Below are 288358 nucleotides of genomic sequence, written 5' to 3'. Positions count from 1 at the left end.
TTCAATTGCAGCACCCCACTGCATGGGCCCACACCCTGGCTCCTCAATAGGGAATCTCCTGGCACCCATCTGAAGCCCTCCTGTCTCCGAGCCTGAGGCCTCCCTGGCTTTTGGGTGGAGAGCACTTGTCCCCTCGACAGAGCACACCTGTCTCTTGGATGGAGCACACCTGCCTCCTAATGGGAGCCCACAGCTGTGCCTTGATCACAACTCTGTGCTATGCCAATGTCCTTCATTATAAGAGCCTGTTTCCTGCAAGAGTTGGACACTGGGTTGGAGATTCTTTTCCTTTCCATAACTCTTTGAAATCTCCAAACTTCACCACCCAGTCTAGAAATACCAATATCTGGATAATCCAAAAAACTTCAGTTTTCGCGGCTCACACTTGATATTCCTGAGCCCTGAACTCTGCATGTGTGCAAACCCTGTGTCTTTTCAACATCCATTTTCACAGTGGCAGGGCTTTGCGCTGTCATGAACAAAGATAGATTTAAATTCAACTACTTAAAGTAGAACTATGGGCAATTATTTTTTTTTTCATTTTGGTTAGAGTAAGGGTGAGTGTAATTGGGGAGATTTACGTTCACTTCCTGTCCCACAGCCAAAACAGGAAGTGAAAGGAAATCCCTGCAAATATAGGGAATCCCTTGGGAACCCCCAGGTCACCAGAACTGGTGTCACCATTGGAAGATTTCCCCTCTACTACTTTACCGGGGACAACCCAAAATTTGGGATTTTCTTTTACTTTCGCTTTCAATACTAATGGTAAACTGGATAAATAGAGAGGGTGAATCTCCCTAACAGGGATACAGACAGCAAAAAAAAACTGACAGGGGTTCTATTTTCTCTGCACTCTATCCAAAACTATAGAAAAGGTGTGCTTTTAGTTGCACTTTAACTGCTAGCCGCCCAGCCGCCGCAGTTGTACTGCGGCAGCATGGCTCGGCTGCGCGAATTGCCGTTATGTTACGTCGGTAACATAAATGGCCGCCGGAGGTGTGTGTGCGTGCCCCCTGCTCACTCCTCGAGCCGATGCGAGTGCCCGGCGGTCTCAATCAGAGTATGAACAGAGTATGACCAGTGATCTGCTAGTTTCCCTGCACAGTCCCATCCCCCCTTCAGTTAGAACACTCCCTAGGACACATATTAATCCCTTCACTGCCCCCTAGCGTTAACCCTTTTACTGCCAGTGACATTTTTACAGTAATAAATGCAATTTTAATCACACTGATCGCTGTATTAATGCCAATGGTCCCAAAAATGTGTCAAAATTGTCCGACGTGTCTGCCATAATGTCGCAGTCACGATAAAAATCACTGATCACCAACATTACTAGTAAAAAAAAAAAATTATTAATAAAAATGCCATAAAACTATCCCCTATTTTGTAGATGCTCTAACTTTTGTGCAAACCAATCAATATACGCTTATTGCGAATATTTATTTATTTTTTTACCAAAAATATGTAGAATACTGCCTAAACAGAGGAAACAAAAAGTTTTATATATTTTTGGGGGATATTTATTATAGCAAAAAGTTAAAAATAAAAGTTTTCAAAATTGTCACTCTTTTTTTGTTTATAGCGCAAAAAATAAAAAACGCAGAGGTGATCGAATACCACCAAAAAAAAAAGCTCTATTTGTGGGAAAAAAAGCACATCAATTTTGTTTGGGAGCCACGTCGCACGCGCAATTGTCAGTTAAAGGGACGCAGTGCCGAATCGCAAAAAGTGGTCTGGTCTTTGGCCAGCCAAATGGTTTGGGGCTTAAGCGGTTAAAATAATAAAATAGTGCATCTTTACTTATTGGAGTTAGACTTGTTCTCACTCCCTTTTTAACCACTTGGGTACCGCGCTATTGCCGAATGACGGCATTAGCGCGGACCTAGATTTCCGGGACTACGTCTATTGACGTCATCCCGGTTACGAGCGGCCTGCGCGCCCCCTGAGGGGCGCGCGCGGCGCGCTCTGTGATCGGCGAGTCCGTGAGACTCGCCTGATCACCGATCCGTGTAAGGGGTCGATCCCGACCCCTTATCACGTGATCAGCTGTCAGCCAATGACAGCTGATCATGTGATAGAACGGAGCCGGTAATCGGCTATTATTCCTCCTCGCGCTGACAGCGCGAGGAGAAAAAAAAAAAGCTGATCACCGGCGGCCGTGATCGGGACATCAGTCCCGATCACGGCCAGCAATGCAAGGCACCACATGCCACCTGCCAGTGCCCACCTGCCTCCCGCAGTGCCATCCTGAAGAATAACTAAAAGTAAAAGTAAGTGCCCCCCGTCTGTGCCCATAGTGCCCACAGTGCCACCCACAGTGCCACCCACAGTGCCACCCCACAGTGCCACCCACAGTGCCACCCACAGTGCCACCCAATCTGCCTCAAAGGTGCTGCACCCCAGTGCCGCCCATCAGTGCCCAGCAGTGCCGCCCATCAGTGCCCAGCAGTGCCGCCCATCAGTGCCCAGCAGTGCCACCTATCAGAGCCACCTATCAGTGCCACCTATCAGTGCCCATCAGTCCCATCTATCTGTGGTACCTATCAGTGCCCATCCGTGCCACCCATCCGTGCCACTTATCCGTGCCACCCATCCGTGCCATCTTATCTGTGCCCATCTTTGCCCATCAGTGCCGCCTTATCTGTGCCCATCGGTGCCGCCTTATCTGTGCCTATTAGTGCCGCCTTAACTATGCCTATCAGTGCCCACCAGTGCAGCCTATCAGTGCCCACCAATGCAGCCTATCAGTGCCCACCAATGCAGCCCATCAGTGCCCACCAATGCAGCCTATCAGTGCCGCCTTATCAGCGCACTTCAATGAAGGAGAAAAATGACCCGTTTGCAAAATTTTATAACAAACTATTAAAACATGATTTTTTTTTTTTTTTTTTTGCATCTTTTTTTGTTTGTTTAGCAAAAAATAAAACTCCGAGCTGTAACTAAATACCACCAAAAGAAAGCTCTATTTGTGGGAAAAAAATGATAAAAATTTCATTTGGGTACAGTGTTGTATGCCCGCGCAATTGTCATTCAAAGTGCATCAGCGCTGAAAGCTGAAAATTGGTCTGGGACTGAGGGGGGTTTAAGTGCCCAGTAAGCAAGTGGTTAAAGCAGAACTCAGCTCAGTGTTAGGCTGTAAGGTCCCCAAAGTGGTTGACCTGTCTCCTGGCTAAACTCTGTGATGATCACTGATAACCAATCTGGGCTTCTGGAATATGGTATGTAGCACTGACCCCTGAAGGAGCAGCTCGTTTTATTGGGCTTACCGTTACCTTCTTGACCTCGTGTGTGTCTAGGGATTTCCTGAGGTAGATGGCCCAAAGAATTGCAGAAACTGACACTGAATCCACTTTTGGGATTTTTATTTGACAACAAGTAGACAAAACAGTCTCTCAAATGAGGGTAGAAGGTTGGGTAGGAAGTTCAGGTACTCTTGGAACTGCAAAAAAGATAGGAAGTCTCTCACTATAGAAATCCAGAGAATTAGCGCTCACAAACTGTATTCTCACAGCTACCGGATAGACCTCCTCTCACTAGGCCTAGCAGCCGATAGAGTGTTTAAATGAAGCAAAGTCTCTGCCACAGACTTGGATGTGGAACACTTGTGAATAAAGTCTCTGCCACAGACTTGAATGTAACTGAGGGACGGAGATAAATTTAGAGAGCTATCATACGGTACCAGTATCTTGCAGCTGGTCTGGCGATTCCATATGAGTGTAGATTCACTTGGTTTCCTTCAACTGAGCCTCCAGGCTCTTTCTGAGAAGCCAGCCTTATGTGTAGCCTTCTCCCGAAAAGTCCTCCGCTGGTTGCCTCTCCAGTTGCTGGGCCTCTCCACAGATGAGACAGCACCGGACCACCTTTGAATCCTCCTCCTAGTTACTTTGCCTTGGGCTAGCCAGCGCCGAGACTTGAAATTGGATGGATCCGCACCCCAGGCCATGAGGGCCATGAGGGCTGGTCAGGAGGACCAGGACCAAGCAGACAGAAAGATCTTCTGGACCAGAACCCAGAAGCACGTGATCTCAGTACCTTAAGTACCCTCTCCCAGAATGCACAGCAAGATGACACTCCCATTGGGCTGGTTCCGAGAAAGAATGGCACTCAATACGCCTAGCTAATCTGAGTTCTCAAACTGGTCAGTGGTGACCGTGACACCTGTGGCCAGGCAGAACCCAGTGCAATCCAGCTAGCCTGGTTCTGAAACCATAATTTGGTATAATTAACCCTAAAACCCAACTGTGGCTTTAGGAATTTTAAATAGAAAAAAACACATAGCGCGTGCTCTTCAGGAGCCGTTGCTACAGGTAAAACTATAAACCAGGGATATGCAATTAGAGGACCTCCAGCTGTTGCAGAACTTCAAGTCCCATGAGGCATAGCAAGACTCTGACAGCGATAAGCATGACACCCAGAGGCAGAGGCATGATGGGACTTGTAGTTTTGCAACAGCTGGAGGTTCGCTAATTGCAGATCCCTGCTATAAACTATCATTTATAATAAGTCCTTTCATATTCTTTGTAGATCAGAACATTCTTTTGTATTTATGACAGTTTTTGAGTGTCTGTGATCAGCATTGAACTTAGTCAGGAGATAAGACAACCTTACAGCTCAACGCTCAACCTCAAATTTCATCCAAAACAGGAAGTGAATACAAGTAAATAAAAAAAAAATTCCTGGGAGGTAAGGATGCAACATTATAAAAATTGAAGAGTGGACATTCCGATGATTACAATGCTTGTTGGTGACTAGTTCTCTTTAAAGTGTACAGATTTGCTGAGCTGGTGTGAACAGCCTCTATTTAGTCATCCACATCCCTGTACCATTATGAATGTTCATTCTATTTGTAGTCTGAGAGTATTCTTTCCCATAAACCCAATGACCAGCAGTCAGTTGACATATTTGGCTGGTTAAAGAACACAGTGAATATAAAGTCTATTTGGGCAGCTGTTGACGGGCTCCCTTTATTGCTGTGCATACATTGTAATGAACACAAAACTTCACAGAGGCTTTGCTGCTAAAACAAAACTGCATGTCATCAACCATCCCTTCTAGTTTGTTTAACATTTCAGCACTCAGCGTTAAAGGGAATGAACTACAAAACACGCTGACCCTCTAGCCAAACAGGTCAAGGGAGAAGCACTGTGTTTTTATATAGAATGTTTGATTGCAGCCACCTGTCATTACCGTAGTGCCGTAATACATAATTGGATTGCTATGTTCCCAAGTTGCCTGCTCCTTTAAACAGTATAATTAAAGGGATAATTATCATTTCATTACAATATGTTAATTAAATGTGGCACAGCGAGAAATCTACTGCAACATGTGGCATGAAAAAAGATACTGTTTATCGTGTTTGTTTCTTGTTGAATTCATGATAATTGCGTAGCCGTTTCATGTACAACATAAATTAATGAAAAAATCTAGAAGCTTCAAAGGAGAACTCCAGGCAAATGTATAAAAACAACTCCGGGTTCCTGTACTGTGTGTCAAACTCAAGTCTCAGCTTTATTTGTTCAGTTCGGCCTACACAATTACCTGTGATCTGACAAACAGGTAAAGGTGGAAATAAAGATTTAGGGCCGGGTTCACACAGGAGGCGGCACGACGCGGCACGACTTGCAGCGCCGCGACCTGCCGAGACCTCAGCGGCGACTTGCAAAATGACTTCTGTATAGAAGTCAATGCAAGTCGCCCGAAGTCATGCCAAAAGTAGTACAGGAACCTTTTTTCTAAGTCGGAGCGACTTGAGTCGCTCCTCTTAGAACGGTTCCGTAGTACAGAACGGGGGCGACTTGTCAGGTCGCGGCGCGGCAAGTCGTGCCACGTCGTGCCGCCTCCTGTGTGAACCGAGCCTAATGCTGCTTACACACGACCGGACTTTTTCTACGGACTTGGTCCGGCGGACTGGAATCAGTTGGACAATTCGATCGTGTGTGTGCTCCAGCGGACTTTTTCTTCCCAAAAGTCCGGTGGACCTAGAAATAAAACTTGCTTCAAAATCTTTCAGACGAACTCGAGTCCGGATGAAAAATACGGTCGTCTGTGTGCTAGTCCGACGGACTAAAACCGACGCTAGGGCAGCTATTGGCTACTGGCTATGAAATTCTTTATTCTACGTCATCATGTTCGAATCTGTCGGACTTTGAGTGATCGTGTGTGGCCAAGTCCGTTTGTTTTAAAGTCCGGCGGACCTCAGCTGCAAAGTCTGTCGGATTATCCGCCGGACCAAGTCCGTCGAAAAGTCCGGTCGTGTGTACATGGCATTAGAGGTAAGTCATTGAAGATGTATCTAAATCCCAAAACAATAATCTGATATATTGCGGCACTACCAGTTGTTAACCACTTGACCACTGGGCATTTAACCACCTCCCGCCCGCCCTATAGCCGAATGATGGCCTTAGAGCAAGCGGGTTCCTTCGCCTGGCCGTCCCTGGACGGCCTTGTGTTTACTTCCGCAATGCGCGCCGCCGGGGGCGCGCATCGCGGAAGTATTGTAAACATATGAGATCATCTCCCATTGCCGTGTCTCTCCCTCCTCACACAGAGACAGCGTGTGAGGAGGGAGAGCGATCTGTAAGTCAGCCCCAGTGCCATGTGTCAGCCCCAGTGCCATGTGTCAGCCCCAGTGCCATGTGTCAGCCCCAGTGCCATCTGTCAGCCCCAGTGCCAGTGCCATCTGTCAGCCCAGTGCCATCTGTCAGCCCCAGTGCCATCTGTCGCCAGTGCTATCTGTCAGCCCAGTGCCATCTGCCAGTAGTGCCAGTGCCGCAAGCGCCAGCGCCAGTGCCTGCCGTCAGCCCCAGTGCTGCCAGCGCCAGTGCCGCCAGCGCCAGTGCCACCTGCCAGCACCAGTGCCACCTGCCAGCATCAGTGCCACCTGCCAGCGCCAGTGCCATCCGTCAGCCCCAGTGCCGTCAGCCCCAGTGCCGCCAGTGCCGTCAGCCCCAGTGCCGCCAGTGCCAGTGCCACCTGCCAGCACCAGTGCCACCTGCCAGCGCCAGTGCCGTCAGCCCCAGTGCCGTCGGCCCCAGTGCCGTCAGTGCCACCTGCCAGCACCAGTGCCACCTGCCAGCGCCACCTGCCAGCGCCAGTGCCATCCGTCAGCCCCAGTGCCGCCAGTGCCAGTGCCGCCAGTGCCACCTGCCAGTGCCACCTGCCACCACCAGTGCCGCCAGTGTCACCTGACAGTGCCACCTGCCAGTGCCACCTGCCAGCGTCAGTGCAATCCGTCAGCCCCAGTGCCATCAGCCCCAGTGCCGTCAGCCCCAGTGCCACCAGCCCCAGTGCCGCCAGTGCCACGTGCCAGTGCCACGTGCCAGTGCCACCTGCCAGTGCCACCTGCCAGCGCCAGTGCCACCTGCCAGCGCCAGTGCCATCCGTCAGCCCCAGTGCCGTCAGCCCCAGTGCCGTCAGCCCCAGTGCCGCCAGTGCCACCTGCCAGCGCCAGTGCCACCTGCCAGCGCCACCTGCCAGCGCCAGTGCCATCTGCCAGCCGCAGTGCCATCTGCCAGCCCCATTTGCCAGAGCAATTCGCCAGAGCAAATAGCCAGCACCATCTGCCAGTGCTATCTGCCAGTGCCAGCCCCAGTGCCAGCCCCAGTGCCATCTGTCAGCAACATCTGCCAGCCCCATCTGCCAGCCCCATCTGTCAGCCCCATCTGTCAGCCCCATCTGTCAGCCCCATCTGTCAGCCCCATCTGTCAGCCCCATCTGTCAGCCCCATCTGCCTCCAGTGCCATCTGCCTCCAGTGCCATCTGTCAGTGCCACGTGTCGTCAGTGCCACGTTATGTCAGTGCCACGTGGGGTCACTTTGTGGGCATTTCCATTGTCCTGGTGCTCCAGGGCCTTCAAAACTGTAATAGGTGGTTGAGAAATAAGATGTGTAATTTATGCTCCTAGAACGCCTGATGGGGCTATTTCAATATTGGGCCTCTGTATGTGGCCAGGCTGTGTAAAAGTCTCACACATTTGGTATCGTTATACTCAGGAGGAGTAGTAGAACGTATTTTGGGGTGTCATTTTTGCTATGTACATGCTATGTGTTGGAAATATCTTATAAATGGACAACTTTGCGTAAAAAAAATGCGTTTTAATTTTTTTTCCACATTTTCCCAAAACGTCTGGAAAAAAAATGAACCATTCAAACGGCTCATTATGCCTCATAGATTATACGTTGGAGGGGGGGGTTTGACAAAATGGGGTCACTTTGTGGGCATTTCCATTGTTCTGGTGCTCCAGGGCCTTCAAAAATATAATAGGTGGTTGAGAAATGAAATGTGTAATTTATGCTCCTAGAACGCCTGATGGTGCTATTTCAATATTGGGCCTCTGTATGTGGCCAGGCTGTGTAAAAGTCTCACACATTTGGTATCGTAATACTCAGAAGGAGTAGCAGAACGTATTTTGGGGTGTCATTTGTGGTATACACATGCCATGTGAGAGAAATAACCTATTACATTGAAAATTTTGTGAGAAAAAAAAAAAAAATCTTCATTTTGCAAAGAATTGTGGGAAAAAGATGACAACATCAAAAACCTTACCATGCATCTTAGTAAATACCTTGGAATGTCTACTTTCAAAAAAGGGGTCATTTGGGGGGTATTTGTATGTTCCTGACTTGTTTGGGTCGCAAGAAATGAGATAGGCCACCAGTACATCAGGTGTGATCAATTTTGTGCGATTCGCACCACAGCTTGTAGACTCTCTAACTTTCACAAAGACCAAATAATATCCACTAATTTGGGTTATTTTTACCAAAGATATGTAGCAGTATAAATTGTGGCCAAAATTTATGAAAAAAAAATTATAATTTGCAAAATTTTATCACAGAAACAAAGAAATATGCGTTTTTTTTCAAAATTTTCTGTCTTTTTTCATTTATAGCGCAAAAAATAAAAACCCCAGGGGTGATCAAATACCACCAAAAGAAAGCTCTATTTGTGGGAAAAAAAGGACACAAAATTCATTTGGGTACAATGTTGCATGACTGAGTAATTGTCATTCAAAGTGTGAGAGCACCGAAAGCTGAAAATTGGTCTGGTCAGGAAGGGTGTTTAAGTGCCCAGTAAGCAAGTGGTTAAACACCCTTAATAACCAGACCAATTTTCAGCTTTTGGTGCTCTCACATTTTGAATGACAATTACTCAGTCATGCAACACTGGACCTATATGAAATTTTTGTCCTTTTTTTCACACAAATAGAGCTTTCTTTTGGTGGTATTTAATCACCTCTCAGTTTTTTATTTTTTGTGCTATAAAAGAAAAAAGACCGAAAATTCAGCGAAAAAATGAATTTTTCTTCGTTTCTGTTATAAAATTTAGCAGATTAGTAATTTTTTCTTCATAAATTTTGGCCAAAATTTATACTACTACATATCTTTGGTAAAAATAAGTACAAATTGGTGGATATTATTTGGTCTTTGTGAAAGTTATAGAGTCCACAAGCTATGGCGCCAATATCTGAAAATTGATCACACCTGAAGGACTGACGGCCTATTTCAATTCTTGAGACCCTAACATGCCAGAAAAGTACAAATACCCCCCAAATGACCCCTTTTTGGAAAGAAGACATTCCAATGTATTTAGTAAGAGGCATGATGAGTTTTTTGAAGTTGTCATTTTTTCCCACAATTCTTTGCAAAATCAAGATTTTTTTTCCTTTTTTTTTTTTTCCACAAAATTGTCATATTATCAGGTTATTTCTCACACACAGCATATGCATACCACAAATTACACCCCCAAAACACATTCTGCTATTACTCCCGAGTACGGCGATACCACATGTGTGAGACTTTTACACAGTGTGGCCACATACAGAGGTCCAACATGCAGGGAGCGCCATCAGGCGTTCTGGAGCACCCAGGACAATTCTGACATTTCTCTCCTACATGTAAAAATCATCATTTATTTGCTAGAAAATTACAGAGAACCCCAAAACATTATATTTTTTTTTTTAGCAACGACCCTGGAGAATACAATGGTGGTCGTTGCAAATTTTTATCTCACACGGTATTTGCGCAGCAATTTTTCGAACGCGTTTTTTTGGGGGGAAAAAACTGTTTTGTGCTTAAAAAAAACAAAAAAAACAGTAAAGTTAGCCCAATTTTTGCATAAAGTGAAAGATGAAGTTATGCTGAGTAAATAGATATCAAACATGTCACTCTTCAAAATTGCACATGCCCGTGGAATGGCGCCAAACATCGCTACTTAAAAAATCCCCATAGGCGACGCTTTAATTTTTTTTTACTGGTTACATGTTTTGAGTTGCAGAGGAGGTCTAGGGCTAGAATTATTGCTCTCGCTCCAACGTCCGCGGCGATACCTCACATGTGTGGTTTGAACACCGTTTTCATATGTGGGCGGGGCTTACGAATGCGTTCGCTTCTGCATGTGAGCACATGGGGACAGGGGCGCTTTTTTTTTTTTTTTTTTTTTTATTGTTCATTTTACTTAATTTATTTTAGTTTGACATTTTTTTCCCCAAAAATAAATTTTTGATCACTTTTATTCCTATTACAAGGAATGTAAACATCCCTTGTAATAGGAATATGGGGGTGACAGGTCCTCTTTACAGTGAAATCTGGGGGTCAATATGACCCCACATCTCACCTCTAGGCTGGGAAGCCTGAAATAAAAAAAAAAAGATTCTGGCTTTGATCGTACTGGCGAGTTGGTAGAAGCACCGGAGGGCGGTGAGGGGTGGGGGGGGGGGGGCGTCTATGGCTGGGTATTGCAGGGTATCACCGAGTATGGCTGGGTATCTCCGAGTATGGCTGGGTATGGCAATTTATGACAGGGTATTGCAGAGTATTGGCGGGGTATTGGCGGGTATTGCAGAGTATTGGGGGGTATTGCAGAGTATTGGGGGTATTGCAAAGTATTGGGGGGTACTGCAGAGTAATGGCAGGGTACTGCAGAGTATTGGGGGGTACTGCAGAGTAATGGGGGGTACTGCAGAGTAATGGCAGGGTACTGCAGAGTATTGGGGGGTAATGCAGAGTAATGGCAGGATACTGCAGAGTATTGGGGGGTACTGCAGAGTAATGGCAGGGTACTGCAGAGTATTGGGGGGTACTGCAGAGTATTGGAGGGTACTGCAGTGTAATGGCAGGGTACTGCAGAGTAACAGCGGGGTACTGAAGAGTAATGGCAGGTACTGCAGAGTAATGGCAGGTACTGCAGAGTAATGGGGGGTACTGCAGAGTATTGGGGGGTACTGCAGAGTAAGGCCGCGTACACACGAGAGGATTGTCCGTCCAACTAAGTCCGTCAGACAATCCGACAGACAGTCCGTCCTACTTTCGAATGAACGGACTTGACCACACACGATGAACAGACAGTCCGCCGAAAGCTTGCGCGATGACGTGTACAGCACGTACGACGGGACTAGAAATACGACGTCCAATACACTGCAATGCAACCTTTCGCCGTGTAAATCCTTTCTGAGCATGCGCCATACTTAGTCCGTCGAACTAGCCTACTCACGAGCGGACTGTCCGCTGAAACGTGTTTCAGGGGACAATATTACGGAAATTCCGAAAGACTTAGTCCGCCAGACTGTCCGCTGAAAAAGTCCGCTGAAGCCCACACACGAGCGGACTGTCCACTGAAACACGTTTCAGCGGACTAAGTTGGACGGACAATCCTCTCGTGTGTACGCGGCCTAATGGCAGGGTACTGCAGAGTAATGGAGGGTACTGCAGAGTAATGGCAGGGTACTGCAGAGTAATGGGGGGTACTGCAGAGTAATGGCAGGGTACTGCAGAGTATTGCAGGGTATTGCAGAGTATTGGCAGGGAATTGAGGGGTTAAATTCGGTGAGCAGCGATGTGGGCACTGCAGATGCAGCCCACATCGCTGCTGACACCGATCTCTTTCCCCTCCGCTGTACCGATTGGTACAGAGAGGGGGAGGGAGGAACCGGCGTCATACCATGACGCCGGTTTGTTTACAAGTGATCACTCCGTCATTTGACGGAGCGATCACGTGGTAAACGGCCGCGACGAACGGCCGTTTACCGTGATCCGTGATGCGCCGGGTCCACTGGACCCGGCGGTCACGGATCATCTCGTGTGGGCACCCCAGGGGGCGCGAAAGAGCAGAATTCTGGGAGGCCGTTAATTAACGGCCTCTCAGAGTTAAACAACCGCCCTGAAGCCGTTAATCGGCAATGGGCGGTTGTTAAGTGGTTAAAGTGGAACTTAAGTCCTGCTAGATCACTTCAGGGTGGCCCTTTTGCAGGTATACGTATGTAATACATTAAAAATGGGTGCCTGTTAAGGGCGTAACTACAGGGGTTACAACTGCAACCCGGTTCCATGCTATGGGGGGCGCTGTTGCTCCCATGTATACCTGGATGGGGGGGCATATAGACGAACTGATGTCCTTCAGCCTGCTTCTCCTCTTCTCCACAGGCATTTAGCGGCTTCAGAAAGGAAATGAAGGAAATCAGTTCCTCTATATAACGCACCGTCTATCCTGCCGCCCCCGGCCCCTGTGTGCTCCCTTGTTCCCCCCTGGTCCCCCCCCCCCCCCCCGCAGTGCTTCCGGCTTCCATCCTCCCCTCTCTCACCGGCTGCTGGGGGGATGTTTTCAAGATGGAGAGCAGGGGAAGGGGCCAGTAAATATGCCATTTAGTGACTCCTTAAGTTTATGAATGGACACAGTGAGTGATCAGTGATTAGTACCGATCGCTCAAGTGTCCATTCATAACTGAAGTGTAGAAAACTGTGTTTACTACGCTTTAGTTTGTGAATTAATGAGAAGCTCTGTACAAAGCTATTCCTTTCCATGTATTCTGTGCTGCTGGTGCTGCAGAGATGGAGATTGAGGCCTGTGTCTTCAATCTCCTTTCTCTGTCTCAAAAGTGAAACATTAGAGGTCTGTTTAAACCCCTGATATTTCACGAAAGTTCCCCCAATGGGGCTCTTTAAAAAAAAATAAAAAAAAATAATCAATAATAAAATTGTAAAAAAAAAAAGGTAAAAAATAATAACACAAATAAAATAACAAAAATTTAAAAAACCCTAACACCATTGGTGGAACTACCAGGGTCACAAATGTTTCACTTGCAACCAGGCTCTTGCATTCTGTCACCGTGGGGGGCCAAAGACAGCAGGAAAGAAAATCAGAGCCACTAGAGGGCGACCAGGTGACAGCTTTGCGATTTACTGTTACTGAAGGGGGAATAAAGCAACAGGAATGAGACAGACTGTGTTGAGGAGAATACAGACTAGGAAGGGAGAAAAGAAAAGCAGGAGTTCACAAGAGTTAAACATACAAGGATAGTTAGTGTCTTATCTAATTTCCCTGCTATTCTCTACTTTCTCCCTCATCTGCAGCCTATGAACTGCAGAACTGTAAGCTTATACCTGTCTTCTTTTCTAGCCTAGCCAAGACATACAACCAAGGCTGGAAATGTACATAGTTTAACCACTTAAAGCGGGAGTCCACCGGGACTCCGCGTTTTTTTTTTTTTTTAAAAGCCAGCAGCTACAAATACTGCAGCCGCTGACTTTTAAAATAGTGACACTTACCTGTCCAGCGCGCCCGTGATGTCGGCACCCGAAGCCGATCTGTAGATCGTATCTCGGGTGCTGCTGCCGCCATCTTGGGTATGGGAATCAGGAAATGGAGCCTTTCGGCTTCATTTCCCGGTTCCCTACTGCGCATGCGCGAGCCGCGCTGCGCAATGAGGATGGTCCCCGCTGCCTCTGGGATCTGTGTGTTTTCCCAGCAGGCAGTGGGGCACTTGCGGGAAGGGGCGGGCAATTGCGGAAAGGGGCGTAATATACGCCCCTTTCCGCAGAGAGCTATCCCGGAAGTGGGTACAGATACCTGTACTGTACAGGTATCTGCACCCCCCTCCCCCCTGAAAGGTGCCAATTGTGGCGCCGGAGGGGGGGGGGTTCCGATGAGCGGAAGGTCCACTTTAGGGTGGACCTCCGCTTTAAGGACTAGGCCTCTTTTTCAGATTTGGTGTTTACATGTTTAAAACATTTTTTTTTCCTAGTAAATGAATTAGAACCCCCAAACATTTTATATTGTTTTTTTTTCTAACACCCTAGAGAATAAAATGGCGGTCATTGAAATACTTTTTTTCACACCGTATTTGCGCAGCGGTCTTACAAGCGCACTTTTTTTGGAAAAAATTCACTTTTTTTAATTAAAAAATAAGACAACAGTAAAATTAGCTAAATTTTTTTTTTTATATTGTGAAAGATAATGGTACGCCAAGTAAATTGATACCCAACATGTCATGCTTCAAAATTGCACCCGCTCGTGGAATGGCGTCAAACTTTTAGCCTCAAAAATCTCCATAAGCGACATTTAAAAAATTCTACAGGTAGCATTTTTTGCGTTACAGAGGAGGTCTAGGGCTAGAATTATTGCTCTCGCTCTACCGATCGTGGCAATACCTCACATGTGTGGTTTGACCACCGTTTTCATATGCGGGCGCTACTCACGTATGCGCTCGCTTCTGTGCGCAAGCTCGTCGTGACGGGGTGTTTTTAAAAACCTTTTTTTTCTGCAGTGGAGAAAGTAGACTGATAGAAAAATGCAGCCACCATATTACATTATGTAGCACTAACCCCCGAAGGAGCTTCTGGTTTTATTTGGGCTTACCGTTACCTCCTTGATTTCTTCTCCGTCTAGGGATCCCCTGGTAGATGGCCCAAAGAATGTTGAAACTGACACTGAATCTTCTTTTGAGTTATTTATTTGAAACAGAAACAGAGTCTTTCAATAAAGGGTAGAGGGTTAAGAGTAAGTTCAGGTACTTAGGTTGCAAAAAATAAAGGAAGTCCTTATAGAAAATCCAGAGAATAAAGACCGTTTCACAACTGGATTTTACAACCCCCAAATAGACCTCCTCTCACTAGGCCTAGCAGCCGGTAGGGTGTTTGACAAAGTCTCTGCCACAGACTTGTGATGTACACTTGAGTGTTACTGAGAAACGTAGATAAATTTAAAGAGCTATCACACGGTACCAGGTTCTCTCAGCCGATCCGACGATACCGTATGAGTGTAGATCCAGGTTGTGTCCTTCAACTAAGCCTCCAGGCTCCTTCAAAGAAGCCAGCCTTGCGCACGGCCTTCTCCTGAAGAGTCCTCCCCTAGGACCACCCATGGATCAATAGGCCCCGAAATCCTCTCGGCCTGTCCCTGCAGTTGCGTTGCCTCGGGCCAGCTGGCCCCAAGACTCGGAATGCATGGTTTCACACCCTAGGCCAGGAGGACCATAGGGCTGGGTAAGGAGGACCACCAGAACCAAACGGACAGAAAATCAAAGATGGAACCCCGAAGCACGTGGCGTTGGTACCTTAAAAACCACCCCCCAGAATGCACAGCAGGATAACACTCCCACTGGGCTGGTTCCGAGAGAACAGTGGCATTCAATACACCCAGCTAAACTGCGTTTCTACTCTTTCTGGCGCTGACAGCGACACCTGCAGTCAAGGAGAACCCAGTGCAACCCAGCTGGACTGGTACTGAAACCAGAAATTTAGAGAATAAGCCCCAAAACCCAACTGTGGTTTCAAATTAACTTTAGAAAAAAAACACAGCGCCTGCTCGTCAGGAGCCAGCACTACAATTATATTAGGTTTATGGATTAGATATGGATGTTCTCTTTAAAGCTGAATTCCTGGTATGCCACTTTTTACATAGTTACATTGGTCTAGCTTAGACCAATGGAAATATGTATGCTATACCTGTGGAATCCCCGTGGACCCTGGATATCACTGTAGTAGTTCTTTGGGATTTTTCCTCATGTCTATTTGATGGTTGTCAGACAGGCCAGGAAGTGAGAGGAAATCTTCCCATTGAGAACCCAGACAGCACTGAAAAAAATTTGTTTTAATTTCTGCCCCATTTTTATTGCTGCCTTTGTCCCCACTGTGGAGATATTCGCTAACTTCTTGTACAGGGGACAGAACAGCAGAAAAGAGAAATCTCTGCATAGAGATTGATGGAATTTATAGCAAAGCCTGACAGAGGTTCTAAACATTTTCTACTCTAGCCATTCTTTCACCTAGTCTGCTGTATAAGCTGCATAAATTTGGCTTTGTTTGCATCTAGTGATGAGTGAGCGGTGCAAAGTTTGGTTTGCTAGACATTCGCCAAACAATTCAAAAAATGTAGGTCCCCAAACATAGCATGCCAAACCCCATTAAACTCTAAGGAAGGTGATACTTGTTTATTTTATGGCCCATTTCAAGGCCAATAAAGCATGTGTTAAAAAGGGCACATGTTGCATGGCACTGCCATAGGGAACATGTAGCAATGCCCAAAATTTGGACTAAGGGGGCCCCAGATATCCAGCTTCCTTATGTGAATACCCCTTGTTAAAAAATTGGAAACAAGTGTCGCAAAAGTGTCACCATACAAATAATTGTGTCACAATCTAACAAGACAATATATACAGTATATCTGTGATAGATGCATTCACTGTATATCCACATGTATAATATACAAACTAATAATAAAACAAATATTGTCTGCACTATCACTAGAAAATGCAAACAATCATTGTAATAATCATATAATCAAGTGAAGAAGAGAAAATATATGACTTAAATTAAAACACACGTGCAAATATTAAAAAAAAATCATAAACAATCCATAAAGTCCAGGAAATGTGCTTTAGTGCAAAAAAAATTCATATAAACATTTAAGTGTTAACAAAATCCAGTGCTCCAAAAGTGAATGAAGAAGGATTCTTCACACCCAGACAGTGCACACCCCAAGCACTACCCGCTTACCAGCTATTAAGACCCTAGAATGGAAGTCAGGCTGTGCCTTATCCCAATATCCCTATGGGATGGAAGAATGTCAGACACCGGTATTCCAAAATGGACAAAACCAACCAAACAGGATGATCCACAATCAACCGCTGAGACCCAAGGTGTAAATATAACTGCGCCTAAACCCAATATGGGATGGATGCCAAGAGCAAGGGTTCCAAGATGTCAAAACCGTTCAGCAGTGCACTCAAGGAGAAGGGGAAATAGAGGAGGAAACCATAGTGTAGTACCCCTCGTTACTCATTCACACAAAAAAAAAAGTTGAAAAGTAAAAAAAAAAACAGATACCGAAAAAGTTTATTAAAAAAATGATTGCACAATGTAAATTTGAGCAGCAACTGAATGTTAACTATCCGGGTGGACATCCCAAATGGCGTCATTGACAAAAATATGAACATAATACATTCATAAAAATAATATATTTATAGTGTTAAAACAGTCTTTTCACAGCACCCTATTCTTCATCTGTATGCCCAACATTCATAATAATGTGTCTAACACAGGGGTATGCAACCCCCCGCCAAAGTGCCACAAGTGGCACGCAAAGCCTCTTTTGCCATCACATGACTCCCTCCCCATCAACAGAGCAGCGCAGGAAAGTGTCAGTGAGACATAGCTTCTGCCGCACTAATGCATTCCAATCTCAGCCACTGCGAAAGCCAATCACAGTCCTGCTAGCTTCGCCCACCATCTGGAGGAAGATGACTCGCTTGGTTGCCACTACCAATCTCAGAAAGAAGGGATATCACTGCGATTGAGAAAACCACAATCAGGTGACAATCAGGTTTGTGGAATTACTGTTGAGCTTCTGGGAACTTTGTTGAAATATATATATATATATATATATATATATATATTATATATATATTATATATATAATGTGTGTGTGTGTGTGTGTGTGTCACTTACTGCTGACCCCTCAGTTCTGCATCATCTACTACCAACCTTTGCAACACCTTTTCCCAACCTTTAAACCCTCATCACTTACTCCTGACCCCTGAACTTTGCATCACTTATTCCTGAACCTTTGCATCACTACTGAACAGGCCCTTCCATTAAAGCCTTGTACACACAGTCGGAGAATCCGTCGGAATGCGTCTTATCGGACCGCGTCGTCGGATAATCCGACTGTGTGTGGTATGCATCGGACTGATTCCTTCCGAATCTCCGCCGGACCCAATTTTCCAACACGTTGGAAATATTTTCCGACCAACTGGTTTGATCGGACATACTCCGATCATGTGTAGAGAATTTTGATCGGACCAAGTGCCACGCATGCTCAGATCAAATTCCTACATCAAAGCTATTGGCTACTAGTCCCATCGTAACGAAATTACGTCATCACGTTCTGAATGATCGGATTTTTCGACAACGTAGTCCGACCGTGTGTATGCAACAGTTTCGGACAAGATCCGACGGGCAAAATCCGACGGACAAAATCCAACGGATTTGGTTGGCAGAATGTCCGACCGTGTGTACAGGGGCTAAGGTTGTATGGGCGCTGCCTTCCCTTTTCATCGCCACTGCCACTCCCGGAGTCTCTAATAGGCTTCAAAATAGGGTGGGCTCCGGACGCAGAGCATTGCGCTCGGAGCCCGCCCAGGTGTGTTAGAATAGCGAATGAATACTCACTATTCTAACACTGAATCGTCTCTCCGCCAATCAGGAAGCGCGGGTGCGCTACACTTTTTCTCAGCTGTGGGGTCCAAACTTATGATCTGGCACACAGACCCACTGCTTTAAGAAAATGCCCCAGACCTGAGCTCATCATTGCACATCCATTCAAGATGCTTGTATGTGACATCACATACAAACACCTTCATTGGATGCTAGAGGCGGATCAGTGTGGATGAGTGTGCCAGGACAGGAAGATGCGTCTCAGCTCTACTTTCTTGCACCACTCTGCATATCGCACATGTCATAGATGAAAAGAGGGTACAGCAGTGGGGCAGATGAGCAGGGGGGGTTCAGTGGTGGGAAATAAGAGCGGAAAGGTACAGCGGTGGGGCAGATGTGTAGGAGATACAGTGGTGGAGAGATGAGAAGAGGCTTCAGTGGTGCGACAGAAGAGCAGGGGGGTACAGTGATGGGGCAGATGAGCAGGGGGTTCAGTGTTGGGCCAGCTGAGAAGGGGGTTCAGCGGACCATAGCCGTACACAGAGGGTGTGCCCAGACACCCTAATAAGGCTGTGCACACCTATGGGTGGGACAGAAGAGCAAGGGGATACAGCGGTGGGACAGATTTGCAGGGTGGTACAATGGTGGGGCAGATGTGCAGGAGGTAGAGATGAGACGGGGGTTCAGCTGTGGGACAGACAAACAGGGGTACAGTGATGGGGCAGATGAGCAGGGAGGTTCAGTGTTGGGGCAGATGAGAAGGGGATTTATCTGTGGGACAGATGAGCAGGGGGTACAGCAGTGGGGCATATGTGAAAGGAGGTGCATTGGTGGGACAGATGAGCAGGGGGTTACAGTGGTGGGGCAGAAGAGCAGGAGGGTACAGGGCAGGACAGATGAGCAGGGAGTACAGAGATGAGACAGATGAGAAAGGGGGTTAAAGTGGTGGGGCAGATGAGCAGGGGGTTTCAGTGGTGGGACAGATGAGCAGATGGGTTCACTTTTAGGACAGATGAGAAGGTGGTTCAGCGATATAACGGAATGGGGGTATGGCAGTTGAGCAGATGTGCAGGGAGGTACAGTGGTGGGGCACATGAGAAAGGGGGTACATTGGTGGGACAGATGAGCAGGGGAGTACAGAGGTGAGGCAGATTTGCAGGGGGCACAGTGATCTCAGGTGTGAAGGTGCATGAATTGGGGCTGATCTGAGGTGTGGAGTTGCAGAAATTGGGGCTGATCTGAGGCGTGAAAGTGCAGGATGTTAATTTGTCACTATTACTCAAGTAATTTACGGCATTTACTTTATAAAAAACCCTTTTCGTGCTTGAGTATGAAGTTGACAATGTTTTAATTATAAAATTGTCACGCTCAATTTCTTTGAAAACAATTTGTGCCACACTGTGCTCAAAAGGTTGAGGAAAAGATGATCCGCACTCCAGTGATTGCTCTTAAAAAATTTAATATTTATTAACAAGCCACAGTGACCAAACGCAAATAAGAAAGGTTGACGCGTTTCAGCCTATAAGGCCTTAGTCATAACCACATTGGTTATGACTAAGGCCTTATAGGCTGAAACGCGTCAACCTTTCTTATTTGCGTTTGGTCACTGTGGCTTGTTAATAAATACTACATTTTTTAAGAGCAATCACCTGAGTGCGGATCATCTTTTTCTCATTTCCCTACTCAGCCAACGACTGTGGATCGAGCACCTGGGAGCTCTGCTACCTATGTGATGTATGGGTAGTAGCACTGACTTTTTTTGTTTATATCCTGTGCTCAAAAGGTTGCCTACCCCTGGTCTAACAGGTATAATATACTGAAAACAGGATGAAATGTATTTCTGCTTCAGAACCTTCAGACACATTCACCAAAACAGATCAGAGTTTTAATCATCTAACTTTAATTTTAGGATTACAGTTCTCCAGGGATGTGTGTTCCTAGGCTATCTTTAATAGGCAGAATAAGTAAGAAAAATACATGCAATGCTCTATATAAAAAAGAAGTATTTATGGTGTATTATGTAAATAAAGTCCCTTACAAGGCTATATGAAGTGAACAAGAAAATTAAACGTTTTTTACATTTGATTTTAACAGATCAAAGGGGCAAAAATCATAAAAAATGTTTGTTATTTTATATGGTTTCTAATTTATTTGCTACATGTTTTAATTTTCATTTAAAAATGAAGAGTTGTGAGCATTACAAGGCTGATGGGGGTGTTTGCAAATGATCAGACCCCCGTCTGTAAAGGAAATCTATGATCGCAGCGTACACTTTGTAACATCAGTATTGTAATTACAATAAAACAATAGTTATTTTTGACAATCCAGTATCAGTTTACTGATCTCCTTTCATTATGTCAGTGCTGCCTTTCTGCTGGTCACGCTTTCCACAACTTCCTGGATTCCCTGCATTGCCAGATTCTCTATCTGCTGTTTACTTTCAATTTCTAGGGACTACATATCCCATGGTACCTTGCTGCCTGCAAGCAGTGATTCCTGTACTGACTCCTCCTTCTGAAACTCCTCTCAGTACCTCTGTAGCTCAGAAGGCAGGCTCTGTGAAATGTGTGACACAGCCTACTCACAGGGCATAGTGAATAGGTATCACAGAATTCACAGAAGTAAATCTGTGAGGGTCTTCACAAAGTAAGTTTACAGACTTCAAAACCACAAACATAATGTTTTGCAGCTCACCTATCTTTAGATGCGGTGGTTGTATTTGTATTCTTGTTTAGGCTTTCTTCCCTCTGTTTTCACCTGATCTGGCACCTCCTGTATTAGCGTGCCTAAGGAACAACAGGGAAAAGGAGTGTTAGATGTACGAACAGATTCTGATACACTGAACAGATTGAAGCCAAACTGTAGCTAACCCATTTCAAGCCTTTGGGATAACATTTTACATATGATTTTACATAAAATAAAATCTGACCATTGTAAGCACCCCTTTCAGTGTTAAATGGTTTGTATCAGCCCTCTAATTGCTACATCTGCTGCACAGCTTGTTCTGTTCAAAAACAACAGACTTACTGGCCAGATCACCAGGTAAAAATAAAAGAAAGCCTAAAAAATAAACTAATGCTGCCACTAAATCTAATACTTGGTAACCTGCAATATGATAAATGTTTTCTTTTGGGTTTAAAACCACTTTAAAGTTTGTTCAGATTATAGGCGTAGGCTAAAACGAATTGAAATACAATGTGGCAAAGAATATATATGTAGCATCCTGGAGTTTAGGCAGGGTTGTCCATCACAAATTTACTTGCCAGGGGTAGTTATCCTGGTTCATTGCTGGAGAATTATTGATTTCTCCCTAAATTTGGCCTGGTTGACCTTTTCTCTCCTACCACTAGGTGGCCGGGTACTTGGCGGCACTAGATACTAGAAGGGCAATGCGAGGTCAGGTTATGGGTATATGGGGTGTCTCAGCCAGTGGGCAGGGGTTTTCTTGGATCCCTTGGCCTGTTGGGAGAGCCTATGTATTCAGGTGAGGTCAGGTGATCTGTGTTCTGTGCAACCGGAATGGCTGTCTGGGTGGATATGTGTTGTACTGCCTGGGCTGCTAGGCCAGAAATTGGGCCTATCCTGGGCACATCTGGTTGCTGGGCTGTCTGAGGGCCTATCCAGAAGAAGGAGAGCAGTGCAGGGTTGGGACTGTGGCTTGCAGTCCAACCAAAAGTGATGGTTCTGTTGGCCGGAGGTAAAGGGGAAGCTGTCACCAGTAAGGGACTATCCACCTTATTACCAGGGACCACAGTGAGTAACTAAAGCAAGTCCCGGAGTAGTATTCTCACCGACCAGGGACGATGAAGAATCGGTAAACTTCAGTGGGAATCAAGCCTTGTGTGTCAAACTACTGACCGAGCAGGCCAGCATGGGTGAAGCTTGAGAGGTATCTAGAGTGCCAAGCTAGGGACCCAGCAAAGAAGCAGGGGTGACGCTTGAGGAAGATGCCACAATGAAGATTGAAGGAGCTCAAGAGATTCAATGGCACGGGATTAATGTGGGTCTAGTGAGAGACCGGGAGCTCAGTGTGCTGAAGAACTGCAAGGAGTGATTGTAGTGATAGTGAAGGAATTGTTAAGCCTTGTGTTTGGAACTGTTAAAGACTGCAGATGTGACGTCTTGCTGGATGCCTTTCCCTGCATGGCTGTCCTCTTATTGAAGTCTCTGAGTCTGCCAATTAATCTTGCAACTACCTAAGGGTGTCCTGGCCCTAGCCCTCTCTCCCCCCCCCCCACTCTTGTGTCCAAGGAGTGTCTGGCGCCCAATAACTTTACCAACTATACAACCACCATGCCTCACAACCCACTACATACAGAAGGATGTCAGCTATCCCTGGTTCTGGAGGTTTTTATTAGACCAAAGGAGGCCTGGGACCTTGCTACATTTGGCATCCAATGTGGGGCTAAGGCGTTATCTTTGCAGCCGTCACCCTTAGCAACCGACCTCAGCTTCATCAGGATTTCGTCTGGCTCTGTGAGAAGTTGGCAAGTAACCTTTACACTTCTAATGGACTGTGTTGTAGTGTGTACTACCAATGTGGGGAGGAACCATCAAGTCTCACTGCTCAGGGGAGCGGATCAGCCAGGTCTTTTCACACTTCCCGCCAGCACTGTGAGGGTTAATACAGTCTTCAAAATTGACTCCAATACAGTTTTCCCGCTCTGCAGAGGAGGACACATTACTGTTTGGGTCATCATCTTGGGTTCACATGCTGAGACCTCGTGGCCTGAAAGGAAACATGGCTCATCTGGGAGCTCCAGGATTTAAAGTCCCTCAACCAATATTGGCTCTATATGACCCATGGACAATTGCCAATTTCTTTGCCTCTGGGACCACGATTACTGACACGGGTATTCGGATGGCACTGAAGGGTGAGATCTCCCTGTATAATTCTCAAAGCTCCGCGGCTATGGGGATCATCTGACGGCGGTGTTCCGGGTTTGCCTTTTTATGTGTCCTTGGTGCTGGTGCTGTTAATCCGGGGAATTGCTGATAGCTGCCAGACCACCACTGCTGTCAAGAGTGATGAGGGCGGATTGGGCTCGGGGATATGCCACTGTGTAGGAGCCTACATCCAGTGCCGAGGCCGCTGATTCCGGCAGTCCTACTTTGGCCCAGGCCCACTCTTTCTCAGAAGAACTAGATGTGTCTAGTGAGCTTGCGGATACCGCATTGGAAGTGTCAGTTCACACTGCCATAACTTCTTCCAAGATTACTACAGCGATCGCTATTTCAGAACAGGTGGTGACGGTAACCCATCTCCCTCCTAATCGGATCGTAGCCTCTGCCTTGGCTACCACCTTGGGTATGTTGTGGAGGATGGTGGCCCAGTGGTCATTACTCATTTGGCCCAGTATATTCACTCATTGCGTGCTAAGAGAGGTGAACGATCTTGAATCTCTCCCGGGGGTGCCTGAAGCCGGTAAGTAAAGAGGGAAGGGAGAATGTCCAGGATGAATAAAGTGACTGCTATGTAAAGTGGCCGTTATGATTCGAACCTTGAAAATCGTTACCTTATATCGTTCATTTCCTAACCTTAAGGGAAGAATTATCTCTACCATTGGTAAAATCGCCAACATAAGCACTGTCTTAAGAATCTTAAGAGTGAGTTTCTACAGTTGAATACAGCAAGGAAATCAGGGATTACAGGCCCCAATGTCACCTGTTCTTACGCATGTTGTCAAATTAATGCAAATAAATTCTACAAAAAAGGATCTGAAGCAATTTGTCACCCGGTGAATAAAAAGGGAGAGTCTGTGGTTCGTCCCAACCCTGAGCACTACTGGTGAAACATCCCTGAAATGGTATCATTACCCCTTGGATTACAAATATGTGTCGTGTGATGTCAAGGACACTATGCTAACAGCCACTTCACACACGCATTTAAACTGTTGCTAGTGGAGAACATTCCAGAGAGCTGTTCTGTCTGGACTATGCTGGACTGAATGCTGCCTGCAGATACATGGAATGCCCACCTGAAGCCATGCTGGCTAAGGTTTGACATTATTGGGGTGATCCACCCTGAGGGGCGACATGTGATTTTCAGCAGGTTGTTGGTCCTAAGAAGAAAATCTTCTTTATTCCTGGCTGTCATATGGACAGACTGAAGATGTCTTTGCAGGGGGATCAATGTCCTAAAGTGCGGTCCCTTGCATTAAGGCCTGGCTGCTTGTTGCCTAAAATGCAGCTGTGCCTTTTTGTCCCCAGAGTGGCATTGAGGAGGAAGGGAAACTACTGGGAAATATGGTCCCCCTTAAGGGAAATCGATGGACTGAAAACTGTTTTGGACTCTGATGCCGCATACACACGACCGGTTTTCCTTGGGAGTTTATTCCGACAGAGTTCCGACAGAGTTCCGCTGAAACTGTCGTGAGTACACACGAGCACACCAAAGTCCGATTGTTAAGAACGTGGTGACGTACAACACATACAACAGTACTAGAAAAAGGAAGTTCAATAGCCAGTAGCGACTAGCCTCCCTCTCGTACTTGCTTCAGAGCATGCGTCATTTTTGGTCCGTCGGAACAGCATACAGACGAACGGTTTTCCCGATAGGAATTGGTTCCGTCAGAAAGATTTAAAACGTTCTATTTCTAGGTCCGTCAGAATTTTCTTTAAAAAAAAATCCGCTCATGTGTACACAGCATAAGTGTTTAGTTAGTTAGATTAGGCTATGATAGAAGGGTCAATTCTCACTATACATGTGAATAATGGACTGAACCATATGTCTGGACTGGCTCTGGTGTGGTTATTCACATTATGTGCTAGATATAAGTTGTTGATAAATGGGAAAAAGGTGCTATTCTCCACGGAGGATGGGACCTGCTTCTAAAGATGTAAATAATACAATATTCTATGGGGTGTATTTACACTGCTATGCTGTCTTCGGCTGAGGACAATTGAAATTTGCTTAACCACTTCAGCCCCGGAAGGTTTTACCCTCTTCTTGACCAGAGAACTTTTTACAACTTGACACTGCGCTGTTTTAACTGGTAATTGCGCAGTCATGCAATGTTGTATAGCTTTCTTTTGGTGGTAATCACCTCTGTAACTTTTATTTTTTGTGATACAAATGAAAAAAGACTGAACATTTTTTTTTTTTTTTTTTTTTTTTTATTGTTTATTTCTTTATTTGACATATTACAAGTTATAACAGACCAAGTTACAATATCAGTTTTATATTTTACAGTTTTGTTTCCTTATACCGCTAATACATCATATTCTCATTTTCCTATTTATTTCAATTGATCCGTGCAAAACAACTTTTTATATTTTTCTCTTATTCTTACTTGCCACTATCATATATACTACCTAACCATCCTTTAGACACAAGTATTTACAAACATACACACAGACATAAACACAAAAAAAACAAAAAAAAATAAAAATAAATAAATAAATAAAAAAATATAAAAAACACACGCACTCTCCGGGCGAAAAATCCATAGCGTAGTTTCCATAGTGAGTTATATATCACAAGCTGACAAAGGAGGAGAATGTTTATACCCACATCTTCCTTTGAATACTGCTTTTACTGTCCCACTCAAACAGAAAAAGAAAAACTATACTAACCACTCAATACAGACTCCCCCATTACCAATGAGGGTGGAGCTACCCGTGGATCCGATATCCATCGTTTCCATATTTTAATCCAGTTATTGGATTCTCCCCTATTGCAACCAATTTGTTGTTCTTTCAAGATGTTTTCATTTACCTGAAGACGCCAGTCCTCAAGTAAAGGTGCATTCGAAGATATCCACCTTAGAGCAATTAACTTACGTGCAATAAACAATAGTCTGGTAACTAATATCATCACCTCCCTGGGAAAGAAACCTTCCTCGTCCAAATATCCCAGTAGACATGTCATAGGGGTCCTGTCGATATGCGTATTACATGTAGCATTGATTGTATTTACCACCTCTTGCCAATATCTAGCCACTTTTGGACAATTCCACATCATGTGTATTAAATCCGCTGGAGACTTTTGACATCTAGGACACTCTGGAGAATCGCGTCTGCCCCACTTAAATAATTTAACTGGTGTTCTATATACCCTATATATTATAAATAGTTGCGTCAGGCAATGAGCCGGTGATAATGATACTAGGGGTACCCTTCTCAAAATAATTTGCCAGTTTTCATCTGAGATGTCCCCTATGTCTCTCTCCCAGCCTGTTCTACCCGGGCTGACAACTTTATCCTGATATAGTCTCATCAATTGACCATATAAAGACGAGATCAAGCCCTTTTTTTCCTCCCCCCTTGCTAATGATGTTATAAGTGGGGTAGGTTTTTCCCTTCTAAACTGAGTTTGAATCGCATGCCGTAATTGTAAATATTTATAGAAGTGACTAGAAGGCAGTTGAAAGGATTCTTGCAGGTCCTGAAAGGAGCGCAGAACGTTATGTGTAAACATCTGTTCTATATATTGAAGCCCCTTAGAGTGCCAGCTTTCGAATCCCTCCAATTTATATAGTTCTTTGTATTGCTTATTCCCCCAAAGCGGGGAGTATTTTGATACTCCTTCAAATTTCATTATACTCCTCATTTCCTTCCAGACTCTATTCATAAGTGTCGTTGTTAGACCCCTACCGGTGTTACCCAGGGCTCCGGATTCCAACTGAGCCACAAGATTATATCGAAAACTGTTATTTAACAGTAAAACCTGTATGGGGTCTTCCCAATTACTTTCCCCCCAGCCTGCAAAATGCTGAAGCTGGGAGGCTATGAAGTAGAGTCTTGGCTGTGGTACCGCTAATCCACCCCAATCCCTTGCCCTCTGGAGAATTGATAACTTAATTCTCGGGGTTTTTCCTTTCCACAATAGCCTACGAAATATTGATTCTGTTTTTTTGAACCATTTTAAAGTTATCCATATCGGTGAATTATGGAGTATATATAACAATTGAGGGGTCCAGATCATTTTTATGAGATTTGCACGGCCTACCACCGATAATGGCAATTTGGTCCACGCCATGCTCTTAAGTTGAAATTTGTTAAGAATAGGTGACAAGTTATCCATTAAATAGTTTTCTATTCTAGAGTTTATAATTATTCCCAAGTATTTAAATGATGACACTATTTTAACTTGAGGGGCCTCTTTTAACCTGGACAGACTAGGATTGTCTAAGGGAAGTAGTACGGATTTATCCCAATTAATAATGTAACCAGAAAACGATCCAAATTGTTTTATTAGTGACATTAAGGAGCTTAAAGAACCTTCTGTATCCCCAAGAAACAGTAATGCATCATCAGCATACAAGGAGATTTTTTCAATCCTCGTTCCTCTAATAAATCCGCAAATAGATTCTGCCTGTCGAACGGCCTCGGCCAGTGGTTCAAGGGCCAGTGCGAATAGTAAAGGAGACAGGGGACACCCCTGTCTTGTTCCTCTGTATAATGGGAAAAATTCTGAAACCGTGCCATTTATTTGCATACATGCCCTCGGAGTGGCATACAGCATCCTGATCCACCTTATAAACTTGTCCCCCAGGCCAAACAAACCCAACACCTCCCACAGATATGTCCACTCGACACTGTCGAAAGCTTTCGCAGCGTCGAGTGACAAAATCGCTCTTGTCCCAATATTATCAGTTGGTATTTGCATATTCAAATAAAGCCTCCTTATATTAATAGCTGTAGACCTTGTTGGGATAAAGCCACATTGGTCACGATGAATCAATCCCTGCATATGTCTACTTAGTCTTTTAGCCAGGACCCTGGCTAAAATCTTAGCGTCCGAGTTCAACAATGATATCGGGCGGTAGGATTCCGGAGCCAAAGGGTCCTTTCCCGGCTTTGCTAATACAATAATACAAGCATCCCTCATAGATTCAGGAAGCCTGAATGATTCCAAAGCCTGGTTAAGAACCTTCAATAATTCTGGAAGCAAAACCTCACCATATTGTTTATATACTTCTGAGGGTAACCCATCAATACCCGGGGCTTTATCATTTGGACTTTCTTCCACTGCCTTAATCAATTCCTCCAATGTCAGAGGAGCACCCAGTTCTTGTTTATCATTTTCAGAAAGAGAGGGGAGTTTTAAAGGTTCTAAAAACTCTCTAAGTCTTGTCTCGGAACAATTAACTTTATTTTGATATAAATTACTATAAAAATGAACAAAGGATCGCATTATTTCCTTCTGGTCATAAGTAATATCTCCCTCCACTGTACGAATAGCAGAAATAATTTTACTATCTTCTTGGGATTTAGCTATTACTGATAGCATTCTGCCTGATTTTTCCCCTTCTTCAAATCTGCGACATCTAGACAAAAAGTCAGACCGCGCAGCCTTTTTCATAGAAGTTTGTTTATATAATAATTGTGCATCCTTCCACACCCTACGATTAGAGGTAGTAGGACTCTGAATATACTGAACTTCTTTCTGCTGCGCCTCTGCTGCTAACAGCGATTCCCGTTCTCTACATGCTTTTTTGTAGACGCTTATGGCCTTAACCAATAATCCTCTCAAAAATGCCTTCATGGTGTCCCATACTACCTGAGGTGATGTTGAGTTATTATTAATTTGAAAAAATTCAACTAAGGCCAACCTCATTTCATCCCCCTGATGGGGAACTTTAAACCAGAAAGCAGGAACTCTCCAGTTAGACCTAATTTTAGGCTTTATTTTATCTACTGTTACTACTAACGGTGAATGATCTGATAAATCTCTCGTTAAATAATAAACATCAGAAACCCAAACAATAGCTGAGTCTGTTCCCAAGAACATATCTAACCTTGATAGGGTCTGAAAAGTACCAGAGCAACAAGAATATTCTTTAAAAGATGGATTCCTAAGCCGCCATATGTCATACAGTCCAAGCTCCTGAATATAATTGTAGAATGTAGTATTCACATTAGGGCCTGCTGGATATCTGTCCATGCTGGGATTACATACATTATTGAAATCCCCCATAATAAACATGGGGGTCCCTGGATTATCAGCCAATATCATCCCTATCTGTCGCATTACTTCACTGTTATATGGAGGAGGGATATAAATAGACCCCAAAATACATTGCGTAGAAAACAGTGTACATACCAGCAAAACAAACCTACCCTGTGGATCTATCCTTGCTTGCTTGCAGGAAAACTGGACCTTTGAGGAAATTAATATACTTGTTCCTCTTGCGTAAGCTGAATATACTGAATGGTATTGAGTAGTGTACTTTTTATTCTGTAATAAGCTAACAGTATCCTTAGTTAAATGTGTTTCCTGCAAGCAAACAATCAACGGGTCATGCTGGACCAGTTTATTGAACATAGCACGCTTTTTAATAGGGTTCTTAATCCCTCTAATATTCCATGACCATATTCTGATCTTATTATCCATTAATAATTATATATACACACACATGACATGGTGCCCATATTGTCCACATGATCCCCAAAATACGGTAAACCATACAACAGTAAGTCATTATACGGTCTTCCTCCATTTGAAGAGTTACAGACCTGACCAGCCCAACATTCAGTTGATCTCTTAAGCGTATCGTACTGTAATAGACATAAACAAAATAATACAACAGCATCAAGCAGTAACATGTAAATTGTCGCCCATACACACACACATACACCCATACACACACAAAAAACAAAAAAGAAATAAAAAAAAAAAAAAAAACAAGAAAAACAGAAAAAAAAAAAAAAAACATTGTTTCCCGCAGGAAGGTGTATACAGGGGAGAAGGAAAAAATCCATCCAGGCTTGAGCCCTAATGAGGAGGAGTTCTTGTACTATTGCAAGTACAAAAGCAAAAGCAGGGGCTCCTGCCTAAAAAAAATATATATATATATATATATATATATATATACACACACATACACACATATATATACATATATACATACATACATACATATATATATATATATATACATACACATACACACACACATATACACACACATGCATACACATATATATATATAAATAAAAGGGGAGGGATAAGGGAAGGAAGAAAAAAAGAAAAAAAAATGCCTCAGGTGGGCGCAAGGAAAGGACAAGGAAAGGAAGGGGCAGGAAGGGGCAGGGTTGGGGACAAGGAAGAGAAAAAAAAAAAAGAGATTAAAGGTTAGAAAACAAAACATTTTTGTCTCTGTCCCCTCCCCCATATAGTACAGAGAAAAGTTCTTTTCCAAATCCCAGTCGCATTTCTTCACCTTCTATCGCATTTTTAACACATTTTTAATTTTTCATCATATTTTTAATCATTATCCTTTGAATTTATTCATAAAAAGTTCAGTTTCCTTGCACAACATCAGTGCTGTCAACAAGCGATGAAATATGTTGCTCATTTTTGTCAAGCCAAGATGCCGCTGCCTTAGAATTATCAAAAAAAAAAGTTTCTCCTCTAGCTATAATCCTTAATTTGGCAGGATAAAGCATGGAATATTGAACTTGAATATCACGAAGTCGCCTTTTAACATCTTTAAATTGAGCCCTTTGCTTTTGAACCTCAGCAGAATAGTCCGGAAAAAAAGAAATTCTAGACCCATTGACTTCGATGGTGCCCTTAATACGAGCCAGTGATAATATTTTGTCTCTGTCTCTGTAATGAAGCATTTTTAGGATAAACTGCCTTGGATATTTACCCGGAGGTGGGGGTCTAGCAGGAATACGGTGTGCTCTCTCCACAGCGAAGAAAGGGGTAAAGTTTTTTTTGTCAAACACTTCCAGTAACCACTGCTCTATGAATTCCGTTGGCTTCCCCCCTTCTAGGCGTTCAGGTATACCAAGGATTCGCACGTTATTTCTTCTGAGTCTGTTCTCAAGGTCATCCATGCGATTTGCATTGCGACCCGACTGCATACCCATTTCCTTAAAGTCCCTCTGCATTAGGCTCATCTCTTCCTCCAAAGTAGCCACCCGCCCCTCCACTGCAGATGTTCGCTCACGTACTTTCTGCATATCCTGGCGCATAATAGACACATCTTCCCTGAGATGGTTAAACTGAGTAGATAGTGAAGTCAAGGTACAGTTACAATTTTGTACTGCCAGGAACACATCCTTAATTGTTGGTTCTCTCCCCAACTCATCTTGGACAGGCAGAGCAACAACACCTGAAACATTCCCCCCTTCTTTCTCTACTCTTTCCATCCGTCCAGCAGCTCCACTCTGCTCTGTTTGTATCGCCCCCTCCATTATCTCACATGAGTCAGCCTTCCCCTTTTCATTTCTCTCCATCCTCATCACCTCCTCCATCTCCACTTCATCTCTCACTTTGCTTTTTATTATATCAGAAATATTATATGGATTAGACATACCAGGCATATTAGGCACTCTGTTTGCGTCCCGGTTCACACTCCAAGCAAACCCTTCCAGCCTTGTAGCTGCATCTTTTCCTCTATCCTTTTTCCCTGCCTGGAGTGAGGGCTGAACAGCACTTTCTTGTATACTTTTCTCTCCTGCTGTTCCACTTGTTCCAGTCTCCTTCAGACGCTTCCCCATTGCTCTTGTAACCAGATAAGGCTGCAGGATGCAAGATGCACACTGGGAAATGTAGTCAGTAGATTAGCTTAGCAAAAGCCAAACACAGCAAACTTCAGACAAAACAAACTTTTCCTCTAACAGCGTGGCCGGTAAGGATTGAAGGAGGAAGATAATTAGGTCAGGGTTATCAGCAGTTCAGCAACTTATCAGTGAAAAAAACGGAGAGACACATAAATCTCCAGTAACCAGCTTGTGGAGCAGTGGAAAGCCAGGTGAATCCTTCCCCTATACCTCACTAATTGCCAGCTGATGGTCGGCAGGAGCACAGTGCTACAGCGTCCTCCTCTCACATGCTCAGCCTAGCTCAGCCTAGCCACTGAACATTTTGAAAAAAGTCATACATTTAGGCCAAAAAGCATTCAGCCACATTTCTCGAGTAAAAAAAAAAGTTTGATAAGTGTATATTTATTGGTAAATTTTCTGGAATTTACGCAGCTTTTAATTTATTACTGCCTATCTCATTTCTTGAGGTGCTAAAACGGCAGGGCAGTAAACCCACCCTCCCCCAATGACCCAATTTTGGAAAGTAGACACCCTAAGGAATTTGCTGAGAGGCTTGTTGAGCACATTGAATATTTAATTTTTTGTCATAAATGAGTGAAAAATACCCCAAAAAAAATTCACACAAAGTTGTCACTGAAATTATATATTGCTCAAACATGCCATGGGCATATGTGAAATTACACCCCAAAATACATTCTGCTGCTTTTCCTGAGTACGGGGATACCACATGTGTGAGACTTTTTGGGAGCCTAGCCATGTACAGGACCCCGAAAACCAATCACCCCCTTCAGGCTTTCTAAGGGCATGCATTTTTGCTTTAACTCCTCACTACTTATCACAGTTACGGAGGCCATGAATGACCCATTTTGGAAAGTAGACACCCCAACCTATTTGCTGAGAGGCATTTTTTTTTTTCTTTCTTTATTTTCAAAAACAAATGAGAGCTGCAAAACACTCACCATGCCTCTTAGCAAATACCTTTGGGTGTTTACTTTCCAAAATGGGGTCATTTGGGGGGGGGGGGGTTGTACTATCTTGACATTTCAGGGCCTCCGAAACTGTGATAGGTAGTGAGGAATGAAATCACCATTTTACGCCCTTAGAAAGCCAGAAGGCAGTGCTTGGTTTTCAGGGTCCTGTTACCCTGTTTGCTAGGCTACCAAAAATTCCCAAACATGTGGTAATCTCTCACTCGGGAGAAGCAGCAGAATGTATTTTGGGGTGTAATTTCAAATATGCCTATGGCATGTTTGAGCAATATATCATTTAGTAAAAACTTTGTGGAAGAAAAAAAAATATTGTTAATTTCCCGAAACTTTGGCAAAATATAAAATATTCAATGGACTCAAAATGCCTCTCAGCAAATAGCTTGGGGTGTCTACTTTCCAAAATGGGGTAATTTGAGGGGGGGAGTTTGAACTGTCCTGGTATTTTATGCACAACATTAGAAGCTTATGCCACACATCACCCACTCTTCTAACCACTTGAAGATAAAGCCCTCCTGATGCTTTTTGTTTACATGAAAAAATATTATTATTTTTTTGCTAGAAAATTACTTTGAACCTCCAACAGATTTAAATGGTGGGTGTTACAATTTTTTTTTCACACAGTATTTGCGCAGCGATTTTTCACAATTTGTTTGAAAATAAACCCTTTTTTGAATTTTTAATGCAATAAAACACACTATATTCCCCAAATGTTTGATAAAATGTAAAAGATGATCTTATGCCAAGTACATAGATACCAAACACAACATGCTACATACATATTTAAAAGCCATTACAGGTTACCACTTTAGATTTATAGAGGAGGCCTACTGTTAAAATGACTGCCGATCTGATGTTCGCAGTGATACCTCACATGCATGGTGCAATTGCTGTATACATATAATATGAGACCAATACTTGCATTCACCTGTGCACACAGGCATGGGGAGACGGGGGTGCTTTTTTAAAAATATTTATTTTGCTTTATTTTTTTCTTTTTTTTTTTTTTGCACTGTTCCTTTCTTTTTTTTAAATCATTTTTATTGTTATCACAGGGAATGTAAATATCCCCTATGATAGCTATGATAATAGGTAGTGACAGGTACTCTTTAAAAAAATAAATACATTGGGGTCTATTAGACTCTAGATCTCTCCTCTACCCTTAAAGCATCTAACCACACCAAGATCAGGGTGATAAGGTACTTTCCCAATTTCCCAATGGCGCTGTTTAAATCCGGTGAAATCTGAGTCATGAAATGCTTGTAGCTTCCGGTTTCTTAGACCATAGAGATGGTTGGAGCCATTCTGGTCTTCGATCAGCTCTATGTTCAGCTGCTGGAACCACCAGCTGCATTCTCAGGTTCCCCTGTGGGACAAGAGAGCCTGAGAAATCCATGGAAGATGGCGGGAGGGGAAGTTCCCTTCCACTGAAGACCATTCTGGTCTTTGATCAACTCTATGTTCAGCTGCTGGAACCATCAGCTGCATTTTCAGGTTCCCCTGTGGGGCAAGAGAGCCTGAGAAATCCATGGGAGACGGCGGGAGGGGAAGTTCCCTCCCACTGAAGACCATTCTGGTCTTCGATCAACTCTATGTTCAGCTGCTGGAACCACCAGCTGCATTCTCAGGTTCCCCTGTGGGACAAGAGAGCCTGAGAAATCCATGGAAGATGGTGGGAGGGGAAGTTCCCTCCCACTGCTTGTAAAAGCAGTCTAGCGACTAATTAGCCGCTAGGATTGCCTTTACATGAAAGATGAAATGAACGATACCAGGATTATACCTAAACCTGATACCTCATAGTCCAGCAACATACCAGTACATTGCTGATTCTTGTTGGGCATATATTGTAATGTTCTTTTTTTTTTCCTGCAGCCTGTGGGCTGAACAAATAAAGAGATTGATCGGCGGGTATGCCCACCATTAGAATATTGCCCTGTATCCACCCACTTCTAATGATGGGCATACATCCACCATTTTTTTTTTAACTGTGGTGGTGAAATCACCTCCTACAGCATTGGAGTCACTGATTTATGTATCGTGAGAGCAAACGCTGTTGCTGTCAAGACAAATCACTGCTGCAGCTGAACGGTGTACCTAAAAAGCAAAGGATGGTAACAATAAAACATTAACTCAAGAAAGAAAAAACAATCTGTGCCAAAAAAAAGAGTAAAAAATATATGCCGAAGCATGGGGGCAATCCGCCCCTAATGTTAGGGGCAAATCGGCCCTCCATCCCATGCTTCAGCATATATGCTCTTTTTTTTTTAAATTATGGTGGTGAAATCACCTGCTACTGCGCTGGAGTCGCTGATTTACATATCGTGAGAGCAAACGCTGTTGCTGTAAAGATAAATGAATCAGTGCTGCAGCTGAATGGCATACCTGAAAAGAAAATAATTGTTAGCAATAAAACACAGTAAACAGTAAAGTATAAATGAATTGCATACCTGTTGGAATTCAGCATGAAGCAAACATGATAAAGTATAGTAACAATAAAACATTGCAGTTAAAAAATATAGTAAAAAGAGCAGAACAATAGAACACCGTCTGGAAACCGAAGTGCTGTGATGATCTCTTCCTGGAATTTAAGGAAGGATCCAGTTTGTTCTGATGCTTTGTATAGCACATAAGGGTTCAGCAGAACCAATTGTAGTAAGTATACAGACACTTTTTTGTACCAGCATCTGGCCTTACAAGCAATTAAGTACGGCGCCATCAACTGGTCGTTGAGATCCACCCCCGACATATTAAGGTTGTATTCGTGGACACTCGCCGTTGGAATTTGGACTGTCGTATCTGCGTGAAGAGAGGACAGAACAATAACATTCCGATTATCCTTCAACTTCACTGCAAGCAAATTATTACTTATCAAGCACGCTCTCTCCCCCAGTCTAAGTTGGGAATCTGCAAGCCGCTGGGGTAAGCCCTGGCGATTAGATTACACAGTGCCACATGCGCTAATTCCATGATCAAACAAATGAGTAAAAAGTGGCACGCTTGTGTAATAATTGTCCACGTACAAGTGGTACCCCTTTACGAATAAGGGTGACACCAAGTCACAAGCAATCTTTCCAGCGCTCCCTATGTAGTCTGGGCAGTTCTCAGGCTCCAGGTGACTATCTTTTCCCTCGTAAACCATAAAATTACATGTACAGCCTGTTGGCCTGTCACACAGCTTATACATCTTGATCCCATATCTGGCACGCTTGCTGGGAAGATACTGTTTGAAAGACAAGAAAATTTAATCAGGAACTCATCAACAGACAACTTGATCCGGAGGTAACAAGGCTGCAAACTGTTGGTTGAAGTGGTTTATGAGGGGTGTAATTTTGTGGAGCCGATCATATTCAGGGTCATCCGAAGGATGACAGAGTTCATTCTCATTAAAATGCATGGACCGCAAGATCTGCTCGTATCTAGCACTGGTCATGGATGCAGAGAGCACGGGCATATGGTGAATTGGGTCAGTGGACCAATAGGACCGCAACTCACTTTTTTTAGTTATGCCCATGAGGAGGGATAGGCCCAGGAAGGTCTTAAATTCGGAAACCGTAATAAGTTTCCAATGGTCAACTGGGGATTAGCAGTGATGAATTGACTAGCATACAAATTGCTTTGGTCCACAATAGATCTATAGATATCTTTCGTGAAAAACAGCAAATAAAAATCAAGTGACGTAAAATCAACTCCACCTTGGTGGCTGCAGGACACTACTTGTGCTAGCCACCACACCAGCTTGAACTGCACTTATGGGACTCGCCATGTCATCACGTGATACTGCAGTGCTGTATGTACGACCAGGGTGTACTAGGCCGCCGGTGCTTGTCAGTTCACCAGAAGGATGAGCGGCACTAATACTGGCTCACTGCTCTATACAAGATCCCTGTGGTTCTTGCACATCAACAACAGGGACGGGTAAGCCTGACCTTAGTAGGGGCCATTACTCTGACATCAGAGCTATCTGTCAGGATGCCGCTGTTGTCTATCGGTTCGTATTCTGAGCCTGAATCTGACAGATGGCTGACTTCCTCTTCACTCTCATCTGTCATGCTCAGAAATGTGTAGGCCTCTTCACTAGTGTACCTTTTTCTGGACATTTTGGCCTCTACATTTACAGGTACAACTAGTGCGACTCACAGGTAAAAAGAGCAACTGGTCATCAGCGACTGCTTCAATCGCTACCAAATTTTTTTTTAGCATTCGGAGGGATCAGGCCTGACTCTGCAAATGCTGCAGTTATGTGTTTTGTAAGTGACAGTGATCACTTGATACTGCACTTGGGTGGGCTGGGCGGAGGGGCTAAATGCAGGTGCTAGCAGGTATCTGGGCTGATCCCACTAATGCCGCATTTTTGGGAACCATGATCAGGGTGATCAGAGGGTTAAATCTTTATTATGTAAAATACCCTGATGCTATAAAAAAAAAATAACTAACCAGCGTCACCCATGACACTAAGACAATACTATTGGCAAGGGGTGAAAAGGTTAAACCTTTATTTAGGGGGGTACCCTAGACCTCCCTGGGTCTACTACTAGCTGCCCTAACGCTGATTAGTGTCACATGTGACACCAATGCAGTGATCAGGAAAAATCTGAAAACTGCAATTGGTGACATAGTGACAGGGAGTGAAGGGGTTAACTGGGGGGCGATCGGGTCGTGAAATGTGTGCCTACGTGTACTGTCAGTTGTGACAGCAGGCAGGTAAAATCACCTGGTTGCATCCAGGATGGAAAATATGTATGCCTTAAATTCAGGCTTTACGCTGACTTATACCACTAGGGGGAGTGCTGGGAGTCCTGCAGGGGAAGAGTTAATGAGCCCAGCTGAAGTAATTGGGCTCATTAAAGCAGAGGTTCACACAAAAATTGAACCTCCCCTTTTTGGAACCCCCCTCCGGTGTCACATCTGGCACCTTTCAGGGAGGAGGGGGGTGCAGATACCTGTCTAAGACAGGTATTTGCACCCACTTCCGGGCATAGACTCCCACAGGAGTGGTACATGGTAAAAAATGTTTTAGCAGGACTCCCGCTTTAAGACCTCTATAAAAAAAAACAGCATGCTTAGGGAGATGCTCCACCCTGGAACCAGTTCTGTGTTTGTGTAGACTGGGGAGTATGGTAACTGTGCATGTGCAGTGAGTGAACGCCTGTATGGCAAACTTCCAGCAGGTCCAGGCCAGAAGTCATTGGCCTGGACCTTAAGTCTGATCGGTTCTGCAACTAATCTGATCGCCGTGGGGCACGATGTACAGCTATGTGGTTTTGCGCACCCGTGCCATTCTGCTGACATATATCGGCATGAGCGGGTGGGGAACATGTTAATCACATATGTGTATACTGCACCATGTTACTTTTAGGATAGGATGCATTTGCATTGCTGTTGATTCTCTCTTTCAGGTGTTGCTGTGTCGGTGCGTCTTCCTTGGCTAAGGAGAGACAGGGATCTAGTCTGCAAACAACACTATCCTATTTCCATATTATTATTGTACATATATTTTAGATAGTGAGGAATCAAGGCTGTTGCTTAGGCCTGCCTTTAAAATTGTATATAGATATTTTGATACTTTATTTATTTATATTATACTTTATTTATCTATATTTACTTTATTGTCCTAAATGACTCATCATAGTTTTTTTTATTTTTTATATGACTATTTGATACCCATGTTTATTCAGGTGGTACACCACACATATGTTTAAAATTCTATATTGTTGACCCTTCCCTGTTTCCCTACCCCTCCCAGTTTTTACCAGGACACTCACTGTCAGGCTTGAGAGATTTAAAATAAATTATTTTTTTGCAAACTCCGAGACGTGGTTTTGTGCAAGGGGGGAGGATGCAACAATCTGGTGTTTAGGCAGGATTGCTCCTCACAAATTTACTTGGCAGGAGTCAAGGGCGGATCCAGAGTCTAGTCTCGGGAGGGGCACTGCCAGAAAATATGTTTTTTGGGTGCAATTTATAGGGGCAATGGCTGGTGTTGGTGCTTTCATCTTCACTGCATCATGGATGTTATGGTGTCAGGATGATTGAAGCGCATTATTTCTAATATTACATTGTAATATATAATGAAAATTAAACTCACCATAATGCAGAATCAGTGGGAGCCCTGAGTGTGTCACTCCACGTTGACCTGCCTTCAGATGCAGCTTGTCACTTGCCACATCCCTGCCACAAGCTGCGGATTGTCACTTGCCTGCCACCGGATGCTGATTGTCACTTGCCACACCACCTGCCACATGCTGCTTATTGTCACTTGCCACGTCACCTGCCACACATTTCGGATTAAACTTGCCACGTCACCTGCCACATGTTGCTGATTGTCACTTGCCACATCACCTGCCACACATTGCAGATCATACTTGCCACGTCACCTGCCACATGTTGCTAACTCATCCGCCGACCTGCCCGCTCACAGGCTCTCTCTCACCTGCCAACCCCCACTGACTGGCCCGCCCGCTCATTAAGTCGCACACTCGTCCTCCCGCGCACTCACTCGTCTGCTGGCCCTGACTGGCCTGCCAATTACAAATTTCTCGGAGGGGGCAATTGCCCCGTTGCCCCCCATGGATCGGCCCCTGCCAGGAGTAGTTATCCTGGTTGATAGAGATCTATTGATTTCTCCCTAAGTTTGCCCTGGTGGCACTTTTCTCTTCTACAAATAGGTGGCCGGGTACTTGGTGGTACTAGATACGAGAATGGCAACGCGAGGTCAGGTTATGGGTATATGGGGTGTCTCAGCCAGTGGGCATGGGTTTTCTTGGATCACTTGGCCTGCTGGGAGAGCCTATGTATTTGGATGAGGTCAGGTGATGTGTGTTCTATGCCACCTGGAGTGCTATCTGGGTGGATGTGTGTTGTCCTGCCCGGGCTGCTAGGCCGGAGATTGGGTCTATCCCGGGCACATCTGGCTGCTGGGCTGTCTGAGGGCCTATACAGAAGAAAGAAAGAGAGTAGTACTGGATTGGGACTGCGGCTTGCAGTCCAACCAAAAGTGACGGTTCTGTCAGACAGAGAACCTGTCGTGGTAGAGGGGAAGCTGTAGCCAGTAAGGGACTATCCACCTTATTACCAGGGACCACAGTGGATAACTGGAGCAGTATTCTCACCAACCGGGGATGGTGAAAAATCCGTAAACTTCAGTGGGAATCAAGCCAGGGACCCAGCCAGTGGAGGTGACGCTTGCAGCCTTGTGTGTCAAGCTAAGGACTGAGCAGGTCAGCGTGGGTGAAGCTTGAGAGGTACCTAGAGTGGCAAGCTAGGGACCCAGCAGAGAAGCTGGGGTGACATTGAGAAAGATACCACAGTGAAGATTGAAGGATCTCAAGTTATTCAATGGCAGTGAATCAGTGGGTTTAGTGAGAGGCCAGGATCTCAGTGTGCTGAGGAAGTATAAGAAATGATTGTAGTGAAAGTAAAGGAACTGTTAAGCCTTGTTTTTAGAACTGTTAAAGACTGTTGCTATAGAAGACAGCATTCCTACACATTCATATGTGGCATCATGGGTGCCTTTCCCTGCATGGCTTTCCTCCTATTGAAGTCTTAGGCCGCGTACACATGGGCGGACTGTTCGCCCAACCTTGTCCGCTGAACAGTGTTTGGGCGGACAGTCCGCTCGTGTGTGGGCTTTCAGCGGACAGTTTCAGCGGACAGTTGGACGGACAAAGTCTTTCGGAAATTCCGAAAAACTGTCCGCTGAAACTGTGTTTGAGCGAACAGTCCGCCCGTGTGTGGGCCTGTCCGCTGTACTTTCGAAATGAGCGGACTGTTCCCGCTCGGAAAGTCCGCCCATTTCGAGCGCGTGTACAGGTAGGCGGGGCCCGCGAAGGAGACGTCGCGGGCTCCGCCGCCTGGAATGGGCTTAAAGGGGAACCCCAACGCCGAAAAAAATCGGCGTGGGGGTTCCCCCCAAGTCCACACCAGACCCTTGTCCGAGCACGCTACCCGGCCGGCCAGGAAAGGGGGGCGAGCGAGCGCGCCCCCCCTCCTGAGCCGTACCAGGCCGCGTGCCCTCAACATGGGGGGTGCCTTGGGGAAGGGGGGGCCGCGCGGCCCCCCCACCCCAAAGCACCTTGTCCCCATGTTGATGAGGACAAGGGCCTCTTCCCGACAACCCTGGCCGTTGGTTGTCGGGGTCTGCGGGCGGGGGGCTTATCGGAATCCGGGAGCCCCCTTTAAGAAGGGGGCCCCCGGATACCGGCCCCCCACCCTATGTGAATGAGTATGGGGTACAATGTACCCCTACCCATTCACCTGGGAAATAAAGTACAAAAAAAAACACAACACATGGAAAAAGTATTTTATTGCACAGCTCCGGGGGTCTTCCGTCTTCGAGGGTCTTCTCGCCGGACTCCTCCGCTATGTGTGTGTAGCTCTTTTACTAGCGGAGGAGTCCGGCTTTCTTCCTCCCCGCCGCCGGCCTCTTCTCCCGACTTCGGGGGTCTTGTCCCCCTCTTCGGTTCTTCTGCCGGGCCACCGCGCCTGGTCCGGTGGCCCGGTCTTCTGTCGCCGTCTTCCGTTCTTCTGTCGCCGCCTTCGGTTCTTCTGCCGGGCCACCGCGCCTTCTTGTAGCTCTTTTACAGGCGGTGGCCCGGTCTTCTGTCGCCGCCGCCGCCGCCGCCGCCTTCCGTTCTTGTTCTTCTTCTTGTTCTTCTTCTTGTTCTTCTCCTGGAGATGTTGACTCGACGAGCTCTCCGGCCGGAATGCCAGAGCCGCGCTGTGCGGTCACTTATATAGTGACAATGGGGCGGTGTCACATGGTATATGTCACATGGGTTGGTCACATGGTGACCCCGCCCCCTTACGATGTCATAGTCCCCATGTGACATCAACCCATGTGACCAACCCATGTGACATATACCATGTGACACCGCCCCATTGTCACTATATAAGTGGCAGCGGAGCGTGTCCCTGGCATTCCGGCCGGAGAGCTCGTCGAGTCAACATCTCCAGGAGAAGAAGAACAAGAACGGAAGGCGGCGGCGGCGGCGGCGACGACGACAGCGGCGACAGAAGACCGGGCCACCGCCTGTAAAAGAGCTACAAGAAGGCGCGGTGGCCCGGCAGAAGAACCGAAGGCGGCGACAGAAGAACGGAAGACGGCGACAGAAGACCGGGCCACCGGACCAGGCGCGGTGGCCCGGCAGAAGAACCGAAGAGGGGGACAAGACCCCCGAAGTCGGGAGAAGAGGCCGGCGGCGGGGAGGAAGAAAGCCGGACTCCTCCGCTAGTAAAAGAGCTACACACACATAGCGGAGGAGTCCGGCGAGAAGACCCCCGAAGACGGAAGACCCCCGGAGCTGTGCAATAAAATACTTTTTCCATGTGTTGTGTTTTTTTTTGTACTTTATTTCCCAGGTGAATGGGTAGGGGTACATTGTACCCCATACTCATTCACATAGGGTGGGGGGCCGGTATCCGGGGGCCCCCTTCTTAAAGGGGGCTCCCGGATTCCGATAAGCCCCCCGCCCGCAGACCCCGACAACCAACGGCCAGGGTTGTCGGGAAGAGGCCCTTGTCCTCATCAACATGGGGACAAGGTGCTTTGGGGTGGGGGGGCCGCGCGGCCCCCCCTTCCCCAAGGCACCCCCCATGTTGAGGGCACGCGGCCTGGTACGGCTCAGGAGGGGGGGCACGCTCGCTCGCCCCCCTTTCCTGGCCGGCCGGGTAGCGTGCTCGGACAAGGGTCTGGTGTGGACTTGGGGGGAACCCCCACGCCGATTTTTTTCGGCGTTGGGGTTCCCCTTTAAGCCCATTCCAGGCGGCGGAGCCCGCGACGTTTCCTTCGCGGGCCCGCCTACCTGTACACGCGCTCGAAATGGGCGGACTTGCCTCCGCCTTACGTGGGCGAGTCCCTTCATTTCAAAAGTTGAGCGGACTGTTTGGCAAACAGTTCGTTGAAACAGTCCGCTCGTGTGTGGGCAAGTCCGCTCATGCAAATTTTGAGCGGACTGTTTGCCAAACTGTTTGACGAACAAGGTTGGGCAAACAGTCCGCGCGTGTGTACGCGGCCTTAGGCCGCGTACACACGGGCGGACTGTCCGCCCAACTAGGTTCGTCAAACAGTTTGACAAACAGTCCGTTCAAAATTAGCATGAACGGACTTGACCACACACGACGAACGAACAGTCCGCCGAAAACTTGCGCGATGACGTGAACGGCACGTACGACGGGACGAGAAATTCGGCGTCCGATACACTGCAATGCAACCTTCGCCGTGTAAATTCTTTCTGAGCATGCGCGAGACTTAGTTTGCCGAACAAGCCTACACACGAGCGGACTGTCCGCTCAAACCAAGTTTCAGCGGACAGTCTTACGGAAATTCCGAAAAACTTTGTTCGTCAGACTGGCCGCTGAAACTGGCCGCTGAAACTGTCCGCTGAAGCCCACACACGAGCGGACTGTCCGCTGAAACACTGTTCAGCGGACAAAATTGGACGAACAGTCCGCCCGTGTGTACGCGGCCTTAGAGTCTGCCAGTTAATCTTTCAGCTACCTAAGGGTGTCCTGGCCCTAACCCTCTCTCTCCCAAAAAAAGGTTTGTTAAGAGAAATAAACTTTCTTTTGCATCCAAGAAATATCTGGTGCCCAATAACTTTAACAACTATACACCCACCATGCCTCACAACCAACTACATACAGAAGTATGTCAGCTATCCCTGGATGTTCTCATTAGACCAAAGGAGGCCTGGGACCTTACATATAATTTTACATTTTGACCATACATTTTAATAAGAAAACAAATTATGCAGAGCTCAAAATGGAGTCTTTTGTTTTGGGTGAAGTGGACTATGTCTCAGTCCCCTATCCATAATAAGGTATAATATAATGAAGGTGGAGGGTCCTAAGCAGCAGGCTGGTCTGCAGATGCTTGACACAGATTACCATTTTGGGTGAACTGATCCTCTTTGTAAACTGTTAAAGGTCTCGTTTACTAATTCTCTTGTGACCACCATTTTATGTAACCCAATGCTTTTTGTTAGAGCATAGCTTCCCCCATCTTAGTGTACATAAGAGCCAATGAGCTTTTATTACCTAACAGGGTAAGTGGAATCTAATGGAAATCCAGTTTTTATTTACTAGCAGGGAATGTAAGAGTGGGGTGGGACATGGTTAACGCTCTGTGTCATCTGCCCCAGATGCCACTTTAAATCAACTCTTGTCCCCACTTAGTCCTTCCTGAAGAAAGCCCATTGTCAAATAAAGAAGAATCCTAACACACTCTGACAATACTATATGAGGAAATAAATACTTTTTTTTGTAATTTATTTATTTTTAGTTAGGTGTGTAAAGGTGGTTAAAAACCCTGTCAGGCTACTTTTTTTCTCCCTGCTTGGAAAATTTCCTTCTCTTTGGGTAGAGCTAAGGCCTATACGCCTAAAGAAAGTAGCCTGCCTCAGACCTTGTGTAAACAATTATTATAAAATTCTTAGAAAGTCTGCTGACTCAATACAGCCCCCTGTGTGGTCCAGTCACATTTCCTTGGTGCTTAGGCCCAAAAGCATATACTAGATTTTCCACCTCTTATATGTCTAATTGCCTCCATTAAATGTTTGCTCAGATTATTCTGCAGTTTTTTCCTTTCGCTGAAATGCTTTAAACGACTGCTGTTTCACCACACGGTGTAAGAATTTCAGGTATTAATGCCGAGCAACTTTTAAGAAAACGCCAATGATTAAGAGAATAATGATGTGCTTAAAGGGGGTGAGTCATGTGTTTCTCTCATCTCGTGCCCCATTAAACAACCAACATCACAGGCTTGATCCTTCAAAAGGCCTAAACAGGCCACACCTGGGACAGGCAGTCCCGACAGTGCATGACGTCCTTATCTGCTAAGCTTTAGCCGCAGCGTGAGAGGAGACATCAGACTCGTGTGGCCTTTATTCCTGCAGTTGTAGTTGCAGCCTGTCTGTCAGACTTGCCAGCTGTTAGTTTCTTCTCCACCACCGGTTTCATTTAGTTACATGCTGTCAAGCTCTGTGTCTGCCAGAGCTTCTCTGTGTGCATTGGTAACCTTTTCCCATGCTTCTCTGAATACGGATAAGAAATCTTAACTCAGTCTTCCATGATATAGTAGACATTGCCTGCTCTCATAGCTGTGACATATCCAAAGAAAGGAAGTTTGTCAGCTACAATATTCACTTTGTTCACTTTGCTCATTTAGGTCCAACTTCCTCACACCTTCTTTCCTCAAACCCTGTGTTAAGATCTGTGATAGATGGTTTTGGAGCTTACACTGGGTTGAAGATGTCAACCCCACCATGTTAGTTTTAGGACCTGGCGTTTGGCCCTCAGACCCAAGAATTGCGTGCTGGGAGGAGGTTACATGCTGCCTACTACTCAAAAGGGCTGTCTTTTTATTTATTTTTTGACAGGGGAGTTTGGGGAAGGCAAATTTATTTGGGTGAGGAGGTGGACTAGAGGTTGCCACTTTGCCCATTCTTTTTGACTCAATCTTCCACGATGTTGTCAATCTTGTGCTCGCTCATTACCCTGACAAATTCAAATCAAGACTATTTATTACCTGCAAAAGATTATCTTATGTTTGGATAACCTAGGCAACTATGGCGGTATTGCTAAAAGTAATCGGACATACTTCGATCATGTGTAGGGAATTCTGATCGGACAAAGTGCCACGCATGCTCAGATCAAATTCCTACACCAAAGCTATTGGCTACTAGCGTGAACGTAGTCCCGTCGTAACGAAATAACGTAATCACGTCGGATTTTCCGACAACTTTGTCCGACCGTGTGTATGTAACAGTTTCGGACAAAATCCGATGGATTTGGTTGTCGGAATCTCCGACCGTGTGTACAAGGGCTTTTGGTGGTATTTGATCGCCTTTGCGGTTTTTATTTTTTGCTATAATAAATATCCCCAAAAAATATATAAAAATTTTTTTTTTTTTGCCTCAGTTTAGGCTGATACGTATTCTTCTACATATTCTTGGTAAAAAAAATCGCAATAAGTGTATATTGATTGGTTTGTGCAAAAGTTATAGCGTCTACAAAATAGGGAATAGTTTTATGTTTTTTTTTATTATTATGTTTTTTTTTACTAGTAATGGCAGCAATCTGCGATTTTTGCTGGGACTGCGACATTATGGCGGACAATTTTGACACATTTTTGGGACCATTGGCATTTTTACATTGATCAGTGCTATAAAATTACATTGATTACCGTGGAAATGTAACTGGCAGTGAAGGGGTTAACCACTAGTGGGCAGTGAAGAGGTTAAGTGTGTCCCAGTACGTGTTCTAACTGAAGAGGAGATGGGACTGTGCAGGGGACATGACAGATCATCTGTTCATACTCTGTATGAACAGATGATCTGTCTGTTCTCCCCTCAGAGAACCGGAAACTGTGTGTTTACACACACAGATCCCAATTCTCGGTGTGCCCCGAGCAATCGCGGGAGCCTGGCGGTGAGTGCCACCGCCGGGCATTCGCATCACGCCCCCTAGTGGCCGTCTATGGTACCGACTTATCATGACGGTGATTCAGCCATGTTGCCGCAGTATAACTGTGGTGGCTGATCGGCATGCGGTTAACAAACCTTCAAAATTAAAAATTTCATTAGCATGTTGATGAGGGGGAATGAGGAACTAGGGAAGACAAAATGTAGGGGTACCCCTGTAGGGGCTGCTGAATGTATTGGTCCTTCTGTCACCCTGCCCCAGCCAGGCACACAATTTTTACTCGCTTAGAGACATGAAAGCAGTCCTTGCACGTGTTTTTTTTGTTTTATTGAGGAGGATTAAACTTGGATAGGAATGGGAAACTTTCCTCCTGCACTTCCTTGCTTGCAGAGTATCACTCCTCACTCCTCCAGCAAATCACTTACTTGCACTCTCCGGGCTAGCTAGCACTGTAGGTCTGATACTGGCTCAGCCAGGCCTAAAGTAGTTGCCCTTTGTAGGCAGGGACCATGGACCCTTATGGTGTAGCAAAAATAGGAAAGTTCCAGTGCTAGCTGTCCTTGTGGCTACTGTTCCCAGTACCACCTTTTCAGGCACTGCCAGCCCTTGAGACTGCAGCTGCCCCTTTCCACTGCCTGTGCCACCACAATCCTTCAGACTGGCTCTGCACCCATCCCAGACCACTCCATCTCAATCCTCTGAGGCATGCCTCCCAGTCCTCCCGACTGTGTGAACACTCACCAGCCCTCTTGGCTGCCTCTGTGGAACTCCTGGAGACTTGCCTGGCAATGTTTTGTCCTCTCTTGTTCCTCCTGTGCCTTCTTCTCAGGACACCTCTGTGGGTTGTAAGAGGGTCCCATCCACACCGGGTGGCTCCACCTTCCCTCTCCACCTCTCTTTCCAGTAAGCACCAGAAGATTCTGGAAAGAAGTGGGAGGTCCTAGTGACACCACCTTGGAGTCACCCAGCTCTATTCTAGGTCACTCCCCACCCAGATCACAAAACACACCCAGGCTTGGCTACCAACCAAGCCTGGAAATGTACCTGTTCGCAAAAAAAAACAATTGTGCTACTCTTCTAGCACACTAGAGGGTGCTACACAAAATACAGTGCCTTGCGAAAGTATTCGGCCCCCTTGAACTTTTCAACCTTTTGCCACATTTCAGGCTTCAAACATAAAGATATAACATTTTTATTTTTTGTGAAGAATCACCAACAAGTGGGACACAATTGTGAAGTGGAACGAAATCTATTGGATAATTTAAACTTTTTTAGCAAATAAAAAACTGAAAAGTGGTGCATGCAAAATTATTCGGCCCCTTTACTTTCAGTGCAGCAAACACACTCCAGAAGTTCAGCGAGGATCTCTGAATGATCCAATGTTGTCCTAAATGACTGATGGTGATAAATAGAATCCACCTGTGTGTAATCAAGTCTCTGTATAAATGCACCTGCTCTGTGATAGTCTCAGGGTTCTGTTGAAAGCGCAGAGAGCATCATGAAGACCAAGGAACACACCAGGCAGGTCCGTAATACTGTTGTGGAGAAGTTTAAAGCCGAATTTGGATACAAAAAGATTTCCCAAGATTTAAACATCCCAAGGAGCACTGTGCAAGCAATCATTTTGAAATAGAAGGTGTATCAGACCACTGTAAATCTACCAAGACCTGGCCGTCCCTCTAAACTTTCAGCTCAGACAAGGAGAAGACTGATCAGAGATGCAGCCAAGAGGCCCATGATCACTCTGGATGAACTGCAGAGAACTACAGCTGAGGTGGGAGAGTCTGTCCATAGGACAACAATCAGTCGTACACTGCACAAATCTGGCCTTTATGGAAGAGTGGCAAGAAGAAAGCCATTTCTCAAAGATATCCATAAAAAGTCTTGTCTAAAGTTTGCCACAAGACATCTGGGAGACACACCAAACATGTGGAAGAAGGTGCTCTGGTCAGATGAAACCAAAATCAAACTTTTTGCCCACAATGCAAAACGATATGTTTGGGTGTAAAAGCAACACAGCTCATCACCCTCAACACACCATCCCCACTGTCAAACATGGTGGTGGCAGCATCATGGTTTGGGCCTGCTTTTCTTCAGCAGGGACAGGGGAGATGGTTAAAATTGAGGGGAAGATGGATGCAGCCAAATACAGGACCATTCTGGATGAAAACCTGTTGGAGTCCGCAAAAGACCTGAAACTGGGACGGAAATTTATCTTCCAACAAGACAATGATCCCAAACATACAGCAAAATCTACAAAGGAATGGTTCACAAATAAACATATCCAGGTGTTAGAATGGCCACGTCAAAGTCCAGACCTGAATCCAATCGAGAATCTGTGGAAAGAGCTGACAACTGCTGTTCACAAACGCTCTCCATCCAACCTCGCTGAGCTCGAGCTGTTTTGCAAGGAAGAATGGGCAAGAATTTCAGTCTCTCGATGTGCAAAACTGATAGAGACATACCCCAAGCGACTTGCAGCTGTAATCGCAGCAAAAGGTGGCTCTACAAAGTATTAACGCAAGGGGGCCGAATAATTTTGCACGCCCCACTTTTCATTTTTTTTATTAGTTAAAAAAGTTTAAAAAATCCAATCGATTTCGTTCCACTTCACAATTGTGTCCCACTTGTTGGTGATTCTTCACAAAAAATAAAAATTTGATATCTTTAGTTCAAGGGGGCCGAATACTTTCGCAAGGCACTGTATAAGCAGTTTAAACTTTTGTCTTTAAAGTCCTTATTTTAAGCTGATGATCTGAATTTCAACGAAGGGTCCTTTAATGATAGAAGAAAAAAGGGCATTTTGGCATTACTAGAAGAACAGTTTTCATGAGATAAAATGCTGAACAGGTAAAATTACTCCTACATTTACTCCTATCCTGCCTTTGCCATCATGCAAATAGTCAAGTACAACGTATAACATTAAGTCACATTGTTCATTTGTACAAATCTCATGTTAGGGCTCATGCACATGGGCATATTGGGGCATATAACGTAAAATAGAACCATATTTTGGCTCATAGGAGCCACAGGTGTTGTGTATAGCCATCTGTACAAATGAATTACAGGATATAGCCATATGTGGTGTAATGGACGCCGTGGCTGGGTCCTGGAAGGACGCTATATTTCCCCTCTGTTTGGGTTGTGCTCTCTTTAAGGGAATACAATTGATTAACCCACCTGTTAAGGCAGTGTCTTTAAAAAGCAAGACAGGAAGTTGTAGAGGGGTGTGGTGGAGTGTGAGCAGCTTGATGCTGGCTGAAGAGTGGTTTGCCCTGTGGGAGACTGTAGTCCGTGTAAGGGACTGGGAAAGGCTGACAAACCTTGAGAGTCAGGAAGACTAAGGAAGTCGGTGAGTCCAGGGGGCTGGAAAGAGTTGACAAATCTGTTGGGAGCAAGCAGAGGAACTGTTGACAATTGAGAGCCAGGTGGCTTGGTATGTTCATTTGTGTGCTGAATGAATTTAAACCCCTGCGTGGGATTACTGGATGAACTGATATTTTGTTTTCTTATAATAAACGTGGGCTACCAGGCCCTTAACCATAAAACGCCTGCCTGATGTAGACTAAAACGTGCATCTACCAATTGAGTTTAATCACCCCGAACATTACAAGTGGTGTTCGAATGCGGGCATGTAGACGGTGGAATCCGGGCCCTTGCTCCACAGTGAGTCGCATCAGGAACTGCTGCTAGCTGTGTGTGGCAGCCAGGCGAACAGCATTGCGTATACGTTTATTTGATGGACTGTGTTGCATGCAGGTTGTGTACCTGTGAAGGAAGAATCAAACATCAGATTTTTTTTTTTTTGTTTTGTCCTTTGCTGAGAACTGTTACAAGCTGCTGTGTGCATGTGATTGCAAGGATGAGGCAGTCAAAAAGCAAGTTCATGTTTAATCAAGTTAAAGAGGATGTGAGCTCAGCATGGCCTGGGAAGATGTCTCCACCTTGTAGGGCCAGTCAAAAGGGGCCAGTGATTTGTGAGACAGTGAATGCATGGTTCAAGCGGAATCGCAAAGAGTGGGGCGCAGTGCAAGGAGCTGAAATCTTGGCCTCTGACTATATGCAACCCATGCTGCCTACAGAGGAGGTGGGAGACTTCCTTGTAAGATTTGAAAAAGTTGCTGTAAAGAAAAAATGGCCTAGGGACCGGTGGCCAAAACTGCTGCAAACCTTATTGCGGATAGAGTTCCGGTCGGTTTACCATTTGATGGATGGGGGCCAGGATGACTATCGCAAGTTTAAAGAGGAAATCCTTCTTAGAGGAGAGTTCCATCGTATCATGGGCCGCCAGCAATGCTCCAGGATGGGAGAAGTGTCGCCGGAAGTCCTAGGAATTGGAAATCCAGAGAAACGTAAGGTTTTCTGTCATGGCCACTTAGGCCAAGGGGTCAGTCCAGAAAGGAGAGTATATCAGCCTGAATCCTGCATGAGGTATAGCCAACCAGCTTTGGAGCGCAAGTCTGCAGTTACCCCTAGCAACAAGGATCTTGTGTTACCTACAGGGGGCGTCAGTGGGTCCAGAAAGGCTGCAGTTTTGCTCCCCGGCCACATGGGGGAGTCAGCCTGTGGAGACACCACACCAGTAAGACAACGCACTCAAGTGAAGGCTATGACACCAGCTGCAGGAACTGGTAAGACTGTTTCAGTTTATGATGCTGAACCCAGTGAAGTGGGAGTATGTCCAGTGGGGAGATCCGCAGTACAAATGGACATAGACTTTCTGCATTGTGCTACCCAGAGCAGTGGGGAGGCGCAGCGTAAAGCCCAACTAGACGCAGGGCTAAAGACTGAAAAGGACATGGGGACTCTGCATATGCCTGCTATGATCCAGCAGATGGCTGGAAAAATTGAGCTAGGGGTGACCAAAACAGTGCTGGTACCATGTTCCCTAGTGACAGCTGCTGCAGGGTTGCCCAGGGAAACTTCCAAGGAGCTTGCAGTGTTGGAGCAGAGAGTTTCCCAGGTCAGCTATGGAGCTGCCCAAATAGGCAAAAGTGCCCCTTTACAGAGAGCAGGTGCTGTGAAGAGTCGCTCAGAGGTTATGGTGGCTTATAAACAAACCACAAAAACAGCAGTTGTGTCTACATGTAATGAGAATGCTAATGATCGTACTAACAAAAGTGATACTATTGCTAAACGTGATGAGTGTAATGACATTGAAACATGTATTTCTTGTAATGTCATATCTGAGAGTGAGGTTGGTAATGTGTTCACTACCAGTGATGAGAGTAGGAGATCTCCCATGATAGGCAGAGGCACAGGATTGTCCATGGAAGTCTCATGGGGTCTCCATGTGTTGGAGTCAGAGGCTGCCCAGGATGGCTCTGGTGCTATGCTGGTGGAACAAGGGGGGACTAATTCACACAGTGAAAGCGTGTGGGCACAGCCCCACAACCCTACGTGTAGCCCAGTGGGCAAGGGGTTAATTCAGCCTGCAAAAGCTGAGTGTACAAAGCTGGATGTGTCTGTAGTGCCACCAGAAAAAGGTGTTCAGAATGGTGTGCTGCACCAAGCTTTAGGTGATGAAGCATCACCCCAATGCAATGTTGATAAAAGTGTGGTGTTACAAAATGATGTATATAGAAATGACGAATGTGCAGTTAAAGCTAATGAATCCCAGGGTTCTGTGTGGCTTTCTACAGCAGGTGATGCAACACTGTGGAACACCCATGGTGGAACCACAATGGACTGGGACAGCTGGGCCAAACAATTGCTAGCCATGCTGAGTAAGGCTAGCTTAAGTAACAAGGGTGTGGACACAACTGCTATGCCAGACAGGGGGACCGCAGAGCCGCCGGTGGTTGAGGGCGTCTTGGTCCGTGCAAAGGTTGCTGCCCTCCCCTCTGAAGAAACAGTTCAGGGCACTGGCATCGCAGATGTGTTGTCCACAGCCCCACAGCTAAATGATATTGAGTATCAAAGTGATAGTGTGACTTGTAATGACCTGCAGAGGCTCACCAACACTGGTGCAGAATGGATAAGTGTGAGACATGTGTCTGACAGCTCTCCAGGGGAGAAACAAGCTGTGATGATGAGTACCTCCAAGGAGGATGAGGTCTCTTCAAATGTCTCACCCTCTCAACCTGCAGTCGCTGAGCCCCTCCATGTCTTGGACAGGGTAGAAGACCCTAGAAAGTTCTGGTGTTTAGACATGGGATGTTTAGAGATGACAGAAACTTTACTAGAAATGCTAGAGTTGGTAAAGATGAACTTACTGTATACTTGGGTATCTCCGCCACAGTTGGACCAGGTGGTGCTGCGTAGCACCAATGGGTGGAGCCAAGTGGTACAGGCAGTGCTGGGAAACCTTGACCAACAGTGGTATTGGTGGGACCAATGGTTACCCATTTGGCACAGGATCTACAGATTCTCTGTAAGCGTACTTCTAGTTATTGATTGGTATGGAAGGCATGCGAGAGAACTGCTTGAGATATCAGAGGTCTCTCCGTCTGATGCGGTGACTAGAAACATCTCTGCTGGTGTGGTCCGAGGTGCGGCGGAGCAGTGGTCAGTAGAGGGCGCAGATACTGCCTTACCCGCTAGGCCTCATGAGAAGGAAGGGCCCAGAATGGACTCAGCAGTAGCAGAGATGCTTTCTGTCACTGGCCCAGAGGTACAAGTTAAGGTGCCCGGAGACACTGTGGAAGAAAGTGTTAATGTTGGTTGCCGTAACAATGTAATGTGTACACCTGGAAAAAATGGTTTATGCTTGGGTCAGGGTAGTTTGTTAGAACAGGTACCCATGGAGTGGTGGACAACGGGTGAGATGGAGCTGTGCTATGGTCCCGTCGGATGTAGTCCCTCCTCAGGTCTTCTTCTAACAAACACTGAATTGGAAAGCTGTGATCTGTTAAGAGTTCGTTCTGCAAACAATGATTTGGTTGCCATGGGTAACAAGAGAAACTGTTTTGAACCTGAAATACAGATGGTGAAGGGTAAAATGGGTATTTGTAAGTTGAAAGGAGGGCTCAAGGAAGGCAGAGTTCCCCCAAGAAAAGTGAATAAGCCCAGGGACCCCAAAAGAAGAGGAAGGCTGAGTATAGGACAATATAGGAACCTGTTAAGATCCTGGGGGGAATGTTCCTGGAAGCGCACCCGGAAAAAAGGTTGGGCCTACGTGGCTGACAGCCAGCACAGAGGTGTCCCAACCATCATGATGGGTGCTGGTGTTCCTCCCTCCGGATCGAAACACAGGGGGGGGATATGTAATGGACGCCGTGGCTGGGTCCTGGAAGGACGCTATATTTCCCCTCTGTTTGGGTTGTGCTCTCTTTAAGGGAATACAATTGATTAACCCACCTGTTAAGGCAGTGTCTTTAAAAAGCAAGACAGGAAGTTGTAGAGGGGTGTGGTGGAGTGTGAGCAGCTTGATGCTGGCTGAAGAGTGGTTTGCCCTGTGGGAGACTGTAGTCCGTGTAAGGGACTGGGAAAGGCTGACAAACCTTGAGAGTCAGGAAGACTAAGGAAGTCGGTGAGTCCAGGGGGCTGGAAAGAGTTGACAAATCTGTTGGGAGCAAGCAGAGGAACTGTTGACAATTGAGAGCCAGGTGGCTTGGTATGTTCATTTGTGTGCTGAATGAATTTAAACCCCTGCGTGGGATTACTGGATGAACTGATATTTTGTTTTCTTATAATAAACGTGGGCTACCAGGCCCTTAACCATAAAACGCCTGCCTGATGTAGACTAAAACGTGCATCTACCAATTGAGTTTAATCACCCCGAACATTACAGTGGGTATACACAAACATTCCTTTGTACTGGGTATACACAAACATTCGATGTACTGTGCCCAGACTGTCTTCGTTCAAGGCTGTATGTCTATACACTTAATTCTTTTGCATGAGTGGCTGTACGCAACACCTGTTGCTCCCTGGTGGTGAAATGCCACCATATTTTACATTATATGCTCAAATATGCCTGTATGCAAGAGCCCTTAAAGTGAACCTGTCAGAGTTTGCAATATTTTAAATCTTTTCCTGCTGCTCACATGCAACACAAATGTTATATGGAACTGGAGGTGGGGGGAGGGGAGAATCTCCCAATGGGGACATTTTCTCCCATAATAACAGTCTAGGAAGGGATTTTCTCTAACTTTGGAGAGATTCCTGTTATGTCTCCTGCAGAGAAAAGCAAGGAAAATCTTCACAATAATGAAAAAAACTATTAGGGGTTCTAACTATCCCTTATGCTATCCAAATCTAAGAAGAACATTTTGGCAATAGATATACTTTAAAGGCCCAGGGAAGCAACGACCCAAGAACATGGCACTCCCCTAGGCCCCAGTCATGGCAGTCTTAGCCCCCGTACACACGGTCGGACATTCTGCCAACCAAATCCATCGGATTTTGTCTGTCGGATTGTGTCCGAAACTGTTGCATACACATGGTCGGACAAAGTTGTTGAAAAATCCGATCTTTCAGAAAGTGATGACGTAGTTTCGTTACGATGGGACTACGTTCAGGCTAGTAGTCAATAGCTTTGATGTAGGAATTTGATCTGAGCATGCGTGGCACTTTGTCCAATCGGAATTCTCTACACATGATCGGAGTATATCCTATCGGACCAGTTTGTCGGAAAATACTTCCAACAAGTTGGAAAATTTGGTCCGACGGATATTCCGACGGAAACAGTCCGATGCATACCACACACAGTCGGATTATCCGACAACACGGTCTGATAGGACACATTCCGACGGGTTCTCCGACCGTGTGTACGGGGCTTAAGCCCTTGTACATACGGTCAGACATTCCGACGGAAAATGTCCGATCGGACCATGTTGTCGGATAATCCGACCGTGTGTGGGCTCCATTGGACTGTTTCCTTCGGAATATCTGACCGACAAAGTTTTAGAGCTGGGCTATAAAATTTTCTGACAACATGATCCGATCGGACATTCAACAGTCCGATTGTTTGTAGAGAATTCCCATCGGATAAAGTGCCACGCATGCTCAGATCAAATTCCTAGACCAAAGCTATTGGCTACTGGCCTGAACGTAGTGCCGTTGTAACAAAATAACGTCATCACGTTGCGAACGATCGAATTTTCCGACAACTTTGTCCGACCGTGTGTATGCAACACAAGTTTCGGACAAAATCCGTCGGACAAAATCCGACGGATTTTGTTGTCGGAATGTCTGACCGTGTGTACCAGGGATAATAGAGGTGCCTCATATGTTGATGTTTTAACCACTTGCCGACCGCCGCACGACGATGTACGTCGACAGAATGGCACGGGCAGGCATATGGGCGTACATGTACGTCCCTGCCTTCCCGCGGGTGGGGGGCCCGATCGGGCTCCCCCCCCCGGTGCCAGCGGTGGTCGGTATCCGTTCAGGAGCGATCCGGGATGAGGGGGCGGCCATTCGTTCATGGCCACCCCCTCGCGATCGCTCCTGACGAATGGAAGTGAAGCGTGACATCACTTCCTCTCCTGTAATGTAAACACAGGCAGAGGAAGTGATGTAATCTCTCCTCCGTGTCGGTATTTTTCGTTCTGGCACCGAGGAGAGAGGATCGGTGAGTTGCACCAACACTACAAAATACAGTAGAACATGCCAGGCACACTCTCACCCCCCCTTCACCCCCCGATCACCCCCCCAATCACCCCTGCACCCCCAGTCACAGTGACACCAATTGCATTTTTTTTTTTTGCATTGGTGTCATTTGTGACTGTAATAACTGTTAGGGCAGTTAGGGTTAGTCCCCTTTAGTTCTAGGGTACCCCCCTAACCCCCCCAATAAAGGTTTAACCCCGTGATCACCCCCCGTCGCCAGTGTCACTAATGCTGGGTTCACATTGCAGCGGTTTATGAGAACGGATGTGATTTTGCACCGCACTGCAGTGCAAATCACAGCCGATCTCTGTGCGATTCGAGTTCAGCCATACAGATAGTATGGCTGAATTCGCATCGCACCCGCCGCAACCGCCGCAAACTCGCACGGGACCCTTTTTTACGTCCGCAGCAGAATCGGATCGCATGGGTGTTCACACCATGCGATCCGATTCCTGTCCGAGTTTGCAGATCGCACTGTGATATGCGAACTGATCTGGGGGTGTCATTAACATTTCACTGACACTCCCAGCAGTTCGCATAGGGCAGTGTGATGCGGGAACCCGCCGCGGATTCGTGGTGTTCCCGCATCGCTCCAGTGTGAACCCAGCCTAATAAGCGATAGTTTTTCTGATCGCTGTATTAGTGTCACAGGTGACGCTAGTTAGGCAGGTAGGTATTTAGGTTCGCCGCAGCTTTTTATAGCGCCAGGGACCCCCATATACTACCGCATAAAGCCCCCTGATTGCCCCCTAGTTAACCCTTTCACCAGTGATCACCATATAACTGTTACAGGTGACGCTGGTTGGTTAGTTATTTTTTTATAGTTTCAGGGCACCCGCCATTTATTACCTAATAAAGGTTTAACCCCCTGATCACCCGGCGGGTGATATAAGTTTGAGGGTCAGATAAGGTCTGCGTCGCCCCAGGCAGCGTCAGGTTAGTGCCAGTATCGCTAACACCCACGCACAAAGCATACACCTCCCTTAGTAATATAGTATCTGATCAGATCTATATTAGCGTCGCCAGCAGTTTAGGTTTCCCAAAACGCATTGTTAGCGGGATCAGCCCAGATACCTGCTAGCACCTGCGTTTAGCCCCTCCGCCAAGCCCAGCCCAGCCCACCCAAGTGCAGTATCGATCGATCACTGTCACTTACAAAACACAACACACATAACTGCAGCGTTCGCAGAGTCAGGCCTGATCCCTGCGATCGCTAACAGTTTTTTTTGTAGCGTTTTGATACAGTCGCTGACAGCCTAGGTGCTTTTTTACCTGTGAGTCTCACTAGTGTACCCCTAAATTTAGGGGTGTCTACTTTCCAAAATTAGGTCATTTGGGGGGGGTTGTGCCATCTTGGCATTTTATGGCCTTCAAAACTGTAATAGGTAGTGAGGAGTGAAGTCAAAAATTTACGCCCTTATGCCCCGTACACACGAGCGGACTTTTCGACATCCAAACTCCGACGGACTGAGTCCGGCGGACTATCCGATCGTGTGTGGGCTGCAACGGACTTTAGCGAAGCTAAAGTCTGACGGACTTTAGAAATGAAGCATGCTTTAAATTTTCCCGACGGAACTCCGCCGGACCCGGTCCCCTTTGAAAAATCCGCTCGTGTGTGTGCTACTCCGACGGACTAAAACCGACGCTAGGGCAGCTATTGGCTACTGTCTAGGAACTTCCTACGTCGAATCCAGTCGTACGTCATCACGTTCGACTCCGTCGGAGTTTGGTGTGATGGTGTGTGGTCAAGTCCGTTCGGTCGAAAAGTCCGCCAGAACTCCGTCGGAACTCCGGCGGAACTCCTTTGGAGGTCTGTCAGACTTAATCCCTCTCGTGTGTACGGGGCATTAGAAAGCCTGAAGGCGGTGCTTGGTTTTCGGGGCCCCGTGCGCGGCTAGGCTCCCAAAAAGTCCCACATATGTGGTATCCCCGTACTCAGGAGAAGCAGCAGAATTTATTTTGGGGTGTCATTTCACATATGCCCATGGCATGTGTGAGCAATATATCATTTAGTGACAACTTTGTGAAAAAAAAAAAAAAAGTTTGTAATATTCCCGCAACTTGTGGCAAAATATAAAATATTTCATGGACTCAACATGCCTCTCAGCCAATAGCTTGGGGTGTCTACTTTCTAAAATGGGGTCATTTTTGGGGGTTTTGTGCCATCTTGGCATTTCATGGCCTTCAAAACTGTAATAGGTAGTGAGGAGTGAAGTCAAAAATTTACGCCCTTAGAAAGCCTGAAGGCGGTGCTAGGTTTTCGGGGCCCCGTACGCGGCTAGGCTCCCAAAAAGTCCCACATATGTGGTATCCCCGTACTCAGGAGAAGCAGCAGAATTTATTTTGGGGTGTCATTTCACATATGCCCATAGCATGTGTGAGCAATATATCATTTAGTGACAACTTTGGGGAAAAAAAAATAAAATAAATAAAAGTTTGTAATTTTCCCGCAACTTGTGACAAAATATAAAATATTCCATGGACTTAACATGCCTCTCAGCAAATAGCTTGGGGTGTCTAATTTCTAAAATGGGGTCATTTGTGGGGGTTTTGTGCCATCTTGGCATTTTATGGCCTTCAAAACTGTAATAGGTAGTGAGGAGTGAAGTCAAAAATTTACGCCCTTAGAAAGCCTGAAGGCGGTGCTTGGTGTTCGGGGCCCCGTACGCGGCTAGGCTCCCAAAAAGTCCCACATATGTGGTATCCCCGTACTCAGGAGACACAGCAGAATTTATTTTGGGGTGTCATTTCACATATGCCCATAGCATGTGTGAGCAATATATCATTTAGTGACAACTTTGTAAAAAATAAATAAAAAATAAATAAAAGTTTGTAATTTTCCCGCAACTTGTGGCAAAATATAAAATATTCCATGGACTCAACATGCCTCTCAGAAAATAGCTTGGGGTGTCTACTTTCTAAAATGGGGTCATTTGTGGGTGTTTTGTGCCATCTTGGCATTTTATGGCCTTCAAAACTGTGATAGGTAGTGAGGAGTGAAATTACAAATGTATGCCCTTAGAAATCCTGAAGGCGGTGCTTGGTTTTCGGGGCCCCGTACTCGGCTAGGCTTCCAAAAAGTCGACCACATGTGGTATCCCCGTACTCAGGAGAAGCAGCAGAATGTATTTTGGGGTACAATTCCACATATAACCATGGCATGTGTGAGCAATATATCATTTAGTGACAACTTTGTGAAAAAAAAAAAAGTTTGTAATTTTCCCGCAACTTGTGGCAAAATATAAAATATTCCATGGACTCAACATGCCTCTCAGAAAATAGCTTGGGGTGTCTACTTTCTAAAATGGGGTCATTTGTGGGTGTTTTGTGCCATCTTGGCATTTTATGGCCTTCAAAACTGTGATAGGTAGTGAGGAGTGAAATTACAAATGTATGCCCTTAGAAATCCTGAAGGCGGTGCTTGGTTTTCGGGGCCCCGTACTCGGCTAGGCTTCCAAAAAGTCGACCACATGTGGTATCCCCGTACTCAGGAGAAGCAGCAGAATGTATTTTGGGGTACAATTCCACATATAACCATGGCATGTGTGAGCAATATATCATTTAGTGACAACTTTGTGTAAAAAAATAAATAAAAAATTCTGTCATTATTCAATCGCTTGAGGCAAAAATATAAAATATTCAATGGGCTCAACATGCCTCTTATCAATTTCCTTAGGGTGTCTACTTTCCAAAATGGGGTCATTTGGGGGGGTTTTGTACTGCCCTGCCATTTTAGCACCTCAAGAAATGAGATAGGCAGTCAAACTAAAAGCTGCGTAAATTCCAGAAAACGTACCTTAGTTTGTAGATGTGACAACTTTTGCGCAAACCAATAAATATACAGTTATTGACTTTTTTTTTACCAAAGACATGTGGCTGAATACATTTTGGCCTAAATGTATGACTAAAATTGAGTTTATTGGATTTTTCTAATAACAAAAAGTAGAAAATATCATTTTTTTTCAAAATTTGCGGTCTTTTTACGTTTATATCGCAAAAAATAAAAATCGCAGAGTCAGTCAAATACCTTTAAAAGAAAGCTCTATTTGTGGGAAAAAAAGGACGCAAATTTTGTTTGGGTACAACATTGCATGACCGCGCAATTACCAGTTAAAGCAGCGCAGTGCCAAATTGTAAAAAGACCTCTGGTCATTGACCAGCAAAATGGTCCGGTCTGAAAGTGGTTAAGCGGCTTTAACAGGACCAGAACTGAGATGACTGTGTTGCTCAGCTTCAGTCTCTCAGTCACAGACATCAATGACAGCTCCAGCTAACAGTTGTCACCTCAAATGTTCCCACAGTTCAGCTGCTCTCCTGGGATGGCTCGATTCTCTACCAGTCCCAGGATATGAAACGTAGGATTTTTCCACGATCACAATTCAGAACAATATTATCCTTTCTTGTTAAATCCTTTACATTGAGAGGAACACATTCTTATAGGATAACTAAACTAAAGAACAAAAATGCAGTATATTGCAGTGTACAGTCCTATCAATATCTTCCTTGTATGGTCTAACTCACTGCAGTGACAAGAAAAGGAAAGGCTGCTTGGCTGTTAATAATACAGAACATGCTCTAGTTGGTTACATCATAGGGCCAATAATTTTTATGTTTACTGGTTGTGACCTGGCTTCCTAAGGCACCTAAACTGATTGGTCCTCTTTAAAACAGAATATGAGTCTTCCTCACGCTCACATTATCTTAACAACAGCCAAAATATCGTCTTTACTGTTTGTCATTGTTGTTGTTTTTTAAAATCAAATTCCTAAGTATTTCTTCAGGCGAGATATTTAAATACAAATTCCTCAAGTGTTGTTCAAAGCCATTTACAAGTGATTTATGAGTTATAAGGATGCTTCTCAGAATTTTTCAGAACTGGTTTTCATTAACGTTAAGGAATTGGGATAACATGTTGGATGTTTTATAGAGCTGTTATTTTATTTCAAACCTCTAATCTTCAGGAAGTTGTAAATGTATTGAGGGTTATGAAGACCTCTAGCGTGTGGTAAAGGTCACTGAGGGCCACTGGAGCACATGTTCTGACACAAAGAAGAAAGACCCTAAAACAGGGATCTCAAACTTTTGGCCCTCCAGCTGTTGCGAAACTACAAGTCCCATCATGCCTCTGCCTGTAGGAGTCATGCTTGTAACTGTCAACCTTGCAATGCCTCATGGGACTTGTAGTTTTGTAACAGCTGGAGGGCCACCAGTTTGAGACCCCTGCCCTAAAATGTTTCTCAGGCTCATGGACTGTACAATTGGCAGGGACTTGTGATGGAGCTCCTATGGCAGAAGTGTATGAACAGTGCAATTGCCAGAGGTCCAGACACATCTGGACCACTAGCAACCGAGAAGGGAGTTGTCATCTTTTTTATTTTAGGCAGGAAGTTTATAGGAAATATCTAATATTTTGTATAAAGTTTTGTTTTTTGACAAATAGAATTTAAAAGTAATTTCTCATATTTAGGATTTTCAGCCAATGGGTGACACTCAAGGTTCCATTTCACATATTTAGCAGGCTATGGCTAAAGACTAAAAAGTGGCCTGGTTATGGACATTCAAATATATACATATTCATAAAGCTCAGATCTGGGCACTAGAATAAATTACCCTTGCAGTGACCCCCCCCCCCCCCCCCCACTGCAAAGGTTAACTGCTCATTAAAGCAAAGCTGAACTCTGCAATACTCATCTATACTTCAACTGTCCAATGTCCATCGCTGGTGCAGTATCTTCTACCTGGCTTCTTCCAGGTGCCAGGCTTTGGTGTCAGGTGTCTGTGATAGTAAGCCCTTGTAGATCTCTAGCCCGTTGTTTCCAAGGGCTCAGAGTCTAAACCCCAGCCTGCTTCTTCACCCCTGATGGTGGGCATGGTTTTGCAGCAAGCTGAAACCAGGTCACAGCCCCCAGGTACACCCAGCTGAGAATGCTGAGACCACACGCATGTGCAGAGTACAACAGCAGGAGATAGAAGGAAATCCAGGAAACAAGCCGAGGTCAGGGTGGGCAGCAGGCAAGTACATATGGGAAGTCCAACACAGAATACATGTAATAGTACGGGGAACAGGAGCTCAGAGAACTGGGAAGCTGTTCAGGCAATGCAGGCTGCACTGAGCATGTGTTATATAGGGAAGCAAACTGGAAGGCCAGGAAGTGATGGAAGAAAAAGAAAAAAAAAACCCACTGAATAGCAGGTGCACTGAATAGCACTGCAGCACGGAGGTAAGAATTATACAGACAGGAAAACTGCAGGCTAACTTATAACAGCTGCTTTGAGGTGTTGTCACTCAGGAATGCAGTCATTCCAGCACACATGCACTGTGCCAGAATGTAAATTGAGTTGCACTTGCACAGTTTTTGAAAGTGGGACGTTAATTCCATTTTAGGTCTAGGGGTACAGTGATAAACAATAATAATTACCCTACTTATTGCTTCTGTAGGCTCCCTCCGTCTGTGTGAAGCCTCCTCACTAAGGCGCTCCTGGCCGCCATCGCACACCTGCCTTCTCCAAGTGCAGTGCAAGTTACACAGCTTTGCATTGCATATGATGACACAGAAGTACTTGTAGGCAGGTGCAGTCTGCTTTCTCCACTGCAGGTGGCTCTCAACTGCAGTGGCAGTGCAGAGGGAGAGGAAGTCTAGATGAACCTGGTTCCTCTATGGTTTCCTGGGTCACTGAGGCAGTGATCCAGTTAAATGCTGGCAGCCCATGTGACTCTGGCAGCTATTTGGGTTAGGTAGTGTTTTAAGACCCTGGCTTCTGGGTTTGGTATGCTTTTAGCATGTGGATAGCGTAGGGACAGGTCACCCATCTTTCAGCGACAGAATTAGTGGCAAGAAAGATTCCAGTAGTGAAAGTGTAAGGATCCTGGAAACCTCCCTGCTTGGGCATGGACCAGCCAGGCCACATTCCATCCCTTCAGACAGACACTGACAGCTCAGCTGAGACCTTCACTGCTACATGCTTTTATCATGTGTGAGTGTTCCCGGCTGGGCTTCCTGCCACTGTTAATTGTTTTGCCTCTACTTCAATACAAGTTCTCTTAATTTCATCTGGACTGTGTGTGTGTTATTGCTGCCGCACCATGCTACACCCACCCACATACTGCCCATGGCCCAGAGTGTCAGGGAGAAGAAGAGGATGTCGGAGTGGGGGGTTAATGTAAGTATTACATCCTTTTCAGCTCAGCCTACACCTAACAAGCATGTAAACCTTGCAGTGTGGTGGGAGAGCCCACTGCAGGGCTTTTTTTTCCCTCCCCCAGTGTTGGCCTGCACTTTTAGAGCCTTAAAGTGGATGTAAACCCAATGTCATCCTTTCTAAACTACTGCCATAGGGTTTATCTAGCAGTATATACATGCCATGTATCGTCACCTGTCAAATGTCTCTCCTCTGTCTGCTATGAGACTCGAAAAAAATGCATATTCTGTTGGTGGGTCTGTTGTCTGGAGCTCGGTGGGTGGAGTTGTGATGTCAGTAGACTCCCCGCCCACCTCTACACTCCCCTTGTCAATATGCATATTCTCCTGTGTATTGCTTACACTGAACTTCTGCTATGATCTCTAACATCCAGTGAAAAGACAGGAAAGTCCCCACATGACTTCAGCATGCCAAATCATGCTGAGGTGGGGAACATCCAATTCTTGCAGAGCAGCAGAGCAGCAGAAGAAAGGAGTGGGAGGGAATTAAAAAACAATGCATGTCTCTTAGGCTAGTGCACGAGATATGCAAATCACCTGTCACTCACAGCAAGGGGGAGGATTTGACAAAGTTTTTCTCTATTTCTCAAGATTTATCTGACTGAACAATAAAAGAGGATTGCTCTGAGCTGGATTAACTCTTTGTGGCAAGACTGGGCTCAAATGATAGGAAATCTTATGCTCTACATTATGACATAAAAAAAAAAATGTCGGGTTTACGTCCACTTTAAAGTGCAGAATGAAAGCACTATAGCCTTTTAAGTCATCTTTTTCAGCAGCTCTGCTCCCTTGTTCCTTCAAACAGCAGTTACTCAGCGGCTCAGTTCTCCCTGCTTCTCCTCCCAGCAGTGAATTGGCAGCTCAACTCCCTCCTCCCAGAATTGGATCAGTCCACCCTGCTCCCCCCTCTCTCCTTCAAAGCACCTTATTTGTGTTTACATTACAGATTACAATGCTGAAAGGCTGCTGAGTCACTGCAGGTGGAAGGAGCAGGCTGATTGAACAACTGGGACAACTTCATTGATTCTACAGTGAACTGCCCCAGAATTCCTGTAGCTACAGGGGTAAGTGAGGACTTGTTTTGAAGCCCATTCACATCTGGCCACAAGTTAACTTTAAATGAATCAGCGTAGTGACTTGTTCGCTTTAACAGTTAAATATAAATATAATATATTGGAATGAATGATCATCTAAGATGGGGCAGAACTTACTGATTAATTTTGTCCCATGCTAATGTATGCCACAATATGCAATTATCTAATATTTGTCCAAGTTTAAATCCATGTTTAAAAGATAAGTGCATTTTTAGTGTACTTACGCTATACTTCTCAGTAGGGATCATCCGATATCCTTTTTTTTGGTGCTGATACGATAGCAATATTTCAGGCACCTCTCAGGCCGATAGCCGATATTGTGTGCTGATATTTTCTACATTTAAAACACTTTTTTTTACACTTTTTATCACTGTTATTGCTGTCTCAAGGAATGTAAACATCCCTTGTGACAGTAAAAGGCAGTGACAGATACTCTTTATGGAGGAATCGGGGGTTTATAAGACCCCAAACCCCTCCTCTGCACGTGAAAGTATTCAAAACGTCAAGATCAGCATTTTTGAATACTTTATCATTTTAAAACTGGTGCCTTTAAAATGCCAGTTATCCGGGAAGTGATGTCATGACATTGCTTCCGGGTTACTAGATCCAAGACCTGAAGGAAGCATCGGCTTTGTTCGGGTCTCTGACCAGCTGGCGGACGTGCTGGCTGGTTACCCGGGCCTGGCCCAGGTTCTCCTGAGAGCGTGGTGGAAGGCTGCAGGAGGGGGGGGGGCATCCCCTCCCGCTGCTTGGGAGCCACATCGGTTGTTATTACAGCTACAGGCATCACCCCGGTAAAACCCCTTGAAGCAATATCGGGTACATTTGTGCCCGATACAGATACAGATAAATGAGCATCGGCCACCGATAATTGGCTTCGCCAATAATCGGTCGATCCCTACTTCTCAGAGCCCCCTGCTATATGTTGGATATATAGGGGAAGGTATTGCAGCCTACTACCAATCAGCAGGCTGGAGTTTATTTTTGATCCAGCTGTGCTCCTGTTGCAGTGAAGGTTGAGCATCTGGTTATGATGTTTGGCAGGGGTGCCAGGAAAAAATATATTAAGAACGTATATAGCAGTGCACCCTCTGACTGTGATCATCAAGGCATAGAATATATCCATATTGAATGAATGAATTAATGAATGACTTATATAGCGCTACCTATACGAACTAAATCGCCTCAGGGCGCTTTTCTTGCCACCGGTGTCCATCTGCAGCTATTTATGCGGTCCTTTAAACTGTAGAGTCCCGACACACACATATCAGTAAAGAAGTGTTGGTGGTTATGATTATGTGGTATAGGATGTGCTGCTCTTTTTCTATTTCCTCTGAAGAGACTTTCTTGACTGACAGGCAGGGCCTACATCTTGAAAGCATTCTGCCTAATCCTGCTCATTTTGCTAAAAGCAAAAGGATCACTAAGCTGAAATCTTCTTCCTCAATATACTGTATGTCAAAGCACAGATCAATGAAGAGGTCCTATTTACTTAAACTATCAAACAACCTCATCAATAATTAATTAAAGCAGATTAAGTTTCGCTGAAAGTGCAAAACAGAAATAGTCTTAGGAAAAAAGTTACATACTCAAATGATGTTTTTTGCAGTCAGGGGGTATAGATCTTTCCACATTGATTTAAGGATACCTACCAGTTGAGATGGAAAAGTAAAGCAGAGCTCCATTTAAAGTGTGTTTTTAGATTGTTCAGAGTGGGGAAGTGTTAGATCCTCTTTTAGGCCTTTGCTGCTGTCTGTGCATCTTCACTGGAGAGATTTTCCTTTACTTCAAGTCCCAATGACAGTGGTTGGCTCTGTATATTTTTTTTTAAAAAGCAGGAGGGCTTTATTGAGAAAGTTCATAACAGTACAATAAAATGCATTCAAAGAGTTGACATGGTGAGAATTAATCAAAAAGGAATGAAGAAAATCCAGATACATCCTGTGGAGTTTTTCAGGGGGTATAGTAAATCATATGCAAACATTTTACCTGTATGAGTTTGTCCCTAGAGGAAATGACCAACTTGGGACCCTGCTCCAGACAATCCTCCCTATCCAGGGAGGGAATGTCGTCCTTCCAGAGCTCCCATAATTGGTCTATTTTAGGGGAGTTCATACATAATAGTTCCCCGTAATGAGAAGATAAGGGTTTTTCTAAACCCACACCCTAGGAGCTCTATAGAGCAACTGGATCCAAGGGAGGTATATTGGACCGAAGCTGAAACATCGAAGGACTTCCCAAAGATAGACCTATTTCACCAGGTCCAACGCTTTTTTTGGCATCCACCGAGGCATTCACTCTAGTGCCTAGGTTATCATGTGAAAGGGACAAGTTCAGGAAGAGGCATCTTATATTAAATATTAAGGTAACAGTGGGCATTTAAGTGGTGATTTCCTGATGATATAGCATACACATAAATTCATAAAAACAAACATTTATTGAAATATACATAGAAGATACATATCCAAATACATAAAGTGGGCTAACAAAGAGTCCCCTATAGCTATAAAATTAACACATGTGTACACATGTGTAACAAAACATCAAATGGTATAATATAAAAACTTGTCAGATCCTAATGTCAAATGGGTGTTGTATGAAGCTTGCCAACATACAGTGTTATTTATGCTATTTTGGAGCGCTTCCTTCAGCCTTGAGACATCGAGCTGATGGAAGTTCTGGTGGGTCGGTTTGACCCTGTGTTGTTGTTTTTTGTCCTTTGAGTACTGTTGCTGCTGGTTGGTCTGTGGCGATGCACGTGCTGGAATTTTTGGTTCGGAAATGCGATGGGGGGAGGTGGTCTGACTGGCTGGTGGTGTGCACCTCTAGGGGGGATGCTGTCCGTATGTTCCATTTGAGACTGCCTGGTTGTTGCGGGTGTGCTCTTGTGTTGAACGCACTTCCGGTAGAGTGGCCATCTTGGATAATGGAATGCTGTGTCACATCTTGTGTAGTGCATAAATGTCTTGGACGGCACACTTGCCCCTTCCCGCTGGACATTCGTTCATATTGGGGTCGCTAGGTGAACGTTTGTATGTAGGACAGTCGGTTTGCATTAGGTGATTTTTGGCGCCCCCCTTTTTTTAATTCATGAGGATGGGCTGTAATAGGCTATTCTTTGGTTTGATTGGTCAATGGAGAGAGGACCCGCCCAGCACCCTGTTGACCACCCCTTCCTTTCGGTGTACATATAGGGGCAGGTTGGTTTTGGGGACTTTCAGGCTGGACTGCGGGTTCCTTGGGAGATACTTATCGATTCTGTCCCCTCCACATATGGGAGGCATTTCCATTTTTTTTTCAGAGATGTGAGCCATCTTTGCCCTTTATTTGTGTCATTGGTAGGGGATATATATATCTCAATATTGGTACGTATTGTTGGCTGGATGTCTGTTTCTCTGGTCTAGTCCACAATGGGCTGGGTGGGTGGTGATTTATTTCAGGTACTTACATGTATATTTGTTATTAGAATAAGGATCCTTTGATTGACTGAGCCATTGAACGATATTATGCCATTGGATGATAGCCGGAGGGCTTTCACAGTGGAGCGATGCGCTGGCAGGATGGTAAAAAAAGTCCTGCTAGCAGCATCTTTGGAGCAGTGAAGGAGCGGTGTATTCATCGCTCCTAAACCGCTCCTACCCATTGAAATCAATGGGGCAGCGCGGATATACCGCCGGCAAATCGTCGCTTTGAACCCTTTTTCGGATGCTAGCGGGGGTTAAAACCGCCCCGCTAGCAGCCGAATACCGCTGATAAAACGACGGTAAAGAGACGCTAAAAATAGCGCCGCTTTACCGCAGACGCTGCTCCCGTCCCATTGTGAAAGGGGCCTTATAGACTTTGTTGAGTGCTGTGTTTTTTTGGCCTTGTTTTTTCCTCCCTCCCTTTTCTTTTTTTCGCTTCATTCTCTCTTCCTCTCCTTTTGGAAGGATAGGTAGTTATAGAGCTTTATATATAACACTGTATGTTGATAATATTTATATTTGTCTATACACAGCATTAGACTTGTGCCCAACGGAAAATTTTGTTTAGTTTCAGTTTGTTGTCATTCGTAAAATACATAATTTCATTCTGTTATATTCGTTATGTTACGTTAATACATTTTCGGATAATTGTTATTATTCGTAGAGTGTCGAATTCATTCGTTCGTATTTGTTGAAATTCGCTATTTATGTATGTATAGACATTCGTGATAATGATTCGTAGTTTGGAAAGTCGTTTATTGAATCTTTTAACACACACAATGACGTCTCTCCTCCTCGGCTCAAATACAATACAACACCCTTCTAACTGAGTTCTCAGGAATGCACTTTGCCAGTAATCCATCCTCCAACACAAAATGAATTAGCTGATTGGACTATAAGATTTACTTTGAGCTAACCTTTTGTTTCATTAGATCTTTAAAGAATTACCGAATCATGTTGAATTCATTCGAATTCATCCGTTATATTTCTTTCGTATTCATTGTTATTCGTTATTTTTTTATTCAGACATTCGAATGCATCCGAATGTCCGAAAGATGTAAAATTTGGCCGAATTACGATTCGTTACGAAACAAGCCTACACAGCATAAGTGTGGAGTTATACTCTGAGGACCACTGTGCCAGGAAACATATTGGCAAGCTCCATACAACACCTATTTGACATTATGCTGTGATAAGTTTTTATTATAGCGGTCCCCGTATACAGCTCTGGCGGGCCAGTTATTTCTGGGTATCGGAGGCTCCAGCACTGTGATTGGCCGAAGTTGCGATGATGTCACGCACATGCGTGAGCTGCCGCTAATGGCACACTAGCTATAGCAATGGCACGAATGTAAGGGTTTACAACCACTTTAACATCAACGCTTAATAAAGAGGTTAGCCGAAAGGAGGCACAGTCCAGTTGGTCTTTCCCTGGTTTAGGAACCAGCACAATAACAGCCTCATCCATAGACGTAAGAAGTGAGTCCAAGGAGGAAGAGTCAGCAAAAAAGGCTGTAAGTTTAGGGGTCAGTAGATAAGCAAATTGGGAGTAAAACTCCATTGGGAGGTCATCCGCCCTAGGAGTTTTCGCACTCTGAAGACCACCTATCACTTTTTAAACTTCCTCCAAGCAAATATCAACTTCCAAATGTTCCCTTAATGCCTGTTCTAGTGTAGGGAAGGGAACAGTATCAAGGAAGGTAGCGAGCTCAGAAGAGAAAAACTGATCACGAAAAAGTCAAAGTAGAAAACGGCATTAATGCATTCTGGGGATGAAAGAATGTACCCATTAGCATCCTTAACGCTGCCAATCTGGGTATTAGGCGACTGCCCCTTTGCCAGCCAAGCTAATAACCTACCGATTATAACGCTGTATTCAAAAACTTGCTGAGAAAAGGAAAGGATGGTTCTGTATAATTAAGACCTGCTATGGGTGAAATGCATCAGTGGAGGAGGTCCCAGACATTGGGGTTTGTCCTGGAATAATAGACTTTTACTTGCGCTGGACATTATGATGTGCCGCTAGGTTTTTCTTTTTCAAATATAAATTGTATTGCATTTTTCAAAGAAAAAAAGGGTACAAAAAAAAAAAAAAAAGAGTACAGTACAACAGTGGCCATAAAGGCAATTAAACATACAGATTGATCTTCCATAGAAGGCCCAATTTCCATTAATAGTGTGAACCGCCTGAGCCGACATATTAAGTGTGCACAATCAAGTTATATCCGTATAAATTGACAGTAAGCAATAGTTAGTTACTGCACCTCACATTTATTCGGATTGTTTGTGTCCCGATCTGAACCACAAAACTGAAGCAGAAGGCGGGTATCAGAATATCTGGAAATGTAACCAGTAGTTAAGAAAGTGAAAGGTAGAGGAAGCAGAAAGAAAGGTGTGGGGGGGGGGGAGGGGGTAGGGTTATTGTTCAACGTGGGGGTGATGGAGGTAGCGACCATGTCACCCTTCAGTTGGTATGTTTCGGTGTGTTCCTCAAGTGTTCAACAGGGTTTGCCCTTCATTAGAGAATATGAACCTGTTCCATAACATCCACGTTTTAGAGTGTTTTTCTTGTTTGTGTTGTGCTGTGAGCACTAGATCTTCTAATTTTGTCCTCTACTTTACGCAGCCACATTTCAATGGAAGGTGGTGTGGTTTGTTTCCAAGTAGCAGGAATACAGGAATTAGTGGCATTAAGTAAGTGTCGCACAATAGATTTCTTATGTGACTGTGCCAGGATTGTGGTGACATGAAGCAGAAAGAACGCTGGATCTTCCTGAATTAAAGTGGAAGTAAACCCATCGATTTAAACAGTTAAAAAAAAGGCATGCCGGGAATGCTAACTGCACATTGGCTGTGCTCTCAGCCAAACTATCAAACCATCTAATGGCTGGTGTCATAATGAATCACATGTGCAGCACCATAGCAGTTGAAGATTAAACAGAGGCAAAGATGGCTGCCTCCTTGGCTGAAAACGATAGGGGAGTTTACTTCCACATTAAGTGGTCTGTAAATTTTTGTGTGACTGTCCCTATTGTTGTCCAGACAAGAATCTGTGTAGTTGTTGAGGTGTATACCACCTTGTTAGGATCTTATAATTTGTCTCTTGTATTCTTGTGCAGATAGACGATTTAAGGGAGAATCTGATAATGTTTTGTTTTTGTACTTTAGTAAAGGTATGTTGTAGGTCACTTTCCCATTTTTGCAGGAATACCAAATCTGGTTGTTCTGGTGGGGTGTTAAGTAGGGTGTATGTCTTAGAGTACCTGGGGTAATACTCCCTCATCTCTGCAAAGATCCTCAAATGTTGTCAGGTTGCAATTGAATTTCCCCTGGTCTGGTATTGAGTGAATGAAGTGATGTAGTCTGACTGCTTTCCAAAATGAAAGCTGGAAGCGCCTGGTATCGCTCATCAATGATTGGATCGGGGTCCAATGATTTCCTTCTAGATAATGTGAAGAACATTAGAGGGTCGATGCTGGTGACCTGAGGTCACAGAGACCCCAAATTTGGGGGGTAGGTAGCTTAAATCTTACCCCACCACTGGTAAAATTGCTTCACTAAGAAAATCGTTTTTGGTTGACCATGGCATGGCCTGTTCTGAGTGGAACCTGTCTTTAAACCGCTGTATGGTCTTGGCCACCGTGCTACAACTCAGTTAGGCCATCTTTATGTAGAACAACAATTCTTTTTTTCAGATCCTCAGAGAGTTCTTTGCCATGAGGTGCCATGTTGAACTTTCAGTGACCAGTATGAGAGAGTAAGAGCAATAACACCAAATTTAACACACCTGCTCCCCATTCACACCTGAGACCTTGTAACACTAATGAGTCACATGACATCAGGGAGGGAAAATGGCTAATTGGACCCAATTTATACATTTCACTTAGGGGTGTACTCACTTTTGTTGCCAGCGGTTTAGACATGAATGGCTGTGTGTTGAGTTATTTTGAGGGGACAGCAAATTTACGTGGTTATACAAGCTGTACACTCACTACTTTACATTGTAGCAAAGTGTCATTTCTTCAGTGTTGTCACATGAAAAGATATAATAAAATATTTACAAAAATGTGAGAGGTGTACTCACTTTTGTGAGATACTGTATACATAATTTGGAGTTATATATATAACATGACTGCTTCCCTGTCTAGTGTTTCTGATTGTTATTATGTGCCCAACCGTAATAATGTGGAAAGATTGTTCTATAGGGAAGAGCTTGCACATTATTCTCTCTGAGTACTACTGTAAATCTCTGTGGCACTGTTACCGCCGGCAGAAATTTCTTATTAAAGCATTTATAAAAATCACTCTTCTTGCCTGTTTGATTATTCGCTCTCTGCAAACTGTGTATGTGTTTTCAACATTCAAGAATCATTATGTCAATGCAAAGAATATGATTTAAACCTCATGTAAGCAGGCACATGAGGCTGTAGAATGTAAACTGAGGACGCATTTCTCTGCCCAGGAGACACGGCTGCTATCCATAGTAATAAATGGTTGTACGCTTGCTGTAAATGTATATGCTGTATATGCTGTACGTGCATAAACATGAGCATGGATGTAAATCCCTTGATGCAAACAAACTGCGTCCAGGGATTTACACCTGTGCTCAGCTGTAATCTGGAGCTGTATCTTCTGGGCATGGAAATATGCCCGCAGATTATGTTATATGACCTCATCCTCCCATGTACATGAGGCCTTAGGGCAAAGACAATTGCGTGGTCGTGCGACGTTGTACCCAAACAAAATTGATATCCTTTTTTTTCCCCACAAATAGTGCTTTCTTTTGGTGGTATTTGATCACCTCTGCGGTTTATATTTTTTATGCTATTAACAAAAAAATAGCGACAATTTTGAAAAAAATAAAAACTATTTTTTACTTTTTGTTATAATAATTATCCAAAACAAAAGTAAAAAAACTAAATTATTCTTCAGCTTAGGCCAATATGTATTCCGATACATATTTTAGGTAAAGAAAATCCGAATCATCGCATCTTCAAATTAGGGGATAGATTAATGGGATTTAAAAAAATTTTTTTTTTTTACTAGTACTGGCGGTGATCTGGGATTTTTAGCGGGAGTGCGACATTGCGGTGGACAGATTGGACATGTTCGACACTGTTTTGTGACCAGTGACCTTAATACAGTGATCAGTGCTATAAAAATTCACTGATTACTGTATAAATGACACTGGCAGGGAAAGGGTGATCGAGGGGTTAAATATGTTCCTTGGGAGGTGTTTCTAACTGTAAGGGGGTTGGGCTGACTGGAGGAGGAGAGAGATCGCTATTCCTAATCACTAGGAACAGACAATCTCACGCCACTCCCCTGATAGAATGGGTATCTGTTTGTTTACACTGGCAGATCCCTGTTCTGCCTCTCTCTGGAGTGATCGCGGGTGGCCGGCGGACATCGAGTCCACCGGACCTGCTGGGTGGCTCCCCTGCTAGTGAGGCTATTTAGGCATCTGGCCCCTTTTTGGACGCCGTGCACATGAAATACAGTGGCAGGGGTATTTTTTTAAGCACCTGATTAGAGCCTTAGGCTCTAATAGGCTTCAAAAAAGGTGGACTCGGAGCACAGAGCATTGTGCTCGGAGTCCACCCAAGTGTGCTAGAAAAGCAAATTAATATTTGCCTCTCTGCCAATCAGGAAGCACGGGTCTAATACCCGTCACCTGATTGGCTGAAGGAACAGGCATCCCTATTGGGCACCTAGCGGAAAGGGAAGAAGAGACGCACGGAAATCATGGAGGATGCAGGAGCTGTCGCCTGACCCGCTGCATGTCCCACAGCTCATTGCCATCACCCGCTGCCTGACCCACCACCAGGATGGGTTAAGTGCCGGTCAGGCGGGCGGGGGGGGTCACAGAGGCTGCATATGATGGGCACAGAGGCTGCATATAATGGGCACAGAGGCTGCATATAATGGGCACAGAGGCTGCATGTTATGGGCACAGAGGCTGCATATGATGGGCACAGAAGCTGCATATGCTGGGCACAGATGCTGCATATGATGGGCACAGATGCTGCATATGATGGGCACAGATGCTGCATATGATGGGCACAGTGGCTGCATATGATGGGCACAGTGGCTGCATTTTATAGGCACAAAGGCTGCATTTTATGGGCACAGTAGCTGTACTTTATGGGCACAGAGGCTGCATACGATGGGCACAGAGGCTGCATATAATGGGCACAGTGGTTGCATTTTATTGGCACAGTGGTTGCATTTTATTGGCACAGTGGCTGCATTTGATCAGTACAGTGGCTGCATTTGATGAGTAAAGTGGCTGCATTTGATGGGCACAGAGGCTGCATCTTATGGGGCACAGTGGCTTCATCTTATGGGGCACAGTGGCTTCATCTTATGGGGCACAGTGGCCGCATATGATTGGCACAGTGAGGCTGCAATTAATGTTTTTTTTCAGTAATTTTTAGCACCAGTTGCCACTGGCCTTACCTGCATTAAATTAGCCTCAGAACCTGTGTAATTAAAATGTGTTTGGTTTTAAAGGGATAAGGTGGCAACCCAAATGCTAGGTCCACTTTAAAAAAAACCTGCTCAATCCATTTACCCCAATTTGAGTTGCTGTGTGGACTGTCCATGTGTTAATTTTGTAATAACTCTTCTGTCACCAGATTGTTTATAACTGAAGTCAAAGAAAGGTAAAAGACGCTGCGAGACAGTTGGACTGTGCTGGTACATCTGACCACTCTGTGATATCTATGGCCAGCCTAGAACCCTGTGCAATGTTCAGACAAGTTAGCTCCCCTTGAACCCTGAAATGTAGCAGGAACTAATCAGGAACAGCTGAATACACTGGTACATGAATTCTCTCTCCTCAGAGTTCCGCCTGTCTGTATTTTTTCATAACTGAAGAATGAAAAAGATTTCCAACTGGTCTGTCGGCTCCCTGTGTCTAGAGACAGGTGCTGGCTGAACATTATACACACTGAAATTCGGAAATAGAACACAAGACTGGCACACTTTACTATAATTACACTGCTGGATGAAAAATGGATTTAAATCGTAATTATACTCCTGTTTATGTTCTGTATTCAGCAGGGGCAAAATGAAATGCGGATACGTAAATAAATCAGAAATAAAATTCGTCCTTAAAGTGTAAATATAATTTTTTTTTTTTTTTTTTTTTTTAGCTTGCTGTGCCCCAACCCCCTGAAACTTTTATACTCACCTTTACTCAATCCAATACACTATAGTTAATTCCTACAGGGAGGTCGTACTCTGTACTCTGATTTGATACAAAAAATTTAACTTTGAGATACACCATTGCGTAGTATGATTTTTTATCCAGATGTCGTATACCTCCAAAACCTTATAAGGGAAGAAAGAGGGACAACTTTAAAGACAAAGTATGTAGGAAAGGACACACTCACTTCCATGCCCCAATTACAAGGACCATGATAAAAGGAATATTTGTAAAATGGTTGGTTAAATCCACAAGTGCTTATACCAGTTCTAATTTTCCTTTAAACTGGATTTTCAAAACAATAATCATTTAGATCAGGAGCCCTCAAACTTTCCAAATGACGAGCCAATTTAATGTCCTTCAGGCTTTAGTAGTGGCAAACTGTGGCCAGTGGGAGAAGAAAACATCCTAGTATCAGTGGAAATAAACAATGCCCCATCTTTTGTGTCAGTATGGAGGGACTAGTGCCCCGTCATTGGTTTAATTTGGAGGAATAGTGCTCCATTGTTCGTGTCAATGGAAGGAATTGTTCCCCATTGTTGGTGCCAGTGGAAGGATTTGTACCCCGTTGTTGGTGTCAGTGGAAGGATTTGTACCCCATTGTTGGTGTCAATGGAAGGAATTGTACCCCTTTGTTATTATTAGTGTCATTGAGGGGAATTGTGCCCCATCATTAGGAGGAATAGCAGCCCTTCATTGGTGTCAGTTGGACGAATAGTGCCCCATCGGTCAGTGGGAGGAATTGTGCCCAGTTGTTGGTGCCAATGGAAGGAATTATACCCCATCATTGGTGTCAGTGGAAGGAGTCATGCCTCATCATTAAGGCCAGTGGGAGGAATTTTGTCCCACTGTTGGCGTTAGTAGATGGAATAGTGCCTCAAGGGCCAGATAACTGCAACCAAAGCACTGTATCTTGCCCCTGAGCCGCAGTTTGAAGAATGCTGATTTAGATTGTTGGATAAAAGGTCTAGTGTAGAATAACATTTTTGATAGCTACTATAGTGTGAATCAGGTCCAAATTTTACGGTGCATTCGCACCTAAAACTGAGCCAAAGACGCAAAGGACCCTTTTCCTGTGGGCTCCACGGTCATACCAAAGCTGTGTGAACCAGCTCCATTCAGAGCCGGTCACAGTCACCTGTCATGCGAATTGGATGCAGGGAAACCCACATCCAATTCTCATCAGTGTGAACCCAGCCTCAATAAAGAGGATGAATCTACCCAGCACACAGGCAGCAATACAATTTGACAGGGGGTCTAATCCTTTCGCACTCTATCCAAAACTAAAAAAAGTTTTGGCTATACATATACTGCATTTTACAGCCTTGAGCCCAGTGTTGCAGCTGATTATACATACTTAAAACTCCCTAAAATTCTGAAAGATGAATACCATAAACACATTTCAATGGCCTTACAAAGTAAAAATAAGCTGAATGAAAATAGTAAGCATGCACAGCATGGGACAGTAAAAATATCTCTACAGATGTTAAAAGATGCCTGTAATTACACGGGGAATGGAATGTGTTTGCTTTAGGAAAGAAGATTCTTAAGCAAAGAGGGGAAAGGAGCCAGAAATATGCTTAGGATAATTTCTCACCATCAAGCAGCGAAGGCAGCAAGGATGTGCGCAGTGCAGAAACCAGAATAACCAATCCAATTTCACCATTCATATTTTTACAGCTGGTGGAACAAGGCAAGATGATGGCTGATAGCATGCTAAAGGTTGCTACTTTTTAAAATTCATCTTTGCTTTATGAAATAAGCATAAAAGTGGGAGCTAGATATGACTTAAATTCAAAGTTTAAGCAGAAATTTACCAATAGCAATTTGATAGAATATAATATTCTTTAGCAAGGAACATTCCACATGATGAATATGCTATACATTAATATGCTACCAAAATTAGCATGTGTTGTAAATTGTCTCCAGCATTGTTCCTGTTCTGACTTAAAGGGGCGTTCCGGCCACTTACCTGTCCAGTGAGCCTGTGATGTCGGCCCCCCGAGGCCGATCCATACACCAGATAGGTTGCCGGCGCCGCCATCTTAACGAAGGGAAGCAGGCAGTGGAGCCTTGCGGCTTCACTGCCCGTTTCCTACTGCTCATGTGCGAGTCGCGTGGTGCTTTGTGAATGGCCCGTTGTGTTATGGGACACACACATGTCCCAGGAGGCAATGGGGCCACTCGCCGAATAGGAGCAAGAGCAGATTAGGAAGACTGCCTAGCAATAGGGGTTTCTGGCAAGTTTAAAAAAAATTATTTTTTATTTCTTTTTTTAAAGAATATTAATGCTATTTTTTTTTTTTTTAAGGGTGCCCTCCGCTTTAACTACAAGGCCATAAACTTCATATCCAGCTTCATATAGGGCTTATAGGACCCAGTGACCTTTTTTATCCCTTGCATCAATTCAGACAGCTTAACTCAATGAATAAACTCACTGTTGAGGAGACAGACGATGAAGCTTTTCAAATGTTTTGTTTAATGAAGGATATTCACAGGTAGAAAATGTTGATGTTGTTAGCCACATGGAAAGATGATTACAGGATGGTGGAATACTGAGCAATGAACCGGAGAGAGGGAAGGGGAGGAGATAAACAGAAATACAGAGGGAGAGAGAGTTCAGCTTAGACAAGAGAACACAGCTTAAAGACACAGAGCAATAATAAAACAAATAGTGCAACACAGATGAAATGATAATAAATCACAAAGTGTAACACAACAGTTCCTGTTTCTTCTTGTTAAAGGCTGCCATTTTGCAGAAGCCCAGTGACCCTGAACAGCAGTAAATCTTTAGGCTGTCAGCAGATTGGAATCAGACTGGCACAGTGCCTAAAAAATAGAGAGCAACTGAACTTGTGCAGAGTAGGGTTAAACATTAGGGGGGATTTACTAAAACTGGAGAGTGCATAATCTGGTGCAGCTCTGCATAGAAACCAATCAGCTACCAGGTCAAAGCTTTATTATGATCAGCATTCCTTACTTCGGAGAATTCGTAACTTCGGATGCATTCATATTCATTCTGTTCCATTAGTTTAGATGCAGCATTTGTTAATTTGGATAATTCGTAACTTCGGAAGCATTTGTATTCATTGCGTTCCATTCATTTAGATGCGGCATTCATTACTTTGGATACCGTATATACTCGAGTATAAGCCGAGATTTTCAGCCTCTTTTTTGAGGCTGAAAGTGCCCCCCTCGGCTTATACTCGAGTCACCGCTGTCTGACTGCCCGAACAGCGTGTCGAGCAGACAGACAGCGGCCATTCTACCTTTCAAAAGCCGCGCCTCCGCCTCCACCTCCGCCTGTGATAGGCGGAACACTCAATTTCCCAGCAGTCAGTGTTCCGCCTATCACGGACATCGGCTCATCCTCGGATGAGCCGATGTCCGTGATAGGCGGAACACTGACTGCTGGGAAATTGAGTGTTCCGCCTATCACAGGCGGAGGCGGAGGCGCGGCTTTTGAACAGGGGAATGGCCGCCAGGGCGCCGACGAAGAGCGGCGATCCTGGCATGGGACGACACGGAGGCTCGGGACGGGACGACACGGAGGCTCGGGACGGGACGACACGGAGGCTCGGGACGGGACCGGACGGAGGCTCGGGACACAGGTAGGCTGGACACACAAGGCTGCACGGACACACACACACACACACACACACACACACACACACACACACACACACACACACACACACACACACACACACACACACACACACACACACACACACACACACACACACACACACACACACACACACACACACACACACACACGGATGGATGGATACACACACACACAGGGATGGATGGATGGACACACACACACACACAGGGATGGATGGATGGACACACACACACACACACACACACACAGGGATGGATGGATGGATGGACACACACACACACAGGGATGGATGGATGGACACACACACACACAGGGATGGATGGATGGACACACACACAGGGATGGATGGATGGACACACACACAGGGATGGATGGATGGACACACACACAGGGATGGACGGACACACAGGGATGGACGGACACAGAGGGATGGACGGACACAGAGGGATGGACAGGCATATCTCACCCTCGGCTTATACACGAGTCAATAGGTTTCCCAGTTTTTTGGGGGTAAATTGGGGGCCTCGGCTTATACTCGGGTCGGCCTATACTCGAGTATATACGGTAATCAAACAAAACAGTGCCATGACCCACCACACCCTGTCTGGACTCTGGATGGAATGACACAGAAAAACGCACAAGGGAATAAGGGACAAGCTCATTAGCCAGAGATAGCACACTAATACTGCCCATCCGAAAATCGAATGAATCTAAATTTATCCAAAAGAGATATGAATACAAATGCATTCAACAATTATTTATATTCAGGAATAACAAATAGTCAGAAAGAATTAAAAAAACACAAAATTATCTGAATGTAATCGATTTGTTAAAGTTGTAAGTTTCATTCTTTCGGATTTTTGTATTTTCGTTCTTTTGGGTTTACGTTCTTTCAAAATTTTTGTTCTTTCTGAAACTTAATTTTCGTATGCATTCATCAAAAGTATCTTTCTTGATCATACATCACGGGACACAGGAGCTCATTACATAGTGGGTTATATAGGCACCTCTGGTGATTGGACACTGGTTAACCCCAATTAAGGAGAATTCCACCCCTATATAACCCCTCCCATATGGGATGCACCTCAGTTTTTTCGCCAGTGTCTATGGTGGTTGGTCACGTTAAAACATGTGCTATGAAGGAAGCTCTGTGCAGGTCCCTGCGGGGGCCTAAGGGCTACAACAAACCGGATCCATATCTCGGGCCGATATTTTGACTCCCAAGATGGTATGGTACCCGGGCCTCGTCATCCGAAGAAACAAGGTTTTGCCTGTAAGTCCTCTCCTATTGGAAGACTGGGCTCTAGGAAAACCAGACTTGGTGTACTATTTACATAGTGGCACTAAAGTTTCTGGCAGAGTCTTTTACAAGGTCCAGGTAGGAGGTTCTTCTGAGAAAGAACCCCAAAAAAACCTGAAGGTTGGCACAACTCTGCCCGCCGTGATGGGTGAAGGCTGGAATCTGTCTGTTTTCAGCAATTCCTGCGGCGAGGACAGGTAAGGGAAGTTAATCCTATATATAATTATATTATGGATTTCTTCATTTGAGTAGTAGTATGTCTTACCTGGTTTCCACCACTAGAGGGAGTAAGAGCAGCCTGATGCATACTTACATGCCTTTCAGTACACATGCTCAGTGAAGCCTGGTTCTCCAGAGGTCTCACGTCTCCACTGCAATCCCTGCAATCCCTGCCACAATAAAGGTAATACAGGGGTCCCACGTAGTCTGGGGGTCCCACGTAGCTCTGATGGAGATTCCCTTTCCCCCCTGGATTCCGGCGGTCCTCGTGCACGCGTGCCGAGCGCGCTCCCGGGCTAATGGAGGAGGAGGGAGTGTGGTTGTGAGCCGTGCACGTTGGTGTGCACGGCGCTGTACTGCGCAGGTGCCAGGCGGCAGTTTTAAAAGCCCAGAGCATCAGGGGGCTGTAAGTGTGAGACACAGGAGCTGTGGGCAGTAAGCATCCCAAGGGATTGGATCCAGGCAAACCTTAGACCTTGTTTCTTCCCTGGGAGTCAGGAAAGACTGCTTTTTCCTTCCCAATTCATCCCTTAATGGATAAATTGTTGTACGAGGATTGGGGACATCCCGATAAACTGTTTGCTCCTCCTAAAAGGTTTTCTATGCACTATCCTCTGGAGGAAAGTTTCACCAAGAAATGGGGGGTCCCATCTGTCGATGCGGCTGTTTCTTGCGTGAATAAAAACCTGACCTGTCCGTTGGATAATGCTCAGGTATTTAAAGATCCAACTGATAAGAAGTTGGAAACATTATTAAAAGCCTCCTTTTCCATGGCGCTGTAGTGAAACCTAAAGTCGGGTTGTGTCAGTTCCTCAAGGAACAGGTTAAGCAGATGCTTGGCCTCCTTCCCAGTGAGGAAGTGGAGAATTATGCAGAAATACCTCAAATTCTGTGTTTCATGATTGATGCGATTTTGGATTCTGTCCAACAAGCATCTCGTTTGTCTCTCCTGTTGGTACACATGCGAAGGGCCCTATGGCTAAAGAATTGGGCAGCTGAGCTATCATGCAAGAAGCATTTGATTGGGTTCCCGTTTAAAGGGGAACATTTGTTTGGAGAAGAATTAGACAAATTCGTCCAAAAAATTTCAGGGGGTAAATCTACTCTCCTTCCAGTCAAAAGGAGCAAACGTCCATCATTTAGGTGTTCTCTCTCTCCCGGAGCATCAAGCTCTAAGCAGTGGCTTAGCCAAATGGAAGTGTGACACTATGGTGGCACAGTGGTGTAGTGGTTAGCACTCTCACCTAGCAGTAAAAAGGGTCGCTGGTTCAAATCCCAACCACGACACTACCTGCCTGGAGTTTGCATGTTCTCCCTGTGCTGGGTTTCCTCCGGTTTCCTCCCACACTCCAAAGACATACAGGTAGGCTAATTGGCTTCTGTTCAAAATTGGCCCTAGTATATGAATGGGGACCTTGGATTGTGGGCTCCTTGAGGGTAGGGACCAATGTGAGCATGCAATGTACAGAGATAGGGGTAGACACTCACTCAGGTTGAACTGGATGGACTGGTGTCTTTATTCAACCTTACTAACTATGAAACTATGAAGGATCTGAACCGGTTTTTACGCATCTGGTCCTTCCGAATGCAGTCAATTCGCACTGTGGTCTCCTCCCTGCAAGGGGGAGAGTTCATGGCATCAATAGACATCAAGGATGCAAGGATGTGCCAATTTTTCCCGCACACCAAAAGTATCTAACGTTCACGGTAGAGCGGCGCCATTTTCAATTTGTGGCCTTGCCGTTCGGGCTCGCTACGGCCCCTCGAGTCTTTACAAAGATTCTGGACCCTCTCTTGGCAAACCTAAGAGCTCAGGGTATAGCCGTCATGGCTTATTTAGACGACTTGCTTCTCATGGAGAAAACAGTAGCGTTCCTGAACCACAGTGTTACCAGAACGCTAGAACACCTGGAACGCCTTGGTTGGATTATAAACCTAGAAAAGTCTTCCCTACAGCCTGCTACCAGGTTCGAATACCTGGGTATGTTTATCGACACCGCTCAGGGCAAGGTGTTTCTTCCAAGGCCAAAAGCCTTGGCCATTGGGGATCTGGTGCGCCTAATTCTGGGCAGGAGATATTCCCCCATTAGGTTGTGCATGAGACTTTTAGGGAAAATGGTCGCCTCCTTCGAGGCCGTTCCATTCGCCCAGTTCCACTCAAGGCCTCTGCAAAGATGCATCCTTGCGGCTTGGAACAGGAAGCTCCAATCCTTGGATCTTCCTATGCGTCTATCCCCAGGGACATGCAAGAGTCTCGTCTGGTGGTTACAAACCGAGAATTTGCTGAAAGGCAAAACTTTTCTTCCTCTTCCATGGAAGGTTATTACGACAGATGCCAGCCTGACAGGCTGGGGAGCAGTGTTAGAGGAGACGTGTTTGCAGGAGAAATGGTCTGCGATCGAGAAGCTATTGCCCATAAATGTCTTGGAGATCCGGGCAGTTTATATGGCTCTCATAAACTGGTCTTTCAGACTACGGGGTCTCCCTGTTCGGGTTCAGTCCGACAATGCCACAGCAGTAGCCTATATCAATCACCAGGGCGGTACCAGGAGTCTGGTTGCGCAAAAAGAGGTGAATCGCATACTTGTCTGGGCAGAAAAGCATGTTCCATGCCTTTCTGCAGTCTTCATTCCAGGAGTGGAAAATTGGCAGGGGGATCCAGGAGAATGGGCTCTGCACCCCGACGCAGGTGGGGTACTCCAGACGTAGATCTGTTTGCGTCCAGGTTCAACAGAAAACTGGACAAATTTGTGTCAAGAACAAGAGATGCACTTGCTCAGGGGTCAGATGCACAATCTGATTTATGCCTTCCCCCCGTGCCCGCTTCTGTCGCGGTTCCTGGGAAGAGTCAAGAGGGAGACAAAATCGGTTCTTTTGGTAGCCCCGGCTTGGCCCAGGCGACCATGGTACGCAGAGATCATGAAGTTGGCAGTAGGCAGGCCGTGGATCCTCCCTCTCCGGCCAGATCTGCTCTCACAGGGTCCAATTTACCATCCTGCTTTACACAGTCTGAATTTGACGGTTTGGCTGCTGAGACCCACATTCTGAGAGACCGTGGGCTTTCGGGGGCCAGTCCTTTCTACTCTGGTTAATGCCAGAAAGCCGGCCTCCAGGCTTATTTACTACAAAATCTGGAGGGCATATGTTTCCTAGTGTGAACTCAGGGAATGGCATCCTAGAAAGTATGTCATTAGCAGGATCTTGGCCTTCCTCCAGTCAGGCCTAGAAATGAATTTGGCCGTAAGCACTATCACGGTGCAGATTTCGGCCTTGTCAGTGTTTTTTTCTTTCAGAAGCCACTTGCATCGCACTCCCTGGTGCGGGCTTTCGTCCAGGGGGCTATGCGGATAAGGCCGCCAGTCAAACCTCCGGTATGCCCATGGGATCTGAATTTGGTTCTCTTGGCTTTGCAGGGGCAACCTTTTGAACCTTTGCATCTGGTTTCATTCGTTCTTTTGACCAAAAAATTGGTTTTCTTGGTAGCCATATCCACAGCTAGAAGAGTATCAGAACTAGCAGCTCTCTCCAGCAAGGAGCCGTATCTAATTGTTCATAAGGACCGGGTGGTCATGCGTCCCAACAGGTACTTTCTACCTAAGGTGGTTTCGGGATTCCATTTGAATCAAGATGTAATCCTACCATCCTTTTTTCCGGACCCACAGTCCGTAGAAGAAGAATCTTTGCACACTTTGGATGTGGTTAGGGCAATCAGTATCTATCTTCAAGCAACTGCTCAGATAAGGAAAACTGATTGCTTATTTATTTTGCCGGAAGGCCCTAGGAAGGGCCAGGCGGCATCAAAATCCACTCTCAAGGTGGATTAGACAGATTATTTCTCAGGCCTATAGTGTTAAAGGGAAAATCCCTCCTTTTCAAGTGAAAGCGCACTCTACCAGGGCTGTAAGTGCTTCTTGGGCAGTGCATCACCAGGCCTCCCTGGCTCAGATCTGTAAGGCTGCAACTTGGTCATCAGTCCACACATTCACCAAATTCTATCAGGTGGATGTCAGAGGGCAAGAGGATATCGCCTTTGGGCGCAGTGTACTGCAGGCTGCAGTTTAGGTCCTCCGGTCCATGGCGGTCTATAATTATGATCTGTGTCTCCCTCCCCTCAATCTGAGCATTGTTTTGGGACATCCCACTATGTAATGAGCTCCTGTGTCCCGTGATGTATGATTAAGAAAATAGGATTTTTATATACAGCTTACCTGTAAAATCCTTTTCTTAAGAGTACATCACGGGAAAAGGATTTTACAGGTAAGCTGTATATAAAAATCCTATTTTTGTTCATTCTGATGCTCCCGAATTAACGAATATGCCAAATTTTGTCCGAAATAAGAGGCACTTATTTTTAATGTTATACCTGCAAAAGGGGCCAGTCTGAAGTGATCTAGCAGGACTTCACTGCAGTGTATTTGAGCATCATAGGAAATGCAGTTCCAAAACATCTGGGGAGCCAAGATTTGCCATCACTGGTCTATAAGCTTCTCAAAAGTAGACTTATCTAGTATAGTAGTTGTTAGACCTGCTACACTGTATAAACTGAAGACACTGGTATACATTACGTGTACATAGGTTTCTTCCTCTGTGCATGCTCGTGCTGGGACTAGTGGTCAGTTTGATGGCAGGTCCTGAGTGTGAGCTTTAACCCAAAATAGAGGTTCCTGCTTCAGTAATATGTTTAGAAGTATCGTTTTAGCTTAAGGCATTGTAAAAAATGCATATGTCAATATTGATTGGAGGGAAACTCCATGGCGTGCTTATTACTTTTAAACAACCAGAAGTTCACAAAGCAGGTCAAATACCAACTGGAAGAGGGTTCCTCTGCTGTTAAAATGGTATTAAACCTAAGAACAAAAATGTAATATATTGCAGCTTATCAGTTAATAGATATGTGGCTCCTGTTATTACCTTCCTTCCAGACCAAGATGTCCAGCAAGAGTGTCATTAAGAGGGTTGAGACAAGCTATTTAACATTGACAGGGGTGCTACAATGGTCAACTTGTAAGGAGTATGGTGGTGGGGTGCTCACCACATCCTCCATGTTCCCCTCCTCATTGGGCATCACATGAGAGGCCTATCCCGGATAGGGTTCTTGTGGGCTATGCTAGGCACCTTGGTTAGGGTCACTGCCTTACACACAGGGTACCTTTACTTGAACAAACAACTGATCTCTAATAAACTCTCTTGATGTACTGCATATCACAACAGTCACTCGTGCAATTAGGAGGGATACACAAAGCCCTTGTCCTCTCCACCTGTCCAGCGTATCACCGCTACCCAGTAATGGTATGGGGTCCTGCCATACACCCAGTGTGGATACTTCACTTAACAACCAATCTTAACAACCTACACCCCATCTCCTTGCTCCCCTTTTTATCCAAACTTCTTGAACGTCTGGTTTACAGCCAACTCACAACCACCTCGCCGTGAATAACCTTCTTGATCCCCTTCATTCTGGATTTTGCCCTCAACACTCCACAGAAACTACCCTCCTAAAACTAACATATGCTCTACTAACGGCCAAAACCAATGGATAATATACTCCTACACCTGGACCTTTCTGCTGCCTTTGATATGGTTGACCACCCACTCAATGCCTTTGGTCTCCATGGCTGTACTCTTAGCTGGTTTTATTCCTAATTATCCAACCGCACCTTTACCATTACTTACAATTCTACCTCCTCTTCTTCTTTTCTTTTCTTGTCGGGGTCCCCCAAGGTTCTGTTTTTGGGCCTCTCCTATTCACGAATTACACCTCCTCCCTCAGCTGATAGCCTCCCATGGCTTTTCATACCACCTCTACACCGATGACACCCAAATTTATCTCTCTACCCCTCAGCTCACTCCTTCAATCTCCTTGTATCACTAATTTACTAACAGACATATCAGCCTGGATGTCACACCACTTCCTCAAACTCAATCTATCCAAAACTGAGCCTTAATTTTTCCTCACCCACATGCCCCTTCCCCTGATTTTTCTGTCAAGATCAATGGCACAACTATCAGCCCATCCCTGCATGCCAAAGTTCTAGGTGCAACCCTGGACTCTAAACTATCCTTTTGGCCAGGGGTCAAGTCCTGGGGAAAAAAAGTGTGGGAACCCCCACCCAAGATCCACTCCCCCACCAAAAAAAAAAATGATACGCTCATATGCACGAACACTTCAAAAGTGGTATTTTTCATTCAATTTTCGTATTGTGTGTATGAAGCTTAATTGTTAGTACATAAAAAAACAAAAACAATCCTCAATAAACATAAATACGGTAATTATCTGAATAATCAGCATTCATTCAGTTGTGCTTCCATGCAAATGTGAACATCATGTTCTGATCTTTATTGGGGAATGTTATTTTGTATACAGAGTGTTTATGTGGTGAGTTTACACTTTTCATTGAACAGAGTTTGGATAACACAGGGTTAAACGGAAAGGTCATAAATTAACTACACATTATCTGGACAGAATGCTTGGGGAGATAGTGATGTGTTCCTGCTTAGGAGATGTATGTTAGCTTGGGGGGCTGCAAACTCTGCAGGGCTCCAACACACACTCGCTGCTATTCCAACCCTTCACATATTTCCACATAAACTTCCCTTCTGGGATTAAACTTTGCCAGGTATTGTGCTCATTAGCATTATCCGATCGTGACAGCACACCATTAGTATCATCTGATTGTGACATTAGCATCATCCAATCGTGACCCAGGACTGATGATTCTCGTTGTGCCTTGCATACTCTGATCTGTGACACTGGAAGCCACCAGCGCCGACAGACAAGAGCATACAGCCTGAGAGGATCATCTCCTGTGAAGCCCCGCTGCCCATTTGCTGTCCATTTGGATTTCTTTTATGATATGCCTGCTTACATCTTACAGAGAGTGAGTGCATTTTAAACTATAATTAAAAGCATGTTTTAAACTACTACACTCAGGTTGGCGCTGCTTGTTCTCTGTTTTTATATTTCCCCTAAAGGTTTTTCTACCCTTCAGTGTGCTGCCTCCTGCTCGTGTCAGTTACATACCCCTGCGGTTATTCACCCATGTTACAGACTTTCATTTTCCCAATACTTGAACTCACATCAGGAACCAGTCCTTTTTGAATGACCTTTCATTGACTTTCTATATTGTTTTATTTGTGCCCCACTCCCGGACAATTTTTAACCCCTTCCCCCCTTATCCCACATACAATACAGCCTTGCTTATGTTTGATATCTCTAGCGCACCAAAAAAAAACAAAAACTTTTTAACCACCCCAAACTGATGTTCTTCCCTCAGCTCACCTCTCTCCCTGCATGTCCTGTGAGCAGAATAGCTGTGCTCCTCCTCTGGGTTCTCTCATCATATGGCACTGAACATGAGAGAAGGGAATCAGCGGGGGAGGAGGATGAGGAGACAGAAAATCAGGAGGGGCCGGTGGGGAGGATCATCACGAGAGGTCTGACTAAATACAATCTCTTAGCAGCAGGGACCTGATCTACCCCTCAGCTAGCTGTGATTGACAGGCAGATCGAAGAGGAAGCTGTCATGGGGCCCTCTATTGGCAATGCCTGAATGGTCAGTCCACCCCTGGTATGCGCCACTTTCTATTAGCTGTGTCGGTGGCTGCTGGTGTAGCACCTGCCACACAGCTTGCATACTTCAAAGTCTTGCAGGACACGGCTGCTAACGGGAACTGAGTTTCTGTTGTGGAAAAAGTACAGGAACTCTGTTCCCATGCGTTTCCGCAGGACTTGAGCCCTGGTTTTGGCCCTACGTCCAATCACTGTCCAAATCTTGCCACCTCAACATCCGCAGCATCCCCACAAAGCTCCTAATTCACTCCCTGGTCATTTCCTGTCTAAACTATTGCAACTCCCTTCTCATTGGCTTACTCTTAAATAGGCTATTCCCCTCTTCAGTCCATTATGAATGCTGCTGCCAGGCTCATCTACCTTACTAACTGCTCAGTATCTGCTACTCCTCTGTATCAACCACTCCATTGGCTCCCGATCACCCAACAAATTAAGTTCAAAATACTAACAACAACTTACAAATCCATCCACAACTCCCCCAGCTACATCACTAACCTAGTCTCAAAATACCAGCCTCCACAGTACCCTCTAATACTTACCTGAGCCCTTTTTCTGTCCAGTGATGTCCATGAGTCCCTTTCGCCATCCCTGACCCTTCCATCCTGATTGGCTGAGACACAGCAGCGGCTTCCGCAGCTGTCAAAGTAGTTAGCCAATCGGGACAGAGAGGGAGCGGGGCTGAACGGAATCTCTGTCTGAATGGACACAGGGAGTTGTTGCTCGGGTGCCCCCATAGCAAGCTGCTTGCTGTGGGGCCACTCAACAGGAGGGAGGGGCCGGGAGCAGCGAAGAGGGACCCGAGAAGAGGAGGATCCAGGCTGCCCTGTGCAAAACCAACTGCACAGGGCAGGTAGGTATAACATGTTTATTATTATTATTATTTTTTAAACAAGACAATCACTTTAATCAATCTCTTTGTTCATCCCAAGACATCCTGCTCTCTAGCTCCCTTGTCACCTCCTCCCATTTTTGCCTCCAGGGCTTTTCCTGAGCCTCTCCCATCCTATTGAACTCCCTACCCCAATCTGTCAGATTATCTCCTACTCTGTTTTTAGATAATCCCCGAAAACCCTTCTCTTCAGAGAAGCCTATCCTGCCCTTATCTAACAAATGCCCTTATCTAACAAATGTGCTTTAGTTTTCCCTATCAGCTATTACCTTTTGTATCACTTGACCCTCTTTCTTAGATTGTAAACTCTATCGAACAGGGCTCTTTGATTCCTCCTGTATTGAATTGTATTGTTACTGTACTGTCTGCCCTAATGTTGTAAAGCGCTGCACAAACTTTTGGCGTTATATAAACCGTATTTATCGGCGTATAACACGCATTTTCTTTCCCCTTAAAATCAGGGGAAAATCGTGGGTGCGTGTTATACGCCGATCCCCGTCAATCCCCGTTGCTCCCTCGCTGATTGTGAGTGGAGGAGCGAGCGCCGCCGAAATACACATAGCTGAGTGTACTCGGCTAGGCTAGGCTCCTCTCGACTCCGCTCACAGTCATGCCCAGTCCTGCTCTATGATGGACATAACACAGGGACTGGGCATGACTGTGAGCAGAGCCGAGCCTAGCCTGTACTCGGCTAAGAGTATTTCGGCGGCGCTCGGCTCCGCTCACAGTCATGCCCAGTCCTGTCATTGGACGTGTGTTATGTCCATCAAAGGGCGGGACTGCGAGAGGAGCCGAGTGGAGCTGAGATGCACAAGGCTGCAATGTCACTGACAAGGCTGCAAATGACACTGGACAAGGCTGCAAATAACACTGACAAGGCTGCAAATGACACTGGACAAGGCTGCAATTACACTGGACAAGGCTGCAATGACACTGGACAAGGCTGCAAATGACACTGACAAGGCTGCAAATGACACTGACAAGGCTGCAAATGACACTGGACAAGGCTGCAAATGACACTGACAAGGCTGCAAATGACACCGACAAGGCTGCAAATGACACCGACAAGGCTGCAAATGACACCGACAAGGCTGCAAATGACACCGACAAGGCTGCAAATGACACTGGACAAGGCTGCAAATGACACTGGACAAGGCTGCAAATGACACTGGACAAGGCTGCAAATGACACTGGACAAGGCTGCAAATGACACTGGACAAGGCTGCAAATGACACCGACAAGGCTGCAAATGACACTGACAAGACTGCAAATGACACTGACAAGGATACAAACGACACTGACAAGGCTACAAATGACACTGGACAGACAAGACTGCAAATGACATTGACAAGTCTGCAGATGGACACTGATAAGGCTACATTTATGGCCATTTAAATGTACGTTTTTTTCCTTAAAATTCCCTCCTAAACTTGGGGTGCGTGTTATACGCCGATAAATACTGTACTTGGATTTATACATTTTCAAACAAGGAAATAACATATACACTCGCACATACAGACAGAATAGTTATATTCCCACCTTGCGTGGCCATCACCCTAAATGGATCTCAGGTATACCTAAAGGCCAGCTTATGAGGGTGAAAAGAAATTGCGACCTTCAAGAGGATTATGAAGTACAATCTAGTATGTTGTTAAATAGATTTGAACAAAAGGAAAATATAAACGCCCACAGCTTGTCAAAACACAAAAAGAAGTAGGATTAATGGATAGAAAACAATTACTTGCCCCGGAAACAAAAAAGAATGAAAATTTGATTTAACCTTCTGAACTGAATTTAACAGACAACACAAACAAATAGAAAAGATTATTAAAACTCATTGGCCCATTTTGCTCAGAGACCCGTTGTTGGTCAAAACATTACCCAAACAAACAAAAATTCACCTATAGACGCCCACCAATACTGAAGGATAGAATTGTCAAAAGTATTCCTGATCCCCCTAAAAAAATGTCACTTTTTTTCGATCAGACAGGATTCATTAAAATGCAGCAAAAGCCTGACATGCAGAACATGCAAAGGAGGAAAGAAAAAAATAATGCATTTTCAATCTAAAACTACTGGACAGATATATGAAATACCTAAGTTCATTACATGTGGCACCACGCGTTACATATCTTTTGGTTTCCAATATGTGGGTAGAACCACCAGAGAACTCAAAGTTAGACTAATGCCGCGTACACACGATCAGACTATCCGGGGGACTTAGTCTGGCGGACAAACTGGATTATCCGCCGTACTTTTGAAATGAACGGACTTGCCCACACATACGGAGGAAAGTCTGTTCATTTAGAGCGTGGCTCCAGGTAGCCGGGACCAGCGAAGACGACCGGGCCACCGCTTGTAAAAGAGCTAGAAGAAGGCGCGGAGGCCCGGCAAGAAGAACCGAAGAGGGGGACAAGACCCCCGAAGAAGGGGACAAGAGCCCCGAAGTCGGAAGAAGAGGGCGGCGGAGACGAAGAAGAAAGCCGGGCTCCTCCGCTAGTGGAAGAGCTAGCAAAAGAACAGAAGATAGCGGAGGAGTCCGGCGAGAAGACCCCCGAAGACCCCCGGAGCTGTGCAATAAACTATTTTAACCCTTGTGTGTTGTGTTTTTTTTTTTTCACAGGTGAATGGGTAGGGGCCCCCCGCGCCCGCAGACCCCGACAACCAACGGCCAGGGTTGCCGGGAAGAGGTCCTTGTCCTCCTCAACATGGGGACAAGGTGCTTTGGTACGGCTCAGGAGGGGGAGGGGGGCGTTCGCTCGTCCCTACCCCCTTTCCTGACCGGCCGGGTTGCGTGCTCAGATAAGGGTCTGATATGAACCTAGGGGGGGACCCCCACGCCGTTTTTTCGGCGTAGGGCTTCCCTTTTAACTCCATACCAGGTGGCAGGGCCAGCGACACCTCCTTGCTGGTCCCGGCTACCTGGAGCCGTGCTCAAAATGAGCGGACTTTTCTCTGTGCGGGAAAAGTCAGTTCATTTCAAAAGTACACCGGACTAGGACACACACAGCCATACTCGCAGTCCGGCAGACATATTTTGGTGCAAAACTACTTTCTTAGTCCGCCAGACTTTTGGGTAAAAAAAGACCGCCAGAGCCCACACACGGGCAGATTGACTTTTCCACCAGATTGTTTGATCGTGTGTACGCGGCGTAAGAGGACACATTAATAACATTAAAAAGGGCTTCTGAAAGCACAGCTTATCATACCATTTTAGAAAATTCCATAATCGGGTTCCTTCTAAACAAATTTTTTGTGGCATTGATAGAGTAGAAAGACACTGGAGGGGCACCAATTTGAAACAGGCTATCTCACAAAATGAAACTCAATGTATATACCATTACAGACATTAACACCTAAAGGGTTAAACTTGGATTTAGATGTGAATTGTTTTATAAGCAATTTTTTATTTTGTCATTTTATAATGAATACATTTTTAATTTATATTTTAATTTATTTTATAGAATAATCTGTATATTGATCTATACCAGACTAGAAATGTTGTTATTGGGCACATGCTGTAGTCATCTTAAATAAGGGATCATTAAGAAGATTATCATATAGAGTACAATATTGTATTTATTTATTGTATAGTCCCATTTTCAAACGTTGCCGTCCAGATTAGATTAAACAACACATGTAGATAAAAACAAACTACAGATATATTGAGAAGGTAATTTGTTGTGCAAATATCACACTAAGAACAACATACACATAATTAAAGAACAACATTGAGAACTAGAATGATGACATCCACATTTCCTGTGTATACAGGAAGTGGTCATATATAAGGTAGTTACAGCAGTGGTTGTAATGTCTCAAAAATAGTACCAAAATGGCGATATGACCACTTACTGTGGAAACAGGAACCACTTACTGTGGAAACAGGAAGTGATCTCATACTGCTCACACATGTAGTGAGAGTACCAAGATGGTGGTAACAGCACTTCTGGTTTCCGCGCAAACAGGAAGTAATGGAAATTATTACTGTGCACTTAGTGAGAGTAGTGGGAGTTACCGGGTGTAGTAGGGGAAACTTAATGCATAAAAGGCTACCAGTCATGGGCGCCACTAGCTTCTGAAGATGCCCAGTGGGAGGGGCAAAACGTGTCAAGCTGAGGAGACCTAGTGACGGATGTTTGCAGCCAAGGCTGCGTTTTTCTGGACGATTTTCAAAGTTTTAATGTAAGTGTAATGTTTTTGGATTTTTATGAATAAAACTAGCAGTATTACACTATATATCCTTTTCTCTTCATTGCCATATGTCTAAAGTGGATATTCAATCACTGTGAAAGTTGGAAAGGTGATAACTATATTTGTATATAGGATATACCAGACGCCTCTGATACACCGGCGGAATGAAGGTGTTATTTTCACCCATAGTATGATCACATCCAACAGCCCGAGGCATTGACGGGAGACACCATTCTAATGTTTAAAAACAGGCGTATTTAAAGATTATTGCTGGTGAGTGGGGACCCAGGAGGGGAGCACAGCATGTCACCAAGACCCACACCAACTGCGTATTTTGCACACGTTCAACACATTATATGGAGGGACTTTATATGATTGCACTTTATTTGTTTTGTACTATAATCGCACTGAACACTTTATATTGTTAAGCAATACCATGTTATTGATTATACGGATGTGGGCACTTTTTTATCTATTTTATCAGTGTTTATTGTTTACAGGAGCAGCGCTGAGTATAGCATTTATATTTTTCATCACTTGGGGTCTTTTACCTCGCACTACAGCAGCAGCCCAAACCACATATTCACATTGTTATTTTTAGTTATTATTGTCTCCATAGAGTGGATTTTTTCAAACTTATCTCTTTCACATGCTACATGTACATGCTTACGACAGGCTGCTAGGAAAACCTTTGTTACCCTTGGTAACCACTTGTATCTTCACACTGTATGAGCTTTTTTACCATTATCTACATACCCTGATGTGTTTAGTGACCCGAGCTACAACTATATGTGCCAGTAATGCCACGTACACACATAGCCGACTATCCGGCAGACTTAGTCTGGTGGACTTTCCGAACGGGCTACTTGCCCACACACGGCACTTTTTCAGCGGACTAATACGGCATATTAAGTCTGACCGTGTGTACGCTCCATCGGACAACATTTTTCAGTTTTCTTCTGACTTTTCTTGGCTGTGGAAACGGACAAACTTTTTGACAACATAAGTCCGATGGAGCAAAATCCGATCGTGTGTACACAAAACCATATGACTTTTGTACAAAGTACAAACACGCATGCGCAGAACCAATGAAAAAGATCAGACAACAATACAGAAGTTGACCAAAGATGGCGCTGGAGTAATTGAACGTCCTCTTTTGAAGTGTTGTCATTACGTTGCAACGTCACTACGCTCGTGTTTGTTGCCTAAAAAGTCAGATCGTGTGTGTATGCAATACAAACTTACGGCCAACTCCCTTACAAAAGTCCATGGGAAAGTTTGTACAAAGTCCGATTGTATGTATGAGGCTTTAAATTGCCCTGTATTTGGCTCCATCCATCTTCCCATTAACTCTGACCAGCTTCCCCGTCCCTGCTGAAGAAAAGCATCCCCACAACATAATGCTGCCACCACCATGTTTCACGATGGGGATGGTGTGTTCAGAGTGATGTGCAGTGTTAGATTTCTGCCACACATAGCATTTTGCTTTTAGGCCAAAAAGTTAAATTTTTAATCTCATCTGACCAGAGCACCTTCTTCCGCATGTCTTCCGGGACTTCTTATGGCTTTCTTTCAACAATGGCTTTCTTCTTGCCACTCCTCCATGAAGGCCAGATTTGTGGAGTGCACGACTAATAGTTGTCACAATTATGTGCCACTTTGTGTTGGTCTATCACATAAAATCCCAATAAAATAAATTTAACTTTTTGGTTGTAACATGACAAAATATTGAACATTTCAAGGGGTATGAAGGATACGGATCAGGAAGCTGCAATATAGGCACTTTGGGGTATGAATACTTTTGCAAGGCACTGTATAAGGATCAAGAAGCTGTAATATATTACAATTTTGTTCTTGGGTGTAATTCTGCTTTAATTAGTGGTCTGTGTGAAGCAAGAACCCCTCAATATTGCTACATCCCAGGTCAAAGATGAGATTTTTGTGTTTCTAGGGTGTCTGCTTCAAAGCAGACCAATAACAGTAAACGTAAATCAGTTCCTCCTCAGTATTCATGAAACAAGTTCTTAGTTATCCAATCCTATTTCCCAGAAATACAATACTAAGTAAGGATGTACATGTGACACAATTCTTAAAATTACTCTTTATACTTCTTTCATTTTCCAGTGGCAACTCATGTTAACACAGCAAGTCTTGAAATATCATAAGTGATACCTTCCTCATTATGTAATGTTTGTGGTTAGCTGTATTGCTTGTCATAAGTCATTTTATCATTCATGGAAACTCCTAGGGCTATTCCAGATAATAACCAATAACCATAACAATAAGCATCCTACAGTGAAATGCAGTAAAACTTAAAGCGACACACTGCTTTAAGATAACAGTAAGTACAAAATTCTGTACTTTTTGATAGTATTTTCAAAGGCGTTTAAGTTAATAATATAAGGTTTACCTCAATGTTTAAAGTGGTTTTAAAGGCAGAAGGTTTTTTAATCTTAACCACTTCCCGACCAGCGCACGACGATGTACGTCGACAGAATGGCACGGGCAGGCATATTGGCGTACAGGTACGTCCAATATTCAATGCCGCCCTGCCATCGGGAGCGCGCCACCGGCGGCGCGCTCCCGCGCTGGTCGGGGGACCCCCGTGAGTCCAGTCGCGGGACCCGCGGACTCGATCGCTGCGGGCATCCCCGCGATCGTCTCACGGAGCGGCCGAATGGAGGAAATGCCGTGTAAACAGCATTTCTCCATTCTGCCTAGCAACTAGTGACGCTGATCTCTGCTCCATGTGATTGGAGCAGAGATCAGTGTTCACTAAATGAAAGCCCAACCCCCCCACAATTAGTAACACACCCCTATGAACACTTAACCCCTACACTGCCACCCCCTGGTTAACCCCTTCACTGCCAGTGTCATTTACACAGGAATCACTGCATTTATATAGCAGTGATTACTGTATAAATGACAATGGTCCCAAAAATGTGTCAAAAATGTCCGATGGGTCCCCCACAATGTCGCAGTCACAATAAAAATCGCTGATCGCCGCCATTACTAGTAAAAAAAAAAATAATAAAAAATTATTAATAAAAATGCTATAAAACTATCCCTATTTTGTAAACGCTATAACTTTTGCGCAAACCAATCAATAATCGCTTATTGCGATTTTTTTTTACCAAAAATATGTAGAAGAATACGTATCGGCCTAAACTGAGGGAAAAAAATTTTTTTTATATATTTTTGGGGGATATTTATTATAACAAAAAGTAAAAAATAATGCGTTTTTTTCAAAATTGTCGCTCTATTTGTGTTTATAGCGCAAAAAATAAAAACCGCAGGGGTGATCAAATACCACCAAAAGAAAGCTCTATTTGTGGGAAAAAAATCGCAAAAAGTGGTCTGGTCTTTGACCAGCAAAATGGTCCGGTCTGCAAGTGGCTAAAAAAACCTTCTGTGTGTAGCAGCCCCCCAGCGATGTGCAGGAGTGCCTCGATCGTCCAGGACTTTCCCTCCTGATTGGCTGAGATGCAGCAGCGGCACCATTGGCTTCCGCTGCTGTCAATCAAAATCAGTTAGCCGATCAGGAGAGAGAGAGAGAGAGGGTGGGGCCCAAACTGTGGGTCTGTGTCTGAATGGACACATGGAGCTGCGGCATGGCTTGGGTGCCCCCATAACAAGTTGCTTGCTGTGGGGGCACTCAAAAGGAGTGAGGAGCAAAGAGCAGTGAAGAGGGACCCGAGAAGAGGAGGGTACAGGCTGCTCTGCACAAAACCAACTGCACAGAGTAGGTAAGTAACATGTTTGTTATTTAAAAAAAAAAGAAGACTTTAATATCACTTTAAATCTGGAGAAAAAATTAGTACATCTCCGCAAAGCATGTATATTTCTCTATGTTTTGCCTGTTTATAACCCTGCAAGTACAGAAAAATACCTGCTGATCCTGCCAGAAATTCAGAGATCTTAACTTCCTGTCATGAGCCAACAACACAGTGCTTATGCTGCAGTAAAAACCCAAGCTGACACCTTAGCTCTACAGAACACCTCTCCCTTATATTATAGATTTGAAGAGAGGGCAGGACCGTACTGGCAATGAGGCCAATTGTGGCAGTTGCTCATGAAGGCACAGTAGGGGGCAGCACTGAGGACAGAGTGTCCATCCTAAGTCTAACTTGGTAGCATTGAGAATGACTAAATCACAGGCTGGGCTCTCTGTCTGGCCACTGTGCCAAGTAGAGAATTTTACGCTGAACCTGCATTTTTAACAGGCTCAATGTCACTGCGCTGATTGCATGTGTGTGGGGGGGCTATAGTTGCCACCTGTCCCGGATTCACCCAGACAGTCCGGGTTTTGAATCATGTGTCAGGGTTTCAAACCTGGACACATTATTCAGACCGGACTGTGACTGGGGGATGAGCAGTTTTGGGGTGCTCAGTGCCCATTGCTGTCCGTGGTTCGCCTCCTTTCTTTGTCCTCCTCCTGCCCAAGCTTCCGGCTCTTCATTATCACGTATCCCTGGTGGACGATGTTGGTTGTATTAGAGGCTATATGACTCCTCATCTCTGCCCAGCTCTGGTCTGTTACTGCCTGCCCCTGCCCCATTACAGTGGTCTCTTCCAGTCAGAGCAGAGATTGAGAGAGGGGGATAGAATGGGGATCAGTGGTGATGACAGCGATTCATTGATAGACAGAGAGGGTGATGATGATGGGCTGGCTTCTTGTTGCAGTGTGGTGAGTGTAGGATGGCCAGTGGTGGCTGAACATGCCAGGCTCCTGTCCATGTGATGGGTGACATGCGGGATGAGACCTCGGCTCTGGCAGCATGTGCGAGTCTCCAGTGCTTTGCAATTAACATTCTGCATCAGTGAGAAAACATGACAATGTATGTGTGCATCAAACTAAAAGTGAAATGTTACAGCTGGTCCTGTGTGAACAGTCTATGGCGGAGGCTGAATGTCTCACCAGAGCCTCTATGTCCTCCTCCCCCAGTACTGGTGAATGCAGACTGAAGGGAGGAATAGTTCAGTTGGTTCTCTTATTCCTCCATTAGCGGCTTCATTCTGGGAATCCCCTGAATTCCTTTGTCTGGGGGAGCTCTAGGAAGAATGATATGGATTTCCTGGCAGAGATTATTTTCTCTGATCCAGCAATGATCACACATAGGGGATGGCTGTGACCTGTATACTGTGAATAAATCCCATAGAATGGAGGAGCCCAGGATGACAACTCTATAGGCTCTAACTGTATGTCCAGCGTGCTGTGTACTGGGAGGTAATGCAGGCTTCATACACCACCAGTGCCATCTAGATGGACAACCTCTGATCACACACTACTATATCATTCACTTCTCATCCGTATAATATCTAGGGTTGACACCTGTCCAGAATTCACCTGGACAGTGCAGGTTTTGAATCATGTGTCAGGGTTTCGGTCCACCTGAAACCCGGACACATTATTCGGACAGAGCTGTGGCTCCCCAAGTAACCAAGATAGTCACTTAAAAAAATCTGCTGCCATCTGGGAGCTGTGAGCAGCTGTCTGGGGGTAGGTTTGGCATCACTGGGTGCGGGGTGATTTCAGCAAAAGGAATTTGGTCACATGCACTGTTCACCGTGGTGCACCATGTGAGCCGTATTACTACTATCCTTGGACCACCCAAAGTTGTTCCAGGTCTTTTATAATACTATAGTGTATACTAGGAGATAAAAAAATGCCCTGCCCCCAGTGGTGGCCAGTCCATTAAGGGCGTACGGGTGTGGCCCCTTCTGTCACTCCTCCCCCCTATATGTACAATGGATAGATGCATAGCACGAATCTAACCATGGTTCCTGTGACCACCCCCTATTCAGGCACCTGGACTCTTTTTGGACACAGAGCACCTGAATTGAAGCAGCGGGGGTGTTTTTTTTAAGCACCAGATTAGTAGGCTTCAAAAAAGGTGGACTCGGAACGCAGAGCATTGCACTTGGATTCCACCCAGGTGTGTTAGAAAAGCAAATGAATACTTGCATATTCTTATGCATATGACTGGCACAGTGGCTGCATTTTATGGGCACAGAGGCTGCATATGATGGGCACCATAGCTGAATTTTATGGGCACAAAGGTTGAATATGATTGGCACAGAGACTGCGTTTTTATGGGCACAGTGGTTGCATATGATGGGTTCAGTGGCTGCATTTTATGGGCACAGTGGCTGAATTTTATGGGCACAGTGGCTGCATATGATGGGTTCAGTGGCTGCATTTTATGGGCACAGTGGCTGAATTTTATGGGCACAGAGGCTGCATATGATGGGTACAGTGGCTGCATATGATGGGCACAGTGGCTGCATTTAATGGGCACAGTGGCTGCATATGATGGGCACAGAGGCTGCATTTTATGGGCACAGAGGCTGCATATAATGGGCACAGTGGCTGCATATGATGGGTACAGTGGCTGCATTTTATGTGCACATTGGCTGCATTTTATGGGAACAGTAGCTGCAAATGATGGACACAGAGGCTGCATATGATGGGCACAGTGGCTGCATATGATGGGCACAGTGGCTGCATATGATGGGCACAGAGGCTGCATTTTATGGGCACAGAGGCTGCATTTTATGGGCACAGACGCTGCATATGATTGGCCCTGTGGCTGCATTTTAAGGAGCACAGAGGCTGCATATGATGGGCACAGAGGTTGCATTTTATGGGCACAGAGGTTGATATGATGGGCACAGAGGCTGCATATGATGGGCACAGAGGCTGCATATGATGGGCACATAAATTGGCAATTGATGGGGTTTTTTTCAGTATTTTTCAGTTTGTGTTTGGCCCCCCCACCAAAAAAAAAATTTTGAGCACCAGCCGCCACTGGCTGCCCCACTATAGTGTTTGAGTTTGGTTTGAAGAAAAGGTGGCAACGCTAGTGGGGTCAAACACCTATGGGGACTATGAGGGGCAGAAATGTCAACCATAGGCAACTTTAGGCAACCTTGGGCACCATTTGCCCACAGGACAACCTTGAGAGAGGGGGGACTGTTCTATAGTCAACAGGGCTAATAACACTTCTTGGTATTTCAGTTGAGCAGGATCACAGACATACAATTGTATGTATTTAAATAATTTTTTATAGAATGCATAAATTGATACATTTGTGTAACTAAAATATTTGCTATATAAAACCTGTTTTTCTTATGTAGTCTTGTTATAACCCCCAAAACTAGTTGCTTTTCAATTCTTGATAGACCTTTTTATTGTGACTAATAAAACTCATATCTGGACTATACTTATGGCTAAGACCCCTTTCACACCAGGGCGTTTTGCAAGCGCTATAGCGTTAGAAATAGCGCCTGCAATCCGCCTTAAAAAAGCTGCACCATTGTCTGTAGTGTGAAAGCCCAGAGGGCTTTCACACTACAGCGGTGCGCTGGCAGGACGTCAGGGAAAAGTCCTGCTAGCAGCTTCTTTGGAGCGGTAAAGGAGCAGTGTGTTTACCACTCCTCCACCGCTGCTCTCCATTGAAATCAATGGGGCATCGCTGTAATACCGCCGGCATAACGCCGCTATTGCGGTATATTGCCGGCGGTTTTTACCCTTTCTCGGACGCTAGCGGGGGTAAAAGCGCCCCGCTAGCAGCCAAAATGCGCCACAAATCCGGCGGTAAAACGCTGCTAAAAATAGCAGTGTTTTACCGCCCACGCTATGGGCGGTGTGGTGTGAAAAGGGTCTTAGGCTCTCAGCCTTTTACTCCATATAAGAAACAAAAACCCAAAAGGGGTTTTAAGCATTTATGAGTCTTTCCTAAACACGAAAACAGTTTAGTTCTATAAACACTTAAAATATGTGCACACCGAAACTATAAGGTTGTTTTAGACCAAATCTGTCTTTCTCAGAAGCAAATTACATTGTTTCTTGAAAAATAAATGACCAGGATGTAAACCTATGATGGCTATGCATGGTGTCGTGCCTGTGTATATGGGTAGTATGCAAAAGTAAAACTGAGAGTTTCATTTAACTGAAAACTGTATGAAAGAAAGGAGGTATCAGCAAAATTGAACTATTTTAGAGAATTACAATAGGGAAGTAGAAATTAAGATTGTTTTTGGTGGTTTTTAGGGCAAAATAGGCTTAAAAGGGACACTGTCATTTCTGACCTCCTGAAGAAAATGCTCCTTACTTGACTATAGCATACTATAAATTAAGTGTCAGATTCCCTTATCTCTATGCCCATTCCAGGTCAGCGACTCAAAAAGAATTAAAGCTAAAGCTTCAATGTAACAGCCAGAGAACTAGCATTCTCAGAAAGAGTTCAACAATGGCTGCCTTTATGATTCACACACAACAGAGTGCCTTTATAGGGGTTCCTGAGGGTTGTGAAAGCTTCTTTTAAGGCCTTATTCACACTGGGTGTTTAGCGCCTTTGCATGAGATTCCAGCATTTTCATGTGATTGGAAGGCATAGGTGTGCCACACTGTCTGCAGCCTTATGAACAGGGGTTTAACATCCAGTGTGAATAAGGGCTTCAAAAGAAGCATTCGCAAGCCCCCATTTAAAGGCACTCTGTTGTGTGCATGAGGCCTAAATGCCCATTGCGCATGGGGTCTATATCACACAAACTCCTCCAGGGTTAACTTTACTGATACTGGTATTTACTGATCCCTCCACCTATTATGTGGTTTGAGCTTGATTGTATTGTTGATCTTGCCAAATATTTCTTACTTTAGGACGTGCTAAGAATATTCTGCCATAAAAATATATAAAATGACTAATGTCCAACACTTTCTCTCCTGCAGTGTCATTTCTGAGAAATGTTTCCGTATCTCCGGACCAACACCATCTTTCTCATGTCCGACCGCAGAAATTACATTTTCTGTGCAGCTTTTTTTCTGAAGATAGGAGAGGAAGATAAAAATAAATGTATGACTAAGCAGTATATTGTAACAGGAAGTTTAACAGAAAATTAAGTATTTGCTGCCATTGTTTTCAGGTTTGACCTGAGTGAAGAAAAAAAATCTCATGTCATCTTGGATCATGTAATTTATTTAAGCGGAGCTCCACCGTAAAAAAAAAAAAAATATTAAAAGCCAGCAGCTAGAAATACTGTAGCTGCTGACTTTTAATAAATGGACACTTACCTGTCCAGGGTGCCCGCGATGTCGGCAGCAGATGACGAGCAATCGCTCGTCTCTTGGCTGCCTCCGCTGCCATCCTCTGTCAGGGAATCAGGAAGTGAAGCATTGCGGCTTCACTGCCCAGCTCCCTACTGCGCATGCAAGAGTCGCGCTGTGCATCTTCACTGGTCCCCATTGTGTTCTGGGAACTGTGCGTTTCCCGGAACACAATGGGGGGGGCGGACATCTGTGGCTATTCTGCCACTAGCTATGCTCGAAAGTGGATGAAGATACCAGTATTATACAGGTATCTGCACCCCCCTCCCCCTGAAAGGTGCCAATTGTGGCAACGGAGGGGAGGAGGAATCCGCTGAGCAGAAGTTCCACTTTAGGGTGGAGCTCCGCTTTAAAGCAACAATACTTCCGAGCACTGAAAATTTAGTGTTGGGCGGCCTTGTGGGTTTGTAGGTTTAATTTTCTGAAGTACTGCCAGAGGAATTCAGTGAATGGAATGGAAATCCCTATCTCCTTATCAAAAATGATTGGACTAGATCTGAGTGTAGCTGACAACGCACTACGGTTATCTGGCACTGCAGACTAACCCTCTCCCTTCTTTGACCGTCCCTGTGTTCCTCTAGTGCTGGGCTTGAAACTACTTGCATCATCTTCCTGAACCCAGCAGAGAGCAGTGTGGGGACTGTAGTCTCCTGAACAGACATCATGATTCTGCAGAACTATCCCTGGACTACACATCCGAGCATGCCATCTGCCCTAAAGAAAGCTTCCCGGGGTCTATCAAGTACACACCCCTCCGCTGCTGTGTGAGAGGGCTGCGGCCTACCACGTGGCAACACGGCGATCCCAGCTGCAACCCAGGCGGGTCCAAAGCCGCTAGCTACACCGCAGTGTCGCTGTAACCCTGCTAGATCAGACGACTCACGGTCCCAGCAGCCGGCCTGGCGTCTCCGCTCTTTTTACAGAAGGATGCATCGACTTGAATCACTCTTCAGGAGGTTCTTGTGCTGTCCTTCAGTTTGGTGAGAGGTCACCCACCAGCCAATACAATCTTTGCTTTATCCTATCTCACAGAACACTTTATATAGACACCTCACACCTGGAATTGCTTTATTCTATATCACAGAATACTGTATACAGACACCTTACACCTGGAATTACTCTAAGGATTATAACTAGCCAGGCACAGCCAGGCACAGCCAGGCACAGCTGTTATGCTTTGACCACATACCACCATGCCAAATTCAGGATTCTTGTTCTATGAGGTCCAACTTGCCAGGGAAGATCATTGCGAGGTCTTGCACCTTGGACAGTGTTATACTATTGCCATTTAAAGGGACCCACCCCTAAGATCTAGAATAGTCTCTCATTAGGATTAAAGGTATACTAGGCCACCCTGGGGTTCCCCTTTTTGCAGTGATAGTATATACACCAACTAGTGGTGTTCTTTAGATATTGATTAATTTATTGTCTGTTCCTATGTGCATTGCTATTTTAGACCTGTGATTCCGAGCGGGGAGGGAGGGGGAGAGGAGATACAAATAGAAGTGGATCACCTAGGTGTTCTGAGCAGAAGTGGGAGCGGGTACCTGTAAAAACCAGGTACCTGCTCCCCCAAAAAAAGAAATGTTAAAGGTGGGGTTTGGGTGAAGCTCAGCTTTAAGCTGATTTTGAGACCCAATGGAAAGGTAGGGTCATACACACACACACACACACACACACACACACACACACACACACACACACACACACACACACACACACACACACACACACACACACACACACACACACACACACACACACACACACACACACACACACACACACACACATATATATATATATATATATATATATATATATATATATATATATATATATATAAAAATGTACACTGTTATATAAGCTTACACTCACTACTCTACATTGTAGAAAAGTGTAATTTCTTCAGTGTTGCCACATGAAAAGATATAATAGAATATTTACAAAAATGTGAGGGGTGTACTTTTGTGAGCTACTGTGTGTGTGTGTGTGTGTGTATATACATACATATATACACACACACACACACACACACACACAATGTAGAGTAGTGAGTGTAAGATTATATAACAGTGTAAATTTTCTGTCCCGTCAAAATAACTCAACACACAGCCATTAATGTCTAAACCGCTGGCAACAAAAGTGAGTACACACTTAAGGGAAAATGTCCAAATTGGGCCCAATTAGCCATTTTCCCTCCCCGTGTCATGTGACTCATTAGTGTTACAAGGTTTCAGGTGTGAATGGGGAGCAGGTGTGTTAAATTTGGTGTTATCGCTCTCACTCTCTCATACTGGTCACTAGAAGTTCAACATGGCACCGCATGGCAAAGAACTCTGAGGATCTGGAAAAAAAAATTGTTGCTCTACATAAAGATGGCCTAGGCTATAAGAAGATCTTCAAGACCCTTAAACTGAGCTGCAACATGGTGGCCAAGACCATACAGTGGTTTAACAGGACAGGTTCCACTCAGAACAGGCCTCACCATGGTCGACCAAAGAAGTTGGGTGCACGTGCTCAGCGTCATGTCCAGAGGTTAATTTTGGGAAATAGACGTATGAGTGCTGCCAGCATTGCTTCAGAGGTTGAAGGGGTGGGGAGTTAGCCTGTCAGTGTTCAGACCATATGCCGTGCACTGCATCAAATTGGTCTGCATGGCTGTTGTCCCAGAAGGAAGCCTCTTCTAAAAATGATGCACAAGAAAGCCCGAAAACAGTTTGCTGAAGACAGGCAGACTAAGGAATCACTCTGAAATCGTGGCTGAAATCGGGACTGACATCAAGGAGTGAAATTGTGTAAGTTCAGCTGAACTTGCATGGCTTCATTCCCACAGCTCAGCGTGAACCTAGGCTAACCCATGGAAAAATTAATGGAATGGGGAGTGTTGTGATGTGGGTAAACTAGAGTGATTTAGTCATATAAACACAGTGAAGTAAATCCAGGTTTTTATTAACACTGATAACTAAAATCTATTATTCCATTTGGGAAATATGATAGCTTATAAAGCCACGCAGATTTTATGTTTCTGCATAATAAAGTAATTTACTAATAAAATCAAGGCTCCTTAAGGCCCCTTTCACAAGGGCTAACCAGTCAGGTCCACCTGTCAGTTTTTCAGGAAGACCCAATCGGACCCTCCAGTCTCCTCTATGGGGAGGTGGGTGTCAACTGACATGGGTCTGTTGACACTCACTAACATCCGATCTGATCCTGTCTGCTAAAAACAGACAGATGAAGATCTATTCCCCATCCTTCTGGTGGATTGGATCGGATGTCAGTCAGGTGTAATAGTTTACACCTGGTCGGTCTGTTTACATCCGACCGCCCATAAAGGGGAATGGACTGTCTGTGTCCACTCTGCATATATATGGAACAGATATGGACCAGCCATCTGCCTGCTCAGCAGGTATTAGTGGACAGATTCCCCACTGAGCAGGCAGATTCCAACAGAGCCTGCCCCATGTACAAGGGGCCTAAAACATATTTGTACTGCTACAAAAGCAATCAAACATAATGGACAAACATTTTAGGGCTGAATTCATATTTTGCGCATGTCAAAAACCATGAAATCAGGCCGAGATAGAAGTACAGTTAAATCATGCTTGTTTAATAATAAAAGTAAAAAGAAGAAACATAGTCAAAACAGCCAAATTTCAGTAACTAGAATAGTCAGCCAAGCTAGAAGCCAGGGATCAATGAACATGTTATTTAAAGTTTCTTTAAACAGTAAGTAATATGCGATTACAGTGGCTATAGTTTGATAATTACTTATAATGGACTAAATGAAAAGAAGCATCAGAGTGGGAGAGTTTACTTCCTCTTTAAATAGGCAGGACTGACGAGCGGGATATCATCAACAGCTGAGCAACTGTGGAGAGATAGGAGCTGGCAATTAGCCAACAGCTGAGAGGCCAGCTCAGAGAAGGAAGGGCTGAGCCCAGCCCTTACAGCACAGTAATGCGTGGTAAAATGCATGTTTTAATATGTATCCCAATGCACATATACAGTATAGTAACAAAATACACACTTGCTCTATAGCACAACACAATGCACTGATGGGAAATGCAAGCTGATTTTTTTCATGCACTTACCAGTAAAAGACCCCTTGCACACTGAGCCACCACCAGTGTCAGTGGTAAAGTGGCGCTATTTTTAGCACCACTTTACTGTCATTTTAGCAGCGATATTTGGGTTAAAACCGCCCCGCTATCGGCCGAAAAGGGCTTAAAGTCCACCTGCAAACACCACTGGAGCTTATGTTTTGCCAGCAGTATTGCATCACTGCCCTATTGGTTTCAATGGGGAGCAGTGGCGGAGGAGCGGTCAGTTCACTGCTCCAAAGTAGACATGTGCAAAAGGAAAAAATGTGTTTATTTTGGTTTCGTTTTAATTTGTTAATTCATTAATTTCGTTTAGTTATATTCGTTAACTTCCTTAAATTCGTTTTTGGATTTCGTTTAGTTTTCTACCGAATTAGAAAAATCGGCCACATTCGAAATTATTTCAACCAAATTCGAAAATATTTCTACCGGATTCTAAATGATTTCAACATGATTCGACATTATTTCAACCGCATTCGAAATGATTTCAACATGATTCGACATTATTTTAACCACATTCGAAAATATTTTGTGACCCGAATTTAGGGCCATGTATCTCGGGGTCACTTGGTTCTAGAAACTCCAAATTTGGATATATTGTAGTCATAGTACTATTGTGTTTGCATACCAAATTTGGGGTTTCTAGCTATAAGTGACCCCTAGATATGTGGCCCCAAAATCGGGTCGCAAAATGTCATTCTCTGCTCTAATAACTAATAACATTTTGCGACCCGAATTTGGGGCCACATATCTCGGGGTCACTTATAGCTAGAAACCCCGAATTTGGTATGACACAATAATACTAGCACTACAACATATCCAAATTTGAAGTGTCTAGCACAAAGTGACCCCAAGATACATGGCCCTAAAGTCGGGTCACAAAATATTTTCGAATGCGGTTGAAATCATTTCGAATCATGTCGAATTCATTCGTTATATTTCTTTCGTATTCGTTGTAATTTGTTATTTTTTTATTCGGACATTCGGATGCAAAGATGCAAAATTCGGCCGAATTTCGATTCGTTACGAAACGAATTGCACAAGCCTACTCCAAAGAAGCTGCTGGCAAGACTTTTTCTGACTCCCTGCCAGCGCACCGCTGGAGCAGCTGTTTTAGAGAGTTTTGCAGGTGCTATTTTTAACACTATAGTGCCTGCAAAACAATCCAGTGTGAAAGGGGTCTTAAAGTAGTTAAAGTAGTAAACCCTTACAATCCACTTTTCACTACAGGCAAGCCCATAATAAGGCTTACCTGTAGCCACTCTAGATATCTCCTAAACCTGCACGGTTTAGGAGATATCCCCTGTATCAGCATGTGCCTATGTCATCGGCACATACGCACTGAAGCAACGGCACACTAGTGACGTGGCTTCAGCTAGTGTGTCGTTACCGGCATCACATCTTCGGCCAATCACAGCACTGGAGACCGCGATACCCAGAAGTAACTCCGGGAGCGATGCCAAGGTTCTTTTTTTTTTGCAACCATTTTATGAGCCTATTGCAAATGGGTGGACTTCCTAAAGACAGCATACCTTGACACATGAATACACTTGTATTGAAGAAAAAAAAATGGTAGACTGTGAAAAATAACTAATTCCTCCCCCATATATTTACTGCCACAAAACTGACCATAGATAGCCAAATATCCCCTTTAAGGAGCTTAAGTCTTGCATCAAGTTGATGTACATGGCATATGAGAAAATGGTGGCCACACTGCATGATAGGTTGCCCAAATCACAAAATCTGAGACTTTGACGGTATCCTTCTTGCTATTTTATGCCTACTTGAAGAGGCCCTCAAAATCGAAAACACATTCCAATGAGCACTGGCCACCCTCTTCTACCACTTAACCTCTTTTTTTTTTACTTTCTCTTTCTCCTCTTCCAGCTTCCCTCCCCCACCTTTCGATTTCCCTGCTTGGCCCTCTCCATTATTCCTTCTGCTGATCTTTACTAGATACTATTTCCCTTTTTCCTGGGTGCCTACCACAGAGGTCATATTTTTCTTAAGTAATTCTATCCTAAACTTCAGTCCCAGGATGAAATATCCCTGGGATTGGTATTTCTATTGCACATTCCAAATGCTGTAACAGATTATCATCCTGCCTTGTGTTTCAATGACAGTCTTACGAGACTTTCTATATATGCAGTAATGATATTTTGCGCACAGCACATATTGCACTTTTTTTTTGTTCCATTGTTTTCTTACCTGTTAAATGGAGAACCACCCCCTAAAAAAATGATTGAAACAGAAAACGTGCAAAAGTGTGATAGGGTCCCAAAAGTTGACCTGACCTGAAAAAATTTTAAATAAAAACTACGGGAAAAAGGTGAAGAAGAAATTAATAAGAACTAATTAGGATTGATTAAGGGACACAAGGAGTTAAATAGAAACAACTTCTGTCACCAAGACAGAAAGTGATGGGAAATCCATAATTTTATAGTTGTCACCGGGAGGCAAGGGGAAATATGCCAACAGTGACATCTGTTCAGATATAATTTTTGTTGAGTATACAGGACAGAGTGTAGGCAAATTTCCATGTTTTCTTCATAATCTACTCCATGCAAAAAATAGAAAAAAATGTTGCGGATTTTTATGTACAGTATACATACTCTGTCTATATACAGTCGTATTGAAGTCTTGGCGATTCTATGGTATAGCCCTCTGGGCGCCGGGACTGATATGTTTGAAAACCTTTTGTGAAACCTTACCTTGTAAAGCTACCTATTCAGTTTGAAATATAAATGAAAGGCAAAACATTTGTGTATATATCTATATATAGACATATATAGCTATACATATACACATTTTATATATATATATATATATACACACATACACACATACATACATACATACATACATACATACATACATACATACATACATACACACATACACACATACACACATACACACATACACACATACACACACACACACACACACACACACACACACACACACACACACACACACACACACACACACACACACACATACATACATACATACATACATACATACATACATACATACATACATACATGCATACATACAGTGCCTTGTGAAAGTATTCGGCCCCCTTGAACTTTTCAACCTTTTGCCACATTTCAGGCTTCAAACATAAAGATATAAAATTTTTATTTTTTGTGAAGAATCACCAACAAGTGGGACACAATTGTGAAGCGGAACGAAATCTATTGGATAATTTAAACTTTTTTAGCAAATAAAAAACTGAAAAGTGGTGCGTGCAAAATTATTCGACCCCTTTACTTTCAGTGCAGCAAACTCACTCCAGAAGTTCAGCGAGGATCTCTGAATGATCCAATGTTGTCCTAAATGACTGATGGTGATAAATAGAATCCACCTGTGTGTACTCAAGTCTCTGTATAAATGCACCTGCTCTGTGATAGTTTCAGGGTTCTGTTGAAAGCGCAGAGAGCCTCATGAAGACCAAGGAACACACCAGGCAGGTCCGTAATACTGTTGTGGAGAAGTTTAAAGCCGGATTTGGATACAAAAAGATTTCCCAAGCTTTAAACATCCCAAGGAGCACTGTGCAAGCGATCATTTTGAAATGGAAGGAGTATCAGACCTCTGCAAATCTACCAAGACCTGACCGCCCCTCTAAACTTTCAGCTCAGACAAGGAGAAGACTGATCAGAGATGCAGCCAAGAGGCCCATGATCACTCTGGATGAACTGCAGAGCACTACAGCTGAGGTGGGAGAGTCTGTCCATAGGACAACAATCAGTCGTACACTGCACAAATCTGGCCTTTATGGAAGAGTGGCAAGAAGAAAACCATTTCTCAAAGATATCCATAAAAAGTCTTGTCTAAAGTTTGCCACAAGCCACCTGGGAGACACACCAAACATGTGGAAGAAGGTGCTCTGGTCAGATGAAACCAAAATCGAACTTTTTGCCCACAATGCAAAACAATATGTTTGACGTAAAAGCAACACAGCTCATCACCCTCAACACACCATCCCCACTGTCAAACATGGTGGTGGCAGCATCATGGTTTGGGGCTGCTTTTCTTCAGCAGGGACAGGGAAGATGGTTAAAATTGAGGGGAAGATGGATGCAGCCAAATACAGGACCATTCTGGATGAAAACCTGTTGGAGTCTGCAAAAGACCTGAAACTGGGATGGAGATTTATCTTCCAACAAGACAATGATCCCAAACATACAGCAAAATCTACAAAGGAATGGTTCACAAATAAACTTATCCAGGTGTTAGAATGGCCAAGTCAAAGTCCAGACCTGAATCCAATCGAGAATCTGTGGAAAGAGCTGAAAACTGCTGTTCACAAACGCTCTCCATCCAACCTCACTGAGCTCGAGCTGTTTTGCAAGGAAGAATGGGCAAGAATTTCAGTCTCTCGATGTGCAAAACTGATAGAGACATACCCCAAGCAACTTGCAGCTGAAGCCCAAGCCTGAAATGTGGCAAAAGGTTGAAAAGTTCAAGGGGGCTGAATACTTTCGCAAGGCACTGTATATAATATTGTTTTACTGTTACTATTCTTAGCTGCATAAGGGGCTTAAAGAGCTGGGCATAGAATAAGAGCAGTACACTGATCTTCCCAGTGAATGGCTGTGATGTGCTCCATGGTACAATAGAAATGTTTGGGGTAACATATTTTTTAAACACTTGCCGACCACGCTATAGCTACAGCACGGCCAGATAGTTCTAAGAGGACATCTATTGAAGTCCCCCTGTGCACCCACTTCTCATGCGCCCCCTGGGATACACATCCGGAAGTGTTCCTGATCGCTGGGTCTACAGAACCCAGGGTATCACAGATCAGGATAAAGGGCCAATCACAGTGGCCCTTTACCATGGGATTGCTCTATTGAATGACGAAGCGACCATTATGTCAACGAGCCAGTGTCATGTCCGGTTCAGCCCTCTCCACACACCGATACAGCACGTGAGGAGAGGAGGGAGACACAGTGCAACAGTGCGAGTGGGTTGGATTTGGTGTGCCCTACAGTGCTGTCACAGTGATCTTCAGTGCCATCACAGTGCCATCAGTGTCACATCAGTGCCATCAGAGTACTCATCAGTGCCACTACAGTGCCATCAGTGCCTCTACAGTGCCATCAGTGCCCTACAGTTCCGTCAGTGCCATTGGTGCCACTTCAGTGCCCTACGGTGCCACTAAAGTGCTTATCCGTGCCCTACAGTGCTCATCAGTGCCCAACGGTGCCACTACAGTGCTCATCAGTGCCCTACGGTGTCACTACAGTGCTCATCTGTGCCACTACAGTGCCATCAGTGCTATCAGTGAACATCAGTGCCATCAGTGAGTGCTTATCACTGCTCATCAGTGCCACTCAAGTGATCATCAGTGCCACTACAGTTCTCTATTAGTGTCACCCTATCAGTGGATACTTATTAGTGCCCGTCAGTGATGTAAAAATGTGTAACAAATGCGTAAAAAAAAATTTCTTTACACATTTTCCAAAAACTTGTGGAATAAAAACGACTCATTATACCTCATAAAATATACATTGGGGTGTTTGCTTTCCAAAATTGGGTAATTTTGTGGACGTTTCCTGGTGCTCCCGGGCCTTCAAGAGTGTAATAGGTAGTCAAGAAATTAGATGTGTAATTTATGCCCCTAGAACGCCCGACGGTGCATGTTGGGCCTCTCTATGTGGCTAGGCTGTGAAAAAGTCAAACACATGTAGTATCGCCATACTCAGGATTAGTAGCAGAATGTGTTTTGGAGTGTAGTTTCAAGTATGTCTAGGCTGTGTGAGAGTAATAACCTGTTAATATGACAATTTTGTGAAAAAAAATCTTCCTTTTGTAAAGAATTGTGGGAAAAAATTACAACTTGAAAAAAAAAACTCACCATGCCTCTTACTAAATACCTTGGAATGTCTACTTTCCAAAAAGGGGTCATTTGGGGGGTATTTGTACTCTCCTGACTTATTAGTGTCTCAAGAAATGACTGTCAGTACATCAGGTGTGATAAATTTTGAATGATCTGAACCATAGCTTGTAGACTCTATAAACTTCACAAAGAACAAATAATATGCACTGATTTGGGTTATTTTTACCAAAGATTTGTAGCAGGATAACTGTTGGCCAAAATTTATGAAGAAAAATTAATAATTTGCTAAATTTTATAACCTAAACAAAGAAAATGCATTTTTTAATCCAAATTACAAAACCATCCAGACCTTGTGATAAAACTGGCAGATAAAGGTGGGAATATCGTGCTTATGACTAAAATTAACTATGAGAAAATGTGTCTCAGAATATTGTCAAATCAAGAATGGTACCGCCGTATACCAACGTCGTGTACCTCCCTCTTTAAAAATGACTACTTATTTATCATTAATGATGCCTTTCAGAAAGGCCTTATTGATCACGATATATATATATATATATATATATATATATATATATGATTACCTGAATGTTTCGTCTCGCAGAGTGGCGACATTTTAAGCACTACCCAAGATGCATAAGGACCAGTTGTCGCCCCTGGGAGACCGATAATTTCAGGTATCGGATCATTGACTGAAAATGTGAGCAGGTTGGTGGATTCTGTCTTGATGCCCCATGTAATCCGCTTGCCATCGTATACTAAAGATACATTAAATTTACAGATTGAGGGACTGGTCATTCCTCCTGACGCCCTGCTCGTGACCTTGGATGTTAAGGGAACTTTATTCCAGCATTCCGCACAAGTGGGGCATCGAGATGATTCATACCTTTCTTTACGAGGAGGATAACAACCAATGGACATATAATGAATTTATACTGGACCTTTCTCGTTAAAACTTGACTCATAATTGGTACAGTTTTAAGGATTCCCACTACCTCCAGGTGCAGGGTGTGGCTATGGGCACATGCTGGGGCACAGCCTATGCTAACCTGTACCTGGGGGGTGGGAATGAAACCTTTTTTCCAATGAAGCACTGTCTTCCTTTGCCAATGATGTGCTATGTTGGATGCAATATATCGACGATATTTTTATTATTTAGACCAACACTAGGACATCATGTAATCTAAAATTCACCTTTGGTTGTGATACCTCCAAAATTAAATTTCTAGATCTTACCATATTTAAAGACAAAGACAGTTGCTTGTCGATTTGTTTAGGAAGGAGACAGCAAGAAATAATGCATCAAGCGCACATCCACCAGTCCTAATATGCATCATTCTATATGCACAGTATATCAGGCTACGATGCAACTGCACACATCTAACAGACTTTCAAAGACAAGCCAAATTCCTACGTACTCGTCTTCTAGCAAGGGGTTATAGTAAGACCCTACTTCGTCAAGCATATAATAGCAATGCGACAGACACGCAATGAACTACTGTATAGAGCTAAGAACCCTGATAGTCAACCTACGGTTACATTTATTACGAGATTTTATTCTCAACACCTCGAATTGAGACATATTATGGCCAATGGTTGTCATTTATTACAAGAGGACCCTATTTTGAGGAAATATGTTGGGCCTCGCCCTGAGATAGCTTTTAGAAGAGCCACGTCACTTCATGATAGACTAGTCTGTAGCCACTATTCTGAGGACTTCAAACTATCTAGATAACCAAAGAGCATTTTTAGATGTGGCAAATGCACATGTTGTCCCTAGAATAATATAGGAAAGAGGTTCAGGCTCCCAAATGGAGAGATGTTTGTCCCAAACTTCCATGTCAACTGTGATGCTACTGTGAGTCTTAGCTTGATGCCTGTTGGTACTCTATAGGCATCTTACACTTAAAAGTGGATTCTATAGAGGGTTAGCCATTATTGGCTCCCTCTACACAAGTGTATGGTACTATTGTCTATCTTTATGACCACTCGTGTCCTAAGTATTTTACAAGGAGATTGGGGTAAGCATATTTTTTAACGTTAAGCATATTAAATGCCCTCCCTAGCCACGTCCTTGATTTATAGTGTATTTTCTGTGCTTCTATCTTCTACATGCATATATATACATCTTTATATACTATATTTTTTTAGCGTTATATACCGTCTAAGGCATATGTTAATTGGTGGATGTGTCTGCCAGGCCTGCCCACACATACTGCCTTTTACATTCTATATCGTAAGTGTTTATACTTATAGTCTTTTTTCCCCTGTTTTATTGTTGCATTGCTACCTGCCCCATTAGATCTGATCCCTACATTTATATGCGCCCTTGCAGCTAGGTTTTTTGGCCCCCTGGGGCTATCCGTTGTCCTGTCTTGGCCACATATGTTTGGGGTTGCACACGGTTGACTTCATGTATACTGCTTTCTAATGATAGATATATTTTGACGTTGATGTTAATAAATATATTGTTTGATTGTTTCTGTTTTTAATTTTTATTTTTCCATGTATATTAGACTGCAAGCTCCTGAATAAGTGCCTAAGGGCACGCAACAAGTAGAGTTTCCTCATCCACCATTCTACCACCAACCAGCCTTTTCCTCCAACTATCATCATCCAAATTGAATCAGTGTTGATCTTTTGTACTGTGGTAACAATTGGTTGTGTTAGGTGGTGCAAGTGTCATGTAGATCAAACACCATGTATAGTTTTAACATGTTATGCTAACAATGTTATTTTTAATCATGTTTAATACATTTTCCGATTTTTCTAAAATTACGGTGTGCCTCCTAAGTCCATGTTTTTTGCTCCTACCAATATTCTCAGTTAGTTGGGACGTTGGCACACTTTACTATTTTGTATCCACATGCCATCTTTTGGTGATACATTAACCACTTAAGCCCCAGACCAATTTGCAGCCAAAGGACCAAGCCCCTTTTTGCGATTCAGCACTGTCGCTTTAACTGACAATTGTGCGGTCGTGCAACGTGGCTCCCAAACAAAATTGGCGTCCTTTTTTTCCTACAAATAGAACTTTCTTTTGGTTGTATTTGATCACCTCTGCAGTTTTTATGTTTTGCGCTATAAACAAAAATAGAGCGACAATTTTGAAAAAAATGCAATATTTTGTACTTTTTGCTATAATAAATATCCCCAAAAAATATATATAAATTTTTTTTTTCCTCAGTTTAGGCCGATACATATTTTTCTACATATTTTTGTTAAAAAAAAAAAAAAAAAAAAAAAAATCGCAATTAGTGATTGATTGGTTTGCGCAAAAGTTATAGCGTTTACAAAATAGGGGATAGATTTATAGCATTTTTATTAATTTTTTTTTACTAGTAATGGTGGCGATCAGCGATTTTTATTGTGACTGCGACATTATGGCAAACACATCGGACATTTTTGACACATTTTTGGAACCATTGTCATTTATACAGCAATCAGTGCTATTTAAATGCACTGATTCCTGTGTAAATGACACTGGCAGTGAAGGAGTTAACCACTAGGGGGCAGTGTAGGTGTTATGTATGACGTTATGGGTTTTTTTATTGTAGGAGGGCGTGGCCTGGCATGTGACGTCACTGATCGCCCTTCACTATAAAAGGGAAGAGACAATCGGTGACAGCCACACAGGGAAGCACGGGGAGAGGTTTGTTTACACAGACATCTCCTCGTTCTTCAGCTCTGTGACCCGATCGCGGGACACCAACGGCGATTGTGTCCGCTGGTCCCGCGGCCCATGGTCACGGAGCACAGGACCGGGTCGGGAGCTCGCCACCGGCTGCGCGCTCCCGACCCATGGCTGGGCACTTAAAAAGCAAAGTACAGGTACGTGCTTGTGCCCAGCCGTGCCATTCTGCCGACGTACATCGGCGTGAGGCAGTCCTTGAGTGGTTAAACCCTAGTTTTCAAACCATTAAAACTATTTTGTGATACCTTTTTGATAAGTACAAAAAATTCCTATTGATTCTGCACAAAATCTTTTTAGGTCATAGATTCCTATGCTATCTGCTTGTAAACAATTCTTATTAGTCACATTTTTCCAAATTATCTCTGAGGACTACATAATACCTTCCCTTTATGTTATGGAGAAGTGGAGATTTCTGTAGTCCTAATGAGGGATGAACTTGGGTTCAGTCTGAACCTGGAATGCAGCAATTAGTGTCAGGTCAATGAGATGTGGGTGAGGGATTTTCCATCCTGCAGCTGCATGTACAAAAAAAGACGGGATGATCTTGATATCATTGCTCTAACATGGACATGTGACTGCAGCTCATTGGCCCAGAACGGACAACTGCCTTTCATTTTTTAATCTAAACCCAGAACAATCTCAAGCTCATTCCTAGCTCTACTTGTTTTGTTATCCTGTTACAGTACAGTCCTAAGACCGGAAGTGTCTTACTGGCAGAATTGGCAGGTGAAAATGCACATAAAAATTGTTGAGAAACAAAAACAAATTCAGCCACCACATCTACAGACTGGTATGCTGCTGTAGCCATGCCCCCATATGGGTTGCTGATTACTGTGGTTCACCTGACACACTGCCCAGCCAGACATCCATCTCTAAATTACTCAGAGACCTAGAACATTCCATAAGCTTTTTTTTTTGAGAGGATTAACTAGGATGGGTGAAGGATAGTTATGGGATGTCCAGAATGATTCAGCACAACTTGCTTGAAACTTCTATATACACTTCAGTATATACACTTTAGTCTTCTCTCCAGCACAAACACTTGCTCAAGACCACCTTTCCTTCACTGCTCCAGCACTTCACTTGCAGACTGTTACTCCTCCAGACTAGCTAGCACTGCATGGTTAGGCCTCACACTAACTCAGCCAGTCCTCAATGGATTGCCTTTTGCAGGCAGGTACTTTGGACCCCTGTGGTGTAGAAATAGATTGGGTGCTAACTGTTCTCTATTCATCTACCGCTCCCTGATAGCTCCCAGATAGCTCTCTTCAGGCTCTGCCAGCCAGCCTGGCTGCAATGACCTCTCTCCACTGCCCTTCCCACAGTCCTCAACTCTGATTCCACATCCACCTCAAACTGCAAACTCCCAGTTCTCTCAGGTGTGCCTCCCCAGTCCTCCTGACTATGCTTCACTCTCTAGCCCTCCTGGCTGTGACCAGTTGTCCTCCCTGGAGTCTCTTAGCAGTGTTCTCTCTCGCTGTCCTCTCCTTGCTTTCTCATGTGCTTCTCCTCCTGGATGCACCCAAGCCCAGCCCAAGGTCACCCCCCCAGGGAGCTCCCTGTGGGCCCCGACAGCCTCCACACTCTCTCACTCCAGCATTTCCATCTGACAACTCCTCCACAGCTGGCAGACCCTGGGTATTTAAGGAGACCTGCCTCCTAACAATACATTGGGGATTGGTCAGGGCTCCCCAAGACACCCCAGACAGCTCCACCTCTCCTCTCTCCCTCCCTTTCCAAGTCTTTCTTGAAAACTCTAGAAAGAAGAGGGAGGTCCCAGTGATGCTGCCTGTGAGTCACCAGCTGCTAGCCTGAGCCACTCCCAGCCCAAAATGAAAACAAATAGGCCTAGCCATCAGCTAGCCTGCCTCAATTTTCCCACTCTGCTAGAAAAATCCTGCTCTAGCACCTCCCTAACTAGAGGGTGCTAGACTGCAAGATTTTACATTTTTGGTTTTGGGTTTAAACATACTTTAAAGAGGAAAAATAAACAAGGGATGACCTTGTGTTTCAAAGAGGTTAATGCAGACTTTTTGCTTGCATTGGACCCAGCTTCCCCCTAATAGCGAACTATACTACATCTTGTTATGTCATGTTTGACATGCCATCAACACTGTACAGTTGCAAAATAGAAAAAAAAAACATATTTAAAAATCTCGATGGACATTGAAGCCTTGAGAAAATTCATAGAGGTAAACTGCTCAGGAAGAGAGACAGGAAGAACACAAGAAGAAGACATGATCAGGTAATTATGTAAGTGCCCTGGAGAGAAGTCAGCTGTTCTGGAACAGGGAACCTGAATGCTAACATTCCACAGAGTCAGCCTTGTGTGATCTCTCTGTGTAAATACAAGTGATGATGAATGGGACCAGGCTGGGTGTGGCGGGACTCAGACAGGCAGCCAGAATAGAGCATGCGGCCGAACATCCTCTCCTCATATAAATGGCTGTCTTATTTATATCATCAACCTATGTACTTATTTTATTTATATTCGGAAAAGTATGGGACATCTGAACCCAAGGTCAACAAGGGCAGGTTCATTTGAATTGTAAGGGAAGATGGAGCTTTAGCCAGAAGAGTTTAGCCAGTTGCTTGCAATTTATTTCTCGCTTTTATTCTGCACTAACATATTCCACTGAGCACCCGAGCCTAGACGATATCTACATCTGCTCCTGGGCCCATGAGATCAGGGGGCCCAACTATGACAACTCCTTCCCCTTAGCAGGACAGATAAAGGGAGCGGGATAGATAAGGGAACCCCTTTCCCACTCCACTGTATAACTAATCACTGCAAAAAAACAATAATGAAAAAATAATAATTATAATAATAATAAGCCAGTCTAATATCACTAAATACTCATCTAAATCTAAGGTCAGTCAATGTACCACGTCCAGAATTTTCCATCTTCTAAACTGCAGAGGATCAGGGTCCTTCTTCAGTTGTGCATGTTGCTGCTTGTATGATGTGAACATTTCCTACTGGATGTTCAGGGACAGGGTCCCCTCCCAAAGACAGCATGGTATAATAACATGATAATGAGGGGACTTGGTCAGTGGCAGTCATGGAATGAAGGGAATTGCAGGCCTTCACTCCTGGAAGAGGCACCAGCAAAGTACACGTGACAGCATTCTTAGGTAGGCTAAAAAGGGGTATTTAAGGATTCTCTTATGTGTAGGTGTAGAGCTCCTCCCGAAGGAGCTGCTGGATATCGGGTTCCCCATTCCTGCACTGCCAAGTATTCTCCACACTTTCTCTAGACACAAAACAGTCTTTGAGCTTGGTTTTTATGTTTTATTAGGGGTAAAAACTTTGATGGGGAATAGGAATTATGGGACTCCCAAATTGACAGCAACAAAAATCAGGGGATAACTTCTTCTCTATGTACAACTCTGATTGCTCTCACTTCCACCGGCTGACAGTCTCTGATAGAAAAGCAAAAGCCAGTTAAGGTCTAGGAACTTTTTTCTCCTTTTGAAAGTAGAACAAACTTTATAGGTTGCATACATGAGTGACTCTGACTCCACTGTAGACACTGATCCCAGTTCCACTGACCTCAGGAACTACCAGCTCACTTGGCTGCTTCTTCACTAGCCCATCTGGCTGCTACTGAAGATTTCCCAGGGCAAGGTAAAGGAAAGATTTGGGCCCAACGCTGTCCTCCAGAAAGGCTTGCTACATGAGTCTTTCCTTTTTCAAGTTCCTGAATGTGCTGCTGTACTCACACTCTCAACCTTCCAGTCCATGATGCTGCCAGAATACTCCCAGGCTAGCTCAAGCCCCAGCCTGAGGCAGAGCCCCCCCCCCTGGCAGGGGTTCTGCTCCAGGGACACCAACAGTCTCCTCAGCACTCCATATTCCAACCGACTCCCCTGCCAGCAGGACTCAGCATGAAGAGTTGGCTTAGCCACCATGCCAGGTCCATCGCTTGGGGATTCGCCAAACTCCCCTAAGTATGCAGATCAACCCTCCTGGCCTCCACCCTCCAGTTTCCAGAAGGTTCACCAACCTTCCAGAACTTCACATATGTGCGGCCGCAGTTCCTAGCATGGGGTCCGGTGCATTCCTGTTGACCGTTTAAGGTGCACATCAGGTTCATTTTCAGTTCAGTTTAATCATTTTTGCCCGAGTTCACACCTGAACTGGACCCAAACACACACATGACCCTTTTGGAATGCGGACTGTGGCCTGCCCGGACCTGTGTGAACCGGCTCCATTGAGAGCCAATCACACTCGCATGTCACTCGAATCACACTCGAATTGATATGTGAACCCGGCCTTAAGATGTGCAAGGAGTTGCTTCAAGCTGCTTCTAAAGTACATTGAGCTGCCTTGAGTTGCTTTTGCATTCACCTTGACTGGTATGGAGAAAGCAGCTTATATGCAAACAAAAGACCAGCTACAAAACCTCCAGAGCCGTGAAAGCCAGCAAATTGTTGTTTACCATAACGAGGGTGATGAGATTATCACCTCGCTTCCGAATAGGGTCAGATGTTATGACTTGTTAAAAAAAACCTTATTGACGTTAATTCATTTTAGATTTAAATTAAATACGTTTATTTAAAGGTATTTAGGATTCTCTATATAACTGGAAATGTTTGAAGAGTGTTTCATTCACCTGCAATTATTTTTAGACTGTGAATGGAACATCATTCCACAGCAGTTGGTGCCTGACATACAAGGTGTAATGACAGATTGCTGACCATACCTGTTCGCTTGCCAGCTGTGAAAAAAACACTGAGGAGGAAATGTAACACTTCCAAGGAAGCAAAAGTCAATAAAATTACGAAACTGTTACACAAATATTCTGATTTACTTTCAAATATTATTACAGATACTCATACTAGCGCGAAGGATGCTATGAAATTGACGTTTTTTTATCAGTATCTTATCGCTGACTCACAACTATGTAATCTTTAAATGAGAATTCCAGCTTGCACTAGGCTCGGCCTGTTCAGTAAATAAATGTGCTAAATGAAAGTGCAGTAAACTGACAGACAATGATTTAATCTACTGCCACATGAGAAACCTACCTTATGTTTTCTCCAGCATTTAAGCAGGTTGAAAATAACCAGTTAGGCTTCATGCACACTGGCATAAAAAAAAACGTTGCTTCTACAGGAGTTGTGTGTTCTGCCTGTAGAAGCAGCTCAATGTTATCCTATGTGTCCATGCACATTAGGACGTTTAGAGGCATATTTTGAGTTCAACGTTTAAAAGCAGGAAAAAAAAACCTTCTGGTTCGCGTTTCTGATTGGAGCAAACTGCCAGAAAAAATTTAAAACTCTTCTAAGCTCGTCTAGACTTTGTACGAAAAATGCTCTATATGAGCGTTTTTGCCCCCCTCACCAAAGCACCTTGTCCCCATGTTGATGAGGACAAGGGCCGTTGGTTGTCGGGGTCTACGGGCGGGGGGCTTGAAGTAAACGGCACAAGAGTAAAGGTACCCCATGTGATTCTAGATTGTAAGCTCTAACGAGCAGGGCCCTCGGATCCCTTCTGTATTGATTTGTATTGTAAGTGTACTGTCTGCCCTCATATTGTAAAGCGCTGCGCAAACTGTTGGCGCTATATAAATCCTGAATAATAATGTGTGAAGTACAGTGATCCTGTTAAAGGTGCCTAGCATAACCAGCAGGACCCACCCCGGGGTAGGCCTCTCATGTGACGTTTGCTTGGCACCCAATGAGGAGGGGAACACGCAGGACATGGAGGATGTGACAACTACCCTACCCCCCCCTTCCAACAAGCACCCTTACAATGACCCAGTCTTGCCTGACTTTAGCATATCAAAGACTAAATACCATGGAAAACAGTCCAGCGCCAGGGGATCTTCAGATTCCAGCAAGGTTTTTTTAACATGTCATGTTACAAGCAGTCAACAGAGCACCTTGACACATTTTGGCCCTTTGCAGTTCTTTGCTTCATTCCCAAAAATATCACACAGATCAGCCTCTGCCGCCCCTGTGATTTGCAGCAATATTACAATGTTACAGTCTGATTACTGGGGGATACTGTTGCTGTATATTGTGTTGTTGGGGGGGGGGGGGGGGGGTATACTTCTGCTGCCTGCCCACTAACATGCAGGATAAACTAGACACACTGAACAGTAGGGTTCAGTTATGGAGTGACACCAGGAAAAGTTGAATTATGCAGGATGTGCCCCTTAACTCTTTAATATTAAGAGTCTTTAGAAAGTTTTTGTTAACTCTATGGGTAGTCCCACAGATTATCCAACATGCACAACCTTTTTGACCACACATGGGCTGTCATTCAACTTGCCATACACTTTACAACTGTTGTTTGAATAGGTGACATCATTTTCAAATGTCATATACTGTATGGCTGCTTATAGACAAATAAGCATTTACCAGCCTTGTTATAGGTTTAAAACCTAATGCATTACAGCGCTAAAAAGCATCTGCTTGCAGTGTGGCCTGGTACTCTATCAACAGCTCTAATTCATTTCTGAAGCCACAACTGAACCATGTGATGAAAAAGCTGCAGTGATAGCCCTGGAAGCCTTGTTGGGCATCTCAGAGCAGCTGAATAGTAGAGATTGCTAAATAAGGGGCTTTCCATATTTTTGCAAAGAAAGACAAGCTGTTGATTTATGCAGCCTTAACATCCTCTTTTTTTAACAATACATTTTTATTTATGTATAGTAAGTAACAATACAAATATAAATTGCCATATACAATATTCAACAATGATAGTGTTAACTATAATATAATGGAAGTTTGGTATAGGGTTATTTAGTTCTTGGTGACTTGGACGAGCCTACCCTTAATGGGTCAAACTGTAGGCCAGAGATGGTCATCAAATTAAATCTATAGTTATGTCCACTTATGCCGTGTACACACGTAGCCGATTATCCGGCGGACTTAGTCTGGCGGACTTCCCGCCGGACTGTCTGACTTTCCGAACGGGCTATTTGCCCACACACGGCACTTTTTCAGCGGACTAATATGGCGTACTAAGAACAGAAGGTGTCAACGACAGCGGTGACAGAAGACTGTGCCACCGCCTGTAAAAGAGCTATAAGAAGGTGCGGTGGCCCGGCAGAAGAACCGAAGAGGGGGACAAGACCCCCGAAGTCGGAAGAAGAGGACGGCGGCGAGGAAGAAAGCCGGGCTCCTCCGCTAGTAAAAGAGCTAGAAGAAGAGAGCAGAGGAGTCCGGCGAGAAGACCCCTGAAGACGGAAGACCCCCGGAGCTGTGCAATAAACTATTTTAACCCTTGTGTGTTGTGTTTTTTTGTACTTTATTTTACAGGTGAATGGGTAGGGGTACATTGTACCCCATACTCATTCACATAGGGTGGGGGGCCGGTATCCGGGGGCCCCCTTATTAAAGGGGGCTCCCGGATTCCGATAAGCCCCCCGCCCGCAGACCCCGACAACCAACGGCCAGGGTTGTCGGGAAGAGGCCTTATCCTCATCAACATGGGGACAAGGTGCTTTGGGGTGGGGGGGCCGCACGGCCCCCCCTTCCCCAAGGCACCCCCCATGTTGAGGGCACGCGGCCTGGTACGGCTCAGAAGGGGGGGGCGCCCGCTCGTCTCCCCCTTTTCTGGCCGGCCGGGTAGCGTGCTCGGATAAGGGTCTGATGTGGACCTGGGGGGACCCCCACGCTGATTTTTTTCGCCGTTGGGATTCCCCTTTAAGTCCATACCAGGTGGCGGGGTCAGCGACATCTCCTTCGCGGGCCTCGCCTACCTGGAGACCCGCTCAAAATGAGCGGACTTTTCTCCGGGCGGGAAAAGTCTGTTCATTTCAAAAGTACAGCGGACTGGCATACGCACAGCCGGATTGTCCGCCGAAATGCAAGTCCGGCGGGAAGATTGGAGTGCAAAACTACTTTCTAAGTCCGCCGTACTTTTGGGTAAAAAAAGTCTGCCGGAGGCTACACACGGGGGGATTGTCCGGCGGACTTGAGTTTGCCGGACTTTTTCACCCGATTGTTTGATCGTGTGTACGCAGCATTAGACTTACAATAGGGGAAAAAAAAGTAGAGAAAGGAAAACAAAAATGATAGACTACACCGAAATGATACTCAAATGATTGTTTAGAGTATTTCAAACTGAGGGTTAAAGTTACAAGTTAAATTCCTTTAAAGTGATTGTGAAGCTTCGTTTATTTAAAAAAAAAAAAATAACAAACACGTCATACCTACCTCCACTGTGCAACTTGTTTTGCACAGAGTGGCCCCGAACATTGGCTTCTGGGGTCCCTCGGCGGCTCTCGTGACTCCTCCTAACCCTGTAGCGCTCTCCCGGGGGGGGGGTTACCTTGCGGCGTAGCCACCTTGCGTCCATAGCCGCCAAATATATGACTCGCCCCTGCCCCGTGTGATTGGATTTGATTGACAGCAGCGGTAGCCAATGGCTGCGCTGCTGTAAATCTATCCAATCAAGAGCCGAGAACGGGTAGAGGAAGAGCATGTCCCTTCCGGACGAAGTTCCAGGGCTCAGGTAAAAGCCGGGTAAAAGGGGGGGGGGGATGGTGCTGTCACTGCCAGGTGTTTTTTCACCTTAATGCATAAGATACTGATTTCCTAAGCTTTGCAGGTTTTTGCAGCTCCATAATATGTGTAGGTTACCATTGGCATTCTCTTTCTAAGAACACAAGACTGGTTGGAAAGCAGATTGGGAGGAAAATATTAGTAGAGAGTAAGAGCACCATCTAGTGTTCAATCTGAAAAAGTGTCCATTACTAAAAGTAGTAGCTTTTCCTCTTCTATCCTCCTTTTGATTATCAGGCAGGTTACACTGTCCACTTGGGATCTTCTCATTTTTAAAGGGTCAGTTCATATAAAACTGATATTTTCTGTCTGGTAGATGGTGGAGACCTAAACCATTTGATTGTTTATTTGATCTTTTAGATATTTTTTACCATGTCCTAATTCATGCACAACACTTCACCAAATTATAATATGGTCTATATTTTTTTTAGGATACTTGCACATGGCACTGATGTATCAACATCAGATTCCTGGCAGAAAATTCCTCCATAAAAACTCAGGGCTGGGATGCATAATAAATGCGTGTATTCACACATTTTCACACATATGTGTACATGCAAAACGTACGTGAAAATTCTTTTAGCTTTTCTTGGGGGATGTCGCGTTCGCGTACATGCAAGTATTTGTATGTATATATGCATTAAAATAGTGTTCAGTAACACAGATTTTTGTCTCTTTTTCACTGATCTATATGCAGCGCAAGTTTACATGTCTGTGTGTACAGGCCCATTAAAAACAATAGGCTCCATTTAGATCAGTAGAAAAAAAAAAAGTGCTGTAGTAAATTAAAATTCAAGGTTTCTTCTTTTTAGGAAACTAATATATATATATATATATATATATATATATATATATATATATGTATATGTATGTATACACACACACACACACACACGCACACGCTATATTGTCAAAAGTATTAATGACATCCCGTATTAGTTCGTAGGGTTCAATATTGAGTTGGCCCACCCTTTGCAGCTATAACAGCTTCAGGGAAGGCTGTCCACAAGGTTTAGGAGTGTGTCTATGGGAATGTTTGACCATTCTTCCAGAAGCGCATTTGTGAGGTCAGGCACTGATGTTGGATGAGAAGGCTTAGCTTGCAGTCTTCACTCTCATCCCAAAGGTGTTCTATCAGGTTGAGGTCAGGACTCTGTGCAGGCCAGTCAAGTTCCACCACCCCACACTCGCTCATCCATGTCTTTATGGCCCTTGCTTTGTGCACTGGTGCGCAGTCATGTTGGAAGAAGAAGGAGCCATCCCCAAACTATCCCACAAAGTTGGGAGCATGAAATTGTCCAAAATGTCTCGGTATGCTGAAGCATGAAAAGTTCACTTCCCTGGAACTAAGGGGCCAAGCCCAACCAGTGAAAAACAACCCCACACCATAATCCCCCCTTCACCAAATGATTTGGACCAGTGCAAGGTCCATAAAGACATAGATGAGCGAGTTTGGGGTGGAGGAACTTGACTGGCCTGCACACAGTCCTGAGCACCTTTGGGATGAATTAGAGCGGAGACTGGCCTTCTCGTCCAACATCAATGTCTGACCTTACAAATGCGCTTCTGGAAGAATGGTAAAAACATTCCCATAGACACTCCTAAACCTTGTGGACAGCCTTCCCAGAAGAGTTGAAGCTGTTATAGCTGCAAAGGGTGGGCCAACTCAATATTGAACCCCTACGGACTGACACTGGGATGTGCATGTAAAGGTGGGTGTCCCAATACTTTTGACAATATAGTGTAAATGTATATCGAGAAAGATTAAGTGAAGTAAAAATGAAACACTTTTTGCAGCTTTGGATAGTGTAGGATATGAATAAAAAAAAAAAAAAAACTGTCAGGTTATATTTTGCTGTCTCTGTCTGACTGGGGAGATGTCCCTTCAATTTTTTTTTGTCCTGGAAAATCAACCAGAAATGAAAGGGAACGTTCCCCAAAGTGAAGGGAATTACCATACGTATTAGACAGTACTGTTATCACCCAAACATTGGTCCCATTTAGATGTTTTATCCTCACTGGTCTCCAGAGGGGTGTATCATAGCACAAAAGAGGCACTCACAGCAATAAAAACTTGACAGAGGGTCTACCCCACATGTTTTAAAAATGTGCAACACGCCATTATTCGTTAATGGCACTCCAAGCATGGTAAGCATACATACATTTTGGTACATGGCAAACATGCTACAAAGGTGCCAATATGTGTGCTAAAAAAAGCATCATGCTCCATGCCCAAAAAGGTTCTGGAGCTTCTTTGGCACATCTGTCGCTCATAGGGCAGCCCAATAAAAAAAAAGTGAACAGGAATGCGCGTTCCCACTGCGCAAAGTGTGAACGGAGCCTAAAAGAAAAGTATGGGTTTGTAAACAAAAGAAAAGAAATCTATACTCACCTTTATGCTGCAGCTGCTCAAAGGCTGAGAACTGAGCAATCACATGACTGCTGATTGCTCAGTTCTCAGTCTGCTTGGAGCGGAGAGCAGTGGCTGTCAGTCACTGCTCTGTGTGCTGCTCCTCCAGTGCTCACTGGAGCACCGGACAGGGAAGAGGCAGGTGCAGCTGGCTCTGACTCTCATCTAAGCTCTGAGGGATGGAGCCAGCTGACAGACAGATGAGTGGATCCCGAAAATATTGTTGGGATCCTTCCAGAGCCTGGAACAGCTCTGCCACATCAGTCAATAGTCTGCTATCAGTTGACTCTGGGTCATGAGACAGCAAAAGTACTGTAAGTGTACTCCTGTGACCCCCCACAAGAGATGTTTGGCCAAAAAAGCTTTGACCACACTTCTCTTTTAACTATTTTTAAATATTTGCTGCTACCATTAGTAAATAGATAAGAAGGCATATTATATTTACTTGTTTTAAACTTGTTTTTACATTTCTTCAGTTGCTCCCTGTTTTCTGGCACAGGCCAAAATGATGTCATAAATCCCAGGAGTCTTCATGGGCATTTTTTTCTTTCATCTGGAGGAGAGAAGGAGAGGCTTTCTCAGCTAATCACACTATTCTGCCTGCATGCCTGAGCTAAGAGCAGATGGATTCCAGGAAGTAAATGTTACGTGAATCATCTACCCTTACTAAAGATGTCCACAGCTAGAAATGCTAGGAGGCATGATTGCCGAACAAAATAAAGCATAGAGAGATGGGTGGATGGGTGAATTTGCTTTGGATATTAAAATGAACTTAATAGTGTTTGTGGATCTCAAGTTCCACTTTAAAGTAGAAATTAGGGATGTCTCGATGTTCGATGTCCCAATGTTTGGTTTGGTCGGCTTCTGTTGAAGGGGCATGACCAAAAAAGGTCTGCGACCGGTTCCTGATCTGACCGGATTGTTCTGGAGGGGGGGGGGGCTGCCTCCCTGTCAGAACACAATAGGGCAGCAGGGGAGATCAGTGTACTAATGTAAGATAGTTAGTACAGTGTCTTCTCCTGAGCTGTCAGATTTTTTTTCATTCAGCCTTGCTGGGTTTAACGAAAAAAACTACTAATGTGTACTAGGCTTAACTCAGCTCAAAACTAGAAAAAAAAAATTTCCCCTGTAAAAAGAATCTTTCAGTAACTTTACAAGTCTGCATGAATTGGGGTTTCCATCTCAACCCTTTAAACCCAAACACATATGAATTACACAGGTTCTGAGGCTAATTTAATAAGGCACCAAGTGAGTTTAATTACCTCCTTAATCAGCCACAGAACCTGTGTAATGAGTATGTGTTTGATTTTAACCACTTGCTTAGGCCTCTTTCACACTGGGGTGGTTTTCAGGCGCCACAGCGCTAAAAATAGCGCCCTTGTAACACCTGAAAAAAACGGGCCCTTTCACTCCAGTGTGAAAGCCGGAGGGCTTTCACACTGGAGCGGTGCGCTAGCAGGACGGTGAAAAAAGTCCTGCTAGCCGCATCTTTGAAATCAATGGGATAGCGCGGCTATACCGCCGGCAAAGCGCCGCTGCAGCACTGCTTTGCGGGCGATTTTAAGCCTTTTTCGGGCGCTAGCGGGGTGGTTTAAAACGACGCTAAAACGACGGTAAAGCGCCGCTAAAAATAACGGCGCTTTACCGCCAAAGCCCGCACCACCCCAGTGTGAAAGGGGCCTTACTGGGCACTTAAACCCCCCTCCTATCCAGACCAATTTTCAGCTTTCAGCAATGATGCACTTTGATTGACAATTGCGCGGTCATACAACACTGTACCCAAATGACATTTTTATCATCCCCCTCCCCCCCCCCCAAATAGAGCTTTCTTTTGGTGGTATTTGATCACCTGTGCAATTCTTGTCCATCATTGATGTACGCTGATGAGGCGGCACTTATGGGCACCGATAGGTGGCAGTGATGGGCACTGATCGGTTACACTGATAGGAAGTACTTCTAGGTGGCACTGATTGGCACCACTGGTGGGCATTGATAGGTGGCACTTGTGGGCATTGATAGGTGGCAGTTGTGGGCACTTTCAGATGGCATATATGAGGCATAATTGCCTCTTTCGTTTCGGGAACGATGTCCCTTTAAGATGAGTCGGTGACCGAGCTTTTGTTTTAATCATGTGATCAGCTGTCATTGGCTGACAGCTGATCACATGGTAAGGGGCCAGGACTGACCCTTGACTCGGATCGGTGATCACCCGACTCTCAGTGAATGAATGAATTCACATCCTCGCTGTGGCCGTCATTTGGCCATAGCGCTGATGTTAAGTGGTTAAAGCAGGCATGTCTAAAGTCCGGCCCGCGGGCCAATTGCGGCCCGCGGTTCGGTTTTGAACGGCCCGCCTGATCTTTCTCAATTTAGTGTGCCGCGGGATCAGGGCTGTCAGATGAGCCGATCCCCGGCACTGTGAGAAGCTCCGTGAGCTTCAAAAGTGAAAGTAAAGTGCAGAGGATTGTGCTGTGCTCTCTGCTTCCCCCTACAGTGCAGTACCCGGCTGAATGAGGAAGCTGCAAAGGTACTGTACTATGCTACAAGCTAAATTAGTGTGAAAAAGGGCTTTATTCATGTGTGTGTGTGTGTGTGCACATGTGTCTGTATGTGTGTGTGTGCACATGTGTCTGTATGTGTGTGTGTGCACATGTGTCTGTATGTGTGTGTGTGCACATATGTCTGTATGTGTGTGCACATGTGTCTGTATGTGTATGTGTGTGCACATGTGTCTGTATGTGTATGTATGTGTGTGTGTGCACATGTGTCTGTGTGTGTGTGCACATGTGTCTGGATGTATGTGTGTGTGTGCACATGTGTCTGGATGTGTGTGCGCACATGTGTCTGTATGTATGTGTGTGTGCACATGTGTCTGTATGTATGTCTGTACGTGTGTGCATTTATGTCTGTATGTATGTGTGTGTGCACGTGTCTGTATGTATGTCTGTGTGTGCACATGTGTCTGTATATCTGTATGTGTGTGCATGTATGTCTGTATCTGTGTGTGCACATGTGTCTGTATGTATGTATGTCTGTGTGTGTGCATGTATGTGTATGTCTGTATGTATGTGTGTGTGTGCACATGTGTCTGTATATCTGTATGTGTGTGCATGTATGTCTGTATATCTGTAGGTTTGTGCATGTATGTCTGTATCTGTGTGTGCACATGTGTCTGTATGTATGTATGTGTGTGTGTGCGCGCATGTGTCTGTATGTATTTGTGCATGTGTCTGTATGTATGTCTGTATGTGTGTGTGTGTGTACGTATGTGTGTGTGCACATATGTATGTCTGTATGTGTGTGCATGTATGTCTGTATGTATGTGTATGCATGTGTGTGCGGCGTGCATTTGTCTGCAAGTGTGTGCATGTATCTGTGTGTATGTTACGTTTAATCCGGACCCCCTCCATTCTTATACCATCAAAACTGCTTTTGTAGGGCTTGTGTGTGATATTAGCCAGGACTGCTGCTCCTCTGAAAAGCAATCCATGCACAGATCTCTTTTCAGAGGCATTTGAATGGCGGTAAAGAGGCATTATGTTGCCTCCTCACCACCTGTTTTAAGCCCATAAATGCAACATCTGTGTGGCTGCGTACTGTGTGTAGGGCAGCCCATTAATTTCAATGGACTTCCCTACTCACAAATGCAGGGAAAGAAGTTCCCGAGTTTTTTTTTTTTTTTTTAATTGCACTGCACCAAAAGCACCCTACATTTTCCAATGTGTGGGGTACCATTAAGAATTAACGGTACCCCCTAAAGTGCAGAGCATTCGTCTGTGTGTGGGGAACGAGCGCGACAAAGGCAAGAGAATTCTTGTTGGGCCGTGTATTAGCGCTCGGATGGACACACTTAGACCGAATTTTCAATGGTTCAAAGAATGTCGGGCAAAATGGTCGGCCCTCACGCATGTTCACTTCATCAAATCTGGCCCTCTTTGAAAAAAGTTTGGACACCCCTGGGTTAAAAGGGATGAGGTGGTAACCCTAGCATGAATACATTTCTAACACTTCCTCCACCACCATCAACAAGCTAAATACATTTATTTTTAATTTCATTTTTATTTCCAATTTCATTGCATTCCTTACTTTAGAACCAATAACATCAGCACCATGCCTTCATGCTTTACTATGCAATGCAGGCAGATCATGGTTGGTCAGAGGGGCCAGCAGAGTGCTGTAATATCTTCCTGAAAACATTACAACCCCTTTACTCCTCTCAAGCCTTCAGCTTTGATGCAATAAGTGGGTATTCCTAGTCAAACGAAATTTGCATGCTGACAGTCCTAGGTAACAGTGACATGTATTGCCGAACCGCTTTGATTGAAAGAGCTGAAATTCTTGATTTATTCCCTCACAACTCTAACCTGCTACATTGACTGGTGCGTTTCTCCTCTATTTCAGGCCTCCGTATCGATTTGGATTAATCCATGGCATTGAATATTTCTTTGGTCGCTCACTTACAGCCACTCTTTCCTTTTCACTGGGCATTTTCATCTATTGATTATCTTAGAATTCGTCTGACCTCTACCTACTCTTCCCTGTTTGCTGCTAACTATTACCCCCTGCTTCATTTGTTGACCACCCTTATGCAGTTGTGCCAGTTTCGACACCTGTCCTGGATAGGTCATATTAAGTCTGTAAAAATGACAGTTTTACCTAAACTTTTATACTATTTCTGTACCTTACTGTATGAATCCCTCCATATTTCCTCTGGCTGATCCAGAGTAGGATTCTACACTTCATCTGGGCCAAAAAATGCCCTAGAATCTATAAGGCCACCCTTTTCATACATAGACTACAAGGGAGGCTGGGGGTTCCCCATATCCCCAAATATCTGTCTGCCCAGATCCCCCAAATGACCCTGCTTCTTGCATCTTTCAACATTCCTTTGTGGGTGTCCTTGGAGCTCCCTAATTGCGCTCCTCTTTCCATACAGGCGCTCTTATGGCTCCCACAAAAATTGCGACCTGCGGCTCTAAGTCCACTCATGTAACTCAAACTTCCTTATGTCTCCCTTCCTACCCTTGTTACCTATTACCAATAACCCCTTTTTCCCCCTGGTCTTGACCACCCAGATCTCTCGTGGTCTTACACATGTGTGAAATTTTTTGACTAACTGGTCCTTCTTCACATGGGCTGCCTTTGGTGAGTCCCACGGCGCTACCCAAACATAGTTTTTTCACTTTGTTCAGCTCCAACACTGGAAATCTTCTCTCTGGCATACCCCCTCCTATCCATTCCAGAAAACCACTTTCAAACACATCTATCAGCACTCCCCGGGCTCCCCAGGTCTCATTTCCACTCTTGCACATTTTAGAATAGTCTATCATCTTTCATTTTACTTTCCTATATGGCTCAGTGGGAATGAGACTTGGAAACTGAGATTGACCTGGTGAACTGGGCAAGGCCTAGTCTTCTGTTGCTAAGTGTTTATTTAACACTGCCACCTTAGAGGGGGTGTACAAAGTTTTGCTGCAGTGGTATTGGGTCCCAGCTCACACAGCCCATGCCAACCCAACCTCTAGTGACCACTGTTTCTGGGGGTGTGGCCATCGTGGGGAGGTTTTGCACACCTGGTGGACCTAAGGATATAAATGATTAAAACAATCTTACAATCACTTAAAAGCGATTCAAATTCAATAATCAAAGCAGCGCTCCAGTCAACATATAAGATTGACATTCATGTACATAATTAATATATACATCTCAACATACTCAAAGTAGTGCTGCTAATCAAAGTTTTAAATACATTAATACATATGGGGGGCCACACCCCCAGAAACAGCGGTCACTAGAGGTTGGCTTGGCATGGGCTGTGTGAGCGTGAGATGTTCAGCCTGGCCACAGGGGGCACTGTCTCTTCTGGCAGGCTTGGAACTATGGTCTGGTAAGGTGCTTAAGTTACTCTCTCTCAGGGGGAGTGGTGTTCTCGCTGTGCTTTCTGGGAGAGGGTACTTAAGATTCGGACGTCACGTAGTTCGGGGTTTCCTGTCCAGAATGATGTACTGACTTCATGGTCCTGGTCCTCCTGACCAGCCCCCAGGAAGGCTATGGACTGGGGTGCGGATCCACCCAACTTTGATGTCTCGGGGCTGGCTAGCCTGAGGCAGGGAAACTAAAGTAAGGATTCTGAGGTGGTTGGGTGCTGTCTCTGGTTCGGGAAAAACCCAGTGACTTCAAGCATTCCAGGGGAGGACTCTTTAGAAAAACACCACGTGCGGTGGGTTTCTTAGCAAGAGCCTGGAAGGGCTGAAGTAACCCAGAGAATCCAGTCTTGTGGATATCGCCAAGCTGCCTGAAAGGTCAAGGTATCCTGCAAGTGTTTCAAGCTTAGTTTTCCTATGTATTCTACAACGTCTGTGGCAGAGACTTGTTCTGAAGTGAGCACCTTGTTGGCTGCTGGGCTTTGTGGGAGAGGGACTGTCCAACCTGAGTGATCATCTAATTGCGATTGGCTGTTCTCTGGATGCAGTCAAAGTAAGCAAGTTCTTTTAGCAAATTTGACTTTGACACTAAAGCCTCATACACACAATAGGACTTTGTACAAACTTTCCCTTGGATTTTTGTACAAAGGGCGTCGGCCGAGAACTTGTATTGCATACACACAGCAGGACTTTTTCAGCCAACTTTCACCAAATCACGTGTTTTTTCTGCTCTTTACCGCCACCTTTGGTCAACTTCTGTATTGTTGTCTGATCTTTTGCATTGGTTCTGAGCATGCCTGTTTGTACTTTTGTACAAAAGTCCTATGGTTTTCTGTACACACGATCAGACTTTGCTCCATCAGACTTTTGTTGCCAGAAAGTTTGTCCGTTCGCACAGCCAACATGGGCCTTAAGAGTACCTGAACTTTCCTTTCCAACCCTCTGATGCCAATTCAAGAGACTGTTTCATTGTTTATATTTTTGCAAATAAAATCCATTCAAGTGGATCTGTTGTCAGTCTCCAAGTTACTGGGCCATCTACCACGGGAACCCCAAGACATACAACGAGGAAGCCGGGAGGTAACGTTAAAGCGGGAGTCCGCCGGGAGGTCCGCCGTTTTTTTTTTTAAAAGCCAGCAGGTACAAATACTGCAGCTGCTGACTTTTAAAATAAGGACACTTACCCGCCCAGCGCGCCTGCGATGTCGGCACCCGAAGCCGATCTCTCGATCGTCTCTCGGGTGCTGCCGCCGCCATCTTGGGTATGGGAATCAGGAAGTGGAGCCTTTCGGCTTCATTTCCCGGTTCCCTACTGCGCATGCTCGAGTCGCGCTGCGCAATAAGGATGGTCCCGCTGCCTCTGGGATCCGTGTGTTTCCCAGCAGGCAGCGGGGGACTTTCGGAAAGGGGCGTAATCTACGCCCCTTTCGGCAGATGGCTATGCCGGAAGTGGGTGCAGATACCTGTACTGTACAGGTACCTGCACCCGCCTCCCCCCTGAAAGGTGCCAATTGTGGCGCCGGAGGGGGGGGATTCCAATGAGCGGAAGGTCCACTTTAGGGTGGACCTCTGCTTTAAGCCTAAATCTAACCAGCAGCTCCTTCGGGGGTTAGTGCTACACATAGCCTAGGCTACTTTAAGTTCTTGAACTGCATTTTAAGTGTATTTTGCCTGTTATTTTAGACCAAATTCTCATGTGCTTCCCCCTTTACAATGTTGTGTCATAAAATCCTTCTAAGTCCTTCTAAGATTTATAACATGAAAAGGTGACAGCTGAACCAATCCGCTTTCTGTCATTATTCAGCATTTTGAGTTTTAGTTGACAGTACAGAGCTCCGCAGCGGCCATAGTTGGCTGACCTGCTCCTGACATGCTTTTTGTCTGGCTGTCTCTGCTTTCAACAGTTTTGCCACTAACCTGGGACAAGCACACACTAATCTCAGATCTTCTGATGTGCATATTTGCTGCAGGTCAATTTCTCAAAGTATGGAAGCCACGGGATCATCGCTATCTAATTAGCATGCTTAGAGGTCAACAGTGGTAGCCTTCATATTTTTCTCAGCACAGCTTTCCCTAAAGAACTAGATGAGCTGCAGAGGACTTACTAATGAGTATGCAGATAAGATGGTCTCTTCTACACTGAGCAAAATTATAAACGTAACACTTTTGTGTTTGTCCCTATTTATCATGAGCTGAACTCAAAGATCTACGACTTTTTCTATGTACACAAAAGTACCTACCGTATTTATCGGCGTATAACACGTGCATGCGTATAACACGCAGCCCAAGTTTAGGAGGGAATTTAAAAGAAAAAAACTTTTAGGAGGGAAGTTTAAGGAAAAAAAAACCTTACATTTAAATGCCCATTAATGCAGCCTTGTCAGTGTCATTTGCAGCCTTGTCAGTCATTTGATGGCCACATGAAAGTGTAGCCCACTAATGAGGCAAAATTCAAAGACAAGATTTTTGAAAGAAAATTTTAGTGGTCACACCAGATACTGACTGGTTTTCGGACCCCCCCCCCCCAATACAGTAAAACTGCACATTTTAGAGTGGTGTTGTCCCCCCTATACATTGTAAAGCGCTGCGTAAACTGTTGGCACTATATAAATGGTGTATAATAATAATAATAATAATAATGTCAGAAGAGACGGATAGGATCTCTTTGCTCTTAAGAACGCTACCTGTTTTCAATATAATTTTAACTGTAAAGCTAAAACATGAACTGCATTAGACTGCTAAAAACAAAAGGCCTTTAAAAAAAAAATATATAGGAATTGTAAAAGAAAGCATCTCTTTTGCTGTCCAACCAATCAGATTTCTGCAGCTATTTTTCTGCTTCTGATTGTAGACCTGGTACAGCCCATGGCTTTTTCTCCAGCTTGTAGGAGTGATAATATTACTATAAGACCCCTTTCACACCACACCGCCCATAGTATGGGTGGTAAAACGCCGCTATTTTTAGCAGCGTTTTACCACCGGATTTGTGGCGCATTTCGGCTGCTAGCGGGGCGCTTTTACCCCCCCGCTAGTGGCCGAGAAAGGGTTAAAACCACCGGCAATACGCCGCAATAGCAGCGTTTTGCCGGCAATATTACAGCGCTGCCCCATTGATTTCAATGGGGAGCAGCGGTGGAGGAGCGGTAAACACACCGCTCCTTCACTGCTCCAAAGAAGCTGCTGGCAGGACTTTTCCCTGACGTCCTGCCAGCGCACAGCTGTAGTGCGAAAGCCCTCGGGCTTTCACACTACAGACAATGGTGCAGCTTCTTTAGGGCTGATTGCAGGCGCTATTTCTAACACTATAGCACCTGAAAAACGCGTTGGTGTGAAAGGGGTCTTATAATTAAGGCTAAAGAGGGTGCCATGATTATAACATACACTCACCGGCCACTTTATTAGGTACACCTTGCTAGTACTGGGTTGGGCCCCTTTTTGTCTTTTTAACTGCTATAATTCTTCATAGCTTAGATTCAACAAGTTGTTGGAAACATTCATAAGAGATTTTGGGCCTTATTGACATGATGGCATCATGCATTTACTGCAGATTTGTCAGCTACACATCCATAATGCAAATCTCCCATTCCACAAAATCCCAAAGGTGCTCTATTGGATTGAGATCTGATGACTGTGGAGGCCATTGCAGTAGAGTGAGCTCGTTGTCATTTTTAAGAAACCAGTGTTGGGATGATTTGAGATTTGTGACATGGTGCATTATCCTGCTGGAAGTAACCATCAGAAGATGGGTGTAGTCATAAAGGGTTGGACATGGTCAGCAACAATACTCAGGTAGGCCGTGGGGTTTAAACAGTGCTCAATTGGTACCAAGGGGTCCAAAGTGTGCTAAGAAAATATCCCCCACACCATTACACCACCAGCCTTAACCATTGATACAAGGCAGGATGGATCCATGCTTTCATGTTGAAATCGAGTCTCATCAGACCAGACAACGTTTTTTCAATCTTCAATTGTCTAATTTTGGTGAGCCTGTGTGAATTGTAGCCTCAGTTTCCTGTTCTTAGCTGACAGGAGTGGCACCCAGTGTGGTCTTCTGCCGCTGTAGCCCATCTGGTTCATGGTTTGATGTGTTGTGTGTTCAGAGATGGTATTCTGCATACCTTGGTTGTATTAAGTGGTAATTTGAGTTATTGTTGCCTTTCTTTCATCTCCAACCAGTCTGTCCATTCTCCTCTGACATCAACAAGGCATTTTTGTCCACACAAGTGCCACTCACTGGAAATGTTTTCTTTTTCAGGCCATTCTCTGTAAACCCTAGAGATGGTTGTGCGTGAAAATTCCAGTAGATCAGCAGTTTTTTAAATACTCAGACCAGCCCGTTTGGCACCAACAACCATGCCACATTCAAAGTCACTTAAATGCCCTTTCTTCCCCATTCTAATGAACTTCTGCAAGTTGTCTTTACCATGTCTAGATGCCTAAGGGCATTGCGTTGCTGCCATGTGATTGGCTGATTAGCAATCTGTGTTACCAAATTATTGAACAGGTGTACCTAATAAAGTGAACGGTAAGTGTATATCCAGCATTTACAATATACTGTAGCTGTTTTCCTAGTGATGCACAGTAACGCCACTAGATGGTGCTGTCCTCTGAAAGGTTAACTTAGTCCATTGTGCACTTAGGCTTATGTCTCACACTTGAATAGAAAATATTTTAAAAGTGCAGTGATTCATATTTTGTCTGTGTACATATGACAGTATTCACTGCCTCTTTAACCACTTCAATACAGGGCACTTATTTATACACCTTCCTGCACAGACCAATTTTCAGCTTTCAGAGCTGTCGCACTTTTAATGACAGTTGCGCGGTCATGCTACACTGTACCCAAACTAAGTTTTTATCATTTTGTTCCCACAAGTAGAGCTTTCTTTTGGTGGTATTTGATCACCTCTGGGATTTTTATTTTCTGCTAAACAAATAAAAAAAAGACAGAACATTTTGAAAATAATTTTTTTTTGTTTCTGTTACAAAACTTTATAAATAAGTAAGTTTTCTCCTTCACTTGATGGGCACCGATGAGGTGGTACTGATGAGTTGGCACTGGTGATGGGCACTAATACGCGGCTCTGATGGGGCACTAATAGGTGGCACTGATATGCTTCCACTGATGGGCACTGATAGGTGACACTGATATGCAGCACTGATGGGTACACATAGGTGGCAATGATGGGCACTGCAAGGCGCACAGATGGGCACTGATAGACAGCACAGATGGACACTGATAGGTGGCATGGATGGGCACTGACAGGTGGCATGGATGGGCACTGATATAATACCTGCCAATCAGTGATTCCCATTGTGGGCACTGATTGGCATCCATTGTGGGCACTGATTGGCATCTCTGGTAGTCTAGGGTGGAATACCTGGTGGTGACTTCCCTGGTGGTCCTAGTGGCATCCCTGGTGGTCCAGTGTGGGCATCCTCGGGGGGGGGGGGGGGGGGGGGGCTGCGCTGATAATCAGCACAGACCCCTCCTGTCAGAGGATCAGCCAGCTGGCTTTCCTCTACTCACGTCTGACAGACGTGAGTGAGGTAAAGCCAATCAACGGGTCTTCCTGTTAACAATGTGATCAGCTGTGATTGGACATGGCTGATCATGTAGTGAAGAGTCTCCGTCAGACTGACACACCGCAACAACGATTGCCGCGATGCGCGCCCCCGGCTTGCTATCCTGGCGACATCATATGACATCCAGTCAGGATATTGAAACCACTTTGCTGCCAACATTTTGCTATATGGCAGGTGGCAAGTGGTTAAAATCATTTTAACAATGGGTTTGCATCTGCAAATGCAGGCTACACAGTCACCACACCGGTCGGATCACCCACACCCCCCTCCGGTCTGTTGGTCACCAGCCCTGCATTTACCCAATCTAGGTCATGGGCAGCGCTTCCTCCAGTTGAAGGGCGTGGCTTCCCTTGCATCTGCTCCTCCTCTGCATCATGGCAGTTTGCGCCATGCCTCTTCTCCAAGGCGGCCATTAAGATCCCTTCTCCTTTCAGCCAATCCGGTAATGGTTCTCAGGACCCACTTCTTGATTGGACAGGAGGAGAATCAGGAAGACAATAGCGAATATTAATTTGCTATTGTCACACAACTGGGTGGGCAATGCGCCCCAAGTCCACCCTTTTTTGAAGCCTATTAGAGTCTCTTTTTTTAACCCAATTGGAATTCATGCGTCCAGCGCCCCGCATGTAGATTAGGGGGCCAGATGCATGGATAGAAGGGCGGCGCCCCTGCGCCCTGCACTGGTGGCCATTGCACCTATTAATGGATGTGTAGTAAGCCCTCATCAGATGTTCACAGACACAGTAAACAGCATACCTCTTTGACAGAGTGATTAAACCCACAAGACCTTTTTTTTTACCACTACCATTTCTTTCTACTGTATATATATTTTCTATCCCAACTTTGACCTTACACTTGCATATCTGTACATTAACTCCTTCATGTCCATCCTCCCACTGTATGGGACCTGTACATTGACATATTCACCTCCTCCCTCTTCTGTGTATGACATGAACATTTAGGTCTCATGCACACTGGATGTTTGGCTATCTCTCTTCGATGCCCTTTCCTCCTTGCAGCAGTGTTTTGGCATAAAAAAATGTGTAACACATTTAGGTGCGTCATGCGCGTGGATGTTATAAAATGAAATTAATTATTTTAGATGCGCTTACACACGTTTAGGTTCATCAAGAGTTTTTTTCTGGCAAAACGCTGTGCTCCTGGACACACTGGCAATTTTCTTTTTTGTTTTTTTTGCCTCTAAATGCCTATTTGTGCGTGGACACATAGTCTAACATGCAGAAAAAAAAATACAGATACTCTTACCAACGGGGCACAGTGTGCATGAAGCTTAAAGAGGAAGTAAACCCTGATGGGTTTACTTCCTCTTTCATTCCCTACAAAGGCAAAGCATAATGGACTACTATGCATCGCATAGTAGTCCATTATGTGTCACTTACCTGACACAGGAGCCAGCGATGTCACCGCTGTCCCCTGTAGTCCGGCGCATCCATCTTTTCGGTGGGGTCTCACAGCTACGCCGCTGTCATTCGGCGGAGCCGCGATGACGTCACTCCCGCGCATGCGCACGGGAGCCGACACGCACGGCAGCTCCGTTGTTGGAAATGCCGCGCTCAGTGCGCCTGTGCGCCGCTGTCTACGGTGCATGCGCCGTAGACAGCGGTGCCTGCCTTCGGGCAAATATCTCCTAAACCGTATAGGTTTAGGAGATCTTTCTTGGACCTACAGGTAAGCCTTAATCTAGGCTTACCTGTAGGTCAAAGTGGTTTGTAAGGGTTTACAACCACTTTAAGGGTAGTTCCACATTCCTCTATATCCTTAGGCTTAGCCCACTAGGGGAATTAGTTCCTCTGTGTTCACAAACCTGGGAAGGCCATTATCCAGAAATACTATATATTTCTGGCTTAGGCCCCGGGCACTTCCTTGGGGGTCCCAACTGGCACACTACAACACATTGCGCTCTAGAACCTGCTTACCTTTCCAACAACACAGCTCTGTTTTGCAGGGCTCTATCTATTGTATATACTGTATATATCTCCTAATGGGGATAGGAAGACCTCTAGTGGTCAATCAGGGAACTGTGCCTTACCCACTATACTTGGGGGAGGTAATACAAGAAGTTTCTCTCTTAACTAGGGTTCCCACCTGTTTGGGATTCATCTGGACAGTTTAGGTTTGGAATCAAACTGCCTGAAACCTGGACACATTATGCAGACTGGACTATGGCTCCCCAGAAGGTTGTCTATGCCGAGCGTGTCTGTTACACTCTCTTTCACACTGCCCAATACTCACCCCCCCCCCCCCCCCATACACACACAGACAGAAGAGGAGAGAGGGCTTGATTTGTTCCTCTTACTCCAGTCCCTATCCCTCTGTGTCTGCCCACACTCCAATCCCCACCACTGTACCTCAGAAAAGGAAAGTGGGGGCTGGATTCAGATGTAAAAGGGGAACTCTGTGGACTCTAATGTAAAGGGGGACTCTTGTGATTAACTTCATATGATTAGAAATGTTATTTAATTGCAAAATATATGTATAGTTTATACCAGGGCTCAAAATTTCAAGTGCTGAGCTACTAGTCAGGCCTCAAGGGTTACTCGCCACCAGTTGCCCCACCCAATCCTCACCGCCCATAAACACGCCCTGCCCCTAAACACGCCCAGCTCCGCCCCTAAACATGCCCTCATAAATGATCTCATTAAATGACACTTAAAATGTTTTATGCTGAATTAAGTTATAAAAATAAATATAAACAACAACATGCCCACCAATGCAGCCTGTCTGTGCCCACCATGCAGCCTGTGTTCACCATAAACCATGCAGCCTGTGCCCACCGTGCAGCCTGTGTTCACCATGCACCCTTTGCCCACTATGCAGCCTGTGTTCACCGTGAAGCCTGTGCCCACCATGCAGCCTGTGCCCACCATGCAGCCTGTGCCCACCATCCTCCATGCAGCCTGTGCCCACCACCCACCCTGTGCCCACCATGCAGCCTGTGCCCACCACGCACCCTATGCCCACCATGCAGCCTGTGTTCACCATGCATCATGCAGCCTGTGCCCACCGTGCAGCCTGTGCCCACCGTGCAGCCTGTGCCCACCATCCTCCATGCACCCTGTGCCCACCATGCAGCCAACCTGTGCAGGGGAGGAGAGGAACAGGAGAGCTGCCCGGATGTTCAGAGCGCAGGGAACACAGCAATAACAGCTTTCATTTCAATTGCAGAGTTCCCGCCGCTCAACGTCATATACAGTCCCGCCCCCTGGCCGGGAACTTTGAATGACAGATCACCTGTCCCGATTGGATGTGTGATCTGTCAAAGTCTAAGGACCAGGGGGCGGGGCTGTATCTGTATCAGCGAGTGGTGGGGAACATGGCAATGTTAAATGAAAGCTGTTATCGCTGTGTTTCCCCCTGCTCTGCGCTTTGAACATCCGAGCAGCTTTCTCTTCCCCTCCGTGATCACCCAGGCTGCCGGCGGTGCTCGCCCCCCTCCGCTCCAGGCAGCCCTTCCTTGCCAGCCCTCAAAATGCACTCACAAAATGCGAGCAGGCGAGTGCAATTTTTGAGGACTGGTTTATACCATAAAAAAAGATTGCTGTGCCCTGCTAAAGTGTTCGGGTTTGACTTGAAGAAAAGATGGCATCTCTACTCTTAACACCCCTTACATTCTAGCACCCCCCCCCCCCCCCCCCCCCCCATTTGCCATCTAACTAGCATGGGCAAAATCTGGTGCACCCAACACACGAAGATTTTTTACACACCGTATTATACACATTTTAAGGTACATAGGAAATACATGAATCTCACCAAAAATTGCAGAGCTGCAGTTTGAAAAGGAAAGGTATTTTTAATAACATTAAACTACAATATGGCTTGTGTAGCAATTGTATATGCTATATTATTTTTATTTGCTATATTTTTTCCAAGAAAATTGACATTGAGTTTCCATTGTGACTCGTGGCTATACAGATCAATGTATGGTAGTAGCAGTAGTCAAAAGTAAATATTCTACAACACTATGTACCAGGATTAGCATAGATTGTAGCAGGTCCCATTGAGTGCCACAAAGGACGGTAGTGACATCGAATTTACTGTGTTCAGGAGACTATACCACCAAATACATTAAGGGTGACTGTACTAGGCCTAGGCTTACTGTGTGGAGGTACTCATTAGGTGGATGAAAAGGGGGGAGGTGGACAGTTTTTTAAGATGTTCTTTTGTCAGCTATAGTTGAGGCCCTTTATTAGCCTTGGTGTAAACAACAGCAGTCCTGGTGGTCCAGCGTAGAGTATAGGTGCAGTCTATGTGCAATGTGGGAACCGTATGGGTATGATGTTTTTGTGGCATTGACACAGCATATATGCAGTATTGTTGCAGTATGGGCGCTAGATGGGTTAATGTCCTGCTTTCAGCGACTCTGTCTCAGCTTGACAGTATTCAAGAGGTAGGTGATCTACCTTCTCACCTGTCCTTGTGCCACTTTGCAAAGTTTCCCTTTATGGGGCCATTTATGTCATCATACAGGTGGTTCCAGGATTCATCGGCATAAGGAGGGGAGGAGGAAAGAACACGGTGATCCCTCTGCTGCAGGCACAATACCGATGTGCTCACTGTGGTCCCAGCTGGGCATTTCCCTGCTGCCACTGCCTTCCAGCCTCAGGCTGTAGTCACTGTTGGCCTAGCCTACTGACATTGTGTGTGCACACAAGCAGATGTGTTCACCTTAAGTGTCAAAAGAGCGAAAATGTCCATTCAGTGTCTTCAGGGTTCTATGGGAACTGTAGTTTGCAAGTTTGTGAGTTCTATTCTATGATTGATGTCCTGGACTTAAATTCCCATGACCTACATACAGCTTCCTGCATAGAATTCCACAGGCTTTTCTGTTACAGCTCACCCCTGCTGTCTGGAAGGCTTAATGTATCACAATATCCAGCATATAGTTACATACAAGTCCATCAAGTTCAACCTGTATGTGTGCTTTTATGTCAGTATTACATTGTATATCCCTGTATGTTGTGGTCATTCAGGTGCCTATCTAATCATTTTTTGAAATTATTGATGCTCCCTGCTGAAACCACTGCCTGTGGAAGAGAATTCCACATTCTTATGCCGCGTACACACGGTTGGAGAATCCGTCGGAATGCGTCTTATCAGACCGTGTCGTCAGATATTCCGACTGTGTGTGGTATGCATCGGACTGATTCCATCCGAATCTCCGTCGGACCCAATTTTCCAACATGTTGGAAATATTTCCCGACCAACTGGGCTGGTCGGACGTAATCCGATCATGTGTAGAGAATTTTGATCGGACCAAGTGCCACGCATGCTCAGATCAAATTCCTACATCAAAGCTATTGGCTACTAGCCTGAATGTAGTCCCATCGTAACGAAATTACGTCATCACGTTCTGAAAGATCATATTTTTCGACAACTTAGTCCGACCGTGTGTATGCAACAGTTTCGGACACAATCCGTCAGACTAAATCTGACGGACAAAATCCGACGGATTTGGCTGGCAGAATCTCCGACCGTGTGTACAGGGGCTTACAGTTCTTACAGTAAAGAACCCTCTACGCAGTTTAAGGTTAAACTGCTTCTCTTCTAATTTTAGTGAATGGCCAGTTTACTTTATTTGACTGATCAACTTCAGCTTTGGGGTCAATGTTGTGCATTGTGAATAAGTGCAAGATATTGCATTTGGCACCAGTGTCAATTTTCAACTTGACATGTTTGTTGCATGCTGTGGAGAGGGTGGTGAATATTTTCTCCTTTATTTGCAATTAGGTCCACACTTTCACAATAACAACAGTTTGGTTTTTGTGATTATCACTTCTCACTTTCCACTTCATTAATTCTGTGCACATTTTGTTGTTAAGTATGACAAGATGACGTCATCCATGCACCTCTATTTTGAGGCTTGGACCTACAACATTTTGCAAAATGATTCCATTTGTTGCATGAATTACACCTATAGCACCCTCTAGGTAGGTAGGTGCTAGAGTAGGATTTTTGTAGGTTAGGTAAATTTAGAAAGGCCTGGCTGGCAGCTAGGCCTGTTTGTTTTGATTTGGTCTGGGCAGGGAGTGGCTCAGGGTAGCAGCTGGTGACTCACATGCAGCGTCACTGGGACCTCCCTCTTTCCAGAAGGTTCTGAAAAGAGAAGAGGAGAGTAGAGGTGGAGCTGCTTGAGGTATTCTGAGTAGCCCTGACCAATCCACAACTTGGATTGGCAGGGGGCAGACCTCCTTAAATACCCTGGGTCAGCCCAGAGCTTGGAGATGGGATTTGGAGTTGTTCAGAGCTTGGAGAGGGAATGCTAGGCTGTCGGGGGGGGGGGGGGTCGACCTTGGGCCTGGGTGCGGGTGGGGCCCTTCAAGAATTTGTCAAGGTGTTCTGGACAGGAGGCACAGGAGGATCAAGAGAGGACAGCAAGAGAGAGCATTGCCGGGGCAAGTCTCCAAGCAGAGGAACAACTGGTCGTAGCTAGGAGGGCTGGTGAGTGACATGCACAGTCATGAAGACTGGGGAGGCACACCTGAGAGGATTGAGAGCATGCAGTCTGGGATAGGTGCAGAGCCAACAGAGTGGACTGTGGTGTCATCGGCAGTGGAGAAGGCCAGCTGGAGCCAGGAGGGCTGGCAGGGCCTGAAGATGGGTTACTGGACTTAGTAACCAAAGGTAGGGCAGCTAGCACCAGGAACTTTCTATTACTACACTATAGGGGCAACTCCCGGTCATAGATCCCAGAGCAGAGCAGGCAGCGTGAGGGATTTTGAACACCTGGGGCCTAAGATGCGGATGGAATCCAGTTTGAAGCACCGATGAAGAGTGATTTCTAAAAGCTTGTGAAACCAGGTGGATCTGGTAAGAATAAAACCAAAGGTTTTTTTTTTAGTCTTCTAATTACCCCCAGTGATTTGTGAGCACAGTATTACACGTGTGGAAGTCCAGTCTCGCTAAGGAAGAGTTATACAGTATACATTTCATGAACTGTGGTAGAAAACTTTGTTTCAATTTTGCTTTCACTAGTACGGCTTTAATTACTAAGTGAGAGTTGATGAACATTGTAGCATAAACCGGACACATGGACAATTAGCATGAATGTTTTTGCATACCAATGATTTATTCATATGCAATTGGAGTATATATATACGTTAACCTTAGAATATAAGATTGCACCATAACAATACTTTTTTTAATAGAGTAATATGCGCTGTTTTTTCTATGGGTGGATTGATTTATTTATTCACCTTGTAGAGTTGTTTGGACGTTTGTGGTGGTTTTATGTTTAAAACCTTTTAATACAGCTGCTAAAATTCCACAGCCCCCAGCCAGAAAGCACGCTATTTAGTGCAAGCGCTTTATATTGTTCAGCTAACGGGCGGGGGTTATCTAGAACAAAAGTGATTACAATAAAAACAAGCACGTGGACTATTTTCTGTCTTGGAATGTCTGAGAGGTGAGCGCCGGGCTGGGCAGGGTGACAGATGGGCCATGCCGGGCTCCTACAACATGGTGGCCGATGTCTCAGCTCCCTTTTTTATAGTTCTATTTTTATTCTTAATATATTATTGTATTTATGCTTCATCTATCTGGTCATGAGGTGTGTATGTTCAATAATGTCAATATAATTTTTTACTTACCATTTTTATGTACCTTTTAGTATGTTTTGCTTCTGATAGTGTTACATCTAATAGATGGCCTCCTTTACAATGGCAGCAGTATATATACAAGCTTTTTTTATTATATTTACCCTCTGGTCTCCAACAAAATGGTGGCCGTTATACAGAGTTATGCCGTGTACCCATGAGTGGAATGTCTGACAGAAAAAGTCAGACGGGAGCTTTTCATCGTATATTCCGACCATGTGTATGCCCCATCAGACTTTTTACGTCGAAAATTCTGACAGACCTAGAAATAGAACATTTTCTATATTTTTCCGACGGAACGAATTCCTAGCGGGAAAACCACTCTTCTGTATGCTGTTCCGACATACCAAAAACGACGCATGCTCTGAAGCAAGTACGAGATTCAAGCTATTGGCTACTGGTTATTGAACTTCCTTTTTCTAGTCCCATTATACGTGCTGTACGTCACAGCGTTCTTGATGGTCAGACTGGTGTGATCGTGTGTATGCAAGACAGTTTCAGCGGAATTCCGTCGGAAAAACCTTCAGAGTTTATTCCAATGGGAAAACCGGTCATGTGTACGCGCCATTATAGTTTTTATGGATCTGGGTGTATTTTTTTTCATTGTGACTTCATATCCCTGATTAAGTCATGTGACGTAACGTGTAGCAACAGAAATGAGTGACATAATTTCCTGTGTTGGCCATACTGGTATTCCTTTGTTGCATTATTGAGTCTGATGACTTCTATACCTTTGTGATTGGCTTTTTTATCATGTCCTTTTTACTTTTTACTTTTTAATATACTACTGCACTATGGAAGTCCTTGTTTTTTTGTTTTTGTTTAGCTCTTTATCTGAGATTACCGGAGTATTGACTGGATCTACTTAACCTTGAGACAAGCTGAGTAGGCAGTATTGGAGTTTGATTGTACAGTGTCATCCATCCCTTGGGGGTCTTTGCTGGAGGTGAGCGTGCATTCTGGCTTGTGGAGGATTGCAGTCACAGTCTATTTAAATGAAGCATGGGTGTGTTATGAAGAAGCACCATTTTTCTATCTATTTCATGTTTATTCATGGACAATTATTATTTATGCCTATTCATGTTTATTGATAATTTGAAGCACAATTGTTAATTTTGCTATTGCGTTTATTTTTCCTAATGTTATTGCATCAATCACTGTGCATTGTGTGTACCCTATTTATATTTAGATGTTGGCATCCCTGGAGTGTGTTTACTGTTAATGTTTTTTTTATTAGTATTATTTGTTAAGCACAGATATTCACTTTATTTTTCCTATTTCACTACATCACTGTGCATTGCTTTTACCATTTTTGCTGTTAGGCGTTCGCACCCCTGGAGGGTGTTTACTGTAATGTTTTTCATTTGTTATACACACACATATACTGTATTCACTTTATCTTTCCTCATCCGATTTAATTACATCACTGTGCATTGCTTTTGCCAATTTCATTACATCACTGTGTATTGCTTTTACCAATTTCATTGCATCACTGTGTATTGCTTTTACCAATTTTGCTATTAGGTGTTGGCATCCCTGGAGAGTGTTTGTTGTCTTTTTTTTTATAGGATTTATGCACTTATTAGTGTTTAGCTATACAAAGGGTATATCACTTGTCCTTCCTTTGCTTACTCTCACTTTGCATTATTTTGTTTTTACACCTCTTTGTTATATATATATATATATATATATATATATATATATATATATATATATATATACCGTATATACTCGAGTATAAGCCGAGATTTTCAGCCTCTTTTTTGAGGCTGAAAGTGCCCCCCTCGGCTTATACTCGAGTCATCGCTGTCTGCCTGCTCGATCAGCGTGTCGAGCAGACAGACAGCGGACATTCTACCATTCAAACGCCGCGCCTCCGCCTCCGCCTTCGCCTGTGATAGGCGGAACACTGAATTTCCCAGCAGCCTGTGTTCCGCCTATCACGGACATCGTCTGATCCTCGTACTACGGACGAGGATGAGACGATGTCCGTGATAGGCGGAACACAGGCTGCTGGGAAATTCAGTGTTCCGCCTATCACAGGCGAAGGCGGAGGCGGAGGCGCGGCGTTTGAATGGTAGAATGTCCGCCGAGGCGCCGACGAAGAGCGGCGATCCTGGCAAGGCACGGGACGGAGGCAAGGCAAGGCACGGCACGGGACGGGACGGAGGCAAGGCACGACACGGGACGGAGGCAAGGCACGGCACGGGACAGAGGCAAGGAGGCAAGGCACGGGACGGAGGCAAGGAGGCAAGGCACGGGACACAGGTAGGCTGGACACACACACACACACACACACACACACACACACACACGGACACACACACACAGGGATGGATGGATACACACACACACAGGGATGGATGGATGGATGGAGACACACACACACAGGGATGGATGGATGGAGACACACACACACAGGGATGGATGGATGGATGGAGACACACACACACAGGGATGGATGGATGGATGGACACACACACACACACAGGGATGGATGGATGGATGGACACACACACACACAGGGATGGATGGACGGACACACAGGGATGGACGGACACACAGGGATGGACGGACACACACACAGGGATGGACGGACACACAGGGATGGACGGACACACAGGGATGGACGGACACACAGGGATGGACGGACACACACACACAGGGATGGACAGGCATGTCTCACCCTCGGCTTATACACGAGTCAATAAGTTTGCCAGTTTTTTTGGGGGTAAATTGGGGGCCTCGGCTTATATTCGGGTCGGCCTATACTCGAGTATATACGGTAGTTTTTGCCTATATTTTCACAGAAGATTGAGTGTTGGGCAATTTGTTATTTTATTTAAAGAGGAAGTAAACCCTGATGAGTTTACTTCCTCTTTGATTCCCTGCAAAGGTAAAGCATAATGGACTACTATGCATCGCATAGTAGTCCATTATATGTCACTTACCTGACACAGGAGCCAGCGAAGTCACCGCTGTCCCCTGTAGTCCGGAGCATCCATCTTCTCGGTGGGTCTCGCTGCTCCGCTGCTGTCATTCGACGAAGCCGCGATGACGTCAGTCCCGCGCATGCGCCCGGGAGCTGCCACTCGCGGCATATCGCCGTTGACAGCGGCACGCTCAGTGTCTACGGTGTATGCGCCATAGAAAGCGGTGCCTGTCTTTCGGAAAATATCTCCTAAACCGTGTAGGTTTAGGAGATATTTATTGGACTTACAGGTAAGCCTTAATCTAGGTTTACCTGTAGGTCAAAGTGGTTTGAAAAGGTTTACAACCACTTTAATCTACACATGTATCTGAGGATTGTTATTGGTCTTTATTTCACTTGGAGGGGGCATTTCTGCAGTGTGTTTATTATTTAGGGTGTAGCGCAGCCTCATTTTCTGTTTTATGATTTGCCAGTCCTCTCCTCGTGCTGACAGCGTGTGGGGAGAGGAGAGGCAGGCAACACAGGGAACAGCTACACTGATAGTCAGGGCACTCATTACCAGTGTCCTGATTATCAGTGCAGCCCCAACAGTGCCCATCAGTGCTGCCAATCAGTGCTCCTCAGTACAGCCCATCAGTGCCCATTAGTGCAGCTTCATCAGCGCACATCAGTGAAGGAGAAATATTACTTTTACAACAGAAACTAAGAAAAACTTTTATTTATTTTTCAAAATGTTCAGCCTCTTTCCTTTAAGCAAAAGTTAAAAACCCCGGAGGTGATTAAATACCACCAAAAGAAAACTCTGTCTCCAAAAAATGATAAAAATTTTGTTTGGGTACAGCGTTGCATAACCGTGCAATTTGTCATTCAAAGTGTGACAGCGCTGAAAGTTGAAAATTGGCCTGGGCAACAACGGGGTGAAAGTGCCCTGTAGGCAAGTGCTTAATCTCGACTTTAACTTAAATTTAAAAAAAAGTGTTGACTTTAGTTGTACTTTAAGTTCTGCAATGCCACCTGCAGCTGACACTACATACGGATGCCTTTCCATAAAATACAGGGTTTCATACTTGGAATTCTTTTTATTTTTTTGTGAGATTTCTGTACTTACAGCGCTTCAAACAGCAGCCCGACTTATATTTTCACAAAGAGAACCCATCAGTCTTGATAAGCAAGCCCTTCACTTAACCAGGGGATTCAGTTATTTTTGGTACTCCCATTTAAATGCAAAGCGCATTACAACTGCCAGCTAGCAAATACAGAGGTTGATATTTTAATATAAAATCTATTTAAATGATAGCTGTTCCTAAAACAGCATTTATGTTCTAAAGGGTCCAAGCTTACATGTAATTTTATACCTGTAAAAAATTGAACTCGACTATTTTACTTCATTCAGGTTTTTTCTATTAGTAATTGTGAATCAACTTGCATCCTGCAGGGTGAAAAGCTCTGCATAACTATTATTATCTTATGTAATATTACCAATGACTAATAGAAGGTACAAATTCTCTTAGAATAGCTTTTTACAGTACTAACTGTGCCCAGTAGTGGGAGACAGTATACAGTCTATAGAGACAAGACATACAGTATATGCAAAATCAAGTGTTTGTACAGACTGGAAGAGTATCTTCCCTATAGTTATACAGTATATAATATAACAGCGTTTGACTATTATATCGCATAGCTCCCAACTCTCCCTCATTTCAAGGGACTGTCCCTGATTTGGAGCAATATCCCCCTGTCCCTCGTTCCTCCTCATTTTGGTCTGATCTATATAGAAGTATAAAATGCATTTTTATCTATCAAAAAGTGTTTTCCAGTGCTAAATGTTTTAATTGATTTCTAAAATGTGAATTTGTAAATTCCAAAAGCCAATATAAAGGAATAGTAGTGGTAAAAAAAGCACTTGTGGGTTTAACCAATCTTGCTTTTTTTGTACAATTCTCCTTTAAGGGGGCGTGGCAGGGGGATGTCCTTTGCCTGCATACTTTTGCTGTTAGGTGTTCCTCATTCCCATCTCACAAAGTTGGGAGGTATGATATCGCTAAGAAGATATTGTTAAGAAGCAACGTAAACCTTATGAGCTGACAATGGGATGTTATGATGGAATGTTAGTGTTTGTCTGCAATAATTGGATCGCCACATTACAGCACAGTAACCAGTATATTTATAGTACTCAGAGATATGCTACTGAAGAAAAGAAGGTATTCAAAAGAGAGAGAGAGAATATGTAGCAGTGTCAGATTGAAGGATTCCAAGAGAACAAACCAATTTCAGGATTTCACAAGCAAAATTGGGTTGTTGGACCTTTGCCAAAGAGCACGGATCATGGATCCCTGCAGAAAGGATATCTGGACATCTAGGGCATGCTCTTTCCCTGTGTGGCTTATCCGTATGAATTTAATACATGAGGACAGTAAATCATCTTCAATGAAGAGCAGGGGTTGTCATAGGCAGCAAGGATGTAAGCTTAGAATAGGACCTCCACAGGTTGGGACTCAGAGAAGAAAGTGGATTTGTTGGTGCTGAAGTAGTTTGAGGAGCTTCTTCTTTGTTATTGCTGGACTGTGTGTCGTCAATTTTATACAGAATAATTTTCACAAATTAAAACAAATAATCTTTTATGTAATAATAAACAGTGATAAGTGACCACAAGAAGGTGGGTTCTTTCATCAGTATTTTAGCATTTGGAAAAACTATGGCTGGGTGAATAGATTATAGACAAGTCTCAGAGAAGGTATATACAGTGGATAAAATTAGTATTGAACATATCACCATTTTTCTAGGTAACAATATTTCTAAAGGTGCTATTGTTTTCCACATTTTGGTAAAATATCATATACCGTATATACTCGAGTATAGGCCGACCCGAATATAAGCCGAGGCCCCCAATTTACCCCCAAAAAAACTGGCAAACTTATTGACTCGTGTATAAGCCGAGGGTGAGACATGCCTGTCCATCCCTGTGTGTGTGTCCGTCCATCCCTGTGTGTCCGTCCATCCCTGTGTGTCCGTCCATCCCTGTGTGTCCGTCCATCCCTGTGTGTCCGTCCATCCATCCCTGTGTGTGTGTGTGTCCATCCATCCATCCATCCCTGTGTGTGTGTGTCTCCATCCATCCATCCATCCATCCCTGTGTGTGTGTGTCTCCATCCATCCATCCCTGTGTGTGTGTGTCTCCATCCATCCGTGTGTGTGTGTGTGTGTGTGTGTGTGTCCAGCCTACCTGTGTCCCGAGCCTTTGTCCCGAGCCTCCGTCCCGTGCCTTGCCTCCTTGCCTCCATCCCGTGCCGTGCCTTGCCGCCGCGCCGCCGTGCCTTGCCTCCGTCCCGTGTCGTGCCTTGCCTTGCCTCCGTCCCGTCCCGTGCCGTGCCTTGCCTTGCCTCCGTCCCGTGCCCTCTTCGTCGGCGCCTCGGCGGCCATTGTAAAATTCAAAAGCCTCCGCCTTCGCCTGTGATAGGCGGAACACTGAATTTCCCAGCAGCCTGTGTTCCGCCTATCACGGACATCGTATCATCCTCGTCCGTAGTACGAGGATGATACGATGTCCGTGATAGGCGGAACACAGGCTGCTGGGAAATTCAGTGTTCCGCCTATCACAGGCGAAGGCGGAGCCGGAGGCGCGGCTTTTGAATGATAGAATGGCCGCTGTCTGTCTGCTCGACACGCTGATCGAGCGGGCAGACAGCGATGACTCGAGTATAAGCCGAGGGGGGCACTTTCAGCCTCAAAAAAGAGGCTGAAAATCTCGGCTTATACTCGAGTATATACGGTATTCAGAAATTAAGTTATGTGTAATAAAATGGAATGACAGAGGGAAAAAGTATTGCGCACGCTAACTGAAATGTATTTAATACTTGAAGCAAAGTCCTTTGCTGGTAATGACAGTTTCATGACGCCTCCTGTATGGAGAAACTAATAGCATGCATTGCTCAGGTGTGATTTTGGCCCATTCTTCCACACAGTCTTCAACTCTTGTTCCATAGGCCTCTTCTAGGAACTCTGATTGTTAGTTCAAGTCAGGTGATTGGCTGGGCCATTCTAGCAGTTTTATTTTCTTTCTTTGAAACCAACTGTGAGTTTCCTTGGCTTTGTGTTTGGGATCATTGTCTTGCTGAAATGTGCACTCTCGTTTTATCTTCATCATCCTGGTAGCAGATTTTTATCAAGAATGTCTTGGTACATTTTGCCATTCATCCTTCCTTCAATAACATGAAGTTTGCCACCGTATGCTGAAAAACAGCCTCGCACCATGATGTCCCCACCTCCAAACTTCACTGTTGGTATGGTGTTTTTGGGGTGATGTGCAGTGCCATTTGACCTCCAAACACAGTGTGTATTATGGCATCCAAAGAGTTACATTTTGGTCTCATCTGACTATATTCTCCAAGTGTTTCACAGACTTGTCTAAATGTTGTGCAGCAAACTTCGAGCTTCAACATGCTTTTTCTTCAGCAATGGAGTCTTGCATGGTGACCATGCATACAGGCCATGGCGGCTTAGTGCATTACTTATTGTTTTCTTTGAAACAATTGTATCTGCCAATTCCAGGTCTTTCTGAAGCTCTACACTAGTGGTCCTTGACTCTTCTGATAATTCTTTTCACTCCTCTGTCAGAAATCTTGCGAGGAGCACCTGATTGTGACTGGTTTGTAGTGAAATTATGTTCTTTCCACTTCTGGATTATGGCCTCAGCAGTGCTCACTGGAACATTCAGAAGTTTAGAAATCCTTCTGTAACCAATGCCATCAGTATGTTTTGCAATAATAAGGTGGCAAAGGTCTTTAGAGAGCTCTTTGCTTTTACTCATCATATGATATTTCTTGTGTGACGTCTTGGTAATAAGACACCTTTTTATAGGCCATCAGTTGAGACTGAATCAGCTGATATTAATTTGCACTGAGAAGGGACAGGTGTCGTGGCTTTCCATGCTTATTTGCACCGCCCTTTCTTCATGTTTTCAATACTTTTACCCTGTGTTATTCTATTTTATTACACATAACTTAATTTCTAAACTTATTTGTTTTGGTTTCTCTGTATGTATGGATTGCATGGGTTGTTACTGACATTTACCTGGAAAAATGGTGACGTGTTTTATACTTATTTTACCCACTGTATATAAATATAAAAAGCAAGCTTCAAGCCTTAGGCCTCATGTACACTGCTGCTGGTAAACGGATGTTGGGCATTTTTTTCAGCTGTCCCTGAACTCTCCTCTATGTTATCTTAACAGTACATGTACACAGCACAGGGTCGTTTATAGTTGTTTCTAGGCAGTTGAGTTTAGAGGCATTTTTTGGAACGCAAATAAATGGGTTCAAAGGCATCTGAAACACCAAATGCGTAAATGCTGCTAAATGTGGTAAAACAAAACAAAAGAGTGTAGCGCTAATTAAAGCAACACTATTTTGTTTTGTTTAAACTTTGGACTTTGTTTGAGTGTTAGCTGCTTTTGTTCACAATTACTGGTTTAGCGCAGTATTTTTCCCACCTTATTTTGCTAAATGTGGTAACTCGCGTTTAGCAGTGTTTTGTTTACAGATGTTTTTCATTTTAACAAAAACCGTGGCTAAACTGATCTTTTAGATGCCAGTTTCTAGCTGTCAATTTAAGTCGTTCAGGAGAGGTTAAACAATGTCCCGTGTACATGAAGCCTAATTTTACCTAAAAGAAATTACAAAATAAGCACAAAGGACATCATGTGCCTTTAGTGTGAAGTGTCCCTTGCACTTCTGTCTTCTAGTGTAGTAGAAATTTTCATACGATTATTCCCCATGGGTGGGGCCACTCGCCTTGCATGTGGGGGTACCTTTCACTGTGAATGCACTCACCAATGCCCATGAAGGCCCCTTGAACCTCCTTTAGGTAAAGGGAGCCATGACTGCTGGAAGTATCATCACTGTGGGCATGAACCTAAAAGGGAAGTTAAAGTGGATGTAGACCCTGACATATACCTAGTGAAATGAACAGCCTTAGATTATACACAGGGATGAAACAAATCTCCCTACATAAGTTTTACATGTATATCTGCTGTCTTCAGCTTTATACAGTATACTGTTTAGAAAATTCATATTGTGTTAGGTGATTTTCTCTTCCTGTTCAACACTGCAGTGAAGCCTGGGCATACAGCCAAGACAGTCGATTGAAGGAAAGGCACACACTCTCTCTCCCCATAGGTAGAGACTTTTAGAGCTGATCGTTGAATAGCTCAGGGCTCTGCTAATCTATTTATAGCATTCTCCCCAATGCAAAACTCAGGCTGCTTTTATCATATGTGACAGAGAACTTGTCACGAGTTATGTGGCTGATAACAGAAGAACAGAGCAGGAGACAGCTACAGGACATAGTGCTTTGAATGTGCCCAGCTCAAATTTCATGAATCGGGTTTACATCCACTTTAACCACTTCCCACCCGGCCAATGCATATATACGGCCGGGTGGTAGCCGTCTACTCCTGATAGGACGTTCAGGAACGTCATTCAGGAGTAGCAGGATTGCGCGCCCGCGCAGCGGCGCGATCCCGATGTGCTCGTGTCACCCGGACACGGCACATCTCAGATCGGCAGGAGGGCTCTGTGATTGGCCCTCCTGATCACATGACGGCCGTGTCCAATCACGGCCGTCATGTGATGTAAACAAACAGCCGGTTGCTAGGCAATCGGCTCTCCTCTCCTCACACGGAAGTCACCGCTGAGGAGAGGAGAGCAGAACGCTGCAGCCGGCTGATGATCAGTGAGTATGGGCTGCTTTTTACAGCTTTTTACTCACTGATCATCAGTGTAGTGTAAACACACAACACACCACACGGTACAAACACAGTCCCCACATATGTCCCCAAAACACACATGTCCCCAAAACATACATGTCCCCAAATAATAAAAACACATGTCCCTAATAATAAAAACATGTCCCCCACATATGTCCCACTAAAATCACATGTCCCAATGATTATCTGCACACATATGTACGTGATCACCTGCACACATATGTACATGATCATTTGCGTACATATGTCCGTGATCACACAAACCAATTATTATACACTTAACGGAATTTTTTTTACCAAAAACATGTAGCAGAATACATTTTGGCTTAAATTTATGACAAAATTTGATTTTATTGGATTTCTTTTCAAATAGAAAAAAGAAAATATTGTTTTTTTTCCAAATTTCCGCTATTTTTGCGCTTATATCGCAAAAAAAAAAAAACGGAGTCGTGAATAAATAACACCAAAATAAAGCTCTATTTGTGCGAACAAAATGATAACAATTTCATTTGGGTACAGTGTAGCATGACCGCGCAATTGTCACTGAAAGCGCTAGAGCGCTGAAAGCTGAAAATTGGGCTGGGGAGGAAGGGGGTGAAAGTGCCCTGTATTGTAGTGGTTAAGTAGCTCTCTTTGGCTACAAAGACCTGAAGTGACTGTGTGGGGCCTGAACTCTAGGGAAAGGCTAAAATGATGCACGGCCATCTGTTCTGCATAGATTCCGCTCTCATAAGAGTTGCCTACCCTCTCGTCCATTGTGATGTTTTGTCACAGCTTTATTGGCAGTTTTGATTTTGACCTTGCAAGCAATTGATGTTGCTTTATGGGCTATGCCCTCAAGTTAAATTCTGGGGTCAGTCTAATGCCTGTCTGACACTGATGGTAAGGAAAGGCCTCTTAGCCCTTGTACACACGGTCGGACATTTCGACAGCCAAATCCGTCGGATTTTGTCTGAAGGATTTTGTACAAAACTGTTGCATACACACAGTCGGACAAAGTTGTCAGAAAATCCGATCGTACTTAACGTGATGACGTTATTTCAATACGACGGGACTACGTTCAGGCTAGTAGCCAATAGCTTTGGTCTAGGAATTTGATCTGAGCATGTGTGGCACTTTGTCCGATCGGAATTCTCTACACATGATCGAACAAAGTCCGATCAGAGCATGTTTTCAGAAAATTTTACAGACAAGTTGGAAAACTTGGTCCGTTGGATACTCCGATGGAAACAGTCCGCCCATACACTGTCGGATTATCTGACAACACGGTCCTATCGGACATTGTCCATCGGAATATCCGACCGTGTGTACAGGGGGTTAGACTATTTTTTATGGTTTTTCACAGTATAACTGTGACTAGCATTGTTGTTTGATGAATTCGGGGGTCAGTTTAATGCCTGTCTGGCACTGATAGTATGGACTGGCCTCTTAGTCTATGTGAGTTTATTTTTATGGGTGGCCACGGTATACTGTGACTAGCATTGTTGTTTGGTAAATTATAGGGTCAGTCTAATGTTTGTCTGGCAGGGATGGTAAGGAAAGGCCTCTTAGACTATGTTTTATGGGTGCTCACAGTATAACTGTGACTAGCATTGTTGTTTGGTAAGTTATGGGGTAATTCGAATGCCTGTCTGGCATGGATGGTAAGGACAGGCCTCTTAGTTGATGTGAGTTTAGGTTTTCTGGGTGGCTGGCATTGTTGTTTGGTACATTTGAAAAATTGTTACTTTTGCAATGTTCACTAAAGCTGTGGCCTTGCTCTAATCCAACCTCTGTGTCTTTTTTGGGGGGCAAAGTATTGGTTTATTAGTTGGTCATAAAAAAGATATACAAGATATAAAAAAGTTAAATAAAAGAAAAGAAAAAAAAAAGACAAAACGCACAAAAAAAAAAAAAAAATAGGGGGCAGTAGCGAAACAGCAACTGAAAGTGTTATGCCACATACACACGACCGGACTTTTCAATGGACTAGGTCCGACGGTCTTCCCGACGGACTTTTGGCAGAGGTCCCACGGACTTTCCGAAAGAGCTGACTTGCATACACACGAACGGACTTTCCGGCAGACTAGATCTGACAGACTTCCTGACGGAATTTCAAAATGAACGGACTTGCCCACACACAGACTAAAGCCCGTTCATTTTGAATGTGACTCCAGGTACGACGGGACTAGAAAGGGAAGTCAATCTGGCAGCTTTCATCGGCGAGATTGACACCTTGCGAGCCCCATTGCCTGGTATGAATTTTAAGGTGAACCCCCTACACTGAAAAAAACGGCGTGGGGGTCCCCCAAAGCCCATACCAGACCCTTATCAGAGCACACAGCCCGACTGGTCATGAAAAGGGGGTGGGGACGATCAAGCGCCCTCCCCCTCCTGAACCGTACCAGACCACATGCCCTCAACATGGGGGGTGAGTGCTTTGGGGAAGGGGGGCGCCCTGCGGCCCCTCCACCCCCAAAGCACCTTGTCCCCATGTTGATGAGGACAAGGGCCTCTTTCCGACAACCCTGGCCATTGGTTATCGGGTTCTGCTTATCGGAATCCGGGAGCACCCTTTAATAAGGGTGCCCCCAGATCCTGGCCCACCACCCTATGTGAATAAGTATGGGGTACATCGTACCCCTACCCATTCACCTGGCAGAAAATGTCAATAAAAAAACCACTACATGGGTTAGTTTATTAGGCAGCTCCGGGGGTCTTCTTCCGACTTTGGGGGTCATCTTCCAACTTCTCTGTGCTTTCCAGTTCTTCTCCCGGGCTGCTCCGCTATCTTCTGCTCTTTTTCCGCTCTTTTGCTAGTGGTGGCCCGACTTTCTCCTTTGTCGCCATCTTCTTCCTTCTTCTTCCTTCTTCTGTTCTTCCGATGTTGACACAACGCTCTCTCCCGCTGTAATGGCGTGGACATGATGCACAACGACTTATATAGGCATAAGGGGCGGGGTCACCGGGTGAGCATCAGGTGGCACTGACAGGCAGACCCCCACCCGATCAACCTCTACAGCAATTCTGGCAGCACTCATGTCTTTCCCAAAGACAACCTCTGGATATGATGCTAAGCACATGCACTCAACTTCTTTGATCGACCATGGAGAGGTCTGTTCTGAGTGGACCCCTTTCACACTGAGGCGCTTTACAGGAGCGGTGCGCTGGCAGGATGTTAAAAAAAGTCCTGCTAGCAGCATCTTTGGAGCGGTGAAGACACCGCTCCTGAAAAGTATTCACACCCCTTGAAATTTTGTGATGTTACAACCAAAAAACGTAAATGTATTTTACTGGGATTTTATGTGATAGTTAAACCAACACAAAGTGGCACATAATTGTGAAGGGGAAATCCAAAAATTATAAATGGTTCTCAACTATTAGGCGTGCACTCCACAAATCTGGCCTGTATGGAAGAGTCGCAAGAAGAAAGCCATTGTTGAAAGAAATAAAGAAGAAGCCCTGTGAGCACCTCCAGTGACCATGATTTGCAATCATTGGCTGGGCCGGGACACATATGCAGATTTTGCATTTTTGACCAGATATGTACTGTGAGTTCTAACATTTTTAATAAACTGCCCACGAGATACACACACACACACACACACACACACACAGAGTAGGTGGGGAAAATTGCATGTGATTCGGACAGGATTCACACTGAATCCTGGAGTTTATTTATAATTTTCATACAAGATTCACACAACTTTTACCCATGATTTATGCATTTTTCTAATTGGATTCAATTGGAAAAAATTGCTTAACCATGAGTAAAAGTTTTTCGAATCTTGGGTGAAAACATTTATAAAATTTTTAGAAATAGACCCGTTTTTGGTTATAGACAAAATGACCCTTATGTTTTGTTCTGGTGAAAACTATAAAATTCTGGTTCTCATTCAATCAACTAAGTAAAGATTTGGCTAAATGTGGGCAGGTTGCCTACAGTGTTGTGTATTAGTTAGGTAGTTGGCTTGCCTAGGCTGGGGAAAAGGTTAGCACCATAGGCGTGCGCACAGGGTGTGCCAGGTGTGCTTGGGCATGCCCTAATTACCTTGTGTGGCGTAGATTCCTCCTGTTGAAACCTCTCCTATGGTGCTCCTAAAACATTTGCAATATATATATATATATATATATATATTTATTTATTTATTTATAAAAAAAATGAAATAATAATAAAGTAATACAAATAAATACTACTGACACCATCCACTGCCCGATTGAGCTTTAGGATACACACCCTAATGCAATAGGCTGTGCACACCTATGGTTAGCACTTTAGGTCCCGGGCTATTTCCCTTGGGCTGGCCTTCCACCTGGTGTTATACATAAAAAGGGGGAAAGTCTGGTTCAGGGTGTGCTTGCCTCTCCCACTGCCAGCACTGCTGGGCACCACTGTAATAAGGAGAAATCGCATACTGGAATCTTTTCAGAATCCAATATTACTTGAAGTCCCTGGTCCCTGGTCTCTGGACTGTGTTCTGCAATGGGGTGGGGCTATGAACCACTGAGAACAGAGGATAAGCAAGAAGTTAGAAACTCACTTTATTGTTTCTAAACAGACTTCAGGTGACTTCTTTTCCTCATTACAGTGCCATTTGTTGGCTTGGGCAGTGGGAGACCATTGTCTTCTTTACAGTAACAGTAACTCTTTTATGCTACTGTTCCTTTAGTGGCAGAGTGACTGTAAAATTGGTGAGATTGTCCAGAAAAGAGGGACAGAGGAATGTGGGTGTATGCACTATAGTAGGCTCAAAGCAGTCCATCAGAAATTAATAAACATAGTCCATTGTAGGTCTTCTTAGCCATGCTGGGACTTGCCAATCTTTGACTGCTGACATCTTCATAACAGCGTAGGTCAGGGGTCTCCAAACCTTCAAAACAAAGGGCTAGTTTTCTGTCCTTCAAACTTTAGTGGGGCCGAGCTGTGGCCAGCTGGAGTAGAAAATGTCCTTGTGTAAGTGTGAGTAAACAGCATCCCCTCTTAGGTATTTTGGGAGAAATAGTGTCCCATCATTGGTATTGGGGGGAGGAATACTGCCCTCATCATTGGTGTCAGTGGGAGGAATAGTGCCCTGTCATTGGTGTCAGTGGGAGGAATAGTGCCCTGTCATTGGTGTCAGTGGGAGGAATAGTGCCCTGTCATTGGTGTCAGTGGGAGGAAAACTTCCCCATCATTAGTGTCAGTGGGAATAGTGCCTCAATGCTGGTGTTAGTGGCAGGAACTAGTACCTATTGTTGCTGACAGTGCAGGGAATAATGCCCCAGGGGCCTGATAAAAGCAAGAAAAGGGCCGCACCTGGCCCCTGGGCCACAGTTTGGAGATCACTGTTGTAGGTACACGATTCTGGACTAGTTGATGTTTTTCATATACTGCTGCAACTATTGCAATTGTAGTCATAATAAATAAATACTAGAGTGTAACCGCAAAAACATTCCCTCTTCAGTGTAAATCTGCTTTGCATTGCTATTGTACGACAACACTGCACAGATACATTTGTAAGATACAATTCCATAGCAACAGACGCAGACAGAATCAGAACAGAAGACTGTGTCTTCCATTCATTGAGCTTCATTCTTGATACTCAGGAGTAAAACATTGTGTGACGATCAGTTCACTATGAAATAAAAGTCTACGTCATCAATTTACAGTTTAATTTAATTCCAGACCTGTGAAAATGTTCTTACACCCACTCTCCCTTTAGGCTTGCAGTTTCCAAAACAACAACTTGGTTTGTTCAATTTAATTAAAGGGAAATAGAAGACATTTTTATTTTAGTTAAATCTAGTTTTCAATGTTTTTGATCTGCACACAGGCTAAGGTCAAATGAAAAAATGGCCACATTCACAATTATGTGCATGTTTTTGCACGCATAAGCATGCATTTTTTAGCCACACTGATGCTCATTTTGATTTGTTGCCCATCGGTGTTAATTTTGTCAATGTAATTAACACAATTTTAGTCAAATAAACTACAACTAAAACAATTCACATGACAAAAACACGACTATAACTAAAATGGCATTTTAGTCAAAAGACTGATTAAAAAAAAAATGTGTGGTAAAAATGAAACACTGGTTACATATCACAATGGCTAAATCTTTGTCTGTAGAGCATGTTTAAACTCTAATACCATACATAATACCAACATTTATAATATATAATACGTTTGGAAATGAGAATTTTTTAACTAATGCATTACAATTTAACTAAACCCATTCTAGGATAGTTGACTAAAATGTACTGGAGAATTTAGTTGACTAAAATATAGGAGATTTTAGTTGACTGAAATGTACTGGAGCTTTTAGTCAACTAAAATGCGACTAAAACTAAAACAATTCAGATGACTAAAATATTACTAAAACTAAAATGGCATTTAGTCAAAAAAACTATGATGAAATCGAAAATTGTCATGATTAACATTGGTGCCCATTCAATAAGCCCTTCATGGGCATAATCCATGTCAAAAAGATGTAACTGAATAGCACACCACAAGACAACACTTATGCCCCGTACACACGAGAGGGATTAAGTCTGACAGACCTCCAAAGGAGTTCCGCCGGAGTTCCGCTGGAGTTCCGACGGAGTTCTGGCGGACTTTTCGACCGAACGGACTTGGCCACACACCATCACACCAAACTCCGACGGAGTCGAACGTGATGACGTACGACTGGATTCGACGTAGGAAGTTCATAGACAGTAGCCAATAGCTGCCCTAGCGTCGGTTTTAGTCCGTCGGAGTAGCACACACACGAGCGGATTTTTCGAAGGGGACCGGGTCCGGCGGAGTTCCGTCGGGAAAATTTAAAGCATGCTTCATTTCTAAAGTCCGTCAGACTTTAGCGGAGCTAAAGTCCGTTGCAGCCCACACACGATCGGATAGTCTGACGGACTCAGCCCGTCGGACTTTGGATGTCCAAAAGTCCGCTCGTGTGTACGGGGCATAACAGTATCTCACAAAAGTGAGTAAATCCCTTATATTTTTTTCCACTCAGAACAGGCCTTGCCATGGTCGACCAAAGAGGTTGAGTGCACATGCTCAGCATCATATCCAGAGGTTGTCTTTGGGAAATAGACGTATGAGTGCTGCCAGCATTGCTGCAGAAGCTGAAGGAGTGGGGGATCAGCCTGTCAGTGCTCAGACTATATGTCACACACTGCATTAAATTTTTGTGCATGGCTGTCATCCCAGAAGGAAGCCTCTTCTTAAGATAATGCACAAAAAAAACCCTACAAACAGTTTGCTGAAGACAAACAGACTAATGCCCCGTACACATGAGAGGGATTAAGTCTGACAGACTTCCGACGGAGTTCTAGCGGAGTTCCGCCGGAGTTCTGGCGGACTTTTCGACCGAACGGACTTGACCACACACCATCACACCAAACTCCGACGGAGTCGAACGTGATGACGTACGACTGGATTCGACGTAGGAAGTTCATAGACAGTAGCCAATAGCTGCCCTAGCGTCGGTTTTAGTCCGTCGGAGTAGCACACACACGAGCGAATTTTTCGAAGGGGACCGGGTCCGGCGGAGTTCCGTCGGGAAAATTTGAAGCATGCTTCATTTCTAAAGTCCGTCAGACTTTTGCGAAGCTAAAGTCCGTTGCAGCCCACACACGAGCGGATAGTCCGCCGGACTCAGTCCGTCGGAGTTTGGATGTCGAAAAGTCCGCTCGTGTGTACGGGGCATAAGGACATGGATTACTGGAACCTTGTCCTGTGGTCTGATGATACCAAGATAAACTTATTTGGTTCAGATGGTGTCAAGCGTATGTGACGGCAACTAGGTGAGGAGTAAAAAAACAAGTGTATCTTGCCTACAGAGTCAAGCATGGTGGTGGGAGTGTCATGGTCTGGGGCTGCATGAGTGCTGCCTGTACCGGGGTGCTACAGTTCATTGAGGGAACCATGAATGCCAACATGTACTGTGACATACTGAAGCTCAGCATGATCCCCTCCCTTCAGAAACTGGGCCGTAGGGCAGTATTTCAACATAACGACCCCAAACACACCTCCAAGATGACCACTGCATTGCTAAAGAAGCTGAGGGTAAAGGTGATGGACTGGCCAAGAATGTCTCCAGACTTAAACCCTATTGAGCATCTGTGGGGCATCCTCAAACAAAAGGTGAAGGAGCACAAGGTCTCTAACACCCACCAGCTCCATGATTTTGTCATGGAGGAGTGGAAGAGTTCTCCAGTGGCAACCTATACATGCCAACTGTCCCGAATTTGGCAGGACAGTCAAGCTTTTCACTAAGCTGTCCCAGGATGATTATGTCCTGGGCATTATCCCAGAATCTGGGCTGCGGGAACAGTATTAGCCTGTGACTGGGCTAAATCTACAACTGGAATGATATCTTACCCTGCTACTTGTTTAAAAAAGATTTGATTGAAAGTACTAATAAATATATGTTTTATTCTATTAACTAGTTATATATTCATTCTTGAAAGTAGGTTGGTTAATTGGGGCAGGCTGGTAAGGGCCCCAGTGCATGGCTTTGCCCAGGGGCACATGATGCTATTAAGATGGCCCTGGTTAAGGCAGTGCTGGAAAATAATGGTGGCAACATAAAATATTGACACTTTGGTCCCAATTTGGACATTTCCACTTAAGGGTGTATTCACTTTTTTATACAAGCTGTACACTCACTACTTTACATTGTAGCAAAGTGTAATTTCTTCAGTGTTGTCACATAAAAATATATAATAAAATATTTACAAAAATGTAAGGGGGTGTACTCACTTTTGTGAAATACTGTATATTGTTTATTACTACTGTATACATTTACAGATAAAAATTTGAATAGGTAATTACATAATACAGAAGATAGGTTGAATGCTTGGTCCCCAATCAAGCCTCTCAAAGGGACAGGGGCAATTGGACTCTCTCGGCAGAGTATAAAGAAGTACATTCAGATTTATACACAAACATATAGAGAATTTATTGATATAAAATGTATTAATACAAAATAAAGGACACATGCTGAGTAGTCAAATACAGATTAAAAACACAGTAACAATGCATGTGTATCACCAGGATAACAAGATCACAATGATAGTTGATCACGGATAGCATCTCAACTAGTTTTGCGGTCTACTGCCACTTTGTCAGGAGGATATCTGTAATTTGATTGACAAGTGAACAATAACAATACACTTGACCAAAGTGATAACATAATTTAATACCAAAATATCAATAACAATAAATTATAAATTGTTACTGATATTTTGATAGTAAATGATATCACTGAATGCTCTAGGCATTTAACTATGGTACGTGCTTTACGTAACCCGATGCTCTTGTATGATGAGCGTGCCAGTGAGGACACCATGGGTTCACAACGGGACCCCACTGGCACTATAGCCACGGTAGCTCCCTTGTCTACAATGCAATCTAATGCTCCTAACAAATTCAAACCCAAATCGCCTAACTTTCCAGATCTAATGACTTGCCCAGCAATCTGGGCTTTTCTCCATCAATCCATCAAGGACCTTAAGAGGAATAAATGGCAGGACTTTCCATCTAACCTTACCCCAAATCAATCACTAGCACTTAGACTGTGAGGGCTTACCTAGGTTGGAGTCCATGGTGCAGAGATGTAAGCTCACCCTTGCAAATACACACAGCCCATGGTATCAAAGAGATAAGCTACCTGGGCTGTGAATCTGTGCACGGGGGCTTGACAGGAATAGCCAAGGGATAGTCGAAGTAAAGCCGTAGCCAGGGATTGCAGAAGTCAGAATAATCGATAAGCAGAGCCAGGGTCAGAAGCCGGAGTCAGTCTTGGAACACTGTAACTGGAGCACAGGAATACTGGAGCCTTAGGCAAAACAGGAAACAATGAACTGACAAAGCCCTCAGAGTCAGGCAGTGTTTTATACCCAGCTGATTAGGTAACCTGTCTCAGCTGATCCAGGAGTGACAGGTACTAAACAACAAGATCCAGTGTATGGTCCTAGTATTTTATGCATAACTGTGCAAAGCTGGAAAGCAGGCTGAAAGGAACTGAGGCGTGGCTCAGAGGCAAGGTAACAGGAGCACTAAACATGCAGTCGTAGGTTCAATACCTCTTTGAGCCACTTGGGGTGTGACCACACCTGGCCATCTAAAAGACACGGTAGGGACATCTACAGAAACGCAATGACATCATTATTAAAACATCCGATAAGGGTGGCAACATTGTTGTCATGTCCCACACACAATATCAGACTATGTGTCATGAAGTTTTAAATAATTCCACATGGTACAGACCCATTCCATTTACTAAAATTAATGGATCCATCAATGAGTTCTGAGAACTATGCACCGATGCCTTTTGGCAGGGTCTTATAGATAAGGATATCCTTAATTATTTGATTCTCAAGCACCCTCGAACCCCTACCTTCTATACATTGCCAAAGACACATAAGAACCTTCTTCGTCCTCCATGAAGACCGAGTGTTTCCGGCATTGGTTCTTTAACGGATAATGCCAGTAAATTTGTGGACAGTTTTCTGATGCCACATGTGTTGAGTCTACCACCCTATATCCGTGACACAACAGATCTTTTGAGACATATTGAGGGGATTCAAGTCCCTCGGGACTCCCTCTTCATGGCTATAGATGTCAAGTCTCTTTTTTCGGGCATTCCCCACGAGAAGGGAGTCCTGATGGCCAAATCCTTTCTTATGGAACAGAAACACACATCATGGCCCTTGAATTAATTAGTTTTTTCTTTTTTCTTACACAGGATTTTTTTATCTTTGAAGATCAACACTATTTACAGGCCCAAGGCATAGCCATGGGCACGTCTTGTGCCCCTTCTTATGCCAATTTATTCCTTGGAACGTGGGAAAGAAATGTATTTTCCAATGATCAATATACCACCTTCTTACCGTCTGCTCTTTGTTGGTATAGATTCATAGATTATTTATTTGTGGTATGGACTGGCTCCTTGGCTCAGCTAAATGAATTTTCTGGCTATTGAATGTCAATTCCATGAATTTACATTTTACGGTGACTTTTGATGATAAACAGATCTCCTTTTTGGATATGTTGATCATCAAGAATTATGATGGTACATTGTGTACAGATTTTTATCGAAAGCCTACAGCGAGAAATACCCTGTTGAATGCTTCCCCAAGCCTCTTGTGCACAGTATTCCTTACGAACAGTACTTGCGACTGCTCTGGAACTGCACACAAGATGAGGACTTTTACATTCAGGCTGCATCTCTACGTGAATGCTTGCTCCTCAGAGGTTATTCTCGGATCAATCTGAGGAGGCCCCTTAATAAGGCATTTGCATGTACCAGAACATCCCTGCTATATCCCTCTCCACGTACTAGCTGTACCAACGCTGTCAAGATTATTACCAAATATTCAGCGCATCAGGGTCAGCTATGTAATATCCTCTCCAAACATTGGCATCTTCTAACAGATCACCATATCCTAAATAAACACCTTTGTAGCATCCCAGAGTTGGTGTTTCGAAGAGCCAATTCCCTGAATGATCATCTAACCAGTAGTCACTATCGATCTGACATTAGACACCCCTCAGGGTTAAGGGGCACCTCCCAATGTGAGCAATGCTCTCCGTGCCCTTGGATCCTGACTGGTACAACCTTTAAACTCCCCAATGGGAAACTCTACACTCCCCATACATCAGCCCAGTGTGGTACCACCGGGGTCATCTATTTAATGCTTTGCAATTGCAAGGCATTTTATGTAGGAAAGACCATTAGGAAATTAAGAGAATTGGAGATCACCTTTATCATTCAATGAATGGGAAACTCACCACTGTTTGCCGGGAAATAGGCCTTTATCATAGGTTTAATCCCTTAGCTGTTAAATTTTTGGCATTGGAGGTGATGCCCCAGATTGCAGAGGGGGTGACCGTGACAAGGTGCTTTTGCAGCATGAGATCCTCTGGATCAAGAGGCTCAATGCCACTATCCCGCCTGGCCTCAATTAGGTTAATTCCTTTAGACCATTTCTAGAAATCTTGTTCCCTGAAGGCAGGGCTGGACTGGGACAAAAATTTGGCCCTGGACTTCATCCAGACCGGCCCACTCCAATTTTGCAAACGCGCACAAAAACAGTATGCTGCGCACTTGCACGAGAGTGACGTCATCACGGCCCGGCTAGACACATAGCAGGAGTATGCAAACTCAGAAGCCGACAGCACACTGCTGGTGATCTTTTATTTTCCAGCCCCCCCCCCCACCCCCTGGTGTCCCCCTGTGACCTGCCCGAAGTCTGGCTCTGCATTATATATTTTAAAATAAACAACTAATGCGCACACCTATTTTTGATCAACCGCAGTAATGAGAAGCTGCCAACATCAAACAGGTTTAAGCCCCTTTCACACGGGACGGATCAGTAATGATCCGCCCCGTGATGATCCGCTCGCTCAGCGGGGATCGCTCCGTTGTCCCCGCTGAGCCGGCTGCGGACAGGGCGGTCTCCGCACACTGTGCGGGGACCGCCCTGTCAGATCTCTGCTCTCCTCTATGGGGATCGGATGAGCACGGACCGTCTGTCCGTGTTCATCCGATCCGCTCTGCAGACGGATAGAAAAATAGGATTTTCCTCCGTCTGCAGAATCGGACTGTTGCGGAGGCGGATGAAATCGGGTGTCTGCGGATATTCATCCGCAGACACCCGCTATCCCATAGGGATGAATGTATGCCCGTATTTCATCTGCAAACGGATGGATGAAATACGGACATATCATCTGCATGTGTGAAAGGGGCCTAACACAAACCCACAGATAAATTGAATATATAGCAAAGGATGTGATGCTAACCAAAATAACATAAAAAAAATCCATTTGGTGCAAATAATGATTCAAATAATACAAAAAATCCAACATAGCTAAAAGTACATCAAACGTGTCAATTAATATTGAAATGTGCATAAAAAAAAATTTCAGCAAAAAATTTGTATATAAACGATGCTTATAATTAAAACCATTTTATCCAAACTATGTCCTTGGTATTAAAGTGCAAAAAGAGTACAAAAAAAAGGGGGGTTTTTAATTATAAGCATTTTTATATATGATTTTTTTGCTGAAAATATTTTTATGCACATTTTAATATTAATTGACAGTTTTGGTGAACTTTTAGCTATGTTGGATTTTGCATATTATTTTAACCATTATTTTCACCAAATGGATGTTTTATGTTATTTTATTTAGCACCACATCCTTTGCTATATATATATATATACACACAGCTATATATATATATATATATATATATATATATATATATATATATATATATATATATAATATAATATATACACACATGCACAGCATATATATATATATATATATATATATATATATCCAGCCATGTGCTATATACAGTATTCAATGGGCCGGCCGGTTACCTGGATGGGTTCCTGCAGCACCGCCATCCTCCAGGCTCCCTCGTCTGCTCCAGGGACTTCTCTGCCTGTCGGCTGCTCTCATGGCGGCCCCCGGCTCATTTAAACTCACAGCGTCCGTTACCGCGGGGGCCGCCGGAGATAGCCGAGTTTTGTTCGCTGTCGGAGAGGAGCAGGGCGGGGGAAGCCGAGCGGTGGCGGAGGTGGCCGAAGATGTGTTATGAGAGCGCCGAGTGGGAGCGGAAAGAGCCGAAGTGCGCCGCGCTGTGCTCAGAAGTACAGCGGTGCTCAAATGAATGGCTGTGCGAGTAGCGCAGCCATTCATTTGGCTAGGCTGTCACTGAAACCGGCCCACTGAGCCATCGGCCCACCGGGAATCTCCCGGTAGTCCCGATGGCCAGTACATGCCTGCCTGAAGGTACCTCTCAGGTTTCTCTGATGCCCAGTTTATATATGGATACATAATCACATATCTATAGATCTACATGTTATATCCCTCTCTTCCATGGATATCTGGTTAAATGGGCTAGTTCAGCCTATGCCTTTTCCTGTCCCTCTGTTATTGTCCAATGCCGTAATCTTTCTCTTTTGTATTTTATTTTTTCTGCCTTATTATCATAATTCCTTTGTTTCAGCCTCAGGTCTTATATACCCATGAGCCCCCAATATGAACTATTAAAAGTTGCTTTGGCACTATAGGGTATTTATCTAATCCCTATATATAATTGTATGTATATTATTCTTTATTGTGTTGTACTGCTTTATATCTTTTTCCTTTACTGTATATAAATTATTATATATCTCTGTATATTCTGTTGTATCTTCAGAGCTTTGCTGCTTGCTCCCCCCCAGTGGCGTGCATCTATATGCTGGTGTTCTGCCAATTGCTTTCCATGTGGCGGTTAGGTGACCTGCGTGGTGGATAGGCGAGTCTCAAGTTTTGTGGGACCGCCTTCCCCACTTGAACATGTCCTGGCATGGGCTTCTGCCCTTTGGCCTTCAGTTGAGCATGCATGCGCGCGATCTCCTCGCACATGCGCAGTGCGGGAGCTCTGACCCAGTGATGTCACATGCCAGTGATGGCCGGCGATTGTGAAACGCAGCTGGGTTGGGGTTTATAAAAAGCAAGCTGCTGCCTGCTTGAGAATGCTCTGGACGCTGGGCCTGGGAATCATTCAAGCCAGTAACTCCACCGTAAGTACATAATTTCGGTATATCATCAAGCAGCCACTCCATACACTAAAGTTGGTAGTTAGGCCATTTATTTACCTATGGCAATTGCTCTTTTCCTTTTAGGTCACTCTTGTTGTGCAGGACTGTGTGAGTGTTATCGCACCACCACTCCCTACCTCTCCCTTGGAGTGGCGTTAATTCCTTACTGAACACAGATATCGCTATCCCCAGTGGGATTCTGTTTCCCGGGACCCCCAGATTTACTGTATCTACATATCAGATATATACTATGTCCTTTATTTCCCTTCACATTTGCCTTTCCTCCACTGGCTCCCAACCCCTCCCTTTTCCCCTTCCTCTCCCCTATCTTTTACCCCCTTCCTTCCCCACGTCCTTTCCCTTCCCCTCTCTCTTTTCTTCCCCATGTTACCATTCTTTTAATCTGTATTTGACTACTCATCATGTTATTATTAATTTTGTATTAATACATTTTATATCAATTAATTCTATTCTAAAATATGTTTGTGTATATATCTGAATTTACCTCTTTATACTTTACCGAGATAGTCCAATTGCCTCTGTCCCTTTAGGAGACTTGGTTGGGGACCAATCCGACCTATTTATCGCTACGTTTCTGGATGATGGTACAATTCTCTATTTATTTTCTATCACTACTATTATTATAGAGACTACCCCTATCTCATAATATACAAGATACCTAAATAATACCTTGTGAATTTATCTCAGGTTCTAATCCCACATGAGTGTACAGTAGCCAGACACACAGCAGATACCACAGTCTCACAGCACAATAACCAGGCAGTTAGTGTATTTTAGAAGTTTAATGCTCGTTGAACATGGATGGGGTGTAGGGAAGCCTTAGGATACTCCAGAATTAAGTACATCAAACATTTAGAGGACTCACTCCCTCTTCTGCCTACTCTCTTCGGGGACATCTCCCCCTTTTCTCCAGAGACTACTAGCACAACACTTCTCGTGTTTCCAACATGGTGAATGCCACTTTGGTAGCTCTAGCACAGTCACCCAAGGGGTTAAACTGCAAGCCACTTCCAGGCCTTTACTCACTGTGCCTCCAGATATTTGGATTGATCCTGTCCAATATTCGCTAGACACTGTACATTGAATCTCTAGGCCAGGTCATCAGTGCTCCCCCTTATTTGATTCTGAACTGCTTTCAGCACAGTGGGTGGCACAGTGGTGTGGTGGTTAGCACTCTCACCTAGCAGTAAAAATGGTCGCTGGTTTGAATCCCAACCACAACACTACCTGCCTGGAGTTTGTATGTTCTCCCTGTGCCTGCGTGTGTTTCCTCCTACACTCCAAAGACATGCAGGTAGTTTAATTGGCTTCTGTCCAAAATTGGCCCTAGTATATGAATGGGGATCTTAGATTGTGGGCTCCTTGAGGGTTGGGACCAATGTGAGTGTGCAATGTACAGGGATAGGGGTAGACACTCACTCAGGTTGAACTGGATGGACTGGTGTCTTTATTCAACCTTACTAACTATGAAACTATGAAATTAGCCCCACCAGCCCTGGCAGCCCTTCCAGGCTGGGATCTCCTCCTTCAGGATAAGACCCTGCTGCTGCAGGCCCCAGCCTATTTAACCACTTGACCTCCTGAAGGTTTTATCCTCTTCATGACCAGGCCATCCTTTGCCTTTTAGTACTGCACTAATTTAAATGGCAATTGCACGGTCATGCAACACTGCATGCAAATTAAATTTATAGTATTATTTTTTTCACACAACTAGAGCCTTCTTTTGGTGATATTTGTGATATAAGTGAAACAAGATTGAAAATTGTGGAAAAAACACAAATTTTTCTACTTTCCGTTATGAAACATATCCAATCAAATGAAATGTTTTTATAAATTTAGGCCAAAATGTATTCTGTTACATGTCTTTGGTAAAAAAAAATCCTAATAAGTGTATATTGTTTTTTGTAAAGGTTATAGCATCTACAAACTATGATTTGTAGAAGCTTTAACAATGATGGTTAAATTTAAGGGTATCTACATCCAAATAAGAGGAAGGGTTTAGGAATTACAGCTCTTAAGAATAGCCATCCCCTTTGTTAAGGGTCCAAAAGTAATTGGACAATTGAATCAAAAGCTGCTTCATGGCCAGGTGTGGGCTACTCCTTTGTTATTTCTTCATAAATTAAGCACGTCTGGAGTTGATTCTAAGTGTAGTATTTGCATTTGGAATCTTTTGCTGTGAACCTACATCATGTTTTCAAAGGTGCTGTCCATGCAACTGAAACCATTGAAAGGCTTCAAAAATGAAATAAATGAGAGAGATGAGAGAGATAGCAGTAACATTAGGAGTGGCCAAATCAACAGTTTGGTACATTCCCAGGAAGGAAGAACACACTGGTGAGCTCAGCAACATAAAAAGGTCTGGACATCCACGGAGGACCACAGTGGTGGATGACCGCAGGATCCTCTCTATGGTAAAGAAAAAACCCATTTACAACATTCAGACAAGTGAAAGACACTCTCCAGGAGGTGGGCGTATCGTTGTCAAAGTCTACAATCAAGAGAAGACTTCACAAGAGCAAATACAGAGGGTTCACCACAAGGTGCAAAACATTTATAAGCCTGAAGAGTGGAAAAGCCAGATTAGACTTTGCCAAAAAAAATCTAAAAAAGACAGACCAGTTCTGGAAAAGCATTCTTTGGATGGATGAAACTAAGATGAATCTGTACCAGAATGATGGGAAGAAAAAAGTGTGGAGAAGGCTTGGAACAGCTCATGATCCAAAGCACAGAGCGTAATTTTTAAAACATGGTGGTGTTTGCATTGTGATGGCAGGGGCATGCATGGCTTCATGTGGCACTGGGTCATTGGTAGTTATTGATGATGTGACAGAAGACAGAAAAAGCCAGATGAATTCTGCAGTGTTTAGAGATATACTGTCAGCCCAGATTGAGCCAAATCAGCAAAGTTGATTGGATGGCGATTCACAGTACAGATGGGCAATGATCCACAACACACTGCAAAAACAACCCAGACGCTTTTGAAGGAAAAGAAGAGGAATATTCTGCAATAGCCGAATTAATCACCTGATCTCAATCCAATCGAGCATGCATTTCATTTGCTGGCAAAACTAAAGGCAGAAAGACCCACAAACAAAGAACAACTGAAGACAGCTGCAGTTAGAGCCTGGCAAAGTATCAGAAAGGGGGGGGGGCTGTGTATAAAAATTGTTGCAGTTCCTAAACTTTGTACTTGATATTTATGTTCTACCTCTTGAATTAATGCTGAAAGTTTGCACTTCAAATTCATTTGGATTGTTTCCTTTTCATTTTATTCTGGATGGCATTCAGAGTCAAAAGTATGAAAACTGTGCCTGTGTCCAAATATATATGGACCTAACTGTTTATACGGTGCCTTGAAAAAGTATTCATACCCCTTGAAATTTACCACATTTTGTCATGTTACAACCAAAAACATAAATGTATTTTATTGGGATTTTATTTGATAGACCAACACAAAGTGGCACATAATTGTGAAGTGAAGGAAAATAATAAATGGTTTAACAACATTTTATTACAAATAAATATATGAAAAGTGTGGAGTGCATTTGTATTCAGCCCCCCCGAGTCAGTACGTTGTATAACCACCAATTACAGCTGCAAGTCTTTTTGGGGATGTCTCTACCAGCTTTGCACATCTAGAGAGTGACATTTTTGCCCATTCTTTGCAAAATAGCTCAAGCTTTGTCAGATTGGATAGAGAGCGTCTGTGAACAGAAATTTTCAAGTCTTGCCCCAGATTCTCAATTGGATTTAGGTTTGGACTTTGGGCCATTCTAACACATGAATATGCTTTGATCTAAACCATTCCATTGTAGCGCAGTCTGTATGTTTATGGTTGTTGCCCTGCTGGAAGGTGAACCTCCGCCCCAGTCTCAAGTCTTTTGCAGACTCTAAGCCCTGGTACACATGGTCGGACATTCCGACAACAAAAGATTTTGTCCGAAACTTGTGTTGTATACACATGGTCGGACAAAGTTGTCGGAAAATCCGATCGTTCAGAGCGTGGTGACGTTATTTCATTACAACGGGACTACGTTCAGGCTAGTAGCCAATAGCTTTGGTCTAGGAATTTGATCTGAGCATGCGTGGCACTTTGTCTGATCGGAATTCTCTACAAATGATAGGACTAAGTCAAATCGGGCCATGTTGTCGGAAAATTTTATAGCCCAGCTCTAAAACTTTGTTGGTCGGATATTCCATCGGAAACAGTCTGATAGAGCCCACACATGGTCGGATTATGGGATAACAAGGTCCGATCGGACATTTTCCGCCTGAATGTCCGACCGTGTGTACAAGGGCTAACAGGTTTTTTTGTAAGATTGCCCTGTATTTGGCTCCATCCATCTTTCCATCAGCTCTAACCAGCTTCCCTGTCCCTGCTGAAGATAAGTATCCCCACAACATGATGCTGCCACCATCATGTTTTACAGTGGAGATGATGTGTTCAGGGTGATGTGCAGTGTTAGTTTTCTGCCACACATAGCGTTTTGTTTTTAGGCCACAAAGTTCCATTTTGGTCTCATCTGACCAGAGCACCTTCGCTCACATGTTTGCTGTGTCCCCCACATGGCTTCTAGCAAACTCAAACGGGACTTCTTATGACTTTCTTTCAACAATAGCTTTCTTCTTGTCACTATTCCATAAAAGGCCAGATTTGTGGGGTGCACAACTAATAGTTGTCCTGTGGACAGATTCTCTGACCTGAGATGTGGATCTCTGTAGCTCCTCCAGAGTTACCATGGGCCTCTTGGCTGCTTCTTCGATTAATGCTCTCCTTGCCCAGCCTAGTTAGTTTAGGTGGATGGACATGCCTTGGTAGGTTTGCAATAAAGAGAGAAAAAACAGGTTGTGACTTTATGTGAGGACATTGAGTTGTACCTCCATCCCCCAATATTTGGGTAATGAAGAGCAACGTTTGGGACTTGATATGAATCATGCAGCCAGGGAGGTAGCACAGCGCGATAATTGTGACCATTCATTTTGTATTAGTCTTGGTAGGTTTGCAGTTGTGCCATACTCTTTCCATTTTTGGTTGATGGATTGAACAGTGCTCCATGAGATGTTTAAAGCTTGGCATATATTTTTATAACCTAACCCTGCTTTAAGCTTCTCCATAACTTTATCCCTGACCTGTCTGGTGTGTTCCTAGGCCTTCATGATGCTATTTGTTCACTAAGGTTCTCTAACAAACCTCTGAGGGCTTCACAGAAAAGCTGTATTTATACTGAGATTAAATGACACACAGGTGGGCTCTATTTACCAATTAGGTGACTTCTGAAGGTAATCAGTTCCACTAGATTTTAGTTAGTGATATCAGAGTAAAGAGGGCTGAATACATATGCTCGCTACACTTTTCACATATTTATTTGTAAAAAAAATTGAAAACCATTTATCATTTTCCTTCCAGTTCACAATTATATTCCACTTTGTGTTGGCCTATAACATAAAATCCCAATATAATACATTTATGCTTTTGGTTGTAACATGACAAAATGTGGAAAATTTCAAGGGGTATGAATACTTTATCAAGGCACTGTATATATATTTGAAAATTGATCAATCCTGATGTCCTATGTCATACCCTTAAAATGCCAGGACAGTAAAAATGCCTTCCCAAATTACCCCTTTTTGGAAAGTAGATAGTCCAAGGTATTTAGTATGAGGCAAGTTTTTTGAAGTTGTAATTTTTTGTCACAATTTTTTGGAAAATAAAGAAGTTACATTTTTTCCCACATTTTTCTTTTACATACTGTCACCAGTACAGTACAGCATTATCATATGACTGGTGTGGTGGTGGTGATAAGGGATACTGACTGGTGACAATTGTTTTACACTGTGATTATCACTGTATAAGCAATAGTTGTATCTGTCATACTGTAAATTGGTTAACATTAAAATGAACAGCTTGCTTATGGTTGTGATCAGGGGCGTAACTATAGGGGGTGCAGCAGTCGCGACCGCAACTGGGCCCTGTGCTGCAGGGGGCCCATGCAGCCCCCTCTACATATGGCCGGCAGCTAGGGGTACCAGTGCACCATGCACACGGGTGGCTGGAGGTGGAGGGTTACTATCAGAGCTCCATGCTTGACTATCGCACTGGCTGCTCTTTAGTTGTGCATTCCCCGTGTGACCTGTGTCATCGGCCGGCTCCTCAGAGTACCCCTCTCCTGCTCCATGCATTGCCGCTCAGTCCGATGTCTGTTCTCCCCAGCCCCGCCCCCGAATCCGGCCCACACTGCACTGCATACTTCTCCCGGGTAAAAAAACTTTAAGCACACAGATGCAGTGCAGCCCTATGACATCCGGCTCCTCGGAGGACACTGCAGGCTTGTCTGCCAGCCCCCCTCCTCCCCCGTCATACACAGATGATGAAAGGTCTTTCTGGGAGATATGCTGATCGCCCGTCCAGCACACTGGATGGAGCCCAGGCCAACATGGATGAGTGTGTGGCCTGCAGCTTGGTCATGGTGAGTGAGAGGACCCCATCCCCCACACACCATTACATACCCCCTCCATCTCCCCCTGGGGATAGGGGCCCCTTCTCACGTGGGGACAGGGACCCCCATCTCCCCTGGGGACAGGGACCCCTTCTCATCTGGGGGCAGTAACTTCATCTGCCCTGGAGAAAAGGACCTCATCTCTTCTGGGGACGGGGACCCCATCCTGCCTAGGGACAGTCCCCCAAAACTACTGATGCCAGTGGCGGAACTACAGGGCTCACAAAGGTCATACCTGTGACCACGCCCTGGAGTTCCACCGCCGGACTCGGTGGGAAGGGCCCTGGCTGGGGTTCAGGGGGGCCCTTCATGGTTTCTTGCATCGGGGCCCTGAAGGTTCTAGTTACGCCACTGGTTGTGATCTGTGATTGGCTACAGTTAATCACATGGTACAGGTAGCCAGGTACCATGTGATTGATGTGGGGCCAGTCACAGATCACAACCGTAAACAACAAAATTTGTTCAGCTAAAACAGAGCCTTAAACTCCTTGTATTCTCTTAGGTGTTGATGGTGCAAATTCGCAATAAGCACAATATAACCCAAAGTGTGAAAAGTTGTATAATTAATGAGGGAAACCATGGGAGCTACCCCAAAATCCGGAATCAACCTGTAGCTTCCATGGTGAGGCTCACAGTGGCAGTGTCATACTGAAATTTGGATTGATTATTTTTGGGGAAATTTCATATTACATATTTCCTTATTAATAATGTGTCTCACTAATGCAGTTAAAGCCTCCAAATCTTGGTTAAGGAGACCATATAAGGATATAAAGACAAAATATCACAATGGGACTTTAGATGAGGCAGTGGTACAAATAGACCATTGTCTCCATCCCTATCAATTGTATCAACGAGGGAATTGGAAGGAAAAGGAGGAGGGGAGGGGAAGAATGGGGAAAATGTAGCATCAAGAAAAACAAGTATTATTGGGACTATAGTTGAGACGATGGCTATTAATAAATAACATTGTCTCAATCCCTAATGGTAAAAAAAAAGAGGTAGGGGAAAAGGAAAAGGGGATGGTAATTGGGAATTGGGATAGATGAGGTGTGTAGTCCATTGATTTGCGGCAATGGAGCCGAAGCAACAGCCGCAGAGCCCCGGCCAATGTCAAGCTGTGTGCTCGGAGAGAAGGCGTCCACATCAGAGCAAAGAACGCTCCAAAATAGGTGCACCTCCCTGAAATGCACGCTGATGGAAAAAAGTCATGCCCACATGTGGCATCATTCATGCCCACTGGGGGGCATACAAACTTGTCGTTGACACGTAGAGAGAACCGGCCCGTGGCCCCACGTACGCAAGGAACGGGAAGGGAGGGGAAGGACCCAGTGCGTGTCGCAGCTCCTGGGGTAACTAAAGAACCACAAAAAACCCCTGCATAACCCTGGAATAACCCAAAGGCATAATAATAACCCAATATAGGGTGAATGATGCATGTCACAGAAAATAACTTTGTGTAATAAATAAAAAGGTGTGTGTGTGTTGCCATCCCTTAATAAGCATTTAAAGACAAAATATCACAATGGGACTTTAGATGAGGCAGCGGTACAAATAGACCATTATCTCCATCCCTATCAAATGTATCAACGAGGTAATTGGAAGGAAAAAGGGGAGGGGGAAGGGGAAGGATGGGGAAAATGTAGCATCAAGAAAAACAAGTATTATTGGGGGCTATAGTTAAGACAATGGCTATTAATAAGTAACATTGTCTCAATCCCTAATGGTAAAAAAGAGGGGGAGGGCAAACGGGAAAAGGGGATGGTAATTGGGAAAGGGATAAAAAAGGTGAATTGGGGACTTTATATGCAACACACCACCGGAATATACTGAATCAATTGATATAATAAAAAATCACTTATTGGGTACACTAGAACATATTAAGCAATGAAATTAATTACAGTAAATAACATACAAATTGTAGTAAACATGATTGATAAATCGCATAAAAAAAGTTAAATAATAATATTGATTACACAATATGCATCATAATTTCCAGATTAATACTAAATATATAACTCAACCCGATTGTCTTAAACCAACATAATTAGCATGATAATAAAAAAAACATAGTATAAAAATTGATTCATATTCATCAAAAATAAAGGATAAAAATTACGTGCTGTTGCATGGTTGCTGCGACAAAGCATCGGTAAAAAAGCTTGGCACGTTTCGTGGATAAACTTCCACTCATCAGGAGCAAGTAAAGCCTGGATATATCTGTAATAGAGTATAAATTTAATATATAGCAGTAGGTTAGTGCAATGGAAGGAGGGGGAAACAAAAAATATATGATCCCAGCATTCTTACCAATTGATAGATTGGTGTATAAAAGCTTAAATGGTACCAATGATGTTGACAGCTGGAAATAATGTGGAGAACGTAAGCCCCAGGGGGAGCTGAGGTTGTGGTGCTGCGGCGATGGCCCAGCATGAGCTAGCAATCCTTGGACAAAAATAAGATGATATCCCCAAGCCACAATAAAAAAAATGTGACATGTATGTGGTAATGCCCATAAGATGTCTGTAAAGATATTGAATAATAATGATAGGTCATTAGAGTGGCCAAGTGTAATGGGTAAAGAGGAGAAAGAAAAGTGACCGTTACCCAAGGAAAACATTATTAATCCCAGGGGAAACAATTGTGAACTAGAAACGGGGAAGGTGACAAGAAATAGAGAACCCTCCACATGTAATAACCTGTGAAACAGTGCTAGTCAAGATTACCTGAAACTGCAAGTAAAAAAGATGATCCAAAGGAAAAGAGGGTGTGGAGGTGAAACAAGGAACAAAGGATAGATGAGATGTGTAATCCGTTGATTTGCGGCAATGGAGCCGAAGCAACAGCTGTAGAGACCTGCCAACATCAAGCTTGTTTTTCTTGATGCTACATTTTCCACATCCGTCCCCTCCTCTTTTTCCTTCCAATTGCCTTGTTGACACATATAAGGATATAAGCATGGCTTTACCTTATATCAAAGGAATGGTATTGTTAACTGGTTAAGTCCATGAGGGGTCATATTGCAAATGTAGTTGGCTTGGGGGGGTCTATTCCTTATACACAAGTCTAAATACCACAGCCCAAACTCTAATAAGTTTGTCCAGATCTTCCTTATGTACCATGGAAGCATCTAAATGTGGTCAGCCATGTTGCGTAACAGCAAGCGGGACGCATGGTGGAAACAGCATCTTTAGTTTATCTTTATCTGTATCTGTCATTAATTTTAATAAGTGTTATACTTGTAAGTATTTGTGTAAGTATTTGTGTGATCTCTCTTTGCACACATCGAATAAAAACCCTAAAAGAACTTAAACTATCATGTGACAGTGATATAACAATTGGACCCTGTTAAACTTCATTGGGCTGTGTATGGGTGGCTTCCCTCATTAATTATCCAACTTCTCACATATATTGGCATCGTGCTTATTCTGAACCTGCACCACCAACACCTAAGGGAATACAACGAGTTTAAGGGTCTGTTTGAGCTGGACAATTTTTGTTGTGTTTGGTTTAACTGTGGGTCTGGATCCTCAACCTAGCTCAGCTGCAGACAACCCTATTAAACCATCACACCAGATCCTTGGAAAGAGTGGCGCTGGTAACTGTTTTTTGTTCTGGTTCGATCACAACTGTAAGCAAGCTGTTCATGGATGGAAATCCATTCATGACAATTTATTTACATTGTTATCATGTGATTGCTATGATACATCAGCTGGGTACCGAGCACCATGATTTGCTGTGTCAGATGGTCTGCAAGTGCGCATGTGCATCTCCTGATGTACAGGTACATGAATGTAAAATTACTGCGGGTGGGTCTGCAAGTGGTTAAGGGCTCTCCCTCCACCTTAATGGAGTGGGGCACACTTCCCCAGGGATTGGCTGAAGTTCCATAAATATTCAAACTCAGGATCTGCCTCTTCCAGCCCACCACATTCTAGAACCAACTAGAAGGCAGGGAGAAGTGGAGCATGTGAGATCTAGAACAGACAAAAACAATCACGCTCTGCTTCACTGGCTACAGAGCAGCAAAAAACAAACACATTTTCCTTAACCTCACTAGCTACCTAACAAATCCTCTTTATTTATTTATTTATTTATTTTTTGTGTTTAAATATTGTTTATTTCGTTTTCCACATTTACAAAAAGACAGTAAAAAAAATATTCCTTATACATACTTTTAGAAATCACTTTGTTTAACATTCATGTTATTTCAATATTTTCATCATTCACATAAAAACAGACAGTAAAAGCAAATACACATTGGGTACCCGACCGGATCGATCCTAAATATCCCGAGAAGGGAAGAAGGGAGAAAAAAAAAAAAACACACCCAAACAAACAAACCCCCTAAAGAATCCTAAAACAGGGGGTCCCCCCATCTCCTCCCCTCACAAAAAAAAAAAAAAAAAAGGGGGGATTTTTTCCCTTTCTTTTCCTTCCTCCCCTCTTACCTCTTCCTTCCCTTGTAAAAAAAAACATATAGGGGGTTATGAAGTATATGCATCCTACCTCCCTCCCCTAGACGCCCTCTCCATCCCCCATAATTCCAAGATATATTGAGGATTTTCTAAATTCCATCCAGTTCCTCCAAGTCGCCTGGAATCTAATTTCGGCTCCCCGTTGAAGGTATATTAGTTCTTCCATAATCCTCAATCTATCTATTTCCCTCAACCAATCTCTTATCCCTGGTGTTTCCTTTACTTTCCAGTATCTCGGGATCAGTACTTTCGCTGCATTTAGCAAAAATGGAGTTAATGCTCTTCTATATTTTTCCCTAGGGCCCTCGGTCGCGTGAAACAAACATTTCCAGGGATCCAGTTCTATTTCCTTCCCATCGATCTCTTTAATTAAGCCCACCACTTTTTCCCAATATAACTGGATTGCACTGCATTGCCACCATATCTGGGCGTGGGTTCCCTCCCTCCCACACTCCCTCCAACAGAGGGGTGATAAGTCTTTGTTAATCTTATGCATTTTCGATGGAACATAATACCATCTAACCAATAATTTATAGTTCATTTCTTGGATCTTCGTATCTATTGAAGTGGAGTGGGTATAGTCTATAACTTTCCCTTTCAGTTTTTCTGGGATTGATTGATTCAATTCCCCTTCCCACCTCCCAAAAGCAGGTATCGCCTCATCCTCCATTGAAGATATTAGGGTCCTATATATCTTAGAGATCCCCTGTCTGCCCACTCCTCCTCGGTCAATCAATTTCTCCCAAGGATTTAAATTGTCACCAGAGCGGAGAGGTTTTGGAAGGGACTCAACAAAATGTTGGAGTTGTCTGTATCTCCATCCATCCCATGGTGTTCTTCCATATTTCTCTCGTATCTCCTCCAATGAGCATAAGCTATTTACTTTTAACACATCCCTTAACCTTAATATGTCCCTATGCGTCCACTTCTGGAACATTTTGTTTTCTTTCCCCGGAGGAAAATAGTTATTTCCTGACAGGGGCATTAGAGGGCTATTGTTATTTTGTCCTTCTGTACCTTTGAGTACCCCATCCCATGTTCTTAATGTTTCCATTGTAATCGGGGATATTCTTCTAGAGAGACCCCTAAACTTCATTGGAATCCAAATGGTCTGACTCAGGGCAACATTACTCATATTATCTTCCAGTGATACCCACTTTTTATATGGGGCGTTGTAAACCCAATCCAAAATCCTCCTCATTACCGCTGCTGAATGATATTTTTGAAAATCTGGGAGAGATACCCCTCCCTTATCCTTAGGCCTATTCATTACCTTATAAGAGACGCGACTTCCTCTTTTGTTCCATATAAATTTCTGAATCAGGGATTTAATAATTTTAAAATAGGCCCCTGGGATATTTATCGGGAGGCTCTGAAAGATATATAGAGCCTTTGGCAGAATCATCATTTTAATTACATTTATCCTGCCAAACCATGACAGTCTGTGTGCAGGGTAACCTTTAAGATCTTGTTTAATTTTATTTAAAAGAGGGAGATAATTATCTTGATATAAATCTGTAACTGATGTCGATAAGTATATTCCCAAGTATTTCAGGCCCCTCTCTTTCCACACAAAGGGGAAAAGAGCTCTAAGTTCTCTTCTCTCCTCTGGGGGAGAATAGACATTTAATATCTCAGTTTTCTCTCTATTGATCTTAAAGTTCGAAACATTCCCGTATTCCTCCAGCTCCTGCAGAATCCTAGGAAGGGACTGTTTGGGGTTCGTTATATAGAGCATAATATCATCTGCAAATGCAGATATCTTATGCTCATTCTCTAATACTTTTATTCCCTCAATACCTTGGTTCGCTCTTATAGAAACCAAGAGAGGTTCTAAGGAGAATACGAAAAGTAAGGGAGATAGTGGGCATCCCTGACGTGTGCCATTATAAAGCCCAAAAGAGTTTGATAGGGTCCCATTCACCTGAATCTGAGCTGTAGGGTTAGAGTATAAGGCCTCTATCCACCGCAGCATTCTTGGGCCTAAACCAAATTTATATAATGTCTGCAGCATGTATTCCCATTCTAACCTATCAAATGCCTTTTCCGCATCGACCGATAGGAAAAGGGAAGACTGCTTCTTCTTCTTCTTAACTTCCTGCATTAAGAGGGTTGTCCTCAGTATATTATCCCTCGCCTCCCTTCCAGGTACAAAACCTGCCTGATCTCCTTCTATACAGTCTGGCATATGTTGTTTCAGCCTCTCGGCTAAAATCCTTGCGTAAATTTTTACATCCTCATTAATCAGAGAAATCGGTCTAAAGCTAGAGCATAATGTTGGATCTTTCCCTTCCTTTGCTAATATAGTTATAAAGGCCCCCAAAGCTTCCTTCCGTATCTCCCTTCCTTCCCCAATTGAGTTCATGTACTGATGAAAATAAGGTGTTAAAGGTCCCAAAAACTTTTTAAAGTATAATGACGTGTATCCATCGGGCCCTGGGCTCTTCCCATTCTTACTATCCTTAATTGCTTTCTCTATTTCCTCCTTAGAGATATCCCTATCGAGCATACCAGCATCCTCCTCTGCTATCCTCGGTAGATCTATCTTCCGGAGATATTGTTCAATTTTTTCCCTTCTCTTTTGTTTATCCTTGGGGTCCTGGTTACCATTTACCTTATACAGTAATTGGTAGTATTCTGAGAAGGTGTTACTAATATCTCTTGTTGCATATTTCATTACTCCCTTCTTATCTTTAATTTTTGCAATATAATTAAAATTTCTTCTAGGTTTAATTACCCCTGCCAGGATTCTCCCCGGTTTATTACCAAATTCATATTGTCTTTTAGCGGACTTTAAAAAGGCCTGCCTGGTTTCCTGTTCCAATATATCTCTCAGTGCCTCCCTTTTTCCCATAAGTTCGTCCATTATTTTATGGTCATTTAACCCTTTATGTAACTGTTCCAACTCCTGGATTTCCTGTAAGATTTGTGATTTTTGCGTTGACCTTATTTTCCTCCTCTTAGCTGCTTCTGCTATCAATCTCCCTCTCATATATACCTTATGGGTCTCCCACAACACAGTTGGTGCAATATTTTCTACATTATTTTCTTTAAAAAATAAGTTCATGTCTCTTTCCAAAGCTTCAAATATTTTATGGTCATGCAAGAGGGATTCATCCAACCTCCATATTCTTTGCCTAATCGGTATATCCTCCAGGTCCAGAACAGCCATAACTGGGGCATGATCGGAGAGAGTTATTGATTTTACTTCTACTTTCTTTAACCCCTCCAAAAGCTGATGGTCCAAGAGGATATAATCGATTCTTGAGTAAGAGTGATGTACCTGGGAATAATATGTAAAATCCTTTCCCCCTGGATGCGCAATTCTCCACACCTCCACTAGTTGCTGTCGATGTAATTTTTGTTTAATTATCTTTAGGTATTTACCTTCTGAGCGTAGGGATGGGGGTTGGGCATCCAGGGTTGGATCAAATACAAAGTTAAAGTCCCCTGCCATAATCACCCCCCCTTCCTTAAAACATTCTAATTTATTCAACACTTTCCCCAAGAAGGGACAGGGGAGATAATTAGGGCAGTAGATACAAGCCAACGTATACATTTTATTAAAAATCAAGCCTTTGATAAATAGATATCTCCCTTCAGAATCAGATTCCATAGCCTTTAAAGTAAAGGGGGTATTTCTGTCAAACCCAATAGCAATTCCTCTTGCCCTTTTGCTAGAGGAATATCCGTGAAACCAAGTTGGATAATTTTTAGACTTCAGACCACTATTATGGGACCATTTAAAATGAGTTTCCTGTAGGAAAGCAATATTTGATGACCATTTTTTCAACTCCTGCAAAATCTGGTATCTCTTATTGGGACTATTTAACCCTCTAACATTATATGTAACAATCTTCAACGGGGCCATCTTTCATGGAGATTGGTTATAGCCCACCATAAACATTCCATCATGAAGTCAAAAACAAAAATAAACGTATATTTTTTACCTAGATCGATCCAGTCGGTATACCCTTCATTGATAAATGTGAAACAACAACATATTCTCCCCCCCCAATATTTTCCTCCCTCCCTTCCCACCCCCCCACCCTTTACACATTGAATATCAATGTTATCGTCCTCCAGGCTAGTGCCTATTTACTAGACCCCAGCCCTGGTTGGACCTTCCTTGAGGGAGTATAAGTGCCCGCGTGAGCCCCCGAGCCTCACCCCTCCTTGGGGGTGGTCTCGGGGGGGCACGCGGGCACCGCCCCGCCCCCGGCGCATACTTCCCCCCCATGCGAGCCTACTCAAAGTCATCCTTGCCTAGAACCTTTCTTTATTTTTTCCTTTTCTTTCCCTTTTCTTTCTCCTCTTTCTCCTTCTCTTCCCCCTCTCCCCTTCTTCCCCTCCCCTTTCCTTTCTCTTCCCCTTTCCTTCCTTTTTACTATTCTTCCCCTATTCCTTCCCATTAACCTGTTATTATTTATTTACCCCACTATTTGCCTCTTCCACCCCCCTCTCCTCTCCCCTAATCCAGCAAGGGAGAAAAGGAGAGGAAAAAGAGGAAGAGAGGCCCTACACTCTATTCCAGGGTTGTTCTCTTAATTTCGTCCAGTCTAGGGGTTTTTTCTCCCAGTTTTCTAGATTAACACATGGTATATTCAGTTTATTGCAAAATTCTTTCAGGTCCTCTGGGAATCTTAAAATGGCTGATATCCCTTGGTTTTTAGCTATCAGACATGCGGGGAAGCCCCATCTATAAGTGATCTTCTTCTCTTGTAGTTGATTTATTAGGGGTTTCAGTGCCCTTCTCCGGCTCAGTGTCTCTTGTGAGAGGTCAGAAAAGAAAAGCAACGTAGCTCCTTCATATTTAATAATTTCAAAGCTTCTTGCATCTTGCTGAATTTGTTGTTTTGTTTCGTATTGAGTGAACCTCACAATCACATCTCTCTCCGTCTCGGGTCTTGGCTTCTCTTTTGTTTGAATTCTGTGTATTCTATCAAAAGCTATATGGGATGTTATTTCTTTTTTCATTATTTTATTAAAGACTTCTCGAAGCACAGTCTCCAACTCAGTGCTTTTCACGGATTCTGGTAGGCCACGGATTCTTAAATTATTGCGCCTGTTCCTGTTTTCCTGGTCTTCTAATTTATATCTGATATTTCTCATTTCTATCCAGTCCATATCCGCCCTTTTTTGTAGTTCTGAAATAGCTTTTTTATGCTCTTCTAATTGTATTTCCGAGTCTTCTACCCTTTTTAGTACGTTTTGGATATCTGCACGGGTTGCCTTTAATTCTCCCTTAATCATCCCTTCCAGATGTGACATCATTTCTGCCATATCCTGTTTAGTGGGGAGTGATTGGGGGTTGATTCCTTCTTTTTCTAGTTCCCACATCTTTCCTGATTCTTTTTGTTGATGTCGTTCTTTCAAGCTTTTCTGTGGAGTTGTACCTTCCTCTATATTAAGTTTTTTATTTATCTGTTCTTCACGGACGGGTGATGTTCCTTCTCCCCTTTCAGCCTCCCTTTCCTCCCTCTGATCTACTCTGCCCTGGGCCATATAAGTTTTTATAGAGTTCCCTTTCCCGCTTTCTGTTTGTCACGCTTTGGCTCCCCTCCTTACCATTATCCTTTCTTCCCCCCTTCCCCCCTTCCCCTTCAATTTAATATTTCAAATTTACGTAAGTAAGCGTTAGTATTATTTAATTCTATTACCAACCTAGTCACCCCCAAGTTATAACTCCTCCTGGGGAGCACACTCTTTCCTTATTTATTTCCCTTCTTTTCCCCTTCCCTCTCCACCTCCCCCAATATATTTGTATACAAATCCGTTTTCAATTACAATACATTCACAGTATTATTCAATTTTTATATAATTTTTCCAAAACTATATTTTATATATATTGTGTATCCTCACTCTTAATAAAAAAAAAAAAAAGGAAGGATTTTCCTTCCCTTCTTCCTTCTTTAAAATAGATGCAAAAGGTGTAGAAAGTGCAAAAAAGATGCACAAGGTGCAAAACGTGCTAGAGGTAGTGAATTTGCCAAAACATGCAAAAATTACAGGAAACGAGTTCCTCAGTAGAAAGGTGCTTAAAAAAAAAAAAGAAAAAAGGAGGATAAATAAATAAGTGCAGTTAAAGCAACGAGTGCAAAAAAAAAAAAAATTTTTACAAAAAATGCAAAAAATACTAAAAAGTGTAAAAAAGAATAGAGTGCAAAGAGTGCAAAATTGCTAAAAAAAGTGCATAGAGTGCAAAAAAAAAAAAAATTGCTCAAGTATAAAAAAAAAAAAAAAGAGTTTTTTTTCAGGGGAAGGAAAGGGAGATGGAGTACTCCCGACAGCAGGGATGGGGGGGGGGGGGGGGGAGGGGGGTACTAATTATTTCTTAGTTTGTCTACTTTTTTTTTTTTCCCCTCCTTCCCTACCAAAACATTTTTTAGTCCAGACCCTATATCCTTTTTATTACCCCAAAAAAAAGAAAAAGGGGGGGGGATACAGGCGATAATACAGTGACAATAAGGAAAAAGGGGAAAAAAGGTAGGGTATTATGTTGCTTTACAGATGTATACACTAGTCTAGTCTAATCTTAGTCTCTTGATCTCTACACAAGCGGAGAAGCAGTGTCCATTAGCTTTCAACTTCAGCTGTAACAAAGAGAGAGAAAAGGGATTCCAGCACATACATCTTAATATCTATTCAACTCAATATCCAGAGTAAAATAACCGAAAAAAAAAAAGGGGGGGGGGGATACAAGAGCCTGTCCAATAACTCCTCCTGGGTCACACTTTCTCTGTTTGTAGTTGACTTAATAGCATTATTATTTTTTGTAATTCATATAGTGTCCTTATTTCAGGTTCCCCCAAAGCTCTATCGTGTTCTCTCAAAGTATCATATCACCCAGAACCTTCGTTCAGTCTGCTGAGGTAAGTGTTTTATTTGGGGGAATCCACGCCGCTTCTACCATCCGATCGAATTCACCTCTCACTTAGCCCAATGCATCAGTCAGGCCGTGGATCTTTCATCCAACTTAATACTTAGAGGGACTAGTTATATGGACCTAGGCATGAACTGATTTCTATATCCACCATAGACCCAAGGCAATTCTCAGAGGAATAATCCAATGCAGCAAACCTCTCGAAGCAATCCGCGGGACATGGGGGAGGCAGGGGGGGAGAGTAATTTCGGTCTATCAGTCTGTCCGTCTACACAGCCACAGGAATACAGCCGCTCTCTCTTCCCTACCCCCTCAAGAACCCTCTCACCGTCAACCGCATCAGCGTCCTCTCCCTCTGGATGTCTCGGAATCCTTCACACTCCGCTCTCTCACTAGGGGAAAGTCTCAGCGAGCAAACGCCTCCGCAGTCGATAAGTCACGTCCTGGGTCTGGAGCTCCTGGAGCGGACCTCCGTCCGCTAATCTCCCTCACTCCTTCTCCTCCACTCCTCCGCGTCTGGCAAGCTCTAAGCTTCTTACCATGAGGGGTACGTAGGTCTCTATGTCTGGCTCCACCGACAGCAGGGTATTTGGGCTCCACACGTTCGTTGCTTCAGTTACTTCAGTAGCTAAGCATAGGCATAGGCATAGGCAATGTCAGTAATTAGCACAGCATGCTTTCAGCTCGCCGGGGAGGTGCGCCTTTGGCCGCGGCGTTCAGCTGGTGTGTGGCGCCATCTTGTGTAGCTCCACCTCCAATGCCTTGTATATCAAGTTAGGCTGCTAGTATTTAAAGGGACACTATTACTTTGCTCATTCAAGGCCATTTTTTGTCTCCCTGCACTGCACTGCTATAATACTCTCTTATGGATCGGGCCTTACCGACATGAAGGAGCATGTGACCTCCCCTAGGTGACAGTGTTCAGGCCTGAGGGGCCAATCACCAGGTGGGGTGCCAAGGTTTCATTTCACATCCCAATGCTACAAAAACAAAAACTTTTCATGCTCTTTTCATATATCCAAAACCTTATAAACAATAATAGCTGTAGTAAAGGATCAATATATAAAAAAATTATAATAAAAAAAATACTTATACTCCTGAATAATATTAAGGTTGTGTTCTTTAACCCCTTTTATACGGCAAGTACTCCAGCAGTTGACTCGCTCACATGTGCATGTAAATACAATTGTTGAGGCTGCCAATGCACATTAAAATAATCGTATTATTGTAAGTGAACACTAGTACATCACTTGAACATGGTAATAAAGCTCAGGTGCACTCAAAGCAAGGTAAAATTGACCTAGAAGTTTTGAAGTTCTGATGATTTATAATAAATTAGATGCTTTAGACTTCAGTTGAGCTCCTAAACCATTGCTCTAAACTTAGATGCTCCTATCTCACTGGACATTTCCCTTACCCAACCAGTTATGGTTATATCATGTACCAATCAGGTTAATATTTATCCCAGAGATAGGCCTGGGTGCATAGATGTTTTATTGTCTCTTCTCTATGGATGGTATAGGCCACATCTTCACTGCAGAGCCTTTATCTACTGAGAACATTTGTACTCTCAGCAGATACAAGTAATCACCCCCACTAATCTTGCAATTGGTGGGGAAAGGAGGAAAGACAAAAGTAGAGCTTAACCTCCCTGGCAGTATGATTAGTTTTGATTTTAGGTGCTGAAAGCAGTACAATTATTTTGCATGGAAATTTGGCGTTTAATATTGTAGGCCTGCAATTCTTATGAATAACTCTCTTAAATATGTTCAAACCAGAGTCTAGCAGACATCCCGGGTATGATAAAGTTTATAATATAATAAATAATGATAATAAATAATAATAAAAATTATTCAATAATGTAATCAAATCCAAAAACACTTTTTAGATTTAGTGTTTGATGACGAATTTCCCCACAAATCGCTATTGCTCAATTCTGCAAGTGATTATGATTTATTATCGCTGTTTTCTAGTTGGTCTAAAATTACTTTTGACATAAAGGGACAGTTTTTGGTTGCTATGGGCAATCTCCAAATTCCAGGCAGAAAAAACTGTATTTATAATATAAAAGTGCATGCAGGGCACTGGACAGACCACTAGGGACAAAGGGGGTGTGTATTTTTTTTATACAGTACTGTAATCTGTAAGAGTACAGTTCTGTATGTGTATTGTGTGTTTTTACTTTTTTGAATTTGGCGCCGATCTCCGCTCCCGTGCGTCGTAACGTCACAGGGAAAGGAGCTCGGCGGCACTTGGGCACTGTGTGAATCGAGCGGAGGACAGCTCGATCACACAGTGCAGAGGACATCGCTGGATCCAGGGGACAAGGTAAGTAACCCCTCCCTGTATCCTCCCTGTATCCAGCGATGCGGTCCCGAGTCTGGCTCGGGGTTACCGCTCGTGGTACTGAAATCCCAGCCTGAGCCAGACTCGGGATCACCGCCAGGGAGGTTAAAGGAAAAGTACAACCAAAGCTCCTTTGGCTGTACTTCTCCTGTGGATCATGGGAGTGCACTCTGTTCTGTGACCCTTTTTCAGCAGATAGTGGGCTAAAGACATCACCGAGCCGATCCAGGCTGTAAAAAGGATTGTGACAATGCCACTGTGAGCCTGAGCCAGCCGCTCCCGCCCCCTTCTCAGCTCAGCGTTCCAGTAGGCATGTGGGGGAGCAAAGCAGACAGAGGTGACTGACAGCCACCAGCTCTCTGCTCACGGAGCTATAAAAACCAAACGATCAGCTGTGTTTGATCAGTCAGTTCTCAGTCTTAGAGCAGACAAGGACAGATGCAGCATTGGACCGATGCTGCATCCACCTAGGTAAGTGTGATTCTTGAAAAAAAACAAATCCCATATTTTTCTCTGATAGCTCTCTGCCTCCACCTCAGCCCAAGACCAGTGTGTAAAGCCAATGTACAGTAGGAAGGTTTTCAGGCACTAGCGGGGTGCTTTTAACCCCCGCTAGCGGACGAAAAAGGGTTAAAATGACTTTGCCGGCAGTTCGGCGGCGCTTTCCATTCATTTCAATGGGCAGAAGCAGTGAAGGAGCGGTGTATATACCACTCCTTCACAGTTCCAAAGATACTGCTTGCAGGAGTTTTTTTTAACATCCTGCCAGCGCATCACCTCAGTGTGAAAGCACTCAGGCTGAGACAGGGGAGCCATTTTTCAAGCGCTTTACATGCGCTATTTTTAGCCCAAAAGCGCCTGAAAAGCACCTTGGTGTGAAAGGGGTCTAAAGGGAACCAATTTCTCCACTGTGGCTTTGCAAATGGTCACTGCAGTCTCCTAAACAGAAACATAGGATGTTTCACCATAGCTTTACAAGTGGTCACGCCAGTCTCCCAAACAGCAACATACGGTATTAATTCATAACATACAAGAAAAAAAAAAAAGAATCGGGGTGACCCACATAGCATAAGAGTGTGTAACTATTTATTAATAAAAAGAAGCTAGCCACTCACAATGATAAAAGTATAAATAAGCAAATAAGCGTTTAGAAAAAAAATACCACTCGCAGGATTAGATCTAACAGTAACTTCGTTTGGGTGTGTGTGGTGAAGTCACAAGCATAAACTCCGACCTATTCACCCACGTGTATGAGGCCTTCTGGATTGAGCTGGTAGACCAAGGGGTAAAAGCCAGTCATATCTGCAGAAAGATGGGTTTGAGTCACAGATTTGGCACACTGGCTGACAATGTATACTAGCTCTAGAAGTTATGTTATGTTTCTCTTCATGTTTGTCCCTCCAGGCCAAATCTTGAATATCCTTCACTGCCAACCAGGTCTTTTAAGAATGTATCATGTAACATTAATGTTTTTATAGAAAATTACCTTGCACCTTGCCTTTGATCTGTCTTCTCCATTTAATCAAAAATAAAAGGGAAGGGAGACTATAAGATAGTTGTGTGCCAATAGCGTGTACATCTGGAACATAACGGGGATTTCTCAAACCGGGAGTCAAAGTCACAAGGTATCATTACACTGTATTGCCAAGGCATTTTGCTGGAGAAGAAATGGAAATATAAAAGTGTGTTATATGAAGCATACCCCCAAGGTGTTCCAGTTTTTGAAAGATGATTCTAAAATTTCCTCTGTGTTTAATGAGGCATCTTAGTCTTCAACACCCACTGTGTGCATAGAAAAAATTTACTTTCTATTTCTTTTTTTTTTGTACATTTTATATAACACAAGGATTGACGTGCTTTATGTACTTCAAGAACGTAATAGTGAAGTATAAATGAACATTAATCTATCACTATGGCAACTAACACAACTAGTTAACTCCAGCTGCATTTTTTTTTTTAACAAGAGGCTGTTCGTGCCGTGAAAACCCTTCTCCTGCAAGCCTTGACTTTGGATGAAGTTGACGCACAGACCCCTTCCTTACATCCCACTATGTTGTGCACATGTGTCAGTGGCCTAGACAGGCAGCAACTTGATGGGAGCATCCAGAAACCCTCCAAAGACACAGGGCCACACCACCAGAAAAGTTGCACAAATGCTTCATTGAATTCCACTCAGTGTATGTCAATAGAATGTATTGTGATGATTCGGGGTGATTAGGTTCAAGTGGTGCATGCAGTTTTCCAGAAACGTGCCACTTCAGACTGTGTTTTTAAGGCATGGCAGTCCACTTTTATTTAAAGGTAACGAAAGTTCAAGCAAACAGTAATCTTCCCTCGCAGTGGGGTCCACTGTGTAAACAAACTATAGGCTCCTGGCTTAGACTCCGAGACCTGCTGTCTCTTTCTCCTAGAGCCGTTTTCTTACTGGGAACCTCCCGACCTCCTAGGCCAGACTTCCTGTCTGCCGGGCGGAGCTGTATCCAAGTCTGAACACTGACCTCTATTCCTGGGATGTTTATGAAGCCAGCACACAGGTGTACAATTTGCAAGCCTTCCAAAATCAAGCACACACTGCTCATATGCACCTGTGACATGGGGTCACATCTCCACAGTATTTTTTAAAATCTTTCATAATAGTGACTCTTCAAAAGCAAAAGTATATTTCTGAGAAGACATATTTCCAGTGTGTGTACCTTAAAGCATAACTAAAGATAACATTTATTTTTTAGTTTTGGATAGAGTAGAGATGGATTAGAATACTTGTCAGCTTTTATTGCTGTCTGTGCCCCCCAGTAAGGAGATTCACCCCCTCTATTTGTCCTGTTTACCATTATTATTGAAAGTAAAAGATAATTCTAAATTTTGGGTTGTACACAGAAAAGTAGTAGAGGAAAAGTAGTAGTGGAGAAACCTTTCAACGGGGACACTAGTTCTGGTGACCTGGGGATCCCCAAGGAATTCCCTTAATTTGCGGGGATTTACCCTCACTTCCTGTTTTGCTATGGGACAGGAAGTGAAGTGAAATCTCCCCATTGGGACACAGATGGCAAAAAAAATCAGATAGGGGTTATAACCCTCCCTGGCTCTATTCAAAATGAAAAAAAAAGTTTTTCCTATAGTTCTACTTTAAAGTAATTTACCAATTTTAAGTATTTCAGGAAAATATTGCATTATGGCCACTGGTTAGATCCAAATATTATAAGAAATAAACATATTTGGAAAATTTTGGGGATTTTTTGTTATGTGTTTACAAATGTTAGAGGTGTTCACACAGTAAATTTTTATTAAATAGGCCCTCCGAGAGAATGGCCTATGGGATTTCAGTACAAACAGCATTACCTGTCTCACAACAGTTGTCTAGGGGGCAACCCTACAAATCTATACATAAAAAAATATAAATAAAAAAGTTATTGTAAAATAAGGATACACACAATTCTTTTTAAATCTTACCTTTCAGTAGACTAACGTGGCATGAGTTCTCACTGAAAATACTGTTTTCTTTCATTTAGATTAGCTATTAGCTGTTCCAAAACCATATAACAAAAGTAATTGATGTACTTTTAGAGAAATGTATGCCAGCACAGAGAGGGTACTGTACTGTTCACATTGAACTCAGTCGTAACACGTAGTAATGGAGATGTCAATACTTAACACATTTATGGCTTATGTTTATCACGGCTGGCGTTCATAACACTAGCGACCTAGTTTTTTTAGTTATGATAGGTCACATTGACACTATTCTCTCTGCTTAGAAGATACATAAAGCTGCATGGTCAGGTAATGGAGGGCCTTTAATCTCAGCTCCCACAACCACCGCCAATGTAAAGTAAAAAGGGACACATACTTTTGTTTTGTTTTTGCCTGATGTTCCTACCGCTTTTGTATAGACACATACACTCCAGGATAAGTGTATTGATACACTAATTAACTTACCAATTCGATCTCAATTTGTAGTCAGATTTTTGTATTTTTTTTCTGTGTCCCTATTTGGAAATCTCTCTGAAGAGGTCACAGACAAAACAAAAAACAGTTTTGACAGGTACCCACTCTCACTTCTGGTCAGATAGTCGAGGGCACTAAATATTGGGCTTATTAAGGCCTAAAGTGACATAGTAGAAAGTTCCCTGATATCAGTGGCAGGTAAAAATGCCTCAGCAACATTAAAAGTGTAATGTTCATCCCCAGCAGGGCTGCTGAGAACATGCCCAGGTCTTCCTTGTTAGTACAGAGGCTGTCAATCACAAGCATAATTCCGTGGACACCAACAATACAGGCTTGGTCCAGGGGATGTCTTTTTAGAATTAATTGCTGAGTAACCTGAAACAGCTCAGCACCTGGGGAGGCCCATACTGCAATTCATGTCTCAGTATAGCTGCCTCCAAGGAGAAGCAGCCCCAAAAGAACTAGAACCCACAATAAAGAGGAAAGAACACTCTGGAAAAGCCTGGCAAACATTTATCACCTCCCCAGCCACCTTCTGGATGACGTTGTCCAGGAATTGGCTGAAGCATGATAAATATTCATCACTGGATATCTGTCTCACCCTACCCCATATTCTGGAAGCTTCTCCCAGAAGCAGGGTAAACAGTAGATCACTGCTCCACTGACTACAGTGAAGCCAAAAACTAAATGTAGCCTAACAACTAAATTTAACAACCCAGAACTGGTGGTCAGTGGGAGGAAAAATGCCCCAGTATCGCTTGTCAGAGAAAAATGCTTCTGTCTCTGTGATTGGTTCTGCAAGTGCAAGAACCAATGGGCTGCTTGGCTGGGTTGCTGTCTTTTCAATCCTATGATGGCCAACTTGGCCTGGCAGTTGCCCATCCACTTCTCCGGTGGACATTTTCTTGGACCCACGAGGACCCTGAATTGACAAAGCACAGGCTTATTTTTAGCTTCCGTGCTATTATAGTTTCCTCAAGAATTATTTACAAAGCTTTGCCTTAAACAGTCCTTCAATAATTATCCAGAGCTCACTAGTGCACTATTGACACTCACAAGGCATGATTGGTCTGAATTAATTCAATCTGGATACTTGTTAATGAAATGTCTTCTGTTTACCTGAACTTTCTCTGCTGCAGCACAAATAGCTGGAAAAAACAGAAAAACTGAAAAAGACAAACATTCCCCTCATGTCTATAATGTCATCTGTACTGGCTAACATCCAGAATGTTTGGTTTTATAACCATTAACCAGACCCAGAGGCATGTTATATAAAGTCACAATATATGGCTACTACCATCTTGTTGCACAATACATAACTCTGTCATTATTTATGTGTTTAGGAGTCTATTTCAGTAGAAGCAGTTTGTCTACCAATAAAATAGATTTTTTTGCAACATGTAGACAATCCACCATGAAGCTTAGACAGTCTAAATTAATTAAATTAAAAGTTCTCCAAAAAATTCCATTTCGTTCATTTACTGGAAAATATTATATGAAATTTCATGAAAATTTGCCAGAACAAATTATAGAGCAATAGATTGCTAAAATAGAGGTTCTCAATAGTGGCCCTGTGAAACTCTTTTGAGCTGTGGCGTAGAGAAATTATTAAAATAAAGGGCCTCATGCACACAACACCCACTTTAACTTCTGCAGATGCCTGTATTACAGAACACCAGTAATAAAGGGTAGCTTCAGGTGTATATTGTGCTGGAGGCACACAACACCCACTTTAACTGCTGCAGATGCCTGTATTACAGAACACCAGCAATAAGGGGTATCTTCAGGTGTATACTGTGCTGGAGGCACACAACACCCACTTTAACTGCTGCAGATGCCTGTGTTACAGAACACCAGCAATAAAGGGTATCTTCAGGTGTATACTGTGCTGGAGGCACACAACACCCACTTTAACTGCTGCAGATGCCTGTATTACAGAACACCAGCAATAAGGGGTATCTTCAGGTGTATACTGTGCTGGAGGCACACAACACCCACTGCAACAGCGCTAGGTTTTCAAGCCACAAAGACACTGTCCCTGCCTATCCTGCTCTTTCCCTGACTGCTGCAACACACTACACAAGGCCGCCACGCTGGTGGCCTTATATAGTGTGGGGAGTGTACTTAACCCCCCCAAGGCTATAATTGGCCACAGGCATCCTTTTAGAAGTCGCTGGGGTTTATTTACTAAAGGCAAATAAGCTGTGCACTTTGCAAGTGCAGTTGCACTCTGAAAGTGCAGTTGCTATAGAGCTAAGTAAATGAAGGGAAGCTCTGCTGACTTGCATTATCTAATCATGTGCAAGCAAAAAATGTTTTTTACATTTTCCTTGCATGTGATTGGGTATCCTTTGCAAAGTGAAGCTACACCTCATTTACTAAGCTCTGAAGCTCAGTCTATTTGCCTTTAGTAATCAGCTCCACTGAGTCCAAGATTCTGGGTATAGGGTGTGTGGCACACCTGTTGTTGGGCAAACAGAGGCTTCAGCAAATTGAAGGAATTAATATTAGCTCACATCACTGCAAAACCTGTGGATAATAATGGCATGTTTTGAAAGTGATAGGCCTGCCGAGGATTAAGTTATCGTAAACATGCTCCAACCAGACAGAGCTGATCATTTGTAGGCAAGCAACCTGACAATATATGGGCTATAAATGGGTAATTGTTACAATTTGAGGGGCATCAAAGGGGGCCAGAGGGCCCCATCACAATAGGTGGCCAATGAATATGCAGTCAACAATATGTTGAGATATTAGTGGTCTGGTTTGATGATGACAGGCCTACAAGGGATCAAAGTAAATCTTTGGTCAACTATTAAAAATCACATTTGGGTTTCCCCCAATATGAATGGTCTAATGACTGTTTAGTCTAGAGCAGGGGGTCTCCAAAGTTTTTATCCAAAGGGACATTTTTCTGTCCTTCAGATTTTAGGAGGGCCAGACTGTGGCCAGTAGGAGTAGAAAAATTCCTCAGGCTTGGTGGTCAGTGGGAGTAAAAAAAATGAAATAGCATCTGTGGTCAGTTGGAGGAGGAATAGGGCCCCATCATTGGTATCTGTGAAAGGAATAGTACCCCATTGCTGGTATCAATGTAAGGAATAGTGCCCCATTGTTGGTGTCAGTGGGAGGAATAGTGTCCTGTCATTGGTATCAGTGGAAGGAATAGTGCCCCATCATTGGAGGCAGTGGGAGAAATAGTGCCCCATCATTAGCGAGAGTGGGAGGAATAGTGTCCCATCATTGGAGTCAGTGGGAGGAATAGTGCTCCATTGTTGGTATTAGTGGGAGGAATAGCAATTCATCTTTTGATGTCAGTGGGAGGAATAGTCTTCCGACTTTGAAAGGCTGGCAGTGGAGACATACAGCAGCACTGCACTGGCAGGAAGAGGGAAGGGGGGAGGAAACATAGCCCACAACCAGGGGCGTAACTATAGGGGGTGCAGCAGTTGCGACCGCAACCGGGCCCTGTGATGCAGGGGGCCCATGCAGCCCCCTCTACATATGGCTGCTCTTTAGTTGTGCATTCCCCGCATGACCTGTGTCCTCAGCCGGCTCCTCAGAGTACCCCTCTCCTGCTCCATGCATTGCCACTCAGTCCGATGTCTGTTCTCCCCAGCCAGAGTCCCGCCCACCCCGAGTCCGGCCCACTCTGCACTGCAAACTTTTCCCGGGTAAACAAACTTTAAGCACACAGATGCAGTGCAGCCCTATGAGAGCCGGCTCCCCGGAGGACACTGCAGGCTTGTCTGCCAGCCCCCCCTCCTTCCCATCATACACAGATGATGAAAGGTCTTTCTGGGAGATATGCTAATCGCCCGTGCAGCACACTGGATGGAGCCCAGGCCAACATGGATGAGTGCATGGCCTACAGCTTGGTCATGGTGAGTGAGAGGACCCCATCCCCCACACACCATTACATACCCCCTCCATCTCCCCCTGGGGACAGGGACCCCTTCTCACATGGGGACAGGGACCCCCACTTCCCCTGGGGACAGGGACCCCTTCTCACCTGGGGGCAGTAACTTCATCTGCCCTGGAGAAAAGGACCTCATCTCTTCTGGGGACGGGGACCCCATCCTGCCTAGGGACAGTCCCCCAATGGGGCACCTAAAAATAAATAAAAATAAAAATACTGACAGTGGTGGAACTACAGGGCACACAAAGGTCATACCTGTGACCACGCCCTGGAGTTCCACCCCCGGACTCGGAGGGAAGGGCCCTGGCTGGGGTTCAGGGGGGCCCTTCATGGTTTCTTGCATTGGGGCCCTGAAGGTTCTAGTTACGCCACTGCCCACAACTGAGTGTTAGAAGTGGCCGGGAGTGGAGGAGAAAGCTGGGAGAGGAGGATAAAGCTAGGAGGAAGCAGCGGCAGAGTTCTCTCTCTCTCTCTCGGCTCCTCCTTGCTCCTGAGGGATAACATTGCAACCATCCCTTGAATGTGCAACTTCTGGCATCTGACGTTACTTCTGGTTGCCGTATAAACAAAACACATCCCAACATGTTTCTTCTATCCAACTTATGTCTACGCATTGAAAAACTTTAACCCTGTGTGTACTGGCAGTAAATCATTCACTTAAAGCGTCCAATTTAAAAAATTAACTACTCACTTTAAATTTTTATCTTTTATTTTACTACAAAATCATTACAAATAAAAAAAAAACTAACAATGTTTTATATAAAAAAAAATGACATATAACTCCCCTTTTATTTTTATTTAGATTTTTATTATTTTAATAATTGTTTAATGTATATACATTTTTTTATTTATATAATTTTTTTATTTATGTAAACATTTTTATATATATAAAAAACATTTTAAGTCTTTATTTATAAAATGTTTTGTAGCAAAATAAAAGATCAAAATTGAAAATAAATAAGAATAAGATATAAAAATTGTTTTGATGCCCAGCTAATTATAATTGTGGATCATTTAAATAATTGAATGGATTAGATAATTTGAGATAGCGTATATATGGGCTATATTTATGTAAATGTTAACTTCTGATTTTTATTTCATGTCCCTCTCCAGCCTGGAATTTAAGCTGTTGTATTAGTGTCATAATTGTATTATTTGCTATGTATATTGATTTTATTTTAAGCGATTATTTAATTTGTTAAATGAAGCTGTATGGAAACTGAAATAATAAAAAAAATAATTTGTATTCGTCCATTGGAAAGCTGCGTGTGATCTATGATTGCTGTTTGGGCAATCAGCTGCTTTAAGAGAATAATTTACCTAGGTGGATGCAGTGTCGGTCCGATGCTGCCAGGGCCGGACTGGGAATAAAAGCCAGCCCTGGAAAAAAAATCAGACCAGCTCTATAGCATTATTATACCAGCCCAACATCATAACGTCATTATTTCCTTGTTCATGAAAGGGAAAACCATGCATTTTAAAGTACATTTGAAGAGGAGTGTATTATATGTATATACATAGATGGGTAGAGACTGAAGGCAGGATACAAGAGATGGGTAGAGACTGAGGACATGATACAAGAGATGGCTAGAGACTGAGAACATGATACAAGAGATGATCAGAAGCTGCGGACATGATACAAGAGATGTTCAGAGGCTGCAGGCAGGATACAGGAGGTGTCAGAGACTGCAGGCATGGTACAGGAGATGGTTAGAGACTGAGAACATCATACCAAAGATGGTCAGAGACTGCAGAGCGAGTGCAAGAGATGGCCAGAGACTGCACACATGATACAAGAGATCAATGCAGCCTCATCAGTGCCCTTCAAATGCAGCCTCACTGTGCCCATCAAGCAGCCTCACTGTACCCATCATTGCAGCCTCACTGTGCCCATCATTGTAGCCTCACGTTGCCCATCAAATGCAGCTTTACCGTGCCCATGAATGCAGCCTCCCTGCGCCCACCAATGCAGCATCCCTGTACCCATCAATGCAGCCTCCCTGTACTCATCAATGCAGCCTCCCTGTGCCCATCAATGCAGCCTTCCTGTGCCCATCATTGCAGCCTCACTGTGCCCATAATTGCAGCCTCACTGTGCCCATAAATGAAGCCTCACTGTGCCCATTAATGCAGCCTTGCTGTGCCCACCAATGCAGTTTCCCTGTGCCCGTGAATCTAACCTCACTGTGCCTACCAATTGCAGCCTCTGTGCCCACTAATTTCAGCCTCTCTGTGCGCACCAATTGCAAACTCTCCCTCAGAGACTGCAGACATGATATAAGACAAGAGATGTTCAGAGGTTGTGAACATGAGCCAAGTGATGTTTAGAGACATGGATACAAGAGATGGCTAGAGGCTGAGGACAGGATACAAGAGATGGCTAGAAACTGAGGACGGGATACAAGAGATGGGTAGAGACTGAGAACAGGATATAAGAAATGGGTAGGGACTGAGAACATGATACAAGAGATGATGAGAAGCTGCGGACATGATACAAGAGATGGTCAGAGGCTGCAGGCATGATACAGTAGATGTCAGAGGCTGCAGACATGATACAGGAGGTGTCGGAGGCTGCGGGCATGGTACAGGAGATGGTTAGAGACTGAGGACATCATACTAAAGATGGTCAGAGACTGCAGACATAGTACAAGAGATCAATGCAGCCTCATCAGTGCCCATCAATGCAGCCTCGCCGTGCCCATCAATGCTGCTTTGCTGTGCCCATCAATGCAGCCTCACTGTGCTCATCAATGCAGCCTTGCTGTACCAACAAATGCAACCTCGCTGTGCCCACCAATGCAGCCTTGCTGTGCCCATAAATGCAGCTTTGTTGTGCCCACCAATGCAGCCTCCCTATGCCCATCATTGCAGCCTCACTGTGCACATCCTTGCAGCCTCACTGTGCCCATCAATGCAGCCTCAATGTACCCACCAATGCAGCCTTGCTCTGCCCACCAATGCCGCTTCCCTGTGACCACCAATGCAGTTTCTCTGTGCCCATGAATGCAGCCTCACTGTGCCTTCCAATTGCAGCCTATGTGTGCCCCCCACTGCAGCCTCTGTGCTCTGTGTCCACCAATTGCAGCCTCTGTGCCCACCAATTGCAGCCTCTGTGCCCACCAATTGCAGTCTCTGTGCCCATTAATGTCAGCCTCTCTGTGCCCATGAATGCAGCCTCACTTTGCCCACCAATTACAGCCTCTGTGTGCCCACCACTGCAGCCCCTGTGCCCACCATTTGCAGCCTTTGCATGCCCACCACTGAAGCCTCTGTGCCCACCAATTGTAGCCTCTGTGTCCACCAATTGCAGCCTCTGTGCCCACTAATGTCAGTCTCACCCTTTTATGGAAAACACAGCATTCTCCTCCCTCTATCCTCTGGCGTTAGTATGTCACAGAGCTGGGTCTGTGTGCAAGGTCCCGCCCCCCTAGAGCGTCTCGTGTGATAGGCGGAACACTGATTCAATCTACTATCACACGTGCCGGTCAAGGGGGGTGGGACCTTGCACACAGACCCAGCTCTGTGACATACGAGCGCCGGAGGACTGAGGGAGGAGAGAGCTGCAGTTGCTGCTCAAAGCGGCCCCAGAGCAGGCCGCCTACCGGAAAATTTCCCGGTATCCCGGTAGACCAGTCTGGCCCTGGATGCTGCATCTGCCCCCCGCCAGCTCTAAGATCAGACTAAGAACTGAGCAATCAAACACCACTGATCGCTCGGTTCTCAGAGCTCCATGAGCAGAAAGCTGGTGACTGCCACTGGCTCTCTGCTTTACCACCCCACCACCCTGCTCACTGAAGCACTGGGCTTTAGAGGGGGCGGGAGTGGCCAGCTCAGGCTCTCAAGCTGAGTCAGGTACTTCTCCAGGCATGTGGGTGGGTCCCAGCCATATTGTCCTGCTCTTTCCCAAGACTGGACTGACTTTGTGACGGTAGCCAACAGGGCGAGCTTCTGCTGAAAATGGGTCACAGGAGTGCAAAAGGATTTTTGGCTTTGGCTTTACTTCTCCTTTAAATTATCATACAAATATATTTTTGAAATGAAATATTCATTATTTTTTGGCCATTTCTGCTGAACCAGCTGACTTAATGTACGTTTGTACCTGGCTTTGGAAGCACAGGTAAATCTCAATTACATTAAACCACATTTCATTACACAACCTCTGCCAGACACACTATAAGATCTTTCTGTTTCAGATGTTTCTCGCTTAGTGACCAACTAACAAGAATTTATATAGGGTTTGAGGCTACTAAGGTTTAAGACAAGTGTGGGATTAAAGAAAAACAAACATACATACTTCAAAATGTATTCATACCCCTTGAAATGTTCCACATTTTGTTATGTTACAACCAAAAACGTAAATGTATTTTATTGGGATTTTATGTGATAGACAAACAAGGTGGCACATAATTGTGAAGTGGAAGGAAAATGATAAATGGTTTTAAAGGCCAAGGAATACACCAGACAGGCCAGGGATAAAGTTGTGGAGAAGTTTAAAGCAGGGTTAGGTTATAAAATAAATATCCCAAGCTTTGAAAATCTCAAAGAGCACTGTTCAATCCATCATCTGAAAATGGAAAGAGTATGACACAACTGTAAACCTACCAAACCTGGCTTATGAGTGTTCTTATCGCTCGTTCGTTACAGCTGTGCTTCTCCTTTGACTGCTGGGTGACGGTGGTAACCGGTTGCTGATCGTAAATATACTCCATATACCCTACGAGACATTCCCTGGGTTTTTGTTTCCTGGACACTGGATATCACTGAACTGGGTTATCTACACAGATAATTCTAGGTATTAGTTGACAATATTATCACATCCATTTGTATTTACATCTAATTATGTTCACATCATGTAGACTTTTTTACGTCACCCCCTTTTTATTGTCATACTTCAAACACTATCCATTTCCCTGATTGGTACACATTTTTTCCTTTTTATCATTCACCGTTATATTTTCTATCCAAATTTTTGCCACTTACTTACCCATTTCTCACTTATTAGCATATTTTCACCAAGTAACAGTCATCTTTATATACACATTCCTATGTTTCATTGCACTATTTACATACCTCTTATAGATGGACTCTCTACACATGTCGTTCTCACTACCCTTCCCCATCATTGGGGGATCTTTTTCCCGGAGCATGCCTTCATTGTTGGCTTTTTCATCTACACGGGGATCACCGCCTCTGCTCTCTGGGCTATTGATTTGCCTGGCCGGCCCGGCCCATGCTCAGACTCATGACTGGTCTGTAAGTATGAGTGTGGGATTTACCTTTATATGATTTTTCTTTTTAACTATTATCCTACCTAATACTTACATTTAATACTTTTATAGACATTTATACCGCATCTGCCATTGAAGAGTGGCAATGTAGCCACGAAACGCGTCAAGCTGCCTGATGGTTTTTATGTTACCATCATATACTAACATACAAACCTACCAAGACATGTCTCATCTGACCAGATCACCTTCTTTCACATGTTTGCTGTGTCCCCACATAGTTTATCGCAAACTGCAAACAGGCTTTCTTTCTACAATGGGTTTTTTCTTGCCACACTTCCATAAAGGCCAGATTTGTGGCGTGCACAACAGATTCTCCCAACTGAGCTTTGGACCTCTGCAGCTCCTCCAGTGTTACCATGGGCCTCTTGGCTGCTTCTCTGATTAATGCTCTCCTTGCCTGGCCTGTCAGTTTAGGTGGACGGCCATGTCTTGGTAGGTTTGCAGCTGTGCCATACTCTTTACATTTTCGGATGATGGATTGAACAGTGCTCCGTGAGCTGTTCAGAGCTTGGGATATTTTTTTTATAACCTAACCCTGCTTTAAACTTCTCCACAATTTTATCCCTGACCTGTCTGGTGTGTTCCTTGGCCTTCATGATGCTGTTTGTTCACTAAGGTTCTCTAAGAAACCTCTGAGGGCTTAACAGAACAGCTGTATTTATACTGAGGTTAAATTATACACAGGCGGATTCTATTTACTAATTAGGTGACTTCTGAAGGTAATTGGTTCCACTAGATTTTAGTTAGGGGTATCGGAGTAAAGGGGGCTGAATACAAATGCACTCCACACTTTTCGCATATTTATTTGTAAAAAATGTTGAAAACCATTTATCATTTTTCTTCCACTTCACAATTATGTGCCACTTTGTGTTAGTTCACCACATAAAATCCCAAGAAAATACATTTATGTTTTTGGTTGTAACATGACAAAATTTGGAAAATTTCAAGGGGTACGAATACTTTTTCAAGGCACTGTAACATACAAGAGAAGTAGTCAACTATGTGTTCAAAGTACATAAAAGAGAACCAAATTCCTTCCAACCATTCTCCCGTTTCTGTGATTTAATCGGGAACATTGAAGAAACTAAAAGTGACCCAAGTTTCTATAAGCTAGCCCAGCACCTGGGGTCCAACCATTCTTAAGGAACATCCCATATATGCTCACAAATGACAAAAAGCTCTGAAAAGACAAATATCCTACTAAATCCTGATATAAACTGTGACAAAAATTACCATAATGGGGAGTGAGGGGAGTTAGCTCAAGTGGGGATCACCTTTCCTTGGAAAAAAGTAGTCCAAATAACAGGTCTTTTCTTAAAATTCTGACTTGTAGAAAATAAATCCTAATCCTACTAAACAGCACAAATTCTTCTCTGACAGGTGAAGGGCTTCTCCCAGTCATCAACAGAAAAACTAGTGTTTTTCAAATATTTTTCTAGCAAAGTACTGGATGCCATTATATAGGAAAATCTCTCTCTGGGCCCTTGTTAAGCTAGCTGAAGACACTGGACATGTACATCACCAGAACTACTCCACTTTCTCCCCCCTAATTAAAGAATTAAAGGACTCGTCTCTGTGTGTAATACCATACCATATATTAGGGGAGCCCTTTTTCAGAGATTAAATCTTATATTTCTGCTAATTTGCTGAACTATACGTAAATTTGCCGGACTTGTGATGTCAGGAGTTAAATAGAGTAGTCTGAAATAAATGGTCGTTCTCCTTTCCTTTTCATACCTGCAGTCATAGGTTCTACTAAAGTTTACTGGTTGCTACTATTCATCTTACAGTATTTTTATATGCCTTGCATACCTGTTTATATGTGTTGCGAGTAATGCCTTGTACACACGGTTGGACATTCCGACCACAAAATCCGTCGGATTTTTTCAGACGGATTTTGTCCGAAACTTGTGTTGTATACACACGGTTGGACAAAGTTGTCGGAATTGCCGATCGATAAGAATGCGGACACTCACAACAAGTACGATTAGTCTATAAAAGGGAAGTTCAGCACCACGTGCGGCACCCTTTGGGCTCCTTCTGCTGATCTCATGTTTATCGCGTGTTAGTAGAAGTTTGGTTAGAGATGATTCGCGCTTTTCAGACTTGTGCTTCAGATCATTACTGCTCTTCAGTTTGTGCTTTTCGGTGCGTATCTGCTTATCAGTGCGTGGAGTCAGTTCACATTTGTTTGTCATTGCGTGCTATATTTATATAGTACTCTTTGATTTTCAGTGCTTATTGTCCGCTAGTTGCTGATTTTCAGTTCGTTCTTTCAGGCCTTGCTGTTTATCGGTGCTTTCTGATAGTCCGTTCTGACCAGCCGACCGTTTTGAAGCCATGTTGCATGTAAGTACTCGTCGTAGAGTTGGTGCTGTGCAGGGGCTTGGTGTTGGGCTTTTAGCTTTGACACAAGCCCAGTCCATGAACAGGGCGAGGAGGAGTTCATGGAGCAAGAATTGGTTACTCCAGTGTGACCAATTCTCTCACATGCCTTTGCTTCATGAGAATAATCCTGATGATTTCAGGAATTATGTCAGGATGACGGACCCCGTTTTTCACCGTCTGTTGGCTTTGCTGACCCCTTACATCAGCAGGCAGGATACCTGCATGAGGCAAGCCCTCACTCCGGAGCAGAGGCTAGTTGCCACGTTGTGGTACTTGGCGACAGGGACCTCAAGTTCTCGATAGGCATCTACCCCCAGGCTCTGGGGATCATTATTCCAGAGACCTGTTCTGCCATCATTCAGGTCCTGCAGAAGGACTATATTAAGGTAAGATTTCTCCTTTAACATCACATTCTATGTATTTAATGTTTGCTAATGTATTGTATTTCTTTCATCGTTCCCTAATTACCATGATTGTAATTTGCTGTAATATGCTGTGCCCCTTTGTCCTCATGCATGCTGGAATCTTTTAAATGTTCTTTTTTGTCCTTCATGCATATTTGCCTTCACTAACCTCCCCAGCATGCTCTTCTGGGCCCATATACACCTATAGCCTAGTCACTTAGCAATGTATATCATCAGCTCCATAGTAGTGCTTTCCCCTAAACACCCCCTAAAATGTGTACAAATGTTATTTGGGTCCTTAAATTCATGCAGAGTGTCAGAGGCTTTTTTTTGGTGGGCCAAACTTATTAGGAACCCCCCTCCCTCAACCGCTAAGTCAGCTGATAGCAATCCTCTATCTGCTGACTTTGCCAAACCCATACACACTATACCTACCTCTTTTGTGGTCAGATTTATGGATGACTTCACCAAAGCATGTAGTGCAAGGGCCTGCCTCAATACTTTCAAATGGTACTGTTTTAAGTTTTTTTTCTTCTATTATCTTGATAGGTAATAGCAGAATGTAAAAATGTGCTTCCATTTGTTCAGTTTTTTTTTTTTAGATTATGACACTTCTTACCTGTACAGTGGGTTGCCAATAGTGTAAGTAAGGAGGGGCTGGCCAAAGTATCACACATTATTTATGCATTTAGCTCTCAATGAAGTGGAGAGGGTTACCTGTCCAAAACACCTCCCCCCCTAATTTTTGCAATGGGGCATCAGATGGGGTGAAGAATCTGATGAGGGGACCTTATTTTGGCTTTAAATACTCATTTCCAAAAATGTTATACTGATCTTGGCCAAAATTTGTTTGTGTCTAACCTGCTTGCAATGTTGATATGCAAAATTAAAAAAAAATTCTTGTTTGACTCCACAGTTTCCTTCAATGCCACAGGAATGGCAGACTGTGGCCTATCACTTTGCCACCCGTTGGGGCTTTCCCAATTGTGGAGGTGCAATTGATGGCAAACACGTCCGCATCGTCCCACCCCCCAACTCGGGATCCTACTATTATAATTACAAGGGGTATAATAGTATTGTGATGTTGGCGGTGGTGTCAGCTACCTACGAGTTCCTGTATGTGGAGAAAAATGGAGGGATGTCGGATAGTGGAGTGATCGCGCAGACAGAGGTCTACTGGCGTCTCCAGAGTGGCAGTTTGGGCTCGCCACCTCCAGAGGAGAATGTGGAAGGACTCCCCTTCGTCGCGAATTAAGTGTTTGCGTTGGGGGACCAGATGAGGACCCTCACCCCAGACCAGAGGGTTTCTAATTACCAGCTGGCCAGAGCCAGAAGAGTGGTGGAGAACGCTTTTGGGATAATGGTCAGTCAGTTCCGCCTATTTTTGACACCCATCCACATGGCGGAATATAAACTGAACCATATAGTGCTTGCCTGCTGCATTTTGCACATTTAAAAAAAAAAGTACTCTCCAAACTATGTGGCCCCAGTTGGACAGCACTTGAAGCTGGCCATCCTGGCTTGCCCCCACAAAGCGCCCACGAGGTCAGAAACCAATACATGGAGTACTTTGGGGGTAGGGGGGCCATTGATATGCCAGACAATGTCTGAAAGGCATTTTTTATATAAATTCCTCTTTCTTTTTTTAAATCAGAAAAGTTTTTATTAGAAAACAGAATGTTACAAGTCACCAGTAACACTGAAAATTCAGTGCAATAATGTACATAGCATTGAACCTGTATACCATACAGAGTCTCCACAGCAATAACATAACAGAGGGGTACATTTATCATGACAATGTAAAGCAAGTGCAGTAGAAACAAAAAAGTAGCTATCCAAACAGGAAAACCTAACAGAAAGAAAAATAATAATAACAAAAAAAAGGGTAAAAAGATTCAGAAACCCCTGAGAGTTATAGAGTGCAGAGATAAAAGCGCCCTTGGAGCTAACACCGCAATAGTGATCGTCGCCACTTCCCAAACAATGGTGTACATAAACACTAAATAGGTCATTTACATACGATAAGGTTGGTTAGGGTTGGGTCAACCTAGTAACAGCCTATGTTGGATCAGCAGGTGCGGCACTAGGCCTGGGACTTCAAGCCAATCCTGCCAGAGATTATAACGTTTTGGGGGAACATTTCTGTGTTGGTATGTCAGCTTCTCTCATATCAGCATTTTGTTTACCTGATCAATCCACTGTTGCCTGCTGGGGACCCCGGGCGTGATCCACAATTGTGCCATCAATTTCTGGGCCACATATCGCCGTGTGTGCGGCCGGAGTTAGGGTTTCCTCGTCCAGGGCCCCCAGCAGGCAGATCACAGGATATTTTGGAATGGTAACCTTGAATACCTGAGTAATAGTCTCCAGAATCCCAGTCCAGTACCGAACCAGTTTGGGGCACCTCCAGAACATATGGAGAAGGTCTCCATGGTCCCTTTTACATTTAGGACACAGGGGTGAGTCACGCAGGCCCCAACCATAGAGCCTGGCTGGCGTTCTGTAAGCTCTATGGAGCAAATTAAGATGTGATCGTTTTTGGGAGGCCAACACTGAGACCAAGGGGGCAGAGGCGAGGCAAATATTCCAGGTCTCCCCATCCATCGGTCCCAGATCTTCCTCCCATTTGCGCCTACTTGGCAACGTGGCTGAATCCTGAAGTACACCAAGAACAATGCCATACCCCTTTGAGATCATACCCTTCTTACCATCTGCCATTATTATCGATTGCACAACGGTATGGTCGGTCAGGCAAATCGGTGTGGTTCTGGATTGTACCTGTAGAGCGTGCCTCAATTGAAGGTACCTAAAGAAGTCATTTTGTGGTATTTCAAACTCCACCTGTAACTCTAAAAAGGACTTGAGAACCTGACCATTGTATAGTATATTCAATGCCCTTTACTTTACAGCAGTTAAAACCCTTGAGCTTCATTAGCTGGTGGTAATGAGCGTTATCCCAAATAGGAGTAAGAGAGAGAAAACCCCTCACCTTCAACAACCATTTAATGTATGCCCAAAGTGTGTTCAACATGGCTACGTTTGGTGCGCCCCTATGTAGGTGAGGGAAACCTGCTTCCAAGTTTGAGAATGCTATGCGGTGGTGAACTGGGGAGTCTAGCACTCTCTGTATGGGGTCCCGTAAATCCTCCAGACCCCAGCCACCAAGATGCTGCAGTTGTGCGGCTAAAAAGTAGGCCTTGGCATGTGGGACTGCCAGGCCCCCCTCCTCCTTATTATATTGCAGTGTCCTCAAACCAATTCTGGCAGTCTTTTTGCAGCAAATTAATTCTCTGTACTGGGAGTCTATTTTGTCAAACCATCGCTTAGGGATCCACACCGGGGAATTATGACAGACGTATAGCAGCTGGGGTGCCCACGCCATTTTTATAAGATTAGCTCGTCCCACCACAGATAGTGGTAGTTTGCACCAAGCTTTGCACTTCTCCCTAAATTTAGCCAGCAGAGGCACTAGGTTAAGGGGGATATATTGGGAGACCTCCCGGGAGACCTGTACCTCCAATCATCTAAAAGTGGACACTATCTGAATCATAGCTGCACAGTCAGGTAGGGGAGCCGGTAAGGGATCCAGGGGCAGTAATACCGATTTGTTCCAGTTTATAGAAAAACCAGATAGCGCCCCAAAGTCATCAATTAGGTTCATGGTTGCCGTCAGAGAGCCTTGCGTGTCACCTAGGTACAGTAAAGTGTCATCTGCGTATAGCGACACCACGTCCACTCCCGTAGACCGGTTAAAGCTCATGATTTTTTCATCCCCTCTTATCCTGGCTGCATGAGGCTCCAGTGCTAGGGTAAACAGCAGGGGAGACAATGGGCAGCCCTGCCTAGTGCCCCGAGACAGTGGAAAGGACTCAGACGTTTCAGAATTGGCCCGAATCTTGGCTAAATGTTTAGAATAGAGTAATTTGACCCATTTGACGAATTTCTCATCCAGGCCCATTCTCTCCAGAACTTTCCACAGGTAAGGCCACTCGACACTGTCGAAGGCCTTAGCCGTATCCAGTGAGAGGATGGCCTGCTTACCGGGATTCAATACTGGGACTTGAATATTCAAGTAGAGACATCTTATGTTTTGCGCTGTGGATCTCGTGGGTATGAAGCCCGACTGGTCTCTATGATTCAGACTCTGAATAACCTGAGACAGTCTAGTTGCCACGACTCTAGCTAACAGTTTGACATCTGTCGTTAATAGAAAAATGGGTCGATAAGAATCGGGGGATGTGGCCTCCTTACCCGGCTTCAATATAACGATTATAACTGCTTCATTCATGGAGTCTAGGAGTGTACCAGTTTCTAGAGCATTATTAAAGACCTTCAAAAGAGTAGGCAATAAAGTAGCTGCATATCGCTTGTATACCTCACTCGGAAGTCCGTCTGCTCCCGGAGATTTATTATTGTGGGCTTGTTCCAATGCTAGAGCAAGTTCACTTACTTCAATTGGAGCATCCAACATACATGCGTCTGCAGCAGACAAGCGAGGCAGCTCACTCTTCCCGAGAAAAGCATCTATCTATAGGATCGGGTGAGGGAAATAGCGCCAGCCAGAAAGGGTTTAACTTCCACCCTCTAGGCTTGACACTAGTGGACAATGTGAGTTCAACCCAAAAAGATGAGTGATCAGAAATGTGTCTATCCCCGTAGCCAGAGTTCATAACCAGAGGAAGCAAGGCAGCATTCCCCAGCCCCAGGTCAATTCTCGACAGGCTCCCATGAGCTGAGGAGCAACATGAGTACCGTCTGACCAGGGGATGGGTGTTCGCCACACATCTGTCAAGCCAAGTTCAGCCAGTAAATCTGCAAAGGGGGTATCACCATTAGGGCGGGTAGGCATGGGAGGGGGGACAGGTATCTTGTCCCATCTGTAGTTCAGGTAGTTATTAAAGTCACCCAACGCCAACAAGGGGACATTGGGATGCGGGGCCATGAACCTGGCCAGACATCTAATGCCCCGTACACACGACCGGACTTTTCAACATCAAAAGTCTGACGGAATGATTCCGGCAGACTATTCGATCGTGTGTGGGCTGCAACAGACTTTTGATTCACAAAAGTCTGACAGACTTTAGAAATGGAACATGCTTCAAATTTTTCCGCCAGAACTCTGCCGGACCCAGAAATCCGCTCGTGTGTGTGCTAGTCTGACGGACTAAAACCGACGCTAGGGCAGCTATTGGCTACTGGCTATGAACTTCCTTATTCTAGTCCAGTCATACGTCATCACGTTCGAATCCGTCGGACTTTGGTGTGATTGTCTGTGGCCAAGTCCGTTCATTCGGAAAGTCCGTCAGAACTCTGTCAGAACTCCGTCAGAACTCCGTCGAAAGTCTGCCGGACTTAAGTCCTGTCGTGTGTACGCGGCATTAGAGCCTCAGCTGAGTAAGGGGGTGGTATATAAATGTTAGCTAAAATGCACACCTGATGAGATATTTTACCTAGTAGGAATATATACCTTCCCCCTGGGTCAATGAGTTTTTGTGAGCAGGATAAGCGAGCATCCCGACGAATCAGGACGCACACTCCTCTAGCAAATGCAGAGAACGGAGAGTGATATTGGGTGGTGTATACCCTGGGGCTAAGACTAGGTACATTGTCTGGGGAAAAATGAGTTTCCTGCAGACAAACAATTCCTGCACCTATGGCCTTCAAATGTCTCAGGACCGCCAAATGTTTCACAGGATTACTCAGCCCCCTAACATTCCAGGAGAGGTATTTAACGGTTGCCGTCATTGGGAAATAACATAATAAGGTGCATACACAACATATACATCAACAGTAGCAGGGTTAGGTAAGTGGACACCGCCAATTGCCCCAAGCACAGTCACTCCGTATATTGAGATACCTGAGCAGGACAAATGAGGGTCTCCAGTAATAGTCCTGAAAATAGGTCGTAAAGGTAGCTCCATGGCAATAAAAAGAGAAGTGAGTAATCCGAGGGGTTCTGAGAAAAAAATTAAATAATAAAAAAATAATAAAATAATAAAATAATAAAAAATAAAAATAAAAAAAAGGGGGGAGGAAAAACACAGAGGAAAGAAAACAACCCAAAAATGTGAGATTGTAAAATCATCATTTGCAGAGTCACCCGGGCCCAGTTCCTGCAAGGCTAAGGTATAACAAGGCCCCAACACAACTAAGTGGGGGGGGGGGGGCTTTGGAAACACCCAAAGGAATCACTTCCAGGTAACAAAAGGGGGTTTCGCTCGAACAATGCAACATAAGTCAACTCTTAGCCCTTGTGCACACGATCGGAGATTCCGACGACCAAATCCATCTGAGTTATTCCGACGGATTAATTCCAGACGGGGTCCGGAAGTGATGTTGCATACACATGGTCGGACCAAGTTGTCAGAATTTCCGGTTGCCAAGAACGCGGTGACGTAAGCCGCGTACGGCGGGCCTACAAAAGGGAAGTTCAGCACCACACCCGGCACCCATTGGGCTCCTTCTGCTGATCTCGTGTCTATTGCGTGTTAGTAGAAGTTTGGTGAGAGACGATTCGCACTTTTCAGATTAGTGATTCAGATCGCTACTGCTCTTCAGTTTCTGCTTGTCTTTGTGTATCTGCTAATCAGTGCGTGCAGTCAGTAAGTATTTGTTTCTCATTGTGGACTACATCTTGGTATAGGACATGTTGATTTGCATTTCTTATTGTCTGCTTGCTTCTGCTATTCAGTTCATTCTTTCAGGCATTGCTGTTTATCGGTGCTTTCTGTTGTCCGTTCTGACGAGCCGACCATTTTGAAACCATGTTTCGCCTACGTACTCGTCGTAGAGTTTGTGCTGTGCAGGGGCTTCGTGTTGGGGTTCTTCCTTTGACACAAGCCGGGTCCATGAACAGGGAGGGAAGGCGTTTGTGGACCAAGAATTGGTTTGCGCCAGCGGGACCAGTTCTCGCACATGCCTTTGCTCCGTGAGATCTGGGAGAATAATCCTGATGATTTCAGGAATTATCTCCGGATGACGGACCCCGTTTTTCACCGTCTGCTGGCTTTGCTGACCCCTTATATCAGCAGGCAGGATACCGGCATGCGGCAAGCCATCACTCCGGAGCAGAGGCTCATCGCCACCTTGTGCTACTTGGCGACTGGGAGAAGCCTTCAGGACCTCAAGTTCTCTACAGGCATCTCCCCCCAGGCTCTGGGGATCATTATTCCAGAGACCTGTTCTGCCATCATTCAGGTCCTGCAGAAGGACTATATCAAGGTAAGTTTTATCCTTTAACATCACATTCTATTTCAAGCAGAGTGACTTTTTTTTTTTTTGGTTGTGCCAAACCCATTAGGAACCCCCCTCCCCCCAACTGCTAGCTCAGCTGATAGCAATCCTCTATCTGCTGACTTTACCGAACCCAATACACACTATACCTACCTTTTTGATGCTCACATTTATGGATGAATTCACCTAAGCATGTAGTGCAAGGGCCTGCCTCAATACTTTCAAATGCTATTTTTTTTCCCCTATTATTATCTTGATAATGTAATAGCAGAATGTCAAAATGTGCTTCCATTTTGGTTTCTTTTTGGTATTATGACACTTCTTACCTGTCCGGTGGGCTGCCAATAGTGTAACTAATGAGGGGCTTCTCAAAGTATCACACATTATTTAGGCATTCAGCTCTCAAAGAAGTGGAGAGGGTTACCTGTCCAAAACATCCCCCCCCTCATTTTTTAGCAAGGGCCCATCAGATGGGGGGTGGGGGAGGGATGGGGGGGTGATGACTCTGATAAGGGGACCTTATACTTTAGGCTGTAAATACTCAGTTCCCAAAATGTTATACTAATCTTGGCCAAAAATGTTTGTGTCTAATCTGCTTGCAATGTTGATTTGTAAAATTACAAATTTTTGGTCTTGTTTCACTCCACAGTGTTCTTCAACGCCACAGGAATGGCAGACTGTGGCCTCCCAATTTGCCAGTCGTTGGGACTTTCCCAATTGTGGAGGAGCAATTGATGGGAAGCACGTCCACATCGTCCCACCACCCAACTCGGGGTCCTACTATTATAATTATAAGGGTACAAAGGGTAAACCGCGCTACTCAAACAACAAAAGAAAGTAACCTATAAGCAGCAACCCTAATCGTAATACTCCGATATCAAACTAAATAGGTGAACAAAATGAGCTGCGCTGAAAACAAAAAATGATATACCTAAAACCTAATCCAAAACTATACCGATAGATATAGAAAAGAACAATATTAAGTGACGAAAATATAACTAGTAAATAGTATACATAAATGTTATCATATCATCATATAAGTGAATAAAGTGTATATTAGATCTGAAATGAAGTTAACATAAATCATATAGAAAAAACCCCCCCACAAAAATTAATGTATATTAAAACAAAAATTGTGTGTGCTAAATCTAAACCAATAAAAGTAGCAAAAATAGTATTCAAAAGCAATAAAGAGTTCATATATAATGAAGAAAGAATTGTCCAAAAAGTATTGTTGATTCCTCAAAATTGATATTAAGGTGCAAAAATATCCACAAATGCGTGTATATAAAAATAATCAAAACAATCCTCCACCAGTGAGAAGAGGGGCCGCTTACCAGAGTTTTAGATCCCAGTGTTAGTGAGATCAGTAAGGCAACAGCACAGAGGTTTCTGGATAAACCGTCAGGAAACGAGGGTATCGTGGATCATGTATAAAAAATCAAAGGCACTCGCATAGCGTAAAACCACTTGGTTTAATGAAATAGAATTAAAAAAAAAATTTACACTCACATATGTATAGAAGAAACGATCACATAAAAAACGAGCCGGCCGGATTCGTGTGCCGCCCGCACTTCCTGGTTGGGCGTAGAACGCGGAGACGTCAGAACGCCTATCTCCCTACGCGCGTTTCGTCACGAACGGACGTGTTCACGGGATGCGGGACGGCGTTCTGACGCACCGCCTATATACAAAATCCTAAACAAACAGCCTCGGTCTGAGCTCCATGTTGTCCTCTCAATCCACCATATTAGGTGAGGGAAAGAGGACTGGAATGCCCATATTATCACCCAGTCCACCATTTTACATAAGGAAAAAGGGGTAAAAATTTGCCCTACCACTACGCAGAGGCAAACCTATATTCATAACCATCCAGATTCTTTAAGAGCCATGGATTGAAAACACAAAATTATCATAAGGATACATTAAAAAAATAATTAAAAAATTCCTTTTAAATACCAATTAAAAAATATATTTATTGAAAAATATTTAGTAAGGTAATAAAATAATATTAGACACAAACAAAACAGTCCAAATAGATGGACAAAAGAGCTTTTGTAGTAAGGATATATACTGTTTTGTATGTCCAAATATTGATACATTCTTAATTAAAAAAATATATATACCAGTGGAAATAGAAAACTTTTTTTTGGTGGGACCACAAATACAGAAAAGATGATAGAGGTAAGAACCCTCATCGACGACTCATGGAACTCACACCAAGTTTACAAAAAACAAAACAAAAAAAAAAACAACAGCAGGAAACCTAAGCTATATAAGCCATTCCAACCAATCATATATTGTTCAAGAGTTGTCAATAAACGCATTTACGTCTACTTCAATATTAAGGCCATGAGGGACGTAACTTTTTAATCTGTGTATCCACATCATTTCAAGCTTGGAAATGCTTCTTACCAAATGGGTTCCCCTCCAATGGGGATTGAACTTGTCAATTCCCATAAAGATTGTGTTGGTAGGGTCTCTATTGTGTGCCAGCAGGTAGTGTTTGGAGACCGAATGCTGGGTATATCCTCTGCGGATATTCCCAATATGTTCGTTCAAACGTACATGTAAAGCACGTTTGGTCCGCCCTACATACTGGAGGCCACAAGGGCACTCCAGCATGTAGACCACTGCCTCTGAACAGCAAGTGATAAAAGGCTCTATGGTGTAAGACCTAGAAGTAACCGTAGATCTAAAGGTAGTACTTCTCCTAGACCGACAGCCATTTAAGCTACATACCGTGCACTTCCTGCATTGATAGTACCCAGTAAGGTTCGAGAAAAAATGCGGACGGTTAGTGGGTGGGTCCAAAGCATTAGGAGCCACCCTGTCCCTCAAAGATGTTACGCCTCTATATACTACTTGGGGTCTGTCAGGCAAAATGGTTCCCAATACCGAGTCGTTCCTAAGTACATGCCAATGTTTTTTAAGTATATGTCTGATCCTAGTGTGTTGGCAAGAATAATTAGTGATGAAGGGGTGACGAAAATTGTTTTGACGGCCTCCTTCTCGTTCCTTTAGTAACTCAGATCTTTCAACTTGACTAATCTCATCTATCAAACGTGTCAAGGGTTCAGATGGATAACCTTTATCAATGAACCTCTGAGTGAGTACACGGGCCTGTTGTATTGCGTTTCTGGAAACGTATATAAACGTATATAAAATTACAGATGGTCCCTCGCAGCTTGAGGTGGGAGGTTTGCCCCCAGAAAGGTGAGGTAGATCTGGAGGGATGGTATAAATATTTTAATGAAGCTGGTGTTGCCTTTCTACGGTTCCTCGTGGAGAGGAAGAATTTAAAACTTAATCGCCTAGATATCGAGATCAAAAACTTAAAAGATAAAATATTGCCCTTTAAAAATAATGAGGAATATTTAGATAGATCCAAAGGTCTTCTTAAGTTGTTGGAAAAAGAGGATAGAGAACAAAAACTAAAAAAGAAAAAGAAGTATAACCGAGATATCCTGGACTATCAATCTCTGACTGTCTTTGAGTGGCAAAAGATATTATTGATAGAACAAATTGATGTCTCTGGCCCAGCTATGGATACTACCCCGGTGGCTATGTCCCAGGGTGGGATACCACCCCAGAATACACAAAACCAGACAGTACCATCTGCAAATTCTGTAAATTCTCGTTTCCGCTCCCCTGGTGAGGGAAAGAGAAATTACAGCCAAATGAGAGGTGGTAAACGAGGACCCCCTCAGGGGCATGACAATAGAGGAAGAGGACGAAGCGGGCAACGTCAGAATGCCCCCCCTCTCCTCCATACATATGCCCAAGCCCCTTTTCCTTACTATGGTCAGGCTGCTCCCCCTCCAAACTGGGGACAGGAGAGACCATTTGTACCTCCCCCTGGATGGATGGGAGGCCTTGCTTCTAAACAGGGTTACTTTCCATCTCCTACTTATAATCAATTACCCCTCCCTTCTCAATATCCAAAACCTAACCCACCAACAGCTTACAATAACAGCCAAGTGGTACATTATGATGTGGACTACCAATCTCAATTTAATATTCCTACACAGAATAGTTTTTTGCCTCTACAGGATTCTGGGTTTCCACCTATGGAGGGTATGACAAACCTGAGGCCCAATAATATGGGTCCCTACATTGATATTCAGGGAAACTCTGGTAATGGCAACTTGGGTACTAACCCAAGCCACAACAATTGGGGTTTTCCCAGGCCAAACCAAGGCATCAAAAGAGTGGTCGAGCTAAGAGAGGAACTAGAGGGGGGAGGCGTACTCAGCCCAAAAAGAACAAGAACATAACTGGTGCAGGTATCTTTAACCTTAGCTCGGCCACTCTTAGTAATTGCGAACTGAGTGTCCTGGATAAGGGCCTCAAGTTTGCCCCAGCCAAAAATATGAATAAGTTTCAAACATACATGGATATTCATAAGTATGTGAGAAAACTTAATATCCAAAGATATGTAGCTTCAAATCCTACAAATTTTTTTAGAAATGCCTCTGGTGACTATTGTCACTCAGGACTTTCCAATTCATCACTCTTCAATCCACCTGGACATCTGTGTCCCTCTTTAAAAGTCTTTCGTGATCTGGCCCTCAAAGACCTTGAAGACTTACGCATAAAAAAAGTTAAAAATAAAGAGGTGATCGATGCTGGCATTGAATCCCTCTGCAACAATAAAAATGTGGTCATCCGCCCAGCGGACAAAGGGGGGGTATAGTCATCCTAAATAAGGATGACTATATAAGCGAGATGAATCGGATTTTGGGGGATAGGGCTACATACATCTCCCTACCCTCTAATCCGAATGCACAATATAAAAGAACTTTGGAGTCCCTCGTTGCAGAAGGATTCGATCAGGGAATCTTAAATAAGAAAGAAAAGGCCTTTCTCGTTCCAAAAACTCCTAGAATCCCTATAATTTATTACTTACCTAAGGTCCATAAGAGTCTTACCTGCCCCCCGGGACGACCCATCATTAGTGGGATTGATTCCATCACTTCCCGGGTGGGCAGGTATATAGATTTCTTTCTACAACCTTTAGTGCGTCGAATGCCATCATTTATTAAAGACACGAGGCATATAATTAACCTTCTCGGGGGATACCATCCGAAACAAGGGACCCTGCTGGTGACTGCAGATGTTGCGTCACTATATACAAGCATACCCCAAAATATGGGTCTAGAAGCCGTCTCAGATTCCCTAGAGAGGTTCTCCGATCTCCCTTCAGAACAAATAGTCTTTATTATGAAACTTTTAGACTATGCGGCTACGCATAACTTTTTTTGGTTTGGAGGGGATTTTTTTCGCCAGATTAAAGGGGTCGCAATGGGGGCAAAATATGCCCCTAGTTTGGCGAATTTGTTTATGGCGAAATGGGAGGAGGATGTTGTCTATGCCCGGGTCAGGCCGCAGCTGACCTTTTGGGCCAGGTACATAGACGACATCCTCCTCCTATGGGATGGGAGTGAATCAGATCTTTCCTTGTTTATGAGTGAGCTTAACGCCAACACCAGGGGTATACACCTCACCTATGAAGCTAGTCTTACTAAAATTAATTTTTTAGATCTTACTATCACTATTAAAGGAGAACGTTTCATTACATCAACTTTCTTTAAAACCACCGATAGGAACTCCTTTATACCTACTACTAGCTGCCATCATCCATCTTGGCTTAAATCAGTACCTAGAAGCCAGCTCTTAAGGTTGAGACGTAACTGCACAGAACAGGATGTTTTTATACAACAGGCCCGTGTACTCACTCAGAGGTTCATTGATAAAGGTTATCCATCTGAACCCTTGACACGTTTGATAGATGAGATTAGTCAAGTTGAAAGATCTGAGTTACTAAAGGAACGAGAAGGAGGCCGTCAAAACAATTTTCGTCACCCCTTCATCACTAATTATTCTTGCCAACACACTAGGATCAAACATATACTTAAAAAACATTGGCATGTACTTAGGAACGACTCGGTATTGGGAACCATTTTGCCTGACAGACCCCAAGTAGTATATAGAGGCGTAACATCTTTGAGGGACAGGGTGGCTCCTAATGCTTTGGACCCACCCACTAACCGTCCGCATTTTTTCTCGAACCTTACTGGGTACTATCAATGCAGGAAGTGCACAGTATGTAGCTTAAATGGCTGTCGGTCTAGGAGAAGTACTACCTTTAGATCTACGGTTACTTCTAGGTCTTACACCATAGAGCCTTTTATCACTTGCTGTTCAGAGGCAGTGGTCTACATGCTGGAGTGCCCTTGTGGCCTCCAGTATGTAGGGCGGACCAAACGTGCTTTACATGTACGTTTGAACGAACATATTGGGAATATCCGCAGAGGATATACCCAGCATTCGGTCTCCAAACACTACCTGCTGGCACACAATAGAGACCCTACCAACACAATCTTTATGGGAATTGACAAGTTCAATCCCCATTGGAGGGGAACCCATTTGGTAAGAAGCATTTCCAAGCTTGAAATGATGTGGATACACAGATTAAAAAGTTACGTCCCTCATGGCCTTAATATTGAAGTAGACGTAAATGCGTTTATTGACAACTCTTGAACAATATATGATTGGTTGGAATGGCTTATATAGCTTAGGTTTCCTGCTGTTGTTTTTTTTTTTTTTTTTTTAATTGTAAACTTGGTGTGAGTTCCATGAGTCGTCGATGAGGGTTCTTACCTCTATCATCTTTTCTGTATTTGTGGTCCCACCAAAAAAAAGTTTTCTATTTCCACTGGTATATATTTTTTTTTAATTAAGAATGTATCAATATTTGGACATACAAAACAGTATATATCCTTACTACAAAAGCTCTTTTGTCCATCTATTTGGACTGTTTTGTTTGTGTCTAATATTATTTTATTACCTTACTAAATATTTTTCAATAAATATATTTTTTAATCGGTATTTAAAAGGAATTTTTTTATTATTTTTTTAATGTATCCTTATGATAATTTTGTGTTTTCAATCCATGGCTCTTAAAGAATCTGGATGGTTATGAATATAGGTTTGCCTCTGCGTAGTGGTAGGGCAAATTTTTACCCCTTTTTCCTTATGTAAAATGGTGGACTGGGTGATAATATGGGCATTCCAGTCCTCTTTCCCTCACCTAATATGGTGGATTGAGAGGACAACATGGAGCTCAGACCGAGGCTGTTTGTTTAGGATTTTGTATATAGGCGGTGCGTCAGAACGCCGTCCCGCATCCCGTGAACACGTCCGTTCGTGACGAAACGCACGTAGGGAGATAGGCGTTCTGACGTCTCCGCGTTCTACGCCCAACCAGGAAGTGCGGGCGGCACACGAGTCCGGCCGGCTCGTTTTTTATGTGATCGTTTTTTCTATACATATGTGAGTGTAAATTTTTTTTTATTCTATTTCATTAAACCAAGTGGTTTTACGCTATGCGAGTGCCTTTGATTTTTTATACATGATCCACGATACCCTCGTTTCCTGACTGGAGGCTTCGTATTGGAGATAGAAGCAGCGTGGTGTCAGCAATCTACGATACCTTTGTTTCCCGATTGGAGCCTTCGTATTGGAGATGCAAATGGTGTGGTGCCTGTGACGGTTTATCCAGAAACCTCTGTGCTGTTGCCTTACTGATCTCACTAACACTGGGATCTAAAACTCTGGTAAGCGGCCCCTCTTCTCACTGGTGGAGGATTGTTTTGATTATTTTTATATACACGCATTTGTGGATATTTTTGCACCTTAATATCAATTTTGAGGAATCAACAATACTTTTTGGACAATTCTTTCTTCATTATATATGAACTCTTTATTGCTTTTGAATACTATTTTTGCTACTTTTATTGGTTTAGATTTAGCACACACAATTTTTGTTTTAATATACATTAATTTTTGGGGGGGGGGTTTTCTATATGATTTATGTTAACTTCATTTCAGATCTAATATACACTTTATTCACTTATATGATGATATGATGACATTTATGTATACTATTTACTAGTTATATTTTCGTCACTTAATATTGTTCTTTTCTATATCTATCGGTATAGTTTTGGATTAGGTTTTAGGTATATAATTTTTTGTTTTCAGCGCAGCTCATAATTATAAGGGGTTTCATAGTATCGTGATGTTGGCGGTGGTGTCTGCAACCTATGAGTTTTTGTATGTGGACGTGGGGCAAAATGGACGGATGTAGGATGGTGGAGTGTTCGCACGGACGGAGTTCTACCGGCGTCTCCAGAGTGGCAGTCTGGGCTTGTCACCCCCAGAGGAGAATCATGAAGGACTCCCATTCGTCTTCGTCGCGGATGAGGCGTTTGCCCTGGCGAACCATCTGTTGCGGCCTGTCCCGATGAGGACCCTCACCCCAGACCAGAGGATTTTTAATTTCCGCCTGTCCAGAGCCCGAAGAGTGGTGGAGAACACCTTTGGAATACTGGCCATCCGGTTCCACCTTTTTTTAACGCCTATCCACATGGCGGAATACAAACTTAATCACATAGTGCTGGCCTGCTGTGTTCTGCACAATTTTCTAAAAAGACTTTCTGCGAACTATGCGGTCTCAGTTGTACAACAAGAAGCAGATTTGCTGGAAACGGAGAACCTCACGGGCCTTGAACCTGCTCATCCTGGCTTGCCCCCCCCAAAGGGTCCGTGAGGTTCGAACCCAATACATGGACTACTTTGTGGGTAGGGGGGCCATGGATATGCCAGACAATGTCTGAGCGGCATTTTCACAATAAATTCTTCTTTGAAACTCCTTCATTTACTGCTTGGCTTGCTTTTAGGGGTCTCCTAGGTAAATTTATGTTTTTTATTGTTGTGCCTTTTTTACCAACAGTGCAAACCCAAGTTCTGAGCGAGATGATGGGACAGTCTCTTCTTCAGATAAGCTTATTATGTTGTGGGTCTGCTACACACACACCTTGTTTTTGGTAACTAATGTATGTAGTGCATTACTGACCAAAATCGTGCTCATTTTCAGCACCATGGCAGGAAAATGGCATGATTGTCAAAATTAACACATCACTGTGGGTGTTTTTTACTAAAGGCATATCCACTATGCACTCCAAGTGCACTGCAAAAGTACACCTGAAACTGCACTTAGAGTGAAAAGTTGAGTTTCCTTTAGTAAATAACACCCATTCTCACCGCAATCAAACATTTTACTCCAAATACATCTTTGGCGCAATGAAAAAGGAAGCCACACATTGATGATCATTTAACTTTTTAATCCAAGCACATTCACATGTGCGTTTAGAAAAGGGTTTTACAACAAACCAACAAATTGTGTGTATCAAAAATAGTCTTTCAGGTAATTTTTGTTTACTTGGTGTTTTTGTGTAAACAGGCATGTATCAAAGCGTAACATACAGAACACAGGAACTTACAAAGTTCAACTTTGAAAAGTGAAGACAATAACAGACATGAGTATGTACAAACTGGGCTGAAATTGCCTTCATTACATGGGGTGTCACCCCTGGAAAATCCAAATTTGGAAGATGCACACAGTGTGTCAACATGTGCTAGCTCCCATCATGGGGGATCAATGTACATGTTTTGGGGCTGCAACCCCTTCATCTCAGCCACTTTACACAAAACACGTACATTGATCCCCCATGATGGAAGATAGCGCATGTTGACACACTCTGTGCATCTTCCAAATTAGATTTTCAAAAAATACAAAAGTAGTGGTTTCAAATATAAAAACTAAAACCCTAGCTAGTTTGGGCTGTTTCACACTCTACTCAAAACATCAATGATGTTCTTCATTTTATTTTTAACATCATTGATGTTTTGCTGTATATTTTCCAAATCCCGATTGCACCCCATTATCTCCCCAATGAGGATCTGGGCACTTTAAAATGGGATTCTTCTTCCACATCACCTACAAAACAAATCAAAAAAACACACCATGTATTAAAAATATGGTGATATACATTGATGAGCTTACCGGAAGCTGTGTTCTCCAACACTAACCTGTTGTGGTGACAATTTGTCCAACTTCAACAATCTCTCCTTCCTCCTCCTCCTTCTCCTGCTCCTCTGCTTCTGGTTTTGGTATTTGGCCTTCTTTGGGAGGGGTGTGGTCCCTGGTGTCCTAATACTTGCCGAGTCTTCTCTCCCCTATGAGAATGTAAAAAAAGAATAATTAGCACACAGAGGGCAGAATTAGGAATATGAAACATTGCTTGGAAGTGTTGTACAATTGTGTTTTTTGGCCGAGTGTTTTGGTGAGAACATTATTGTGGACACTTTGTTAAGCTGGAATACTTCCCTGCAGAACGATGTTTCTTACAAACGAATGAAACCATGAACTTAAAAGTGGCCATTTTAAAATGCACAACATGAAATCAAAGCACATGGAGCATGTATGCAAGCAAGAATAATGATATGAACACACGACATCTACTTACTTTTTTGAAGAACATGCTTGATCCTTCTGTACTGATCGTGCTCCCTCAGTTTCAGGTCTGACCAGCGTTTTCTCAGTTGATCCTTGGATCGGCGTACCCCAAAATTCTTCTGAAGACTCTTCACAACTTTAGTCATGATCTTGGCCTTTCTGATATTTGGGTTTGGGTAAGGACCATACTTCCCATCATAGTCGGTCCTGTTCAATATGTCCACCATCTCCAACATCTCTCCAAAAGACATATTTGAGGCCTTAAATCTTCTCTTCCTGGATCAGGACGTTTCAGGCTTTCCTCACCCTCCTCCTCGTTAGTGGAACTGTGATTGCGCACCTGCGTTCTCTCCGCCATGTGCTCTCCCCACTGCACTGAAAGCAAAGGGGCGGGGAATAGTCTAGAAAGAACGTCAGGGGCGGGCGGAGTTTCACGCATGCGCACGGTATATAAAACGCAACACGCGTGTGTCATCCGTACGATCTGGGAACAGAGTGAGGCACGGACGTGACGATCGTGCAGACGAATGTAAAATTTTAACTTGGTACATCACTAGACTAGACTGCTTCTATCTAGGCCGATGTTGGAACAAGATTAGGAGGGTTTTTTATGGCATTATTAGTATTTTAGGGTTTGTCTTGTGTTGTGTCTTGCAGACAAGATGGATCCATTCCAAAACCCCAATTTTATGGGGCTATTCCTCGAACTGTACAGGGAGATGCCCTGCCTGTGGCAGATCAACAACCAGTTTTATTACGACAGAAGAAAGAGGAAGGCAGCGCTGGAGAAACTTCTTTCTTTGGTGCGGATCATGGTCCCCACGGCAGACATGGCCTATCTGACTAGGAAAATTGGTGTAATGAAGAGTATATCTCTCAGGGAAAGAAAGAAGCACCTGGAGTCCTTGAGATCAGGAGATCCAGATGCCGTTTATTACCCCAGGATGGTTTACTTCCAGAGGCTGCATTTTCTGATAGACCAGGGGGTACCCAGGCCACCACTCTCTTGTCTTCCTTCAAGGCTTCCTTCACCCCCAGCTGAGGCTTCCAATGTCCAACCTGGGTCTTCCAGGCAGCAACATGTGGTGGGGCCCAGCTTGAGACAGGTGTTGCATTGTTGAACATATTTCTTGTGTTACATTTAATGATGTTAACTAGATGTTCTTATTGATCAGTAAGTTGTGATTTAACAAAGTGGTTTACATCTCAATAGACAGTAGTGACCAAAAATGATTGGGACGAGAATGAAAAATGCTGGGCTCTGAATGATAGTCTGTTCTATTTGGTAACATTCAATTTGCAAAAGTCATGAGCTCAAAATGATGTGATTAATGAGCAAAAAACTAAAACTATGTCCCATTTTCCTACACAGGAAGACCTCAGCCGGGGGGAAGGCTGTGGCAAGTGGCAGCCAGGAGGTCGACCAACGCCCTCCTTCTCCTCCTCCTGCAACAACTACAGGAGCCCAGCCACAGCCTCGAAGGATGCCTGGTGGGAAGTGCCTAAGGAAGACGAGAGAGTGATGGCCTGGGTTCAGTCTGGTCTGCCAGAAGATGCAGCCTCTTGAAGAACCACATCCTGGGGACATAGGTGGCATCTGATTTTCCTGTTCTCTAGGACTTCTGGACCAGACTTCTCTCCCTGAGATATGTACTCCTCAGGCCACCAATTTTTCTTATTCTAATTTGTTCATGTCTGCCCTGGGGGCCAAAGGCTGCACCAAAGTAACAAGTTTCTCCAGCGCTGCCTTCCTCTTTTTATTTTTTTGAGACCTAAATAAAGGTTTTTTTGGTTTGAAGAAATACTTGCGTATGTGTTTTCCTTCCAAAAGGATAGTTTATTTGTGAGCAGGCAGGTACATTTACAAAAAAAAAAGTGAAATGAATAACAAGGGGTACCAACACTAAACAACCTCCTGTAGATAAAAAAAGAAAATCTAAAAAATATAATAATGTTGTTGTGGTAAGTTTACACACAAAAAACACCCCAAAAAATGGAAAGATGAGCAAACTGGCAAAAAAGGAGATGTTTATGAAAAAATAAAAAATAAAATGCAGCCAAAAAAAAATAAAGAAAATATAAAATTGTGTAGATGTGACAAATTCTAAAATTGTATTGCCGAAATGAGTAAAAAAGAGTCAGGAAATACATTCGGGAGAAGTGTGTGTGACTAACTATGAGCATCAAAAGAAGTTCTTTCTTGCAGCATTGTAAAGAACAAGAGAACGTGCTTCATGAAAGAATTTTTAACATTGCAGCATGACGAATGTGCTATATCGATTACGAGCAGTAGTTTTACCTGAACGAGCGATTTCGTGTCGGAATTTGAATGTGAGCATGCGTGGCACCTTGTCCGTCGGAGTAGGCTACACATGATCAGAGTATGTCCGATCGGAGCATTTTGTCCGAAAATATTTCCGGCAAGTTGGAAAATTTGGTCCGACGGATATTCCGACGGAAACAGTCCGATGCATACCACACACAGTCAGAATATCCGACAAAACGCTCTGATCGGACACATTCCGTCGGAATCTCCGTCCGTGTGTACAAGGGCTTAGGTAGAAGTCACCTCTGTGTTCTCCTCACTCCGCTGAATCTGCATGTAGATAGTCCCTTTCAGAAAGATGCATCCGGGTCTCTAATTATGCAGGAGACCATTGCTGTCTGGCATCTTTAAGAGCTTTATCCTCCTGATCCAACCATTTAACTGCAGCTGGACTTCGAAGAAATGGGTCGTCCCCAGGGCGGTAACACGAAGTCGAGCAGGGTACAGCATGCCATATTGGATATTAAGATCCCTGAGCCTCCTTTTAACATCAGCAAATGTTGCCCTCATTTTTGGCAATTCAGCTGAGAAATCAGGAAACAACGAAATTCTGGAATTATCAATCTCCATCCTACCAGAAAACCCCCTTGCCTTGGACAGTATTGCATCCCTGTCCTTGTAGTTGAGTAGCTTAAACAGGAAGGGTCTGGGATGGTTACCCGGGAGTAGTGGACGAGAGGGCACCCTGTGGGCACGTTCCACAGCAAAGAGTGGGGAGAAGGATTCTCTGCCAAACGTAGAGATCAACCAATTCTCTATAAAGTCTACTGGGTTCTTGCCCTCTGCCCTTTCCGGGACCCCCAGGGCACGAATATTATTGCGCCTCATGCGATTCTCCATTTCGTCAAGTCGCATAGCATGCTGTTCAGTGAGATGACAGTTAAATTTCAAGTCCCTCTGCATAGGTACCATGTCATCCTCCACTGTGCTCAACCTCCCTTCCAGGGCAGAGGCCCTCTCTCTGAGTTTTTGCATGTCATGGCGGACAAATGTAATTTCAGCTTTTACCCCTTTTATATCAGCAGAGAGAGCAGATATGGATTGATTGCATGAGGTGACCGCATTAAATATGTCTCTCAGCGTAGGTTCTGTCACATCAGCATTAGGGGAGTGAATTTGCAACCCAGGTATATCGCCATTGGGGGTACTCACTGTGTTCCACACTGTCGGAAATCCATCTGCTTCCTCCAAGGGGACAGTATCATCAGCGTCCAGGGACCCTCCAGGGGTAGCCCCCAATGTAGGCTGGCCAGCCAGGGCGTCCTTGTACGATTTTCTCCCATACAGGAGTTTCTGTGCGGCCTCCTTGTAACAATTTTTTGCCGCGCGTCGGCGCCATCTTGGTCAGGGGGGTCCGTCGGGGCCTTGCTCCCGTTATGTCTTTTAGACATGCTCGCGGTCTTTCGGCGGGTAGTGGCAGAGCACGCTCATCTCCCGGTGCCCGGCGGAGCAATCCTGGGGCGTACCGCTGTCCGGGGGAAGCCTGGGAAGGATAATTGCACGGATGGTCGGCGGAGCTCCGGGAACACACGTCCTTCTAAATTCGCTGCTAAGCCACGCCCCCCATAAATTTCTCTTTCAAACTGCAATAATATTTGTTTTCATTTACTGCTTGGATTTGTTTTAGCTATCTCCTAGCTTTTTTTTTGTTTATTTTTTGGGCCTTTTTCTTCAACAGTGCAAACCAAATTTTTGGGCGAGATGAGGTGACAGTCTCTTCTTCAGATAATATTATTATGTTGTGGGTCTGCTACACACACACCTTGTTTTTGTTGTTAATGTATGTAGTGCATTACTGACAAAAATATTCCTCATTTTCAGCACCATGGCAGAAATGTGTGGAGTCATGAAAATGGCGTGATTGGGGCAAATTAAAAAGCACTGTGGGTGTTATTTATTAAAGGCAAATCCACTATTCACTACAAGTGCACTGCAAAAGTGCACCTGAAACTGCACTTTCACTGCAAAGTGGATTTGCCTTTAGTAAATAACACCCATTGTCACAGAAAAAAACAACTTTACTACAAATACTGCTTTTGTGAAGTGAAAAAGGAAGTCACACATTGTTAATAATTAAACTTTTCACTCAAAGCACATTCACACATGTGCATTTATAAAAGGGTTTTACAACAAACCAACATATTTGGTGTATATAACATTATTTTTGGTAACATTAATATAACTTGCCGTTTTTGAGGAAACAGACATGTATCAAAGCATAACATACAGAACTGAGAAACTTACATAGTTCAACTTTGAAATGTGAAGACAATATCGGACATGAGTATGTCCAAACTGTGTTGATATTGCCTTTATCACATGGGGTGTCACCCCTGTAAAAGCCAAATTTGGAAGATGCACACAAATTGTAATTCAAACTGGGCATTTTCCTCCTGATCCCATGCCTAATGTTAACATGTGCTATCTCCCATCAATGTACGTGTTTTGGGGTGCAACCCCTTCATCTCAGCTACTTTAGTAGGAAGGAAGGGGTTGCACTCACAAAACGCATATATTGATTCCCCATGATGGGAGATAGCACATGTTGACACACTCTGTGCATCTTCCAAATTTGGCTATTGTCAAAATATAAAACTGTTTTTTAAAAGATAAAATCGATACTAGCTAGTTTTGGGTGTTTCAGATTCTCCCTAAAACATCAATGTTCTTCATTTTTTGTTGAAGCTCTTGAGATGATCTAAATCACAATTGCACCCCATTATCTCCCCGATGAGGATTTGGGCACTTTTACTGGTAAAATGTGATTCTTCTTCCACATCACCTAAAAATAAACCAAAAAACACACCATGTATTATAAAAATGCAGGCATACATCTATTACCTGAAGCTGTGGTATCAGACACTCACCTGTTGTGGTGCCAATTTCACCAACCTCTCCTTTCTCCTCCTCCTCCTCCTTCTCTGCTTCTGGTTTTTGGATTTCCCCTTCTTTGTGAGGTGTGGGGTCCCTGGTGTCCTCAGACGTCCCAAGTCTTTACTCCCCTATGAGAATTTAAAAAAGGAATACTTAGCATACTAATATTTGAGCACAGAAATAGGAATATGAAACATTGCTTGGAAGTATCGTACAATTGTCTTCAAGTTCAAAGCTGAAAACATTATTTTTGAGACTTTCTAAAGCTGGAATACTTACTTGTTTTGTGAAAGTTTGACAGATGGAGACACCCCTATAGTATCCACTGGAGCACGTGTGTGGGACACCCTAATAAAAAGGGTATTCTGGTGTCCCACACTAGTGCTCCTGAGTCCAGATGTGTAAAAAGCTACTGAGTGTCCACTCCTTTACACTGAATCAAGTTTTCATTTCATTCTAGTTACAAACCCCTCTAGACAACAAACTTCCTTTGACTAGAAATAGGCATGAACAAATGTAGTTAACTGCAACTTTCAAAAACATTGTATTTTAAGTGGGTGAACAAACGATGTTTACTATGAACAATTGTTGAACCCATGAACATGAAAGTGACAATTTTAAACTGTACAACACTAAGGAAAAGCACATGGAGCAGTATGCAAGCAATAATAATAATATGAACACAGGATAACTACTTACTTTTTAGAAGAACTCTCTTGATCTTTCTGTACTGATCGTGCTCCCTCAGTTTCAGGTCTGACCAGCGTTTCCTCAGTTGATCCTTGGATTGTCGTACCCCAAAATTCTTCTGCAGACTCTTCACACTTTAGTCATGATATTGGCCTTTCTGATATTTGGGTTTGGGTAAGGTCCATACTTCCCATCATAGTCGCTCCTCTTCAATATGCCCACCATCTCTAACATTTCTACAAAAGGCATATTTGAGACCTTAAATCTCCTCCTCCGGGATCGGGACATTTCTGGCTCTGGGCTTTCGTCCTCCTCCTCGTTACTGGAATAATTAGCGCGCACCTGCTGTGCCTCCGCCATGTGCTCTCCTCACTGCACCGAAAAAGAAGGGGCAGGGAATAGACTAGAAAGAATGTCAGGGGTGGGCAGAGTTTCACGCTTGCGCACTGTATATAAAACGTAACACGCGTGCATCGTACGTACGATCTGTGAGCGGAGGAAGGATTAACTAAAGCGCCAATCGTTCGAATGAAGGTACAATTTTAACTTGGTACATCACTGGCATATACTGCTTCTAGATTGAGGCTTATATTGGGACAAGATTAGGAGAGTTTAGCCTGACATTAGGGTTTGTCTTGTGTTGTTTCTTGCAGACAAAATGGATGGGTTCAACAACCACAGCTTCCTCCCCCCTATTCATAGACAAGTACAGGGAGCTACCCTGTCTATGGCAAGCGAAACATCTGCATTACACCAACAAATTAAAGAGGCAGGCAGCTCTGGAGAAACTGCTGGAGTTGGTGAAGCCGGTTGTCCCTAGGGCAAAAATAACCTATTTAAAAGCGAAAATTGGTGGCCTGAGGAGTACATATCGGAGGGAGCGTAAGAAGGTCCAGAAGTCCATGAGATCTGGAGCAGCAGCAGATGACGTTTATGTCCCCAGGCTGTGGTACTATGACAGGCTACATTTTCTGTCAGACCAGACTTAGGTCAGGGAATCACTCTCCACTGTTGCTTCCACACTTCCTTCCATGCTTCCTTCTACACTTCCTTCCACTGCTGCTGAGGCTTCCGACACCCAACCTGGGCCTTCCAGCCAGGATGAAGTGGAGGAGCCCAGCTTGAACCAGGTATAGTATTGTTCTACATATTTTTGGAGTAAAAATGAATGATGTTAACTAGATGTGATTATTAATCACTAATTGCTGATTTAATATAGTGTTTTACATATCAATAGACACTAGTAGCCAAAATATTTGGGACAAGAATGAAAAATGCTGGGCTCAGAATGCTAGTCTTTTCTATTTGTTAACATTCAATTTGCAACAGTCATGAGCTGAAAATTGTGTGTGATTGATGAACCAAAAAATGAAAAGTATGTCCCTTTTTCATACACAGGAAGACCTCAGCCAGGAGGAGGACGTGGAATGGGGCAGCGAGGAGGTGGCCGTGGAATGGGGCAGCCGGGAGGAGGCAGGGGTTAGTGGTAGCAAGGAGGTGGGCAGACCTAAGAGCCTGACAGAATCCCAATTCCCTCCCCTCTGCCTTCCAACCAAAAGGGCCAGAAAAGGGGAGAACGGGGAGGAGTCAGTGCCACAGCCTGGAAGGATGCGTGGAAGGAAGACCAGAGAGTGATGACCTGGCTCCAGTCTTGTCTGACAGAAGATGCAGGCTCTTGTATGACCACAGCCTAGGGACATAGATGTCATCTGCTGCTGTTCCTGATCTCCAAAGTGGCCAAAGGCTTCGCCAATTTCACCAGTTTCTCCGGCGTTACCTCTCTCTTTATTTGATTATGGAACCTAATAAAGTTTTTTTTGTTTAAAGAAATACTTGCCTATGTGTTTTACTTCAAAAAGGACAGTTTATTTGTGAGTAGACAGGCACATTTCAAAAATACAAAGTCAAATTAATAACAAGGGACACCAACACCAAACAACCTCCTCAAGATTAAAAAATAAAACAATAAAATAAAAAGAGAATAATGGTGTTGTGGTAAGTTGACACACAAAACACACAAAAAAATTATGAAGATGACCAAAATTTTAAAAAGGAGATCTTAATTAAAAAAGCAACCACAAAATTAAAAAAAAAAAATTAAAAGATAAAAATCCAAAATGATTCTGGAGATCTGACGAATAAAAATATTCTATTTATGAAATCAGGAAAAAGAATAAAAAAAGAAGTTTGTGGGAAGTCTGTATGAATATGAGCAGCAAAACAACTTCATTCTTCTAGCATTCTAAAGAAAAAGAGAATGCGCTGCATTAAACAATTTTTAACATTGCAGCTTGACGAATATGCTATATCCATTACGAACGCTAGTTTTAACAGACCGAGCGCTGCCGTCTCATAATTTATTCTGAGCATGCATGGCACTTTGTGCGTCGGACTAGGCTACACACGATTGGAATTAACGCAATTGGATCATATTGTCAGAAAAAAAATTGAGATTCAGCTCTCAAACTTTGTGCGTCAGAAATTCCGACGGAAAAAGTCAGATGGAGCCAACACACGGTCAGATATTCTGACAACATGATCCGATCGCACATTTTCCATCAGAAATTCTGACCGTGTGTACAAGGCATAAGAGTTAATACTAAAATATTTGTCTAAGTCAATCTTGTTCTGTCTACTTGAAGATGTTTACGTAAAAATACTTGGTTACTTTGCAGCAGTCTGGTGTACAGTATGTAGAATCGCATTTGAAAAATGTCTGAACCTATGGTGTCAGAGGTGTTGGGAGGCTTGCAAGGTCAGGGCAACCTTTGGAGTCATTTATCTTTGATAGGGATGAGCTTCGTGTTCGAGTCGAACGTACGTTCGACTCGAACATTGGCTGTTCGGCCGTTCGGCGAATTCCGAACGTTTGGGCCGTTCGCGTCAAAATTCGAGTGGCGCGCGCGGACCACAATGCACTGCGGTGGCGCAGTGCATTGCTGGCTCATGATTGGCCAAGCATGCACTGTGACCCCGCATGCTTGGCCAATTGTAGCGCCAGCAGCGAGGAGAGCCATGATTGGCCACAGGCATCCTGCCTGTGGCCAATCATAGCTCAGGCTGTGTAGTGCACGCCCCACACTATATAAGGCCGCCTTTGAGGCGGCCTCGTGTAGTGTGTTAGCATCTGAAGCAGTGGGTGTTCTGTGTACCTTCAACACAGTACACACCGATCGTTTTTGGCTGATTTCCTATCTTGCTGCTGTGTAGTGGTTGTTGTCTGTGCCCTGACCGCAGTATACACCACTATATTCACCTCACCTATATAGCTAGTGATCTAGCTTTAACCACTTAACAACTGCCCATTGCCGATTAACGGCTTCAGGGCGGTTGTTTAACTCTGAGAGGCCGTTAATTAACGGCCTCCCAGAATTCTGCTCTCGCGCGCCCCACAGGACCCGGCGCATCAGGGATCACGGTAAACGGCCGCTCGTCGCGGCTGTTTACCACGTGATCGCTCCGTCAAATGACGGAGTGATCACTTGTAAACAAACCGGCGTCATGTTATGACGCCGGTTCCTCCCTCCCCTCTCTGTACCGATCGGTACAGCGGAGGGGAAAGAGATCGGTGTCAGCAGCGATGTGGGCTGCATCTGCAGTGCCCACATCGCTGCTCACCGAATTTAACCCCTCAATTCCCTGCCAATACTCTGCAATACCAGTGCATACTCTGCAGTACCCTGCCATTACTCTGCAGTACCCCGCCATTACTCTGCAGTACCCCGCCATTACTCTGCAGTGCAGTACCCTGCCATTACTCTGCAGTACCCTGCCATTACTCTGCAGTACCCCCCATTACTCTGCAGTACCCTGCCATTACTCTGCAGTACCCCCCATTACTCTGCAGTACCCCCCAATACTCTGCAGTACCCGCCATTACTCTGCATAGCTTGTGGACTCTATAACTTTCACAAAGACCAAATAATATCCACCAATTTGTACTTATTTTTACCAAAGATATGTAGTAGTATGAATTTTGGCCAAAATTTATGAAGAAAAAATTACTAATCTGCTAAATTTTATAACAGAAACGAAGAAAAATTCATTTTTTCGCAGAATTTTCGGTCTTTTTTCTTTTATAGCACAAAAAATAAAAAACTGAGAGGTGATTAAATACCACCAAAAGAAAGCTCTATTTGTGTGAAAAAAAGGACAAACATTTCCTATAGGTCCAGTGTTGCATGACTGAGTAATTGTCATTCAAAATGTGAGGGCACCGAAAGCTGAAAATTGGTCTGGTTATTAAGGGTGTTTAAGTGCCCAGTGGTCAAGTGGTTAATAATAGAGCTTGCAGTCAGTAGTGTTAGGAGATAGTGCGTGCTGTCTGCGTGCTCTGTACCCAGTACATACCGCTATAATATAGGGCAGGCCCCTACTTTCAAACATCCAACTTACAAACATCTCCTACTTGCAAACTCAAGGAGACAGCAGCAAGTGAGATGAAAAAAGATGGACGACAAAACAAATTATACAGGGGTGATAACCCTTCCCTATGTTTTCCAAAAAGCTTAAAAATAGTTTGTTTGACTGGAGCTACACTTTAAAAATGTACCGGTTGAAAATTACAAACAGATTCAACTTAACACAACAAACCTACACAGTCCCTGTCTTCTTTGCACCGCCTGTATACTGCTGTTCTGAGTATATAGGGCCTGGGGGCCACACGCATTTCCTTTTTTTAATATGGGTACGGGGTTCCCCTTAATATGCGTACAAGACCCAAATAGGCTGGTAATGGGCAGGGAGGGCTACCCATGCCATTTTTCTCAATGATTTTCAACCATATTGCAGGAACCAGATATAACATTAAAACCGCAAGCAGTTTTAAATGGTGTTATTTCCGTTTAATGTCATTTTGTGCAGGGACTGTTCCAAACACGGGAAACACGTGGCACTTCACAGGCATACTACAGACACCCCCCAGGCACCATATTTAAAGGAATATTTCACCTTTTTTTTTCACTTTAATCGTCATTAAAATCAGTGCTCCCGCCAAAACGGCAGTTTTTAAAACTTTTTTTTGCAGTGAACCATGTCCCCTGAGGCAGGAGGCAGGTCCCCAAACCCTTTTTAGGACACTATCTTGCATATTAGCCGTTAAAATTAGCACTTTCCATTTCGAACGTTCGAGTCCCATAGACTTCAATGGGGTTCGAACGTTCGTAACGAACGCGGGGGTCGTTCGCAAGTTCTGGTGCGAACCGGGGTGTTCGGCTCATCCCTAATCTTTGACCTCACGGGGATTGCGCTACATAAGAAAGCATGCAAGGTGAAACATACTGTCCCTCAATCACTTTACCTTTCATTATGTCACAGCGGATAGAAGATTCCAGTCGCCAATGTCAGTTCACAAGAAACCACATTCTTTCGAGAAATGCATTGGGTCTGGAAAAAATCCCTGCAAAGCGCTCTTAAAACAATTTGAATTTACTTTAAAGTGGATGTAAACCCCATGCATGAAATCTGACCTAGGCACATTTATCTGTAGTGTTTACTCATCTCTCTCCAAAGCTCTGAGTCCCATGTCTTCCTGCTGTTCCATTCCACTGCTATCAGTATGAACACTTCTGACAAGCTCTCCGAGATAAAAGCAGCTGGAAATTTGTGTCAGGGAAGTGATTTGGAGACAGATAAGCAGAGAGCTTGTCTATTCACAGCACAGCTCTGCAGGTTTCTTCGTTCCTCTGCCTATGGGGGAGGGGTGCCTTTCCTCCAATCAGCTTACACACAGTGTATGCCCCCCAGACTCCCCTTCCACTACTGAAACAGGAAGAAAAATGGCTAACAAATGTCTAACACAACTTTCTAAAGAGTCTAGAAAGCTAAAAACGGCAGATATGCATGTAAAACGTAGGTTGATTTGTTTCATCTAAGTGTATCTAAGTGTATCATCTCTGTGTATCATCTAAGGCTGTTCACTTCACTGGGTATATGTGAGGGTTTACATCCACTCTAAGTGTTGTACTTCTACTGAAGATCTTGCAAGGAACTGTAAGGCCGCGTACACACGCGGGGACTGTTCGCTCAACTTTGTCCGCTGAACAGTGTTTCGGCGGACAGTCCGCTCGTGTGTGGGCTTTCAGCGGACAGTTTCAGCGGACAGTCTGCTGAACAAAGTTTTTCGGAAATTCCGAAAAACTGTCCGCTGAAACTCTGTTTCAGCGAACAGTCCCCTCGTGTGTAGGCTTGTTCGTCAAACTAAGTTCCGCGCATGCTCAGAAAGGATTTACACGCCGAAGTTTGCATTGCAGTGTATAGGACGTCGTATTTTTCGTCCCGTCGTACGTGCCGTTCACGTCATCGCGCACGATTTCAGCGGACTGTTCGTTCGTCGTGTGTGGGCAAGTCCGTCCATGCTAATTTTGAGCGGACTGTCCGCTGAAACTGTTTGACGGACAAAGTTGAGCGAACAGTCCCCGCGTGTGTACGCGGCCTAAGGGCTCATGTACACTGCAGCTCAAAAAAACTGCTTTTATGAGCTTTGATTGAGTATTTTGCTTTTATTTCTCTGCCTAAAAAGCTTGAAGAAAATTGTGCTTTTTTTGTGCTCTTTCGCATGTTTATATTGAGCTTCTTTGTGCTTTTTTTTTTAGCTTTTTCACGTTTTTTTGCACATTTTTGAACACTTTGGCGTGCTTGAAAGCTTCTCTTAAAAATGCAAATTTTGTGGGGGGGGGGGGCGGGGGGGTTGGGGGGGGGGGTTCTGCCTGTAAGAGCATATGTCTGTAAACTCCTGAAAAAGCCATAATGTGCATGGACACAACATGGAGAGGATTTGAAAATCAAGATGGAGGGATTAAATCGTGAGCATACCATGTCCCAATAATAAGTACAAAAAAGATTAAAGGGGCCAAAAGAGGGCTGGGGGGTACCAACCCAGGGACTTTTACCGGTATCAAGTCAAAAAAGTCAGCAATTATGTATACATTTCTAAAAGTAAAACATTTTTATTTTGTACATCTTACATAAACATTGAACAAGATATCACTATATAACCATTAAAATGATCATACATAGTACAGCATGGAAATCCACAGAGAATTACCCAAATTTGTACATAAAAACAAAAGCAAAGCTGAGCTGCGATTTTCTACATGTTTCGCTCGGTTCAAGCTTCTTCAGGAAATGATGCAGCTAATAACCATAGCTAAAATAGCAAAATACAAAAAGAAAAAGAAAAACATAATTTTATTCATAAGAGTTTGTAAACAGTGGGGTTATATACAGAATAATCCTATCAGAATATTTTAGTAAATCATATATTATAATTTCAATACATATATCGATAGTTGTTCACAGATTTAAAAAATTCATAAATCAGAGAATCAAAAATACATTTAATATCTCACCAATTTACCAGGATTCCCCAAGATTTGTAGTGCATTCACGAGATGTAATTTGTAAGGTTGGAAAGGATATAGATTAATGAGAAAGTGGCCACTAACGACACATCACCACATTGTGGTCTGCAGAGAGGAACATTATTTTATATTTTTACGTTTAAAAAAAATTTGACTGAAAAATAAATAAATAAACTAAAAGGTATGACCATATGGCATATATACAACAAAAAAGAGAGAAATTCGCACTGGGACTTAGGTATGACCATATGGCATATATACATACTGAGCATAAATGTATGACCTGAAAAAGTAAGTTATAGTTGAATCAATGGGTACGTAACTTTAAGTAGTTTGCAATTTTAGGGAAGTGACCGTGGATGTTGTCAAGTTGTCAATGCAGTGTGCATGAGTCCTAAGACTATAATCAAATGCATTAAATGTGACAGTGATACTCATGTTTAAGCACTACATGTAGCTAAGCAAAACTCTTCTGCAGCACAAACCCTCCTCCTTCCTTCCCTCCAGTCCCTCTCCCCCACCCCCTCTTTTTCTTCATGAGATCACTCAATGGTGCTGGTTGGGTCTTCCTCACCATTCTGTCACTCCACCCCTACAGTTACCTTATCATTCTTAACCCTATTTATCAACTCCCACTTGCAATCCCCCTTGTCTGCCTTGGGGGGAACTTTTGTTGAGCCCTGTCGCCTTTTCAATCTCATTTATGTAATGCTCTTTATATTGTTTTTATGCTTTGTCTCAATGCGTTTCCTAGACTGTTTCCTCCTGAAGAAGCGGTTTATACCGCAAAACCGATAGAGGATAATTTTATACTATACTATACTTTATACTAAATTTTATACACTGCAACATTAGCTCTACAGGTGTACCTGCTAATAGTCATTGATCTGTGGGGTATATGTTTTTAATATGTCTGTATGTTTTTTTTCGGAATTATATTAAAGTTAGATTTTTTACTACAAGCACTGTTTCATTGTATCAGTACTGTGATAGTCCATTAACCACTTTAGGTGTCTATGTGTATCAGTCAGCATCAGCAACTGTCCCCACATTTTCACCTTTTCAAATTCCCCATAGCTCAATTTGGATAATGGTACGATTTTATCTAGTGGCGGCAGGATGCCGAGCAGGGGAAGCGGAGCCAACAGCAGCACGAGCATCTTGAAAAAGTGATCGGTGGCTCCAGGGAGCAGCACGGGGCTGGCTAGAACCAACATCCCAGGAGGGAGTGGGAGAAGACCTCACCGCTGGGCACCCTGACCCGAGCAACAGTGGATGCAGCATCCCCGGAAAACTCCCAGAGCCTCCACACATTCTCCAGCCTCCTCTCCTAGCTGTCACTGTCATCAACAAGAAGGAAGACAGGCTGACCAAGGGCTCAGAGGACAAGGATGGGTGTGAGGTAGGTGCATCTCCCACACACACCTACCCACAGACAGGGGCTGTTTAAATTTAGTGCCTTGGATATAAAAAGCATTTGTTTCATGTATGTTAGCCCAACATTGTAGCAACAATTAGAGTCTCAGAGTGTAATTGTTCTTACAATTTTGGGCTATCACATGAAAAAAATGCTTAAATAGGTAAAGGGCGAGACCACCCAGCGATGTCACATGGTGGCACCGCCCCCTTGTGAGGCCACAGATCGGTACATGCTGAGGGGTGCACCCGAATGGCAATTTGCAAATGTGGTCACCCTATACGGCAAGTGTGACACTCGCCTGTCACCCATAAATCCGTTTTGGAAGTATCTAATTGGAAGTTCACAGAGTGTTTAGTGGTATCAAAATAGTTTTTTTTTTTAGGTACCTGGCTTATGTAATTCTCATACCAATTACCTTTTTGCATGAAAATATTTAACTCTGCCTCTAAAAAAAATTTTTTTTCAGCAGATTGCAGACAGGAGTTTGCTTACAATGCTCCAAGTTATTAATTGGCTATGATGCAAAACAAAACTGGACTCTGATGTCTTTTTCTGCCCTGCTTGCAACTACTAACTACTTAAGAGGAATGAAATTTACATTTTCATCTATATTTACAGCACTCAAAAACGGCTGATTACATGAGCAGTTTATTGTAGAATAGCTGTCTGCACGGACAGGAAGTTATTCAGTTTGGCACATTAAAGGGAAAAAAGGCCAACTGGCTTTTATCGATAATTTTGAGTGGTGAATAATTATTATAAGTATTCGAATGAGGGACTTCCGGCCGGATGTGAACAGGGCAGCAGCGGCGTCTCACAGCTCCGTTCCTCCTCTCACCATCCGACCGTGTGGAGCGACTCCCGCACCCGCCAGGCACCGTACCGGGTAGGGGATACTGCGCTGCGGCTGAGGATGCCTTCGTCTGCCGCAAAGAAAGCGGCTAAAGCCTGCAATACCCCGCGGAGAGCCACCGCCGCATGGAGCATGGAGGCTGGCCCCGCCCCCGCCATCTTGTCTGCCCCGCCGAAGCCTCGGAGCTCCGTGCTGCAGGAGGGAGGTATGTCACTAATACAGGAGGCTGAAGAAATCCTCCCAAGCCAGGCACAGTCCACAGGCATTGAAGTGACTGATATAACTAAACCTATCCTGGAGGCAATTAATGCCAGCAAGGCAGAACTTATGGGGCGGATTGATCACCTGTCCTCTGAATGCACCCTGATCAGGCATGATCTGGATAAGATTAGGGGCCGCCTCAGTACAGTGGAGACAAGGGTGTCAGCAGTGGAAGATGAGTCCCATGGTTATGGAGCCCAGTTGGCAGAGCTCAGGGACCAGGTTAGGTCCCTGCAATACAAGGCTATTGATGCTGAGGACCGTCAGAGGCGCAATAATGTCCGAGTGGTGGGGCTCCCCGAGGGGGCGGAAGGGGAGCAGCCAGCTCACTTTGCAGAGCAATTTTTCAAGCAGCTCCTGTCCTTGCAAGAGGTGTCCCCTGCGTATGTGGTGGAAAGGGCACACCGGGTCCCTACTGGCAGGCGCCCACCTGGAGAGTTCCCTCGCCCCTTCCTGGTTCGTTTTTTGAACTTTCGGGATCGGGACATGATCCTGTCCTGCGCCAGGAGACTGCCGGAATTGCGCCATGAAAACGCAAAAGTTATGCTGTTTCCAGACTTCTCTGCAGCCACGCAACAGAAACGCAGATCCTTTAATGACGTCAGGAGGCGGCTCAGAGAAAAGGAGATCAAGTACAGCATGCTGTACCCGAGCAAGCTCCGTGTTCAATACAAGGGCTCTGTACGTTTTTTTGATCACCCGGAGGACGCAGTCGACTGGCTGGATAAAGAATTCGGCAGGTAGACCTCGACCTATGGGTACGGGGGGTCGGGGTACCATTTTGGGCTGATGGGGGGGGGCTTTCCACATCTGACCCGGGTCTATGGAACTGGACTGGAGCGCCCATGGCTTTGCATGACCCCCGGAGTGTGACTCCTGCAGACTGCCACTGTTGATTGGCTACCGGGGGGTTGGGGATCAGTGTGTTCTCCTGCTGCCTGGCCCACGTGTTATTTGAGGGGCCTGTGCTGCGGAGGTGGGTATGGGGTGACGTTTCCTGGACATGGATGCCGGGGTGGTGTGCTTTCCCATCCTGGAGGTTGCTCTACCGTTGGTGGTCTTTTTGGCTATCACGGCGTCCTGTCACACACCCTCTACTCTTGTGTGGATGTCCTACGTGACCCCCTCAGCTGATGCTGCAGCGGTTAGTTCTCCAATGACTGCTTGTTCTGTAGGGCCGCTTACTAGCCTTGGGCTGGCGGTGTTGTCGGGCCTAGCTCCTGTTCTGCTGTTCGGAGCTTGAAAAGACACTACGGGGCAACTAAGGAACTGCCGGACTTTTGTTCAGTGCGGCGGGAGTGCGCAGTGACTGTTATGGTCACTTTTTTTGGTTCTGGGATTAAGCTTAGTGCTGGACTTGTTGGGGTTTTTTCTGGCATGCAAGCAAGGGAGGGTTTGTTTAGGGTCACAGCTCGATACAAGGGGTTAAATGATGTTACAGTTGTCTTATTGTTGCTGCTAACCTTATGGGAGGGTAAGCTCCCACCAGTCGGGACATGCTGGCGGGCCGTGGTAGCCACGTTTGATAATGGCGGATGAATTAAAAATTGTGTCTTGGAACGTTCGAGGCCTTAATCACAAACTTAAGCGGGCCTCAGTGTTCCAATTCCTTAAAGTGTATAAGCCGCACCTGATTCTCCTGCAGGAGACACACTTGGACGGAAGTAGGGTCCTTGCCCTGCGCAGGCCGTGGATACAGAGGTCGTTTCATTCCACCTACTCCACGTTTGCGCGGGGGGTTTCCCTCCTGGTTAGCAAGAGTGTGCCCTGCGTGATTCATCAGGTTGTGTCAGATCCAGATGGGAGGTATGTGGCGCTTGTCCTAGATGTGTTCCATAAACAACTGGTGGTGGTAAATGTATATGTGCCTCCCCCATTTCACTCACAGGTGTTATATGACTTACTGATCAAGCTTGCGCCATATGGCCATCTTCCGACTATATGGCTTGGGGATTTCAATGCCGTTCTTGATGCGGCTTTGGACTCCTCCAATCCGGGCAGGGGGGACTCTGCCGGCCTGACTGGCTGGAGCACTGTGGCGGGGTTGACGGAGTTGTGGCGCTGGCGGCATCCATCCGACAGATGCTACTCGCACATATCGACCACACACAGGTCTTCAGCCAGGATTGACCTGGCTTTTGGTAACAATGGGTTGTTGTCGTACGTATCTGAGGCCTCATATCTGGCGGGTGGGTTGACTGATCACAATCCTCTGGCTGTTACCCTGACTTTTGGGAAGGGGAAGGGTAGGAGTGGTTGGCGGGTCTCTCCAGGGTGGATACAACATGAAGGGGTTTCTGCTCAGGTGAGCACGGCTATTCAATCATACTGGACATCAAATGATGGCACAGCTGATCCGGGGATAGTATGGGACGCCTTCAAAGCAGTGGCAAGGGGTGAGTTTGTATCTGCCATTAAAGTTGCGCGGAAGTCGGATAGCGAGGACGTTGAGGAGTTGGCGCTTCGGGAGCGACGGGAGGCAGAGGCGCATGCGGATTCTCATTCTGAGGAATCGTATGGGGCCTTGTTGACGGCTAGGAGAGCTGTGTCCTTACATTTTACGGGACAGGCCAGGGTGGAATTGACAAAGACTGCTCAGACGGTGTTCGCGGAAGGGGATAAAAACGGAAAGCTTTTGGCGATGCTGGTGGCGGAGCGTCCTCCCCCTACGTGTATACCGGCAATCCGGGATGGGACGGGGAACTTGATCACCGTCCCTGAACAGATTCTGCGGGAGTTCGTGTCTTATTACTCCGGGCTATATTCCCCCATCCCTCCCTATGATCCTGTGGCCTTGGAGGCTCTGCTGGAGGCCCTCCCGATTCCGCAACTATCCACTGTAGACAAAGAATTTTTGGAAGCTAAGATAACTCTTAAGGAGATTCAAGGGGCAATTTTTACATTTCCCCCCAATAAAGCGCGGGTCCGGATGGTTTTCCAGCGGAGTTCTACAGGGCCAATGTGGAATTATTAGCTCCCAGAATTAACTCCCTTTTAGCCTACTGTCATGACAATGGTGCTCTCCCACAATCCATGATGGAGGCCTACATGGTCCTTCTACTGAAACCGGGCAAGGATCCTACAGAGTGTGCTTCATATAGGCCAATAGCGCTTCTAAATATGGATCTCAAAATTCTCACCAAAGTACTGGCCACTAGGCTGGCTACGGTACTGCCCACTATTGTTAATATTGACCAAACGGGCTTTATGCCGGGAAAGTCTACGGACACAAATTTAAGAAGGTTGTTTACGCACTTGCAGATTTCCCCACGGGACACTGGGTCGAGGGTGGTGGTTTCGATTGATTTTGAAAAGGCCTTCGACTCTGTGGACTGGGTATACATGTCCGCGGTGTTGAAGGCCTTGGGTTTCGGCCCTCAATTTAGGAAATGGGTGTCTATGTTGTACCGGAGTCCGAGAGCGGCTGTCAGAGTGGGCTCCTCCCTCTCTGGGTTTTTCGAGGTAGGTAGGGGAACCAGACAAGGTTGTCCCTTATCCCCGTTTTTGTTCGCCCTGGCCCTGGAACCCCTGGCGATAGCCTTGCGCACCTCTCCCGAGGTTGTTCATATCACTGTGGGCACGGTGAGGGAGACCTTAGCACTTTATGCAGACGATATGCTGCTTTTTCTTAATGACCCGGGAGCGTCGCTGAGGGCGGCATTACAACTTATTGACCGCTTCGCTGGCTTCTCAGGGCTCAGGGTGAACTGGAGTAAATCCTCTATCCTGCCAATAGATCAGGGGGCCCGGGGGAGGGCGGATCCCGCGTTACCGTTGCAGTGGGTCGAGTCAATGAAATATTTAGGGGTGAGACTCTCAGCCAATGTCCGGGACTATTTGTCTTTGAACTTACTCCCTCTGATCCCATTACTCAAGAAAAAGGTTCAGGCCTGGGCTAAATTGCCGTTGTCCCTTGCAGGGAGAATTAGTCTACTGAAGATGAAATTTCTTCCAATTATTTTGTACTTCCTTAGACATGCTCCTGTGTGGGTTCCGAAATCGTATTTCCAAAAGATTAATAGCATTGTCACGTCTTTCATTTGGGCCCCCGGGACCCCAAGGGTGGGCATTGGAGCGTTGCAGGAACCGACTGACCAGGGGGGACTAGCGTTACCCGATTATCATAAATATTATTTAGCTGGTCAGCTGGTGTTTGCACATAGATGGCTGACAGCCGATGAGGGGGATGCTGCAAACGTGCTGGAGGCTGCTCAGCTGGGTTCCCTGGAGAGTCTCCGGTTCGCCCTGTTTAGGGGTCTCCGGTCTGAATTGCCCCTAACGGACACGATGAAGGCCACCATTAAGGCATGGGGGGCGGCGGTCAGGTTGGCATGCCCATCCTTCCGGGGGGTGTCCCCATCGACCCCTTTGTGGATGAACCCCACACTACCCCACTTTTATAACTTGCCGGATCCTATGCTATGGGCGACGAAAGGTATTAAAACGGTAGGGGACATAACCACGTTTGGGGAGTTGCTTGCGTTCCCTCAATTGCAGGCAAGGCATGACCTCCCTAATAGGTACTTATTCAGGTACTTGCAGATCCGACATGCTTATCAAGTTCAGTTTCGAGTGGTGAGAGTGGAGTCGCTCCCTTCTTCGCTCGAGACTCTGATACGGAGCGAGAGTCTGATAAAGCCTCTATCGCTCACGTACAAGGCAATGCTTGCATCCACACCTCGGGCGATTGTTAAATGCAGGGATAAATGGGCGATGGAGGTCCCGGAGGTGAGGGGGGAGGACTGGGACTCTATGTGGCTCCAACCGTTTAGGCACTTGGTGTCTGCTCGGGATAGGTTAATCCAGTTCAAGTTCCTGCATAGGTGTTATTTTACTCCGGCCAGATTGCACAAGATTTACCCGACAGTGTCGGCGGAATGCTGGCGCTGCACCCACACACCTGCAGATGCGGATCACATCTTCTGGGGATGCCCTCAGATACAGAAATTTTGGGAGGAGGTAGTCTCTTGCATAACTGATTTAATACAGGTACCAGTCCCCTTAACAATCCGTGTGTGTTTATTGGGGTTGGTGGAGGAGGTAGTCCCTTCCAGGGCTATGCGCACAATGCTGAATGTGTTATTATTTTATGGCAGGAAAGCCATACTGCTGCATTGGAAGAAAGCCAGGGCTCCTGAGGTCTCCTTCTGGAAGGGTTTGATCAACTCGATGCTGCCCTTTTTCAAGGCCACCTATATGGCTAGGGGGTGCATGAAGAAATTCGACAAAGTATGGCACACGTGGTTCAACGCTGAGTCAACAGTGGGATGAGAGGGCCTGAACTCACATGGTTGCTCGGGTGCTGGGCGTGTTACTGTTGAGATGGCTGGGTGGTGATTTCGTGACTTCTGTATCACATCTGGGGGAGTATGACAACTGAAGGTATGATACTGAGGATACCTTGCTAGGGTGATGTCAGACAACGGATAAATCCGTCAGATGATTGAGCTGTGACCAGGGGGGGAGGGGGGGTGGGGGGGGTTTTTGGGGGGATAGCTAGTTGTACGTTGTTAGTTAACGGCGGCCGGCCGGATGAATGCCTCCAGTTGAGGTGTTCACTGTTTGTATTGTATAAGTTTTATGACGAAATAATAAAAAGAATTTTATAAAAAAAAAAAGTATTCGAATGAGAGTAATGAAGATGGAAAGATTTTAGGCAGAATCATGCAGTGCTTTTTGTGCTCTTTCCTCACTTTCATTTTTCCTTTCATCAGACCATCTTCATCAATAAGGCCTAAAAATAAGCACAAATATGAGTGGGCTAGCTAATATATTTATTAGGCAGGGTTCATATTAGACATCGCAGAGGCTCACAGTAGGAGTCCGGTGTATCTCTATTCACTGTTTCAGGTCTGATTTCAACCCGATTTTTAGGCTTAATTTCGGACCTAAAGTGAACCCAGCCTTGGATTAATTTGGGTACATGAAAACCTCACATTGAAAGATCTTCTTAGCAACATTTTAGAGAAAGGGAATTGATGTCATCATTATTATAACAGGATTTGTAACTATGCATGGGGGGACATGGAAACACAGCATATTTAGAAGCTCTCTGGCCCATGTGAACGGCAATTGTTTTGCAGTTAATTACAAAAGATAAAAACAAAATTGCCTAAAGCATGCCAAGTGGTTGTCACTCAGTGAGTTTATTCTCCATTTATGTTAAGCATGTTGCATGACAAATTTGGAATCAAGTACATGATCCATATGGGGACCAGAAGTTTAGTCATATGTGCAGGTGTCCGCTACTATATCCCAAAAATTATTTTTAAGAGAAATTTGAGCATGTGATAGTATTTGAATCAGAACTCTAGTTTCTAGGGGGAAAAAAATGCCAAGCAAAGTTAAAAACAATAAAAATTGCTTTTTTTCTGCAATATTCACCTTTACCACTAAATTCCAGGTATGAATTTTATTGCATACATGTACATTGAATAAAAGCAGCCGGAAACTCCATACTAAGGATGAGCCGAACACCCCCCTGTTCGGTTCGCACCAGAACCTGCGAACAGACCTAAACTTCGTGTGAACTTAAGAACCCTATTAAAGTCTATGGGACTCGAACGTTCAAAATCTAAAGTGCTAATTTTAAAGGCTAATAGGCAAGTTACTGTCCTAAAAAGTGTTTGGGGACCTGGGTCCTGCCCCAGGGGGCATGGATCAATGCAAAAAAAGTTTTAAAAACGGCCATTTTTGACGCAAGCCATGATTCACGCTAAAATAGAGGCAACCATACTAGATAAAGTTCCCATGTTCGAATCATTATGGCTTCCTTGGATTGAACACTACTTACCACATGGTCTAGACCAATCTCTTATATTCTCATGAAACAACTAATCAAACATATATCTTACCCCCTATGTTACATGTAGAATTTATTAACATACCATTTTCTTTCGGAGTAGTCTCCTCCCTCCACAACCCTTATATATGCTTCCCCCACCCTTGCTTTCCCCACACCCACTCCTTTTACTATATATAGATGTACAAGCTAAATTAATGAGTTATATATTTCCTAATGTTATTACTATAGAGGAGATTTTAGGGATGGTTTAATTAAGTATCTTTTATTCAGGGAATAACCAAGCCACATGGTTGGATCTTGGCCCTGAATTATCTACTTACCTCTCTATACCTTCCTGGTAACAACCTTTCTTTTACCCTATATTATACCAAATCTCCTCAAACCCTAAACTTTGAAGCTACAATTTTTACTATGTATCTAATCCAGTTATTAAAAACTTTATACATGTTTATCTTTAGCTAAAATGTGTTAAACTAATATATCCCAAATTACATGACTGTTATTATAGTATTCACCTCCTGTTAATATACTGAGAAGCCTCATTTCACACTTTTATACATTCTACTTAACTATAAATCTATTGTATGACTCTTTTTATTGCATTATATTCAATAAAATATTTGAAAAGAAAAACGGCCATTTTTTCAGGAGCAGTGATTTTAATAATGATTAAAGTGAAACAATAAAAGTATAATATTCCTTTAAATTTTGTACCTGGGGGGTGTCTATAGTATGACTGTGAAGGGGCGCATGTTTCCCGTGCTTAGAACTGTCCCTGCACAAAGTGTCATTTTTTCAGGAAAAAAAGTCTTTTAAAATCACTCGCGGCTACAATGAATTGTCGGCTCCCGTAATACAGAGAACACTCAATGAGTGTTCTCTGTATTACGGGAGCCGACAATTCATTCATTGATAAAAAAAGAGCGTGTGGTTCCCCTAAATTCAATTACCAGGCCCTTCAGGTCTGGTATGGATATTAAGGGGAACCCCGCGTCAAATAAAAAAAAATTGATGTGGGGGTCCCCCTAAAAATCCATACCAGACCCTTTATCCGAGCACACAACCTGGCAGGCCGCAGGAAAAGAGGTGGGGCGAGAGAGCGCCCCCCTCCTGAACCATACCAGGCCACATGTCCTCAACATTGGGAGGATGCTTTCGGGGTCTGTGACTCCTCAAAGCACCATGTCTCCATGTTGATGGGGACAAGGGCCTCATCTCTACAACCCTGGCCGGTGGTTGTGGGGGTCTGCAGGCAGGGGGCTTATCAGAATCTAGAAGCCCCCTTTAACAAGGGGACCCCCAGATCCCACCCCCCCCCCGTTTGAAATGGTAAGGGGGACAAAAGTACCCCTACCATTTCACAAAGAAAGTGTAAAAAATGGTTAAATAAGACAAACACACTTTTGAAAAATTCCGTTATTAAAAATAAAAAAAATAAAAAAAAAAGATTCCAGCGGTGGTAATCCACTCTTGCTATCCAGCGACGGATGATCATCTCTCTGGGTTCCAGCGATGGCTGATCTGATCCAGCGATGGGAGATTTCCAGTCCAGCGCAGTCCATCCATGCATCTATCTTCTGTCTCCACTGAGGAGACACTGCGGGATCCCAGCGCCTGGCGTTTCTTATACTAGGAGGGCGGGGCCACCCGTCACCTGACCCTGCAGCCTCTGACACTAGTGAGGGAAGTCAGGGGTTCCCCAATGACGTATGGGTGACCCCGCCCCCCTCTGATGTAACGGAAACCTGCGTTATAAATATAGATTTTTTACATAAACAATGTAGTCCAATGTGCCTTTAAAGTCTGGCCTTCCCTGGGTTTTGTCTTGTTTTAATATGATATTTACGGATGTGGCAAGCAGGGCTGGTGCAAGGATCTTTGACACCCTAGGCGAAACCTAATTTTGCCGACCCCCACCCCCCCCCCCCCCCCCGGCTGCGCCCCTGACTCCACTTTACCCTGCCCTTGCTACACATGTGACCTATCTGACCCCTACACTGACCCCCTGACACATACACTAATCCACCTGACTCCTACTTCCTGCACTACTCACATCACACTGACAATAACACTGACCTACCTGATAATTACACCGACCTACCTGGCACCTACACTAACCCATCTGACACCTACACTGACCATCACACCGACACCTACACTGACAATTACACTGACCATCACACCGACACCTACACTGACACATACACTGACCATCACACTGACACATACATTGACACTGACACCTACACTGACCATCACACTAACACCTACACTGACCATCACACTGACCCATACACTGACCATCACACTGACACATACATTGACACTGACACCTACACTGACCATCACACTGACACATATACATTGACACTGACACCTACACTGACCATCACACCAACACCTACACTGACCATCACACTGACACATACACTGACACTGGCCATCACACTGACACATACACTGACACTGGCCATCACACTGACACATACACTGACACTGACCATCACACTGACACATACACTGACACTGGCCATCACACTGACACATACACTGACACTGACCATCACACTGACACATACACTGACACTGACCATCACACTGACACATAAACTGACACATACACTGACACATACATTGACCATCACACTGACACATACACTGCCCATCACACCGACACCTACACTGACCATCACACCGACACATACACTGACCATCACACTGACACATACACTGACCATCACACTGACACATACACTGACCATCACACTGACCATGACACTGACACATACACTGACCATCACACTGACACATACACTAACACTGGCCATCACACTGACACATACACTGACACTGGCCATCACACCGACACATACACTGACCATCACACTGACACATACAATGACACTGACCATCACACTGACACATACACTGACACTAACCATCACACTGACACATAAACTGACCATCACACTGACACATACACTGACCATCACACTGACACATACACTGACCATCACACTGACTGACACATACACTGACCATCACACTGACTGACACATACACTGACCATCACACTGACACATACACTGACACATACACTGACCATCACACTGACACATACACTGACACATACACTGACCATCACACTGACACATACACTGACCATCACACTGACCATCACACTGACACTGACACATACGCTGACCATCACACTGACACATACACTGACCATCATACTGACACATACACTGACACTGACACATACGCTGACCATCACACTGACACATACACTGACACATACACTGACCATCACACTGACACATACACTGACACATACACTGGCCATCACACTGACACATACACTGACACATACACTGACACTGACACATACGCTGACCATCACACTGACACATACACTGACCATCACACTGACACATACACTGACACTGACACATACGCTGACCATCACACTGACACATACACTGACACATACACTGACCATCACACTGACACATACACTGACACATACACTAACCATCACACTGACACATACACTGACCTACCTGACTCCTAGTTCCTGCATTACTCACACACAAACTCCCTCCATACAGCTCAATGTAGATCAGGGAAGAACCACTCTCCTCCTTACCTCTGCTCTTTGATGCTTCAGCGACCATCATCAGGGCCTCCCCTCAGCACTGGGTGTGCAGAATTGTTCAGGAGTCCACGCCAGCGCCGTCCACCCACTCCGCCTCCACGATGTCCCTGCCGGGGCCAGGCCAGCGCCGTCCACCCGCTCCACGATGTCCCTGCCGGTGCCAGGCCAGCGCCGTCCACCCGCTCCACGATGTCCCCGCCGGGGCCAGGCCAGCGCCGTCCACCCACTTCACGATGTCCCCGCTGGGGCCAGGACAGCGCCTTCCACCCGCTCTACAATGTCCCACCCGGGCGGGAGGTCAGCTGACAGACCTCTCAATGCTCCCATCTCTGCCGAGCCCCGCCCCTCCGCTGCACTCACAGAGACACACAGCGCCGCTCCACAGGGACAGGCTGGAGCAAAGGAGTCCCGGAGCGGCGCTGTGAGATAAACCCGTGTGAGCACAGCGGGGCGCTCAGCGGGAAACATGTGTGATTGGTGGCGCCGGCGGCACACCATGGGGAGCGAGCGATCAGGAGAGGAGAGCTGAGCTCACACTGGACAGAGGCCGTGGTTGCGCCCTAGGTGGTAGTGCGCCCTAGGCGGCTGCCTACTTTGCCTAGTGGTAGCGCCGGCCCTGGTGGCAAGGGAGTGTTTCCAATAATTCCATAGAACCCTATAACAAATCCTATTGTTTATTAGCAACAATAGCCACCTTCCATTAGCTATAATCTCATATATGAATGAAATAACCATAAAATATTCAGTAGCGTTCACAGTGATTCTCTGAACTTATTGATCATCCTTTACAAATTGGTACTGACATCAACAGTGCACAATTTTTATGGTGTTTCAGTGAAAGAATATTCTAGTTTTTCCAAAAAACACAGCACAAACCAATACCAATAGTGCAAGTTATGGGAGGGAGGATTCCCTACTGATTTTTGGCCCATTTCCTCTTGTAGTGTGTGACTAAAGTCCTGAGAGAGCTTGATGTCTGTTTTATCTTGGCTAAGTGATAGTTTACGTTTTTGGGGTTGTATTTGATATGTGCAAAGAGAGATCACACAAACACTTGTAGATATGCCATTTTTTTTTAAACTTCTGTTTATTAGGTTTTATAGCAATAGATACAGAACAGAGCCATTCAGGCATAACCCGGCTAATAGTGTAAACACCTAACAATATAAGAGCAATACAAGTAAACTACACCCAATGGGTGGAAAACCTATATAAGGAGAGGCAAAAATTAAAAACAAGAACTTAACGGGACTTTATATGAAGTACGGGGTTAAAAAAGAAACAAAATGACTATTGAAAAAGATTTATTGTTTATGGTCTATCAAAGCATGATTACATATATTTAAAGAGGTGCGCAGACATACATATCATTAATATCAACATTTTTTCTTTATGCACTCATGGTGACCGATACAAAATAAGTTATAAAAGCGCACCTCAATTATATACATAGAAACAACCAATGGTAATGATGAAATAGACAATTGATAAAATATTGCAGCTACATGAACCTATGACTTGTTCTTATTATGTATTTTTTCACCCATCAGGCATACATTTACATGCTGATTATGTTCCCACTTGAGAAATGCCCTATTTGTCCCAGTTGCCTGTGTGTGCACTCCATGGGTCCCATTGCCGCTGGAGGGGCCTCCTCAGCTCCCGTGCCGTCGCTTGGGGTGCTTGGTGGCTACCGATACCGCGCCTATGGCTGCATAGCTGTATGTAAGTGACTATTAGGTGGGCTTTTTAATCTCCCTTTTGTTTCAATTATTATAAATATTAATTGATTACTACCCCGTATTTTCAGACCAATCACAAGCTTTCTCCTGATGAGCGGCAGTAAGCCACGAAACGTGTAGAGCTACCAGTTGCCGTGTATTTTGGTACCCCAACTCTAACAGTATCTATTTCTGTAATATTGTATCAATTATGCTTGTTTTATTTAATTTAATGTATCAATCATGAAGTCATAGGTTCATGTAGCTGCAATATTTTATCAATTGTCTATTTCATCATTACCATTGGTTGTTTCTATGTATACAATTGAGGTGCGCTTTTATAACTTATTTTGAGTCACCATGAGTGCATAAAGAAAAATTTTTGATTTTAAACCACTTGCCGCCCGCCCTATAGGCAATTGACGGTGGCAAAGTGGTTTCATAATCCTGATCGGACGTCATATGACCTGATTAGGATTTTGAAACACTGCGCGCCCCCGGGGTGCGCATCGCGGCGATCGTTGTTGTGGGGTGTCAGTCTGACACCCTGCAACTACGATCTCGGTAAAGAGTCTCTGACGGAGACTCTTTACCACGTGATCAGCCGTGTCCAATCACAGCTGATCACAGTGTAAATAGGAAAAGCCGTCTGTCAGATGCGAGTAGAGGAGAGCCGATTGGCTGCTCCTCTGACAGGGGGGGTCTGTGCTGATCGATTATCAGCGCACCCCCCCCCCCCCCTGAGGATGCCCACACTGGACCACCGGGGACGCCACCAGACCACCAGGGATGCCCAGGACAAGGTAATCCTCCCTAGACCACCAGGGATGCCAGTCAGTGCCCACAATGGATGCCAATCAGTGCCCATAATGGATGCCAATCAGTGCCCACAATGGGCATCACTGATTGGCATGCATTATTGTTTGGCACTGATTGGCATCCATTAGTACAGTATAACATAATACAATGCCGCCTATCAGTGCCCACCTGTGCCGCCTGTCAGTGCCCATCTGTGCCACCTATCAGTGCCCATCCATGCCCATCTGTGCCGCCTATCCATGACCATCTGTGCCACCAGTCCATGCCCATCTGTGCCGCCTATCCATGCCCATCTGTGCTGCCCATCCATGCCCATCTGTGCCGCCCATCCATACCAATCCGTGCCAGCTATCAGTGACAATTTGTGCCACCCATCCGTGTCGCCCATCAGTGCCACCCATCAGTGCCGCCTATCAGTGCCACATATCAGTGTCCATCAATGTCACCTCATCAGTGACACTTCATTGGTGCCACATCATTGGTGCCCATCAGTGCCGCCTTATCAGTGCCCATCAGTGAAGGAGAAAACGTACTTCTTTACAAAGTTTTGAAACTGAAACAAAAAAAAACTTTTCAACATTTTCAGTATTTTTTTATTTGTTTAGCAAAAAATAAAACCCATAGAGGTGATCAAATACCACCAAAAGAAAGCTCTATTTGTCGGGAAAAAAAATGATAAAAATGTCATTTGGGTACAGTGTAGCATGACCGCGCAATTGTCATTCAAAGTGCGACAGCACTGAAAGCTCAAAATTGGTTTGGGCAGGAAGGTGTTTAAGTGCCCTGTATTGAAGTGGTTAATGATATGTATGTCTGCGCACCTCTTTAAATATATGTAATCATGCTTTGATAGACCATAAATAATAAATCTTTTTCAATAGCCATTTTGTTTCTTTTTTAACCCTGTACTTCATATAAAGTCCCGTTAAGTTCTTGTTCTTAATTTTTGCCTCATGTTGATAGGGATGGAGGCTATGACCTCATTTAAAGTCCCAATTTTTCCCTTTCCCCTTTCCCCGCTATTTGATATATAAGGAGAAATATAGATAAATATAGTTGTGTCCTTGTTCCCATTATAAAAATCATGATACTGAGGCTTACTATCGACAATGGGGATGGAGGTGGGGAGGATGGAAAAATGTAGGAATCCGAGAAGAACATTTAATTCAACTGTACCATTATCATAAGTCAATAATCTAATTTATGAGATGGGATACCCTCTAGGCAGCTGTCATATCCGAGTCAATCCAGATAGCCCATACTAACCTTTTGGGACACCCTCTATTATTATAGGTTGCTTTATATAGAGGTATTACAGCATTAACAAGTGATTTCCAAAAGAAAAGGGTGGGAGCAGTAGCAGATTTCATTTGTTTCACTATTGCCTTTCTGGCATAGAACAGTAACAGGCCAAGCAAGGTTCTAACTGCACTAGCAGAGGGGAACTCATATAGTGTCACATTAAGTCTAGCGCCTGCTCCCAGTACAACTTCACAGAGTGACATTTCCAAAGCATATGTATAAAATCAGCAAAGTCTACCATACATCTCCAACATTCTGGAGGACACTGCCGGTAAATTTTATAGAGTTTCCCTAGGGTAAGATAGATTCAATAATGCAGTTTAAATTGTATAAATCTGTCTCTCGTGGAGACTAGCTGCGTAGGTATAACATTTAATTATGTAATGACAGATATAGATAATAATGTAATAATATTAGAAAATATAACAAGAATAGTAAACTAAAGATGCCTTTTCTGCCACAAAGTCCCCCATCCTATATATCTTGGCACAGATGATCAGATCCGGGCACATGCTCTCTCTGGTAGAGATTCAACTCCTACTAGTTTTTAGCTGTGTTAGTTACAGGACATGTATGTGAGAAAATGACCAGCTCCCCTTGCAAGCATCATAACCTTTTAAGGACTTTGTCAGTTTGTAATGATATTCCTGGTATGAAGTCAGCTAATGTAACCAGGCTTTGGGGGCTTTCTTAGATATTGTGAGACAACTTTAATAAGGAAATATGAATTTTCCCCATCAGTCTGTCTCACCTAATGCCTGCAAAGGAAGTCATGGTGAGAAACAGGTTCAAAAACCTCTATATTTAGTTTGAGACCAATTGATAAAGGCCAGTTGATGTCTGCCTGGATTGAGGCCTAGTACCTTACACTCTGCTCAAAAGCCCCATTAAATAATGAAGTTGGAACACTGGATTATTGGGTGTCCTAAGCTACCAATGTGGTCTGCCGAGGCAGAGATATCTGCTAAAATCCTGCACAGTTCACCTAAGGTTCTCTGGGCTGTGCCCTTAAAGAGCTTCATTTCAGAGATGCCTTTTTGTCAAAATAGTTGGTGTTAACAAGGTGACTGGAAAAGCTGAAATTATTAATTTAATCAAGGCCAATAACAAAGCTGGCCCCATACTGTACAATCTCTTCATTCCATTGTTTTTCTCACATTTTGATAGTAATACATTCTGAATTATGTACTTTTACACCAGGACTTAGTTGATTGTACAATCAGTGTGTGGCCTTTTAATGAATATGAGCTTTCAGATGCCAAAAATCATATGGTAGAAAGTGCAAAGTCTAAAGTTGGCCATATACTGTGATGACTGGTTTACATTATGCGATTTGTAATAGTGGACAGCATAGATGTGCACAGTCTATTGCATTAGGTTGTACACGCCAAAGCTCAAACACACGTGACTTTTCTTGTTTTCATTTCATTCTTTATTTTCCTTATGATCAGCATTCGTTATTTCAATAATTCGTAATTTCGGATGCATTCAAATTCGTTACATTCCATTCGTATAGATGCAGTATTCATTATTGAAATAGTTCATAACTTGAGATAAATTTGTATTCATTGCGTTCCATTTGTTTAGATGCGGCATTCGTTTTTTTAGGATCATTAGTAACTTCGGATAAATTGGGGATCGTTAAGTTCACCAACAGTTAGCCAAATATGAAAGGAAATTCCAATAGCTATAATTTAATAGTTTAGAACTATTATTATAGTTATTATTATTATTAGTTATTATGAATAAATAATAATAATACAAAAACTATAATAATGGTAATAATTTAATTATAATAGAAAATTTGGCAAATGGTCTTTTGTTCATTTGGATGCCAAATTTTGACAAAAAACGAATTTGTAGCGAAAAGAATTGCACATTTGGAATTGATTGATTGAACAAAGTGAGTGAGTGTGTTCACTGTGTTCATTTAGAAAAAGAAGGGTCCGGTAAATGACATATTGATTAGCCCCTTCCCCAACTTTCCACCCTGAAACATCCCTGCAGCAGCCGAGAGGGGGGGGGGTTAGAGGGGAGGAGGGAAGCACTATAGTGGGGGCGCAACACAGGTGGAAGTCCGAGCAGTAGGGGGAATCAACACTGCACAGAGTGATTAGGGTGTGCCCAGGCACACCTGGCACAACCCCTGCACATGCCTATGGTGGTCAGAATCACCTTGGTTTCAAATCACGGCAAAAGGCTTAATATGTGTTTGGGTGCCCAAACACAATGCAATTCAGCGACAATTGTCACATGACAGAATCGTGCAGCAATCACGGCAAAGTGTGCGTTTTTAAAGCGGAGCTAAGTTTGTCACACAAAAAGGAGCAGGAGTTTCTTTTGGACAACAAACATGCATTAGTCAGCTAATTTAAGTGAATGGGCAGCCCTATGCGTGACGTGGGAAATCACGCAACAAAAAACTCGGGCAGAAATGCTCGTTTCAGCTACAAGATATGTGAACAAGGCCAAAGAGTTCTCTCCTTCCAGCTGAAAGAGGGAAATAACTTGATTTTTCCATCCACAATAAACAGCGTTGATGGAGGAATCTCTCCTAATGGCTATTGTATCTGATTAGGCAACAATTTTCTGCCCTGCTCCTTCAATTTTTTAGATGAAAGAATAATGGTCGGGACAGATTTTTTCTATGTTCTGAGAAAGCTACACAATTAAAGCTGTTATCTAGACATCTACTTATCGGTTGTAAAGCCAGACAGCATACTGCTCAAAAATAAACACTTCTGAATAGACCATAATCTTGATCCTCAAACAATAGCCTAATAACACAGAAAGGTATAATAAAGGCAGTTACCATTTGTTCTTCTGGAAAAAATTGTCCAGTATTACTCCAATCTTTGTTGGCTTTGATATACAGACTGTTAGAAACCAATACAGAATATGATATGTATTTTCTTTTACCCTGTTGCAGACAGAAGATACCCTAATTGTAGAGGTTTCAAGGCAGATTCAAACTTGTAGTCTTCATTGTACTGACTGTCAGTTTAAACAAAAGCAGGCTATTCATGGCCTTTCACAAATAATCAATTGAAAAATTATGTAACCACTTTTTTTTGGTGTGAATTGCCAAATGGCAGGACATTAAAGTATTTTGCAGGAGAGGATTAAGAAATAGTTTAATCAATAAAAAGACTGAGAGAAAACCACATAATACAGATTTTCTTCACCGAGACAGCTGGGACTCTACGGAAACAAACAGCTCATTTGTTAAGAATAGGACGCACAAAAGACATTAAGACTAGGGCAGTGTCAAAATTAATTTTCAAGAATCCATTTCTTATCAAGTGCTCTTTGCTGTGTGAAAGCACAAGTAAGATGGTTATACAATCTCAATCTCAAATAATATCTCAATGTGCTACAATCATGTTTTCAAAGATATACTGTCTTGGGTTAGTGAAGGCCTTCTGTATCAACCTGTTGCAAGCCCAGGGCAAAATGCTTGTCATCTAGAAGTTCCTTTGCAAGGATAGAAAACTGCCCATGGGGGAGGGGGGGGGGTGTCCAAAGGGTTGTGATAAACAACGTATACTCAGAATGGTCTAGAGTGGCTAGTGGGGTACCCCAAGGCTCTGTCCTGGGACCAATTATGTTAAATTTATTTATAAATGATATAGGGGATGGGATAAATAGTTTGATCTCAGTGTTTGCTGACGACACAGAAATATGCAGGGTAATAACAACACAGCAGGATATAGAAACTTTTTTTTTTTTTTTTTTTTTTTTTCTTGCCACGTCAGAGGTCCTGTGCTTGAGATACAATCATATTGCCTCTCATTTTTATCTCAGCATCATATCTCATCATCGTGGATTATAATTCTTATTTTCAATAGTTTTTTTTTTTTTTTTTGCTATTACAGTATCCAATAAAAATTACCCGCCTTCCTGAGGCCTATCTAGACAACAACCATCTATCTGTATTTTATCCCTTACCAACCCTACCCCTACCCATCCTAATCCCCCCCCCCCGCACCCCCCTCCACATCCCTCCCTTACACCCGCTTGCACATAAACACCAATATGCTGCCGCTATGTCTCCTATTCGTTCTAATCTATAGGATATCCCATCTCGGTTATCCATGGGGACCATATTCCCTTCCATACTCTATAATTTCCTCTCCTTACATACAGAGTCTTCTCTTTCCAAACTAGTTCATTAATACTTTGGGACCATTCTCCTACTGTGGGGGCTCTTTCAGCTTGCCATCTTTGCGCGATCAATCTGCGTGCCTGAAAGAGGCATCTTACCACTGCCACCGTGACATATTTCCCTTCTCTCGGCTCTTGCCTATATCCCAGTACGCACAAGATCGGGTCCATTCCCATTTCTAACTTGAAGATCCTATTGATACTCGCCGTCACTTCTCTCCAATATCGAAAGAGCTTCGGACAACGCCACAGCATGTGTAAGAGATCTCCCTGTCCCCGACATCTAGGACATCTGTCATCTATTCTCCTACCAATCTGATGTAATCTTTTAGGGGTGTAATAAGCCCTGTGCACCAGCATCAATTGTGAGATCTTTTGAGAAGGGGAAAGAGAGGTCACTGGCCCTAATTCCATTATTCTCCTCCACTGCGTATCTAAGATTTCTCCTATATCCTCTTCCCATTTCCTCTTCAAGTTCGGGTAGTCTATTTCGTCATTAGAATTCATACCTAAATGATTGTAAATACCTGAGATGGACCCCTTTACAGTATCTGAAGTGAGCAACTTCTGAAGTGGAGGTATTTTATCCCACGGTGGCATATTTCCCCCAAACTGTGCTACTAAAGCATGTCTCATCTGCACGTAGCTAAAAAATGAGTGTTGTGGTATATCGTATACTTTTTTAAGTCCGAGAATGTCCTTAAGACCCCTCCATCATGAAGGTGGATCAGTCTGGTTATACCCTTCCTTTCCCAAGATTTAATCTTACCGATACTAAGTATTTCAGGTAAGTTTTTGTTGTCCCATAGGGGTGTGGTTTCTAACAGCCCTGAGAAACCCATTTTTAATTTCACCGCTTTCCAAACCTTACCTACCATTTTAGTTATCGAATTACTATACTGAAAGGAGTCAGCCTCCAGGACCTCAGCTATGAACTCATGCGGGGCTCCTATCATTCTGATCCCTTCTTTTAGCTTTCTTCCTTGCTCCGAGTCGTAACCCGCCAGATGCTGCATCTGCGCCGCCAGGTAATAGTTCCTGGGATGTGGAACCGCCAGGCCACCTCTATCTATTGGCATCTGTAACGTCTGGAGTCGTATCCGGGCCGTACCCTTTTTCCAAATAAGTTCTCGAAAAAGGGTATCTACTTTCTTAAACCATTTTTTGCATATCCATACAGGCGCATTATGCAAAACATACAGCAGCTGTGGCAGCCAGATCATCTTGATCAAGCTGCATCGGCCCATAACTGAAAGCGGAAGTTTACTCCAGACGTCGCATTTGCACTTAAATTTATGCAGAAGAGGGATTAAATTTTTATTGATATATTGATCGGGGTTCAGTGTCAAGTATATGCCGAGGTACTTCAGCGCATCCACCTCTCTTACCCTTATCCCCGGGTGCGGGACTGCAGCATCCAGGGGGTCAACTCGGAGCAGTTCAGATTTCTCCCAATTAATAGCCAGCCCTGAGAGGTTTCCGAAACCTTCTACTAAAGTTACGGCCTGCGTCAGAGATGGTCCAGTATCTCCCAAAAACAATAACACATCGTCTGCGTATAGGGCAATCTTTTCCTGTCTCTCTCCGCTTCTTTGAAATCCCTTAATCCCAGAGTTGGCCCTGATAGCTATGGCTAATGGCTCTATGGCCAATGCAAAGAGCAGAGGGGACAGGGGGCAACCTTGCCTTGTCCCCCTGCCCATTTCAATTTTTTCTGAGTACCTACCGTTGGCCCTTACCCTGGCGCTAGGGGCATTATACATCTTTTTGATCCAGCCAATAAAGGTGGGGCCCATTCCTACTTTCTCCAACACCCGCCATAGGAAGTTCCATTCTAAACTGTCAAAAGCTTTTGATACATCCAGGGACATTATGGCCCTTGCCCCTACATTCTCTGCTGGGATCTGCATATTTAGGAAGGTTCTTCTAATGTTCATGCTTGTAGATCTACCCATAATAAACCCAGTTTGATCTGGGTGCACTAGCTTTATCATGAACTGGTTCAGCCTATTTGAAAGTACTTTAGCTAAGATTTTTTCATCCGCATTCAGTAATGATATTGGCCTGTATGAGGCCACTTCCAAGGGGTCCTTATCCGTTTTGGGGATTACTATGATCGTAGCCTCTGTCATTGAAGCCGGAAGGTGTCTCCCTTCCGCTGAATCTATTAAAGTTTTATGCAACTCGGGGAGTAGCAGTTCTCCGTAATGTTTGTATATTTCTACCGGGAGCCCATCCGGGCCGGGAGCCTTATTATTTGGCATCCCAGCCAGTGCCTGTTGTAGCTCATTAATGGTTATCGGGGCATCTAAGATTTCCCGTTCCTCCTGAGTGAGGGTCACCATTTCTAAGTTTTCCAGGAAGCTATCCATTACCCCTTGCTCCCCTGAGCCTTGTGACTGATACAGCTCTCTGTAGTAATCTCCAAAAATTTCTACTATCTCCTCGCTCTTGCATGTTATCACCCCATTTGAATTTCTAATACTAGAAATGAGTGAGGGGGAGGTGTTTGTCTTAACCAGCTGTGCAAGCAATCTTCCCACCCCCTCCCCTTCTCCAAAGTAGCGCTGTTTCATAAATATTCGTTTACTCTCTTCTTTTTTTACAATTGCTGTTTTATAATCTTGTTGTTTATTTAACCAGATTTTTTGGTTTTCTGGGGTTGGGTCCATGACATAGGCATTCTCGGCTTCTAGAAGTTCCTTCCTAATATTCTCCTCCCATAATCTAGATTTCCTCTTCATTCTTGCTACCTGTTGGATCAAAACACCCCTAATAAACGCTTTTAGGGTATCCCAGATCACGCTCATTGGGGCCGAGCCGGCATTAAGACTTATAAACTCTTTTAATCTTAGTTTAACTTCCACTTCGTCCTTCATAAGTTCAAGCCAGAACGGACTAATCTTCCAACATCCTTGAATTCTTTTGATCCCCGTATTAAGCACGACCCTCAACAAGGAGTGGTCTGAGATCCCCCTAGGCATATATTCTATCTCTCTTATGTTTTGTGCCATTTCCACATTACCTATAGCCATGTCTATCCTAGAAAGAGTGCCGTGTGTACCTGAAAAGCAGGAGTATTGTTTTATTCTCGGGTGCCTCTCTCTCCAAAGGTCCTTCAGGCCTATTTCATTCAGAAAGCAGCTCAGCCTAGTTTCACCTAGGTCCCTGGATCGCACCTTAGGGGAAAACCTATCATAATTTACATCTAGAACTTCATTGAAATCCCCCATCGCAATAACTGGAATATCCTCTTTGTCCCCAATAAATTCCAACAGTTTGTACATAACTTCCATTTTAAACGGCGGGGGTATATATATATTTGCCAAGATACAGCTGCTACCCTCAAGTTTACCGTACAAAAAAATATATCGGCCCTGCTCGTCTATGCTGACCTGGTTGCAGGAGAAACTCACCCCTTCCTTTATTATCACACTTACCCCCCTTGAGTAGGAGGAGTATACTGAGTGGTATTGTTGTCGGTATTTCCTATTAATTAACAGTGATTTGGATATATTGGTAAGGTGGGTCTCCTGCAAACAAGCCAGTCCAATATCAAATCTCTCCAGCATAGCAAAAACTATCGCTTTTTTTACCGGGGTACCCAGGCCCCTCACATTCCAAGACCCGATGTTTATAGATTTACCCTGCATCAAATTTACCATCGAAAAAAAAAAAGAGAAAAAAAAAAAAAACAGCAAGCAAAGAGCGCCACACAGTTACACAGAGGGCGACTACATAACATTTACAAAATATAAAGTCTACTAGGATACCTATCTCTATTAAGTACGCCCACCCTAGTGTCATATACAGTTTGTGTTTCTCTACTTTAATCCATTGAGATTTCCCAACTTTGTACATTAATAACTCGCAATTAAATTTGACCCTAAAAAGGTATCTTGTAATAATAGTTGTGTTTGTGTTCTTTCTCTCATGTGCGTTTATCCTGTGAGTTTCATATTTACCATTCTCGTGTTTACTCTCTTGTGTAGTTATCGTGCTATTTTCAAATTTTACCTTCAAGTGTTTACAATTTCCAAATGGTTTCACCCCCCCACCCAGCCCAAACCCACCCAACCCTGCTCCCCCCTCCAGGCCACCCGCCCCCGCCCCCCCAGACCCTCGTCCCTCCCCCAACCCTCCTTCCCAGCTATTTAATACCAAACCCTCCCTTCCTCCCCCCCACCTAACAAGGTGCTCCCTACGGGAGTTTAACGTGACCGGTTCATCCATAACCCTCCTCACACACTTTCTCACAAGCACCGCCACGGTGATTCCCCCCCCCCCCATCCTGAAAATCTTAACTACGGTATCCCGCCAGGGGTTTATCAAAACCGCTTACAGTCGCCCTCCTTCACTGTCTCCCCTCCCTTTCTCCTCGGCTACTCCGTAAAGACTCCTTATTATCCTCCAACCATTGCGATGCTCCAGCTGCCGAGTCAAAGAGCTGTACCCCGGCCGGGGTTACCACTCGCAGTCTTGCTGGGTATAAAAGAGCATATGTTAGATTATATGACTGAAGAGTGGCTTTAATTGTCCGAAACTCCGCTCTACGTCTCTGTAGCTCGGGAGAGTAGTCTGGATAAAGAGAAATCCTTGAACCATTGAAAGAAATATCCCCCATCTCCCTTGCCTTGCGCATTAATGTCACCTTATCTTTATAATTAAAAAGCTTCAGCATCAGGGGTCTGGGGCGCCCCCCAGGTGGTGGTATTCTAGAGGGGTACCGGTGGGCTCGTTCTATCGAGAAGAAGGGTGAGAAGCCTTCCCTTTCGAACTTGTCTAATAACCATGTCTCCAAGAATTTTATTACGTCAGGGCCTTCGCTTTTCTCGGGTAGGCCCAGCAGCCTAACATTAACCCGACGTGATCTATTTTCTAACTCATCCATTTTAGTAGCATAGCTGTCCAGATTCATTTGCATATTCTTAACCGTGTGCTGTATTGGGTTTAAATCATCCTCCAACTGGCTTATTCTTACTTCCAGCTCCGTTGTTCTTTCAACTACTTTCTGGATATCTTGTCGCACTAACAATATATCCTCCTTCATTCCAGTAAGCTGAGCTGCCAGGTCTCCCAGAGACTGTTGACATGCGTTAACCGCCTGTAATACATCCTTCAGTGTTGGAGCCTCCTCCTCTTGCGGCCTACCAGGCCTAGCAGACTCTAAGTCACCCTGAGAGTCCCCCGTGTTCTTTTTGCTCTTACCCTCTGAAACCAGTGCAGACAATGGGGCCGCTTGGCCTTGACTTTTTCTGTCGCCAGGACCCCCAATATGGGGTTTAGTTTGAGCCGTCTGTCCTCCTTTTATTGGTGTTTGGGTTGGGGTATGCACTGGGGTATGCACAAACCGTTCCAATTTTGCAGCGGCTGATAATGCTGCCTGATTATTTTTTTCTTTTTCTTTAGAGGATCGGAGATGTTGTGTCCCCGCCCCCTCATGCTGCGACTGTTCCTCCCCTCGTCGCCTAGACATATTAACTTATAAAGGTCGTTACCCCAAATAAAGCAGGGAAAATGGGGGGGTATTGTTAAAACCTTTCAGACAGTCCCATAGATCCGTACTACGTAGAGGGGGGGAAAATAATAATGCTAGTGCTTGCCCCCCAGAGATAACCAAGTCTCTCTTTCTTTCCCTCTCCCTTTCCTTTCCTGTTACCCCCCTATCTTTCCCTTACCGTTCCTACCTTACCCCCGCCTCCCCAGCCCCTTTTTCCCCCTATATTTATTTAAAACATTTCTGGCGGTGTCCGCTGTTGGTGCGTCAAAAAGTCTTTTTAAATGTATGTGGACATGCCGTTGTAGGCTTATACTTAGAGGAGAAGAGAGAGAAGAAAAAAAATTAACCAAAAAAAAAATAATATATATATATATTTCTCCCTTTTTTCTCTTCTCTTTTAGAGTGTCACTGGGGTTTCGTTCAGAACATTTGTAGATGAGAAAAAATTCTTATCAACATCAGAGAAAAGGTACTAGTGACAGTTCAGCAGATAGCAGTATTGGCATATATATGATTTCAATCCCGTCAGCAGGAGGTGGATAGCATATCTTAAAAAGCATAAGAGTGTACATTACATCCTGCTGTTTTGGCTCCTATGTGCCAGGTGGAAAGCAAACAAAACAGCTACCAGTCCTTTAAACAATTTAAACACATTCAGTATACTGGTTTTTGACTCAGGAGGGACTATTCCTAACTATTTTCCCCCGCTGGGGTTACTCACGAATACCATTGCTGGTAGCTGGGAGGTGCCGGCATCCGTGCACTGTCTGGACCGAGCTCATCCGGCTTGCATTGCATGTATGTATCTTCGGCCGCTAACGGCCGGCCCGTGTGCTTCCGCGTTGTCCGGGAAATCCTCGGTCAGGCTCGGGTTACGTCAGAAAATCTTCGGCCACTTTCGGCCAGCTTCGGTGTGTGCTGGCTCCTCCGGTTTCCTGGAGCCCTCAAACCGAGCTCTTCCCTTGGATATACATCAAGTCCTCCACGGCGTGGCACTCAAAGACAGGACGAGGGAGAGACAACGCAGCGGCGTCTCACTCACCTCAGCCCAGCCACATCCTCGCCGCTCACACCACGCCCCGCACACTTCCGGTCACCTCCCCGATCCCCCCATGTTATCTGTTAACAGATCGGATATAGAAACTTTACAAGAGGACTTGAATAAATTATTGGAATGAGCTACTGCATGGCAAATTAAGTTTAACACGTAATTTCCCCCCAAGGTAAAGCACTTGGGGGGAAAATATAAACGTAAATTACTCTTTAGGGGGAGAACCGCTAGGGGCTTCCAGGATGGAGAAGGATCTAGGGGTCCTAGTAGAAGACAGACTGAGAAATAGCTTGTAGTGTCAAACAGAAGCTACCAAAGCAAGCAGAATATTAGCATGCATTAAAAAAGGAATTTACTCCAGAGATAAAATAATTATTCTGCCACTTTATAAAACTCTGGTTCAGCCACATCTAGAGTATTCTCTCCAGTTTTTGTCACCAATCCTCAGAAGCGATGTGCTGGAACTGGAGAGAGTCCAGAGAAGGGCAGCTAAACTAATATGGGGACTGGAGGACCTCAATTACAAGCGCTAAATTTGTTCTCCCTGGAGAAGAGACGCTTGAGAGGAGATTTGATTGTGATCCAAAAACATCTCAATAGTGATCCCAGTGTAAGTTTGAAACTTTTCAGTCCAAGGAGGTTTAACCTTCCTAGCGGTAATCCCGAGTCTGGCTCGGGTTGGGATTTTAATTACAAGAGCGGTAACCCCGAGCCAGACTCGGGATCGCATCGCTCGATGCAGGGGAGGACACAGGGAGCGTTACTCACCTTGTCCCCTGGATCCAGCGATGTCCTCCGCGCTGTGTGATCGAGCTGTCCTCCGCTCGATTCACAGTGCCGAATGCCGCCGAGCTCCGTTCCCTGCGACGTTACGACGCACGGGAGCGGAGAACGGCGGCAAATTCAAAAAAATAAAAACACACAAAACACACACAGCACTGTAATCTTACAGATTACAGTGCTGTAGTAAAAAATACACGCCCCCTTTGTCCCTAGTGGTCTGTGCAATGCCCTGCATGCACTTTTATATTATAAATACTGTTTTTTACTGCCTGGAATTTGGAGATTGTCCATAGCAACCAAAACATGTCCCTTTTTCATTTTTTGGGGGATTTGATTACATTATTGAATAATTTTTATTATTCTTTATTATATTATAACTTTATCATACCCGGGATGTCTGCTAGACTCTGGTTTGAACAGATTTAAGAGTGTTATTCCTAAGAATTACAGGACTACAAAATAAAAGCCAGATTTCCATGCAAAATAATTGTACAGCTTTCAGCACCTTATTCCAGACTGAATCATACCGCCAGGGAGGTTAAGAGGACGCGGGGCCACACGATGAGACTGGAAGAAAAGCGGTTTATCCTTAAGCTGCATAGGGGGTTTTTCACTTTCAGGGCGGTAAGGATGTGGAACTCTCTTCCACAATTGGTGGTGTCAGCAGGAAGTATGGATAGTTTTAAAAGACTCTTGGACGTGCATCCTAGTAAAAACAATAAAGAGGGATATGGGAAATTATTTTTCTACACACACACACAGGTTAAACGGGATGGACTGTTGTCTTTATTTAACTTTATCAACTATGTAAGGTGGTACAGATTTCAGTCTGTGCATTTCTCAGGTTACAGCCTTCAGGTTTGTAAGCTGATAAAAGTGATTGTACAGAGAGAAGACCTGAAGATTTGGGTTACATGACCTGAAAAAGGCAGCTCATACTCCCAAGGCTTTAGGCTGCATTCACACCTGAGCGTAGCTTTTTGCGGCGTTTTTACCGCGATTTGCGGCGTTTTTTACCGCGATTGCGGCATTTTTTACCGCGATTCGCGGCATTTTTTGCCGCGTTTTGTTGCGAATTTGTGCAGGGCAAAAAGTCACCAATGTTAAGCATTGAGCAGATACAGCGTCAAAACGCCCATAGAAACTATCGTTGTTGCGCTAAACGCTCAAATCGAGCGTTTCCATTAGTTTCTATGGGAATGAAAACGCCCAAATCAGCCCGATTCGCGCAACAAAAAAGGGTCCGGAACTTGTTTGAGCTTCAGGCGTAGGGCTTCAGGCGACTTGGAGTGGAGATGTGAACCATCTCCATTGAGATTAATGTATTTTTTCCCCTCCAGCATTTTGTAGCTTCAGGCGTAATGCTCAGGTGTGAATGGGGTCTTATAGCTGAATTGTAGACATGTGCGATTTGGTTTGTAACAAATAGATTTTTGTACAAATTTGTTAGTATTCGTACATTCGTGATTTCGTATGTTCATAATTTTGTGTTCTCGAATGGTTCTTTTGAGTGGGCAGTGTATTAGCGAGTGATGTTATCTTACTATACTTAAAGTGGATGTAAACTTAACGTCATTCCTTCTAAACTACTGCTATAGGGGTTATCTATAAGGATATACATACCTCCTGCATGTATCTTTACCTGTCAAATGTCTCCCCTCTGTCTGCTATGAGACCCGAAAAACTGCATATTCTGTGGGTGGGTCTGTTGTTTGGAGCTCGGTGGGTGGAGTCGTGATGTCAGTAGTCTCCCTGCCCACCTCTACACTCCCCTTGTCAATATGCATATTCTCCTGTGTATTTATTACACTGAACTTCTGCTATGATCACTAACATCCAGTGAAAAGACAGGAAAGTAACCACATGATTCAGCATGCCAAATCATGCTGAGGTGGGGAACATCCAATTCTGGCAGAGCAGCAGAAGAAAGGAGTGGGAGGGAATTAAAAAATAATGCATGTCTCTTAGGCTAGTGCACAAGATATGTAAATCACCTGTCACTCACAGCAAGGGGGAGGATTTGACAACGTTTTTCTCTGTTTGTCACGATTTATCTGACTGAACAATAAAAGATGATTGCTCAGAGATGGATCAACTCTTTGTGGCAAGACTGGGTTCAAATGATAGGAAATCTTATACTCTACATTATGACATAAAAAATAATAATAATTCGGGTTTACATCCACGTTAATGTCTTTAGCCAATCAATCAGTTTATCCCTTTTGTGTCTGAGTCACACTGCATTCCTGAACCTTTTTAAATTCAGTTGAGGAGGAGACTGAGTCAGGTCTCATGACTGAGGGAGTGGACTGAAGTAAGTACAGGACTTATTAGAAAAGTAAGAATAGGATTATTATTCTTTATTTCCTGTAAAAGTACAAATCAATGAAAAAAGGCAATCTCACAAAAGTAACAATTACTAAATTATGAGTAGTGTTTCGTATAAACGAAATTTATTATCTAACAAAATTATGAATTTTGAATCAAAGAAATGGAATACAAATCATTTCGTATCAACGAAAATATAACTGTTACGAAAACATGAACGAGTCCAAATATGAAAACTTGCGTCTTACGAAATTACGAATTGTTATGAATCAACGGAAATGTAAAGAAACGTAACTAAACAAATTTTTTTGTTGTGCACGTCTACTGAATTGCTCTTTATACTTCTGGTTCATTTTCATATTTTGGTTTTCTTCCTATGATGAGTATATTAAATTCCCTACCATTCTTGGCCTGATTGGCCTGACACGCCAGTAAGTCTGTTGTTCTCATGCAGTTACAGGGAGGAGCCAAATCATTTAACATTAACAGGGGTTCTTAAAATGGTCAGCTTTGATTTATTTATGGGTACTCTTCCTTCTTGGTATGCTTCAGTTGCTGGACCACTACGACATCTTTGTATTGTGGCCTCTTGATAGATATTCTATCTATCTATAGTGCGTTTCCCCTAGCAATGTAATCCTGTTGTCCTGTGTGTGCTTTGCAATGGAGGTTGGATATTGATTTAGGAAGTTGTATTGCTTCTAACAGACTTGTAATCAAAGTGGAGTGTGAGATGGATTTACCATCGGCTGCTATGTAACCCCTTCTTTGCCAGATGGTGGATGAGGTTCATGCACTCATGCTGAGGCACTACTTCATCTTCCTCACCCTTCAAGCCTAGTAAGGCATTCAGGATAGGAGCATTGCCAGAGGTGAGCAATGTATATTTTATCTCAAGTTTTGGGTTGGAGAACAATATCACCTCATAGCCGCTCATTTTTTGCGCCTACATGTGTTGCGTATGGATGTTTTTTAACAAGATAGACACATTGTGAGTAGTGTGTAGTGTGGTTGCATGACCCAGGGTGAATGAAGTAGCCATTTCCACAACCATCGCACAGGATGCTAAAGCTCTGAGACACGCCGGCATGCCCTGCACCAGCATAGGCACAACCCTTGAAAAAAATGCAATAGGGCAGAGTTTGCCCCCATGCTCTTGCGCTAGGACTCTCGCCATGGTTTTACAGTTGTCCCTGGCAAGTAAGTGAAACATCTCGCCATATTCGGGTAATCCAAGACCAGGAGCTGTGACCATTGCAGTTTTAGGATACACAAAAGCATTACACATTTCATCATTCCATTTTACACAATCTGGCAAATCGATATTTGTGGCTTGTCTCAGGAGGTTATCATAGTAGGAACAAATTGATATCCTTTGGCGGCAGTAACCAATCATGGCAAGAAAACACACCATATCTTTCTTAGTAAGTGGGCGGGGTGGACCCACTAGAGCCGTAGCTCTCTTGTGAATGATTTTCCTCTCTCCTTTAGTGAGCACAAAACCAAGGTATTGAACCCTTTCCTGACACCATTGTAGCTTCTTCCCTTGTGACCATTATCTATTAACCAATATAACAGATCTACCCCATCCTCTTTGCATGCAACCTGGCTTGGACTACTCAATAATAAATCATCAACATATTGGAGCAGGAAGGAAGCATGGCGAGGAGTCCAAGACTGCAAGGTTGCCTGGAGGTCCACTGAATAGACTACAGGGGAATCTACATAACCTTGGGGCATAGCAGTGTAAAACTGGCCAGCAGCTCAACAGTTTTAAACAGAGATAAAAGGCCTAACATGTAATGTATAAGCTTAACTTTTATCTTGTCTATGGATACAGGGGATACATTGATTGTTAATGATAAGTGCACACAGTACTTCGGTTTGCGGCAGAACATTCGAACATCGCAAAAGTTTGGACCCGAACTGCAAAACCTATTAAACCTATTAAAGTCTATGGGACTTGAACTTGAAAAATATTTTTTTCTTCATTTTGAAGGCTTATATGCAAGATATTGTCCATATAAAGGGTATAGGGGCCCGGCTACTGCCCTGGGGGACATGTACCAATGCAAAAAACAGTTTAAAAAAGATTGTTTTTAAAGGAGCAGTGAATTTAATGATGCGTAAAGTGAAACAGTAACAATTAAAAATTATTTTAAATATAGTACCGGGGGGGGGGGGGGGGTCCCCTTAGTCTGCCTGTAAAGTGGTGTATCTGTACCATAACTAATATATAAGAGAAAGAAAGTTACATTTAGATTCCAAAACAAAATGTTTTAAAAAAACAGCATGGGGGTCCCCCCCAAATCTATACCAGCCCTTTTGGTTAGCCTTTGTCACAGGCAAAACTTTTTTTCTTATTTTTTAGGGTCTGGCAGTGGTGGCAGGCATTGTAATTGTATGATGGATCTACATCGGGGGACATTGTTTTTTATTTTTAATAAAAGAGTTGTCAAAAACTGTGTCTGCCTTTTTATTTCGTTTTGATACTTTTTTTAGTGGTAATAACCATTCACATAGGGGGGTCGGATCTTGGAGCCCCCTTGTTAAAGGTGGCCTCCAGATTCTGATAAGCCCCCTTCCCACAGGCCACCACAACCAAGCCAAGCACTGTGGGGGAGAGGCCCTTGTCCCCATCAACATGTTGCATGTTGAGGGCATGTGGCCCGGTATTGTTCAGGAAGGGGGAGGTGCTCGCTTGTCCCCCTCTTTCCTGGCCTGCCAGTCTGCATGCTTGGATAAGGGTCTAGTATGGATTTTGGGGGTCCCCATGCCTTTTTTTTAGCGTAGGGGTTCCTCTCAAAATCCATACCAGACCCTATAGGCCTGGTATGGAGTGGGGGCCCCATGCTTTTTTTCACATTTTTCTATTGCTGGCAATGTTTTTACTTTCATTCAGCTGTCAGCGGGGAAGCCCATTGACAGCTGATGACTCATTAGTTGTTAAATACGCCACCGCCACCTTCCTGACCTTTTCTTAACAGGCAGCTATTCACTGTGCCCTGATTGGGCAAAGCTTTTCCCAAGCAGGGCTAAAAATAGGATTTTTGTACTCACCGTAAAATCCTTTTCTCTGTAATTCACCGACCGACACAGCTCCTCTCTGTAACTAAATGGGTTTGTTAGCCTGCCACTAGGAGAAACTATGCAAAATTGTAACACAATACACAGAATTGTCAGTACCGCCTAGGGGGCTGACCCTGTGCTAACAACCCTCCCTGGTGCCCCAGCAGCTTCAGTACGTCAACAAGCAGTACAACGTAGAGAAAAAGAGGGGTGGGTGCTGTGCCGGTCGGTGAATTACAGAGAAAAGGATTTTACGGTGAGTACAAAAATCCTATTTTCTCTTATATTCACACAGCTCCTCTCTGTAACTAAATGGGACATCCCCAAGCAGTGCCAAACGAGGGGTGGGTGGGAAAAACAGCATAAAAACTTCATCCCCCATGGCAAGTGGGAACTAGTGAAACTAAACCCACAAAAAAACAGCAGTGTGTGGAAAAAACACCACCATATAACCGGGTATCCTCAACCGGAGTGTTCCCCAAGACCGCAACATTGCAGAAGTAATTCAACTGTGCATTAACAAAACAGTACTGTGTTTTTATCGAAAAACCAGGAAAAAATCTCAATTGCATATATAGAATTGCAACTACATGGCCGCCTGCAAAACTTTGCGGCCAAAACAGGCATCAGCCGATGCACTGACATCTACCTTGTAGAACTTGGTAAACGTATGGACAGACGACCAGGTCGCCGCCTTACACGCGCTTGGTGTCGGAAGGCCCAAGACGTTCCAGTTTCTCTTGTAAAGTGGGCCGTGACTGGAAAGGGGGACACCTACCCCTTCAAGGCGTAGGCTTGGATTACAATCTGTCTGATCCACCTTGAAATGGTGGCCAACGAGACCGCCATACCCTTCTTTGGACCAGCCACCGAAACAAACAGTGAGTCTGACTTCCGAAAGGGAGCCGTGGCAGACAAGTACACCTTCAGAGCCCTAACCACATCAAGAGCGTGAAGGGCCACCTCCTTGGGGTGCTTCAGCTTAGGACACAACAATGGTAATACAATGTCCTCATTGATATGAAAAGCCGAAACCACTTTATCCCTGTGGATGACCAGATAAGGCGACTTGCTTGACAAGGCCGCCAATTCCGAAACCCTCCTGGCTGATGTGATGGCCACTAGAAAGACCACTTTCTGGGAAAGAGTCAACAGGGGAATCTCCCTGATGTTTTCAAATGACGGCTTTTGAAGCGCCAACAACACCAGGTTCAAATCCCATGGGGATAACGGCGGACGTACCGGAGGGACTACATGTCGTACCCCCTGAACGAAGGTACTCACTAATGAGTGAGACGCCAAGGGTCGCTGAAAAACGACAGCCAAGGCTGAAATTTGCCCCTTAATGGTGCTTAACGCCAACTTCTGGTCTACTCCTTGCTGAAGAAACAGCAGGATCCTGGATATAGAAAAGGAGCGCGGATGCCATCCTTTCTCCTCACACATGGAGATGTAGGCCTTCCAGGTACGATGGTATATCTTCTGTGAAGAAGATTTTTGCACCCTCAATATAGTTGGAATCACCGAGTTCGACAGACCCCGGTTCCTCAGCACCTGGCTCTCAATAGCCATGCCGTTAAAGCCAGCGATGGTAAAGCAGGGTGAAAGATTGGACCTTGAGATAGGAGGTCCTCTCGCAGCGGCAGTCGCCAGGGAGCGTCTGCCACCAGACGCACTAGGTCTGCGTACCAGGGCCGCTGAGGCCAATCTGGGGCAACCAGGATTACTGGAATCACCTCGGCTTCCACTCTACGAAACAGACGTGGCAACAGTTTTAGAGGAGGAAAGGCGTAGATCAGCTGGTACTGATCCCACGGAGCCACCAGCGCGTCTGACCACGGATCTCTTGTCCTGGACGCGAATCTTGGCACCTTCCAATTGAGACGGGAGGCCAATAGATGCACATCTGGCATGCCCCACTTCAGGCACAGCAGCCAGAATATCTCCGGATGCAATGCCCATTCTCCTGGGTCCAGCATCTGTCGACTCAGATAGTCTGCCTGCAATATTTCACCCCCGGGATGTAAATGGCCGACAGGGCCAGTACGTGTTGCTCTGCCCACCGAAGTATGTGAGCAACCTCCCGAGAAGCGGCTGAGCTCCTTGTTCCCCCCTGGTGATTTATGTACGCCACGGCCGTGGCGTTATCCGACTGTGCCCTGATCGGACGCCCTTGAAGACTCAACGACCATGTGTGGAGGCACATCCTGATCGCTCTCAATTCGAGCAGATTGATTGGCAACTTGGATTCTTCCATTGACCAGAGGCCCTGAGCCGACTGAATCCCAATAACTCCACCCCAGCTGGATAGGCTGGCGTCCGTTGTGATCACCGTCCATTGGAGAGGTAGGAACTACTTTCCTGACCGAATCACCGGGGATCTCAGCCACCATAGCAGGGAGTCTCTGACGGACTGGCTCACCTGGATCGAGCGATCCAGGGACAACGGAGATTTGTCCTATTTCAACAAAATCTCTTTCTGCAAGACCCTGGTGTGGAACTGGGCATACGGCACGGCCTCGAAGGCGGCCACCATGAGTCCCAGGACTCGCATGCAAAAGCGAAGTGACGACCGCTCATGATTCCACAGTAGTTTTACTGCGGCTTTGAGGGTCTGCACCTTGTCTGAAGGGAGAAAGACTCTCGCTTCCTTGGAGTCCAGCAACAAGCCTAGGTACTCCAGACGCTGGGTCGGTACAACCACCGACTTCTTTAGGTTCAACAGCCACCCAAATTCTTGCAAAGTCTGCATGGAGATCGCAGCATCCTCCTCCAACTCTGAGGTGGAAGATGCTATCAGGAGGAGATCGTCTAGATATCCAACGATCGTGATCCTGCATTGTCACAGCAACACCAAAACTGGAGCCAATACCTTGGTAAAGACTTGGGGGGCTGATGCCAGGCCAAATGGTAGAGCCACAAACTGATAGTGGGCTTCCCCAACTGCAAAGCGCAGAAACTTTTGATGCCGCAGGCATATGGGTATGTGCAGGTATGCATCCTGGATGTCCAAGGACGCCAGGGAGTCCCCTTGATGGAGTGCAGCGACTACTGAGTGAACTGATTACATCCTGAACCTCTGCACTTTTACAAAGTTATTGAGGGCTTTTAAGTCCAAGATTGGACGTACCCCTTCCTTCTTGGGAACCACAAACAGATTTGAGTAGGATCCCTGGAAGCGTTCCGATTTCGGAACTGGTACAACCACCCCTCGACTCAGCAAGTCCCTTACCGCCCCCAACAGGGCCTCCCGGACGAACCGGGGACACGGGTATGCTGGAAGGGAAGAATCTGTTTGGCGGCCAAGAGAGAAACTCTATCTTGTAGCCTGTGGAAATCAGATCGCAGACCCATTGGTCGGTTAAGCGGGAGGACCACCGGGCTGCAAACTCCCGAAGGCGACCCCCCCACCCGAGACATGGGTGAGGGCAAACCTTCATGCGGTAGCACTTTTTGTCGCAGGCTTGCTAGGCTTGCGATGCCAGGGACGCTTTTGTCCATCCATGGCCGTCCTGTCGGGCTGGGGACACTTCGCTGAAGCCCCGGACGGGGCGAAAAAGCCATTTGTGAGCGGAAAAAGAGGGCCCTTGCCTACGGCGTGGCTCCTTAGACTTCCTGGCTTGCGGGAGTAGGGTACTCTTACCACTGGTGGCATTTTTTATAATGTCATCCAATGAGGCTCCAAAGAGCCGGTCGCCAAGGAAGGGAAGATCCATCAGGCCTTTCTTAGATACCTGGTCAGCAGACCAGCATTTTAGCCAAATCAGGCACCTCAGCACCACAGCTGACACTGAAGCCCTGGATAACAGAGGAAGAGTCACAGACGTACTTAAGGCCTTGCACTAGTTGGTCTGCTAGTTCCACGCAGACAGGGGAGGCCTGTTGCTCTCCCAATTCAGTGTAAAAGTTTTGCCCACTCAGTCAGTGTCTGCGACACCAGTGCGGATGCCAGTACAGTTCGCCCGGCTGACCCCACAACCGTAAACAAGGAACGAGCCACTACCTCAGCCTTCCTGTCCGTGGGATCCTTGAATGCAGGAGTCCCCTCAACCGGGATTGTGGTTACTTTATTTAACCTGGATACTGGGGGGTCCACGACCGGAGGAGCTGACCACTTTTTGAGAAGGCTTTCCTCAAAGGGTAACGCACCGCCATGTTTTTGGGGAACGAAAAGGTCCTTTGCGGCCAATCCCATTCCCTGTAGATGAACTTGTCAAAATAAGTCAAATACAGGAACACCTTAGGTGAACGTGCTGGCTTGCGGGACCCAAAGGGGACCGATACAACAACAGAGGGATCCGCTGGCTCCTGGATCTTCAGGGCATCACGTACAGCTGTGATAAGTGCTCCATCCAGGGCTTTGTCACGCCCGGACCTGGACGAGGAATCATCCTCACTGTCCGACTGGTCCTGGTCAGCCACGTCTGATAGGTCAGAGCAGGGGTCACCAGCCGCAGCAGGGCCAGAGTCTGCATCAGAGCACTCCCCAGAGGACGGGGGGGCAGGGGCCTTTTTTAGCGCACCTTTCCTTCCATGAACCGCCTCTATTTTAGCAACAAATGAGTTAAGGACCGCCGTCAGGGTGTCCATGGGCACAGCGCCATCCGCAGGTGACCCGGTTGCAATAGCCTGGATTTCGGGGGGAAGGAACACCAGTTTCTGAAGCCATGCTGACCCTACCTTGGCTGGCACCTGAAAGAAAACTTAGGACAGTGAAGGTCCCACCCTCCTGCTGCCGCTGGCTGGGGAGGCTCCTAGCGCCAGACTCACCACCCTGAGGCATTCTGTGTCGGTTACTAGCCTTGCCTGTAGTCCCCAGGAGGTTACCCAAGTGCAGAGTGAAGAATCTGTGTCAGCAGCAGAGAAGAGCAGTGAAACGATCTGCAGAGCTTGCATCAGCGTTCAGGGAATGGCTGCCCAGCGTCCTGTATACACAGGAAACACAGGAAGCAGCATGGAATAGCACATGGCATGCTGCCACTAGAGAGCTGCGGTGAAAAAAAAAGCACTCAGGCTTCAAGAAAATGGCCGCCAATGATCTGAATAGGGAAAATCTACAGAAAAATGGCCACTGAAGCTCACAAGGGGAACCTCCTCTGCCCCTATCCAAAATGGCTGCCGGACAATGCCATGCGGTGAAAGGAACAGTGCTGCCTCAAACACAGTAAAATATCTCCACAGGCACCTTTTTGGAACCCCCACACCGGAACCAGGTCCATCGCTAACCGCACAGATCCCATACAGGTGAGAGACCGAGCAATCCCCTGTACACACACCGCACAGCAGACACATGCAGCTGCCCCCCCCCCCCCGGGGGGAAGGAGGGAAGATAGGGACATGGGAGAGAAGAGAAGGAGGTGAGGTGGCCCCCGAATCGACCTCCCAGGGAATGCCCAGCTGCTCACCCCACCGAAGCAGGGAGAGCCGTACTTACCAGTCCTGAAGAGCTGGGAGATATTCCATCACAGACCCACTCCTGTGCAGTTACAGGGTGGCTGCTGGCCTCAGTATACTGTGATCCAGACATCAGTAGCCCGGTCATATGTATACCCCGGAGCATTGAAGCTCACGACCACCTCTGGAGCTGAGGTATGTCATGGCCTGCCGAGCCGTAGCTGCGACGTGCACACACTCGATGGCCGTACTGGGGGGACTACAAGGATAACTTAACCAGCCTGTTACCCAGCCGGCAGTTGATAGAAGATCTCAGGATCATTCATCTTGCGCAAAAGCATAAGTCCTGCATCACAAAAATGGACCGAAGGGCCCGCAGGGTTCCTAGGTCATTCTCCTTCACTAGGCGAAATAAAACTGAAGCTGAAGCTGCTGGGGCAGCAGGGAGGGTTGTTAGCACAGGGTCCGCCAATGTCAATTCTGTGTTTTGTGTTACAATTTTGCCTAGTTTCTCCTAGTGGCAGGCTAACAAACCCATTTAGTTACAAAGGGGAGCTGTGTCGGTCGGTGAATATAAGAGAAAATGCACTATGCAGCGTGCAGTGCATTGTGGGGCACTCAGTGGATGAACATGGGCCAACAGGTGATGTTTGGGGCGAACTTTTGCTCGGATCAGCTGTTCGCTCATCTCTAATGGCCAGTAACAGGTAAAAAGGAACAATGAATGCTCCACTTTACGCAGAGCTGGGTTTGGACCTTGGGGGGCTTGGGGCACTTCAAGTTCGGGGGCCTCTCAACACAGAAATTAAAATATATGACAAATTTAAAAGTAAACTGAAATCAATGATAAAATGCATTTGTTATAAAAAAAAAAAAAAAAAAAGATACATTATGTTCCGAAGCAGACACTTGTCTGATTTTCTCTCTTTTTCTGACTGTAAGAATACATATTACACAGGTAACTAGAAATGGCAAGTCATACATCACAGTTATGTGTCACACTAGAATAGTTACAAAAAATCTTTCTTCCTGCACTTAGCATCCGCAAAATCTTTAAGTAACTCCTCAAACTGTGTCATTTTAAGGACACTGCTCTCAACAGCCATTAAGCACAGAGCACCTTGTTTTTCATGGGTCATCATGGCTCTCAGATAATTCTTTATCAGTGCCAATTTGCTGAACGACCTTTCTTTGGAACAACTAGTGACCATTATGTTCAAAAGTAATTATCACGTAATAAAACTGCCTGTTGAGATGGAGTGAGACATGACCAGAGCTTAGCAAGGCTGCAAACTGGACAATTTCCTCAACGAATACACTACTGAGGTCTCGAGAAAAAATATGTTTAATTTTTTTTTTATAAAATAAGTCTGGTGCACCCTTTGACAAAATGATAAATGGTTTTCAAAATGTTTTACAAATAAATATCTGAAAATTGTGGCACAGTGGCGGAATTATCAGGGTCGCAACAGTCGCACTTGCGACTGGTCCCTGTAGTTCCGCCAATTCAGGGGGGCCTGCCACCCACCCGTGTGAGCGGCCCGCCTGCCAGTGTGAGGGGCCCACCTGACCGGCTGACTGTCCTGTCACCGTGTGAGTGTGTGTCCACTCTGGTTGCTGTTCGTCTGCCGTGGGGAGGGGAGACGGAGAAAGCAGAGGCAGCACTGAGACTGTGGACACTAAAAAATTAAGTAAGCAGACCTGCTGACACCAAATGAGAGAAGGCGGGGGAGGAACTCTCCCCTCTGTGGCTGCGTGGAGTACCTGTACCGGCGTTTACCCATGAGGCAAGGCATCCTGACGGGAGAAGGCACGGTGACGGAATTCCTGGGGAATCGATTGATTGACGGTAAGTCAATCAAGTGACATTTTGCAGAGCCGAGCAATTGATCCCAACCTCCACCGCCTATGCCTCTTACTGATTCTATCCCCCTACTACTGATCTCATCCCTATCCCCCCCCCCATTACATCTACAACAGAGGTGATGGAGGGGATAGGGATGAGATCAGTGGTGGGGGGATAGGATCAGTAAGAGGCACAGGTGGTGGTGAGAGAGGATGGCACCACCACTGCCACCACTACCACCCCCCTTCAAGTACCGCCACAGCCACCCTCCCAAGTACCACCACAGCCACCCCCTCAAGTACCAGCACTGCCACACTTCCCTCAAGTACCACCACTGCCACACCCCCCAAGTACCACCACTGCCACCCCCCAAGTACTACCTCTGCCACCCCCCCAAGTACCACCGCTGCCACTCCCCGCAAGTACCACCGCTGCCACCACCTCCAAGTACCACCGCTGCCACCCCAAGTACCATGGCTACCACCCCCAAGTACCACCGCTGCCACCCCCCAAGTACCGCCGCTCCCACCCCCCAAGTACCACCGCTGCCACCCCCCAAGTACCACCGCTTGCCACCCTCCTCAAGTACCTCCGCTACTAACCCCCCCTCAAGTATCACTGCTGCCACCCCCTCAACATCACCGTTGCCACCCCCCTCAAGTACCACCATTGCCCCCCCCATAAATATCACCGCTGCCACCCCCTCTCAACATCACTGCTGCCACCCCCCTCAAGTACCACTGCTGCCACCCTCCCTCAACTACCGCTGTTGCCACCCCCCCTCAAAAAAGTATCAAAATCATGCTTTTTCGGGGGGGCCCTTCGTGATTGCTTTTACCGGGGCCCTGAAGTTTCTAGTTACGCCTCTGGTGTGGCGTGCATTCGTCCCCATCCATGGGGACAAAGCAACCCCCTCATTTTGAGGTCATGTGGCCTAGTATAGTTTAGGGGTGGGGTGATTGCTCCCCCCTTTTCCTGGCCTGCCAGGGTGCATGCTCGGATAAGGGTCTGGTATGGATTTTGGGGGGACCCCCACACCATTTAAAAAAAATGTCGTGGGGGTTCCCCCTAAAAATCCATACCAGACCCAAAGCAATATAATACTTCCATATACAGTATCTACTTTCAGATAAGAGGTTGTGGTAGGAACAAAGGTCCATTAAGGGAAAGGAAAAGTATACAAAGATTGAGGTTATTTCGCTTGTGTTCAGAAAACCTGCCCCTGAGTCTGTAGTGGTCTTGGAGCTTGAGTAGTAGGTGAAGTGCTAGCTCATGATGGTAGAAATTCTTGTAGTGATGGAAATATTGTGCAGCTGTCCCAGCAAAAAGCAATTTCACAGTGTCAGCAAAAGGAAATTTCACAGCGCCAGCAATAGCTGGTAAAACACAGTACAGCCCAGCATGCATTGAGGCAAATACGAGAGAGGCGTCATGATAATTCCAATGGATGATGGAGTCTAGTTTTACAATGTGTTTGCAAAAGGTCTTCCAATGTCCAAGTCTCTATCATGTTTCTTATAAAACCTAACAAGAAATGGATCTTCTCAAAATGACCCTTTCCTTTGCCAATATTTACAGAAACCAAGGTAGCCAACTGGCAATTTTGTTTCTGACCATGAACAGGATGAGATTGCATTACCACTAAAATGGGAAGCTCTTAAAGCGGTTTTACGAGGGTTGTTTATCCAACATGGTTCTCGTCTTAAAAAAGAAAGATCAGTGGCCATTCAAAATATTTTGTCAAAGCTTCATTCATTAGAAACTTTACACAAAGCCTCACAGTCAACATAAGTATTAGCTAACATAACGTCTACTGGGGCATCCTTATTGCAGCTTATAGAAGAATCTCATAGTTCATATCAACAGAAATATGCCTTAAGTTGTTACAGATAAAGATATAAATGTGGGAGACAATTAGCACGCATATTACATCCCCGTCCTCCTCAGACTTTTATAGCTAGTATAAGGAAGCCGTCAGTTGAAATTACCTCAGATCTGCAAAGTCTCCAACAAACATTTAGGGAATACTTTTAAGCTCTTTACAATCTGGCTCAACCATCTTTTGTGGAAGACGTGGGATCAAATACTTGTAGCATTGAAGACTATGTGCAGGAAACTGCTATTTCAACACTAGAAGATGACCATAGGGAATCATTGTATTATTCTTTCTCAATGGAAGAATTACTGGGAGTAATTACAGACATTCCATGAGGTAAGGATAAGAGGACACATGGGATCAGATGGTGCAAGGGATCAGTCACTGTAAAGTCTCTTTTGCGCAGATAAAAGCAATGGTAAACAGGTTAAAATGTCAGTATCAATTAAAATAAAATGGAGATGCACCGTTGGCTGCAACAATCTTGAGAGGAGAAGCAGGGCTCTCTAGAGGATACAATATACAAAAACAGGGAGAAAGTGCGCCAGACTAAGTGCAGTATATAGGAAAAAGCATTTATTAAAAATGAGAACATACAGCCAAGTGGCTAGTCACAAAGGTAAATAAGGTTCAGGCATGTAGATGAATACAGGGATAGATCCACGTCACAGACCGGTCCACGATGGTGTAGAGCTGGTGAGGTGCTGGCAACAAAGAGGGGGCAGTGATGGAATTGCCTCTGCATCCTGAACGGTGGTGTAGAGACACCGCTTTGCTCTGACAGTACTAGCTTCTTCCAGCGTCCGGACAGTCGAGTAGCCTCCATGAGGTAAGAGCCCTGGTCCAGATGGATTTACTCCAAAACTCTATAAAACATATAAAGAACATTTGTCTCCATTCATGCTGCAGGTGTTTAATTCCATCTCTTCTACTAACACATTTCCAACACAAACATTGGAAGCCCATATTACTTTGATTCCTAAACCAGATAAGGATTTAACATTTTGCTTTAGTTATCGTCCAATATCTTTAATTGGAGTAGACATAAAAATGTATGCTAAATTGATTGCGTTACATCTCCAATCTCTTATTCCTAGCCTTATACATAATGACCAGGCTGGATTTGTTCAAGAAAGAGAAACATGTGACAACACAATAAAAACATTCCTACTTATGGGCCATGCCCAAACAGCTAAAATACCAGCATGCCTTCTCTCGGTTGATGTGGAGAAGGCTTTTGATCGGGTTGGGTGGCCTTTTCTTGAGCATTCATTAAGGCAAATAGGAATGGGCACAAATTTAATTAATAAGATCTTGGCGCTATATACTAAACCATAGGCCAGAATAAAGATCAGTGGATCATTGACTAGAAGTTTCCCTATACAAAATGGTACCCGCCAGGGATGCCCTTTATCTCCCTCACTTTATGTTCTAGTAATAGAACATGTAGCGATAGCATTCAGGCAGAACCCCTCTATCATTGACATACGGTTAGATCAGCAGGAAATAAAACTTGCCTTGTTTGCTGATTAGGGATGAGCCGAACATTGCCTGTTCGCCCGTTCGCTGAACATCGAACAATTTGGGGTGTTCGCTGCAAATTCAAAAAGCCACGAAACAGCCTGTAAAAGTCTATGGAAGAAATCCAAAGTGCTAATTTTAAAGGCTTCTATGCAAGTTATTGTCATAAAAAGTGTTTGGGGACCTGGGTCCTGCCCCAGGGGACATGTATCAATGGTAACATAAAGTAACAGATCATCAGCAATAGGAATGAGCCGAACACCCCCCAGTTCGGTTCTCATCAGAACATGCAAACAGGCAATACATTTGATCGAACATCCGAACACCGTTAAAGTCTATGGGACTCGAACATGAAAAATCTAAAGTGCTAATTTTAAAGGCTTCTATGCAAGTTATTGTCATAAAAAGTGTTTGGGGACCTGGGTCATGCCCCAGGGGACATGTATCAAAGCAAAATCTTTTTTAAAAATTGAAGTTTTTTCGGGAGCAGTGATTTTAATAATGCTTAAAGTGAAACAATAAAAGTGAAATATTCATTTAAATTTCATACCTAGGGGGTGTGTATAGTATGCCTGTAAAGTAGCGCTTGTTTCCCGTGATTAGAACTGTCCCTGCACAAAGTGTAATTTCTGAAGGAAAAAAAGTAATTTAAAAGCACTCCCGGCTATAATGAATTGTCGGCTCCCGGTAATACAGAGAACAGTCATTGAAAGTCATTGATAAAGAAAAAAAATTTTGTGGGGGTCCCCCCAAATTCAATTGCCAGGCCCTTCAAGTCTGGTATGGATAGTAAGGGGAACCCTGTGTCAAATTTTAAAAAAAAATTACGTGGGGTTCCCCCCAAATATCAATACCAGCCCCTTGAGGTCTGGTATGGATTTAAGGGGAACTCCACTTTAAATTTAAAAAAAAATGGCGTAGAGTTCCCCCCAGAAATCCATACCAGACCCTTTATCCGAGCACGCAACCTGGCAAGCGGCAGGAAAAGATGGGGGGACTAGAGAGTGCCCCTCCCCTCCTGAACCGTACCAGGCCACATGTTCTCAACATTGGGAGGGTGCTTTGGGGGTAGATCATCTCTCCGGGGTCCAGCGATGGATGATCTCACCTCTCCAGGTCCAGGGTCCAACGATGATATCCAGCACAGTGCATCCTGTCTCCACTGGAGACACCGCGTGAATCCCGGCAGCCTGACAGGTCTCTTAGCTGAGGACAGGGTCGCCCGTCACATGACCCGTCGCCCTCTAACGCAAGGGGAAACCCGAGCTTTCCCAGTGACGTGCGGGTGAGCCCGCCGCCTCTGATGTAACGCAGGTTTCCATTACAAAAGGCGAGGAGTTCCCCTTAAAATCCATACCAGACCTGAAGGGCCTGGTAATTGAATTTGGGGGGACCCCCACGCATTTTTTTTTATCAATGACTTTCAATGACTGTTCTCTGTATTACCGGGAGCCGACAATTCATTATAGCCGCAAGTGCTTTTAAATTACTTTTTTCCTTCAGAAATTACACTTTGTGCAGGGAAAGCTCTAAGCACGGGAAACAAGCGCTACTTTAAAGGCATACTATACACACTCCCTAGGTACGAAATTTAAAGGGGTATTTCACTTTAAAATTTTTGCATTGATACAAGTCCCCTGGGGCAGGACATGCCCAACAACCATGCAACAAATATATTCAGATGCAGGTCCCCAAACACTTTTTATGACAATAACTTGCATGTAAGCCTTTAAAATTGGCAACTAAAGCTATAAGCTTGTCTCTCGTTGGTACTGATGTCCAACAACCATATAACGAATATATTCAGACCCGGGTCCCCAAACACATTTTATGACAATAACTTGCATAGAAGCCTTTAAAATTAGCACTTTAGATTTTTCATGTTCGAGTCCAATAGACTTTAACGGTGTTCTGATGTTCGAACAAATGTATTGCCTGTTTGCATGTTCTGATGAGAACCGAACTGGGGGGTGTTCGGCTCATTCCTATTGCTGATGATTTGGTACTTTATGTTACCAATCCACATATCTCTATGCCTTCTATTCTATTTGAATTCCAGCGCTTTGGAGCTCTGAGTAATTTCAAGGTAAATGTCTCAAAATCAGAAATTCTTAATGTGTCTCTCCCACCACACCAAGTGATGATGATGCAGAATCATTTATCATTTCAATTTTGCTCCTCTGCATTAAAATACTTAGGAATTAATATTCCTTGGGATCCAACCCAGTTATATTCAACAAATTATATCCCTCTAATGTAACGTACTTTACAAGATCTAAAAAAAAAAAGACTCATATCTATATTCATGGTTCTGGAGGATTAACATATTGAAAATGGACATAATACCGCGTTTTCTGTATCTTTTTCAAACTATCCCTGTTTCTATTCCAAGATCCTTTTTCTCTATTTTACAATCTGCTTTTGTCAAGTTTGTCTGGGGGAACAAGAGATCTAGATTAAATTGGAAAACATTAACATTACCTAAAAAGAAAGGAGGAGCGTGTGCACCGGATCTGTACTTTTATTATGTTGTCTTGACTAGATTATTGAATTGGTTCCATCACTTGGATACTAAACAATGGGTATCAATAGAACAGGGGCTGAATCAGTTTGACCTCCAAGTACTTCCTTGGTTAGACCTATCCCCCCATGGTATTTATCGAGACACATCCTTTTCTCTACCTTTACTTACATCTCATTTATTGAGCATTTGGTCTAAAATGATTTTGCGGTTAGGGTTCTCACAAATAGTACCAATGACACCTTTATTTGGAAATCCACAATTTCCACCTGCAGTAGACTGGATACCTTTTTGTCATGGTTATGCAGTGGTCTTCCTGTGTTTGCTTACCTCCCCTCATGTGTTCAGACTAAGAGGCCAGCCACTTCCACCTGGTGGTTTTTAGAACCTCTCCTCTAAGCATGGCTCCACCCCAGGCCCTTTCAGGGAACCCTATATTAACCTGTGCACTGCAAGCCATCAGGGCTGATCAACCATTGTGTATTCATTGTGTGTTTGGCTTCCTGTTTCCTGCTTGCCATGTGCTCTTCGTTTGTCTCTGTTACCGACCTTGGCGTGTTCTCAACGATTCCTGTCTGCTTGTGACCTTGACCTTTTGGCATGTCCCTGACCATCCCTGTCTGCCTGTGACCCTGAACCTTTGGCGTGTACTCTGTTGTTCCTGTCTGCTAGTTGCCCTGACCTCTGCCTTATCCCCTTACTATTCTTGTTGTTCCAGCCTGCTGCTTCCTTCTCCTGTAGTCTACTGTGAGTGTGAGCTGTGAGACCCTAGGGAGCGCGACCTGGAGCCAGACTGCAGCCAAGTCCGTCCTCACCACTGGAGGCTCTGGCGAACACATGCTGGCTCTTAGACTCCGCGCCCTGGGGAATCTATGCTCTAGCTCTGTTAGGAATTTCCCTTGTGATCAGTAAAAACTCCGGGTGTTCTTGAGAAGCAAACAATTTATTTCTGATGTGGCCCACAACAGGGAGACATGCTTACAGGACAAGCTGCAGGAAAAAAGTCCTTTATTAGCTATACATGTTCCGTACATTCTTAGGCTATCATATTTAGTTAAATCTAATCATCCTACTTACTATGGAGTTAATTAGGACAAAACAATACAATGAGTTAATACAATAATGTGCTCAGAAGTAAGCTTTTTAACAAATCAGTCTCAGGACTATTGTTTTTCTAATAGTCACACAATAAACATTTAAAACTTTTCTAACATTCCCTCCTCTTTGTGTGACTATTTTATCTCAACACATTTCGATGAAAATCCCTGTGTTATACACTTTCGGACTGTATGTCATTAAGTTGAGCTTCAATGTCCACATAGGTATCCTCAGAGGTAGAGAGGGTTTGATACATTGTTCTTGAGACTGCAGTTTCAATGAGTTTTTGTGAAAGTCCTCGAATACAGGGAATGCAGCAGCATCCGCAAGTGACCAAAACAGCCAAAGCCACAGCGATTGAGATCAAACATGATGTGATAAATCCAGTCCATTTACCGAACCATCCTTCAAGCCAAGTTGTGAATGGATCATTAATACCTGAGTTTTCCGCCAATTCATTCGATAGCGTAGTCAGTCCTTCCAAGGCTCTGGTCACTGTCCCTCCAGGAGCTGTATTGTTGGGGATAAATGTACAACACATGCTAACAAACATTTTGCATACCCTCCTCTTTCAGCTAAAACCATATCTAAAGCCATTCGGTTCTGCCAGGCCATTAGAGATGTGGGGGCTAACTATTCTGCTAGGCCCTTCACAGCATCCCTAGTATAGTTTACAAATCGTTGTTGGTTATAATATATATATATATATATATATATATATATATATATATATATAAAATTAATCCAGTCAACATTTTTATTTATAGTCACCCACCAGAGAAGAGACTCAAACCCAGCTGTCACCTGATTCCTTGCTTTAAACTCGTCCGGCACCCCGCGAGGAACCCCAATCTCATCTATGTAGATCTGAGAGTCAAATGACCCCAAGGGAGAGGTGTCCCTCCGATACTGTCGGTGACTCTTAGTCCACGGGTATTCTGACAGGATTCTCAGGGGCATAGCCAGCTGGACCATAGCGCAATCCCCTTGGGCATTGGCCGGTAGTCTAGCTCGCAGTTTTCTTATCCTCACACATCCACCAGACATCAGCTCTCTGAATGTCATGTTCAACCCAGTCACCATTGTCCGTGTTAATCCTCTCCACACAGTAGTCATCAGGTAGTGACCCAAGATCCACCGCGCTACGGTTCCCTGGGAGTGCAAAACAAGTAAAGTTGCCCGGATAAGCGGTAACCGCTGGAGGTATCTGAGGTCTCTGTACTGGGGGAAACAACAAACTCAATGTGTGACAAGTAGAATTTGCTTCAGGTTTATAGCTCTTATTATACAATTGCAACATGCATTTTAAACCTTCTGGATCTGTATTGTGATCTAGAGGGAAAGGAACTGTTGCTAAATGTGGTCTGGCTCCGGCACAAACTAAACAGTTTTCCTTTTTCAGAGTTCTAACCGTGTACCTCAACCATTCTAACCATTCATTTATTTTTTTTTCCTTGGTAGCCTGTCTCCAAAGCTATGGCATCTTCTATTGTTAGATTAGTGAATCTTATAGTTATACTCAGAACTTCTATTTTAGTATGGCCTTCTTCTTTCCCTTCTGAGTCTACTTTTTCCTGTTGTTTATTTTATTAGGTGGTAATACCTCAAGGAAAAATGTTCCTGAGGGATCAGTTCCTGACACCCATGCTCCCATGGAATACAACTGCTGATCTTCCTTCCTCGGCTCCTTTAATGTTATTAATAGTTGGTTACAGTTCTTACTATGTATGCAGGGGGAGTTGGCCGCTTTTGTGATTATGAGTCTCTCCTTTATACCACTCTTTTTAGCCCTTGGTTGATTATACCCCCAATCTTGATGCGCTGTAGTCCACAGGGCCTGATCCCATGTTTGACATCCTGCCTTATTCCAGTCCCAGCAGATATATTTATCTGCCCATAGAAGTCCTCTAGCCCCAGTTGTATCCCCACAATCTGCAATCTGACAGAAGTCTACCAGTATAGTGCTAGTTATTCCCTCTATAAAGGTTAGATTTAATGCTTTTCCTGTTCTTTCCTAATTCAAAGGTTCCTCTACTCTTCCATAGCGCCTACCCCCTCTTATGGATGCCTCTCCTAGAGTCACCAGTAACCCAAGGATAATTACTGTCCCTTTCATCCTAACCAGCTACAGAGTTCCAGCGGATAGGATAGGGGAGTTGGAAGGGGAGGGAGACTTCACCGGTTTGAGACAAGTCCCACCTTGTGTGAGACCTCCCTTTGTAGCCGGATTTTCTGGACCTCTTGTAGCCAACTAGCCCTACTCTGCCTGTAAAACGTTTTTACAATGGGACTGGTGAATCCAGGTAGACCTCTCTGCAATCCTTATCACAGTAGGGGTAGTTAAAAGGACTTTGAAAGGACCATCCCACCTTGGGGAGTTACCACTGCTTTTTTCTTATTACTTTTATTGAGACCCAATCTCCCACATGCACCTTTTTCATCTTCTTTTGGGGGTGTGATATACATACTGGTCACAGCTACTAGTAGGCAATACATCCAATTATTTTTACCTATTTCTTCCATAACTTTTCTCAGTTTGCTTTTTAGAATGCCATTATGTCTTTCTACCAATCCAGCTGATTGGGAATGATAGGCACAATGGTATTTCCCTTTAATTCTCATCACTTCTATCAAATGTTATATATTTTTTAATTACAAAATGGGGTCCATTATCACTGTAAATCCTTTCAGGGATTCCAAATCTAGGAATAATATCTCTTAGTAATGCTTTGGCTACAGTCTGTGCATCTGCACTTCCTGTCGGGAATATCTCCACCCATTTGGTCAGGGTGCCTGGGTACCAAACAATATTTCTTCCTTTCACATTTGTCTAATTCAATAAAATCCATGCAAATGTGTTGGAATGGATATTGCGGTGTAGGGAACTTCCCTTTCTGTGGTCTTATACCTCCCTGAGCATTGTGTCTTGCACATATAAGACATTGAGAGCAAAAAGTTTTTGTTTAGTAATTTGTGAATCCATAGGCTGTACATACCTTATTTAACATCTCAGTCACCCCCCTGTTTGACACATGCGTTACTCCATGTGTCAATACTGCTGCATACCTAAATAAAGATTTTGGTAATACCGGTTTCCCTTCAGGTGATGTGTAAATGTCATCAATTATTGTGTAACCCTTTGTTTTGCAATATTGTTTTCCCCAGGGGGGCATTTTGCTGCATATCAGTAAGGACTGTATGATCTATCACTATGATTTCTCGTCATTATTTTATGTGCAGCTTCATCTGCCCTTTTATTTCCCTTTGAGATGGGGTCCGTATATTTTGTGTGTGCTTGACATTTACAGATTGCAAGCTTTTTTGGTAACTGTATTGCATCTAGGAGTTCTAAAATAAAGTCCGTATGTGAAATTGGTTTACCACTGGAGGTGACCATCCCCCTGTTTTTCCATTGTTGTGCAAAAACATGCACTGTTGAAAAGGCATATTGACTGTCAGTGTATATGGTTACAGATTTTCCTTCTGACAGTATACATGCTCTTGTCAGTGCTACAAGTTCTGCAACTTGTGCTGAATAATGTTTTGGTAGTGGCCCCGCTTCCAAAATCTCATCCTGTGTCACTACTGCATATCCTGTTGCATTTGTGCCATCTGGATTTTTCTTACTAGAACCATCAA

The sequence above is a fragment of the Lithobates pipiens genome, unplaced genomic scaffold (genome assembly GCF_037356315.1).
Source record: "Lithobates pipiens isolate NorthernLeopardFrog02 unplaced genomic scaffold, aLitPip1_a1.2 Scaffold_8, whole genome shotgun sequence".
NCBI lineage: Eukaryota > Metazoa > Chordata > Amphibia > Anura > Ranidae > Lithobates > Lithobates pipiens.
This window is presented reverse-complemented; position numbering follows the sequence as displayed.